Genomic DNA, 288,358 nt, shown 5'->3' on the forward strand with positions numbered 1-288,358 from the left:
AAATACACTGGCACTAAAGTTCCAAACTTTTAACACTGAAGAACTTACTCCTTTGCTTTATAATAATTATAAACCCAGGGCAGAAGGGGAGAGATAGAGGAGAATTACATAAATATTTTGAATTTTTAGTAAAGACTTAACAAATACACTGGGTTTACAAGCATTGGTGTAAACCAACAGACATTTTCTGTTTATACAGCACATATCATGTAAAAGACTAACACAAGACTCGGTGCTGCAGGCACAAAGAAAAGCATCAAGGTGGCACTAATGAAAAAACTGGACTCCCTGTTGACTTCTGAGTCATGGTATCAATGACCCTTTGAAAAGGCATTGCTTGAAATCAGTTTTTTTCCCTTATAGCGAATGCTACTACTAAAAGAATATAAAGCTATAAAGTTCAAGTCTTCAAAAACATCAACGCTCCAGGAAAGGTGCATTCTACGTATTTGTTGTGGCCTTTAGTGCTTGGGAAAACTGCTTTGCTCAGGTACCTGCAGACACTCAACTGCCCAAACTGCCCATGGTGATAACAATGAAGGAACTGCCACGAGAATTTATATTTCCTGTAGGTACTGTCCCTCCTTTTGCCCTCTCACCCAGTCCCAGCAGACAGCACTGTTTCAGACTGGAGGCAGCCAACGCTTCAGCAAATGACTCACTGCTTCTCTGACATTGTTTAGGGGGATCCAGGGATATCTGTCCCCTTGATTTAAAACCCACACAGACTGGAATTGTTTCCTGCCACCCTTTCTCTGTGCACTGTCCATATCCACAGGTCTCCTACACCTGACAGTATAATTTATGCCACCTTAAAGCTTGTAAAAATTTATTTGTCCATCACATAGTTAATGTGAAAAAACCCCCAAATGTCACAGCTTCACCCCTCTATTTGACCTTCAGACTTCACATGAAAAATTCTTCAGGCCTAGGCCTTTGCAGACTGAAAGCAAGCCAAAGGGAAAGAGGAAATAGTGGTTATAACACCACGTTATCCTTCCTGAAAGATCCGTAAGGGTTCCCCTCACATTTACAGGAAAAGGATACACATTCGAAAACAGCTCTTAGGAGACAGATCAGAGAAAGAAAGTTCCCTACATGCACATGTAGATTCTTCTCAGGATACAGCAAAATGGTATTTAAGGAGTGGGAGGAAAGGTGTGATTCCCATTCTTTTCGTTGATTATTAAATGCTAGAGGGGAAAGGGCAGTTTTAAATTTACTCATAAAACAGATAAAGAGCCAATACAATTTTTTAAAACAAGCATTCTTTGTACCCCCTAAAAAGCAGATGCCCACAAGTACTGAAGTCAGGAGAAATGGGTAGAATTATTTGCATACATCTACTCTGAGCTTCTCTAGCAAATCTAAAACTCACTGTGCTGGTAACTTCCTTCCCTCTCTTTAAAGCCCTTAAGTGGGTAAAGCCCTTCCCTCAGAGGGCTTTCCAGAGAGGGACACTGGCATGCTAAACCCAAATCTTCCACAGATCAGCTTCACTCATCTCTCTGTGAAAAACCTAATTCAGAATATTTGTTGTTTTATATTAAATGTAGGGTTGGGTATGCCTTTTGACTGAACTTACCCCAAACTGAATTTCTCTCAGAACAGAAAAATGCACTCAGGAGTAAAGCAGTATTTTAAATAGCATTCTTTAAAACTCATTTACAAGCATACAGTGGAAAAAATCCAAACCTTTCACTGGATGGTGCAATAAAAGGTGTTTGTTTTTTTTTTTTTAATTCTGGAAGCAAATTCTGTACATTAAGTGTAGCATAAGCATCAGTTAAATGGATTATTGCGAGATTATAGGTGAAAAGCGAGGTATAAGTCATGAGTATATACCTACTTCAAAAAAAACAAGGATATAAATATTATGCAGGATACAAATCTTAAAGGTAATGCTTTCTTATAGATATGTCCTATAGAAACCTTACAGCTATGAACATAGCTCAGTGAATCTGGCAGATGAGCCCGGAACTGAAACCACTTACAAACATCAAAAACTGGACTGGCTTTTAAGCAAGTCCTGAGCTGGTGAAAGCAGCAGCAAAACAAGCCCAAAGCAGGGGGGTTATTGGTGTGGCAGATGTATCAGGCAGTCAGCTCAGGAGACTTCAAGCTCATTTACTTCGAATAGGAGGAAAAATCCACCAGAGCATTCCAGCTGTATTGCATCACAAGGCAGCTGACGTTCACCGGTTGGTTTGCCTCAGACTAGCAAGTTTAACTCTTGGTGCCTCTGGACACAAACACACCCCAAGCCTTGAACAGACTAAAGTTTGCCAGAAGCATCCCAGTCAGCCTTACCTGGTTCAGAAGACATTGCAAACGTAATCCAGCGCCACTGCACAAGAAGCTGGCTGTGCAATGGCAATAACCCCACCAGAGGCTCACGTTTACCCCATCCACAAGCCCTACAAGTTGCCAGAGAAGACTTTCCCCCAGATGCACGGTTTGTGCTCACAGTTCACATGCTGGGGCTCCGTCACACGATGCTCCTCCTCTCGGAGGGCCAGCCTGTGCTGAAAGGAGAGGCTTAAACCAGTCTGCTCAGAGAAAAGAGTGAAGTCTGTTCACGAGGAAAGAGGAAAAACAAAGAAATCTGCTTATGTAATGTACAAACTGCTGGAGAGAGGAGGAGGAGGAGAAGGAGGGACTACTGTAAGTTGTTTTGTCTAATACCTCAGCCACTATGAAAGTTTTGTTACTATTCATTGTGTTGCTGTTTGAAACTAAAGCAGCATCAAGGTTAAAAGACAAGTTAGTACATTTTTCTGTTTGGTGCTTTGTTCTCCCTTTATAATGCACGGTGCTCACGTTAAATCATCTTCTGCATTTCCTAATCTCTCTTTAAACTGATGCTGAGAATTAATTATATAGGGCACACAGGATACCAGAGCACTGACCAAAAGAATCGACATTAAAGAATTGTTATGAAAACATTAGTTTATTTTGCATTGACTGAAATAGATTAGAATAATTTAAAATCTATTTTTAAATGACATGAACTACATATCGTGCTCCAGGGCACAACACAAAGATATTAGAGTGAATTATTAACCGAGGAAATACATAGTTTCAAAAAGCAAAAGGATTAACTGGAAAGGGAAGTTACCCCGAGTAACTTTCTTTTATTGTTCAGAGCTCCCACACCATGTGATCCCCAGCTGGCACACATTCATCTCAGCAGGAGAAAAAACGTGGGACTTAAATCCAGCACTGCCAATTCTGAGAATATGAATCAGAATATAGCAGCCAGCTGAGATCATTTCAACCTCTGCGCTGGTCCAAACCACAGCTCCCTGCAGCCCCTTCCATCTCCGGCCGCCCGCAGCCCCCACGCTCACAGCCCTGCAGAGCTGTGCAGGGGTGAGCACCCAGGGTTACAGGGAACACACTTGCAAAACAATCCCTGAGAATCTGTTTGTCACTGAGGGGACATCCCTCCGGGCAGCTAATTGTTTCCTTTCTATTACAGATGTTGTACGGCAGAGGGATATTGCCAAAAGCAGCAAAAAAACAACTTTCCTCCAGTCATGTCAACATTTTGGTGCCTTATTCGTCTTGAGATGAGCGGATGCAAGCTCCACACATGTGGATTTGAAACCTAAATGGAACACGTTTTTAGCACCTTGGCCAAGATTGACCAGTTTTCTTTCTGTTTTGAGTATTTAAACTGCTGAGCTAGGAAGTTGCATTTCCTCATCCCTGATACTCCTAGCAAGTAATCCCAGGCTCCTTAAAGACACATACAAATTTTATTCACCTGGGTCATCAATGCACCATTAAAATAAAAAATAGCATTAGCTGAGTTTCACAATCAGAGCAGAAAAACTCCAGTGCATAAGTTATATTTGTATTTTGAAAGTTCACCTGCAGGAGTTCAAAGCTTGCCCCTGTTGCTTGGGCTTGCACATGAAGTGCCTTTATAACACAACACCTTATTGCTCCAGGAAAGCCTTTGTTGAGAAGGTAAATTTTCTGCTCAGTTTGCCACATTTGGAATAAACCACTTTCCCCAGGAGTCTAGGTTGTCCATCTGCCAGTGAGTGAGGGCTTTGCCAGCCTTTCTTCACCCTCCCCATGCCAGGAGAACCACTGATAATGCCTGTCATACAAGTACCTGCCAGATTCTAAATTCAGATTGCATCAGCAATATAGGTTTCAATATTGACACAAGCAACATAGTAGGTTAGAAAATGACAAGACAAATGGCTACAAAAGAATTTAAGAAGCAATTATTTTAGATAAGCAGCTACTAAATTGTTACTGACTGCTGCAAGCAAAGAGAAGAGAAGGGGTCACACAAGGAAAAGCAGGAGTCAGACAAGGAGAGTCACTGCAGCTCTGCTACCACTCAGAAAGAAGGAATTTTACTCACATGAAGGAAACTGGGGATCCTATTTCACTTCCAGAAGTGGCAACATTTGAAAGATATAAAGAAATCACCACTGCCCATTTTTGAAACACATATTTAATTCCTCCTTCTTTAAAAAAAAAAGTAGTATATTAATTGTTCCATATCTATTTGATTAGCTAGCAGATAAGGGGATTTGGAAGAGATTAAACTGCTAGAAGGGGAATATCTCATTAACCTATTACCCTGGTTTCACAAGTGTTCTACACACAACTTTGCTTTCTCTAAAAGCAGAAACATGCAAATTGCGCAATGCAAGTATTAGCTGCAAACTCATCAACAAGAGGTGCAGCTATGTCTTCCCTGTCACCACAACATGCCTAGAACTTTAAAGAAAAGTTAATTTAAAAGTAAGGTTAGTTTTATAATTTTCTCTAAAAGGGAGATAAAGAGGCACAGAGAACAACAAGTTAAATAAAATAAACATTCTCATTAATGTGTCATAAAAGTCATACTACTAAGATAAGAAGTTGCCATCATTTAGTATAATCAGAATAACTACACAGACTAAACACAGTATGCCCTTTAGTCCTTGCACAGCAGACTAGGTCTATGAAACTATGTTACCCCAAATCAAAATTATTGGCTCACATATGACTGCCTCACTCCAGTAATTGAAAGTTTTCACAAACATCTCATAATAAATAGATGGCACTTACTTTTTTTCCACCTCCAAGCACTTGGAATACAAACAAAGGAATACCAGCTTTTGTCAGTACTTTCCCCATTTTGCAGACAAGGGGACTCAAACTGTGTACATAACTCATTTGAATATTCTCAATGTGATGAAATTGAGAAGGAAGTCACATGAGCACTGTCAGGAAACCTGGAAAGCTGAACTAAGTATGAGAGAGCTACGTGAGCAGTGTGTCACTGTGACACACAACCCCAAACCCAAACTGGCTCATGTGACAGTGAATCACAGTCCAGCCCTCAGTGTGGCTGTCTTCTGCCTCTCTCCTCCTTCCTGCAGACTCACACTTCAGGCACAAAGTGCCTGGAAAGCTTTGCTGTGGATCGTGCATCAGAACGTGATGCACAGTTTGTGTAAGCCAGTGGTGGGGAGGGAATTTTGTCCCAGCCAAAGGATCAGCAGCCTACCTGCACCCTGACACAGAATTCAAAAGGAGAACTACTGAATTTCAATATGGAAACACCTCCCAACTTTCTTTTTCCATGTGAGAGATCGACAGGCATCTCAGTGAGTCCAAGAGAGGAAGGCCCCTTTCACAGGGCTCCCAGAGAGCAGGTGTGGTTGGCTCACACTGATCTCCCCTTTCTCTCCTCCATTACACCCCAGAACTTGAAAACCACGACATTTGGGGCAAGGGCAGAAATAAAAGCATGCTTTTTCCTCATCCCCAAAGAGTTGCTGAGATGCTGTTAAAAGCCCCACTCAGGAGCTGGCAGTATTCTGCAGAGGGGCTGGACTTAGCTCCCCGCTATTCTTAGGGAAATGGGATCAGGACACCACACAGCCGTGTCCCAAAGTGACCCTCACTTCTGTCAGACCTTCCACATGCTCTCCTGTTCATCACTCGTGGTGTAGCCTAAAATCAGTAACAAGTGACTTTGTGCAGAAGCCTGGATGGCTTAAACAAATATATTTAAAGAAAACCCAAAGCACACAACTTATTTAAAACTTCTGTCTTGTTTAAGTGCATCCTTCAAGCTTTGCCCAGTGGCATGTAAGGAAGGAAGAAACAGCCACACCACAACTCAGGATTTGCAGGCATATAATAAATAAAAGGATGGGGGAAATTTTATATTAAGGAAGTGAGCTCCAGAGATTAGTGATCACCTGAAAAAGGAGGAGGTAAAGTCCACACAGAAGTGGGCTGGGCATGGAGGATGTTTAGGAATGGGTATTCAGGACTGCCGCAACAAGGAAAAGCAACGATGTCTTTAAAAAGATGGGGAGCTAACCCTCAACAAGGTGAGAAACAGTAGGGGACACTGGATCTGCAGTCCAACAGAAACACATTTGTTGAAAGGACATTTTCCCCTCCAAATTCTGAAAATCAGGAACATCTATCACTCTCCTCCCTAGCTCTCCTGGTTCACATGTGAGGAGATTGCTTTTCTTGCAATATAATGAAGTCACAATCTCAAGGTAGGGGTGATGAACAATTACCATGCCATAATTAGAAAGTCAATAACAGTATTTTTCCATCCTTTTTTTCTTTCCTTCAGCTCAGCTGTATTATGTGTCCCAAAGGGAAAGCCTGTGGCTGTGCTCAAATAACACACAACAGAAATTCTTAGAGGAAAAGAACTTTTTGTCCTTTTTGTTTGCACAGCATTTGTCACTGTAGCATCTTGTTGTCTGCAATTTAGTCCAAGAATAAGAGGAATACAAGCAACCACAAAACTCTCCAAACAAATAATGAAATGGCTGCAATTCAATGAAATCAGAGAACTACATCCAAGATCATTGAGTGCCTTCTATTCTATTAGGGTTTACAAAAGGACCTATGGTTACTATGTTTTACATTAACCATATAAAGCTGGGTTTCTGTAGCTTAGAGTGCCTTCCATACCTGAAAAAAAAAAAAAAAACAACCAAAAAAACTAAAATCCAGGAATCTGGGGTTTATCTGTCAATTAATCTTGTTTAGTAAAGAAAGATCAGCAATTGTTAAAGGATTTCTGGTTTTGGACATGAAAAGTGGTCAAAGGGTGGGTCTCCATCAACTGGGTGCGATTTGCCAATTCTTCTGTTAAAAAAAATAGTTTAACAGTTTTTATTTCTAAAACCTTCTTTATACATGTACAAATGATAAATATATATCCTGCAAAATCATGTTATGATTTAGGGAAGCAGACTCATTTCCCAGTTAATGCAGCTTTTGGTCATACACAAACACACAAAGCACGTGCATCCCACAAAAAAAAAGCCATGACCCAATCCAGGAAGGCCACCACGCAGAACTGTCATTAGATTCAGCAGTACAGTGAAAGGCTGAATTCCTAACTTTAAAATTACCTCTTCCACAATAAAAATCCAAACAACAGACTCACAAAAGAGCAGATCAGATGGCAGGGACTGCGACTGCACTTCCATATAAAAATCAAATCAGGGCAGTGCTAGATACTAAAAATAAAGTACCAATTATTCTTGGTTTGAGTTAATAAAACCTGCTTGGAGGGTTCACAACAAACAACAGAGCAGAATGCATTAATACTCTTCTGGGCTAGATAAGACTACACAAAATATGATTGGGGGAAAAAAGTGATTGAAAAACCAGTAAAATATTCTTTATCTGACAAGAAGCAGTAGGAAAAGTTTGGGTAAGCCACTGCAGAAGGCAACATACCCACGAGCCCCATGGCTTACAGCACCAGTTTATGCATCACCCATGTCATTTGTGCAACTCTATTTTAGCAGATGCTGAAAGCCATATTCACCATGAATTTGTTTTGTCTTTCCCTGAATCCCATTTACATTTCTTAAACAGAATATGTGACAGTGCAGGCGTTTTTAACCTATTCCACCTCAGCTCTGACTCCATGCTTTCTGAGGAGGAGAAACTTGAAAGCACAAAACATTTTCCCTTTCATCTCCCTCCATCCTCCCTGTCCCATTACAAAAAGTATCAGATGAGCTTTCTCCAGAACACATCAGTTCCTAGAAATCACAGAAGCATGGAATGATTTGGATGGAGACCATTCAGTCCAGCCCTCCTGCACGGGCAAGGACATCTTTCACCAGACCAGGACAAAAAAATGTCACTAGCTGTTCACTATTCTTTCCTTCAACCTCAAATATATCTACAGCTGTAGTCTCCTTACTTTGTCCTGTTAGGGCCAATATATAATCTAGTATTTACAGGACAGTCAGCAAATTGGACCCTTCTTTGCAGGGTTTTTTCTGCCCTGCCATTAATACATAGAGCTGATTTTTTTTCCAGTCCATCCAGCCTTGTGTACCCCAACTGTCCAAAGAAAAGTGATCACAAGGAATTCGACAAACCAATTTGATTCAAAAAGGGGAGGTAAAAATACAGACAGTGATGACAAATAAGAGAATGCAGAAGTGTATTTCAGCTTTTGGAGCAGTAAGAGGTCAAAGATCAGAGAGAGCTGTGACTGTTTTTATATAGTGAAGTTTGCTGATAGTTAAACATAGCCTTTGAGACCACATCCGCACTAATGAAACTGTAATTTCCTTTAAATTATTGCCATCTGCACACCAGACCTCATCAGCCAGACAGTAATGACTTTTCATCATTTATTTCGACACAAAAACAATCAATAAGCTTTCCCCCCAGTTCCTTTACTGCTATCTCTGAACTCTAAAAACCTGGAATCAGAGAAGATGCCAGCTATAAAACAGACACAGCCAGGTTTCATTGCTGTCTTTCTTATGGAAGGAAATTCTCAACCACCACCTGATTTTGTGATAAACAGGATTAAAGCAATGCAAAGAAAATCTCAATCCATTAAAACACGATGAACAGACCGGAGTATCAAAGAGCAGTAAGTAGATCACATTGGATTGAGAGGCTTTTCCCTCTCATCGTGACTGTGTCCTGGGCATTGTTTTGTGCTCAAAATGTTTAATATCAGATTGAGGGAATTCTGCTCATACGAGCTGAGGACGCTCCATGGAAGACACACATACACAAAAAAAACCACCTCAGCTGCCAATTGAACTTTTGGCCCTGTGTTAAGCAGCAACTAACAAAGCATTCTACAGTTTTCAGAATTTTTCAACAGTGGGAATATTTTGGAATATTTGGAATATTTTCCGGCAAACCAGAGAAACACCAGGAATACGACCAGTAAAATCAGTGACAAACTTGGGAAAATTTAATTTAGAAAGGTTATATTTTAAAATCAATCAAATCAGCTTTATAAACACTGACACACACACACAAATGTTCAGTCTCTTACGACACAACCAGGCCACAGCTTGCAGAGCAAGTGGGCAAAATTCGTGGGCAAGGCTCTTCATCTACAGTAATCCAGACTTAAGATTTTAAAATGAGCATTCCCCCAAAATAACAGGATGCTAGCAGACAACAGAGGGGTGCAGTGCTGCTGACTTCACTGAGGGCAAACAGTGCTCACACTGCTAACTGTATTTCATCATATTGGATTTTAACTGTTGTGTTTCAGTTCTCAGGCAAAGCTCTAATTCCATCACTGAGCCTTTGAATTTATTTTGACTTACAGCAGCTATCTTTGAGAGTGTTTGTAGCAGCTTCCACAGTTGAAACTGACTTACACACAGAAATCTTGACAAGCCAAGGGACTAAAACACTTGCCAGTTACATTCTAGTGGGTGGCCAAGTCATAACAGCAACATAAGGCTCCAAAGAATGGCGTGAACAAGAGCTACTGAAGAGAACAGACATCAAAACTAGTCTTGGAAACTGCTGTGACACATAGAGCTGCCAGAGAACTATTTCAGCTGTAGAGGAAAGTGGCACAGGATCTTTAAAGGGAGGCAACAGGTAATCTTACATAACCTGTGAAGCCTTCCGATGTTTTAGAGAGCTGAACAATACTCAGCCACACTGAACAAGTAAAATGAGCATAAATTATTTATTCTCAGTCTCAGCCTCAATGTAACTGCTACAAGCATGGTATGGGAAGCCAAAAACCTATTTTGAATCACAAAAGGCCATGCCATTCTTTCACTCGTCTTCCTGAGCATCAGTGACCTCCTTAGGAAATGGAGGAGAATAAGAAAATAAAATAAATATTGGATTGTGTAGAAAATAGGACAGCAGTGCAGGAGAACACAAAGGATGCCAATACTGAAGGAAGAGATAAGATGAAGAAAAATTCCAGGTGAGAAGTTCAGGCCCTGCCCTGGAGGAATGACTCATTAAAGAATCAAAACGTTCTTTAAAGTATTATTACAATCTCTTGAGTTGATTTTCCCTCTACTACTCAAACAGCAGCTATGTTCAACACCTCTCCAGGAAATACACCACACCACCCATGGCACTACTTCATGCCTTCAAAACAAATCCCTAGGCTGTAGAAAAGTCTGCAATTCAGGTCTTCTGCAGCCTCCATCCCCAGGACATGAGCCTTGGCTGAAAAGGTTTGCATAAATCTTTGTTTCAATCTTAGCCAAAAAACTTTTAGAATATACTTAGAACTCTAAACCACACCACCACCTAATTGAGCAGGTGAACATGGATTTTGTTTTGGATTTTGGTAAGTGTTACTACAAGTAGAAGTGGAACAGACAAGTTACAACACTGTTTAATATCAGGGTTAGCTGCACCTACACCCTTCCCATGAAGGTAAAGTGCATCTGTGGTAGTGAGAAAACCACAACAAAAAAATACAAATCTGAAGAAGGCACAAGCCAGAAAATGTCTACAGATAGGCAAGAAGAACTACACAAAAACTTGCCATGAAGGTTCCTGCAAAGATCAGCAGCTGGAAAAGCACTTCTACGTGAAAAAGCACTTCTGCTAGCCATCTGTCAGGACTAGAGGGCTATTCTTCCCTCAATTCAAAATCTGGCTGCCCTGGGTTACCATTCATCTGAGGCACTGAAGACTGGCTTGAGCCCAGAAAGCATCATCCTGAGAGCAGAATTCATGTCTCAAAGTGCCTGCTCGAGTTTTCTGCTGACAGGGATCTCACGATGCTGGCAATGAGTTCAACCCTTCTTGTTCAGCTTTCTTGTTCATAGTGTAACACTGACTTTTCATCATTTAGCAGAGTTTAAAGTTCTCTTTAAAGTTTGTTTCCCATAGCCATAAGAGTCTGTGATTTGCAGTATGCCAGAAGAAAAGCCTCTGATCATCTAAATGGCAGAAAAGTTATAAGGCTACCTGTGACTGAGGGTGGCAGTGGGGAAATCCTACACAAAAACCCCTCAGTGACCAAATGGCTCCTTCCAGTCCTGAGCTCCACATTCCCAAATGCACTCAAGGACTTACTTTCCTGAGATATTCATCAAAAAGTAAACAATTCCCATGGCTCTTATAAGTCCAAGTAATATTTTTATACTTAAAATGAACAGCTAATTATATAGTAAGAGCAACTGGATGAACTAAGGGGAAAAAAAAAAAAAAGTAATAATTCCCCTTCAAGATATTCTGTTGCTGGCAGTCATTTCTTCCCATCCTGTTCTTCTTCCAACTTTGAATAACAATCACTTGGGAGGAATATTTTCTGAAACTATTTACAGAACACCTCTGAGTCTTCAGGTTCTTCAGGTAGACACCTTAATGAGGTGGAAGCACAAGGAAGGACAGAAGTACTTCTGTACTAAATGCAAGCCCCTCTGGAAAATACTAAAAAAACCTACCACAATTCACAAAATAATTCATCTGCCAGTCTCTCCCATTTAGTTACTCACCATCTCACTGCAGAGGTTTAGGATGGGGATCAGCTGTAAAACAAATTCGACCAATTTGATGATTTCTAAAATCTGGTACAGTGCTTTCCAGCATCGTGGGAAAAAGAAGTGTTAATGCCTGAATTTTGACCCCACCCAGAGAAAGTATAAAAGGCAGCAGCAATTTTACATGACTAAGGCCCAGCAAACAGACCAACAGCAGCAGTGCCTGTGTCAGCAGGTTTATCCTCCCACATCCAGAGGCTGGAGAACTCCATTATTCCATGGAACTTGCAAAGGGAACAGTTTGTAAACAGGCATCAGGACTTTCCAAAACAGATGACCCTTCAGAGGGAGCTGCAGGCTTTAACCTTGAAACAGCCATGCTGCTGTAAGGAGACAGCGAGGAGCCTTTTTTGGTTTTTTGTTTTAGCGTTCACCATACACGAGTAAATGGCAAAAACAAAGTGCATTGAAAATGAAGCAATGTTTAAAACCTCCACCAAGCAGCAGCCCGAACACAATGTATAAATAAACCCAAGTCATGTCAAGCAGCATTCCACAGTCATGTGTCAAGTGAAAAGCAGAAAGACTTGTCTGTTTGAAGCAAACAATTGTGATCGTTTATGCACAAGCCACTTTCCTATATATTGACTCAGGATTTTACCATTTAATGACAAGTTTCCTGAAAGCTTAGTGAGTACAGACACTATAAACAAGTTTATTATGAGCTCATTATATACTAGGTTGCATTTCTAGGCGCTATTTAGTTGAGTGCTCATTCAAAATGCCCTTTTATTGTGAGATGATGTACCTAAGTTTAGCTTACCCACTTAAAATTACCCCAACCAAATCACTACTCAGTGTGACCCATCATCTCTGCTGGCCCCCAAAGCCTGTATTTTAGACTAAATCTCCTTCAAGAGATCATGTAGCAGATTACATTGACAATCATTTATTTGCATTAAGTATAAACATCAGAGCCACTTGTAATAATCTACCCAAGACTAAAAACAGAAAAAAAAAGCCTTTTAAAAAAACATCATTAGTTTCCACCAGACATTTACCAGTTCCTCTCTTACATGGAAATGGGATGTCTACTATGAAAGGCCAGATGCTCAAATGGATTAAACAGTGTCTAGCCTTTAAATCCTGCATCCACAAATCAACACTGACCTAGTGACCTAAAGTAAAATTTAATAATAAAGAAAGTATCCAACAGACACATATAGACCAATCAAGACAGAAATTAAAAAGAAAAATTCTTGCCTAAGACTGTTTGGACATTTACATGGTGCTCATGAGAATACAAGAGCTGGAGTGCACAGAATGTGCAGTCCCCTATTTATCCTTGACACAGGTTTAGCAGAGGCAGTGGGAAAACAGGCTCCTCAGCACAGCCCCAGTTAGCAATCAGGAGAAATCACCTCTGGAAAGGGTACCCAAGCCATTACCTTCCTGCCCTCAGGATTGCTGCTGTCTCTGAAGACTTGCCAGCCAGACAGTAATTCACAGGCAGTGACAGTGAATCCTGTGGGCAGCAGCTGCCTTCCTGGAAACAGAGCAGGGAAGAGAAACACATCCCACAGCAGCATAACCTTGGGAGGGTTGCCCTTCACTCCAGGCAGGTCCGGGATAACTCCTGAAGGTGAAAGTCTGATCTCCTTCCAAGCACAAAAGCCAATCTGCGCCCTTCCTCCTGACAACGCGATTACAGACCTGGCACCTGCACGTGTGAACAAGTCCACTGCAGCCCATTAAGAGCAAGTTTTGCATAAATTATCAACTTCAAAGCAATGCAATATTTAAATTCTGTGGAAGGAAGGGAATTTTTAAAAAGGGTTTTTTTTTTTTTTAATTACAAGTTGATACAGCTTTTATTAAGGGTGTTCACACAATTCCACCAAGATGAAAGTGCTACATGATGTCTGAAAGGACTTCAGGCACATATACCAGCCTCCCACAAGCACTAGAAAAGCTCATTCACCACAAACAGTTAAAGTACTCAAAGAAATAAAAACCCTCTCAACCTCCCACACACACTTTTGTTAGGCACCAAGACTTGAAAGGCATCTTGTAGGTTAAAAATTTATCTTAGTCAAATATGTTGCAATCCTGAGTTATTAACTCTATCAGTAACTTTCCATCCAGACTCCAATGCCCTAATATTTACAGTGCTTAAAAGCAGAGGACAGAGAGGTTGAATTAGCACTGACAGAGTTTTAATTAACAACCTCTAGTAGTGTTCTCCCCTGCACCAAATAAAATGGCAGTTCTGGCAAGAGGGATGCAGCATAAGACCTTTATTTGAAAAGGAAAATCCCATCTGTGACTAAGAGCATCTGCTGAAGCAACATTTTGCATTTTTGGGGGGCCAAATTTTCATGCCCCTCATTTAAGTAAGCAATTTGAGTTGCAGTAAAATGTCCACCAAGCAGATATTAGGAAAAAAATTAATACTCCTAGCTCCTACAACACAGCTAAAGAAGTATTTTATAGGACAAGAAAACCTTACAAGGATATACCTTTAATTTTATTTTCTCTTCATATTAAATCCTGCCATCAAAACAGCCACAATATTTGCAGAGAATCCCAAAAACTCATGTCAAGTCTTTATACAACTAAGCCCTATAAGAGAAACAGCCCAAAACGTTTGGTCAGTTGGTGAGTTAGAAAGAGGGAGAGAGGGTGGGAGCGAGGAGTGGAAAACCTGCTCCTGCATTCTGCCTCCCTTACCCTGCTTCCTTGGGCAAACTGCATAAAACACCCTGAACATCCATTGTATCACCAGCTCTGCTCGAGCATTTCCCCCTCGTCTCACCCTTCGTGCCAGTAGGAGAACCAAACACGTATCACATCCGAAAAGAAATCACTCAGACAAAAAGCAACCGGCGTGAAAAGACACGTAAATCAAACAGATCTGGCAGCAAACAGCGTTTCATAAAAACGAGAGGTACGGATTGCTCCATTTGTGTCAGTTCGGCCAGTTATTGTTCTGACTTACTACTTTAACTACCCCAGATTAAACTGCTTGAACTGCAACAGACAAACGAAGATCCTTAAAATACAATCCCCCCACACCCTCCTAACAATAAGCATTATTTGCGTGGCGCTGCCATCCTCAAATCTTAAAGCCGCTACCTCAATTAAAAATTACCTACACGCAAAATGAATTCAGCACCGACCTTGCAAAAAGCTCGCTCCTCTTGGCTAGAAATCATCAACAGTTTTGGTAAAAATCCTTTTATGCGCTCCTCCAGCCAGCTAATTCCAGCCTTCCATTAACGCACTCCATTGCAGATAATTGCCGGCAGCACACGCTCCCCTGCTTTCGCCGGTTCCCAACGCAGCGAGGATAATCACATTCCAGCAGGGAGCGAACAGATGGCAGCCTCCATGGTAACCGGTCCTCCCCAGCCAGTGCTAGCGCTGGGAGACTGCCGGGCACCGGGGCAACAAGCGCTCTTTGTGCTCCAGCCCCGCCGAGCCCGAGCGCAGGCAGCGCCGGCTGCGGGCGCACTGGGCATGCCTGCCAGGTGCCCTGCCTTCGCAGGCACCGCACCGCCACAAACCTGCCCGCCGCCTTTCACCTTGACACCGCCTGTCCCCGCCGTGGGCAGGGGGCGAAACACCCGCTGAGGTGGAGGTGAAGCTGAGCGGGAGTTCTGTTTGCTGTTAAAATCCCCGTTTTAGGGTTTTTAGCTTTGCCTTGATAAAATGATTTTTCTGAAGGCAGGCTTATTTCCCCTGAATGGGTTTGGTTTCAGCGCGATTGGAAACGTTTGCTGCCTGATCTCTATCTTCCAGACTTTGAAATTGCTCCCCTCAAGATACCATAATCTATTATTGCTCAACAAGAATTGCACAGACCCTCAGTTTTGGTCTCGGGGGTTCTGTCAGGTTTATCTGCTCTGCATCAGCCGGGATCAATGCTGATTCAGCACCAGGCAAAACTGCCCTGGCCCTGCTGCACTGCCAGGAGAGGCGTGTCTGGAAAAGCCTTTTTTTCCATATCAAAGGTGTGCCTGAAACCTCTGCTCTCACCGGGCCAGACTCTGCACAGCTCCACACCTACAGTGAAGGTGTGTGCACCAGCTCAGAGAATTCCCACTGGTGATGTCTGCAGGGAAAAGGGAAGTGGCTTTTCACATCCAACTGATAATGATCTTCTCTGCAAAATAATATGTTCTTTCAAAGCCCCTTTAAGGCTTTTAATACTGATGAGTTGCTCAGTCTCAAAATATTTAAGGTTTGAAGCACTGAATGTACAAGAGCCTTGACTCACACAAACTTTCTCTGCCTCACTCTCAGAACCACTCAGTGCTTATGACTAATGGCGTGTCAAAAACTGGATAATTTTATTGAAGCTGCACCAAATTTGGACCTCAGGTTCCTGCATGCTAACTTAGGTCTAGCAAACCATTCTTTTGAGGAATGGAAAATGATTTCCTTTCTCCTTTAATCTTCTAGCTGGTCCTGCAGAAGAGCTTTCGTTCCTCTAAAAGACAGAAAACCCTGAGCTGGACCCCACCATCACAAAAACACATCTTCTTCTGCAAGTGGTTTCAGGCACAGAGCTCTATGATTTTCTCTCTCCTCCAACCAACTCTTCAAGTTTTCCTCATCCTCGCTGCACAAAGATGTTTATTTTGTTTCACAGCAAGCCCAGTGAAATTTACATTGGTAAGAGACACCCCTGTTAAACTGCTGGTGCATTACCACTGGAAGCCCTTCAGATCCCTGCTGACAGCACAAGAGTATCTGAAATCAACACAAAAGCCCCCACCACAGAAAGCTGAAGAGGACCCAGATTTAAGAAGGAACTCACAGAACTCACAAGGTTATTGTGGATGCTGGTGAAAGGTGTGGGACAAAACCCAGGTTTGCCAACCTGCCCTCCAGGACTAGCAGACCATTCTGACTCATGATGCTAATTTCAATCCATTTTCTTCCTCTAAATAAGCAATCCTTGCATCATCAAAAAATTCTTAAGCTTACATGGACACCAAACCTAATTATCCACCAGCAAAAGCAGTAAAATAAAGTAAGGGAAAAAAACAGTATCCTATTCAACTTGCCAATTATTAATAATAAAAAAAATTCAGCATTAAAGAATCATGAAAGGCAGCAATACCATTTCCTTTTTGCCTCTTAAAAATAAAGACAGTGGCTCAGAAATTAGGTTTGATGTACTTCGAGATTTTTCTGCATTTATGCATTTCTGGGGTTAAAAAATGGAGCAATTATAATTCTCAGCAAAATTACTTCAGAATTATAGGGATTCAAGTTCAGTTTCGGTCTTTTCTGCATCATGAAAGGGACACCTCCTACAAAACAGTTTTCTAGATTTATGTTAATTCCAACTTTGTATTTAAAAATTAAGTTGTTTACTGAAATATTATAAGCCATCTTAGTATTGGAAAACCTGTTCCATACACCACAAAAGCCCTTAGACCATCTGTTCTTGAACAAGAACTAGCTGTACTCATTATAGGAGGATTGCTAGCAGAATGAAGGGCAACAGCAGTCAGAATCCATTTCAGCTTCTTACTTGGAATTTCTTTAATTATTAGGTCTGATTTTACAAAGACACAATGGAAAAAAAATCAACCACGTGGAGCAGCCATCACACAAAGGAAGGGACAATGGGACTCACTACAACCTTTGGCAGAAGCAATAGGTAACATACATGGACCAATGCTAAAAAAAGTATCTTCTGTTCATATGACAAAAGTTTTATTCAAGCTCCTTGAAAGGGACAGAGGAAAACAGCACATCCAAAATTATTCTGAGGAGGGGTGGACAAAGAAAAGAAAATTTAGTCATCGCTCCTTGTTTGGCTCGGAGGCAGAAGTTTATTCCTAAACTAGTTTTAGCTGGAAGACATGAATGGAAAATAAAGAACATGTTGACATCCGCTGTCCTGAACTAGTTCCATTGTAAGGATTGTCTTTCACAACAATGCCACCATGTGCTTCAGCTTTTCCAGTCCCAGCTGCTATCTGACAGACCAAGATTTTGCCATTTTATTCAGGCTGATGAAGTCTGAAACTAAGCTTTAGAAATGTATGTTTTTCAAATTGGATGGGGGGGGGGGGGGGGGGGGGGTGGGTGTGCCTTTTTGGTAATGACCACTTAAAAATCTATTAATCCAAACCAAGTTTTGTGAGTTTAGAATGAGATACACAGCAGTCAGTCACCATTGTCTGCATAAGATCTGAAAGCTTTAACTAAAACCAACCACAGTAGCTAAATGACATGTCAGGCCCCCCACACACATGGTTTAAAGTTGTTGCCCATTTGGTATATCCTTTTTTAGAGTTCTACTGAAACAGGCTTGTAATTCCTGACAGTTGCAACATTTACTGCCAGACGAAGCAAAACAATACAACATTGATCTGCTCTATTATAGTATCACCTTTGTTTCCACATGGAAATCAAATTCAATACAAATATAGACTCACAGAATTGTTTATGTTGGAGAAGACCTCCTGGATCATGGAGTTCAGCTGTTAACCCAGCATCACTGTAATTCCCCCCTAATAAACCATGTCCCCCAGTGTCACATCCACACATTTTTTAACACTTCCAGGGATGGTGATTCCAGCACTTCCCTGAGCAGCCTGTTCCAATGCTTGATAACCCTGTCAGTGAAGAATTTTTTCCTAAAATCCAATCTAAACCACCCTTGGTGCAAACTGAAGGACAGCCACTTGTTACCTGGGAGAAGAGTCCGACCCCCACCTTGCTATGACCTTTCAGGGAGTTGTAAAGAGTGATAAGGTCCCCCTAGAGCCTCCTTCTCTCCACTCCAAACACCCCCAGCTGCTCCTCACAGGATCTGTGCTCCAGACCCTTCCCCAGCCCCACTGCCCTGCTCTGGACATGCTCCAGCCCCTCCATGTCTTTCTCATAGTGAGAGGCCTGAAAGTGAACGCAGAATTCCAGGTGCAGCCCCACCAGTGCCAAGCACAGGGGCACAAATGGTCATGTGCTCTTTTAGCTCCAAATCATCAGTACTGAAGAAGTGTACCTCAAGGGAAACAGGATGTCTAGATTTTTAAGAGCATAAAGAAATACATCTATTCTCATAAGCAAGCATAAAGGCTCTGAGGATGGAAAAGGAGACCTCAGGCTGCCCTCCCATTACTTCCCCAGCCATTTCAAGCTCCTCAGTGCCATAAGAAACAAGACTATGGCATTTATTTTTCTTTCAGGGTGCCCTGAGAGGAGATGTGCGCTGGGCTTGGAAAAAAGGGCAGCTGTTTGGCTTTTGTTCTGGCAGGCAGTGTTTGATTCACGTGATGCCAGTGTTCCAGGTGCTGAACCTTTCCCTTCCAAAGTGCTTCTGCTTACAGAAGGGGATTTGCAGCAGAGAGAGGAGCCATCTCCCCCTCTCCACCTCAGTGACACTGCCTCCATCCCCTGCAGCCATCCTTCCTCCAGGGTTGCAACAGCTGTTCCTGTGGATGTCTATTTTTGGCAATAATCACTAAAGAACAACAAAGAAACAGGTACAGAAGTCTTACTAGGCCACCTTGGTGATCTGTTTGGTCCACAAGCCTGGAAGTTATCCTTCCCTCTTAGGCAGTTCTCCAGAATAACTGTCCAGTTACAGAAATATAAGAAACAAGACTTTTACTGTTATGTCTCCAAGGATAGTTATTTTCAGATCAGGCAGGGCACCAGGCTGATACACTGGAAGACATTCTGTAAACTGGAATTGCTTTCATTTCCAAGCAGTTCACGGCACCTCTCCCACTAAGCTGTATCAGCAATGCCTGTAGCAAAGATATTGTTTTTTCCTAAAGCCAATACTAAAGCGTATCTAGAGTTATCCAGGCACATTGATTAATATAATTTTCAAGTATTATGGAAAGTAAATGATGTAAAATCTAATTTCAAGAAAATCCAGCCATCGAAAGGCTCTAGATTTCAGCCCCTTCCTCTAGTAAAGAAAATCCTCTTGCTAACTGCTGCTAAGAAAGACACAGCTAATTAACAGAATTTTACATTGTAAACACTGAATTATTTTTATGTCAACAGCAAAACGTGGTGCACAGAAGAATTGTTAAGGAGAATGCATGATTGCACAGGCTCCCTCAGGAGCACACTGCAGTCAGGCCTTGCACATCCAAGGCATGAAAATGCTCATATTGGTGCTACCTACCCAGCAGCAGGAGGGCTGGAGCTGGCTTTGCAAGTGGTGCACGAATGGAGAGAAATGGAAAGCCAGCATCAAGCAAGAGGGTTGCCTCACAACAGCAGAATAAGCTGTCACACTAATGCATTCAGTTAAAAAAAAAGAAAGAAAAAGGTATGACAAAAGTAGAGCAGATTTCAGCTAAAAACTCAGTTTTGTCTGGGTAGAACAATTCAGTTCACTGTCTGGAAGCACCCAACAATAGGGCACAGCAACCAGCAGACGTGCCTGATTATTTCTGCAATCTCACAGAGTGTTTCCATGGAAAAGCAGCAGCCTCCTAGGTTTGACATTCAGTGTCTGACAGCTGAGCCAGCCAAAGCTCAGACTCGCAAGGCTCAAAGAGAGATCACAGACAGCTCTTTGGATGTGGTTCTGAGCAATGCAGGACGAAATCCAGCTCTGAGGAAGAGCCCAACCCCAGGGGGCTGCTCTGTGCTTTTTATTTACCAGTTAAGCTCCAAATGAAAGCAGAACAGACATCAGAGCAGCACATGGGTGGGAGCGGTGGCCAGAGGGCTTTCCTTTCTCCTTAGGCTCCACTAAAGAGTTTCTGAAAAGTCTGTACAGGAACTGAAAGAGTGCTCTTGGACAGAACTGGCAAAACAAAGATAGCAATGCTGGAAGAAGAATAGCCTGCACGTTCCCTCCTCTGTAAATTATCCTACAGTAATGACCAAAACCAGTGGGAGAGTAAGGAAATGTAGAGAAACCAACGCAACCACAATGAAGTAACTCACAACATTATGGATATTCAGTGAGCTTGTCTCCTCTGCGCTGGTACAGGAAGCTCTCATGCTTCATCAGTCAGACTTGGAAAGAAAAAAGGTTGTTATAACTCCAGAACTTGAAGCTAGTCTTTGCAGAGATAATCTGAGGTACAGCAGGAGCAGTGGTATTTGGGCAGTGCTAAATATTACATCGTGCTTCAGCCCACTGCATGTGGATAACTTATTAGTGGCAAACAATGCAGAAAAAAATTCTTGAAATGCATTTAGCAGATCCACTCGTATAATACACATTGATTTGATTTAAATTCCTTTCTGAACTCATCAGGCACCACTTTGCCAGAGGTTTCTAAGGTCTAGAGACACCAGTGCCAGATCCAACCCAAACAAGCACTTTTCTGGGCAGTCTGTAACAGCTGTCAGAATAACACCACATTCATTTTACAATACACCTTGCCTTTCTCTACCCAGAAGCTCCTTCCACAGGTCAGCTGAGCACAAAGCCATCTGAAACCACCTCATTTTGGAGGGTATTTGATCAGGCAAACTTGGAGCATGCTCCTTCCGTGCCCACAGCTGACAGCTCCACTGACAAGAGGAAGGAAAAGCAGCATCACAAGATTTACTGATAGCTGACAAGACAACGCCAACAAAACCTAAAAATTCTCCCCACCTCCCATGATAGCTCACACAAGAGAGTTACTTTTTTTACAACCCAAATTTACAGGGCCACTTAGGCCAAGAGTAGCTATGTGTTCCACTGGAGCCACTCAAAATACTCTTGGGTTTTATTTTTGTTTCTATTTCAATGGCTCAGAGATTTCTTTGCAGTCTACCTCCTCCCACAAGAATAAGCAACCAGTTTCACAGCTGTGGGGGGGAGAAAATAAAGGAAAAAGAGGTTTTGCCAGAAACTAGAAAATTTTGGTGACTACTGGGGGCCTTGGTCACAGTTAGGGCTTCCAGGTGGACTCCTGACAAATATATGGTATCGAGGTATCCAGCAGGTTGTCTCTATTTCAGATCAATTTCTACAAAAGCAATCAGCCCAGTACAGCCTATTGCTGTACAGTATTGCTGGCAGCAAGCACCTTCTGAAGGCTTGTATAATTATTGCTACTAACACATAAGGCAACAAAGATGGATCTTGCAAGGATTGTAATATTTTGCTACAAGGAAACACAAAAGAATATTAGCACATGAGTCACTGCAGTACCTTGAAAGGTCTAGAATCTTCATAGTTTTCCTTTAATTACACTTACTGCACATAAGGATAAGGAAAAAAAAAACATAACAGCAAAAATCAAGAAAGATTCCACATTCTGAGAAATGAGCAAGGCTGATACATGTGCACAAAACAGAACTAATAAGCTGATCCTGTTCACTAAAAAAAAATTTGGAGACACTTTTTAAGCTTTGATTGTCTTTGCAGAGGTGAGAAAAATGAGTCCAAAAACACAGTTCCAGCAGGGGTGAATAATTACAGGGGTGAAAAATTAACTGCATTTCAAAGTTCCTAAATTAATACAATATAGTGCAAGTGTGTATATAGAGTGCATATATGCACTACAAAAAATATTTTCCATCCAGTCTGCCTGTACTTACATTTTAAACAGCTAGGGTGTATTTAATATTTTTATATCTAGAAATACATCTATAAATACATGTTGATATATTTAAACAGCACCCTAGTAAATGTATCACCTACACTCAGCTTCCAGGAGAATTAAACCTTTGGCAAGGTCATGATGTGGGGGGCCATAGTGACACTCACCCCTTGTCTCTTACCCATAATTTTGAAGATCATCACTATTCTCAGACTGCATGTGACAGAAAAATAGGAAGAAAAGGTCAGGAAAATGTCAGAAACCAAGTTCAAATTTGAAGACAAGTCCATGGTGTGCAGTGAGGAAGGTCACAAGCCTCTATTTCTCTCTGTGGTGGCAACTGCCTTGGATCAACACATTCTTGTTCTGCTTCTGCTGCCGCTCACCCAAGCCACGAGAGCTCAGTTTAGTGCAGCTGCCTTTGGATGACTTGGTCCTCCACAACAACAAGAAACAAGCTTTCTTTTTGATATCAGCAGAAAAACTAGATCTAGACCACAGATTTACTCCTGCACAGAAAAGTCTGGTCACAGGCTACTAGAGAAGTTCTGGCCTGCTGCAGATTTCTAAGTCAGATCTATGCACATGTCAGCTACAGGCCAAGATGAGAAAAAACTGTGTGCATCTTGATTTTCAAATATTTCTGAGACTCTCCCAGAGGACATCTATTTAACATCAAAACCAGTAAAAAAACCCACAAAAGCAAAAGACAGCTACTTACAGCTACCCATGCCTTATAAAGGAATGCCAGTGCCACAAGCAGAAGTCCTCACATTCCAGTGACTCTGTGCAAGTAAACCTATTTATTTGGGAGGCAATCTTTAAAGTGGACATAGAATGAGCATTATCAACTCACTCTATGAAAAAGGAAGTTCTGAATTTCATAACTTAGAGACATAGCTCAGGAATTAAGCAACAAGAAGTATTTCAACACATACTAACAGTAGATTGTGTGAGTGGGCACCTATGTCAAAGGAAATGTGTCTTTAAAATTTCTCTTAAAAAAGAAAAAAAAAATCCTTACACATTGGGAATTGTTTGTCTCAGTGCCATCAAGAATAGTTATTTTCTTTTCTACATTATGGAAGCTATATTCTAATCTCACCTTAAGGCCTTATGGGAATCCTCACTTGTTAAGAAAATAATGAGCAGCTCTGGCAATGCAGAATGTCTGTTACTCTGTAGAAGAGCAGTCCTGTATTTTAGTTTGTTAAGAACTGGAAACACATTAATAAATTCAGAGAAAGGATATCTGTGAGTTACTTTCACTTGCAGTCTCACTATTCTTTTACAGTAATAAACTGTCTAATAATAAGTTGTTATTATTTTCCTGTAGCAGGAAACTTGTAAACAAGACAGGTCTTGTAATCTGCTCCTCCATTTTTGCTTCTCATCCTTGTGATCTTTATACCCAACTTCAGCAGGAGGCCTCCAACCCTTCTACTGCCACACATTTGCATGTGCCACCATGCAAAATTCAGCAGAAACAAGCGTGCCCTGACTGCAAAAAGCTCCTGACTCCTTTCTGCATTGACTGTTACATTATTCAAATGGTATGAGAGAATTTTCAGGCAAAAGAAAAAGACTTGACCATTTCCACCACACCTCAATTAAAAACAAAAACACAAACAAACAAATAAAAACAACACCACCAGCAAAAAACAACTTCTTCAGATACAATTCCATAGCATCAGGCATGGATGATACCAGCAGCTCTCCAGACAGCTGAATGCTCACCTGCCACAGCACCCACTCCATGCAGCTTCTCCACAAGTCCATTCCTCAATTTGTTTTTTTTTTAAAGCAGGAGGAGCTAAGAGTTCTAACAAAAAGGAGAGCCTGTGTCTACTGTACTATTGCTTCATGAAGGGTGAGAACTTGCACATCAGAAAAATTATATTGAATGGTCAATAAGAGTTCTATAATTACACAAACTGAAGAGGTAACAGGAGACTACATGGTCCAACACCCAGCCCTGGAGCATAACTGGCATGGCTAACCCATCCTGGGAAGACAAATATGAGAAAACTACATCACCAGAAATATGAACTATACCTCTCTCAGCTTAATAGAAGAGAAAGAAGAATTCAGTACTTTTTAATGGTTCTTCAGTTGGAAGCTGCCTGATGCTACCAGTGTAAATCAAGCACTCTCATTTTCTCCTAACTACCAGCAGGGCAAAGATCCTCAGCATTCTCATGAAAAAATGGAGTTTAAGCATCATCATGTCTCAATACTGTCCCCTGTTTCACCCAGAAACCCTTCTGACCCTTTCATTCAAACTCTGAATCTATAATTTGAAAGCTCAATATGAATTATAATGATCTTTTTGGTCATATTACTTCTAGCAACCTCCTGCAACCATAATAGCAAAACCATTAAACTTTCACACTCTTGCTTCTTGAAATTTCAGATTATAGAAGGAAGAGACAGCTGAACAGAAATTAATGAAAGAAAAATCGTGGTTTTCAAAGTTTGTGGTTTGCAGAGTTCCCTTTGACTTCAGCACTAAAACCATCAGGAGTGATTGCTGTCATCAACAGGAAAACAGCTGCATCCCACAGTCTGCAAAGAGCACTCACTCACCTGCACTCCAGTCACTTAGAATTCAGTAGCATTATATCAGATATTACATTGCCACTTATTTAAACTTGTGTTATTTTATTTAAGCTTCCATTAAGCTTTTTATGACAAATAATTAAGGCTATATTGTAAGACTGAGAGGTTTGGGGTTTTTTTTTGGGGGGGGGAAGGGGGGGGGTGTTGACTCTTGGAATAGTCTATTTCCATTGCTTCAGTAAACTGTAATCTAATACTTAATTTTAAACCAATCCCACAGTATTGTGGGACACAACACAGCAAAATTTGTAGTCTAACAGGTTTCAGATTCAGCTGTTAATCAGTCCCTCTATTCCATAACAAGTAGAAACTTTAATAAGTTGTGACATTCATACCTGAAAGCTACAAAATGAGGACAAAGCACCCCAGAAATTATTTTCAGTTCAGTCCTACATGATCCAGAACAACCAATCTCCAAAATGCATCCACTCAGAAGAAATCACATTCAAATTTCAGACTTGTATTTGTCACAGCAAAGACATCTACATATGTGATTTATCAGAAGTGATGCTCAAAGTGGATATAAATACTCCAGCTGACCCAACAGAGCACAGCAGCAGTGGAGGATTGCCAAGCTGACCTTGAGTGCATTCCTCTGAACACAGATACATCCTGTACCTCTGCCACCTCCCTCTAAAGCAGCAGCTGGCTGCTAGAAACACCTATGTTTCCAACTCAGTGGAGAGAATGTTCAATATTTGATTCTAAGAGGGAAAATTCATCCATTTTGTTTTCACAAAGAGCGTGAAAAACAACAATGATATAGCTGAAAGAGATTCTAGTCACAATTATTTAGACTATGAGGATACTGTGAGCCACAAGAAGCCTTACAGTCTTACTCAGTGATCTCTCTGGAGAGCTGAGGGATTATGATGCTTGGATTTGGAAGCAGAAAGACTTGAGAAGTTCTTTTGGGATATACAGGAAGCCTATGTATTAAGGACAGTACATGATGATAAACATTTGCTTTTTTCTCTCTCCTCTTTGACAGCAAGGATCTCTGCTGGATGCTGGTTTAGGAAGGCAACCAACCTCTAACCCAAAATAAGCAAAATTGTTTTGTGTGTTCAAAGGAATGTGAATTCTGTGTCCACACTATGGTCTCTCCCGTTTCCAGGAATATAACAGAACAATAGCTATGTTTGAATATATAAAAAAAAATATTTTTAAATAAACAACCAAAATCAATGAGTACTTTAGTGTTAGACTTGTTGCTCATACACTACATCACAGACAAAAGAGGAACAAGCTTCAGAAATCCTGGAAACAGTAGCTTAGCAGTATTTTACCCTCATCCACTCATTATCCAGTTTCAGTAGAAAACTTTTTTTTTTCCCCCAGCCAATAGGAAAAAAAAATGCTAACTCCTTGAAACAGGAAAATTAGATAACAAAACTGAAATTCCTCCAGTCCAATCCATAATTTGGCTCAGATTTGCAAGCCATAAAGCAGAAGAGAAGCTGCTAGAGAGCACTGACATGCACACAAGCACTGAAGTTCTTTAGTATCTGAGAATACTGGGGGTGGGGTGCTGGTGGTGAGGCTGTTTGGCTGCTTGGTTTGAAGTCTATCAACAAGCCAGGCCCTGCAGAGTTATTATTAATCATGATCAAATCACATCAGGTTGTCAACATCTGATTGCCCTCACACTTGTACATTCTGTACGTGTCCTTCTGAATTAAAATGGTAAAATATTAATCAGCAGTGGCAGCACACAAGATATTTTCATGCAGCAAAAGTCAAATAAAGTGGAAATTACTCACGGAGCTAAACAAGAACAAAAGCTCTGTAAGTTTGCTTTGTGCCAAAATCTCCATGCTATCCATATTATTATTCTGCCAGTGCACACTGGAATATTTTTTTTCCTAAAGTTTCTTTTAAATAAAAAGTGTTTAGATGAGCAATGCCATGAAAAAAAAAAAAAAGAAAAAAAGAAAAAAAAGGGTGTACACCTACACACAAAAAAAAGATACACACTTTAATTTGGGTCCCTTCCCTTTCCTGCAGATTCTCAGCAGCTGCCCAGCTTTTTGCCAAGTCCGTGGCCACATGCACCCATGACTCTGACTCACCATTTCAGACTGCACACACTGCTACTTATTCTTTAGTTGCTTCCTAAACTTTTTATGGTTTAGGGCATCCTCATTATGACTCTGAAATGAGCTGCACACAGAAAGACATACTCTGTGCTATACACTTACACCTTGAAAAACTAAAAATAACAGACGTGTTTACAAACCACAAAAACCCCCCCAAACAAACAAACAAACAAACAAACAACAGTTCAGTTTTGCCTTCTCCAAGGATTTCTTTGACCTCTTCTGTACAGGGCTTGAACATCTTCATTGACTTGCAACATATCCAAGACATTAATCAGAATATTTTGTTAAGCCTTTCTATCAACCACCATGACTGACATGAGACTGTGGGGAGGGAGTGAAGGCGGGGGTGGAAGTTATGACTTTTCACCTCTTCCAGAACTGAAACTATTTATATGAATGATGACATTCTCATAAGACTTTCAAAGCAGATGCATGAAGCTGGGAAATCAATTCAGAATCAAGGAAATAAAAACCCAGCTACAACAGGCATCTATTTGCTGTCCTACCTTGAGGAATACATTATTGCAGGATTTGGATCCTAGAGCTCATTATCACCTTATCTGTTGTATTTTTCATGTGCCTCAACTCTTAGAAGGAAAAATGAGTATTCAAGAATAAATTCTATGTTAAGTGTATAGTTCCTTCAGGACAGAAGCTCACAGTAACTTAAAATATGAGGAAGATGTCTCAAGATACAATACTACATATTATATGATATATTCAATGAGAATATAACTTAAGTTCTTGCAGCTATGGAGCTGAACTAGAGGAAGCAGGAATCATGACCAAAATAGGATTTCTTTTGCTATCCAAGACAAAGCAGATTGTGCATATTTTTCTCCTTCAGGAGGCAAAACACCTGCTTTATTTGCCTTACAAAGAACAGCAACCAACAAGAAAGGTTATTTCAGCAGGCCTGTGCTTAGGGCCATTTGTATTTCCAGTTAAACAGCCAGGCATCTAAACTCTTAGAGGAACATTTGCAGACCACAACAGGCAAGCAAGTGTTGTCAGACCCCCTCTGGATCAAGCTGTACTACTTGCTGCTTCAACTCATGCAGTTGCTCAGTTTTGAAGGAATCATTGAAAGGTCTGAGTTGAAGAAACCTTAAAAACCACTTAGTTCCAGCCCCCTGCCATGGCAGGGACACCTTCCACCAGCCCAGACTGATCAGAGCCCCATCCAACCTGGCCTTGAATGCTCCCAGGGATGGGGCAGCCACAGCTTCTCTGTGCAACCTGTTCCAGGGTCTCTCCACACTCACAGTAAAGAATCTCCTCTTAATCTCCACCTAAACTGGAGGCAATACTCCAGATGTAGTCTGACCACTAACAGGCTCACTTTCCACGACCCAACACAGTTGGTGCACAAATTATCATCTCATAAGCTCCCCAAATCTGCATTGCTCTCTAAGCACCAGCTTCTGGTATTGCACAGAGATTTTTCCATCAGGGACTGTAAAACTTTTTTTTTGCCCATAATTAACTGCATGGAAGTTTAATCCACTCATCCACTTCCTGTAAATCCATTTTTCCAGACTGAAAAAGTCCTTCTGGAAAGCATCCCTACCCTACCCATATCAGCTGCTCCCTCTCCATGTAACATCATCCACAAACTTGCTGCAGATGCTCTGCTTTCCCTTGTCCAGGTAGTTCACAGCAGTATGGAACAGTATCAATGTCAGGGTTCACCCAGGAGAAAGGGATTCCTTTTCTTTCCCTGTCTGCCATTTGGCTGGCCTATCAATTGACCAGTGTCTCCTAAAGGACTCCTAAAATGCTCTGGGAGCCAAAGCCACCTCCAGAATCACTGTCTGACCATGTTGTCCATACCCAAAGGGCAACATTCCCTAAATGGAAGGACAACAGCATAAGGTGGCTCCTCCTCTAAGCCCAAATACTTCCAGGCAAATTGCTTTACTTAGAGCATAATTTAAAGTACAAGAATCTCATCAGTAACTATTAGTCACTGTCTCCATCTGCTATGTTTCAAGTGTTTTAAGTTCTTCCCTGTCCTGAACTGTTTGTGTACATGACAGAAAGAAAGCATAAACAAAGAAAGAGACAAGAAGAACTTTGCAAAGCTGTTCTGGTGGGTTTCTTTCCCAAGGGTCCTTCGAAGAGCTTTTGAGTTCAGTAACTTCATAGAACAGAAAGAATGTTTACATTTTTGGTGTATGAAGGCATGGCACGACTATTTGTATAAAAATAAATTGATATAATAAATGTCAGAGTAAGATGTTGGGTTTGGGTTCTTTGGCTTTTATTCAGAGAGAGCAGAGATTAGGAAAATATAATAGCAATATCAATTTACCATTATTCACAAAGAAAAAGTTTGCAGATAATTTCCACAGATGAAGTGTGGCACCACCTTGGAACTTAGCTAAAGTCATATGCAAACTGGTGACACATATGGTGCCCCAGGGAATTTAGAAATTAATAATAAGCACAGCTGCTAAAATATCCCTTCAAACAATGTAGTTCATATCATGGAAAAAAACAAATTTGGACTCTTTCACTCACCTAGAATTTTTGCTTTTGGCTGAGCATTAAATCTTGCACAGTTTATTTAGGATGGAGAGGAATAGCTAACAGCATTACTCTGGGGCAATAGAGAGATTAAGTTTAGATGAGAGGTTAAGTTTAGGTGAGAGATCACAGATTATCAAGAAAACAGCAAAGAGAACACGTAAAGTTGGTTTAAAAAGCCTTTCCATTCAGAAAGGTGGCTTCACCTTCTATGAGATAAATGAGCTCCATTAGAAGCTATGATACCTTCCTCCTTTTCAAAGAAGAAAATTCACTCTCACCACTGTGTTTTTCTCACTTTCAAGTGAAAAACCAATGTAGAGATATCTGCATTTGTCATAGAGATGCTTTGAAAGAAAAGAAAAAAATGAAACAAAGCCAAAACCAAACAAACTGAAAACTATTAATGAAGAAATGTGGGAAATAAGGTAATCCAAACAACGATGGAATTACGATGATATCTTGCATGGAGAACATTAAAACATAAAAAAAATTCTTATAGTAAACTACTGAATTGCTTCAAGAAATCTAAGTTCAAAATCTTTGTTATCTACAATGAATTTTTTCTTCAACATATTCCTTCCTCAGATCTCTGTGCAGACTTCTGTGTGCATAACCCCCAGCACTAATAATCCCATTGACTATGAGCACAGGAGGAGGAAACAATCATTAATTACTTGAGGCTGTGCAGATATTTATAAGGCAAGAAAAATGAACATGCAGTTCTTGACGGCACCCATGGTGTTTTTATGCAGTTGCATGTGAGAGGAAAAAAATAAAGGGCCTCAGGAATCAAAATATAAATCAGACTTTGTTCTAATATGGGATAGAGGAAGCTGCTTTCCCATTAGAGGACAAATAAATATCACCAACTGCCTGACACAAAAGGGAAGAGGAAAACAACAGGAAAATTTGCCAGCTGGGGAAAGCGGTAATCAACTGCCAGGGATCATTTTAGGGAGGCAGCTGCTTGTCTTTGCCAAGTTTAAAGAGTTAGCTGTTCTAAAACTATATTTGAGAAATGCCACTGGGGAGTTTAGATACTGACCTTGTATGGAAAAATTCCACTGAGAAGACAGCAAATTTCCAGGATCCCGGGAATTTTGTTAAAAGTCATCTCATGATTTCCCAGGTTCGGCATCAAAAGAGCTATTCCAAAAATGCAACCAATGTTGCTTTTTTCCCCACTCACATCCCTACCCACAGGGCTGCCAGTCTCCCATGTGCCTGTCTGGATTTAGTTCTGCACATCCCACTCCAAAGGGAACAACTTCTAGACTGAGAATGTTGCTACTACTATATCATCACTAATCTATTTTTACTGGCTGATGCACGGGGCTTCTGGGAAGACAGCAGATATAACATTTCTCTCGGTATTTTAAGATTATTCATGTACAGGGCTCTCAGCAATACTATTTGTTGATATTTTAGAGATAAGCTCACAAGTATTTTAGGACTTAAAAGGCCTAAATCTAGTAAAAAAACCCAACCGAACAAAAAAATCCAAGAAGAAACCAGCAAGGTTTTCCTCATATAACAGTGTGCTTGAAACGAAACTATTTTTTTCAGATTAAGTACTTTTAAGAGAAAAGTCTGTCTGTATGGCACAGCATTGATATAAGAGACATGAAGGATGAGCAAACCACCACTGTGATATTTCTGAGAGTTTAACAGAAACCTCCTCAAACAGGTGATGAAGGAAGAAGTGAGGTAAAGGTGCACAAACCAATAAAAAAGCAACTCATTATATAACATCTGCACTTAGGGTTCAAAGATATCACAGAGCATCAGCTGGAAAAAGCATAGAAAAGACAGGTGCAGGAAGAAACCCAGATCCATAGGCACAGTGTCATGTCCTTTAACACCCCCACAATCAGCTGACATTTATTTTAACCCCTCAAGACAACCAGGAAACATTTATTCCAGATTGCAAACTTTTAGCCAGAAAATCTGCTACCCTTTCTCTTGAGTCAAAAGCAACCAAATGACCTAAAATTCACCACTTTTGAGAGAAGAAGCAGATGCAATTTTTTTTCTCTGTAGTAACAAGGGTGGGTATTACCCAATGTGTGGGGGGAGCTACCCAGCACTGAAAGTGATAATTTGCCAAAATACTAGATGGCTATCATCAGGTACTGTTATAAAAGCTTAAACACCTCTGTAGCAAGCATGACAAAAAGTAGAAGCCACTGGAAACCAAAAACATTATACTAAACAAAGGGCAGAATTCTCCTGGAACCTGACAGTTCATTATTTTGTAGTGTTCCCCTCCACCATTATCCCAACAGCAGCAATTCAATCATGGTTATTGTATTTCACTGCTGTTTCAGAGCAATCAGCATGGATGTCACTTTCAGTGACAGATAAATCTCTAAGGCAGTATAAACTTCCTGATGAAAAAGTAGCCAGCCAACCATTTACTGACCTATTTACAGAACAAACTGGTCCATGAAACAGGAACCTCAGCATCCTACTTCAGTCTCAAAAGTCTTATCAAGGGACACTGAAGGAGAGAGAAAAACTAAAGACAGGACACCAAAGAAGCTTTCCATAAATACAATGTGGCTTGACTACATTCAAGAGAAGTGTAAATTAAAAAAAAAAAATCAAATTAACATTCACACTGCAAAAGTCAGGTAAAAAGTGCCTTCTTAACAAAAGATGTGTTTCTTGGCCCATCCTTTCTGCTGTAGTAATATGTATACAACAATGATATTTAAAAGTTCAAGTGTCAAGATATGTAGAAGTGTGAAGAAAGTCTATCAAGTTTACAATTATCTGTCAGATGTTGTATCTTCTGAAGGTGTGAAGATAAAAATACATATCTAGAATACATTCAAGAGAAGGACAAAAGTTTTAAAAATAAACCTAACTGCAGACACTGACACTGGCTCACCAGTTTCATTTTGACTATTTGACACTCAGACATAAAATACTCATGAGGAACGCTTACTTTTTCTTTTATATTTTTAATTTTTGTTTAAAATTGGACACAAGTTTCACAAAAAACCCCAAGCTATTCTCTGAGATATCTGGGTGATCACTGGGAACCTTCACTACATGAGGACTGCACTTCATTAAATTTGATTCTCACTGCAGTTACAGTGCTGTGTATCACAGCCTTTACATTCCACAGTTCTTACAGTTATAGTGCAGTCTGATTTAAAAAATTAAAATAGAATTACTGTGAGCTTTTTCTAGGCAATGTCAGGATCCTAAAGACAAAAATTCAAAGGAAGATCACATATCAAGGCAGTAGAGAGAAGAGCACAGGGCTCTATATCTGCACTTGAACTGTGGCAGATATCTCAAATAAAAGGATGTCCAAGAGACCAGGAGAGAATAGAAACTTTTGAGCCAGAAAGTGCCCTGAACACAGCTATGCATGGCCACCTCAGATCATTGAGGAACTCAGATGGAAAGAAGAAATGACAGTCAAAACCAGCTCATGACAGAACCAGCTCAGCTTTCCAGATCAGGTGTCTCTGGAAGAACCCCAGGGACATCCACTGCACAGGAGCAGCCAGCTGTCCTCACACCTGGCACATCAGCCTCCCCTGCTGAGGAAGGGCTCAGCCACACCTGAGGCTGAGAGGGAAACCCAGATGGTGAGTCTGAAACCCAGACAAACCTGTCAGATACCCTCACCATGTGTAAATTACAGCTCTCTGACTGTAGGTGGCTTGGTTTGTCTTGGTTGCTTTAGACATACAAGAAGCGGCTTAGGAAGATGGGAAGGTTGATTTTTTTCAAATGGGTGACAGACAACACTTTAGCTAGAAACAGTAAGTGCAGAAGTCACCTGTGCTTTTGGTTTTTTGGACTTATAAAACCAAAACTGAACTCTCCTACCCCAGCCTGGCTTCTGTAAAATTTACAGAACTGAAATGAGCAACATTAACATACTTTCTTCTGAGCAGACATTTTCCATTGAAAATGCTATTTCATACACATAACATCAGTTCTTTATGCTGTGTTCCCAGAACTCCTACAAGGATACAAATGCCTTGTTTAAGGAATCATTTTCTTTCCTCCTTGCTTCAAACCACACACAGCTCCATTGAAAGAAAAGAACTTCATTGTTCCAGCAAGACAGCAGAGAGGAAATATCCAAATAAGGCTTTTCATCTGTCAAAAAGTACAGGTAGACCAATGTAGCTCACGCTTTAGTCATGTAAGATTTGTGCTTTGAGGTTTTGCTTTCCCAAACAAAACCCCATCTACGCTTCAAGTACAGGGAGCAGATTTACCAAAAAGAGAACAAGTGGAAAAATAAGTCTGAACAGCATCATTCAGTTTTGGTGGTGTTCAGTGTACTGAAAACCTTGACTTCCTACCCTTTTTACTCTCCCCAGATGTACCAGAAAGACCCTGCCTCTCCCATGGCTCTGGCCTGGCTGAAATCTTAACCCTCTGTCCTTGAGCACACAAGGGGTATTTGCAGTGGGCTCCACATTCAGGTCCCACCACACTGAGTTCAGGGCAGAAGATGTAAAAGACTGAACACCAGCACATAATCCATCTACAAAGAAAACCATTCCTAACAGAGGGCAACAAGTGGTTTCAGTATACCACCAGGAAAAACCCACTCAGGTTTACGTGTCCATCTTGCAAACACCATGGCAAAGAAGTTTTAAATGTCATTGGATTAGGATGGCAATCTAAAGCCCACCACCAGCACCAGTGGGCTGTCACTGACCATCCTGCAACTCCCAAGTTAGAGCAGTCCTGACACAAGTCACTTCCAAAAAGACTTTTCCATTGCAACAGTAGTAGGATGTTAAGTGTTTATTCCCAATATTAATTGAGAAATAAAATATTTTCAATAACTGAAGCATTTTTAAAGAAAAGAAGTCAGTCCATATAGGTCAGTGCAGGCTTCCAAGTGATATATTCTGGAATGGTGAACATTGTGAGCCCAGGAGTCAGTGGAAGGAAGGAATGTTTTACTTCATGCAAAGCAGCTTTGAGTACTGTGAGATATCAGGACCTTTCCCAGCATGTGTGTAGAGTGCTGTAAGAGCTTCTGAAAACAGCCTTGATCACTACCAAATCATGTTAATAACCATAAACAGCATGATAAATTGAAGAAGCGCAATTTGGGGGGGTTGGACTTGTTTTTCCTGCGCATGACATCATATCTACACAGAACAAAATTGGTTAAAACAATGTATTAACACTTCCCAGGAGAATTCCCAAAAGTTCTCCCTTTCGTTTACCTTGCTCTAAAAGAAATAAGTGGTAGCTTTCCCTTTTCATGGGAAAATGAGCAGCTCTCCATCTTTGGTACTTTCTTCTGTAATTGTGGAACTAAATAGCATAGCAGAGACCTCAGTGACACGTTCTTCATCTTAAGCCAGACTTAGAATAGCCTTGAAAGGAATGCCATGCAAAGACTCATTTTCTAATAGAGCCCCCTTTCTCCACCTTTGATCCTCACAAACTCGCTCTGACAGCTACAATACAGAAGAGGTCACCACCACAAGCTGGCTATTCTCATCATCACCTCCCAGAAGCTGGCACCACAGGAAAGATGCAGGAAAGCAGTTCATGGGAACAGCACAAATAACAGGGTAAACAAAATGGAAATTCAAGGGCAGTGACACGCCTGGCTACTGCATAGCCATGTCATACAGTTAATGGAATTACGTGGCAGCAGTCTTTCCCAGAGAAGTAAATCACTGAAACATTTCTGAAGCTTGCCTGCCAAACACCTCATATTTCATTTATTATCCTTTCACAGCAGCAAGTTGTTCACAGACTAAATTTCCCTCATTCGAGCTACGCATGAACCCCTTAGACTGATCTATTTAACAAAAATGAAAGTCACATTTAAAAAAGAGGGAAATTGTTCTTAAAAGGCCTCTGTTGGAGCCTGTAAATCCCACCAACACCCCTTGTAATTGCACATACACATTATGTACCCATACATCTTGCAGTCCCAAGCATCTTTCATTTTTCCTGAACTATTTCCAGCACTTTTAGGAAAAGAGGTTATTTATTCTTCAAGAAAGCACATCCATTATTCCATGGCCAAGCAGAGTGGCTGCTGCAGCAGGTCAATAAGGCACTGCAGGAAGGGCAGCACTGCTCTGCTCCCCCTTCAGAGACAGATCACAAGCACTGCCCTCATTAACAAGTATTGACTACCCTCTCTAATTACTGCATTCTAGACCTCGCATTTTCACTCAGAACAAACCTCAGCTGTCCACAGAAGCCATTTGCTCAGCTCACATTTAGCTTTTACTGACAATTTCACATGTTGAAAAAGGGGCAGAAACCATTGTTTTATACATAGACAATTCTGGGTTTCCAGAAATAGTTAAAATACCGAGAAATTAACTTACTGATATTAATCCACCAAATTAGATACCTGAATCTGTTGGTTTACATGTATAAAGTTAGAAATAAAAATCCAATTTTCAGACTTGTAACTTAGTGAAGGGGTTTTCAGAAGAGCTCAATCTCAATACCTCAGAAAAACAGGATACTTAGCTGTTTACATATGCATGTAAAATCCTGGCTGCAGAATAGAAAACTCCAAACTTGCTCTCACAACTCTCTGATTAACCCCACTGAGTAATACCTTTGCTTTTCCTATGCATAATTTAGAAACAGACAATCAATCCCAATTAACTGCAGGCAGGAATTTAATTCTGAATCACATTGTTGGCAGAATAGAATACTGCTTTTCTACTCCCCCCTCCCCTTTCTTTTTGTCCTTCAGTGTTTCTCAGTAAACAAATCCCTGATTACTTTTTCACTCAAACATTTGCTGCATTAAATATTTGCCTTAAGGTAAGAAGTTCTATGGAAAACTACAACATCCACACCCTCCCCTATTTTTCTGAAGGATTCTTGTCTACATACAGGAATTTTTTTACTTACCAGTGAAGATGTCTACGAGCATTTGGTAAGAAATTGGGGATTCACATTTTCTCCTTAGGTCAGAAGAGATTCTTTCTACACCAGCCTGACTTGGTGCTATATCCCCAGAGCCACCACCCAAGGTGGCTGCAGAACCTGTAGAAGGGCCTGCTGTCTCTTTCACTTCCTTTTGTGGTTTTCAAGGCCAAAATGAGAGTGAGAGCTTTTTTTTTTCCCCACCAGAATATTGCACTCTTCAGTTATTCTATAAACACGTGAAAATGTTTTTAAAGCGAGAGCTTTATTCTTACATTTTGCTCTTATTTGTGGATGCAGAGAAAAATGGCCAGACCCCACACAAGCTCAGAACACCTCCACTTCATGTTTGCTGTTCCCCCTGCATGCATAACCTCCTGCAGAAAGCAGAAACTTCAGTGAGTAGTAAAACTCCCCCCTCCCCAGACAAATGGAAAGCACAGCAGTGCTACCAGAGGAATATCTTGTCAGACTGCACTCATCATTCCCTGCAGAGCAGTATCACTGCCTGCTGAGCATTCCCCATCCTTCCCACAGCAGTGAGGGAGCTGACATCAATTGGAAGTGGGATTTCTGTCACCCACACCTGATCCTTGCCAGGTTATCTGTAAAACAAGGCATCCACATTGAAAATACTTAGGAGATGGTCATAAACACACTTCACACTTCCAGCTGTTTGGTAGAAGGAAGAAGTAATTTTTTTTGTTTTGAGATCTGGGACACAAAGAATGCTCAGCTTATAGCAATTGCTTCTCAGTTTTGCAAGCACAGTAATAAGCTCATATAAAACAGTTTTGGAATAGTCCTGCAGCTGAGACATTCCATATTCATTTCACACTGGGTCACTGTTCTGAAGGATATCTCTTCACAGCACTGCTCCCAAAGCAATCTCAGTATCAGCAGAGCAGGCCAAAAGCAATAATAATCTGATAAGTCATTCCTGTTTCTCTAATTTAATAGTCTGTGATGTAAAAACATAGAAACATCACCTGCAATCTTCTCATCCATAGTCCTTTCCTTGCTGTTTATGCAGCAATATGAAGAAGCTTTGATAATTATTTGTCCAATAAGATAGAGATATCAATCAAATAAAACATAGTAGCTGCTTCCTCTTTTTGAAGGTAAATGGAGTTCTGATCCTTTAAATTTTCTTTTGCAGAGAAGACAATTCTGAAGGTAAAACTATACTTATCACACAGACTAAAATAAATAGGTCAAAACTATTTTATCAAAGGAAATATTTTCAAAACCTTTGAAGGCTGATTATTTGCTCCTGAGATGAAAAATACATGTACAAATGAGAACATTACAAATGAAAACATTATTTGAATAAATAGGTTGTAAAGAGCCTCAATCCACTCAAAACTGTATTACTTGCTATACAGGGCTGCTTGAAAATAAAATAAAAATGTACAAAAATTCACTAAATTTGGGACACAATATAGTACAGGATCCTTACAATTTGACAAAACACTCCTAAAAATCATTTGTTCTTATTTAGACAGAAGCACACTTGACAAGTACATCTGCCTCACATCTTCAAAAAACTACAGCAAATAATTTGTATACCATTTCTTATCATGCTGCTCAGTCACAAAGAGGAGGGACAGGAAAAAAAGTTGCTGAGACAAGTTTTGCCAAGCATCAGCAGCATCACTAAGGGATTCAGAGAGGCATTCAACAAGCTCTTAGAGCAGTTTCTGAAGGTGAAGTTGCACAGACAAGGGAAAATGAGAAGTACATTACTTTAGGGTTGGGTTTTTTGCTTGTTTTTTGCCTTTTTTTTTTAAGAGCATCTATTGCCATGGAAGCAGAAAGCAAAACTGAGTTTTAGAAAGGTTTCACTACCCAGCATTACTAACCACAACTGCAGATATGAAAAGCACAGTGCAGGAATTACAGCAAAACCACTAAAAGGTTAAGGATATTTTACCTTTTATCCATTTCCATAGGCAATTTATCCTCAATTCCAGATTTTCATCATTGATCTCCAGCTCCCAAGTAGCCACTCTCAAGGAAAGAATTATGCAGGTAAATTGCTCTGTTTTCATACTACACTTTGAAATAAGGATAGAAAACTATCATGCTGAGCCATTGCTAATTGTAACCATTTTACAATTAAGCACAGATTAATCTGTGAAAGAGAAACCTTTTGAATTAAGTCTGTGGGAAACAAACCTATGTTCTACGTGTTCCTATTTCTTTTACCTTATCATAACAAGACCAGGTCTGATTTTATGTAAATATGCAACAGACAGGTCAGAAATCCCTTCACCTTTCATATGACACAGCCAATTTACTCAGCACACCCATTTCTGTTGAATTAGAGCAGTATCAGGGACAGCATATTTGCAAACAATTCACAGTTAAGGTAAACCTTAGAAAAATTAAATCTGATTTACTGGCTGTAGGTCAGTACTCAAGATTTTCAAAGAGTTCAAAAAAGTTCAGTGCATGGCCATCCATAAAATTACAGAATGGTTTGGGCTGGAAAGGACCTTAAAGATCATTTCCTTCCAACCCCTCACCATGGGCAGGTACAATTTCCACCAGACCAGGTTGCTCAGAGCCCCAGCCAAACTGGCCTTGAGCACAACTTCTCCAGGCAACCCGTGCCAGTGCCACACCACACTGTGAATAAAAAATGTGCTCCTGACATCTAATCTAAATCTCTTCCTTTTTTAGTTCAAAACTGCTCCCCTTGTCCTTGTGTATTAAGCTCTCTTTCATATAAGTCAGCTTGCTGTTTTGTTTAAAACTATGCTGAAGATGCATATAAATAAGATAGATGAAACCATATATAACTAATGTTGTTATCAGTTTGCTTCTTCCCCCCTGAATATGGAAAGCTCAGAAGCTCTAAGGAGTTTAATAGCATACCCCTAAACACTGTTAAATCAAACACTGTCTGTAGCCCGAGCCCATCATTGCCAGTGCAGGAAGGAAACCAAAGCATCTTTGCTGAGCCACAGCCAGCTGGAAATTCAGCAGTAGCCCTGCTGCCAGAGCCCAGCAGTGCCACAGCCCCAGCTCAGCCCAAGGGATGGCAGCAGGATGGGGATCTCTGCTGGCCCAGCCTCTGAATCCTGCCATCCCCACTGCTGCTGCGGTGAGCATGCTGCAGCCTTCCCTCCCAGCTCCAGCACAGAGGAAATGCATTGTGCTTTTCTTAGTAAAGGTTGGTGGAGAATCCACTGAGATGCCATGAGGGAAATAAGATTTTAAATTCAATTACAAAGGAAAAAAAAATTTACTGCATTTACTTTGCCTGCCTGTTTTGAGCCTAATAAGTGCAGGATCCCTATTTAAGTCTGTGTGCACACATGGAGTTAAATATTCATGTGTCAAGACTTGCCTACATGTTGTTTTATTGATATTTGTCAATAAAGAGCAATATGCAGCTGCTCATACCTTAAGTTTACATAGGTATCATGTAATAAGACTGAATTTTCACATTTTCAACACAGGGCACAATTCTGTGAATAAATGAACATGACTAATGTTTCGAAAGATACTGAAGTAGAATAAACTTATTAAATATAAATTACCTTATTAACTTTATATTAGAATTACCTTAACAGAAATGAAATAAAATAAAATTCTGCATTAGATTTCAAAACTCAGATTCTTGTCATAGATATAACATTGTTAAAGTTACCTTCCTTTTAATCTCTGAGGAGCTGAAAAATACAGGTGTAGTTTTATCTTTTTTTTATTCAAATGCCTGAATTAGAATTAATAGAAATAATTCACACCTGCTTCCTTTTTAATATCAAATAAATCAGAATACATAAATAAGAGAAGACATGCAGTCATTCCCCACAATCCACTAATCAGGAAACAAACATTATGCATCTTTTCAGGAAGTTATTTTGCCTGTATATTCCTAAATGTGTCTGCTAAGTCCTAATTAGGGAACAGAATAGTATTTAAAAATAACAAACAAAAAAAATCCACCCCACAAACCCAAAATCCCACACTGCCAAGTTAATAAGTAGAAAAGAGTAAAAGAGTTGATTTTCTACACTCACCAAATAATTAATTACACAATCATAATTTAAACTGCAGTTTGTTCAAAGTTATAACATCCACATATTAAAAAAAAAAGGATAGGGGGAGAAGCATACATTCCACACAAAATTTGGTTCTGTATTTGCACATATATCATTCAAAAGCTTATGGTAAAAATGGAGGTTCTTCTTCATGATCAGAGTTTCATTATCTATATATTATTATATATTATCTTTATGTGGCTTGCTAGCAGATGCTGTAATGCAGTTCAGAAGTTAGAGTTCAACATGCTTACTAATTATCAGAATTCTCCTTCCTTCTTTCAATGCATGCTCATACACCAAGGAAAAAAAAGAAAAGGAGGGAAAGAGAGAAGGAAGGGAGGGAAGGAAGGGAAGGGAGGAAGGGAGGAAGGAAGGGAGGAAGGAAGGGAGGAAGGAAGGGAGGAAGGAAGGGAGGAAGGAAGGGAGGAAGGAAGGGAGGAAGGAAGGGAGGAAGGAAGGGAGGAAGGAAGGGAGGAAGGAAGGGAGGAAGGAAGGGAGGAAGGAAGGGAGGTCCTTAGGAGTTGGGTCCTTTCAGCACCATGCAGTCCTCTCCAATGTTACTGAATAGCTCCTGCTTTTCCCATCTCTTGTATTCTACACCTGAAAAAAATCTCCTTATCAGAAACCTGATCCTGCTTGTATATTCTGTGCCACAGCAAATATTGTATTTTAACTTCAAACAACCTGCTCCAGCTCTGCTAGCCTTACTCACATCTAGTGTTGCCTGTCAGCTCACTGACTATAATAAGCATGTAGTCCTTGTCAGTCTCAGGAAGGATAATATATTCTCACTTCTCATATTTAAAAAGCATTTTTCCTTCCTGAAACTGAAGCTAACATTTGACAGCAAGCAGCTACTTTGTTTGACTTCCTTAGGGAGGAAAAGTACTTGGAGAAATTCCTCCATTTCCACCCCAAACTATAGATTCAGGGTGCTGCAGGGGCACAAAGAACCACCTGAGAAGGAGTGTATGGGAAGCAGAGAGGGGCAGGAGGGGTTCTGTTCTTCCATAAGTACTTTTGTACAAGCAAACAGAGCTCAGCACTGTGGAAGATGGTGATTACTAAATATATGCACTCTCATGGTGTCCACAGAGAACAATTCATCTACTTCTGCTCAGGGTCCTAATCTCCTTCCTTGCAGTGAGAGGAAGGAAAGAGTGAGAGATTTTTTTTTTTTTTCTGTTAAGCCAGCAATGGTGTGAGCAATAGCACTGCACACCACAGGGCAGCAGACTGAATGGAATTCTTCTTCCTGCAGAAAACTCTCTCCAAAAACACACCCTAACACAGAATTCTGTAATTTTTTCCCTGATCTATCAATTACCTCCACCTTTAGGCAAAAGGAAACAATTGGAAAGGCTGGTGCTGCAAAGGAACACTTGTGACACGTTATGGGTCCGAGCACAGTAACTGGAGTTTTCACTTGCATTGCTCTAGAGTCACCTCTCTGCAAGTGAGGGCTTGGATTCTGTAACTTTACCATATTTGAGTATTCCTAATATCACACCTGAACAAATGAGCTGGAAAATAGTTGTTAGCTGTTGTGCCCTGGACCTGTTCCCCATTGCAGGTACTTCAGCACCAACCCACATCTATAGACACCAGTCATTTTCTCTGTGTCCAATTTAAAACCTTATTTGAAAGGACTACATTATTATTATTTTCTCAGAAAGCCATAGCGGAAATAATGAGGTTTTAGAGAAGAAGAGTTTGAAATATCTGGATCAAACTAGTTTTAGAAGACTGTGAAGACTTTCTGATGTCTCCTATACCAGAATCCTGGTCCATTGTCATACACTGCATGCTATTCCAGATAAATGCTGGTCACAGATGCCTTGACCCCAGCAGAACACAAGCAATCAGCAAAGGGCTTGGCAGATGCCTTTAATCAACACTTTTTAACCCTGTGGGGAGAGAAAATTAATGTGACTGTTTGAGATGCACACAACACCCTTAAAACACTCCTGTTTTCTAAGCCTCATGTAAGCCTTTAAATCAACAAATCATGCATGGTGAAACTACTTGATCCCTTTTCCATTTAGAACCTACCACTGTCCTATCTCAACATTTTCTGTAAGATACAAGAGGCAAAAAACTCAATTAAGATTCATTTTAATCAGGATCCAGTCCCCTATGAGACCTAAATGGCACTTGGGACCTAGCAAAGAGGGCTCAATATTCACAGTGATAAGGTACATGACATATACCACCTTACAGCACCCTGATATTACATGAGTTTTTAAATGGTAGGCCTACTTTTCTCCAGAAGCTCAACTGCATTTGGTGACAACAGCCCCAAAAAATCCCATAAAAAACTAGTAAACTTTACAGTTGGCATTGGCCACCTGGGAAAAGCAGCCAGAGTAGTGTTAAAAGGTAACAGTTGTTAAAACCAGGAAGCAATAATTCTCCACAGTTATGATGAACAGACACTTGTTTGTTTAAGCCCCACGAAAATCCTTTGAAGAGGTAACTCACTTGGGATTTGAAGTTCCTTTAAATTCCTTATTAACACACACAACATTAATATTGTTCTCATTTCTACGAACAAAAAGCTTTTCATATATCCTGTGCACAAGCTGCCCTTATACAGAAAAGAAATAAAATGACAATTCTCCAAGCTGAAGACCAAGGTTAGCCCACACCAGCATAAGCCAGGGCTCCTGCTGGCTCTCCACAGCAGTTGGATATTTCTCTCACCCTTGACTGCATGTCAGGAATGTTGTTCTAAGGACACCCTCTGTGCTTGATCCAGGACAGGGAAAGGATGTGGGGGAGTTTAGTAAAGAGGTGCACAACCCATCTCTTGGGCTGCTGTGTTTTTCCCCCTCCACAAACACAAAAGCCAGGGCATTACCCCCTTGTTGCCTCACCTACCTTGGCACCTGCCTGCCCTTGACTTGCAGGTCTGGTGAGCCTGTTTGCCCCTGGATGGGTTATAGATTAATAAATTATGAGGAACACTGTTTCCTGCATTATCATGCATAACTCAAGAGCATACAGAGGTAATTACAGAGCAACAGTCAGCTCAGATTACCAGAACACGGTCATCTCAAGCTGCTGAACTCCAGCCGCTCTGCTTTCTAAAATGGAACAATGATTTCTAGTAGTAGATTGATGCAACTTGCTCTCAAGTTTAAAGTACATCTTACTAAAATTCACATTACTCTATATTTAGAATTAAAATAGGCCAAAACACAAATGCTGAATAATTTTATGCACTGATAGCAATTCTGATTTTATTGTACATACCACAAAAAAACAGGTGGTTTGCAAAGCCCTCCCTAGAACCACATTTTCACACAAAAATTTCCAAGCTTTCGTTACAAAGACATAAAAGCTCTCTTTTAAAGTTTCAAGAATGAAGAATTTTCAGACTTTTGAAAGCCATCCCCAGGTGTCTCACCTCACATTACTTTCTTAAATGCTCTAGTACCACTATTCCATAGGAGAATATTTGAAGTACAAAAGGATTCTACCCTCACAGATGAAATACAAACACTTAATAAGGAGAGTTAGTGTCAGATAGAATAAAAAGGGATGTGCAGTATGTTTGTATTAAGACAGGGACATTTTGCCAAGAGTCACCCGAAGAAAAGGCTGATAAGCAGTGTAATTGCATAAAACTGAGAAAAAATTCAATTCTATCGAAAACAATTGACTTTTTCTGTATCAGTGACTTTGCTTTGATTCTTAACTCACCAATTCTGAAGAGAGACCTAATTAGTCAGTAAGTTTAATTTCCTGACTCAGTTACTGATGTTAATATAAATAATGCATATATACTAGTATTCAATTAAGGAAATGAAGTACCACAGACAAGATAGTAAATGATGGTAAGTGATGACAAAGAGGAAAAAAATTCTAATAACTCACTGCAACAAGTTGTCATCAAGCCCTTGCAATACAAGACAAAACACTTAAAAAGCAACCTGCCTTCAAATACTGTTTGCTTTAAAAATTTCACAATTCAGGGAATTTATGGAGGTTGGAGTTTTTTAAGTCTGCTGTAGACACTAACTTGGATTTTTGATTTAGAATACCTGTTTCATGGTAGAAGAGAAATTAGGACCCTGCTCTCCCGTGAGCTGGCAATACTACAGCATTCAAGAAAGTCATGTGGCATATGACAGACTCCTGAGCTTAAGCAACCAAATGTCTCAGCCTAGTAGGAAGATGAAGCCTTAAGTAAATAAAAACAATTCCCCTACCCCAGCTTTCTAGCTGGAGCCTAAAGGCTGGACAGTCCCCAAAAGGAAGAGCAGCTGGTCAGGTCAGGATGCTCAGCCAGAAGCAGAGGTGGTGCCAGGGAGCTCTGCACTCTACCCTAGATCTTCTACCTCGAGAAGCCACCAGGAAAGGGCAGGGGGATCTGCCCTCAAGTTTTCCAGGCTGAAGCCTCTCGTGCTTCACAGAAACAGAAGGCACACCAAAGATGCAGTTAGAAACTTCTCTGCTGACTTCTCATGTGCCTCAAAGTCCCCAGCCAGCAGAGCCAAAAGCCTGGCACAGAAACATCAAATGCTCAGCTAATAAAAAGCCAATAATAAAAGGGCCAGAAGAAATTCAGCCACTGAACCAGTGACTTTTAATCATTGTTCACCATTGTCCCTCTCCTAGCCTCATCCAATTCTGGCCACTCCAGCCCACTCTATGTGGGAAGGAAAGTTCCTGCAGTCACCCATGAGGAGAAGGCTGCACCTCTAAGCTACATTATCACCTGTGCTGAAGGACATTTGCTCAGAAGTCATTAACAGATCACAGGATTTCCCATGTCACAGTACAGTTCCACCACATTTTTCCTTCTTTCCAGGCTATTTAACTTGTTTCATATTAAATCTGACATACTTAGCATTAATACTTATAATGAATGCTATTTCATTGCTCTGTCCTACCTTCCACTCAGTGTCTTTTGCCTCTAATTTTAACACATTTTATGCTCCATTTTACTGAGTTTCAGTGCAATCAGATGTGTCAAATTGCTCTGAAACTCATTAGAAATACATTTCTTTACATGTCTAGTTTTGCAGACTACTATAGCAGCAATTTTCCTTCTCTCCTGGTTTTACTCAATTCTCCTCATATTCTGATATCACCTTACTGCTGTGTATCTGCACCCTGGGACCACATCTGATTTCTACATGGCTTGCCAACATTTCAACAGAACCCCATCCTCCCTTCCCTACATTTACTTCAAAAGTCTTTTCTTCTGCTAAAGGCTTATCTCTGTTAAAATGCTATTTCCAAGGCAGCTAGGTGAAGAAACCATTAAAAATTCTTCTTTCAGTTTCCTCCTTTATGCCCAGGTTATTTACACAACCTGGTGCTCTGGGGACACACTCCCTAAGCAGCATTCTCTCTCCCTTTGTCAGGAGTACAGGAGTTTGTTGACAATGGCATGAATCTATCAAGCTGTCCTCTGCTACACATTTGATTAAAATGTTTTGACCATCAATAGCTGGAGGCAAAGTTTATTCACAGATTTAACACAGATGAAAAGGATCATTCTGATTATCTGAGTGTAAACATTCATCCTGGATCCCCTTATATTCAGGACAGCTAATATACACAGCATCCCATTCTGGAACAGAAAGCCATTTTTTCCCTCTCATAGAAATAGAGTTTCAGCCACAAAAAAATTCACAGTCAGTAATTTGATTAAAATATTGAATTGACTGAAATGTTTTGAAGAAAATCTACCCAATATTAAGAGAACTAGAGGAAAAAACCCACAAGCGCCTCATTTTAAAATTTCCTTGCTTCATATTTTTCCTTTCCCTCTGACAAATCCTTCATCCTGGGAAGACAACTTATCTATCAAATGCATAACACTACTTTAAGACACAACAGTGCAAAACAGAGCAGCTGGAGGGCTTTATCACAGATCTCACTGCACCCAAGACATACTGCCAAACACTGCCCAGTTATGAGAAGGATTTTTACTGCAGTGCTGGGAGATGAGACAGTCTCTCACTGGGACTTAAGAAGTGGGGGAAAAGTCTGATAGCTGCAGTTTCAAGCAGCATGGGTGTTGACAGAAAAAGGAACAAAATTATAGCCAAGGGCAAACCACTGGGTTTGTTTTTGGTTTTTTTTATTAACAGCTTCCTTTGACAATATTTGGTTTTACTTGTTACCCAAAAGTAACACATTCCCTGAACAAGCTCTCCTCTTCCCATCTAGAAATCTCCCACATTTATTAATTTATCTACAAAAGAAATTAGCTTTATGATCCTGCACAACAAACTAATTTGTACTGGGTGTGCAAATTATTACTTTCTCAGTTTCAGCAATGCATGGAAGCATTTCAGCAATGGTACTTACCAGAACCTTACCTGACTTTGGCCTCTCAGGCTATATTGAAAAGAAGCTTCTAGAGAAAGGAGCAGGCAAGTTTCAGCAAACCCATGTCAATTGCAACTCTCCTTTGAAATCTTTTGTGTATTGTCACTTGAAAGTCAATCAGTGAATACAAATTTTAATTTATGTCAGGAAATCAACATCCAGATCACCAGGAAGTCAAAATTATAGGGCAAACAAGAATTATTGGGTAAAGTAGATGTTGTCAGACAAGAGTTAAATAGAAACATCAAACCAACCCAAAATACATATAGACATGACTGGATAGTGTATGAACTAAACAATACACTCTTACTGGCTTTAAGGGGATAATTTTGATCCTAAATGTTTGGAGGAGAAGTGGGAGAAGAAATAGTAAAAGCAAAGTTCCACTTCTTGGCCCTTCCCCACCTTTGCTTCAATAAGAGGCAGAGATGATTCATTTGGCTTAAAACAGGAAGCTCTCTAATGAGAGGAAAATGTATTTTCATGCTAGTTCTGCATAAAGCAATTTGTTATGCTTTACTTTCCCTCATTTTTGAAGAGAGAAGAATGTTTGAAAGCAGTTTCCTCATATTCACCTTCCTCTCTCAACATTTTAAAGTATCAACACTCCTTGATAAAGCTCAGTTTTAGAAAAATGTCAAAAAGCCTCTAATCCCCAGGAAGGCTTGTAAAGCAGCTATTTTTCTTTGTCAGTGGTCTCTAGTGAACCTAGAGATGCAAATCACTGCTAAGATTACCCCTAATGATTGTATAGGTTTTCCCTGAACACACTGTATAGCAAATTTTCAGTCACTGTAGACCAGTCAACAAAATGCAGTGGGTTATACAAAGCCAGGAACAAGAGGAATCAAAATCCAATGTTCACTGCTGTATTTTCAAAGGTAAAACAACAACAATGAGAAACTGTCTGGCAGGGCACAGTTATCCTTCTAGCATTTAAAAAATAAACAACAACATTTTTCATAGACTAGAACAGCAGGCTATTAGAGTCTAATTTATTTATCTCCTACTGCAAGGTGGAAACCCAAAAGATTACTGAAGTTTCTTTAACATAATCCCATCATTTCATACCCATTTACAGGCAGAGCTACAACAGCAGCAGCAGGGAACTATTTTTTTTTTTTCCTGTCAGTGTTAGAAGACACCTTGCTGCAGTGAATGCTGTCCTGAATGCAAATTACCTCAGCTCCCCACGAGGCACTCTGCAATGTCTGAGACTGCCAACAGACAGCACAGAGCCAGCAGATGTGCAGTGAGTGGTCAGAGGAAAACTTTCCAGAAAGGGAAAAAAGTTGCACTGTAGTGGGCAAAGCCACAGAAGCAGTGCAAGATCTGAATGGCACAAAAGTTAATCTAGTTTATATGCAGCAAGGCCAGAGGGGGCTGTGCTGATGACAGGAGTGAGTTACTGCATCCCTGCAATCCGAGGGATGGCTTCACACCAGGATTAAGTCTGCTAGGTGGAGAGAGAACCTCCTAGGAGAGCTCCATCCTCTCCAGAACCCAAGGGGTGCCACACTCACACCTTGCAGAGCTCTTGGCTTGTGAAAGTGCTGAACAGGCAAGCTGTGAAACACCTGTTTCCTGGTGGGAGGCTAATTTTGAGTTAACATGCACACACACATTTGAAGCAAAGCTTCACTCGAGTCACACAAACTCTGAATTCTAAATCAGCAGGGGAAAAAAAAAGGCACCAAATTCACAACAGCGGATTTTCCCTTCAAAAAGAGATTGTTAATCATGTTACTCCACACAATACCCTTTTCTAAACTGCTTCCAGATACCTAGTTTGGCATTTTCCATCAATTTCAAAATATCTCTGAAGATTCAAATACTCTATTGTCTAAGCTTTTAAATTAAAGTCAACTTCTACTGAGAGATAAATTTTGCTTTGTCCTGTAGGCAGTTAAACACACCAAGCTTTTTCAAGCTCACAGGTTAATAAAATATAATTGCCACTTTGCACATGACAATGAAGGTGAATTTGGGCTGTAGCAAGTAGAAGAGCAGAAAGATTTTTCTGTTATATGTCAGACACTTTGATTGCAGTGCACAACAAAAGGCTGATGCTGTTACAGAAAACTTCAGTAGCTCAGTATCAGCATCAGAAATGTTTTCAAGCAACACCAAGAATGGAAACACTCCTTGATCTTCTGCCTCCCAGCACATAAAAGCTGCACATACCCTCCTTCATCAGTCCAATGTCAAAAGCTGTGAGGCAATATTGAGTGTACAGGAGTTACAATGGTCATTATTATGTCATTGCACTAATTAACACACAATTTACTAGTTTGAGAAGTGCTCTGATATGCTTGCCATATGCATCATCCAGAATTGTTTCAAATGCATTTACAGCTCATAAAACAGATCTACTTTCTCAGTTCCTTTCCAGATACAGATCTGAGGGAATTGCCTGAGAGCTGTCCCCCAGGCAGTACTGTCAGTAACTCTCATATTGCACAACATTTGGCAGACACAAGGATTGGAGCTGGGCTACACTAACTCCTTTCCTGTAAGATTTTCAAGCAGGTCAAAGGCATAGTGCTGCACTAGAAAACCCTTCTCACATCCAGTTACTATTTCATAAGCCAGAAAAGCATAAACACCTGCCTTTCTTTTTTTTAATAGAAGAAGGAACACATCTAGCTTCACGTTGCAACTGTGAATTAATTTTATTGCAGAATCAAGGCAGTCTGGTGAGCTCTTGTCAGCCACAGCAGCAGGTGCAGTCACATTCTGACTACAGAGAGGGAAGCTACAAAGCTATACTGGGTTTATAGGATGCTGAAGCACTTGCTCCAGCAGCTTCTGCAACAGGAAGAAGGGGACCAAAGTTCCCCTCTGAGAATAGAAATCCTGTTCAGAAAGTTGCTTCATCTCATTTTCTGGGAGAAATGGATTATGAATGGAAAAAAAGGAGAGGCTTTATGCACTTACATGGAGAAATCATCACCAAATCTCCCTTTTATTTCCCACAAATTTGAAATTAGTTTCCTTATCATAATTTGTGAGGTTTTCATACTTAGAAGTCCCAATACAGGAAACTACTGTGAGTTTGGTTATTGCAGTGAAAGGACATTTGGTTAGCAGGATATTCCTCCTGTCATGACCCTCACAACCTTCCTGCAACCCAACAGCTGACAAGAGCAGTCACACTGAAAGGCTACATCCTGCACAAATGTTTAGTAGATAGGTCACCTGGCAGAGCTGGTATGAGCACAGACAAAAAGAGCATCAATGAATAGATTGTAGATGAGTGTAATTACACTACCCAGGGGTCTAAGGTAACAGAGAGCAACTGCAGAAACTAAATTGCAAACTAACAGAAAACAAAAATCCCTGGTTATACCTCTATTTGAGATTAAAAATCCAAACACAATCACCATTTCCTCTTTCCCAATGTAAACAAACACATAAAGCCTTGAGAAAAAAAATCCCACCACCAATAAAAAACTGTGGTTTCATGCACAAATCCAAAGTCACTACACATCAAAGCTAAAATAAAGGACCCTGTGAACAGCATTGTGGTAGTCTGTTCATCTCTGTGCATACTCACTGTTTAATTAAGCAGGCCTCTTGCCCAGGAAATCACGGAATGACTGTCCTCAAGCAAAACACCCCATCCTAGTGTTTGACATGTCATAATTCCCAACATGGTCACAACCATATGGCAGAGATTACAAGCTTTATTCGACCCACTTTGCCCTCACACACCCATAAAACCAAGGGGCTGTGACACCACAAGCATGAGGACAGCACATTGCACTTGCTGTCACATCACAGAGTTCAGACCTGGAAATTTTGTGTGTGTGTGTGTGTGTGTGTGTGATAACCTGCTGATAAAGGACTCCTTTCTGAAGCTCAGATTTTACCACAGTACTTCTTCAGGGTGGCCAAGGCAACACAGGTAACCAGCCTGAGTCTGTCTGTCCCTTTCAACATTATGCAGCTGCTTCCTGAAGTGTAACGTGTCAAACAAGTCTAGCCCAGGTTGTTGCTGAAGGGGGAAAAGAGGGAGGCCCTGGGGAAGGGCAGGTGCAAGACATGGTCTGTGGCAGGGGGCACATTGCTGTCCTGCCATCCTAAGAACTGCTAGCACAAAACTCTTGGATATAAAAATATATTACAATATTCTAATACGAAACAATGTAAATGGACATGAATAAAAAGTACAACTCGAGTACATTTCGTGCTGAAGGTGTGAGCTCCGAAGGCCGGGGGGGCTTTCTCCTGGTGGGTTCACCGCAGCGAGCAGCGGCCCCGCACTAGCCCGGCCGCACGCCCCGCAGGCAGAGGTGGGAAGGCGAAGCTCCCCGGCTGTGGCAGGTGAGCAGCACGCTCTGTTCGCACCGGCAGGCGCAGGAAGCCCGGGGGAGCCCACCCGGGGCCAGGGCGATGTTGCCCGGCGGCGCTGCGCCCTTACCTGCGGCCGTGCTCGGGGCTGCGGCTCCGGGAGCGGCGCTGGATTTCCTGCGGATCGCCACCCTCCTGAAGTGCGCGCCCTCCGCGCCGCTCGTCCTCGGCGCGGCGGAGAAACGGAGAAAGACGGATTGGGGCAGGGGCCGGGGGCTCCGCAGGGTCCCCCGCGCTGCCCCGAGGGCAGCGCCTCCCTCCCCGCCCGCCTGCATCGCTCGGGTCTCACCTGCGGCCGCTCCCGCCCCGCCCTGCCCGGCCCGCACCTGGCCCGGCACCGCCTCCCGCAGCCCTGCCCTCGCTACCTGCCCTGCGGCCGGCCCCGGGCCAGGTTCCCCGCCTGCATGGCGAGTCACAGCCGCGGTGGCTTTCTCCGAGCCGGGTGCCCACGGCGCAAGTTCCCCCCGCGGGCACCGCACCCGCTCCGCTTCCTCCCGGAGCCTCGCCGGGAGACCCCGGCCCCGCTCCCGCTCCTGTTCCCGTTCCTGCGGGCGGCCGCGCTCTCCCCCCGCAATGCCTGCCCTGCCAGGGGGGGCCAGCTCCTTCAGGGGTGTCAGACGCTGTACCTGACATCACTGTACATCAAAGGAGCTGCCCGTAACACAGTCCCCCGTGTCCGACGAGAACATTCTCAAAGGAGTCCCAGCACTTAAAAGTGAGTTTTGGTGGCAGGGATGGAGCTGCAATTCTTTCATCAATAACAATTTCATCCAGGCCAGAGCTCTTGCCTCTTTGCCAAAGTCTCTAAATTTTCATCAATGGGAAAGGCAATCAGCAGGCTATGCTGCTTTGAGATTACAATCACTTCTACAGCAACAGTGTCTGAAAGCACCTGTTTACCTGGTTAACCAAAACATGATGTTTAGAGGAAGAACATCTCCACCTGTGCCATTGTGAGAGCAAGCCTGTTAAGAGCTTTGAAATCTGTCAGGGAGCTTGATGTGGTGCAGTTTGGGGCAATCCAGTTGAGAAACAGCGCTCCCACTACACAGGGATTTCCTCACATTTGGAAACCCAAGGTTTTAGGGCTTCCCTAAAGGTGGCCTCCTGTTTTGGAGCAGGCTGCCTCATTTGCCATCCCCTGTAGCTGGAGGATTTCCTCATGAAAGAGTGCAGTCAGCTACACTCCAGGAATGGTATCCCTTTGGCAGCAGTCCAACACAACCTTTAGTTACCAGGAAACCATGAATTGCTGGGGTTTGAGAGAATATTTTGGGGAAGTTCCTCTCTGTACTTACCCTGCTCTTACATCTCTTTTTGACCACTGTCAGAGATGGGAAGTGGGCAGGCAAGACCTTTCATTTGACACAACCACTCTTAGGCTTTTACATATTCCAAAATGAGATTTTATGGACTGCTAAGGCAAGCTGCTGACTTCACAACTTCCCTGAGTCCTAAGGGACAAGGATACCTTTTGTCAGCACCCACAGAGCCACGTGTACAGTGCAACCGCATCTGCAGGGGGGAACCATGAGATGGAGCCTCAAAGTCCTGTGCTGCAGGGTGAAGATCCTGCCGAGTCTTTTCCAGGAGGCTTTCTTGGCATGCAGGAGAGTAACACACCAGCTGTTGATGTCAGGGGACCATCTGGGGGAAGCACCAGCAGTGTCTGACCCCTGGGAGGCACGGCAGCAGAGAGAGGACGTGGTGGTTTTCCCATACCACACATGAAGTAGTGAAGGATCATGAGGCAGAAGCCAAATGAGTGAATCTTCTGCTTTCAGTGTCAGCAGTGAGCAGGGGAGGGAGAGAACCCGTGCAGCTGGGACATCTGCCACCATGTGCCAATGATCTCTGGTCTCTGTAATCTACTCTTTTGGTCCCTGTAATCATTCTCTGCCAGAAGAGGCTTGATATCTTACAGCCACCCCCTTCGGTTCCCAATAGAAATAAAACAGCCAGCTCACCTCTGGATCCTTTTTGTCTGTTTGCAATTGCAAACATTAGGTTTGACTTTTGCAAACATTCAAAAAAAAGCAGTGGCTCAGAGATAAAAGACTGACTTATGTCCTGACTTCAGTCACCTGACGAGGGCTGGGCGTATGGACGTGCATGTATCACTTATTACTGAACTTTGTACTTACCTCTTTAAACACAAAGCTTTGCTCCTGGAAGGAAAGCAGCTAAGGAAGCAAGGGCAAACACACCCTACAAATCTTATCCAAATGGTAGGAACTGTGCTAATTTTGCTCTATGCGATGTTATCAGTGAGTGGTAGCTTATTACAGTGTCACTCTGGAAAATAAAGGTCACCTCAGAAAAGAGACTCATGCCAACTCCGTGGAATCAGAAAATTGGTCACAAAAGCCCCTTTTCTTGAGAAAATCCCCCTGAAGCATACTGACATATTTAAAGTGGTGAGGTGACAGCCTGTGATAGAGGAAATCCAGGCAGACAGCAAATTCACAGTAATTGCAAAGCATTTGTACACGGCAGTGTGGTGCAGGGCTCCCAGAGTAGCTTACTGTCTCTCTTCTTTTCAGCTAGTTACACACAGACCTGGAGCAGCTGGTTCAAGCTGGCTCTGAGCTGCTGAACACCAGCAACTGCTCTGTTCCGCCTGCTTTGACAGGGTAAAAAACTTCCGCCCCTTTTGGCACGACCTTCCTCCTTTTCTGTTCACTCTCAATCCCTCTTGTTCTCCATCTCCGGGCACAGACAGAGTCCTTTGGCAATGTCAGCAAAAGGAAAAACACTTTAAGTGCAAAAGGTCAATCAGAGATAAGTATTATCTTGGAAAACATCACGCTAAATGATTAAAAGATTAGTGTAATAACTGGAGAAGGGATCTGAGAACAAAACAAAATAAGTTTACATGTAGACAGTACTGTGAATGCTGCTTAAAATATATCAAGGTCAGAAAATGGCACTGCTTGGCTAAGAGCCTTGCAGCACACCTCCCACCCCAGGAAAAGTGCAGGAGGAGTTACACACCCCTCTGGTACCTGGTCACCAGCAAGCCACAGCCAACCCAGCATGGGCAAGAGCTGAGCCATCCAGCTCCAAGGCTTTTGTGGGAGCAGTGAGAAATGCAGTGGTGCAGACTTGATTTAACTGTACCTTATTAGAGCAACAACAGAAACTCTGCAGAAACCACAGAGGTGGAGAAGGAGAGCAAGGACAGCTGGCAAGACAGTCTCAAGAAAAAGTTGAAAGAGCACTTCTGGTGTGTGAAAGTCATGGAAGCATTCATCTTGTGCTGCTGGAGACCCAAAGCATTCAGGGAAACAGGACTTTATATGCAATCTTCGTTTAGTTTGTGAGAAAATAAATGCACTACTTTGCATGTAAACCATTGTTCATCCAGTAAACCTCTTTGGATTAATATTTTACTAATGGAAGCAAATTTCAGAAGACTTGATTTTCACTAACTCATTGGGTGAGACCATTTCTCTTATTGCCATTGGTCAAGATTCTTTTTTTCTGCTGGAATTTAACTTTACTTTCTCCATAGTTGCACTATAAATCTGTTCCATGATTCAGTTCAAGGCATCTAGCTTTGATTTCTCTGAGTACTATCTTGTGCTGTACCCCACAGAAAATCTGTGTAGTAACATATTTTTAGAGCATTAATCCACAGGACCCTGAGAGAGAAGATGCATGAACTCAGTACCTAACACAATAAAATTTCTAAAACTTTCTAAACATCAACTTGTTTATAGTTTATTTTGTACTGATTCACATAGTAACTTCTCTGTTAGGTATGAAACTCCAAATAAAAATTGAATTAGAATATAGGCTAAAATATAGCAAATTCATATCAGATACATAGGTAACCAAGCCAAGTCCTGCCTAAGTTATTCTTTAATTCATCAGACAGTTTGAATCTTCTGTGAACTGCATTTAAGCCAACAAACCAGTTCTGCCAGCAGGGAAGTATAATGAAGAACAAGAACCAGTAGAGCAGAAGATTGAGTAGGATACTAATTAGAGAAGAATTTCACTCATCTCAGACCCTCATGCACATTCCAGATGAAAAGTCTCTTCCAATGGCAGCAGCAGCTACAGTGCACAAAGCCACTGCGGCGTGTGACACTGATACACAGGCTAAGGAAGAGAATTTGATGTAGATACTTGACCTCCCCCAAACTGTGATGCAGGCAAAGGCAGCACCCAGCACCCAAAGCCACAGTGGGACTTTCAGCCTGAGGCTGCAGGCTCTCAGGCTCTGCTTCTTAGCCTGGGGAGTGGCTCACTCAGAGGAGAGGGACTGCAACCTGGTGCCTGTTCCCTGCACAGCACCCAGTGTGTGTGTGTGTGTGTGTGTGTGTCAGAACAGGGTGGGCAGCCTCAATGTGTGGCATTATGCTGGTTTCCAGCATAAAAAAATGCACTTGGGCTATTTTGTGACTTACTGCCATATCTTAGGAAGGAGCTGCAGGGTCAACAGTGGGAATTGGGGTCAAACATCAGAAGCAACCCACGGCAAGCAATCTAAGAGGGGTCAGACAAATCCCAAGTATTAACTGCTGGAACAAAACTGGATGGGTAAATAGCCCTCAGAAGAAAATCCACGGCAGGCTTCTTTTGTCCAAGCCATGCTTCTAATACAATATAATACAATACCAATCTCTGTTCTGCTGTGCTTGACTGGCTAAGAGGGAACAATATTGTGCTTAATCTCTTTCTCCCTGTTGTCATTTTGGGCCCCATTGAAGATAATGATGGGGACTATCCAGCAGCAGGTTTTGTCCACTTCCAGCTACTGCAATAAAGAATGCTATTTATATCCCCCAAGAGCCAAGATTTCTCCCTCTATCACACAGATGGGTGCTAACATGTAGCTTTGCAAGAACAGCAGTATGATAATTAATGGAAGAAACATCCCTACTACATATTGCTTTATTGGTAATTTTGTCTCACCCCTTTTTACACAGCACAGAAACATTTGGTATATTGCAAGCAAATTCTTGGAATTTACTGAAAATAGGTTGAGATAAAGGTATCAAACACATCCCTTAGTTTTATTGAAGGATTGCTGCTTAGAGGGAGTAATTGCTCCCTCTAATCAGTTTTGTTAGGTAAGTCTTGCAGAGCAGCACTCATTTAACAGAGACTGATTGCTTTTAGAAGTTGGAATATTCTTCATTATCATCGCCATAGATTAATGAAATGTGTCTCACTATCCAATTGATGTCAGTCATTTAGATTCCATTAGCAACAGGGCTTTAGCTTTGACTTGCATTAACTACAGGTAAAACCAAACTGCCATAAGGTCATGTTAGCAGAAAGGGGAGAGAAAGCAAGCTGTACTTCAGAAAATGTTCTACTTTTCTATTTCATCTTTTATTCTGTAGTGACAATCAACAGCCAGGTTGGGAAAAAAAAAGGAAAAAAAAATTTAAAAAGACCTGGTCATTTGAGAACTTTAAGCGGGGCTTAGTGGGAAGATGCTCTAGGATTTCCTTAGAGCCTTGACTCTTCCAGGCTGAACAACCCCAACTCACTCTGTCTGTACAGGAAAGGTGCTTTGAAGAGTCATGTATTGCTAAGGTGCTGGGTACATTAAATATTAACCACTGTCCCTCTGTGAATGCTTACCTAAAGAGTAAAGCAAAATGTTTTGGTTCTCTGCTTAACAAATCAACAAAGGTAGAGCATATGGCTGATAAAACATGTTGTGAAAATAAAGGCCTAATTATAACTTCCAGCTCTGGAAGAAAATAAACCAGTCTCAGTATTGCAATACTGCCCAAACTTTGGTTTTTTTTCCTTGTTGTAAAAACCAAGCTGTCAGGTATTTAGTATTACTTCTAAAAAGGCATATGGTACATGCAGAGGAGTTTCAGCATACTTCTTAATAATTTATGGTGACTTAAAACAGAAAGACTTCAAAGCTGTTGCTGCATTTGCAGACTCCTCTTAAGTTTTCCTCCCTTGTTTTCCTCCATTCTGTTCTGCATTCCACAGACTCTCTTGGATGTTTGTGGGATAAAATTGTATTATATGACTGTGAAAGGGATATAAATGTTGCTCGTATTCAACTTCAACTTGCTGTTTTATCCTGAATCTAAAAAAATAACATTCTATTCATACTTATAATTTTTAAAACTTATTTTTATCCCCAGTATCTAAAGTTGTCTAATTTTGGAACTTAGTACTTCAGACAATCTTTATAGTGTATATCTATGCTAGGCTTTAAGCACTGCAAATGGCTATACCTTTTCATAATGAAATGTGCCATGTGTTTATATTCCAGCAGAGATAAACTAAGCACAGTTGCACAAATGAGGGGTCTGAAACTCCAGAACCTCCAGAATCTCCATTTGTGCTTTGTCACAGATTTATAGTCATGGTTTTGAACACCCTTTTAATGGGTTTTAGCCACTTAAAAGGAAATTCATGTTCTTTACCAGAATAAGAGCATCTATATTTTACTGACATTGTTGGGGAAAGAAAAGTTTTCCCATGTTCAGGGATTATTTTTGTCTTGGGTCTGGTGAGTCAAATTGCCATTTTGGTTTACAAGCCTGGCAGACAGTCAGAAGGAGGGCATAGGTCTACAGAAATTAAAACCAGCAAGAGGATGTTAAACTCCAGCTATTTATAGTGAATCTCTATCAAAATTAAGCCCTGCAGAAATAGGAAAAAAAAGCTCTGAACCAACTCCAGCCCTTGAGCAATGCAGGTTCTGGGGCAGTGTATGTACCACATGGAGTAAATAACTCACCTTCCTGCCCACATCTAAAACCACTTTGGTATTTAGTGTGTGCAGGGTGAGGTATGTGGAGAGGTGAAGGACTACACGTAATCACTTCATTGAGTGCTGATGTTTTCCCAATACACACTCTTAATTTGCCTATCTGCAGGTGAGAGATAACAGCACCCAATTTACAGAGATGTTTCAGGAAAGAATTAATATGCATAGAGTGCTCTGAAGATAAAAAGAGTTACCCTGCATTTGTCTAAGATAACAAAAACCTTTGAAAGCCATGGTGGCTTCACAGAGGTATTTTCCTTTTCAGTAGTGCAGGAATTTGAGATTGTTGGTATTTTTATTGGGTGCATTTATGTAAATTCTGATGTTATGGTTTGCAAGGCTGAAGTTGAATCACAAACTGGTCACCAGATATTGGGCTCACATCCTCTACATTCAGAATTTGCTCTTCAAGGAAGCTCTGCACTCAATGTCACTTTCCATAACATGTTTCTGAGTAAATTGCCTCAGTTTTAGTACTTCAACCACTATGACAGCATTGAATAGCAAAAATCAATTTCCTTGAGAGACATAATCAATGTTTAAAAATATTAGAACCTTCCCCAGGTAGGAAATCCTATGAAATAACATAAATGGAAACAACTGTCTCATTCTTTTACCAAAGTTCCCTGATAACTCAATTAAAGGATATGAAATTCCTTCTTTCCTCCCCTCATATAGAGCTTTCTCACAAATAATATTTTCTCAATCATAAATTGTTATTACAATAAATTAAACATTTTTTCTCTAAAACCAACCAAGAAATCATATTCCTGAAGTTAGATACTTCCACTGTGATACAAGAGAATATATAAATAATAATGAAGGAAATATGTGTTTTCTAATATGCCACTCTAGTCAAGAAGGAAAGAAAATCCATCTTCCAAAGGTCAATATTTTTCCTGGTTTATTAAGCTTCTGCTGATTTGACAACTATAGCACTGAGCCTTATTTTTGTGCAAAGTTAAGACTTTCTTCTTCCATCCAGGCAATCACTCAAACCTTCTACTGAAAAGAAAGCAGTTGTGCCCGTTCCTTTACCATAAACAAATGGATGAGAACTGGCTTTATTCCAAATTATTTTTCCCAGGATGCACATAATTACGACTATCTACTTTAGCTCCATTTTTCCCCTCCATCTTGTTCTATATAAAAAATCTTCCATGTTTGTCATTCATGGGCTGCTAGAAGATGTGGCTGTCAGGCCCTCTCCATAATTAGTATCTCTGTTCTTATTATCGGTCAAATGAACCCAAGGTTTCAACATTGTTCAAAATTATGGTGTAATTTTTTTCCAGCATACCTCACTTGCCAGTGACCTGTCAGTGTTTTATAGTGTTAGGAGAGTCAAACCACAGCTCCTGCTGCCTTAAGGTACACCTGGAAGTGCTCTGCATTTCTTCATGCATAACTGCAGGATTTATTAAGGGAGGTAGCTAGAAACCAAGACTTGCTGCCACAGTCCCTGCAAGCTTTAGCTCCAGGATCTTCCCATTAAAATCTGGTGTGTATATAGCAGAAAACCAGCAGTTCAATGGTCAGAAGTTACCTCCTGCTCCAGAATATGAAGCATGCTTCTTCCCAAGGCAGAAATTACATAGACATTTTCTTTGGAAACAAAAATTATAATTTTTGAGGGTTTTTTCAGTTTATTGGATTTTTTACCCCAGTTTATTTCAGTGACCTTACTCATACCATTGCCTCTCAGAGCCCTGCACAGGACCAGCTGAAGGGATGACGCAGAAAAAGGAGAAGAAGCAGTATGGGTTAGAAGTTTCTCAAACCATCTTTGAAAGCAGAACATTCCCACAAGTGGTAGTCCTCTGTGAAACTGCATTCAAAACACACTGAAGAGAGTTTCTTCAACTCACAGAAACTCTTAAAATTGAAAAAGAGGAGTAGCCAGTGTAAAGAATTCTAGCAGTCACACTTCTGCTAAAACATAGTGGAACACTGTTGTCCAAGGCATCTCTGCAATGAGAAGATGTAATGTGGGAGAACAACCCCTGCTAGGTGAGAAAAGGGAAGAGACAAGTGGGCAGAACCCAGCCAAACACAGCTCTTGGACTCCATTTCTGTCACCATGCCCAATTTGTGTTTCTATCCAAAGCACCTCCCCAGGCAGCCAAAAACCAACCCAGCTGTCCAACAGTTCCCTTTGAGTCAAACAGCAGAGCAAGCTTGGAGATGCAATCCTTCCTCCACAGTCTTCCTGACCCACTTCTAACAGCTGGACATTTTCTACCCCTCAGGGACCCTAAGAGCAGCAAGGTTCACTGGAGGAGCTGCAGCAGCCACCTTCCTGCCAGGGCTGAGCTCCTGGATCAATGTGGGGGGGTTTTCACCTCTTTGCTTTCAGAGCATGGCTCTTCTGCAAGGGAAAAGGATGTTTCTTACTGTAAAAAAGCAAGTATGGTACAGCATTCCCAAGCCATATTTATGTTGACTTCAGCTCTTTTACTTCCACATTCCCTGAGGATGGAGGACTGCATCTTACAGAGCGTCCTTGTGCTGAAAGTTTGTGCAGATGTTGCAGCATTTCAGAGATCACTCAAATCTGCTGGAAGCACTATATGGGGAAACTGTATTTTAGTATCTGCCTCAAACTCAGAAAACAGAAGAAGCATCTTGGCTTTAATTCTGATTCCCTTTTCCTCTAACGTTGATTTCCCTTATCCTCTTTGATACCTTTGATTGATCTCTAAGAATGAAATGATTGTGAAATTCTAAGTCTAAGCCCTGCAAACTGCTGTAAATAGAAGTAGACCAGACAGAATGGTGTTAAATGAACAAAAATGGCCAGTTTATTCACTGGAACAGTTATGCATTACACTGTAATTTTAATTGGAACATAAAGATGTAAGAATCAGTATATCAGCTTTTTTAAATTATTTTCTTCAGCACTAGAGTGTTTTTTCCCAACCATTTGACTGCATGATCATATTACACATGTACAAGCACAGATTTATGAATCCCTCACAAGGTATTAATCTAGGATTGTCTACAAGGACAAGGAAAAGTTAACATGAGAATTACTTCAATTTTAAAAATAAATGATGCATTTTTGGAAACAAGAATTATTTAACTTTTTGCTTTTAGCATAAAGTAGCAACAAGAAGAGTTTCCAATATTCAGTCTTTAGCAAATGAACATATATACTTTTATAATCTTCACCACCTAGAAACACTTCATCATTTAACCCCAAGAAGGCAGGACAACGTAATGTCAATTCAACATAGGAGTAGCTGAGTTATTACAGCAGTAAACATACAGTATACAAATTTGTGTTTGTCACAAACTCCACCAATGCTAAAACTCTTTTGAAAGGAACACAGCAATCTGTATGGTTCACAGAACATCATGCAAATGGAGACATTCAATAGATTACAAAAATCACAAAACATCAGTTTTCTTTTTTTTTTAATTGTTTACAAAGGATCAAGTAAACCTTTAACAGTCAAACCACTGGGCTGAAAATCAATAGGGAAATAAGTAATAAAATGGACTTAATTTAACCACTGGCATAGCACACATAGCCATATCTGTGAACAGGAGAAATAATAATAAAATAAGCTAGAATACTCTTATTTCTTGTTCATAGCTGATGAAATACCGACTAGCTAGCAAGCCAGTCTACTTGAAACTTTTATCAAATGCTTCTCTTTATTGATTTTCCAAAATTTTTTTTGAAATCAAGCAACCACGTATTCAATAAAAACTCAGATTACTAACACTGAGAAAAAACATACACTCTTATCCAGTGTTTTACAGCAAATCATGATAATCCAAACTAATAGCTTTGTAGAAAGACACTTTTGAATTACAAGGCTCCATCACCCAGAGTCTGCCCACACATTAACTCCAGTAATGAAATATTGGATTTTTCCTTTACCTTTTGTCACTTTGTCACTCGGTTGCCTTTACATTTCACAAAGGGGATTTTCAAGAACTCCACAGGAGACAGATTAAAAACCAATAAGGATTTAAGCTGTGCACCTCCAAATGAAAGATACAGACTCTGTGATAGTTCTCTTGCCCTCCTAGCAAGAGGAATATGCATATCACACAAGAAATAAGAATTTTCTAGCTTAGTTATGGATATGGAGAAGCTACACAATGTTAACAATGTCATGCACACATTTTCCATTGCATATTTTGATGTATTTGTGCCTGAAGGCGAAAGGCAATTGCTTTTTTATTTCTTTTCCACAGGATGCTTAATTACACTAAAAAAAACCCTTAATGGTTAAAAAACGTCTGAATAGTATTTATCCCTTTCAGACTCACTGCACACACAGCAAAGGAAAACTGAAGAAGAAGTGATGACTGGAATTTTTAAAGAGGTAACTATAGCAATTATCATACTTCAAAGGTAAAACATCAGTCCCTGCCAATCTCAAATGAAGATTTCAGAGGAACAAAAGAAAGAAATTTACTGTAACTTCAGTGGATATGCATCTTCTGCCAAAGAAAGGAACAGACCTCAGAAAGGCTGATGTAATCTATACCTTATGATGATGATAATGGTCAGTCCAGCTATAAGTGGAGCTGTCTGCCCAGCTACTGACTTTGGCAATGCAGGATGAACCATAAGGTTGGTACCAAAATTAGGGCCCAGACTCTGGGTGCTGTTCCCAGTGGGATAAGAACTGGGTCAGATTTTACTAACAGCTTACTTAAGTAATTCCAAGATAATTATGGTGAGCAGCCTTCATAGCTGAGGTCATATTTCATAAGTGAGGTTATATTTCATAACATAATCTCCTTTATGTACACACATTAATATGGTAAATGGCTTAAACAACTTTGTCATTGCTTTTAAAATAAAAAACAAACTGAAAATCCACTTGGCATTAAAACTTGCAGCGTTAATTACAGTTTCATTCTATGAACTCTGCTGTACAGCTATGTTTACATTAATTTACTGTGAAAAATGTGGATAGAGAAAGCACAGAGATGCCAACCTGTCAACCAGATCAATCAGAAAGAATATCACTACTGCTCCCATTTACAAGGCAGAAAATTCTATACAATTAGCATGAAAAACAGTTATGTCTTCTTTCTTTAAAACATCCATATATGTTCTGACTGATAGAAGATATATTTTGCCATCCTATTACATTTTACAATTTATTTTTCATCTTTTTCTCCTTTTGTAACTGTTTTTTTTAATTTCCTTTATTTTCTTCTTTTTTCACACATTTCCTATAAACTGGATTTCCACAAGCAGATCATTTCACTGAACAAGGAATAATTTTTCACTACATCAGAAAATAAAACCCAAAGCAAAATGCTCCTGTTTTGACCTAAAAGACCCTATTTTGAGTAGGCTATTTCAAATCCAAAGAAATTTCAAGGCTATCATAGAGAACAAAAGCTGTGTTTCAGACACAAAAGTCAGAGCAGGATTTAATTGCCTCCTTATTGAGTAGAACACATAGTACTGTTTCTAAGTATACTCAACCATTACAAATATATGTATCATTTTTCTTAATCTTTAAAAATCAGAATAGATATCAACACAACATGAATTAATTTTAAATGGGCAAAATGTAGTATTTTGCAACCCTTAAAAAACCCCAGGTTTTGTTTCTGGTTTTGTCTGCATGTAAATATTTCCTACAAAATCTTTCACAAAGTTTTATATTATCAATCAATATATAACAAAGAAGAGGTTTCCATCTTAAGTTCAAGGTATGTATTTTATTTTATTTTATACTGGTTAACTGACAAAATTTGTCCCAGGGACCTACAGAGTTTTTAAAGTTACAATGCAATAACTACAACCATTTGTACATCAAAGTTGATTTGTTTCTAGTTCTCTCCCATTTCCAACAATTACATTTTACATATATATAAAAATGTAACTTGAAAACTTAGGAATTAAAAATTTAAAACTTAAGAGAATAAAAACATTTCTTTCTATAAAACAGGGCCACAACTTCTATACCACTGGATGTTCTTTCATAACTCTTGATCCACATGGACATGCATATGTTTCTAAACTGTAGTGATACCATTTTTTTTTCCCCAATAAATTTGTATCTATATAGAAAGGAAATGTATTTCACTGAACTACTGCTTAACTAAAGTTTAGGAAAATGCCTTTGATTTGGATACGAAAATAGGAAAAACTATTCCAAGTGCAGTCAGTGGTAACTGCATTCAAAGTGCTATGCAAACTCCTTCTCTTATTAACAATATATAGTAGCTGTCTTTGTTGGACACAGATATTCTTACACCAGTCAGACAAGGTCAGGAATCTGGAGATGCTTTTTGAAAGCTGAATTTACCTCGGACAAAATACTGTGGGGATTTTTTAAAAAATCAAAATAGCAGCTAAACTCAGTGTCAGACATCATGATGGAGCTGAACAAGTTTCACTTGATCTTTCTATGACAAGACAACAGGCAGTTTAATCATGATACTGAATAGTGATGTAAAGGTATATGAGAAGAACCACATGAACCCTATGGAAACAGAAGTCAAAACACTGCCAAGTGTTATCTGTTTGATCTGATCAGGACTGGGGATCAGTTTGTTCCTATTTTCTCTATCTCTTGAGTGTTTTGTTACTAGAGCTCAGCTGCTTTGCCAAGGTTACACGACAGACGTTGTTGATGACATAAAATATTTCTATTTACAGCACCTTTGTTCTTGGTACTATGGTAATAATGATTTGTTAGGCACACTGAGTGGTCACTGATTCTTTCCTCTGCTGATGTTTTCTGTATTGTAACATTTGGTAAGCACTGTTACTAAAAACACTGACTTCATTTTCTCAGATTCAGGCAGAATTTGAAAGAATTGTTCCAGCCACACCTGCAGCAATTTTTTTTCCCCAGCTGCCCTGTACTTTAGGCTGTACTGTGTTTCCCACTTGTTGGTCAAACATGTGCTGCAGAGAAGAAATAAAGACATGTGGAAGTATCCAAGCCTCTCTTCTGTAAATAAATTAAGGCCACCTAACAAAACAAGGAGCCTGCTAGTTACCAACAAGTAAGCAGCATGGCAGACTTGTTTTTCCAGCTGATGACCAGATGGGAAACCCACAGATGCTGAACCCTCTGTTTAGCCACTTCCCTTGCTGCCAGGTACTGTGCAAAATAAATTCCTCTATACTTGATTTTGTTCTGAAACTCACTGCTTTGAAGAAAAAAACAGGCTTACTCAGCTTTTCTAGGAAAGAATCTTTAACTAGGAACACTGTGCACTGTTGCGATAGAGTCTGCGTAGTGTTGATCACCTGAGTATTTGTCATAAACTGACATGAGCTAAGGTTCTGTGTCTGTTGATTTTTGGCAAGGAAAAAATGCACTACAGTAAAGTCCTGCTGACTTTGATCCACACCATCAACCCTACCTGCAGGAGCTCTTTCTCCACAGAATACTTCACACGAAACGCACACGACTTCCCCACTCAAACTAGCCTTTCCTGGTAAGGCCTCGAGCTAGGATCCTGAATATGGGAGTGGGAGGAAAGAATGTTCTCAATTAGCACACAGCATTTTACTTATTTTAGATTTTCTTTCTCAGATACCAAATAGAAAGTAATCCCAAAAAACAGCACCAATTCATGATGCGAGAGGAATAATTACAATGCAAGCAAACAACTGAAAACAAATCAGTACATTATCCTTTCATCTCCTTCTTAGGCTTAATAATTATCTTTCAGTGAAGAGCTAGAACAAAACCAGAAGCTAGTGTAATAGGAATTAAAAAAAAACAAGTGCATAAACAATATCAGTGCAGCAGCAAAATATACAGTCATTGTTAACATTCCAATTCAACCCATTTCCAACATTTTTGTGCAATAAAAATTGGCCATATGCTGGCCAATGCAACAAGCCTTTTTTTTAATATTAACACAGTCATTCTTCACTGAAGCTATTTCTGCTTGGATTTAAAAAATAATATTAGTTAAATACAACTCTCACAAAAAAAAAAAAAGACTGTATTTTATAAACACAAAATTCTGGTGCAAATAAAGTAAGAAATAAATATCACACCCTTGAAGACAAAAAGAAATTTGAACTGGTTCCTATGGCTGAACTTAGAGGATGTGAGGGTAGGATTTTTGTAACATATTTTTTTAACATTGGCTTAAGTCTCTCATCGTTTCAGAGGTAAAGCCAAGCAGCTGGGAGGAACATTTTTGTTGAGATGTTAAATTTCACTACACTTCAGTTGTGATAGCACAGTTTGAGTACAATCAGAGGAACCATAAAAAGTCTTCTTGATAGGTTGGGCTCTGTGCTTTGTGTTCTTCTTCTCAACCTTCCCTCAGTTGCCAGAGCAGGGGATATGAATCCAGACTTGCCAATGGAGCAACAAGGCAGGATTGTCCACCCACTTGCCGGGAACAACCCCAACCTTTGTTGCATGAGCTTCACTCTGTTTGCATTTTCTCTTACGTTGCATATGAAGATTAGGGATAAGGAGGAGGCTTAGAGAGACAGTTGAGAGGGGCACACTGAGAGCTGGAATGTGGCTGCTCTTCTGGAAGAGCATTAGGACTGAAAATCAAAAAGAAAAGAGAAAAAGTGCTTAAAATACAAGGCAAACTTTTTACAAGTATGTAAATAGTACAGGGCTGGAAATGAACTTTAAAAGGGGGTGAAGCCTCATCTCTAAATCCATATCCTCAGACACACAGTATACATACAGAAAACTCTCAGTGCACAGCAAGTCAATGAGACCTGGATGTGCTTGTGAGGTGGACCAGATATCCCACTTCACAATTCCTGTACACAATTGCTGTTTGCATGCTGGGATGACAAAGACTGTGTGGAGAAAAAAAATGCATCTGTGAAATGGGAGAGCAAACTTGAAGGACAAGATGCAGGTGCCATCTTTACATGAGTATTAAAGATTTTCTATATGCAGCTGATCCACTTTTTGAAATGAAGGACAGTGCCAGGCTGGAAATCAGGTTTCATAGCTCTGTGAAAATGTGATGTCTTACTGAATTTGACCTATTTACTAGTTAATTTGTACAAATACAGTGTAGCCTTCTTCATCAGACCCCTTAACCATTACATATTATGTAATTTACCCTCCTGAAGTGTGGGGATTTCTTATGTTTCTTTTTCTTCAGGGTTTTGTGCTGTTAAAATCCTTTTCATGCTGTCATATATTTCTGTAATTTGACTGTTTTTCATGTACAATTTGTCTGATAACAGCATTCACCTATTAATTCACCTGTCTAGAGTGCATTTATAGCACTCACTGGCACACAGTGAAGAGAGATTTGAACCATCCTTACAGGGGCTGGAGTAGCAACAAAGAAAAGGGGCAGCTAACACAACCACACCCCACTTCTTGGTGCAGAGCTGTAGAAAAACAAGATACCAAAACTAAATGCAAGAAAATTTTGTTTATTAAGAGAAGGAAAAGGAAAAAGAGGAGAAAAATACCAAAACCCCCAGTTCTTTAATGTGTCTGGGAAGAGTTTTTTCCCCTAATGCTTCAAATGTTCTACAGCGTTGAAGTTTTTCCAAGCTCAACACTGTGATGTATGATAAAGCACCATCATTTATGTCTCTGTCTTCAAGAGAATTTGCCTTTTCTATTTTCCTCCTTTAGAAACTGTGCTTTTACATATTATCTCTGCAGCACAGACTATTGGAGTTCTGGCTGAAGGAATGCAATTAGCCTATTGCTGGAAATGAATCAATTTGAAATGCCAGAGGTGTTTGGAAAAATGCTACTGGAAATGCCAGCAGTACTGAAAATGTCTTTAGTTTCCACATACAGCATTTACTTAAGGAAACAAAGAGATGACATTGTGTTTGACTGAAGAAAGAAAGAAGTGTGCACCACCACCATTAATTAACTTGATGGCAATGTCCATATTTTCAAATCAGACAATCTGTGAGGCTTTGGCCACAAATACCCAATTCTACAGGAGCTACAGTCCTTGCACCTCTGGGCTTATTTGAAGATCACAAAATTGCATATTTTAAGTTAGATCCTGTTTCCCAGTAATGCTCCTGAAGATGAGTTTTCTGATTGTAAAATGGGTGGTGAGAGGGCTAGAGAAGCTCAGGATCCCACAAGCTTTGTTTTAGGCTCAGCTGTCTAACAGTTCAGTCCCAAAGTGTGTAGTGTTATGGACTATGACCCCTCAGAAGAAGTAATTCTTTCCATGGCTATATCCATCCTTTCCTTCTGTCATATTCTGCCCCGTGCAGATGCAGATACAGCATCCACAGAGAGATCTTGTTGAGACCTTTACCTGCTCCACACCAATGACTGTGTCAGGAGTGACTGCAGATTGACCCAAAAACTCTGTATTTACTCTCAAACTTATCCACTCATCAAGGGCCAGCTCCTGGCTTCAGCATCTCCTAAGTTTTCAAGATAGGTTTAGGAGAAGCACTAGCTTTAATTCCTTCAGACAGAAAACTGAATTAGAATGTTAACCTCCCATTTGGGGAAGACAAACAAGGAGGTGATTGCACAACTCTGCGAAGACTGACTTACTCTTCTCCCTTGCTGCCTTGTTTCTTTTCAAACAGGACTCCTATAATTGCCAGAGAGGAACAGAAACTCAACACACACATTCCTTGCTCGTTAGCAGAGATGTGTTTGTCTTTTGGGGCTTCCTTTCTAACTTTAAAAATAAGCAACAAAAGATGCTCATGCTCCAAGGGAGAGGACTGGTGATGAGGAAATGGCTGTAGTTGCAACTAGTTATGTACAGCATCAGTGGCCTGAAAGAACCTCCTTGAGACACATAAGATTCTCCTCTACACAAATATAAACAACCATAATAACTTTATGGCATGACCTTCAGTACAAAGCCAGCCATGACTGTAGAAGCCGTACCACAGACTTCCCAGGCTATGCTCAGATTAGTAATTCTAAGCACTGTGCTTGGGGTTATATTAATTTTCTTTTCCTGGTAATTCTGCATTGCTTCTTACTTTGAAATACAAGCACACTTTGTGCACAGAAGAAATAGAAAAATTTGTCTCGCTATCTCCTTTCTAACCAATCATAAATATTAAAGGCACTAGGAAGAGAAAAAAAAATGTCAAGGCTATCAGGCACCTTTATAGCAGCATATATAACCACATCACCTGCAGCTCCAATAGATTCAAATCTTTTTCTAAAACTCTGCTGTTATACCTTCCTCTCTTCAGAAACACAATTCATCCAGTTCATTAATGCAGATTGCTGTAGCAGTACATAAACTAAAAATACATCAGAATCAGCAAGAGACACGTGGCATTCAATGTGCTTTTTATGGCAGTAGAGGTGCTGGTGGCAGCAGGTCCTGGAGCTGAGCTATCAGACACACTGGCAGTCAAAGACAGCAGAGGATGGCAGGGCAGATTAATAACACAAAGCAAGACAGAGACATGGAAGAACTTTAGTTTTTGACTATAAATAGAGAATAAGGAAGAACATTGTTACATTCACCCAATGGGATATGTGTAGTTTTAAAAACATTTGGTTTTTACAGAATTTTCGTGAACATCTCTTTAAATGCTGATATCATTTGGGGATGTATTCATTCAACTGATGAATAAAGTCTGTGCAATTCTTTTTGTTTTTTATTTTTTTCCCTGGCACTCAAAATACTAATCACATATTTCTAAAATTAACTGGAAAATGGTGTGCAAAGCCCTTCAGTGTTTGTAAGTAGCCTGTTCTGGCTTAGAGATGTCATTCCTATGCAACATTGTCTGGCATTGATTGAAACTGTAACAAATCAGCAAAGGAAAATATAAACAGGCCAATTATATTTTCAAAATGCAGAAATTTTGCATGTGTCAAGTTGCATGTTTTATCCTTTTAAAAATTTATTTCCTACTTTATATAAATAAAAGCATTATTTCATATTAAAAGGCAATATTAATTTAATTTGAGGTACTGGGGAGTTGTGGTTTGGTTTTTTTTATTACTAGATAATTTGGGCCTAGAGTTTTGGCCTCTGATAATGAAAATTAGGTTTTCAGTGCATTCAACAGAAACCTGAATACAATCCAAACACGGGCATGCTCTTTTAAATATAATGGCAATATTTTAGTCTTGTCCAATATAGTCCATCAGACAGGTGCTGGGAAGGGGGAACAGCATCCAGTAATTGTCAGGGCAGGCCTGGATTTGGTTGCTTGCCCCATATCCCTAGAACTAGAAACTGAGGTGATGCATGGAAGGCAGAGTGAGACTTTTGTGCACTGTTGCATCAGTTTAATTAAAAAAAAAATCTCTTAAGGAAAGTTCTCACAGATCTCCAATCTGGAGTCTCAATTGGCTTGAAACTGCCTTGCTTACTAGTGAGATTTACCAAAGCCTGTGTACTGTAATCACAATTACTAAAGATGCCAGAGTTATAAAGTCCCCCTTAAAAACCATAGTATAGCTATGAATGAGGGAAAGCTCTCTGTCAATCTACCTGTGCTATGGTCAGGTGTTTTACCTGGTTTGAATACAATTAGACATTGCAGGATGTGGAAAACATCTTGTGTGAAGCACAAGCCTTAACCAGCTCTTGTTTAGTCCTGGGTGAAATGCCACTCAGAGGTCACATTACTGCAAGAATTGTGTTGAAGACTTTAAAAAACAAGCACAGGTCTCTCTTAAAATGGGTGACTTCGGGGACAGTTAGAGGACAAGAAATGGTGGAACAAGCTCCTGGCTTCCTTCTTTGCTGCATTTAGAAAATCCAAACCTCAGTCATTCTAATTGGTCTTTAATGCCCTCAAATTTTATTCCAGATTCCAATTACTTTATTTAAACAACTCAACAATTTATGTCATCATGCTGACTTGCATTAAATCTGTTGTTATGCTTCACTGCTTTACAGAGCTGGGCAGGTGATGTTGCTGAGACAAGCAAGGCAGCAGTGTGAATATATCAAAATCAGTGTTGGTTTGACTTCACCAGACGAGTACAAATGTATTGGTAAAAAACTATAGTCACCTGAAAGTCAATTTTTCAGCTAAGTGTGTAAGATGTGTGCTGTTTGTAAGATGATTGATCTGAAGTTTTTCAAATATTAACCATATTTTAAATTATCAGAACAAGGTAATCTTTGCAGATTTCTGAGAAGATATTTTAAAATTACAGAAGCAATTGCTGGTTCACATTTAGAGAGGGATGGTATTTGAGCATATTCATCACTAGGAGGGTAGCTCTGGAAGGAACAGAATAGCCTTTAATTAAATTAAATAGAGTTAAAATAAGACTTGTTGATATTAACCATCCATGTTTCCAAAGCACCAATTGCTAATCTCAAATTGCTTTAACACCTAAAATACAGCAGCATCATTTTACTGGCATATTAAGGATTTTAAATGTAACTTGTAATTTTTTTCAGTGAGCTGTAAAACTCCAAAGTGCAAATCAGTAAATTATAGTTTCCAGTTAAAATGAGTTTACACCAACTTCTCAGTGATATTTTCATATTGCTCTTACATAGTGCAGAAGATAATAGTACTTCCACTTTGTAGGCAATAAAAGAGAGGCTTTAACTTCAGTTCAGGCAAAGGCCTAAAAACAATGTAAATTATTTCAAATGAGAGCATAGACATAAGTGAATATTAGCACAGAATGTGCCATGAACAGATAAAATTATTGTAATGTCCTTTTGCTTTGCTTAGGTTTGGGGTTGTGCCTTCATTAACGCAGCCATCCCAGAAGCAAGATGTGGCCTTTGCACCCCCTATAAGCAAGGACACCAGGAGTTTACTTTTATAAACAAGATTATAAACTGATTGCCTTGGGTCTGAGTTTCCAAGTCAGGGAGAACTTAGAAGTGTCTGCTAAAATCCCACAAATGCCTTTAAAATCCACCTTACAAAAGAGAAGCCTGCACCTACCCCTGAAATTAAAAGTCCCCCATTTAAGTAAATCTTTTTGGCAACAAAATAAATTCATTACTACTTTAGCATCATTGAGAAACTGCATGAAAATATCAAATGAGGGCTGCAAGATCCAGCTTGGCATTTTTTCCATATTTTTACAGGGAAGCAAGTGCATGAATGCTGTGACTCATGTTGGTACTGTCACTGCAGAAATGACCACTGTTCCTCAAGCTGTTAAAGGTTTGCTGTTAGAGAAAAAGTGAAGAGCTTTTGTCTGAGGTGGAGGAGGAGGAGGGGGGTGGCAGGCATGCATGCAGCTCTGTGCAAAGAGAGGAGAGTTAGTGGAGTTTACCTGACAGTCTGGCAATCTGGCCCCCTGGCTAGTTGTGAGCCGTGTGGCGGTATGGAGGCAGCAGGCTGCTGACAATCTACAAGAAACTGATAAATTAGACATATATACAGAGAGATTACAGAGCAAGGGTTAGTAACAGCACTACACAGGCTAGGCATCTCAGGGAGAGATTTAGTGAGGAATGTGCTCTTGGTGCCTTATCTGACAGAAACACCTTTTTTCTGATAGCAGCGACATTGGCTGTTGCCTTTTTCTCCTTTTCAGAAGAAGCACTGGAAACATTTTTGTTTGTTTTCCCTTAGCACTGACAAATTTTTGTTTAAGCAGACAGCAGTAACAGGCTGTATTGAGGATCTGGGTTTAAACCTTGTACTTCTCATTCTTCTGCTCATCATCTTGTTTTGCTCACATCCAATATGAAAAGTATCATTAAAGCTACTCAAAATTTATCCAAAACTTATATCCATATAAAAAAAATTATGTCATCTCATTACAACATACAAGAAAGAGATGTAAGAAAGTATTTTCGATTCCTGAACAATGCTTGTGAGATTGGGGATTTTTTGTAGAAAAAAGGGAGAAGTTGATACAGTCAGTTTCACTGTTTTCAATTTCCTGTCAAAGAAGTAGCCATATTAATCGCTTGCAAAGCTGTATTATGGTTCTTAATTTATTAAACAACAGTAAATCCAAATAATCCTTTATTGCTATGTTTTCCTGTGACATTCAAAATATGAAGACAGCTTTAGACTGGATAATACTTGTGGGACTTCATGGAAGTAGTTGAACAAAGCAACCCTGCTTTCTAAGTCAGTAGTCTTTACTGAGATTTCCAGATCTCAAGATTTGCTCTTTTTCCCTGCAGCATTCTGGCCTTTCATTCCACTGTCTGTGTGATTCAGATTGTCACACAACAGAGACATCAGGATCTTTTCAAACGTTTGAATCTATGGGTGAAATTCTGACCCTATGAAAAATTACTGGAGATTATTTTTTGTTTCCAGTAGGACTTGCAGACCTATGATCCTTCCTGCCTGCTTCAACCTGATTTTCAACCTGTTTGATGGAACAGGGTTATTCTCCCCTAAACCTGAAAAGCAAGACAAGGGAACTCCACATACTTGGAAAGAATTTGATTTTTTCAATTGGTTGCTACTTAAAGCTCAATGCCAATATTCATTCCTCTTTACAATGCAGATGTGTTTCAAAACCCCCTTCTATTCTTTGCCTCAATCAGTGGAAGAACATGCAAGTAATTTGCTGTCAAGAGTGCTGAGATGACGTGAGGTACTGCAGAGCAACACATCTTCATAGCACACTGAGCGTCATATCCACTGTTATAACATTTCCCTTCCACACCAGCCCACAGGGCCCCTCCCTAGCTCCTGTGAAGATCTGTGCTGACCTCCAGTGGGTAAGAAGCAAGTGTACCCAAATCACTGGTTTCTTCCTGCTCCAGCACAGAGAAGAAGGGCTTGGACCTATTTTCTAGAAAAATAAGTGCAGAGTTTGTGCTGGCACCATTGTGTACAACAGCAGAAATGGAGTAAGAAAGAATACTCTGGCACTCTCATTTACCAGGATTGTCACTATAGTCCTCACTGCATCTTTTAGCAGAGGAGTGCAAGAGTTGGCAATGAAATTTGAGTCATGAATAGAAGGGTCTGTCATTTCAGCACAAAGCTCAATTAAAATAAGAGGTGTCTGAGGAACAGACAGATCAGGCTAACTGCAGACAGAAAATGATGGCAAAAAAAATCTAATTAATGCTTTATTCTAAAACAGTTTGCAGAAGTCCAAAGTAAAGTCATGCCTTACAGGGCATACAAGGTCATCAGTGAGGAAAGATATACAGAATAGCATGCTGTGTGATGAAAAGGTGCAGAAAGGTTTCACTAATACAGAAGAAATTGTTCTGACAGGCTTTTCCAGAGCAACACAAATGCCTGATTTATGATCCTGTTCTAATATCTCAAACATGGTGCAAATATTTTATGATGCATCTTGATCTGCTACATTTGGCAGAATGCTTGAATAGTGAGCCAGGTTCTGGGAGGATTATGCAAGCTGGGTAATAACTATTTCAGTGAGCATACTCCCTTGACTTTGTGTGAAACACTATTCTAGCTGGCATCAGCAAAGCTCTTGCAATCCGGCTCACGTTCACATCAGGACCAGATCTAGTGATCCACATGTCTTAAGATGACTGAATCGTCCTCCCACATCCTCCAGGAGTGAAGTTTCTGAGGATTATGCTAGGAAAGAGCTAAGCAGAATGCATATGGCTTACATAGACACATTTCAAATTCAAAGGAGTTTCTTATCTACTTATGTCCAAGTAGCTGTGCAAGAGCTAACTTTATTCCTTCTATATTTAATCCTTTTAAATATTTTGGAGGATTTATAACACCCTTCTGTAATGTCATGACAATCATAAAATGACTTCTTTCTACTAAGGAATTCCTGCCTGTATTAAGTGAATGTTTGTTTCTTTCTGAAATACTCTGCTGAAGGTTAAAAGTCTCAAAAAAGTCTTTACTAATTCTAATGTCACATCCCATAAAGACAAGGTAAGAAAGACATGTTCATTTTTACTAAAAAAATGTAAAAATAATTTTTTAAATCACATTGAAAGAACCCTGTTACTTGTACTTTTCAAATATCAGGGCCTGTCAGTCAAGGCACAGAGTGAAAGGACAGTCTGTCATTTATGTAGAAGGTACTTGGGGTACAGACACAGATTACACTTTTTGCTGTGTCTTCTGACACTACCACCAAGAAAATCATCAATAAAGTTATTAAATACAGACAATCTTGTTTCCCCATCATCTTCACTTGCTGTTAGGAAATAACCCACTTTGGAGCAGGGGATGAGTTAGCTGATCTCAAGTCCTTTTACAATTCCATGAACCTATAACAAACAAATTCATTTTAGTGCTCATTTCAACCAGAGATGGCAAAGAGGAGCTATTGTACACAGAAATTCACATGCCAGTTTTCACTGAATTCAGCAGGACCTGTGCCTGCAGAGTCTTGGGACATTATCCAACAACACCTATCCCCTGGCTCTATTGGAAATGTGAGCTTTGACTTGTGCTATATGTTAGTCCTGTTTCAATTTTTCAGTTCCTGACATTTTAGCCACTTGTACAAAGATGATGTAAAGGGCTCAGAGATTTCCTCTCTCACAGATTAGCCACTGCTGATTTTCCTTTGGAATCTAATGCCTAGTCCTAATCAGGCTAATCAGCTCCTGATGTAAGAGCATTTAAAAAAAAAAAAAAAACAGGCTCAGAGAAATTACATCTGCTCACATGAGCACTGAATGTGCTGCTATAAATTATCTGCTGAGAGCAAATCTCACCAAAAAGAGAGTATTTTCCTGTGCTTCCCTTTGGCTCAGCCACAAAAACAACACGTTTCCCTGGTGTCACAAGATGTGCTCTGCCCTGCAGTCTGTGAACTGGGTGACTCTAACCAACACAGGTCTGCTTTATTGGGTTATTTGTGTCTGAGATGGGCTTGCCTTCTGTTGACATCAGCAATGTCCTCAGTGAAAAATCTACATGCAAGCATTTCCAGTCCCACCTGCTCAGGACCCAGCACACTGCAATGAACATTTCAGCACATTCTGACTCTCAGTAAATTCCTAATCTCTACAGTGCTCTCAGACAGCAAGACTACTCAGAATCCCAAGATTTTAACTGCATTTTGTTCAGTTAATCAATGAAATTTTTTCCCCTCTTTTATCTGAAAGGGTAAAATTGAGAGCTAAACAGTAAACCAGTCAACAGGTACTGTTACCTATTTTGCATTTCTGATATGAAAACATTGGGAAAAATCTGTTCTTGATAAATGAAAATCTGTCAATAAATGTTTATGACCAAATGTGAGACCGATGCTTTTTCAGTCTGTTAAAACAAACCTTTCCTAGCATCCCACTGATCACTTCAGGCCAACAGAAACTCCTTCTTTCCTAAGTAAAAGTTTTCAGGCTGACTTTGTGTTAGGCTACCCAATGTCAATTAAACTTGCTCCACCAAGTCTGAGGAATTTGATAACATGTCTAGGAAGCTGTTATTGAAAATCTACTTGCAAAGAGAAGCTGTCTCCATTAATAAATTGTTTTCATCCCTGAAATGTCAATTTAATGGGAAAGAATGAAGGGGTAATAGCATGAGTTGAAAGCACTGGGCAAAGAACAGATCAGCAGCCTTGTAGTTGTGCAGATGTAAAAATGTGTCACATCACAGAGCAAGACCTACAAAGACAATAAATCAATCCTCTCTGCTCAAAGGTGAGAAACAAGGAAAATTTCCAAACCAAAAGACAAATGTGAGATGTCAAGAAGAATGGGGCAGAGGGTACTAAGATGCTTGCCCTCCTTGCTGAGATTTCTAGAGATGCTTTCAAGCTGCAATCTGACAGGATGAGAAAAGTCCTCAAACTGTTTATATACAGGAGTGACAAGGACATAAGTTTATACAATTATTTGACAGCTGTTTTCACTTATAATTCATCTTCATTTTTTCTAATGAATGCCAAGAAAACTTTGACCTTCCTCAAGGCCAAGAGGAACTTTGAGGCAATAGTTATCACAAAAAACAGCTGGTGAGAGGACAGCTGTGACTTACCTTCAGAAAAAGCCACAAACAATGGCACAGGTCAAAGATTAGAAGAGAGTCTCCCTTCTCCTGCTTCCAGGGTCAGTTTGAGTCTGTAAATAACACAGTTACCTCTGCCCTACACACAGCCCCAGCAGATCAGTCTGTCAGCTGAAAACACAGCTCCATGTTTCTGCAGGCTGCCCTGGAAGGAGAGGGCTCTGGTGGAGCAGCCACTGGGGCTCCATCTGGAGCCTGGCTGGCCTCACTCACTCCAGCCTGCTCAGAGCAGGACTGACTCAGCTTGTCCTGTGAGCCAAAGGAGCAGGGCAGGAGGACTGGCCATTGTGCAGAGCCATTCTAGCACTCCATGAGGGCCAGCCCCATCCTGGCACTGCTGCACACTGGCAGCCAGCTCAAGTTCACCAGGTGCTGCTTAGCTCCTGCACACTTTCCAGCACCCACATGATGTGTGATTTCCCACTGTCTCAATTCTACCTTGGTTCCATTAAACTCAATAATGGATCACTGCTTGGAGATAGAGAAATGGGTCAACCAAGTGCTTTCTTCATGGTGAAGATAATCTACTATGAAATTCCTGTGTTGAGAGGTGCAAGTACACATCTTAAGCTTGCTGTTCAGGAAACTTAATATCTTAGATTGCTTTTAATTCGAGAAGTTGCAACAACAATTAATTATTCCACTACTTATTTCTTAGTCTTCTTAAAAACTATTTGAAGAATAGGAGATATGAGCAGGCTGAGCTCCCATTAACTACCAATATCTATACATTGCCCTAAGATGCAGTAGGATGCATACAAAATCTTCATCTCCTGTCATCTCCCCATGTCCATCTTCTTTTTCTTGCAAAGCAGGCTCAAGAATGTCCAAACTCCTGACACAGACTCTCCTTCTGCTCCTCCTCTGACCACTTTAGCACAAGGTCAGGCAAAGTTAACCCAACAGAGGACTTGCTGTGAAATACTTTCAAGAGGAAGAGCAGGTGGAAAGTTTAACTGCTATTTTCTTCTGGCATTTAAGGAAATGCTCTCTGTCTTGGTGATTCCCACAGGCAGACTCATGGAGCATCACTAACAACTTCAGGCCCTGCCTGGCACACAGCACAGACAGCCCTGGCTTAGTAGGTCACTGATTCAGGGGCTTTCCAGAACATGTCAGGTTTCTTGGCTATGTCCTAGTGAGTTCTTTCATCTATACAGCAGCTATGCTATATGGAGTGCTTTTACCCTTCATTTCCTTATTCTGCCTGACTTCACCTGTATTTTCTTTTTAGACCTGAATTATCCCAAATCTAGTGAGCTGTTCTCCCATCAGTTCACTTGTTTCAGTGGTAGTGTGCCTGCTAGCTCAAAGCATAGTGATAAAGCCATATCCTAGCCTTGCCTTTTCCTGTAGCTCATATTAAGAATAGCTTTTAAAAAAGAAATAATACCTCATTGTTAATAAAATTAGTGAAATGTATTTTTCTCCAGTTACAGGCTCAGAACATTAAGAGGTTTCTTGTCAGCTCTGTAGCCTTTTTCACACTTTCTATATCACGACGTGCTTATGTTATTTCTCAAATGGTTTCTGTGAATGCTTTAAATAATTCCTCATTAAATCTACTGAGAAGCTAAATAATGGGTTAGTAAAACAGCAGAAATGGAAATGGCATAAGCTGAAAAATATATCTTCAGTTCCTTTCTTTCACATACAGTTCATAAAAAGCACATTTAGAAAGGTCTGATGATTCATGAAACACTTACTAAAAGACACACATTTTAAACATTTCAAAAGAGAAAAGGAAAGGTCTTAAAATTACATAAATCATCACATTTCAATCTTGTTGTTTACCATGGAAACATAGGGATACATCTCAGGTCACAAAATCATCCAGAGCAAAAATACTTGCACTAGTATATGGATAAAGAAGGGCCTCATTCAAAGTTCGAAGTCAGTGGGAACAGTAACTTTAGTAGGCTTTGGAAAAAATAACATAAGATAAGACAAGATAACCTTATAAGATTTTAAGGTTCTTATACCCCTAAAAAATGCAGACAGGGAGATACTTACAATCAAGGACACTAGTCTAGTTTAAAGAATTGCTGTGAGCTTCCTCCAAACACCACAACATCCCAAGGAGCTGCTCTATTAGAGAGCTAAAATGTCAGCATGTCTAATTTAAATAGAGACTCACTTCCCTTTTGCCTAATTTATGAGGCAAAAGGCACAATATTGAATATTCCTGTGTATTTGATGGCAAAAATCAGCAAGTCATGAAACCACTTCAAACCTTGTCATAAAAGAAGATAGAGACAGATGACTTTTGTCACCAACATTGTAAGGATATTTCAATCTCTATTTTAGTTAATTGGTAGGACTGGATTCCAAAGCCTAAAATTTTCAGAGAAAGCAAAAAAATATCTGGTAAATGCCTTAAAGATTTGATGTGTCATCTGTGTATTTGTTTAGCTAGACAAAAAAACCAAACAGAAGTCTAAATAAGACTTCACTGGAGAACTTCAACAAATGATGCTAATGGAAACCATTCCGTACAGCAATGATGTCATAGCTTAGAGAGAGAGAGAAATGTCAATAACCTGTCAATGAAAATATACAGCAGTAAGGCATGGATTTCACTGCAGTCTTTTTTTATTATTATTATTTAATGTCTTATCAAACAAATTAGGGCTCCTATGAAAAACAGATTTCATTTCAGGATTGCTTTCTTTATAAAGTGAAAAAACATAAATTAAAAAAAACCTAAGCTTGTAGAACTGCAGTGAATTCATGCCATAATAGCTAAATCATATTGAAGTAGCTAAATTATATTGATCAGCATGAAATGTATGGGTTTGGTCTCATCAGTGGCAACTGGAAAGCTAAATGCAAGAGAGAAAAAGCACAGAGTGAAAAGGTCCTGTTCACAGTGGCACCAAGAGGTAAAAGTACATTTAGCCAGCTGAATTCTTCATCAGTTACAGCCAACCAATGTCCTTGGCAAGGACACTGTTCCTCAAATTCAAAATGGCCTCCACAGGGACAACACACCATGCTTGAAGTGGCATAAAAATGCACTGCTCATTAAGCTGAGCTAAATGAGCATATCTGATGCAGGACATGGCCCTGAGAGCAGGAAGATATATACATGGATCTGTATATATGCACTGACACTGCTCATCAAACAATGAACACACACAGACACAAATATGGCATGTTTACAGAACCCACAGAAAATAGGACAATGCAGAACAAAAAAAGAGAACATAGATAATAAGTAAGAAATGATTGAATTATCCCTTTTGTGAGGAGCATCATATTCAGGTTTAAAAAAAAATCCCTTACACGTGACTTTTTAAAAAACCTATTTAAAAAAACAGATAAAATCCATTTTTCATGAAGAGCAGAGACAGATTAAACCAATATTGCATGAGTCTCACAACAGTCAGTGGCCTGTCTGATTGCACAAGCTCAGAGACATCTTGCAGGTACAGGATCATCATCAACACAAGCACATACCCAGTAGATAAAAATACAACAAACTTTCTTAGGAGAATCGTCCATGGACCTCTAATGAAGCAAAGGGCAATTTGTACTCAGACTAAATTTGTGTTATCAGAATAAAGCTGTGGGTTTGTTAAAAAAATAATGGGTCTGAAGAACTTCCATGCTTTGGATTGCTTGGATGAAGGAAATCAAACTTTCCTGAGAGAACAATTCAGAATAGACCAGCCTGACCAGGTAAGTATTATATGGCTGCATATTTAATATAATAGTAGTGGCTTCATTAACCACCTGTTCTGCTTTTCAAGAATAAACTCTTTCATTTAATGTACAGAAAAACCCACATTCTTAAAAGATTTGTATAAAATTATCTGACTTAAAATCAGCACAGAAAGGAGTATCTAGATCCTAATGATGTTGATTCTTTAATCTAGATCCTAATTCATGTTGAATTTTATAGACTCTTCATCAGTCTATAAAATTCATTCTCAAAAGAGAAGTAAGGAATATTTAAAACTCCTCCTGTGTGACCGGAGCAATCACAAAAATCTACAAAGCACCCCCCTGGCAAAATTCATTTCTGAGCTGACAGTGTTCCTCAAAGGACTTCCTCCACAACCATTTATAAAAGAAGCTGTGCTTTCTGTGTTCAGATTTCTGACAGTCCTGCTGTTTCAAAATTGAGACATGCAATAAAAAGCAAAGTTGAGATATCGGAGCAATGCCTACAGCAGCAAGGCTTAGAATTCTGTGAGGCACTTTCATTGGTACTTCAGCTCAAAAGCAAAGCTGAAACTGTTTTTGGTAAAATATTCCTAAGCAAACAAAAAATGTACACAGCTAAAGACCTTGACTGTAAACCCTTTTTATCACTCAAGGAAAGCAGATACAAACCTGCTATCAAAAATGTATTTCTCTGACCTTTACACAGGCACACCTCTCCAGACAGCCTCCTCTCTGCAGAGAGATGTCAGCCTGAAAATCTCTGCCCATTTTCCCAACCCCTGCATCCAGCAGGGGAGGGAAAGGGAGCTTCTACTCACAACACACCTTTTGAAGAGGATTTCCCATATCTTCACATTACTTAAACAAGATGAAGCAAGAAGCAGAGGCAAAACCAACAATCTTGCCCAACGTGCCAAGTTCCACTTTTAGGTTATTTAAAGAAAAATACAGAAGGAACATGAACTTCTTACACAAAGAATAATCTTTTATAGAATATTTTGGAAATCACACCTAAAACACTGCACTTTAAAAGAGCAGCTCAAAATCCAGAAAGAACAAATATCTTAAAATAGCATGAGAGTGTATTCCTCATCCCTTGAGCCAAGAGGGGTTACTCAATGCCTCACGTGGCCAATCAATAGCCCTTAATTTCCTATAACACTAAGTACCACCCTACTCAGAAGACCCTCTGCTCCTTGTTGTGTTAAATTGTGTTTGTGCTCCATCAAACAGATCAATGCATTCCCAGGTTTCTTACCTATTCTTCACATTTTAAACCACTCTCAGTGTAAAGGCAAGTAGCAAAGACAACTCTTAAGCAATTTCCCTTGAGCTCCAACGTAAAGATTTCATTACAAGACTTCCTAGGGCCTCAACATTTGGGTCATTAAGATTTTTTATTTTCATTTTCCTTGTTAGATTTAAAAAATACTTTCCACCTACAGATGCTGTAACTTAGTTCTTGGTGACACTCTAGGAATTGCCATTGGGATAGAGTTTTTACAAATGAAGTTAAATTTCATGGTAAGAATGCAAACCAAGAAACAAGAGCTAGTTATTTGTATTATATTGTGATTCATATTTGATTTGCTGTGAGTACAGAGCTATGTCAGAAATTAATCTTAGATTATTATTTCAGTAAGAGTAACTATTATATACTCTTAATTATGTATGGTAGGTGGTGAGCTCAGTGCCTGAGCAGTTGCTATACTATTATGTGGCATTCTTTGTTGCTGTCTTTATCTTCCACATCAGTCTCTTCTTGTGGGAATTAAATGCCAGGCTGTAAATCACTCTTGAAAGACAGCTGAAAAGCAAGCGTGCTTTCAGGTTTAATGTGCTTTCAGAAATGAGTGACCCTATAAAACCACGTAATTTTGCAAAGTTGTTCTTTTCTGGGTTTTTTTAAGGGGTTTTTAGAAGAGGCATTTTATGAAATGGTTTGTAACAAGGAAGAATAATTAATCTAAACCTACAAAAATACAAAATTTTGACCATAGCAAACTACCATAGTTCTGTTGAAATCCATGTGTCTATCCTGGCTTGAGTCTAACAAATATCTGAAACCTCAGCTGGGCTTGGAATTTGAGGGAACTGTGTAACAATTAAGGCTGCTACATTCCTTTTTCTATTGTGATTAAATAGATATGACCATACAGATTTCTCTAAAAGGAAGGATTGCTCATTATGATCTCATTAACTGTATTCCTTCAAAATATGAAATACTTTACTTTTTATAGTGTTTTCCTGTGTGGGATTTTAAATACTCAGCATAAACAACAGGGGAAAGAAGCATCCACCACATTTTGTTTGGAGAGTGCTCCAACAAAGGAGATTCTCAGGTGGTTTGTTGTTGACCCTGAGTAGGAACTGCAGCCATTGGTAACTGTCCTTCTCAAAACCTGTTGGGAAACCTTTTACTTCAGGTACATCTTCTACATAAGGATCTTATTTATTTTCAAGCTAAAATAGCAGAACTTTATATTCAGCTTTTGGAACTGCCATTCCAAAGTATCTGACAGAGAAAAGAGTGCTGTCGAGGCAGATACTACAGGAGATCTTTTTAGTCTTGTTCTTTCCTTGAAGAGGAAAGAACCTTGAGAAAACCATATTTTGTATTTGGGACTGTGGTATATTAAGAGGCACCTAGTGACTTCATTTTCTAGGAGTTTGAACACAACTGCAAAGGAAATGTCATTTTTCAGTGTTACACACTGCCAAACCTAGCACCAGGTTTTCTATATGCCTTCACTTTTTAATGTAGTTAGGAAAACAAATACAAAGACATCCAAAGGTGGGTTGGAATTGTGCTGGGCACATACTGGCTGTTATCAGAAGAACAAAGACTTGAAAGAGTAAAAATACATGTCAGCAGAACAGAAGCAAAGAAGAAACAAACAACAAAGTTAAATGCATGCCATTACCTCAGAGAAACAGAATATGATACTTTGGAAAAGCACTGAGTGGTATTTTTAGCCCTGTGGGCAGTTAAAAGCCATTAGTTCAATTAGAAAGCCCAGATCAAGTCGTGCTGTTTCAGCTTTGTGTCAGAGGTACCTGTATGCTGATCTAAAGCCGAAAGCATTCAAGTGGAAATGGAGCAGGACATGACAATCTCTTGCTTAAGAGGTCTTCAATTCAGCTGGTCTTCCTCTGAAGAAGGCTGCCAAAAGCAGTCCAGCTTTCCCTCTCCAGGTATCCAGCAGCAGTCTAAGCAAAGGCAGCCTCTTGTGCCAAGCACCAAATCCAGAAGAAGGAGCAAGAGAAACAAAGGCACAGCTTGCTACTGCACGGGGCTCATGGGGCAGAGGAGCAGAGGAACCTGTCCTGTTTGTCCTGCCACCAACTTCAGGTATTTTGGCTCTTGGTCTCCATCTCCAACCAAACACATTGCCAGTTAAAGCTTCCCAGTCCTCATATCCCTGGAAGCTCATGAAAGGACAGGGAAGCTCTCACATCACACAGGTGAAAAATTCTTGTGAAGGAAATAATTCACAAATTTAAAAGAACAAAACACGTTTCTGTTTAATGTAGGTTTGATTATTTCTCACTCTGCTCCTGGGGACTCAGCCTCAAGCCAAGCTACACTTTGCTCCACAGTGTCTGAGTTTGTACGCTACTTTTTTGCACCCTCTCTGATGAAGCAGCAGGTGTGGGTTGCTACACTTTTTGCTGCCTTGCTTGACTGCAAAAATCGTCTGAGAACAGAAGCTCTTTGTGAGACAAGGCTTTTAAGCATTCTCAATAAAAGCAGCAGAATAACATTCTTCATGTTCCTTACTTTCAGAAAACAGATAATTAGACAGATGGCGAAAAAATCCTACTTGGTGCATCATTCCTTTCATCTGTTAACAACAGTAAGAAATCTTCCAGAAACTGGTAAAAACAATAATGAATAATTCCCTGCTTAATCCTGAACTTGGTACTAACCTTGTCCTGCCAACACTGGAATCTGAATGCTCAGAAAAATCTCAGGTTTGGACCTGTCAGTTTCACAGGCTGAGACTACGGCATGTGATGATATAAAATTCTGACAAATGCATTCAGAAAGCTGAGATTGTTGCAGATTCATAAGGACAACTGTAACATCAATCAGTGACCCTGTCTCAAGACTCTTACACTTTAAATATGTAGAGATGTACCTAAAGTGACAGGTAATACTCCAGACAAACAATTTTCTGGACAATTCTACCATTCAGGCTGCTTCATCCTTTGGTCTCTGTTACTGGACAAAAAGCCTGTGTCAGCGTTTCTCAGTCTGTTGTCCATGCATCTGTGATGCTCCATGAGATATCAGATGCTTCTTTCCCCCCACTCCCACGTTTTTCTCCTCAGGAGAAAAAACTCAGCTCTTTGATTTATTTACTGCAACACACCGTAGGAGAATGTCTTGTTTAGACTCTCTGCAGTTTTACACTTGTCCTCTGAGTGGGTGTTACTTGCATGGCAGTACTCAAAGGCAGCTCTGACACTGATGGCACTAGGTGAGAAATATAACCTACTACAGGGTACTGCTCAGCTTCCCAGAATAAACATTTACTCGAGCAGAAACTATTTTTATGGGTTTAAGCTTTCATATTTTCTACTTATGCTTTTTGTGTATAACACATTATAAAACAAAGAATTAACAAAATTACCACCAGACAAGACTGTGCCCAGTTAAAGGCTAAAGGTCCTGCTTAGGTGCAGAAGATTAAAAAATTATTAGCTGTTCTTTCAGGAGAAGAAAGCTATCACACCTTTGAAATGTCATCCCAGTTTGCATTTTCTTTCTATGCCTCATTTGAAGCAGATGCTACATTTTGGCAGGAAATTAAGAGCAAAACCTTCCTGCACAGATTAATTTCATGACTCAATTTGTATAAAATAAGCCTTCTGTGAGTTGAACACCATCCTTTGGAAAAACCTGACTGGATGCTCCAGGGTGAGAAGAGGGGTGCTGTGGAGGCTCCTGCACGCCGCCAGCCGCTCCCTCGCTGGCCCTCACACATCTGACTCCTCTATTCCGTGGGATTTGCGTCTTCCAGGGGGACTACCGATGCCACCACCAGGCTAAGCTCCACCCAGGCACAGGGGTGCAGCCTCTGTGGATGCCAGTGGCACTGCACCCACCATACCACAGCAGGACTTTCCACACTGCATCTGAAACCAGTTTGGGCCGCTGCCGGCAGAATGTCATCTCCTGCCACCCGTGACACAGGAGGAGACATTTTGCTTTTCAAGAAAGTGCCCAAATTAAATTGCATCTGCAGTGCTGGGAGGGTCCCCTGCTCTGCTAACCACTCAGCACCACATGCACCCAAGGAAAAAATGTTTACCTGGTATGGCCACGGTTAACCTTTTTTCCTTGCTGAGACGGTGCCCATGGATGAATTCACTCATGGAAGGGGGGCCCCTCAGAAGATATGATTCTGTGGAGGCGGGATGAGGGGGGGCTCTTAATAATTTCTGGAGGTAGGTCCCTGAAGTCCTGGGATGGCTCTGATCACAAAGGGAAGGTGAGAATAGTCTTGCAGGAGATCCAAGAAAAATACATATGGAAACAAAAGAGTTTTACTTTAATTACCTTTCAAAGCCTCACGAATGACAATATCATCTTAAGTTGCTTAACAGGTAAAAATCAACTATAGTTGACGCCACATGTCATTTCCAGAGCAGGACACCCTGCCTGCATTGGAAATCCTCCTTCACCTCAGGGAAGGAGGACATGAGGTTGGGTTGTATCTCAGCATCCTCAAGTCAGCTTATACAAGATTCCCTGATTGTTCTCTTGGTTTTGCATTGTGATTAGAGCATACAAGAAAAGGGGATGATCATCTAGGACTTTTCTACAGAGTCCTCTTCATCTTCAAAACCATGGAGATGCCCACACCTAGAGAGTTTTGGCAAGGTCAGGCACAAGACATGAGCTCACTGCTTGAACAGCAAAATATTTGCATTAGGTTATGAATGGCAGCCATCTCTTTGAAAAGGTTTCTTGCTCCAATGTAGAAAAATTGATCTGAGTGAACACATCCATATTCTTTTAACACTGATAAAGAACAAGTGAGCACCAGAGCTTAACAAAGAAATTCATCTTCTTTCATGTTAAGCACTAAAATGCTCATAGAGCACAATCCTTCTTTTATTTCAGATGCTCATTACGGAAAACCATAGGGAAAACTTAAAGAAAACTTGTTAAAGAAAATACATTCACACTTAATATTAAAGACATACAAAATGCACCGAGACACTGACAGAATAGAATTCAAAACACTGCATTCAGAAGGAGGAAATAACAGTGAGTAGGTGGATCAGAACCACATGTTGCCAGGCTTTGAATTTCATACTCATATCCTCCCCGCCTCCTTCTCCCCAGTCAAAGGACGGAAAGAAAAAAATAAAAGTAAAAAAAGGAATCATTATGTTTATAATTCAGTGAACGACTTTAATGCAAGTCTGGCTACTGCACTGTACTGTAAAGATCACTGCATGCATACCTTTTCCTCTGAGTGCCACTGCTGACCAGTAAGTTTGGTTGCTGTGGGCCCTGACTATGCAGGAGGAAAGTGTCTATGCTTGGCACGGTGGCTGATGCCTCCTCACTTACTTTAGGGCTGCCGATCTTGCTCTTTCCCAGCTTGCCTTTGCTGCGGCGCGACTGCTCGTGGTCGAACTCTAAATCCTCCAGTCGCTGGGTCAGGGCAAGCTTTTGCTGGATAGCCATGCGCAGCAGAGAGTTCAGGGTCTTCTTCTCATCCTCCGCAGCCGCCAGCTGCCTCTGCATCTCATCCAGCTGTGTGACGTACTCATCACACCTGCAGAGACACAGGGCAGACATCTGGGGAAGCGGCCCAAGAACCAGCTCTACCAGTGAGCACGTTCCCAGACTTCTGTTACAGAGCCAGACTCAGATCTCAGCTTTTGCTGCCCCCAATCCTGGCAGCAGGCAGCCTGAATTCTTCTGTTGCTCTCCGAATCAAGGATCTGAACATCAACACTTCCCATTCAGCAATGCAACCTGTGCCTATATTCACATAGCCTATGACAGTGTAAGATGTTTCTGATGCAGATAAAAAGCATTTGGAGGGAAGGTATGGGATTATTTCCAGTTCAGACCACAAATAACAATTTTGGGTGCTGCTTCTACCAGTAAGTAACTGGATAATAATGCTACCAATTAGAAAATACTATTTTTCACAGGCAGTAATACCCACTTTAAGAGAGTATTACAAAAAAGACTGCAAGTAGTTTGAACACTTGACACATCAGATTTTGTGAAATGGGAAACCTTCTGTTATTTACCCTTGTTAACCACTTATTACCATGACTGACATTAGTTACCATTGATTAAAAGGATACTATTAGGAAATCCCACACCTGGAAGATATTTCACATTTACTGTTGAATCTCTTGGAGGTGTGTTCATCGCTACTCCTTTTTAATCCTCAGCCTTTTTTACCCGCATGAAAAATAATCTTTTCATTTGCTTTAGATCTCTGAGAACTAAAACCACCCTTCTCATGATTTTGTTCGATTTAAGACCAAGGTCAATTTATTTTTGCTTTTAGCAAAACTTCCCAAAGTTAACAGGAAAAGCAAGGCATTTCAAAATTGTCTTAAAACACTTTGTGAAGTGAAATAGCTTCACTTTGACAGCAATAGACCATCTAATCAGTAAGAACCAAGAGCAATAAAAATAAATGTATCCCAGCAGTGAGATGCTTCACAGACAGCAGCACTGCCTGACCATCAGACATTTGTGGAAACACCCAAGGATTTTTCATGTTGAATGATGCAGCTTTCACCAGATCTCCTTCCCACAAGATCTGGGGGAATCTAAGTAGCTTTGCTGTGTAATTGCAATTGTGTAATGGATGAGGATGTAATTTTATCAGTATCACTTACAGAAAGCAAGCACAGAAAACTATTTTAGTCTTCCTTATCAAAATGTGTGATGCAATAAACCCTTGAATTTTTGTGAACTGAACTGAGGGATAAAAGTAATTTCTTTGAAACTTTAATCTTCCCCTTGGGAAACAGAAACAAAGTATACTTGAAAATGTGTACTTAGTTATTCTTCACACACAAATACTTATATATACATATATATATATATATATATATATATATAGCACTATCCTTTTGAACAATTCAGGCACTGCAAGCAAAATTACTGTGTCAGATACAGCTTCATCTACAGTTTCAGTATTATCTTTCTTCTACAGGACCTTAGTAAGCATGATTGTTGCTACCCAAGCCTTGAGGAAAAGAGGTACTTATGAAATGCCAGTTGGCTGAAAGCCAATTTGCACACCTATTTCTGCTCCAAGCTGTGAGACATATGTTGATGCTTAAGTCAGTTTCCCTGACAGAGACATGAAATCAGCATTCTGAATATTATACTAATTCCTATTTCAAATTAATTTACTTTTATGTCTATGTTACCAGAGTTTTAAAGCCTCATTCTTGTAACCAGATGGGGCTTGTATCCTTGTCCTTAATTCTCTCCTGACTTCTTCTTTGTCCAGGAGACCTTATTTGTTCCCAAATATGTTTCCTGTTGAAAATTTTTAGATGTAACAACTGCAGCAACACCTGTGGCACACTGCCACTAGAGGAATGAATTGCCTTGAATTGCCTTCCATTAATATGCCAATACATCAGTTTTGGGTTTGGGAAAAGACTGATTTTTCTCAGGCATTAGAAGGTGGTTTTGGTATTTGCACATCTGATTTGTAAAACATCCCAATGGAACAGTTAAGAAATATGTGCCATGAAGGTGGATATTACTAATGCAGTCTTAGATGAACATGTTATAAACTACATCAAGCTCTCTTGAGAAATCTGCATATACTAGATTCTATTAGCTGGTCTCATACTTGAGACAACACCAATCTCATGAATATATTTTCCAGCTGTTCTGATTAATTACATGTCCTCATGTCCCTCCTAGAAGTGTCCCGATAAGAGCAAGCCCGCCTTTTTTTTTTTTTTTTTGAGAATGTTTAAAAGAAAGGTTAAACCTAAATCATGCAAGTAAAGGCCTCAATTAACTTTACAAACTGCTGAATTAACAGCTTCAGATCTCCTGGAATTTTGCAGCAGAGAAGGTTATTCTGTGTAGTGGGAGGTAACGACTGCCTGCAGCCATAGCATTTCACTTCACTGAGATAGTCCCAGCCACGTGCAAGTGTGGGATAAAAGGAGAAGTGTTTCCAATTAAAAAATAAAAAAGCATTGCACACATCTATATTGCCCTTCACCCACACATTTGATAAACATTCATCAAGTCTCACAGATGGAAGAAAAAGGTTAAGGATCTCCTAAGAGAAAAAGGCAAAGAGCTCCTAGGGAAGATGACTTCTGGCACGGCAGAGACCATTGCAGGGCGCCAGGATACTCCAGGGCTCTGGATGGGTGTTTCAGGAGGGTTCAAACAGTGACAGCAAAAGTTAGGTTATGTCCTCCTGAGCCAGAACTCTTCCCCAGTTTCCCTCTTGCCCCAGGACAGGTTGTAAGCTGCAAGTGACTGTTAAATAAACAGCACTGTTTTCTTGCTGTCTGCTGGTGGACTTAGAACAAAAGTCAAGGTTTCACCTATTTTTCATTTCTCTCATCTCAGAAAGGAAGCAGACAGACACATAAGCCCACTTATTTCTTATGAACTGATCCAAGAAGCTTATATAGGATTTTAAGGGATTTCTGGTTCCATCTATCTCTCTTGTCTAGGAACATAAACCAAATACCAAATCAGGCTTATGTGTAATTTAGGTAACATAAATCATAGCAGAGCTTGAGCTAAAACCCAGTGACACTGACAGTGACAGGTCCCTGCTCTAACTAGATAATCATAATTCTCTTCTGTTCAAAAATGTTTTCTCAGCTCCAAGATCTGTTCAATCTTCCTACTCAGTCTCTTCAGCACACATTTTTCTTTTAAAATTACCATAAGAAAATATTTTGATGGATAAAGAATAAAATCCATGCATGCAGTGTCAGGACTGTGACAATATTTCCTGCTCTCTCCTGTTACACATCTCTATTTAGGCTGGGAAAGCAAGCAGGGTTTGCTTCCTGAATAGCTTGAGGATCCTGTTTAAAAGTAGTTCCTTCTCTCCTTCAGCTCAGGACTTCCTCTCTCAGTACAACACCTACTTTACATTGGAAAACTAATGTTTTAAATAATTATTTATTGTTACTCTGGATGAGTGTTGCTCACTGCTTCACAAACACACACCACTCTTACCTTGGGTCAGCAACTCAGGGTGAGAGTGAGGGGAAACAACAGGAGGGGCAGGAAAGGCTTCTTTGGGAATTCCTCATTTTCTCTAGGAATACCAGAAGCAGCCCATGACAAAATAAGCAGGTTAAAGGCTGCACATGGCACTGGCATCTAACAGAAACTTCAGCTTTGTTTTGCCAACCTCTTGAATCTCACAAAAGAGGTTTTATATGCTGTAGCTTTCTTTTTCTAAGAGAGGTGTTCCAGGAAATAGTCTTGACAGGTCATAAAGCATATAAATCTCAAAAAGAGATCACAAGGCTAATGAAAAGGGAAGGAGGAAGCTGCAGAGATCAGAATTTCAGAGATTTTGGGGTCAAATAAACTGCTCTAGAAGGAAAAAGGGCAAAAGTAGAGGGACAAGCAGGACAGAAAGACTTTTGAGACAAAGAACAGAAAAAAGAGCTTAAGGAGTGAAGGATGAACAAGTGTCAGGAAAAACACAGAAAAAGAAGGCTCCTGCTTTCTGCACAGGGGAGCTGTGGAGGAAAGCGTCAACTTTGCTGGTCAGACCAGAAACAGATGTGCTGTGTTCTCTTTATGACGTGTGCTATGACCTTTATCTGGTGTATTTGAGGAAGGAAATACACAGTTCCATGCAGCACCAGATGAACATCCAGTGGGGGACCAAAATGATGCTTTATGGAAAGATAAATTATAGTGTTCTATCAAACAGTATAAGCAACCATTTTCAGATCTATAATACAATTCTACTATCAGAAGGATGATCTCCCTATGGTACAAATTCAGGAGTAAGTACCATGTGATGCACTATAACCATGGAAACCACTGTTTTATTCAACTAAAGACTAAACAATTGCTTTTTTATGTTGAGGGTTGCTATTGCATCTAATGTTACTGCACAAAAATCGTACAGCCTTGTATTTTCAAACAGATTTCTCTTCTTCAAAAGACTTGTAGACTATATCAACTCTCTGTCATTTAAACAAATGCTCTTCCAAATGGACTATTTGGAATGAGTCAATGATTTCACCATTTAGGAAGATTGATTTAATTATAAAGGCCATTAAACTCCATGCTAGGGAAGTAAAATGAATATTTTACAACAGAAAAATCTATAGGAGTATAATGATGTGGAAGACCTTGCAGTGAATAATTTTTTATAACTGTGCTCAGAGAATACTGGGTGAAACTTAGGGTGTCAAGGGCAGGAATATGTCCCATAGGCCATACATTGAGTGGTTAATCACTACTACATGGAGGTTCCCAACAGCAGTAAATTCTTTGGGCGGGACTTATCGCTACTAACATTAGAAATTTTTAAACTAAAAATGTGTAACTCAGCAGGTTACACAGACTTCTTTTATAGCTCATAGAAGAGGAAGAGAAGTTTCTTTACATCCTACACACAAGGCATCTAGAAAGATACCTGGATGAGTGGCATCACTGAAGCCTAATTCTTGTGGAGGGGATGCTGCTGCCTCCCATCAGTTCCAGGATATGCCTTGAAACCAAATGAAACATGCACTCAGGATGCCTGAATTGGGTAAGGAGCATTCAGTACACCCACAATCTAACATTGCCTTTAACTTCTAAAGCTTTGCAACCCACTTTTACCTCTTATGTTGATGATTTATGGCCCATTTGAGACCCTTGTTTTGCTTTATGCTCACGATGCCACTCCTCTGCTCTGGAGTTACTTGCCTTCCATGAGCTCTTACAGAGTTAGAACATTTCTGTGTCTCCTAGAGTAAGGAGCTTGCACAGAAAGGTCAACACAGGCATTTCCAACACACACACACACAACTCTCCTTTGTGAGAGTGAAAACTTTTAGATGCCAATGAAATCAATCAGGCTACCTTGGTTCACACCACCTGCTGAGCTGGGTCTTCGCTTCCATTATGTCGCTACACGCACTCCTCTGACGATGGACCTATGATGAATTTGTACACAGCACCAATGTCATGACACATAAATGCCCCTTTTCTCCTTCCTTCCCACTTCTCCCAGCTGCTGCTGCCACTGTCACTAAGCAAAAAAGCACCTTAGAAGGCTGGAAGTGGTGAGATGTCACTGTCAGCAGCACAGAAGAGATGTTGGCAGAAGGCACAAAGAAGTCTTATCATTTATGGACTGAAGCACAAACAAGAAATATGTACTGTGTTGGACCAGAAGAAGGGGAAAAAATGTCTTTGTGTATTTCCAAAATAAGAATTTATTGATGAAAATGCTGAAGCTTTAAAAAAAATGTATTTTTAGGTAAACTTTTAAAAAGCACCTAGCATGAAAAGACACAGTCTTAAGCTGTGCCAGGGGAGGTCTAGGTGGTCATTAGGAAGAATTTCTTCACAAAAGGGCTGTCAGACATTGGAGTGAACTGTCCAGGGAGGTGGTGGAGTCACATCCCTGGGAGTGTTTAAGGAAAGCCTGGACTTGATTCAGGCTATGGTCTGGATCACAAGGTGGTGTTGGGTCATAGGCTGGACTCAATCTCAGAAGTATTTTCCAACCTAGCTGATTCTGTGATTCCATGTAAAACCAAAAGCTCTTCTGAAGATGTGGGAGAAGGAAAGATGAAAGTTGATTAGAGACTGTCCTGCCAGCAGGAACTATGTTACAGAAGATAAGTGAAGCTTTTATCCTGTTAAAGAGAAGATAATAAATTGAACATCACAGTGGAAGAAAATAAGAATTTATGCTGGAGTGGGAAATTACAGTGGCCTTACAATTATTAGCACTGGATTATAGCAAGGCTGATTGATTAAACAGATTTTACTACTGGTAAGTAATAAATCTCACTGTAATGAAAATGTGGGGTTCTGAAGATCATCATTAACTGTACGATAGCTTTACATGACAGAATCACTGCGTCCTTCTGAATGGGAAAATCAGCCACATAAATCCACTATTTGATTTCCACTTAAAAAAACCCTATAAATGCAAATATTCTGTAGGCATATACGCTCATTTATAACACTTTACTCAAGGTTGTATTGACATTGCTATTCTTCAGCTTTATTTTCCAAGACACACATCTCAGCAGCACTTGAAAGCCTGCAAGTTTTGCACAGTGTGCATTCTAGGACTCATTCACCTTCATCCAAGAAAATCCTGACCATGCAGAAAATAATTTCTCTATCCTCCTAAGCACCCACCATACACAGCTAAGTGTGCTCTCACTCAGCACACACATGTTTACAGCGTTGAGCCAGATGGTGACACCTTTCCCTTACCTGGTTGCAAACATTGCTCTCAAGGATGAGAAGGTTGCTGCATCTTCCTTCAGAGCCTTTAGTTCATTCCGTAGCTTGGTCATGGTCTCAGTCACCATTGCCTTTTCATTTTCATATTTGTTCTTCAAATTGGCCAGTGCCACTTCAGCTGTCTAAAAACACAAACAAGGACAGGTGCTTATGAGACAGAGATCTGAGAACAGCTAAAATCCCACGCCTGATTTTGGTTTTGATGTCATTCATTCACACAGTAAAAGAAATTAAACCTGATCTTCACTGGACTGCACACTTTAACTTCTTCTTTTAAGTTGCACTCCATGAAAGCAGGAAAAGGAGAAAGCAGCTGAAAGAACAAAGCCCATTTCAATGGCAACAGCTCAGCACCTCAAGTATCTCTGCAAAACTGTGCAGCTATATGTGGAGGGCTCAGGCAAGTGAGTAAAGTTACCACAGGAGCTGCAACCACCTTGTTTGAGCTGCAATAAACAACCAAGTGTGTCCCCTGGCACTTTGCAAACAGGACACAGAGCACATGAGGCTCAGCCTCTGCAGCCAAGTTGTGAATCACTGTGTTTGGCCTCAAGCCTCCTGCTGGCTGAGGCTTTCCTTGGGCACAGGGATGGCCAGGACCTGGCAGCCTGATTTATGCCTGAAAACTGCCAATGTTCACTGCTGTGCAAACCAGCATTATTTTAGCAGTTTTAACCACTAAAAGAAAAAAGCGTAAATTACAGTCTTCATTTAACAGGAAAGCAAAGCTTTGTATTTGTCCCATTCCTAAATTTTTGCTGCACCCTTCTGTTTTCAATTTCATCCATTAAATTACTTTCATTTACTACTGTACTGTTTTTAATAGTTACATTTGTCTTATCTCTGCAAGACTTGAACATTCTGCTTTACTTATGAATTTAGTATCATTTTGAAATTCTTCAAAATACATAGTTTTATAGAGGCTTTATACCTGTTGCTGCTTGAGACATTTAAAAATATTGCCTTTGAATAAAATGAAGAAAAATTTGCTTCCTTTTACATTTATTCAGAGGGTGTTATGGTTGTTTTTTGCACTTCATTTAGTGCATAATAAGCTGCAGCAATTCACACAGGCAATTTCCTCTGTTAATCTTATGGGCTCTTGAGCCACCACCAGGGGAGAGAAGGTTAGAAGAACATTAGGTTGAAGCAACTTGCAAGGGAACAGGACAAAAGATGGTAATGTCCAAACAGTTGGAAACCGATTTCAAACCCAGTTTTCCAAAACTCAATACATTTCCCATTAATGATGTCTCTTAACAAAAGGGCACATTAGAATCTCCTATAATTTACAACTTTATGCATTTGTGTCTTGTTAAACAACAGCATTAAAATAATTAATTTTTTTAATTGTATACTCACCAATAATACTTTCTTACTTTCACACCAATTTACATTAAGAGAACATATTTTTAAAGGGCAGTAGTGACCATCTATCATTTTAAATAGATACGTTTTTCCAATCCAGATTTGAAATGGTAAAATTATCAATCACCTAGGGATCTATTTAAATCAACTCTGCTTTTTTCAACCTTGCTGATATATGCTTTGGTGCAGTGTAGGATGGTGGACACCAGCCTAGGTCTGGGCAGGATAAAGCAGAAATAACCAGCTTTTTGTCTGTTTTCAGCTGTGACCAAAAACACGCACTCATAAATTACAGTAATTTACACATCACTGAAACTGTGCACAATGATCAGACAGACCGTGATCCCCATGTTTTAGTTTGGGTGTCAGGGTAAGTTAATGAATGTGCAACACTAGAGGATGAAAATATAGTTTGCTTGCTGAATAAAAGTAACAGAGGAAGGACTGGGTCAAATCTTCAAACATTTTTTTCTTCCTATTAAAGTTTCCTATAAAACAACATAGAGAAAACAAAGCATAAGTTTCAAATTCTATGGAAAATACTTCATGTCTCTCCATGCACCAGCCAAGCTGCTGAGGATCTCCCTCCTGAAAGTCTTCAAAGTTAAGAACAAATGGGCACAAGTGCTCTGCTAGAGAAGCAAATAAAACTAAAAAAAAAAAGGTACGTTTAGTAGCAAAAAAAAGAAGGGGAGCACAAGCTGAGGAAGCTTCTCTTGGAAATTTGGGGAGCCTGAAGAGACAGGAAACTTGCCTGAATCCTGAGAACACCCTGAAGCCTGAATGTGTAATGGAGAGTGAGACAGGGGATAGAAGAGGAACTCAGCCTCCATCTCTCAGAGACACATAGTGTGTCTCGTCACCTCAGCTGGACTGTCACACTGTGCCAAACTAACAGGGACAAAATGAGCTGAAGACACAGCTTCATGTTACTCCTCCTCCAGTGCCAGCTCTTGTTGAAATTATTTCTATTTGTTCCCCACCTCAGCCAATCCCAAAAATTGTACCCATTGAGCCGTATATGCCTGGTGATGCCTGGTGCCAGTTCCATAGGATAATCTAGATTTAGGTAATCTAGAACAGTGTATACAGAGCATTCTCTGAAAGGAAGGATGGGATAAATAAAAGCCTTAATCTCCAAGTAGTGGGTGCCACGAAGAAGCAGGTGCCAGGACCTAGCATTTTTTTAAAGCTGTGGTTAAAGGAAAAAAATGAATCAGAAAAATCAGAGAATTTTTTCCACATAAAAATGCAATCTCGCAACACACATGTAGATGGGGAACACAAGAAAAAAATATGAAAACACAGGAAAAAAAAAAGCATGACTATTCTTCAGTAAAGGATGCAATAAGACAGCAGAGGTGCTCATGACACTGTCTTGTCAGACCAGTCATGCTGAGGAACTGGGCAAGTGAAGTACCCAGGCTCTCAGCCAGCCACCTACAGACATGGGAATGACGGCTCAGAGTGCATTTACTCTGGAGAAGTCACCTGGAATTGATGGCTATCTGTGCATTTACTGTGGAGAAGAAGTCACCTGGAATTGACAGCAACACCAGCAGGGAGCAAAGAGCTCCAAGGCCTGGACTCCAGCAGGGTGTGAAAAACTAGTGAGGAAAAGAGAGCTGGGGAACACACAGAGCTCAGCTCCCTCCCCATCCCCAAAGCCCAGCCCTGGAGGTGAATAGGCTGAGGTCAGCACACAGCTGAGCCCAGGACCTCAAGCACTGCCAGAACTAACAGGGTCCTTTCCACCTCCTCTGTATCCTGACAGAAGAGATGTTTGCCCAAACTCAGCCCAAAGGTTGCCATCTTCCTCCTGAAATCTGTGAACAAATCTCATTTTCTAAGGCAGCTTTGTATCCCATTTACTTTTTATCAGCAGTGTGAGAAGCAGACAATTTAAAATAATTGTTAATAAATATTAAATCCTACACTGATAGGATTTTTATGTCACACATGGAAGCAGAAAACTAGCCTGTATTTTTAGAGCAGAAGTTGTATGGGGTACCTTGTCTTTTCATCAAGCCTGTCTTTCAGAGCAGAAATTCTACTGTGTTCTGTCCATATAGTATCAGCATTAGTTTATAGATAGGTAAAATTCTGTATGTCTGGGGTTTTCAAGGTATTTTTTCTGAAGGACTTTTATGGGTATTGCAGTTATGGAAGCTGCAGACACCATAGTTAATAGCTAATGCAGACGTGAAGTTCGTGCTGACTCGATTCTGTCTCATTGAACTATTTATCTTTGAAAACAACTGATCAGCTTTCCATCAGAACTTCAAGCTATTAAATTCCCCTCAGAGGCAACTTTGCTTTCTGATTAGAAATCAAAATCAAACCCATTATTGAACCAGTCCTAAAAGTTACTGCATCATTAATTTGGTTTTACTTTCTCATTTATGCTACTTGTTAATGTTTATTGCACCAGTCAGGTGCAGACATGGTAATTTGGGCTATGAACAAAAGGATACATAAATCAAGACAAGGTAAGGAAATAAGCCAGCAAGATCTATTGATTTAATAATCCATTTTCATGGACTAAGGTTTGCACCTTCTTACACCAAATCTTGCTCTCTTTTTCCTGCTAGAGCTTTGTGATAATATAATAATATTTATAAATAATATTTATTTATGAAATAAAAATGCTTATTTGCAAATTCTACTGACCAACACTACATACCAACTGTGCTTCCCTAGTTAAGGGTGTTTCTTCACTAAAATACAGTCCAAAATACCAGACCCAAGGAAGGGTCCCATAAGGGAAAAATATCCCCAGTCTTTTACTGCTTAGAAACTTACTCTTTTGAAGGGGAAGACCACAAGAGAATAAATTTTAACTTCTGGTTTTTTGAACATGAGTCAAAACATGAATTTGGGTTCTGGGATACACTTGAGGCTGGCACATAATGAATGACTCTTCCCCTCTCCAACATTAAATTTCTCCTTCCCTTTACATTATTATGTCTTTTAGCTTGAAAGTTTGAGGAAGCTGATATCAGGATTGCATAAACAAGTATTGCAAGTTTCTGTACCCAGTTGTACAGTTACCAATATCTATGCTGCTCTCTAATAAATAAAAGATTAGTTAATAGCAGCTTCTTAGTCAGCAAATCTATCTTTTCCATTTCGGTGAGCATGCCTTAGGATAATGCATTATTTCTGACAGCAATAAAAGAGTGAGACTGAGATAGATCTTCTGGTAGCAACAAAAAATAAATTATAGCTCTATGCTAATGGGAAAAATCTTTAATTTGGAATCACAGAATGTATACTCACATACATCAATTCCATCTAAATTACATTTTAATTACATGGAAAATCTACATATAATTGCTCAGAGCTATTATTGCATAGCTAGAGATGGTATTTAATTACTTGAGTTAATATTTAACATGTGTTGTATCAGGGAGGGGGGAAAACTATAAAAGACTCAATATATGTTGAAATATTGCTGCAATTTAAAAATCCCCAGTACCCTATGCAGTTACAGATACACCAATCAATTAAAATTGAAATTGTAACTTCAGAATAGTTGACTATTGGGAATCTTAACACTGAAATCCCATCACTGTCAGCAGCTAACAGAGTGCCAAGCTGTTAATCAGGATTCAAGCCCCCATGTGGTGATCACGGCACTGTCTTCAGATGGGGAAAGTGCCAGGCAACCTAGAATGAAAACACTGCCACTGCAGCCTTTTGCATTCAGATTTAATTCTGGGCAAAAGGAGATGCATCAAAGTAAATAAAACAATTTGCATGTTTAAATTTAGATTTTTTTAGAGTTTTTTCAAACCTGGAATCTAATGGATGCTATGGGATTGGTAGACATACTATGCAAAAAAAATTGACAGTACTCTTGAAAAACATAGCAATAAGATGGATTTCTTTTGGGATTTAATATCAAGTACTACAATTTTTGGCTTCTTTTAATTGGTGAAACATCAAAAATAAAATGGGTGAATGAATTCCTCTTAAGATTTGGAGAAAAAAACCTTGAAATAATTCCTGGAAGATTTTTATTTTCCTAAATAGAAGAGCAGACCACTGAGAGCCTCTCCAGAGACGTTCTATTTTGTTTTCCAACCAACAGTTTGTGATAACACCAGCAACATGCCTAGGCTGGTCCCTGCTTACACCTCTGGTGGTCCCTGCCTACACCTCTGATGGGTGAATAGTGGGTGCTGAAAAAAGCAGAACTGAAGTGTTTCAAGAGGAGGTTGGGAAGGGAGGTAACAAAGGCAGGTCCTGGGAGGGAGGGAGGGAGGGAGGGAGGGAGGGAGGGAGTGACTAAATAACCTGTGTGTAAAACCTCTCCACCAATATCCCCCTGGGAAAGCTTGTAAGCGACCTATATAAATACCAGACTTTCCTGAGCGCTTTAGGAGCACCTTACCTGCTTGTTGGCTTTCAGCACTGCCCTCAGGGTCGCGATCTGCTCTCTCTTTGTACTCAGGAGCGACTTGAGCTTCAGGATCTCCTCCATTAAGGCCTCCTTGTCCTTGTCGATCATGGGCGCCAGCTCGCGGGCCGCGGCCCGCTGGCGCGACAGCTGCAGCGACCGGTCCACAGCCTTCTGCAGGTGCTTGATTTGGTCCCTTATTATGGCATTGAGGTTGTAGATGTTCATAGGCTCTTTGCGGATGTCACTGGTGTCAGAGACGGGGGAGGAAGGAGGGGCTGTGATGACAGGAGAAATGGAGGGTGTTTTTGTGGGGCTCTGCTCCTTGCCGGGCTCTGCGGCCTCTTTCGTCACCTGCTCGGTCGGGGTCCTGGCTTCCACGGGCGAGGCCACCCCCCGCCTGGCGAGTCGTGGGGAAAGGAGGCCTCGAGGGTCATCGGGCCCCTTCAGGCTCCCGCTGCGGGTGACTCTGCTCTGCCTGTAATAGTCCAACATGACCCTGTTGGGCGTCTCGTTGTTGCACAGGCAGACGTGGTGGTAGAGCTGAGCCAGCTCCTCGCTGAACGTCACCAGCTCATCCTGGGCAGTGTTAAGGGTGTTGTGGTTTTCGTTTGCTATGCTTGTCATCCTTTGTAACTCCTTCTCCATGTGGACCATTTTTTCCTGGCTTTCCTTGGTCGACTTCTCCAGGCTTGTCACCTGCTCGTCGTACGTCTGGATTCTGCTCTCATACTTGGCCTTCTCTTCAGTGTAGTTTTCCACATACTTATTATATTTCTCCTTTAAGGCTTTGATTTCTGCTTTAAGGTCTATCACCTCAGTAACAGCTACTTTGTATTTACATTCCAGGATCTCCAAGCCATTGATGTCCACCTCATAGTCGTGCGCCTCCTCGCCGGAATCTCGGCCCTTCTCACAGTCCAGCTCCACTTTCAGCTCCTTGTTGCTCTGCAGGCCCCTCATGGCGTTGACGTGCTCCGTCAGCCTGTGCACGCGCTCGTGCTGCTCTGTCAGGGCTCCCTTGGTGTGCTCCAGCTGCGTCTGAGACTCCTGGAGGTTGGCCAGCAGAATGGCCTTCTCCCTCTCCACCTGCAACAGAGCCAGAGTGAGAAACCCAGGGTCTCTTCCTACCCATGCCGAGCACCAAACTCTGCAGCCCCAGTCACCTCTTCCACCCCACCACTGCCTGCAGCTTGAGGGCTTCTGAGAGATTTTAGCCATGTACACCTACACCGTAAAATTAATTTATAGAGCACTGTGTAACTTTCAGAGGTTTAGCGAGTCCCAGCCTCTGTTACAACTTCCAATACCACTAGATCACAATTTTATATGTTGCCCACTGAAGAATTACCAAGTGCCCAAGCACTGCCTCATCAGCTAGAGTGATGGTACAGGATTTATTAGGACATATGCTCCCTGAACACAGAAGCTGCATCACTGTCGGCTGTAAGCCATTTCTCAATAGAGTATGAATTTATATTTCACTTTAACAGTTCTACCAATCTTTCACAATATTCATTTATAGCTTTGAACTGCTGCATATTTTCATTAAGGCAAATGCAGTAAAAAACTGGCTGTGTACATTTCCACAGATTGAACAACGTAGCCTGTGGAAATGTAGCACAGATCACACAGTTAACACTGAGCACATGCAACTCCCAGGATTGCCCATCCCCAGCACTTCTCTGCAAGCAAAATCCATCTGTTTAAATTCAAGCCAGAAAAAGTAGGACTTGTAGTGTAACTAACAACCCACTGGTTGTGACCAAGTAAGTTTCTTTTCAAATATCCACATAGAAAAGTGGACACTGAACAACAGATGACATCATGAAGGACACCTCTAGAAGTTTTGATGCACAGCAATTTTAAAGCAAGTGAACAAGACAAACTTACAAGTTTGATCTGCTCAGGTATTTGCTGCTCATCATAACAACCCTGAAAGACTTCCAAGGTTTAAGTATAATGCTCCAACTTTTTCCTGTGCCTTTGTCCTCTTCTGAGGAGTCAAGTGGGAAGCAGAGGAATGCTTACAGATATAAGATCCTTCTTCCTGTCATGGCTTCTACAATAAGACCCTGAGCCTACCAGGTTTACTGATCTTCTCTCCCCCTGTTGCAGTATCTCAGCACATGCAGTGAAAATAGTACTTCCCTTCAGAAGTGCTGAAATTATTAATTCTGAGAATTTAAAGTTTTCAGTTATGAAGAAACCTTTAAAAAAAAAAAAGCAGACACAAACTTTCCTTCCCCATCAGTAATATGTGGAAAAGAATCAAATTAGCCACGACACATCTTAGTAAAGGAAAAGAAAAGCCTTTGAGAAACTGAGGTGTTAATACCATCTCAAAAAATGTTCAGAGCAGTGCTTCAAACTCTTGTTTCCTCTTAACCAGGCTTTTGAGCCATGGCTGCTGCTCAGAAGTACTAAGATACTGGAGCACACAGCGATCCCTTGGTTTCACAGACAAGCTCTCAAAACGTGGCCTCCACTAGGATCTGCAATCAATTGCAGGCAGAAACATATAAATAAAAATAGAAACCATGATAAAACATCTAAAAAAATCAGCCTACTTTTCTTGTATACAGGGGACTGATGCCTTAAGAATTAAAAAAACAGGGCCAAATCTCATCATTATTTTATGATCCAGGAAGAGTTTATCTCTTTAGATATGAAGCGTTCCACTTTTGGCACTACATCATCAGTGCAGAAGAGGACAGCCAAGAACTACAAGTATTTTGGCATCCTTCTCCATTTTTCGTTCCCCCAGTATGTCTGCCACCCTCATTGTTGCTCAGCCCCCATTTCAGCCCGCTCTTGTTGAGAATATCCCAAATAGGGTAAACTTCCCTTTTGCCAAGTGCATCTTAAAAGTGGCCACTTTCTATAAATGTCCTGGTCAGGCCTGTCCTGGGGACCCTCAGAGATCAACCCAGCAGGAGTCTCTTTACCTGCTTTCCTCTTTTTTTCCACCAAGCTGCCTGGCCCAGGTCTGCTTTCCCTAGAAACCTTCAGCTGAACTCCAGTTGTTACCACTTGGTATTGCAGGCTTCAGTGTTAGTTACACTGCCCTCAGGTGAGCTATGCATATGCACAAAAAATCTGGGTTTTGGCTAATTAAAGGATCTTCTCACCTTATAGTGAGAAATTGTAGTGATAATAAAGAACCACATATTACACACCAAGGGCAGTTGGCTTATTAAAGTGTATGGGTCCACTGTGGGCATGTTCACACCAAAGGAGCCAATTCATTGTAGATTGCACCCATGTAAATATAAATATTTATTTTTAATAATATTTATTATAATAAAGCCTTTCCTTTGAGAAAACACCTGTGTGTTAAAGCAGCACAGTGCTTCAGTGCCTGCTTAAATTCATCAGACAGAATTGATCCTGCAGGACTACTGATCTGAGCCATTATACCCTATCAGGAAGAAAAACTGTAGCAGAGCTAATTTGGATCTTGATGATAATTTCTCTTCTGAACATAAATGTGTTCTGGAAACACTCATTTCAAACAGAAAGGATTCTTTCCAAAGAAAACATTTTAAACTTTTAAAACCCATATATCATCTTGCGCAGCAAGCAAAAGGAAATACACAGAACTACTCAATTTTATTCATTCTGGACCAGCAATAATGGATTAAGCTAATCCCCTTCTGTTTAAAACCATAAATACATGCTCCTACTGCCAAGGGAAAAACCCCAAAGCTCCAGCTCAGTCCTGAGCACACCTTTCGCATATTAATGACTCTGCTGTTCCCAAATATGGTAATAATATGTCCTGTTCTAGACAATACTATACTCTTATTTCCACCACAGCAAACTTATGCCAATTCCAGGTATTTTTCAGCCCAGTTGGTGCATTTTTTTGACACTGGAATTGGTAGCTGCAGTAAGGATTTTTATGATCTTAAAACGAAAATAAAAGCAATTCAAAAGTAGCTGTCTCCTATTTTGCGAAGCATCCTTCCCTTCAGAGATTTCAGCTTGAGGAGATTTCCTTCCCAATTTGCATCTATATTTTGCAATTATGGAAAGCAATTTAACCATAGACATTTATGTCCTCACCTTTTTTTTTTCCCCTTTTTTTTCAACATCAGAATTTCAGTGAACAGTTCCTGGGGGAGACTAGAACAAATTAACAGGAGAACTCATCTCAAGAATCCTTGAATCTCAGCTATAGCATATTTGTCACAAAAGTACAAGGCAGCTAAAGAAGAGTGTCAGAAAGTGAGCTGCAGGGACTTTTTGTTTTTCTGCCTTTTTAAAGAGAATTTCATCTAAAGTTCCAAATATCATACTGGCCTCAAAAAAAGGGAAATCATGACCATGGGAAAAAAGAAGTCCTAGACTTCAAGGATGAGATAAAGAATTTTTTCCACTGGACAACAAACAGGAAGGAAGAGCACAAAGCCCTGAGCTTTTCTAAGAAAATCTCAGAATATGAAAATTTTCAGCAGGACATTTGTTACACAGCAGATATATATATATGGAAAGGGAATAGGTACAATTAAATCTCTTCAAGGACCAGCACAGCCCATGAAGCAGCAGCATACAAAAGCTGTAGAAAGAATTCTATTTGTCATGCTGTTTCAGTGAAGTCTTCTTTATGAGATAGAGCAGCAAAAACAATTTGCCAGACACCCTTACAAAATGGCAAATCTGAAATTTACTTTTATCCTAAAAAGGAACCTGATGTCCTATAGTCATAAAAATAGCTCCCAATACATGACCAGTTCCATCAGAAACTCTGTTCTAGTGCAGCCTCTTCACAGAAAACAGGAGGAACTCACAACAAATATTGAGATGCAGCTGAATGAACACCATATGGCAAAGACACTGCAGAGGGGAAAAAAAAATCCAATTTTGCTGATGATTTAACTTTTGTCAGCTTTTAAACCTGATTACGTCTCACATCTACCACATAGAAAACTTTTGGCGGAATTTTTCGCATTTAATTTGTACGATCCAAATTTAATTTGTGTGACATGAACTGATGGAACTCAACAGAGAAGGAGATCACTTTGTAAACCATCAGCATTTTGCAGTGACTCTTTATGGTATCTAAAGGAATCAGGCTTTCACTGAGGTCTAGTCTGTCTTTTTAAACCACAAACCTTTTAACAGGATGTAAATGCCAAACAATGGTGGCCACCATCGGCACAGATGTGCTGGGGCCCAGCACCAAAAAACACTACAACCAAAACCAGTTATAATTTCTTTTATAGGCTCCTAAGTTTGTTCCTAGCAACTGTGAGAAGGCTGCTTCTTTGCTTAAGAGATATAAACTTTTAATTCAGAGAAGATAAAGACAATTATAGTGTCCTTCAAGCAGAAGTTTGCTAACTCCTCCTGCTCAGTATTTAATTTAATGAAATCAAGAAAAAGCATACTCAAAGCAACCCTTTTTTTTTAATTTCCAAGCAGCTTTCACTCAAAATTTATATTGCATATATTTCATAGTAAATTGTGGTTAAAAACACAGTATATGTTGAAATGTGAACATTTCAAAGCATTTCTTTTGAAACCATGTTTTTAAAAGTTTAACATTGCATTCCTGAATCAAATTAGAAGCTGCATATAATGTATATATTCTATATATGTATGCATACATATATGCAGTATTCATATTCTCTGAACAGAGACAGACGTAATTCTGTCTCCCAAGATTTTTCCTGGGGAAGGCAGTGAGAAGCTCAGAGAAGAAGAGAAAACAATTCTTATCTCTACTTGCTGCACCTGTTGTTTGGCACAAGTGGAATGTGTTATGGAGATTGTTTACTGAGAGTGATTTGTTAATTGGATTCTGGGGATGGTTGTTTGGATTGATTGACCAATTAGGTCAAAGCTGTCCTGACTGTCTGGAGACAGCCACGAGTTTTTCTTTAGTATCTCTTTAGTGTGGTATTAGTACAATATAGTATAGCTTAATAAAGCACCTGTTCAGCCTTCTGAAATCATTGGAGTCAGAGCACAGTATTCCCTACATTAGGATCGCCCTGCATCAATACTTTTTTTTTTTTAATGTATATATTATATATTCATGTATGTGTTCTTTCAGGTGCATATATATACAATACACACTCCGTGTTTCCTTTAAAACTGGAAAAGTTTAACAGAATTTGTCATGTAAATGAAATCCTGTATTTGAAGCTTTCACACTCACATGATATATGCTTTGTGTCAAAGTTATTGGTGCAAAGCACTAGATATCACCCATGTTCACCATGTCACAGCTCAGATCAAAACAACCCACAGTGAATTTGGCAACGAGATAAATAAAACAATTAACTCTTCATCAAAGAGGACAGACCACATAGGGATTTGTTGTTCTCTAGCAAGCACTGAAAATTGGTTTTGCTCTACTTCACTTCCAAACAACCTCTAACATTTCAAGCAGTAAAAGGCTCATATTTCCTCTCTTTAAAAGAGGTGCTGTTCAGAAGCCCAAAGCTAGAAGATGCTGGGCATTTCCTTGACAGTGCCAAAAGCTTTCAAGCTGCTGTGGCAGACGAGATGCTCACCAGCTTGGGCAGCAGGACCCTTTCTCTGCGTGGCACCGCACCCCTTCTGAGATGATGGCAACACTGGGGCTGGCAGCTCGCATTTTCCTCTGGCACACATCCCAGGCTCCTGTTCTGGCTGGGCACGGATGAACAGGAACAAGCGCTGGCTGGCCCGGCCCGAGGCACCCCCTGCAGCCCGGGCATCCGCCGGGACTCTGGCGCTCTGTGACAGCCCGCGCGCCACATGCTCCCGGTGCACGGCTGCGGAGAGGAGCGCTCCCCTCCTTTTCTTCTCCCTGACCGCCTGCCAAACCTTGCTCCAGCTGAATTTAACGGCAAAACCTCCCCCTGACTTGCAAGGGAACATAATCAAATCTGTAGACGCAGGTATTGTAATGAGGTTTTTTCCAGATAGCTTTAGTCATATAGAAGAATACCTTATTTCATGTGCAATTTCAGGGACATTTATCACTATGAAAGCAGGAAAAAAGGAATCCAACCATCTGTAACTCCAGCATTTACGTCCCTTTCTCCCCTTTGCACTAAATATCTGCTCAGGTCACACTGACTTTTGTGCAGTCATGTAACTCTGTCTACTAGGGATATTTCTGGTAAAACCTACATAAAAACAACCACCAAAGCAGAAGTCTGGAAAATGGACACATGGTCAAGAACATCACCAGGAATGATCGCTGCAAAACTGGCAGGAGGGTTCAGAGGTTGTGTCTGAACACTCCAAGAAGATTAAATTCAGCCCTTACCTGCATGAGCTGCTGCTTCAGTTTCTGTATCTCTGATATGTTGAGCTCACTGAAGAGGTCAGAGACGGGGTGCAGAGATTCTCCTTTCCTACTCGTGGGAGTTCTGTAGTCACCGTTGAGTTTCACTAGAGGCCCATGGATGTGTCCGTTCATTTTGTCGTCATTGTTGGGCTCACCCCCGTCCTCTGAAAACTTCAACCCATCTACTGATATATTAATATGGTTATTATACATACTATCATTGAGGTTGATATACTGGGACAGTTCCTTTCTCAGATTGTTCTTTTGCTCTCTTTCATTTTTTAAAGTTTCCAGAGCTTCCTCCAGCTGATGCTCGGCAATCTCCTTCAGCCGGATGGCATCTTCTAGCTGGCTATTAAGCAACACTGTCTCCTCCTCAAATCGTTTAATCTCATGCTTTAAGCCTTCGTATTCAACCTGAATTAGACAAGACAAAGAACATTCATAATACTAAAACTTGAGTTGTGGAAACCTGCCATTTATCAGCCCTGTTGAGATAACTGCTAGAGAAACTATGGTTTGGAACACCAGACATTGCCTGCTGCTGCAAAGAACTGACTGAGCAAAAAGTGCAAGTGGAGCTCTCTCTCTTAAACACTTCAGTGCTCACTTTTTCAGCATGTAAGGCTCAAGACATAGAAAACCTCTTTCTGAATAACTTATGATAAGCAATGAAATTTCATGGGAAGAAGGCTGTTTATTAGCAGATGTCCTGGTAATAGCAGATTTACTAGAATTGCCATAAGCAATGTTGGTATATCATGGTATTCATAGATCTTAGGTTAATATAGGCTGATATGTTGTTTACAAATATTCTGGAGATGACCTCATATCTCAATTCCTACTGGATGTAAAGTCACTCAGACACAGATACTCTCAAATATATTGCTAGATTTCAAAAATACAGATGGAAGGTACAAAACCAGTAGAAGAGCCTCAACTCTCTTCTCTGTACTTTACAAGGCTCTCCAATACCCCAGAGGCATTTAATTTTAAAAATTAAACAGGAATCTATTTGTACAGTCAGTTTAAACTCTAAGATGCCCCAAAATTGCTAGAGATTTTTAAACTACCAGAATAATGCAGCAAACAGCTCATGCAGCCCCCCACAGTCCCTGGACTGCGTGTAGGGCTGTCCCTCTGGAGCACACAGGAACCTGTTGCTCCAACCACAGGAATGTGTCCCAGTGGCGCCCCTTGGCAGCACTGGAGGGGCTCACTGTTCTGTCCTGCCCCACACCAAGGTGTGGTATTTTATCAAGGTATTTATGGGCATTGTGAGCTGAGCTAAACAGCAGCTTCTTCTCTGTCCTTTACAGGCAGATCCCTCCTTCAGACCTCTCCATTTCACCTCACAAGAAACAAAGCCTGAAAAAACCCAGCCCTGTTCAAAACCAGTTCATCAACAATACCTAGACAGTGCAGGAGATCCCCACTGCAGAATGCTTCCCCTTTGCTGTCCTTCCTCATCTTCCTTTTCACTGCTGGAAAACCCCACAGCAATGACAAGGAAGCGTTTTGTTTGTCAATGTCCATGTCTACACTTGACCAGCATTCCTGGCAAAAATGATGACACTTGGATTTTTTCTATTTAATTCTAATCATGTTAGTCATCTGCATCTTAATTTCAAAATGAAAAAAAAAGTCTCATTATCAGGTGAAAGAATTCAATAGCTTGGTGAAAGAGGGAAAAAAATACCGAATTTTCATGTTTCCATAAAAAGCCCCAATTTTTTGCAATTGATACTTTATAATTCAAACACATTATCTTCAAGCTTAATGCATTGTATAGAATATTTTTTTGTTTGACATATATGGATTGTTAATCAAACTAAAATAAGATCCTAGCAAAAAATAATATGCATCATTCCTATTGAAGTAGAATATTTATCAGCCTGTCAAAAGTCTTTGACTCATAAACATTTGGAAAGGCAAACTTAAAAAGCAAAGCACTAATCTTCAAACCCAGAAACTGGAAACACATCAAACAACAAAGAAAGTCCCAAAATCATAGGGGCATTCTTAAATAGAAAAGGAAAATCCATGAGAGTTTCAAATCTACATTTGGCAATTTAGTATCTTTCCTTACTAAAGGAACAAGTCCATCTGAAAAAATTGTAAAAATGCAATCAAGTAGCTATGTTTATAACTTCAATACATGAAAAAAAGCCAAACCCAACAAAACAACCAACACTTTTTCAATTTTAAATATCCATAAAAGCTAAAGGTCTATATCTCTATGGTTACCTTCTCATAGACTCTTGCTTTAAAAAGTTACAAAAAACCCCAACATGTAGATAATGACATTTTAGCACTAGGATTTATAACATATGGTTTTGTAAATTCAACCATTAAATTATAAAATGCTCTTAAAATTTTATCTTGTAGATGAAAGTAATTTTAGGAATCATAAATGCATGGATCTGTGATGCAAAATGACTGATTTTTAAAGCCCTTCAAAATGTGGCAATGCTTTTTCTCTCCACAGACTGTTGGCATTTGGTTTCAGCTAGAATGAAATATTATTACAAATATTAACACCTGCAAACAGATTTCATTTTGGGGGGAAACAAGGACAGTCCATAAAGGGGTCATTTACTTCCTGAAAATGTGAAAATGTCTCCTATGAGGTTAATGAGAAAAAAATCCATGCCTCAAAGGAGGAATTTGCTGTCTGGGTAAATAACTCTGGCAACAAAGATGATCTGCTATGAATTCCATTTCAGGAGTGTGAAGGACTAGGCATCTTCATAAATAAGGAAATTATGCACCCATTTCTATTACCTGTGTATTCCCTGCAGCATAGCTCTGTTGTTTTAAGTGTTTCAATCGCATTTGTGCTGCAGCAGTAAAAAAGCAGTAAAAGAGAGCTGAAATAGCACTACTTATTCCTGCAGGAATAAGGCAGCTTTGTTCCCAGGCTGCCATCAGAAACTGTGACAGGGCTGGCTCTTCCACAGAAGCCCCAAGAGCACCAGGCAATAGGTCAGGACACAACCAGGAGCTGCAGTGCAGAGTGACACTCTCAGGGCAGGTGAGGAGAGGGTGTTATGAAGTGCAATGTTATGATGGCCTAGACAGCATCTAAAAGGCAGGAAGTGTTATACCATCCAACCTGGATATTTTAATTTTCATCACCACAAGTTAACTCTTCTGACAGGAGACCAAATCTCTTTTGCTCACTTTAATTGACAACCGGCTGCTGGGCATTGAGTTTCTGAGAGACAGGAAAAGCACAAAGTAAAAATATATCTCTTTAAATAATTCCTCTGTGATTCCATAGTTCTGCAATGAAGTATACCAATTTTTCAAAACTGAGATAAGAGCCAGCCCATATTTCAAAAAAATGGGCATTAACACAATTTTAGAATAAGTGATTAGCAAAAACCCAACTGGAAAAAAAACCCCAAACATAAAAAGGAACTTCTATCAAACTGCCCTACGGGATCACATAATGGAAATTGGAGAAAATAGTGACAATTTACAGTACAGTGCCCTGAATCTCTTTCCAGGCTTACTTGATTCTGCTTCAGTGTGGACACCAGTTTCTGTAAAGTGATGTTTTCCTCTTCCAGCTCAGTGTAGTCCTGCAGCAGCCTCGCCTCTCGGAACTTGTACTCTCGGATCTCGTCTTTCATCCGTATCCTCTGCAGCTCCACCATCTCGTTATTCTGGCAGGAGAGAACACAAGGACATTAGAATCCACACACAGCCACGTTAATGCTGAACACTGCCTTCAGAAAAGGCCAAACAGAAATTCATCCTGAAATAGAAATGATTCGACAGTGCACATCAAAACGCCATCGCCTATTAATTTGAGGCCAAGTAATCATTTCAGGTGGGTGCTGGCAATGCAGACATGAGAACGTCTGATAGAGAAGCCTGATTAAAAGAGTTTCAAGATTAGAGGCTTATTGAAATGGAAACCCTGGAAAGGCTGCAGCATATCTCATTAGTTTCATTGCTCTCCAATACAGCAGGATTTAAATAAAATTACCACCTGTTTTCCACTGTAGGATGCGTTTTACAATCATACAGAAAAGCAGTGAGCACTGACATCTGCTCTCCAAAGACATCTGCTAGGGAGCAAGGTGCACTCACATTTGCATCTGCAGGCACTAGAGAGGCTCACAGGCAGGCAGAGGGAAAAGCACTTGTCAAAAGCCTGACAAACTCCTGGCTGTGCTGAGCAGGATCACACCCAGCACTCTGGGAACGCACAAGGTCACCATTTTATTTCTCCCATTGCACATACAGAGCCCAGACAGAGAGAGAACATGAGGGATCAGTTTCACCAAAAATCAATTCCATCAGATTCCAGCTCTGACTGAGTTTGTCATCAAAGGTCAGGTTATTCTGGAAAGACTCTGCTGGCATAACCACGATGGAATGGGCACTACAGGAAGGCGGAGTTAACACTCAGCTGGAAGAAAACAGCGACCAATACAGCTGGTTGGGAGGAACAACCTCCTGCCCTGATTTGAAGAGAAGCCTGCATTTGTCTGTTTAAGAGAAATGGGCATGGTCAATCACATCTCCTTTCCTGCAGGAGGATCCTGAGCATTGCCATAGCAGAGAGACCCTACTGATGGGGCAGAGTCCCCTCACTGCTGGGATGTCAGGGAGAGCACACCTGGGAAGCAGTAATGAGTTTCTGTAAAAGATTCCAGTGTGGAGGGAGGGACAACCACTGGCCTGATAGATACCTGAAAAAAAGTCAAATATTTAAGCAGAAATTTTAGTCAGAGAGCTCTATATCAATCAATCTGCACCACTGTGCTACATGAAGGGTAAAACCCCACATTCTGAATTAAGGATAAACAAAACTCCACTTAGCATCTTGGTTAAACAAATACAAACCCCTGAAAAAGAACTTCACAAAGAATGAAAAAAAAAATTGATACAAGACTTGACATAAGAGTTTTCAAAAACAAAACCTTTTTGTTAGAGAAAACTAAAAACCATCACCCTTCTCCTAGCAGCTAATTAAGAAGTAAAGAAACTACCTGATTTCTGAACTGAAAACACCTGAAAAGATTCCCAACAGAAGAGTCACAGAGCATTAGCTACAAGTAAATATTCCTGCATCCATCACTGCCTAATAAACCTCTGAAAAAACTGTAAGAGCAACACCACAGATGATTTCAAAAGGTGAAGGCATTTTATACCCCCAGGCTGCCTTTATACCTTTTGTGTCTGCCCACCCAGCTGTGGCAGCTCTGGGGGTGTGTGCCACTCTGAGGCAGTATGGGGACAACCCCAAATGCACAGCTCCAGCGTCTCAAGGGTAAATTAAGCTGCTCTGCAATTCTCACAGTGTTTGAGGACGATCAGCCCAGGGAATGAGCTGGCTGGCATCCATCCAACACTGCCAGGAGCCCTGGGAGAGGGGGCATCCTGACAGGATCCCAGAAGAGGGGATCACCAGCAGCCAGGACAGATCTGCTCATGATCCAAACTGCTTCTGCCATCAGCACTGCTGAGGGAAAGGAGGACCTCCCCAAAAAGCCAGGCTGGATGGGGCCTTGAGCACCCTGGTCCAGCAGAAGGTGTCCCTGTCCATGGTGGGAGGGGTGGAACTACAAAATCTTTAAGGTCCTTTTTAACACAATCCACTTTCTGATTCTGTGATTCTAAAAGGGAAGAATGAAAGAGGTGGCCAGAAATGGAGGACGTGAACAAGCAGTTTTTACAGAATCCCAATATATTAGTTCCCTGACAGAGTACAAGGCTTGAAAAGCCTTGAAAATTAATTCTGTAAGACAGGAGTACTCCTTTGTCCCTCCTGTCACAGCAAACTGCAACAGACAACATGAGCTATCACCTTGCTGGAGTGCACCACTATTTCTTTTAACGAGATACCACATTTCTCCACCATTTATAACTGCTGCTTCCAACATAACCTTGGAGACACAAACAGAACCTTCTATTGTTCTCTTCTTACACACAGAGAAACTCCTTCTGCAGTTCAGCCTCTATTTGTCTTCACTCATGGCATTTCATCAAGGAAGGAAGAGCAGGAAAAAGGAAGACTTGCCTGTTGGAGCATCCCACGTGCCATGTTCTGCCCAAACACTGCCTGCTACACTTCCCATGGCAGGGCCTCTTCTGGAAGCAATCCCACTGCTCTGACACAGGGGCAAACCAACTCAGCACATTGCAGAATAGGGCATCACCTTTTCAAAGCAATATAAAATGTGTGTTTTGTCACTGTAAACACCCAGGAGTAATCCTCCATGCTTCAGATCCCTCCTCCTACTTGCAAACACCTGCATTATGCTGGCAAACACCCAGTTTGCCAAAGCAGTGCAGTGCTCTCTATGCCTGCCAGGAAAGGCAGTGATTCCACTCCACAGGCACAAACCCCAGTGTTTCTGTGGTTTACAAGTGAGTAGCCACAGGACATGTGAAGGGACATTCTGATTTCCTTTATGTAAGACGTCTGTGTATTTTCTGGAAGTGAACTAGTCCTGAGCCTATTTTTAAAAAAAAACAAACACATTGAGTTTATTCTCTTTTAGTGTTGGTACAAAGGATGTATTCATTTTCATCAAATGCTTTAATTAAATATATTAACTTCTCACAATCCTATTGTTATTTTGAACAATTCAAAATACACATTTATTAAGCAAAATAGCTGCAGTTTTAGAGAAGAGTACTTGCTGTACCGATACAATGGCAAGAAGAAGCAAATTTTTTATTTGGTGGACTTGTATGAAAAGAATATGAGAGGATTTAAAAACACAAGGCAAAAGGATTTTGCCAGCAGGGCTGTTATCTACATGAGCCACTAGAGGACAATGTAACCCAAGTTATTAGCAAAGTAATCTGCAATTAAACTTTGCTACTCATCAAGCACTGAACTTGCAGGACAAAGCCATTGAGGCAGATGCTTTTACTAGGGCACCGCCTCAGGACTTTTTACATTCCCAGAGAGAATTCCCCTATGAACTATGTACTGGGTCTGCAAAAGCCAAATTAATCCAAGAGGTGGAGCTGATGACACACAAGCAAAGTTTTAATGGCTGAAAATTATTTTCAATCCCAGCCACCCAGCTGAACATGGTGCAACAGCTTTAATGGATTGGTGCCAAAGAAGAAGGAAAAGGCCTCTCAGTGAAACTATAGAAAACAAGAGAGTCCTTGTCAGCAATGCATCTCATTATACATGAGCACTAATTGTGGAAGATGTCAGCCCCACAGCACCTCTAATGAATGTACACATCACAGAGCAGACCATGGCAAAGGAAAAACAGGAGGCTCAGTTGAGACAAAGTCTGTTCAGGTCACCTATTTACTGCTACTCAGATATATTTTCAGGACTGCAATATATGAAAAGTGAAAGACACCTCTAGGTTTTGCTGAGCCAAGGACTTGTCCATATACTACCAGCCATCGATCCTGACAGGTCTCTGAGGATCAGTGGAATATTAAATAATACAAGTTTGTACTTCTTAGCAAATTCAACATAATATATGCTCAGAGAATATTAAATAACAGACGTTTGTACTTCTTAGTCAATTAAATGTGTGAAATACAAAGCTGTGTTTCATGTCAGGTACATACAGGCAGTGTGTGTATTTGTGATTGTAATATGTGTGGAACCGACCATGGGACAGTTCTAGAGACAGATTCTAATAATAACTGAGAAAAATAAAGCATGGAAGAAGGCCTTTGAACCTATCCTTTGTTTGCAATTAACCTTTATAAGCCTTAACTTGATTTAGGAGCATTTGAATTAAAGCTTTAAGGATGTTGCTTTTTGACAGGAACCTTCTGCTTGCAGTTAAGCCCTAAACAGCTTTGCAATCATAACCTTTTGAAATATAATTTTAGAATATTGCATGTAGTAAGGATCTTTTGAAACTATAGCTTTAGAATATATAAAAAGGAAACATGCAGCTTGAGAAAGGAAGATGGACATCAACTCAAGGACTAATCAGTTTGACCAAGGGAAGCTGGACATCACTGTTAACAAGATTTATAGTCCTTGCAATCAAAAGGTGGACCCACATCTGGAAACTGGACTTCACCAGATGAAATACTCCTTCCTTCTTTTGGAAACCGGACCACCACCACTTGGGATACTCCTTTCGGGATGTACATCCTGAGAAAAACTAAATCACAATAGTGTATAGAATTGTGACATAAAAATTGGGAATAGAAACTGCTGAGAAAGCTTATGAGTACCCCTATAAATACCTGTAAGCCCCAACCATTGGTGTGCAGTTGGAGGGAAAACTTCCCCCACTGTACCCAGCCCTGTATTGCTCATACTTTACCATATTAATTAATGAATTGATTGCTGCTTGAATATTGGCCTTGTCAACCTTCTTATTTATAACAAATGTACTATATATTAATATATTATTCATTTTTGATTCAGCCTAGACTTTCATATGCCACATACAAAGCTTCTCATAGCTTTATTTCCTATGCCACATACAGAGCACGTTGGATTAATCACGTGTGGATACACTGCAATACAGTGTGCAATATCAAATAATTGCAAGTGAGAAGGTACTTTAAAGTGAAGGAATGGAAATGGCTAATGTTGAACAGTATGAAAAAATACACAATTTTCATGTCAGAACACTCCCAAGTGCTGCCCTAGGAAGCCACTTGCTGTGCTCCTGTGGCCTATCAATTCACCTAAAAAAACCAAACAGGGCAAGAAAGGGACCCCTAAAGCTAAGTACTCTCATCTCCAAGGTGATAAGGGAATAATTGTGAATTCCAATGGCTTCTGAACTGTGAAAAAATAGACTGAATTTCTTGGGAAAGTGGTAACCTTTTTTTTTTTTTTAAGCCCTTTTTTAAAAATGAATGCATTCTCATTAACTATTTTGGTTCCCCCCTGTGCTAAAGTACATAAAAGACTTTTTAAAAATTATTTTTTTATTTTGTCTACTGCTTTTTACCCCCCCAAAAAATGGTGGAACTAGTGTTTGGGCTTTTTCCGTCCACTCTGTTCAAACAAATGTTGAGAGACTTCCGGTCCTTACTGCAGTAAAACATACTGGTTTTCACACTGAAAAACAGCCTTATAAATAATCCATTAAATATACACCCTGAACTACCCAGACTAAATCCCTACTTATATGTTGGAACATGCAAGCCCCAGCATGATGCTGTACAAAACTTTTTAATTTTTGGAACTCACAAGAGAGCAAGAGAACAATGATATATGGTATACACCCAATTGTACCCTTCCAATTTAATGACATTGTTTTCTAGTTGATGCAGGATAAAAACCCATTTGATCTGATGACAGTTTTATTGTACTAGTAAATTGAATATAAGAGAATAAGAATAGTAAATTGAATATAAGAGAAAGTTTATGCTCAGCCTAATAAACATGATCTTATGTGTTTGTTGACAAGTCTCACTGTAAATTTGTCTGCCATGTTTATTTTATTCTGCAGAGGAAAATAAAATATGTATTTTTTATGAAGAACAGCAATAGTGATAGAAAATTTAATTTAACAAGGGTTGAGAGAAGAGAGAATGAAAGTGACAACAGAAGAGCAAAAACATTTTCTTTTTTTGTCATCAAGCATTTTAAGTCCCCAGAGTCCTCTACACTATCCTTAAAGTTTCCTCCCTCATATACAGGAAAATTCACTCAACTTGAACTCAAAGAATGGCATTTTCCATGCTTCCAAGTAAATTTTAAAACATAAATGGATTTTGTGGATGACCTAAAGTGACCTTATCTGACCCCCTTGCAGAATTTGTACCCCAATCCTCCTGATTCATTCATGCAGATGTCCAGCTAAGCAGGGCTGTACCATCTCTTACAGAACTAACTTCACTATTTCAATAAATAGATATCTCTACATCCCAAAATAAATTATTTCAAAGATATTTTCATGACTGTCAGAAGTCTGCACCCTCCTTTTTAACCTGAATTTTTCTGGTCTCATCCTTCAAAAAGCTTCATTCAGGTGGCTTTAAGCAGCTGTATTAGCATCCTACTTTAAGAACACAAATTCAGCTCCTATTGTCCAAACCAAGAAATCACTAACTTTTGCAATTATATACAATTCTGACACTCCTTGGCTTTAGATACATCACTCACTGTTTAAAACCAGGAAACAAAAAATGTTATTGTGCACAAGATATTTTTGAAGACGTATCTGTGGCACAGCATAAGTACTTAAAATCTTTCCCTTCTGTGGATATTCTTACAGAATGACAGCACTATCAAAAGGAAGGATGAAAAAAAGCCACATATTTGTTGGCTATAGCATACAAATTAGAAGCCAGATTATGATAATACATGTTTCAAGTTCCCTCACCAGCAACAGATCTCAAATAAAGCATTTACAATACATCCAATAATTTAATCATCTGAAATGCTCAGTGCATTTAATTGGAATAGCTAAATCTAAGGAAGTAAGGGTGAATTTGTATCAAGGGCAATTAAATGGCCCATTTATATACTTATCACAGAGTTTGAAACCCATCATATTTAACACTGTAAATCCTGCCCCATATAAATCCCTACAAAATAGCTATTTTATTGACTTTCATGTATAATTATATATAAAAAGATAGCAATGCTCTGGTGGTTTAGGTATTAAATTTTCCTGCTGAGTATCATGGCCACATAATATTATGATGACTTCTTCATAAGATGGTATGAACCACAAATTATGCATATTATCTGAAAAATAATGGTTTGATTTGACTGCACTTATAGCAATTAATGCATTCCTCTTAGTGTATTAATTATACATAAATTATCTCTCAATGCATTAATTATATTTATAATTAATATCAGCACTCTATTACGAACACTGCTATAATATTCTTCATTCCTTCAAAGAATGAGAAACTACACCAAATTAAATTTTATTAAAACAGTGTGAGAGAAAATTCATACCGCAGGGTTATAGCACTGCTCAGTTAATATGACTCTTCTAAATCTCTGTGGAATAGCTTCATGCATGAACATATGATCATTGCAAATAGCAAAATATCAATTAGCTGGAACAAGTTTTGCCATGAGGACGACAGTGTGGATGCTGTGTGAGCATCCAGACAGGTCCTCCTGCAATTCCCACCCAATGTACTCAGGATAAATCACATTGCCTGCCACCAAGGGCAAAGGAGAGAGTGTGCTGAGGAGTAAGGATGCAAATGAAGGCCAAAGATCTGACAAGATCGTGTTCCATCACCATCACATCCAGCACTGCCAAGGCCTCTGCTAAACCACCTCCATAAGTGCAACATTCACAGATCTTTTCATTACCTCCAGCATTTGTGACTCAACCACTTCCCAAAGCAGTGTGTTCCAGTGCTTGACAACTCTTTTGCTGAAGAAAATTTTTCCTAATATCTAATCTAAACTGGTGCAACTTGAGGCCATTTCTTCTTATCCCATCAATCTTTAGTTGGGAAATGAGCCTGACCCTCACCTGGCTACAACCCCCTTTCAGGTAGTTCTGGAGAGCAATGAGGTCTCCCCTGAGCCTCCGTTCCTTCAGGTCTGCACTCTCTGAAGGAGGGGTTGGTGCTCACTCCACATCACCTTCCAGCAGGATGAGTAGTACTATAAAAATACCAAACCTAAATTGCTCTTGATAGATTCGTTAAAAAAAAAAAAAAAAAGGGTTGATCTGGGACATTTTGGACTGAATGGATTTTTTTTTTTCCCCAGTTATAACCTTTCCTATTATGTTGTCACTTTCCATATACAATTTAAGAAGCCAGCAGCAGTGATTCTACATGACAATGCCTCAAGGCAGGCTTTTTTGATGGAGAAGCTGCACAGGCCTTTTCAAGCTCATCAAGAGGCCAAGAGCTGGTTTTAAAGCCTAACTGATCACTTAGGAGAAGCATCTGCCAGTTACATGGACCTCTTTGAGAGGCCATCTGTCAGGTCCAAAATGCCAAATCTCCTTCCCGACCCAAAAGGGGCGCTGGCCAACCAACAAAAGAAAAGTTGTGCTAACAGGGTGCGGGGCTGTGATCAGTTTAAGCTCATCGGTCCCACAGCTGCTGTTCCCAGGTCCTGACCCTCCCTTGGGCCAGTGCTACCTTCCACATCACCAGCCAGATCAAGGGCAGCAAGCCACTCCAGAAAACAAACAAAGACAGTTTTAATGGTGCTTATACTCCCTGACTCTGCTGACAGGCTGGATACACAGGCACTGGTGCTAGCAGGAGGCAGGGAATAGGAAAACATGTCATTTCTAATTTGAGTATGCTGGCTGCTCAGCAACAACTGTATGACCTGGTCCAAGTTCCAGGGGTGGAAACCCGGCCCTATTGCTGTAGATGATAAAATTAAATACAGCCTTCAGCAGGACTAAGATTTCACTGTATGCACTGAAAGGTTGAGGAGCCAGGAGCAGCAAAGTGAATGCCTGAAGGTGGAAAGGAGGAAAGACAAAAAACATCAAAGCACCCAACTAAGAGGGGTGAGCTCTACTATTTTAGGCTTCATTATGCTTGGCTGGTATGGAAAAATACATCCTTGTTTATTGGCTCCTTGCTTTCACATTGCTGTCTTCTGTCTTTTCCTAACTTTTGCTGTCAGGACAGACTCAGAGCTCCCTGTGGTAACCTGTCTCCACATGTGGGAAACAAGGCTCACTCCTTAAAATTTTTAAAAGCTTAATAAGGGATAAAAGGGACAGTAAACAGCATGCTGGGTGCTTGGCAACTGCCAGAGGCATGTCACTTTGCTCTTCTAAGTTCTTCTAAGCCTTCTGATGTTTACATTCTTGTAATGAACTTTCTCACGCAGTTTTATGTAAATAATTATTGGTTTACATTCTTTTCTGGAGGAGGAGAAATTTGATAGACTGTTGGTTTGTCCAGTGTCATTAGAGAGGTGGCACTGTCACTTTTGAAAATCTATAAATGTTGGAGTCAGAAATTAAACTTTCCTTCTTTTTACCTTGGAGGTTCCAGTGTCCATGTCGTTTTGTTTCGTGTCCTACAGCGACATCGGCACATCAGTTAGCCTAAAACAATTTTCATTTATATTTTTTCATTATATTGGTTTAATGCCTATTCATGCAGATTATACATATTCAAACATTCTTTAGAGTTTATACATTCTGGAAATTCTTTTGCTTGGTTCAGCCTTTGACTTGTCTTCTTAAAGGACATGCCATACTGCAGATGAAATTTATATATGTTATTTCCTCATCAGCCCTGTTCTGTGGTTTGAAAGTTCTTGATAACCAGAGGGAAGGTGGTCAATTCCTCCTTGCATTCTTTCTTTTGAAGTTTATTTTCCTAATTCTTGTCAATGTTATCTTATCACACAGATAAGATACTTCACAAGTACATTAAATCAATATTAGCTAATTTATTCTTACCATTGCCAGTTAGTTACACAAATAAAAGCATTAGCTACTACTGCAAAAGTTAACATTACAATGCACAACATATTGTCTCTATTTTAGTATTTTGCAAAAGCCTGAACTCTAATATATGCTTATCACACTAATATATTGGCCACAAAAGCTGACTAATTATACTATATTAAAGCAGTTAAAAGTTGCAGATTACAAACTGTACTATATCAAAATCATTGTGATTAATAATAATCTGCAAAAGCCAACACATAATAGCAAAAGCCAATAACTCCAGAGTTATTTATAACACAGGCATGCTGGGCAGTGGCTCCACTGTCCCACGTTTCAGGCACAGAGCTCTGCTCTTTGCAAGTTTTCCATTCCCCATGGTGACTGCCTCTCCTCCTCAGGACTTGGAGCTATTTTAGCTACAGCTGGCTGCCAGCTCAGTCCTGCCTTCCCTCTATTCCTCACACCAGTAACCAAGCTGTGCTGCCCAGGGATGCACGTGCCAGGCCAGGGCTCTCAGCTCAGCCTCCCCAACCTGCCCTGCCTTGAAGTACTTCCCAAGCTCTGCTTTTCCCAATTCACACACCAAGGCAATCTTTGGTCTTGTAAACACCAGCTAGGCATTGCAACATCCATATCTGAGGGCAAGTGTGTGGAAACCCACACTTTTCTCTGTCTGCTCTGGGGTGTCCTGACCCCGAGGGGAGCACTGACTTTGACCCTTGTTCATGGAGAAAGTTTCCTAATTTCCTCCATGAAAGTCTCCATTCACTGAGAAAGTTTCAAGATAGACTGGAATCCACAGAAGTGTGAAATAGATTGCAGAGAGCAGTGTAGGTGTGTCACTAGGTGAGAAATTTAGGTTTTGGGATTTTTAGTATGTTGTGGATGAAAGCAAGATGGAGGGCACAGGGTGTCATCCTGGGTTTCTCCTTCATGCTTCTTCTTCCTTCTTCTCCATGGGTTTGGGTGGCATTTTGTAATTGGGCAGAAAAGTCTGCATTGCAGCTCTGTGGGGTCAGTTATTGGGTTAAAAGGGAAAATAATCGAGGTGTCAGTTCTTCATTGGATAGTTTAGTCTTAAAAGCCCTTGTAACAAGAGATTGTTGGCCATTTTGTGTCTTCTGATGAAAAGCTGTCCAACTCACAGTAGTGAGAATGCTTTACTGATAAGAAATAATAAACACCTGAGTCCGAACACGAATTACTGTCTCAAGTGCCTTCAATCCAGACTCAGAAAAACCAACGCCTGGGACCCCCACACAAGTGCCTCTGCTCTGCCCTGCTGTGGGCAGGCTGTGCTGCAGGACTGGGTGAGAGCACAGAAAGATGAGAGAGGTGGCATGCAGAGCCAGGCTGGCCAGCAGTACCAATACACCTGGTCCCTGGGCCAGTGCAGTTAAATCAGTAGAGGGCTGAGCTAAAATTAATCAGACATGTAACTAGTCCTGATCCTCAGCTTACCAAAGATCACAAAGTAATAAAATCTGGATCTCAAAGAGGCGTCATCTAGTAGTCCATCTTTCCCAGGATAAGAGCAACTACCTCTATGCCATTCCTGATATCCATCTAATCTCTTGCTAAAGACTTCCAACAATCCCATCACCTTTCCCAGACACTTGCTTCCTGGCTTTACTTTTGCTTTTGTCACAGATCTATTTTGCATTTTGAATCTGAAAGAAAAAAACAATATTTCTCCTACCCACAGAAGGCAAGAAATAAATGCATCTGTTCCTCTCTCCAGGAGACTTCCATTTACCTACTTTATTCATCTTCAGCCAGTTCTCTGTCCTCTACAACCAGAAAGAGCAGGTAAGAAATGAGGATTCCAGACAGTTCCCACCACAGAGCAAACTCTTTAGATGCCCTTGCATGACATGCAGGGAGATAGGCAATGATCTACAACAAAAAGTAGATATTGGAGAGGAGAAAGAATGAGACACCCCAAATAACAGAGTATTCCTTCCCTGTTCTGCACACTGGAGAAGAAATACATTGAAAGAAAGAAGAAATGTTCAACACTTTCTAGAAAGTGGAGTGAAAAAGTGGCTAAAGGAGATAAAAAAACCTCTTCACAGGTACAAATCTATTTCAAGGGGTCATCTCTCTATTGTGCTGCATAGGAGCTGTGAGAGCTCAACATCAAAGGAGCTCTGTAAGCCCATGCTCAATGCAGAGCGTCCCTCAACAAAATTATTCCTGCAGATCATCAGCTGCAGAGGTGTTTTAAAGGCTTTGTGAATCAACACCCACCACCCTCCCAATGACAACAGGCTCTTTCAAGTTCTCCTTGAAAAATATCAATACAGTATAAAGGGTTTCTATAAAAACAGGAACAACAAGAAAGTTAAACTTCACTAATTATTCTTCTCCAGATGGGCAAAGACATGGCATCTTTAAACAAACACATCTGAGCCACAAAATTTAAATATAATTACGTGGCCAAATCTGTCATTATTAAGGGAGAGTACTTCCTCAAAGTCAGGAGCAATTGCAGTAATTAAAGCCCATGTAACATTACCCATCTGCTGCAAAAATCAGCACAGCATTCTGCAGCCTGTGTGACCTTGTGTGCAGAGCACCCACCCCCACTAATTCATCTGTGGCATGAGCAGAAACATCAATTCAGAAACAGCAGCTGATTAATATTAAAAAGATGAACATGGCTTGATGATGAATGGCTTTTTTTCCATCAGAGGCTTAGGGTTTTTATTTTAGAGCATATATTTGAATGACCTAGGTAGCAAATAAAGTAAAAGGTAAGTACCTCCTCTGTCTGTAAACCACAACTTTTAGGATCAAATTTCACACATAATTTTTACTCATTGCTACACACATGGTGATTCATGAATACAAATGCCCACATAAAAGATTTAGTAAAGTAAATTGCACGGAAGGTTACTTGAATTTATTTATGGTCAGTAAAAATATCTGTACTCAGGAAGTGTGGCTGTAACAGTGTAACTCTTCACTGTTCAATATCAATTGGTTTGAAACCCAATCTTGGCTTTTATAATCTGCCCTTTTTTTTTAATTCTAAGATAACGATGAGTTTCACACACTTATTTATACATATGTGTATATATATATATCTTACAGTCAGCAGTAACCATTTTCATGCTGACAGTTTTCTATCTTTTCCTTTAAAGGCTTCACAAAGAAGATTCTTGCTGCTCAGCATGCAGGACAAATACAGATGTAATACATGCCATAAGAACACAGTGCAAGGACTGACTATTAATGCTGCAGTTCTCACACAGATTATTGAAGCATGTTGCCTATGGCTGCACAGCCTTAGAATCAAATTCTTCCTTTGGGAATTGAATAAACACTGAGTACCACTAACTGCCTGCAATGCATCAAAATGGAGGAAAAAAAGCCTTAAATTCTGTATTTGCTCAGGGACTAAAATATCAAGCAAGTTATGGGATTGTTTAGCAATGGGTATAAGAATTATGTTTAAATCTATTTTTTTCTACTCTGTTGTGCTCCCCCTTAAAACCACTGCTGTTTTCCTTTCCCCATTTCCTTCTACTGGACTTTCACCCAGCTCACAATGGGTGTTCGTCTGACAGCAGAAGCCTTCTGCTAAAACAGATCATTGACACACTAATAAAATACAGATAAAAGAACTAACTTGGGAAACCCACAATAAAACCCTGCAAATAGCCCTTCAGAAATCCAAAGATAAATCCACCTAAAGCACTGATCATTTTCTATAAACACCTTGTGGCACAAGGAGGACAGTGGCAAATATCAAGTGATCTTGATGATCATTATAGCCCATGTGAGCAAAGGGACTCAGCAGCTCTGGGGGCTCAGCTGCAGCAAGAAAAGGAAGGAGTTTTATCTTTTCCTTGATAAATGAAGGACTACTTTCTTTCCAGATTTATGGAAATCTAGAAAAACACGTCCATGTGAAAAGTCGAGGGAAAACTCTGAATTTCAAAGACACGTTCACCCGAGCCTCATCTATGTCAATATCAGTGCTTCCAAATTCTGATCTGAGCCTTCTCTCAAGCCTTCCAGTCTGCCAGTGACAGCTGGGTGAAATGGGGGTGCCAGACTGGCCCTGCTGGTGGCCTGGGGAGATGAGGGCAGTGTGACAGCTTGCCCATCCAGCCCTCAGCCATGCCCCCAAGGTGCAAGGGCACCCATGGATAACAGGAGTGCTGGACTGAAAATCTCCAGGTACAGCTCAGAAACCTCCTTGGCAGTGAAGGATTGCAATCCAAAGTCTTAATGACTCCCTCTGCTTCCTACCCTCCCATTAGACCAGTGCTGATCGAAAGCTTAAGATCCCTTTGTTTTTTTCCAACTTATTTTTAATATAAAACACAACAAAACATCAGAGGATGGTTCCAAATTCATCAGTGCTCTTAAGTTTTCTCAAAGCTCTTAAAGCTCTCAACCATGGCCTCAACATGCCATTGTTGCCAATGAAATTAAGTACCAGTCTGAGCAAATAACTATTTATATGCAAGCTTTTTAGTTCTGATACTGTTGCATGCCCACTGGCCTGATATGGAATAACTAAACTCAGTTACACACTGCAAAAAAAATGCAGCAGAATAATCAATCTAAAAATGACAGCCAACCTCAGGGAGAAAAAACATCACACTTGAACCAGGTCAGAATTCAGACAAGCAACAGGAATTAGATGAAATTTATGAACTCCCCTTTGTTAACTGATCAATATATTCTATGTCATACCTACACAACTGTGGGCTATGGTCAGGTTTTTCATCACTGAAATACTGCTACCAGCGTCTATAGGGAAAACAATCCAGGCTGCAACAATTCCTTGGGCTCTTAATTATTACACTGAGGGTGAGTTTCCCCAGCATATCAATCAGAGAATTGACTTGGCATCTTCCTGACCCTGTGTGCCTCCCTACGAATGTATGCATGGATCATGGGATGCACAGCACACCTGCACCGTGCTCTCTGTGCAGGGTAATGTAGGACATGGCCAAATACAAGGGCAGAATGGGAAAAATTCCCAAACAGAACTTCTAGTGTAGTCACAGCTTGTTTATTAGTCTCTGCCTTTGATAGCATCAGAACTTCCATAACAGCTACTTTTTCTTCAGTCTGTACAGGACTTCTTGTGAAAGACAGAAATAACAAAGAGAAGACATTAACCCTGCAGCCACATCTGTCTGTTCTTTTCCCTCATCCTCCCTCAATTAATGGAGGCTCCTTAAGATCAAGTGGCCAAACTGCCCCAGTATATGAAAATAAAGTGCTACCCATTTTCATACTCCAGAGTAGGTTGGCCATTGCTTTGCAGCAGTTTGGTGTCTGCTGCAGGAGTGCTGTAGCTGCAGCAAGCACAGGGAATAAAGCTGAACTGCTCTGGGAAAAGAAAATCCCCATTACAAATCAGAGACATTGATTATGCACCTTGAGAGGTACCAAGTCAAAATACCTGCATTTCCATAAAGCAAGGAATTCTTCCTATGTGCAGTTCAAAGCTTCAAGTTTAAGCTAAAAATCCATTTCTGGCCTCGGTCCTCAGAAAGTGGGAACCATCACTTTCCCTGAGGACCTTCCCAGCTATCATCACTAAATGGGAAGCTTTTGAAGACAGCTCTCACAGAGCAACAAAAGGACAAGACATAAGCCTTTGAATCCTAAATTATTCCACCCCACACTCTTGAGTCCCTCAGAGATCAGCTGAGATTCAGGAGCATCTAGACAGAATGCAGATGTGCTCTTGTTAATTGGCCCAGCACACTATGGTATCACAACCCCTTCTACCAGGACCATTTTTGTAAAGAAATGCAGCAGAAAGCCTGTTTTCCTCAGTCCATCCCATTAAGGGATTGGAGCTGCTGTTCTGGATTTCTTTTTCTTTTTTCTCATTCTCTCAGGAATGTGTTTGGGTGACCCAGAGAAATTCCAGTAAACCTTTTCTTAAATCTAAACATTGTACTGAAGGCTTTTCCTGCCCTGATTTGTTCTAAACTCAGTAATAAAAACCTACCACCCTGTCTAACATCACCACCAATTCCATTTTTGCTCTGGCTACCATTACTGGTCCTTTTTCTTCCCACTAAAGACTGTCAAAATGTTTTCTTATATTGCCCCTCCAATCTTTACTTCTTATTCACCATTTTTTCAACACAAGCATCAGTATGCTGAAGTTGCATCAAATACTAATTTCTTCCCCAATATTTGACATTTGGGTTAAACAGGGGTTTAATGAAAAACATAAAAATAATGTTTAACAGCTAAATTCAAAGTTGCAAGGAAATAAAAAAAGATTGCTAATCTTGCAAGCTGATCCTTTGCCAAACCTGATCAACAAAATGCATTCATATCTCAATCTTGACAAATGTTTTAAGCTGTTCATTCATTTGCTATAACAGAAGAAAATATCATGCCCTAATAACAAAGGCCAATAGCAGCAGTCTCTGTCACTGTTGTCTGTCCCATGGACAGAGAGACAAACCAGTCTCTAATAATCCTAGTGAGCCTCAGGATATCTTGTGGCAATCAAATGCCTTTTTTTTTAATTCAAATTTTCTCCCAAGTTCTCCCTTCATTTTAAGATCATGGGTGAGAATACACATTTTTAACGTATACCAGCCAGTGTGTGTTAATCAACCCACATTAAAAAGTCAATCAACCCACAATGGAAACAGTCCATCATAATATCATATATATGACATTTGATTGATATCCTGTTTCATATATTATAATAGCGTTGGGTTTTTTTACAAGGCCCTGAATGTTTGCTTCAGATGAAGGGTAATAAATCAAAACTAGACAGAACTTGACTAGTCACAAACAAATCTCATTTTCCCTTTCTTATAGAGCTCCCTTCACACATTTTGCTTCGGTGTAACCAGCTGTGGTAAGAGATACCCCATGCCACAAGCCCCAGCATCATCCCCTTTCTTCTACACAAAAATCCTAAATCTGACCCAAAACCAGAACAATCAGGAGAGGAATTCAAACAGGAAACTTTCACACACTGTTGTCACCCTGTTCTTCTAAGTTCTTCTAAGCCTTCTGACATTTACATTTTTGTAATGGAGCTTCCCATGCACTTTTAGTGCAAATAATGATTGTTTTGCATTCCTTTCTGGAGGAGGAGAGACTGATGGACTGCTGGTTTGACCAGAGTGGTTGGAGAGGTGGCAATTTCATCCTCCAATCCAGGGTCACTTTTGGAATCTTATAACTATCAGAGGTCAGAAATCAATGCACATTTTTTTGCCTTGGACATCTCAGAGTGTGAGTGTCATTCATTTTGTGTTGTATTGTGACATCTGGATTACAAAAATGTAAACATCAGAAGGCTTAGAAGAACTCAGAAGAACAGGGCAGCACAGAGTCAGTTTGGTGAGCTTTGAACAGGGTCCTGTGTTTCTGATGAGTGCAGGACTGGAAGGGAAGGGTCAAGAGGGCAGCAGGTCTCAAAGCCTACACCAGCCTGGGCACAGCAACTTTCCTGCACTGGCCCAGAGGTCAAGCACCAACTCTGTGCCACCAACTCTCTGCACAAAGCCCCAGAGCTTCTTCCAGCCCTGGCCAGTGGCTCAGAGATGGCCCCACTGGTGGCAGTGCCATTTATTTCATCACCACAACACCAGTGCTGAGGAGTGTGAACCATGCTGATAAGGACAGTCAAGGCTCTGGACAAAGCTCCAGACAGCTCTTGGAAAACACTGAAATGCCACAGTACTTGTTTCAGACAGGAACTCTTCTTTGGTTTCCAAGGTGAAAGGGGACTGGTTTATATAAGGCAGTTTCCATCAGTATGGGCTTTCCCAGGAGAACAAAAGCCAATGATGCAACTTTTCCTGCCTAGAATCTCAATTAGAAACTTGGACAGCTTTGGAAGTAAATGGGAAATGGAACAGAAGAGCTTATGTAGAAGGGCTTTCCTAAAGTAAAAAAAAAACAAAACCCTGTCTTTAAAGAGAAAAACGGTTGTAATAACCTGCAATTAAATAATAAACAAAAAAACAGGATGAGAGATTCTTTAAATACTCCATCAGGGAAAGTGCTGAGTGTTGCTAGTGATTTCCATGTTTAAGCACACAAAACACATGTGAAAGAGAGTTGCTACATGACAGAATCTGGGTCCTCTTTTGCAAGACAAAGAAGAAACAAACAGATACTAGCTCTCTAGCTCTGTCAAAAGCTCTTCAATATTAGGAACACTGGAAAGAATATTGCAATTTTTGAACTTTGGGTAGGGTAAGCAGTACACTACAGTTAGTGTTAGGGGTACAAGAATCCCAGGAATTTCTGAGCTTTAGGATGCAACCAGCATCCTCTTCATCCAAGCTTCCTCCTTCATCTCACATAGATCACCAAGTGTCAAAGAAACCAAAAAATGTAAGAGGGCAGCCACTTACTAAAAATGGAGATCTGAGCCTCAGTGCCTCAACATCCCATTACAGGAAAAAAATCACCACATTATAAAAAAATCTGTACAAATTTAAACAAATTAAAACCCTTTCAAAAGAGTGCAGATTTTCTATTAGCAGTCAAAACAATGCATGCATTTATAGAGAGAGGTGAGAAATTGGCAAAACATGTCCTGGTTAAAAAAAAATAGTATTATTTCAAACAGAATTTATTTCCACAGTACTTTATCCCTCATATGAGTAAGATAAGTGTGTGCTATAGGAACAGATTGGTAAAATTATCTCACCAAGTAGGCAGGGAGCTGAACAGATGGCAGCACCAGGCATCACTAGACCTCACTTATACAGATGATCTTTATCACTTCCATAAGATTAGAAAATTACTCTCCTATGAAATACAACATTCTGAGGGTGAGGCAAAACTATTTTTTTGTTTTCCGTGGAATCAAAGTTTATGGACTGCCCACCATGATAATGTTAGTGGTTCTAAAAGGAAATCCCATACAGAGACAGCTCATTTCTGCTAATTTTTCTGCTGGTAGGACTTTGAGTTTGGTTTCTTTGTAGGCAGGGTGTTCTTTTGGAGAAGATTATCTTAAACTGCACATACACCTTCATCTTACCCATAAAAAAGACAAGTTTAGAGCATGCTCAGCATGCCCAGCCACAACATGTGTGACAGCATTCACAGGGAGCAAATCTCTTAATCACAGATGGGAAACCATGGCTGGTTTAGGCGCTTTTTGAATTTATAAAATTGCTTCTCTCTCTGACCAAAGCACTTTTTCCCACTGTGTGTTTCATACAAAGCTTCCTTCTTCCTGCCTGTTTATCCCATCCTGCCATATGTTGCAAAGGAGAAAGGTTTTAATTACAGCAGTTACTGAAGCACTTCCCTGCCTACAAAGCACTGCAGAGCCTTTTCAGAAAAAAAAAAAAACAAAAAAGAATTGGCTTTATCACTATTATCATTAACAGCTAAAAACTCCATTTGTGAGCTCTAAATGAAGTGTTGCACACAGATGAATTCATTCAGTTCTATAGAATGGAAAAGAGAAGCACTGAGGGTTTGTGTGGTTGTTTTTTCCTTTGACTTAGCAGGCCATCATGCAAATGGTTAAACAGCAGCATGGAGCAATTTTCAGTAGCAATTTGCAAACAATGAGGCAAGTATATGCTAGTTATGGTTCAGCTGATACCAAAGAAGAAGGGGGGGAAAAGCACAAACACTTGAAGCCTCAAAAACTTATCCCTCACATGAACATTAGAAAAGTAGAAGTCAAATAAGACCACAGACTGGAGCAGAGCTTCTCAAGTCTGGTCTGGCACCAAGATGCTTCTTGTAGCCAGCTGGCTGTACCTTAAAGGGAAAAAAGCCTTCTGGGGTAACTCTTACAATGTAAGGAGGTTGGAAATGTTTTCTGTGCTGCAGAACTTTAAGCCAGGGCAAATCTTGCATTCATTTTTTGACAATAACTGTGAGGTTTAACACCCTTGAATCAGGGGAAGTGCACAAAGCTGAGGGATGGTGATTCTTCTATAATGGCACAGTACTGGAGGGCATAACCACAGCATTCCTGGAATAAGGAGATTCTTGTGAAATAAAAGGCTGTGTTTTGTGTCAGGTAAATACAGGCAACATGTGTCTTTGTGACTGTGATAGGTGTGGAGAGGGACCATGGGACAGTTATAAACATGAATTCTAAAATGAGGAAAGTAAGGCATGGAAGAAGGCCTTTGAATCTATCCTTTGTTCACAATTAACTTTTATAAGCCTTAAGTTGATTTAGGAGCATTTGAATTAAAGTTTTGAGATGTTGCTTTTTGACAAGAACTTTCTGCTTGTAGGTAAACCTTAAAGAGTTTTGCAATCATAACCTTTTGAAGTACAATTCTAGAATATTGCTTGTAGTAAGGATCATTGAAACTATAGCTTTTGAATATATAAAATGGAAGCATGCTTATCTCGAGGCCCTAACAGAACAGTGAAAAGCAGCTTGAGGAAGGGAGATGAACATCAGCTCCATGATTGATAGTTTCAACCAAGGGAAGCTGGACATCACTATCATAAGATTAACAGTCCTTGAAATTAAAAGTTGGACCCACATCTGGAAGCTGGACCCCACCAGTTGGGATCCTCCTTTCGGGATGTACATCCTGAGAAGACTAAATCACAATAGTGTGTAGAATTGTGACGTAAAAATTGGGAATAGAAACTGCTGAGAAAGCTTCTGAGTACCCCTATAAATACCTCTAAGCCCCAACCATCAATGTGCAGTTGGAGGGAAAACTTCCCCCACTGTACCCAGCCCTGTATTGCTCATACTTTCCCATATTAATTAATAAATTGATTGTTGCTTGAATATTGACTTTGTCAAGCTTCTCATTTATAACATTCTTAATGAAGTTGAAGATGCAGTATGTAACAGTACATGCCCAAGTTTGCCTTCAGGCTATTTTCACATCAAAAATAGTTGAAATGCACTTTTCTAACCTGAAAATCATAAAAGTATAAGGCTGTAAGATACACTGAAAGTCAATAACGCACAGGGAAAGAAAGGAAGAGAGTCCTCCTGGGAGGGGGTGAACAGAACAAATGTTCTGAGTCCACAAGAGAAGGCATACCTATAGTTCTCTCTTTGCTCAGAAACAACAGCAAATGACATCTGCAAAAGCCATCTCCTGGCTGAAAAAAATACCTGGAATCAGCTTTAAGTGTTCTTTGTTTTTTCCATTAGTTCCCCTTAAAACACCAGCTCCAATCCTACTTACCTTACACAGCAGCAATCTTGACAAACAAAAAAAAGCCTAGGATCCCCTGAGTCCAGAGACAAGGCCCAGACACAACCTCTCCATGTACATTACCTTCATCAGGAAAGATGCTCTGTTAGTGCTTTTGGCTTTCTTTCATATCCATGCTCCCTCATAAGTCAACTGCTGTTCTGCTTATCCACTGCCAGAAAAGCCACTCTGGAGCCACAGGAAATTCTTCCATTTCTCCTCTGGGAGAAAAATCCTCTTCAAATAAGCCCTAAATGGTGCCAGCCAGGCAGTGAACAGCACAGGAAACCTCTGCCAGCACCACGTTTGTGGCAATCAGTGCCCTCTGAAAGCCCAGCCATGCACAAGGGAGCTCAGCACACCCAGCCGCATTTCCATCATCACAGGCAAACCTCTCAGGACAGCTACATCCTAAATCTGGCTGGATTTAAGGGGTGAGACATGGTTTGGGCTGTGTGACAATGATATGTGATGAACAATTCGCTTTAAAGGCAGTTTGAGCCCCCTTTTGAGAAAAATTAAGTAGGTAAGTACAGAGAAAATGTTCACCTTGGGAAAACTATCACAGCTATTAAAAGCATTTGCTTATTCTTTATCTAGCTGCAGAAGCTCTTGAAAGAAGTTACATTTTTATCTTTCAGCAAAGCTTCTCTCTCCAAGCTATGTGAAATTTTGGATACTGGTACTGCAATGGACTTGCTCTTCAGCTGGCCCAGTGCATGAACATCACTCAAATCAGCAGGAGCTGCAGCACAGGAGGAAAGGTGAGGGTGAGAGACACTTCATATTCCACATGCACTTTGCTGATGGGTCAAATTACTGCTTCAGTGCTTATTGGTATTTCCTAAATGAAAAGTAGATAACTTTCTATGAAAATACTAATTTTTTTTTTTTTGAAGTCTATCTTCTGGAGAACAAGAAAGTGCTTCCTAAAACCAAAATCAAAAGTCTACTTCATATACAATCTCTCTCAGAACAAATTAATTTTCCTCACCCTTGATTGAACAATAATAGGCTATCAAGGCTGTGCAATAAAACCCCACATGAGAAATTGAAAATTACAGCAAGAAAAAAAACCCCTCAGTCTAGCTGGAGAATGTCCTAGCTGAAAAAAACAGGTTCCATCTCTGTATTCATGAGAGAAAGCAGCAATAAATCATGTTTAGAAGTTAACCCCAATCATCTGAAATAATGAAAGTCTCTAATGGATTACAGCCAGGACATGGAAAGAGAAAGCCAGAAGAGGAGAAGGCACTCCACACCCCAGCAGACCCTGAATTATGTGCTTCAGTGGAGGAAGTGACATGTATTTTACTTTACTGTTGTTTTCACAACCCAATTTACCATCCCATTGAATTACACCTTTATAGGGCCTGAACTGGTTTTCAGCTGCAGCACTAGATTTAAATTTAAAAACAACATGACCTTCCAGCCCTCAGATGGGAATGATGCTTAGAGCTGCCTCCACTATTACAAGGCACAGCTAAGAGAAGTGATTCCCTCAGAAAAATCAGCATAAAAATAATAAAAACCTGCTAAAGAAAAATGTTTAAATACATGATACAAAAATTTACTGGGGTTTTGGGTTTCAGTAATAAGACAAGTATTGCAAGATGGTGTAGCTTACAAGCTTTGCTGCAGTGTTGGACAGAAAAGAAATAATCATAGCTGAATTTCCTTTAGCAGAGCATGTAATAAAGAAGAAACCAGCCTATTTTGGTTTAAATGTCCTGGAATTGCTTACAACCCCTGAGGAAGAGGTCAGTGCAATATGATATGAAAAACAGAATGATAAACCAGACCTTGCATTTGCTTCTTGACAGAAAGAAAGATTACCTCTCCTGTTCACTGAGTTATTGCCAAGATTATGAATGAAATGACAACAGGCATGAAAACAATCTCCAATATATTTGCAACCTTGCAACTGGAAAGCAAGGAGCTTTCCAGTTGCAGTCAAAAACCAACATTTTTTGCTAACTGTCCTGTTTTTAAATAGGTGATCATGGCTCTTTCTGCCTCAAGGCACTGAGTTAAGGAGGCTGTAGCAGTTGTTCTGACTGTGCAAAGAATCAGTATTTTTGATATTCCTGAATGCAGCTAAGAACTAAAATCTAGACTGTGGCAGGGTAACTCAGCATTTCACCTTGCAACATGCAATTAGTGGGTAAGAAAAGGAAATATGATTCCCCAAATTATATGGTAAAAGAATGATTAATTTACATAAATGTTGCTGAAGCTGAGCTGATGGTGGATTTGCTTTGCCCTTCTGACAGCTGCAGTGAGAAGGTGGGTAATAGCTTGCACTGAATTCCTGAAAACTGGTCCTCAGCTCACCCAGGCAATCCACAGCCTGAACTCAGCACAAGGCAGGTGGTGCAGCTGCCCTGTGTTAGAGCTGACCACAAAATAAGAGTTCATTACTCTTGATAACATGCAAAAAGGTGGAGGCTTTCTAAAACAGAAACATCCCCAAGGCTGTGCATTTCTTATTTAAAGTTTAAAGACCCACCTAGTTTTATTTTTCCTTTCTAATACTCTAAAATTTTTCACTTTTTGAACTTCAAAAAATGTATGGTCATTACTTCTTTCCCTTGAAAATATTAATATAATTTCAAGTGGACTAACAAAACTGAAATGTTTTTAAATTCTACTAGCAATTTAAGATTAAATTTCACCTCTAGCCAATAAAGTGATTTATTTTAAAACAGTCATGGCAGTTATGATTCTGGCATAAAGCTCCATCTCACAATGGATTTGTTTGGAAGAAATTAGGTAGGTTAAGAGGAAGAAAGAGTAAGTCATAAATTCTAGAGGGCAAGAAAAGTGGCAGTGCAAAACTCATAATTGGCTTTTTAAAAGTATTTATGATGGGTGAAAACATGAAAATGTAAACAGAATACATGAAAGCTGTCAAAGGGCTGATTTCAAATCACCACTGACATTTACAGAGCACTGGCAAACCAAGTTGCATAAAAACCAGCTGTACATCCTAGTCTCCAAAACTCAAATATTCTGATAATGACTCAAAGATCTTCGATAAAATGAATATCAAGAACACACCAATATAAATCTACATCTCTAGCTATGTCTTATCTGCTTAGCAACTTACTGTGCAGCAAAATGGCAATGGGAATTGCTGCCAAAATAAGGTGAGCTCCAGCTCTACAAAGTGCCCATGAACATCTTGCAAAGGGGTCTGCAGATTCAGTGCTTCTTCCTCACTGCATTTCTGTCTTGGATAACAAACCAAGGACATAGTTTTCCTCTCACATTTGTGGAGCACACCAACAGAGTGAGCACACAGCAGAGTGACTTGATACAGACCAAAATATCAAGTTTTCCCTTTAATGTATTCCCATTTATTTGACAACCAACCCCCATACATGCCTGTTTCTTGAATTTTTTACTTTTTTCCCCTGCTTTTCTCATGTGTCTCTCTGTGTGCCTTATCTGGGAAGGGCAGACAGTGATGGCATATGAGAGAAGCTACTTGTGAAAGAAACACTTTCCTTCCTCCACACTGACCCAGAATTTGCCCTTGCCACTTTAATCACATCCAGCTACTAAGCAAAGAACCAGAACCCCGTATCTTCTCACTGCTGTTGTGTTGCCACTTCTCTCGGGGAAACAAGACACAAGGGGCCCAGAGAAACAAGGGCAAAACCCCTGCACCATGAGCCAAACCTCACAGTGCTGCAGTGGTGAAGAAGAGCACTGCCTCTGGATGCCCTTCTCGTGACTAGGTGTGCAGCCCTGCTGGGAAATGACCCATCTTTAACCCACCTCACTGAGCTGACTCTGTAATGCCACAGCCACTCTTCAGGCAGAGTTCACAGCCAGTGTCAGAGCAGACAGCCCCACCGTTCCACTGAAGTGAAAAATCACAGCTCTACCATGCCTTCAAGGCACATTTAGCTGAAAGAGCCAACACACTGTGCTTCAGGAGGAGAGGAAAGGCCACAGAGGCAGAATGAAAGAGCAGTGAAGGCAAAAAATTGCATTCATATCTAGTCCTACCTATTTGATGGGGATTTTTTTAACAATAACATCATAGAAGCAGACAAGCTCTGATTATGTATGAGCATCTGCACGTACACATCTAAAACATTTGCCAGCAAAAGTGCATTTCTCTCAATCCTGAAGCTTAAGAGTGGATTTGACCATCACAATGAAAGGGTGATAACACTGTCTGACCTCTGCCTGACTTGCTGCCCACCTCCTGGATGCTGACTGGCACTGACTGTTGAGAAAAACTAAAAATAACCAGCTTGTGTCATATATTGTAAAGAGGGCAAAGGGAGAAAAAGAGGTGGCATATTTGAGGCTCTTGCTGTTCACCCTTCTGCCACCTTCCTCTTATAAATTTTCCCCTTGAGAACAGAGTTTGTTGTAGAAAGCACAATTAGTACAGATGATGGGAGCCAAGAACTTATTAATGATTTCATACCAATGACAAACTGGTAATGAGTTTGAGGTTTGGAGGCAGAAGTGGGAAACTGAAGAGAAGAACCTGCCCCACAGAGGACCACTTTTAAGGACAGCCTCAGATTGCCACACAAAATAGACCTCAGCTTTGTAAGATGTATTCTGAATGAATCCAAATGAGAAAACACTAGCATAAAGAGCACAAAAACACAAACCCCAAAGATGCTGACTTTTCTCATATTTTTCAGGGTTTCATAGGTTTTGATTCTACATGGTTTCTTTTTGTTGGTGGAGAATTTTTGCTAAAAGTCACGTACTTTTAGCAGTTGCTTACAATCTAAAGGCATAATTTAGATGTGTTTTTCTCCCTCTCACTCTGATAGCACCTCACAAATCACGCAATTCTGGGGTCAGGTCACAGGCAATGCTCCATGTCCTGGCAGCCAAGACATATCCACAGGAAAAGGTAAACCCCATTTCCCAAAATTACCTGCTGAAATCCCAGGACAAACCCTTACAAATAAATCAGTATTGATTAAAAGACAAGAAAATAAAAATGGACTGAAAATAAACATGAGTTTTAAACAAATAAGAGCAGATGTTGAAGCTCGAGCACCTTGGCTGGTAATTATTGTTCACATGGGATTAGCAGGCATAAGTTTCCCTAAGGTCCAAGTAACTAATCACAGCTCCAGCAGGCATGGTTGGGTTTTTCAGTTTTGTTTGGTGGATCTCATCTCTGAACCAATGAGCAGTGGTTCAGTGCCACTTCCTGTACTGCTTTAAAAATGAGCAAAAAAGTTCAGGAGGAAGGAAAACAGGCAGTGATGCATCCACATGCAAGGAACAGAGAAAATCAGCAACAGAAGGTACAGTCATGCAGGGCTGCAGTGCATGTGTGGATTCCCAGGAGAGGAGAAGTGTGACACCACTTGAGTACTGATTGCTGGGAATACATCCACACTGCTGTTCTGTAATCCCAATGAGATCCCAATGAGTACTGAAGGCAATCAAAAATTGCCAGGCACATTCTAACACTGAATGACTGGGAAGAAGTCTCTTAGGGAAGGTTTTTTTTGTTTTTTTTTTTTTGAAAACTGCTCAGGATATTAATTTAAAAATCAAAGGAAACTAATTAGAACAAGGGCAACAAACTTACCTTCATTTGTTGTTTAATGTTCTTTATCAGTGACACATGTCATCACAATTTATGCCCTATTTGCTTACACACTCAGGCAGTGAGGACTTCCAGCAAAAATTTCTCCTTTGCCTTATGCCTTTACTTTATCTGGAAGGCTGCTTAAGCTTTTGGACTCAAGTTTCAGAAAGTATGGCACCCAGGGTATTTTTCCTTTCTCACTTAATTCTGGGCTAATGAATGGAGTCACAAGGTACAAGTCAATACAGCTCCTGAGCTCTTGCTCTTGAGAATCCAGATCACATTGCAAGGATTCTGTAAAAACTGATAGCTAATCCCAGCAATGCCAAAACCCATCTTACTCCACACTACTTGAATAGACAAAAGCCCAAGTTATTTTTAACCAGCAAATTAGTACTGAAAAGAATGAGTCAGCACAAGAAGTTCTTAAGAGGGCTTCCTCATCTAGAAATAAAAGCACGACATAAAAAATACGCATTTTAAAAATGTAGGAAAAACAAAATAATGTTTTGACAAGTTCAGAGAGCTGCCACTGGTGTGTGATACCTGGGAAACAGGGATATCATATGAAGCTGCTTTCCCTGGCATCCCCCACCAGCCCTGGGCACTGGGACTGGATCTTCAGGTGGCAGCAGCACTGATGGGCCAATCCTCCATGAAATGTGCCTCACTCTTCTTTAAACCCAGGGAACACCTCTGGCTTCCAGAGCTGGCCTCTCAGCACGTGCTCACTCAATACCCTGCACAAAGGGGGACACAAAGGGCTTGGAAACACCACCAAGGCACAACTAAGGGGTCATTCTTTCAAAGAACTTATGTAAGAGCCAGCACTGCCAGATCCCGATTCGATTAATTACTGCCCAAAGATTACCAAGGGCAGCTGAAAGTGCACCCTCTTTCATTTGCTATTTGAGGCCCCTTTTCTGAAGGAAGGAGCTGGGAATTTGAGTATTTTTAATAAGGCTCTCTGTATTTATGCAACAGTCCCTTGGTTCTGCTCCATTATCCCACTTGGCCTTTTTTTGACCTCCCTAGTGTCCATTGTTTGACTCTGCTATTCCCAGCGGAGCTAAATCCCTGAACCTTGCCAAAGAAAACAGTGTCATGAACGTGTCAAATCCCAAATTTGCATCCAAAATCCTTCTTTGGGCTCATCAGCTGGAAACACAACCACTCAAAGATGCTTTTGGTGGCTTGCAAGTATATTTGAGGGTAAGAGCGGCAAAACAAGCTGGTTACCCTGAGAAAACAGTGCCACAACAAAATGTATTTATCCTGAACTCTTGACCTTCCTGTCCTATTACAGTTGGTGCTTATGAGGAGTATGAACTTGGAAACACAACCATCTTATGAGTAACTATAGCAATTCAGGATCATAAACTGCATTTCAGGAAACAAAAAGGTGAACCTTACCACAGCTCCCTTTGGTTTCACCTGAGGGGTTTGTCAACCAAACTGTGAAGCAAGAACCCAAAGAAAGCATTTGGTGTAACTAAGTCAGAAGCTGGAGCTGAATGGCAGATCTGTAATTAAATCTTTGTCTGTTATTAGGAACACAGAAGCAGACAGCAGTACTCAAAGCTGCCTGTACTCAAAGCTCTTTCTCTCACAGAGAGACAGCATCAGTCTATTAGTATACCCATTAATTTCACAGCATGAAGAGAGATTTGGTAGGATTACAAGTCACAGCTTGCTGTATTTTTTTGTCTCCAAGGCAAAGAAAATTATTTTGTTTCTTTTCAGAAGTCCTGGGAACAGGAAGAGTTCATGTACAGAGCAGAGGAAACCATTTAACAAACTTTCGGACTAAGCCCCACCTGAATTTTTTCCTGAAAGCAGATGGAAACAATCTATTTTTAGCAGATTTTTCAGCCTCTTAAGGCAAAAATATTACCTATTAACACTATCAGCAAAGAAGAGAGAAACACTTTTGAGGGTGGTCTGGCAGAATCTCTCTGTGGCAGACTTTTCTTAACACAGGAGAGAGAAAATAATTTTGCCCACCTCTCAGTGGGCAAAATAACACATATTATATACCTAATTTAGAGCTGGTTCTAACCAGTTGACAGTAACTTCCAAAACAAAGGAATGTAAATATTGTCAACTGATTATGATGAAAATGCCTTCAATTGAGATGTGAGCATCTCCTGACAGGAGGAACAGTTCTGCCATCTCTCTATCACACCCAGCTCCACTTTGTTTCCCAGACACCTGACACCCATCCCTCAGTAGCAGCCCTAGAGCTCACTCTGTATCACTCCTACAGCTCCTTTTCAAGAAGCAGCGCTTGCAATAAGGTCTATTAAGATCAAAACACCATTAACAATATCCATGTTGAATACTTCAGCATATTTTCTTAATTATTCTCCCTCTAAAAATCATAGTATTATTCAGATTAGAAAATACCTCTATGATCATCAAGTCCAACCATTAACCCAGCATGACCAGTGACCATTAGACCACATCCACAAATAAAACATCTATTTATCTTTTAAATGCCACCAGGGTTGGTGACTCCACCACCTCCCTGGGCAGCCTGTTCCAATGCTTGAGCACTCTCGTGCTGAAGAAATTTTTTCTTAGTATTCAATCTAAATTCCCCTGGCTGTTTCCTCTTGTCCTACTGCTTGTTACTCAGGAGAAGAGATCAATCCCCCTTCACTACAGCTTCCTTCCAGGAAGTTAGTGATAAAGGCTCCTCCGAGCATCCTTTTATCCACACTAAATACACCCAGCTGCCCCTTACAGGACTTGTGTGACAGACCCTCTTATCAGATCCACTGCCCTGCTCTGGACTTGCTCCAGCCCCTCAATGTCCTTCTTACCATGCCTTTCATGCCACAACACTGGACAGGGGAATCGAGGTGTGGCCTCACAGAGTACCAGGGGACAGTCAGTGCCCTGCTCCTGCTGGCCACACTGCTGCTGACACAGGCCAGGTGCCACTGGCCTTCTTGCCCACTTGGACACAGCTGGTCCAAGTGCTGCTCCTTGTTCAGCTGCTCTCAACCAGCATCCCCAGCAGGCCAGGCTGTGTCAGGACTCTGGAAAGAGTCATCAGTTTTCATTATTATCTTTTTAGCATTCACTAGGTGTCCTTTCTGTATTCTTTGGTATAGTATAGTATTCTTTAATATAACATAGTATAGTAAAGTAATAAATTAGCCTTCTGAGAACATGGAGCATCATTCTCTCCCCTTGTCGCTGGACCTGCATTTACCATAGGCTACCTCCATTATACAGATGCACTATGTACCCAAATCTAAACCCAAGGCAGCAAAACAAGAATCTGAAACTGGGGTGTTTGCCCTGGTTACACCATGACAGGGTTTTGGCTACAGGTGTTGACATTTAAAGGTTTTAGGTTTTACTCAAAATTGTAAAACAGAAAAAAAACCCCTAATTTTTCAGATAGAAAAAAATATAATTTCTAAATAGGAAACAGCAAATTTTGATTTAAACCATGTTTAATATAGAAAGTCCAGTTCTTAATATATAACTTTTTAGATGAAAGCCAGCTTGAAGACAGTGATTGTAAATTTTTTCTGTTTTCAAACATTAGTTCCCCTCAAAAAAATCCAGGCTACCATGCCCACACATTTTCTAATTAGCATGAAGTGCAAGATTTTTGTACTGCTGAAGCAAATAATCGTTTAGCGCTTGATTTCAAGGGCAGCAGGGCAGCACAACTTCACCTTAGACATTTTTTTCCACCTGCTTTCAGCAAATAATACATCACAAATGTCTATTTTTCTCTCCCCCCACTCTTCCACTGCCCTCTTTCCTGTTTTGCCCTCCAGAAGCCCAGGTGTGTGCTGTTTCCATGGCCCATTAATACTGCCATCACATACACCCCCTGTTCATCTGTTATCTCATGGGCTGCAGGTACCCAGGTACCAATTTCTTTATGCCATCCCCACAGCTGCTGCAGTGGCTTTTTAGCAGAGAGCCTATGAGTTTTAACCCTTTTCTTCCTGGCTTTCTCTTTTTCACTTGTTTTAATGGGAAGAAAGAGCTGATCCATACCTGCCAGCCCCTTCAGACACCAAGACATTCACCCATCCACCCCAAACAACTCATCAGCCTGTGATGTAACACCTACAAACCTTGAACCATCACTTGTCTCCATTTTCTACATTGTCACCTGCTTCAATCTTTGCCTCATTCTCTTTCCCCCTCCAGTTGCCACTTGTTTTGAGTCAGATGCCCAGCTCCAAGGTATTCAGCCTTCCCAGGATGGAGGAGTGCATACAGACATCACCTCTATGTGGAGATCTCCTGTCTGTGGGCATGGAAAACTTTCTCCAGCTTCTGAGCTGGGTCATCTGGGCTTTCATAACCACCTCTGCCAGTTATCAGCTTCTCAAGGTGGTGATTACATCTCTATACACCAAAAAAAAAATACTTATGGTTATCATGAGAAGAGAATTTCTCTACTGCTACAAATGAGAAAAAGTTACTCCTCTCCCAACTTCAAGTGTACAGTGCTTTTAAATAGGCAAAAAACAGACTCCAGAAAATTAGAAAAGGGTAAAAGATTGTGTTTTAAAAAGATGGTTTTTAAAAGAAAAGCATTTTTAAAATATTTATAACAAATGAGAGCAATTTGTACACTGTTAGAGAAGGTTATATGATCTAATGACCATAATGATCTCTCCATACAGAGAGGCCACCACCATAAACTGTGTGATGCCCAACATACAGATTTTCTAAATCTAGTCTCTGACTGCAAAATATTATCTTCTCTGGTCTCAGTTTTAAAATTTGTACAGTTTTGGTTCAAATTAAACAGCCTACATTCCCTGAGGTCTTAGTGAGGAAAAAACAAAAATCTACCAGCTTTTCAAAATGTGTATTTTATTTAGTCAGGTGATAGTTAATAAGATTCCTATCCAACGCTCTAGGGATTTTTATTACATCAAAAATAAAGCTGGTGGTGTTTTACTCTTTTAATCATTTTATCATGAAGTAGAAAGCTATCTGTGTTCAGAGACTGCTGGTTCATTAATGACCATCAGGATGAAGCACATGATAAGTCCTCAGAAAACCTCTTTTCCAAGATACCAGTACTGAAATCAGTTTGTTTGGTTTTGCAGTCTGAGGTGCATCATTCTCCAGAGACCTGAGCCTGATACACTCCCTTTTATAGCAAGGGAGATCCAGGTCAAGCTGCCCTGCAGATATCAGCTGTGACTGCAAGGCAGATACTTGCTAAAATGTATGAATTTTTAAACTCCAGCGCTATGGAATTCCCAGGATTGCTAAAACCCATCAGCATTCATGGGAGTGTGTTCTGCTGGTTCAGAAAATGCTCATACACATTCATAGGCCTATGGATTTCTGTGCAAATTCAGAGAGCACAATGAATTCATCAGATAACTCCCAGGACGGGCTGGAGAGTGGAGAAGCACTGAGAGCATTATTTACACTGTGATACCAATAACAGAGGTCATTTTTTGAAAACCCACCCATCAGTCTTCAGTATCCTAAGTGGATGAGTGCCTGGAGAAACTACCACACATTTGTGCCACCTGTGCAAAAACACCATTCCCAGAACCACACAGCAGGCATTCAAAACCTTTCTATTAAGACTAAAGGTGAAAGGAATTATTTTTTTTGCTTGTTTGTTTAGCTTATAAAACACCTCATTAAGGCCTAAAAAACAGCCATAAAGTATGTTTTTCTTGAGGGGAAGACACAAAGGGCAGGAAGGGGAAAAGATAGGATACAATCAGGTAACTGCTGTCCAGAATCTACACATCTATCTTGGCATCCCTCAGCACATAAAAATTCTATTTTTTCTTCCTTTTTTTTTCTCTAATTAGATTTCCAGACTGCCTAAAGAGACAAATTGCTTCCTCATTGTAGCAATCCACCCACACAGCACCTAATTCTGCCTTTACCCCAAAACATACCAGACACTTGATGCTTTTTTCCCCTTACCTTTGTAGCTGTCAAGATCTGGGGTAAGTTTAGTCTGCTTTTTCCTGCTTGCAGGAGGCAGAACCAAGCACACATATTCATAAACACTTACAGGAGAAGGTCATGTCCTTTCAGCAGGCACTTGGATATCACAGCCACAGGACCAAGGGAGACCAGGCTGAGCACAAGTGAGACTCCTTTGAGTACAAGGTGAAATATCAGCATAATTCAGTGTGAAAAGATCACAAAGAGACTGAACTAGATGCCAATCACCCCCTATCTCTTATAATTATTCAAGTAATTAATCATAATAGCATGTGGTATACTGCACTAATTCCATGTATGCTTTGTACATTGATTTTAGTAACACAAAATTGAAGTTCCACGTTGTCAAGGACTTGATACTTGGGGTACAACATCATCTTAGTAATAGCAATCAGTTTATCAGCCTTATTTTTATTCAAGTAAACTCCTTTATTACACTTTAATTAACTACTGTGGCCTAATTCTATTTAGCATTAGAGCAGGAAATAATTGCAGCTGGCTTCACACTAGCAGTTACTATTATCACCAAGGAAACGAGGACAATCAATATTCCAGGGAGGACAGGTACTGAAACTGCCTCCTGAACAAACTGCAGATCAATAACCATGATAGAAAATGGAAGGGAGATTTGCATTTGAAGGAGTCCCAGAGGAAAAGAATGGAGTACAAAGACAAATATGCATTTTTCTAACCTGGTTGTTCATTTGTGTCTGAACCTCGAATCATCAGGACCTGTGAGCTAAACCAAACAGGTAGGGCTGTCAGCAGCTGGTTGTCTACCACCAAAAAGATTTTAGGATAGGATTTTAGGACAAGTAGATCAAAAATAATTAAAAATAGATTTGATTTTCTTTTGTTAACAACTGGAAGAGCAATCACAATCACCTATTTTAATCTGAATATGGGAACAGCTGGCATGTGAGTGCTTCTTCCTGAGACCTGATCTGTATTATGGGCGAGTGCAGTACAATAAAAATGTTCAATGGGATTAAAGGCCTCAGTTCCAGGGATACCCTGTTCCAGGGCTTTCTGTAGGCTAAAAGGATGCTGTTCCATCCAGCTACAAAAAGCGTTTTAATTGTCAATATTAATGAATTAATGCATTAAGTAATCACTTTCCAGATTCACATAGGAAATATCTCCTTCAGCAGCTGGACAGTGGGGAGAATCCCAGTGTCTAAGCATTCCCAAGGAATGCAGGCAAGATGTGGGGTCATTTCCAAGTGCTGCCTTCCCCTGGCATGTAGCTGCTCTACTGCATTCCATAATTTCCAGATTCCAATAGGAAAAAAGGCAAGTTATTAAATATTACTTAATTCTCCATCAAAATTATTCAATGTCTCATATGGTCAATAACTACATCTGACTTCCTTACTGTTACCCATTTTCTAGACATGAGCACACATTTTAGTTTTGCTTTACAGTAGAATAAAACCAGCAAAAGCTTCATCTAATTCTAGGCAGTCCAGAATACCTGAGAAATTACGTAAATGCTGAGAAAGAGAAGATGCATGAATATTAGAACAGCGCAGAAAATGTGTTTATGTAAAATTTAGCACCATAAAATACAATGCAAAATGCTAAGGGTGCTTAGGAATTACAGCTTCTTGAATTGGCTTTTATTATACTTTTAAGGCAGTGTCACCGACATGTTTTATGAAAAATCTTTTCCTTAGGATTTTTCCTCCTAAGAAGCTGAGGCACCTCAGGAACAAAATGTAAACAATGATTTTCTGCTGCTGTGGAATGCAACAGGTGGGTCTGGGATTGGTCCCATGTGGTTGTTTCTAATTAATGGCCAATCACAGTCCAGCTGTGTCTCAGACTCTCTGTCAGTCTGAGCCTTTGTTATTCATTCTTTTCTATTCTTAGCCAGCCTTCTGATGAAATCTTTTCTTCTATTCTTTTAGCATAGTTTTAATATAATATATATCATAAAATAATAAATCAGCCTTCTGAACATGGAGTCAAGATTCTCATCTCTTCCCTCATCCTGGGACCCTGCAAACAGAGTCACAAGGTGGTGGTGGTGTTGTTTAAACCCAACAAAAGTTATAATTTATAATATAACTAAATTGTAGCCTTCTCAGGCCCCTTTTCTGGTTTCTAGGAATATCACAGACTGGGAGGTGAGCATTTTAATTTCCTGTAATATTTTGTTTACTCAGAGCCATGTTATCCATGACACCCTAAAGAAATTCAGCCCCATTTACCTCTTTCAAGTCTTGGACAATAGCAGTGAGCCTCTCATTCTCTGCCTGAACGTTGGTGACCACAGCCCTGCTCTGCTTGAGCTCGTTCTGCATCTCCAAAATCTTGCCCAGGTAGTAGGCTTCCTTTGATGCAGACTCCTGGAGAAGAGTCTCTTCCCGCGTTTCTCCATCTTCGGCCACTTTGCGGTGAACGGAGAAGGACTGGCCAAAGGCCTGCAAGGGGAAAACAGAGCACAGTAAAAACCTCCTGCAGGAACAATTATCACAATACAGAGCAGCTGCACAGCCAGCAGGAACGGGATGGATCTGCAAATCCCAAAGTCTGACCTATTAAACGCTGTCCCAGCAGCCGAGGGTCACCATCCTACCTAGCTGGAACGAAGCATCTTGAGGCTGCTCCCGTCTGCAGTCTGGATTTATGGCCCCCAACCAGCTGTCCACCACTGAGATCAAGGTGGTGCTCTGCTAACTGGCCATTAATTAGTGCCAGTGTTTAATCCTCCTGCACAAGTCCCTAATTCATCAACTCCTTTCTTCTCTAGTTCAGCAAAATACACACATGGTTTGTTCTGGCTTAAAGAGCATAAATAGCTGACAAATCTCACTGAACTGCCTTTTCCTATAGCAGCTCATCTCCTGGTGTGGAAAAATGTTCCTGGAAGAGCTGAGAATCAAGCAGTGGCCATCTACACCTCTGGGATGCTAAACACAGACTGTGTGAGCCCTTTCATTTCATTTATACTCTCTGGTTTTTGCTTCTGTTAGATCTTTAACTGTTTGAGAAGCATTTAAATAAGAATTTCAGTGCTTGTCTTCTTACTGGCTTACATTGACCAATTTAGTATTCCTCAGTGACAATTCCTGATGTTAATTTTGACAGCTCTGGAACAATCTGGAAGAAAGCAAACTACGAGCTATGATAGTAGACATGATGGAGGTATCATTTAACTACAAAAAATGGGGGGAAACCCTAGCAAAAATATAATAACATTTTAAAAATGCAATAAAATAGTAGACAAAAAAATAAAAATAGCAATAAAATATAAAATAAAACAAAAGCAAAACCTGATTTGAATGTATTACCTTTTAAAAAAAGACAGTTGAAAATGACATGACCTGATTCTGGAGAAAGACAAGAGGGCTTCTAATGTGAAGAATATTTAGCCTAACACAGGCAGAAGTTCACTCATGTATCTTAAATCCAAGTGAACACATCTGAAAGACCACCATGATTTTTTTTTCCTCCTAATATGTGAGAGAAATTTGAGTCATGTTAATATGCTATTTCAGTGAAAAATTATCCCTAAAAGCCTCATTTCTACCCAGTTCTGCAAAACCACGGCACACATTTGTACCCACTGTAAGCTGTGGCCTCCTTTGCCTTGCCAAATTAAATCCATTGTTTTACTGCTGCTATTTATAGCATTTCAGAACACGTTCTAAGCTTTACTGGCACTAGAAGTGAAGCAACCCTTACAAACTTCAAAGTAAAACTCTCTTCAAAAACTTCTCAGCTTTTAAGTCTACTTCACTTGGAGAATCCTGTGAACTCAGCATTAAAGGATTCTAAAAATATTCAATAATGTATTAACCCAGCTGTCTTCTCAAAAAGCTGTAAGTTACTGAAATAGCAAGCATCAGCAACTTGCCAAACAGGATTTTCCAAATAACAGAAATTCAATTTAATGAAACTTAAGCACTGATATCTGTGAATCTAAGACAAGTGTTTTGGGAACACTGCTAATAAATTATCTTCCTCTACATACTTATGGCTCACCTTTCCTAGTTTGAGACTGAGCAAAAAGCACCAGTCATAAAAGCCTTACAAGACAAATGTGAAAGGGTAAAATCAAAACACAACAGAAGAGCGGGTAGGACTTGCAGGCGTAGAGAAGCTCATAAATAAATGTTACCTGGAGCCCTCTCTCTATCACAGAACTACAGTTCAACACCAGCACACAGTGATGACAGCCTTCCAGATGCATAGCAGGTTTTCCCTAATGTACCTTGAAGGTGATGTTTTAGCATGTGTGATGCTTGACAACAGCTATGAATATAGATTTTGGGGACAGTGCACAGCATAGTGGAAAATTACTGCACATTTGTCACATTCACATTCTCTGAAAAATCCCTTCACCCGGGATTTTCCTCCTGGGAAGCTGAAAAACCTCAGAGAAAAATGAAAACAATCCTTTTCTCATTTGCTTCTCCTCTGTTTTGCTCATCTGGAATGTGTTTGGAGATTGTTTCATTGGATTCTGGTGTGAGTTGTTTTCAACTCAATGGCCAATCAGTGCCAAGCTGTGTCGGGACTCTGGAGAGAGTCACCAGTTTTCATTATTATCTTTTTAGCATTGTGTAAGTATCCTTTCTGTATTCTTCAGTATAGTTTAGTATAGTATTCTTTAATATATTATAGTATCATAAAATAATAAATTAGCCTTCTGAGAACATGGAGTCAGATTCATCATTCCTTCCTTCATCTGGGGGCGACCCAAATACAATATGTACTCCACATTTCCTTGTGCCTATGACCACACAAAATATATAAACTATTTTTTTCCTATGAAACTAGTTTGAACACTACTGTATCACAGAATGGGTTAGGTTAGGAGGGACCACTATGTGTCATCTAGTCCAATTTCCCTGCTCAAGCAGGGTCATCCCTGAGCACATGGCACAGGATTGCATCCTGATTGTTCTTGAATAGCTCCAGCGAGGGAGACTCCACAAACTCCAGGCAATCTGTCCCAGTGCTGTGTAGTAGAATGTCTTAATAATTTCTTTGATGGCCAAGCCTATCCCAACTCATCCATACCAGAATATTTCTTTCTTAAACTGCTATCAAGATGTTAAAATCAGGGGAAGGAAAGCAAGCAAGCATAGCTCACTTTCAATATTGATGGTAATTATGCAGATCAATGCAAAAAGGAAATGAACATGAAATATCTTTTAATTATAAGCAAGCAAAAAGTTCTGCTTCTCTATTTCATAGCCTGTACAGAGCACCAAAAGGTTTAAACTTTCCAGACATGTCTACTTAAAGTCTTACATGAGATTGATCACTTTTTGATGGTAATTATTGATAGTAATTATGCAGATCAATGCAAAAAGAAATGAACATGAAATATCTTTTGAATATAAGCTAGCAAAAAGTTCTGCTTCTCTATTTCATAGCCTGTACAGAGCACCAAAAGGTTTTAACTTTCCAGACATGTCTACTTAAAGTCTTATATGAGATTGATCACTTTCAAATTAAACCACATATCAATACTTTTCAGCTGGTAGCCAAATATTTGTTCTATTTTGATTTTATATTTTAACAATTTGCTTAATGCATTTCCTTATCTATAAGGCCTTACAACCTTGTTATGATGTGAAATATTTCAAGTCACTGTGCTCACATGAGAAGGTGAAGACCTGGACTGCAAGTTAAAGGAAGTTCACTTGCAACTGGGTCATGTGCTGGATGCAAACTGGTTTGCTGAATAGATCTTACGGTGCTGAATATGTGGGAATACCAGCCTGCCATGGAAGCCTGAGTGGAGAAACAGCTTTCCTGTGACAGGACACCAAAGGAGAGGAAAAACAATGCAAAAGCAAAGCAGATGTTCCCTGCATTCATCACTGAATAAGGTCTTGGTATTTTCATGGAATGGACTCAGGTACTCTGAGTGGGTGCTGTACTGTGCACATGTATCAGGTAATTCCCACTGCTCTTTTCAGCATGGTACTGCTTGCTGGGACTCCTCATTAAAACCACTTAGAAATCACTGTTGGTCCCTGCTGGCTCTTGGTTTCAGTAATCACAGCATGAGGACTTCCTGACATCTCCCAGATTCAGGTTTGGACCCAGAAGGGGCTGTGTAGTCCTTCAGGGCTTCTGTTTCCTTGAGAAACCCCCTCCCAGAGTGGGCACAATAGCTCAGATCACAGGCAATCAATAGCTCAAAGACTGAGGCAAGTCTACAGCAGCAACAAAGACTGTCCCAACAGAGAGCAGTCAGATTTTCACCTTACCCTGGTCCCTTCACTTCTCTCAAGATTTTTGTTTGGAAGGCTCTTGATTGAGTTAGAAAATGCTTTTTTTTATAAATCAGTTGTAAAAGTCAAGTAACAAGACACCATTAAACTGTATATACATATATACCGTGTAACACTACCATGATTTTTCAAAGGCATCTTAAAATTGGAACTCAGAGCAATAAAACAGTGATCACTACTTGAGGTCATGATAAAGGATGGTAAAAGTGAGTGCACACAAGGAAGAGGTCAAATTTGATCATGCAGAAAGGTGTGACTTTGGAGGAAAAACACCATTTACTGTTGAACTCTAAGTAACCCCAGATAGAAATTCCAGTGTCAGAAGCAAACAAGTATGACAGAAATAATGCTGTGAACAAAATGGGCACAGATCTACAAAGGAACAATGGAAAACTGACTGCTCCAGACATATCATAGTAATTTGATAAATATAAACAGCAGTGTAAAGCTAATGTGCAGTGACATAAAATGATGTCTAAAACAAAAATTATGTTTACCACTTCAAGAAAGAAACTTAAAAGAGAAGCTAGATTTCTAATTTAGGTGTAGAAAGCAGCACACATGCAAAAGATTAGTTTAAAACTTAAGTAGGTAATGAAGGCTGCTATTTCTGAATTTCACTTTTATTTTTACTAATAACCTCCTGTGTCTGGAAATGCTTCACAGAAATTCATTCTTCTACTCTGGGATAATTAATAAGCAGTAAACACGGCCTGACTGCAATCAGGACAAGCAGGCAGCCTGCCTTTATGGCTTTGACACTGAATGTGGTTTTTTCTGATGCATAATGCAACAGCACTGAACTTGTTCAAATGATTGCCTATTTGAGCTGCTAACTTGCTGCAAAGCAGAATCATGTATGTATTATGTATTAGTTACCTCCACGTTCACAGCACAAAATCAGGGAGAAAACAGCCTGGATTATCCAAGAGGGTAGCATATTTCCTGGTCAAATGTCAGTATGGCACCACAGATGGAAAGTTTTGCTCAGGATGGTATGGGTTAATTCCAGGAACAGGCCTTATTTTGTTGCACAACTTGAATGCCCATTCATACACTAATATTCCTATAGTTGTTTGCAATCCTGTGTCCCTACACAAGACTCTTTTTTTAAAGTTTATTATATATGGGTATTTTTCTAGGTTTGGGTTTTTTGGGTTTTTTTTTTCAAAATTCATTGACAAAAAGCTCAGGATTCTTTGAACTTTTTCTGCTAAGGACCAATCAGTGGCAGACAGGTCTGTGAGAAAATGCCCTCTAGGGAAGGCTGAGCAGCATCTGAGCAGGATCTGCTCCTTCCCTCAAACTCAGTTGGTACAAAGCTGCTTCCTCCATAACTTGTGATGTGGCACTGAATCTAAACCCAACATGTTTCTCAGCACTGCAACAGCAAAAAACACCCTTGCAGAGGTGACTGATGGGTTCTAGTGAGAAAGCAGGTTATATCTGCTTTCTTAAAACTTTACCAAGTTTTGGACCTCTAAATTTTGTCATAATTAGACTAAATCTTTATGCAGCTGGCATGACCTTCTCATGTCCTCATGTTCATTTAAGATGGCTGAGGCAGGTCAATAGTTTCCTTTTGGAAGCCAATACTGAAGTTATTAAAGCCCTCAAATGCAAATACTTCTCACACTGCAATCAAAACACAGACAGATGCATGCCTAATGATGACAGAAGAAAAAAATTAATAGGCATTGTGTGGATAGTGCATGTGAGATGGACAGCACATGCAGGGAAGCAGATTGAAAAGTCAAAACCAGATTGAGAACACAGCCTGAATCAGCATGGGCTTACAAGCAATAAAACTAGATCATGAACTTCTAGGTTGACAGGCTAGCTGAAAACAGCTGATTGTCTGATTCCTCCTGTGTTCAGCAAAGCAGGATGCTGAACTCTTCTGCAGAGGCAGAAGATTGAGCATCTATCTCATCACTAATTCAGCTTTCAGCTAAGAACATGAAACGAGGTTCCGAGACTTAACCTGCCCCCCAGTCAAAAGGAATGAGACAATTGATCAAAATTCCATTGTACCCAAGCACCTGGCTAAGCACTGGTAGTTTCAAAATTTCCCGACTCAAGATGATCAGTTTTATGCTCTATGGAACAAAAGATGAATGGGATTTTTGTGTGTTTGAGTTTTATTTTCTTAATAGCTTTTACTATAGTAAATTTTACTATAGTAAAAGCTATTACTAAAGTAATACCTTACTTTAGTTCTTAAAACCTTTTATTTCACAGGCCCCATCTTGCAGGAAAAAAAAAAGTTAAATATTTTGCAGTCAATATGAAGCAAGTTAACAAACTGGGGATTTCTTATCTGTTCTCATACAAGCAGTCTGCCTTTTGAAAATGGTGAAAATTAAACTTTAAAGGACAGGTTTTTTTCAATTCATGCTTTGCTACAGATAATTGAGGAAGCTCAAGTTCCCATTTGAAAAGTGTAGAGGAGAGTATTTGCTGCTGAGTGAAAAGGATGTTAGAATAGATCCATTCATGATCTGAAATAAAAGATACTATAGTTATGACAGGACAAGAGGAACATCAAGAATTTCTTCACTGAAAGGGTGGTCAGGCATTGGAACAGGCTGCCCAGGGAGGCTGTGGAATCACCACCCCTGGAAGTGTTTAAGAAATGACTGGACATGGCACTCAGTGCTATGGCTCAGTTGACATGGTGGTGTTTGGTCAAAGACTGGATTTTACCTTAGAGATCTTCTCCAACCTTAAGGACTCTATGAGCATGGTACAGGCAACTGAGAAATCTATAAAGGACACTTGAATAAGCTACCACCTAAAGGCAAAAAGCATTTAGCTTTATCTCCAAATACCAGCTTATTAATTTAACTCTATCCAATAAAAATGCAAATGCTGTTGCAACGATAAAGTCACACGAGTCAATATCTGCATAAGAGATTTCACTTGCAAAAGGGACTTGCAAGCCAAGGTGATGGAGGTTTTACCCCTGCCAGAAATGCTAAGGAGATCGGATATATGGAAAACATAACTAATCCTGAGTCTATTTACTGATGTAGAGCAGTAGGACAAATGTCAACAATTCACAGGCTTCTCCCCAAGGATGATTTGGGTAAAAGAGTGAACAACACAGATGCTTCTGTTTGTTCTCAGTGGATCCCTTCAGTATCTGCAGTCCTCTTGAAATTCTTATATCAGATGCTAATCAACAGAGCCTTCAGAAAACACAGAGAGATTTATATTCAACTCAGCTACAGACACAGCCATGCCTCTGCAGTCCCAGTACACAGTGTGCTGATTTCCATCAATATGAGAGGCCTCAGGCAACCACTCTGCCTTTTTATAAATAAGGAACAAAACCACTCCTAAATGTGATGGTTAGGAAATATTTATAGAGAAGAAGAAAGCACTACCATGAAAATGAGCATTCAATGCCAATATCTATTGTTCACCTGCAATCCAGTAAAAGGGGGAGTGAATAAGAATTTCCATTTAATTGCCTTTAACTGCACTCTAGATGGGGATTTCAATTCCCCAGCCCTAAGCATTCCCTCCAGGCGCAGAAAACACAAGAAGGGGGAAGCTTGTAACAAAGAGAACCACTTATCTACAATGCAACAAATTAGTTTCATGCTGGTAATTCTAAAGCAGCTCTGCTCAAAATTCCTATGGCAAATAATTAAATTATTTCTATAAACAAAATAATTCATATCCTGTTAATGAAACATAAGGAGGCTTACAATTTAGCACAAATTATTATCAGACCAACATCCAGCTATTACAAAATTTCAATTAAAACCAACAGAAGCACTACCAGAACAAGCACATAAGACTATCAAGAGATTTTAAATTTTTTTTTAACAAAACATGCCCAAAGGCAGAGGTGGAAACAAGCCATCCATTGAGGCCCTATTACATTTGCTCTGAGCACCAAAATCCCATTTTTACAAAACCTTATTTTTTTCTAACTGATTTTCTTCTCTTTTTCTAACTATGAAATGGCTGAAATAATTGCAGTTCCCTCTCCTGTGCTTGCTTGAATAAAGCAGCAAAGAATCAAAGCCAAAATCCAGTTCTTTAAGAGTTGCCAGCCTGCTGAGACATTGTAGTTATTTCATGTTAGTTCCCCATATGTAAACTCACATTCCATAGTCAGATCACATTTATGGAGCATTTTAGGAATGGTCTAAGCAAAGTCATGCTGGTAGTGAATAATAAAAACAACCCAGTTGCTTAGGGAATCACCTGAAGGGGGGCAGAGTAGAGAGCCAGACCCTTCTCAGCAGTGCACAGGAAAAGGGCAAGATACAAGGTCACAATCTGAAACCAAGGAAATACACACAAAACAAAGGAAAACCCACCCTGAGAGTGGCATGGCAGCAAAATAAGTGCCCAGAGTGGCTGTGTACCCTCCCATCCTTGGAGGCTTTCCAAACTCAGGTCTAGGACCAGACCCTGAACAACACTTAACTTTGAACCTCAGGTGATGGACAAGATAATCTTCAAGAACCTCTTACAAACTAAATTCCACTATGATTCAGGGAGCAACTCTGTCTGGCAGGACTGGCAGACACTACACTTCCCATGGACCTGAAAGAGCCATGAGTCACACTTGGCTCTTAGGTATCTTCAACACCAGCCTAAAACTGGAGATGACCAAAGGCAAGACCAATGTGCTTTTACTGTATTAAACAAATCTGATTATTCAATTGGAGCATACAGAAACGTGAAGTTTCAATGCCAGGAACACAAAGGGACCTGGAGTTTTAACTATTTGTGCCACCAGCACCCTCAACTAATTTTATTGCAGCAGTCATAAAAATCCAACCCTGAGAATAAGGCTCCATCTAAGCCAAATTCATAGTAACAAGGGAAGATGAGCCTTGGGCCTATAGCAGTCAGGGCAGAAAAAGGCCTGAAAAAATTCTTCCAAAATAAGAATTTCATTAACAACTATACTTACAGAATACATGTTTTCTGTATATCCTACTGAAGTAATCACACTCATTAAACTTAAAGCCTTAATTTGCCTGGAAACACTGACACTCCTATACTCTGCAGTTCTTTATGTGAATTGCCAGCACAGCAGTTCTGATTACTCCATAAGCAATTAATAAGAATTAACTCTGTCCTTGTGATCACACGTGACTCAGTGTCAGCATGTGGAACATGATTAGTTGTGCTAATCAAGTACCTCGGACCATGGAACACAGGGAAAGAGCTCCACATTCCAGTTCCTGGAGATGGAGTGTAAGCTGGCAGGAGGCACACATTAACTTTCAGAACAATAATTTTTTTTAACCAAACATTTGAAAGGAGAAGGTTTATCCAGAGATTTCTGCTGCTTCAGGCATTTACAGAAACTCCTAAAAAGTTAAGTTCGAAAAATCCCTAAGTAAAAGCATGCCATTCAGAACAAGAGGCCGAAATTGCAGACCTCTCACTTATTTTTCAAAGGAAGGTTTAATTAGAGTGCTGCCAGCCACAGAATCACCACGGGGAACCTTGTGCTTCCTTTGGCATTGATCAATGCAGTGCACACAGCTGTTTCACAGAATGCTCCTGCAGCTGGGTGTTCACTGCAAGTTCTCATAATAATCTCATGTCTCCAGAGCAAGTGAATTTCTAAGGTACACAGTGATACCTTAGGTACCAGTGATACCAGGTACTGATAATCATGTTACAGCAGCAATAGTTTGCCTATTCAACCCCCTCAAAAAAGTGAGACTCAAAGAATGGGAATGCCATAAATTGTCCCACTGTAATCCTCAGAGAGCTTTAATTCATTTTGCATGGACTAAGAAGAAAAAACACTAAACAAACACAAAATGCCCAATTCAAAAAAAACCTGTCCATTTATCCAACCAAAGCTGAGACAGCGATGAAAGGACCTTGGTGCACTGCTGGCCAGAAGATCTGTTCAGGGGGAGAGAGGGATGTGTCTGACACAGGAGGCTGCGTGAGAAGGTGGAATGCCTGGCACTGCTCCAGGCACTGCTGCACCCACACGTGTCAGTCTCAAGCCAACCCAACGAGAAATTGAAGAAGACAGAGCGTGCCCCATGCTGTGCATTTGTAATCCTACATGTCCAACTGCAGCAGGGCTCCAGACTGATCCCATTTGTCACCCCAACAGAAGCAAAAGGCAGTCATCCAACAAAGATTTGGCTTTACAAGTAAGAAATCTGCAACCCAAGCCATGTGTCCAGCCACATCTTCCCCAGTGCTTTTGCTCAAGGGCTCAGCTCTCTCTGCACTACTTGCCTTTTCCTGCCTGAACGCAGAGGAAGTCATCTGCAGAGAGGATGGGATTTGAAAAACCACACACAAAACAATGAGACCAGGAATCAGAGGCAACATCCAGGGTTGCAGGCATGTTTACAGGATGGACCTGTCTTAGGTAAACCAAATCTTAAGTAGACACCAGCCTTGTTCCCTGACAGTGTCAAACACATAATACTGCCTGATGATGATGTTTGTGAAACATACTGTCTCCCAGTGAGCAATTTGCAAAGGATAACAAGTTTAAGAGGATAATATGCTTTTGCTTTGTCAGCAGCTCTGTCTCAGGGTGACCTATCTTGCCAACTGTAAGATAACCACAGAAGTCTACACAAATTGAGCTTCCATTGCTTACCCAGTCCTACTGAAAGAGTGACCAGAGATTTCACTGGCTTCAGTGAAGCCCAGATTTTCCCCTTGGGTATTTATTTCTGGATGATATACTGTATTCTGGCTCCTGATTCACTTTATTTGCTCACGTGGAAGTTGCCAGCAAATTACAAACCTTTTAAACAACAAATTTTTGAAAAATCAGCAAAACCTGTCACTCTGAGCTCTTTCAGCAACCGCTTTATTTTCACAGAGGCTTCCAAACCCCTTTAGCATCACCAGGATTTTCCCCCTAGAATCTTGCTTTCACAGCAGCAGTTTTCATTAAATAGGAAGGCTTCTTTGCTCCCTTGACACCCATCCACGAGAGCGTGGCTGGTGGATCAGCGGCACAGACAGGAGAACACCTCAGTCAGCACCAGCCAGGGAGGGCTTAGCTGGCTGCCTAAATCTGTCCCAGCACCGGATGCAGGAGCTGTCCCTTTCTTTTCCAGAAATGAAGCTTTCACACATCCCTGAACTTGATGCTTAGCACACATCACAGCACGGGGTGATGGCCATTTGCAAAACTGCAACGGCAGAATGCAAATATCAACGCTTCCTACAAATGGACATAGATGGTTTCCTGCTTTTCTAAAGAGATTTAAAGCAAAACAATTAACATCAGCGCCAATGAAGTACAGAAAGATATTTATACATGTCTACATGTGCTCACACGCACACCACCAAAGGAAACAGCAGAACAGGGGTTAAAAGGAAAGTTAGCAGTTATTTGCTACAGTATCACATATGTGTTTTCATGTAAAAGAACAGGATGAACAAGCTGACCCAAAGATAAGGTGCTAAGATAATGAAGAACAGGAGTGGAATCATAAAATATCTAGATAAAGACAACTGTGAAATTCACTCTTCTGGAGGAATGAAATAAAATATAACGCACAATAGCGAATGCATCACCCACTCCTAATGCACAAAACTAGTTTGTGATAACCAGTCAGTAAGACACATGCTAAGGACCTGATGTCCCCTGTCCCTTATCACACCTGATGTGACCATCTGTGCACACACACATGTGTTCTTGAGAGCAAGAATGCATAAATGTGTGAAAGAATGAAATCTGTAAAAAAAGGAGTGCAGGTAGGTGGAAGTCAGACATCTGATTCACTCTGCAAAATTAGCAACACCTACACGCTCCATAAGGTCTCCAGAAGGACAAATAGCTTGCCTCACTTGGGATATAACTTTTTTTTAAGTTTGAAAAAAGTTTACCTTTCTAACCATAAAGACGCACTGTAAGACCTCCTCATATTACCAGAAGTACACTGGCTCACTGGGCAGGTAACACAGTGAGTACTTTGTCAAATGCACCCCTCACAATTCACAAGTTTTAATTCATTCTCCAATGAATTAGTTGTAGTGAGTGGTGAAGCTGAAAAACTACAGTCTGGAGTCAGTGACACACAACCTTTCATCCTTTTCACATGTGTGTGGTCCCTGTAGCACATCACACCTGCCATGGCAGACACTGTGTGGCTGCTCCACACAATATTATAATTAGGGCACACAACATCAACCTGCACATGTGCAATATCTACTCAATTGTACGTCCATGTAAATGCATTGTCATGTTCTTGAAATATTATAGCACCATGTACAAGAGCTATCACTCTATTGATAAAAATAGTGGAGCAAATCGTCCAAGAGAATTTTCAAAGCAAAGCCCATCTTCCCAGCTTGACCACTGTCAGTGATTGATGAACATGTGTTATGATCAAGACCCTGTAAGAGTTCCAGGTGAGCAGAAAGGCTGGTGACACTGACCATGGATGGAAGGGACACAGGATGCTCTGTGCCATCCTGGGCTCACCCAGTGGCACAGCAGGCAGGGTCCTACTGTTAGGAGGGATGCAAGGTTCCTATCTCTCGCTATAATTCCCATCTGTCATTGGATAACTTGGATACCCAATTTATATTTCTTACCTGGATCCCAAAGGAACCAGGATCACCTCAGTGCAAAACAAGCTGTAAGCAATTTCCATTTATTGTTAGCCTCTCATACCCTGAGTTATGAACCACTTCTATTACTGAAAAAGCATTTCTAATCTACATGTGTAATTTATACTGTATCATATCTGATGACTCTTTAGATTAAAAAATACTATTACAACATGTCACCTGACAGGGATGCAGCTTGCTATGGGGATGCTCATTTTCAATTCATTGCTTTACAAAGGGGTTTTTGAGAGTGTCAGACAAATCCACATTGGAAAGATGTATCAGTTAATTGAAGTATTTCACATTTGAGGGGAACAAAGAGCTCCCTGTTGACTCCCACTTTGAGGTAATTCCTGAGAGATTTGATGGTTTCTTTTCTGTTTGTCTTAAACTTGAACCTCTGAGCTGCCACACGTCTGTGAGTTAATTTGTAGGGAGCACACATCATCGGAAAAAGAAGCACTGAGTGAAAATATGGTGTAATCAAATAACATACTTCTTTTGCATTCATAGATATGAGTGGATTTTTTGGATTCATAGATACTCCCTTGAGTCAAAATATCATTGCAACCACTTTTACTATTGGGAATCTTAAGCCAGACTTCTAAAAACAGTGGTAACTTCATACAAAGTCTGTGTAGATGACATTTCAGTCAAACTTCAATCAGCATAGCTTAGAAGGAAAAATCAGGGAACAAAGAAGAGAATGAACTATTTTTCATAAATTTAAAGTATAAAGTTAGCATACATTTCTGCCCTAATGCAAATTTAAAAGGCTGTCAATATGGAGAATTCAGACTTAAAGCGCTAGATCTCTGAAAATAAATCAATTAGGACAGAATTCCAAGGGAAAAAAATGAACTCAACGCATGATGACTCTGCTGCTAAAGACAGAAATAGCACAAAGACACTGTGCTGTGCAATTACCTGCACATACACCTAACTGCACACCAGTCTGGTGATTCCAGAACACTCCAAGATGGAGATTGATTTATTGCCAGATGAAGAATTGTTTGAGCCTGGTGGGTTAATACAACAATCATTTTGCAAAATCATTAGCCTGTGGAACCATACAATCAAAACTATGATAAACATTGACCAAGGAAAGGAGTAAAACTACACTTCATTGATCAAAGGACCCACAAATTAAAGAACTACACCAGTTATATCAACTTTTCTCCTAATTTGGAAAGCAGCACTGCGTTCATGGGGCTGCCAAAATACAAATTTAAGGTCACCAGTCACCAGGAACCACTGGAGGGATCCCTGGGAAAAGGAACACACATGCCAATGGGAGGAAATATATGCTATTAAAATGACTCTGGGGAAATGGTTATCATAGGAATCTTTCTTCTGGGAAAACCTACTGTGAAAAATGCCAATCACTTATTGTAAATTTGTTAAAATTTAGTAGTAATAGTTATAAAAATAGTAATAAAAATCAGAGCAATAGGAATTTGGACAATCAGAGTTAGGACAATAAAGGACAATAAAAAGCAAAGAATTACGGATGTCCAGGTGTCCAGCACTCTGCCGTAGAAACACATTCTGCTCACAAAGGACTAACCCCTAAAAGCAATAGCCTGTTGCATATTCATATATCTCACACATGATGCAAACATTCCTTTCAAACTAGGGATTTTTCTTTTTTATCCTTGTAAATCAATCACCTTGGTCCCCACGAAGTCTGGCTTTTCCTGATAAGGAGGCAGTAATTCTTCTCTTAGGATTTTGGTGTCCTGTTGCTGTTATCTCTATGCAAAGAATTTCTTGGTTATCTTATCCATTCCTTGAGCTCGTTACAGAAACTATCTTACATCACATAGTTTCTATTTTAATATTATGCTATAGCCTAAAAACTTTATTTACCACACTACTTAAAAAGATAATACAACCTAACTTTCCAACATAAACCATATAGTATTCATTGTGGTATTTGCAAAGAGCCAATCATATAAATATGCATTTTTCACACCTAGAATATGTATGTAAAAAAACAGTACAGGAACAGGAGCCTTTTTTTGTCCTCAGGATGCACAATATTACAGAGGAAATATCCCCTTGTGCATCCAGCATTGAATAAACAATTCCTGCTTCTTAATGCCACATTGGTGTTAAGGAGTTCTTTTTACCAATTTTTGGTAACTAATTTTTTTATTTAGAAGACTGTCCAAGACACTAAAACTGCAGACATCACAAGAACAGTCACAAAAGGGAGAGAAATCAAGGATCCAGAACCTCATCACAGCCATGTCTAGGGTAAAACCCACCACATATTCTAATGACAGAGAGATGATAAAGATCATGGAAAATGGGCCAAAAAAAGAAAAACCAGCCATGTAATATAGTAGAAGATATTTGAACTCCTACCTTTAAAAATTCTTCCAGACAATACCTGGCATGCTGCAATTGATGACTCTAAAACTCATGTAGATACTGAGACTCAAACCGAACATATATTAGGTTTATTAGGCTGTGCTCAAAAAAAACCCCATCATGTGGGGGGACTAAAAGAAGAGCAAAATGTTCAAGTGTTTAAAATATCTGGCTTCTTGGAAATACAGCAAACAATCGAGACAGCTCTGCTGTCTTAGCAGAATATTTATTATGAGGCTAGTCCCAAGGGGGTGAAAAGGTTAAATGTCTGAGCCACTGTGAGAATTACAGGAGGCAGGAAACTATTTCATTAGATCCCAAGATAATCATGTTTCATTGCTGACCCTGGCAATGCAGCACACAACACAAATATTAGAATGACAGCACACAGCAACCCTCACTGACAAATAGGTGTATTTGGAGAAAAACAGGGATTCGAGTTCTGAACTTCAGTGAAATGTAAGAGAGGAAAGTCTGGGGTTTTGTCAAGGTCAGAGTAAGAAGATAACTTATTTTGTGTAGAAATACTAGAATGCCATTTGTTGAATGTTCTGTTGGGCTGGGCTTCACATAAAAAAAAACCACCGAAAATCACAGAAAAAGTGTCAAGATTACAGATTTCATCCTGTGATACCAGCATAAAATTTTCTTCTATTCAGGCTGAGATTACATGCTCAACATAGAGCAAGGTTTGTTTTTTCTGCAATGCAGACCAACTTTTGTAACAATTATTAAAAACTGAGCGATTCTCAGTTGTATGCTGGAAGCATTTCCTGCAAAAAAGATCTCAAATGGTGGCACAGAGAAATGCATTTCTAATTAAAAAGTCTTTTATTAGCTTTCTTTTAGAGGAGTCACTAATGACAGCAAGCCTGTCTAGCAATCCTAATTCCTTGCTGTGGAAGAAGGTAAGGTAAATACCTGGGAACACGTAACTCAATCTAAGAAACAGCAGCACTGCACATGAATTACCAGCCTGCTTCAGCAGGGACCTGGCCAAGTCCCTGAAATGGACTGAAGAGGTCACCCAGACCCTGTGACTGGCCACCTTCTTGGTCCACCACAGCTCTGAAAGAAACCCAAACTTTTCAACTGCATTGTGACTGCCACTTTGTGAAAGAGGGAATGGAAAAAAAACAAAGAAACAAATAAAGAAAAGTCCAGTTTTCATTTCTGCTTTGATAGAAATAACTAGTTATAACCTTTTGCTTGCACTGTTTCACTGGAAGGTAGTTGGAAACATTCAAATCATCTACATGATTGAGTGCTACGAAATTACCCAGGGGATGGTAACCTGACTAGTAATACCCCAAAAACACAGACTGAAAGGTCTCCATCCTTCCTCTTGTTGCCTGAGAAAACGAGCAAAATAAATCCTCAGTTAGAAGCACAGCCACAGAGGTTGAAGGAAATTCAAAGAGCTAGAATAGCAACACCTGTATATCACATCTTGTAGGACTTTAGAGCATACTTGTTCTCCCCACACTGGAACAAATAACCCAGATGCAAAAATTTTGTCACAGAGCATATTATTAAATACAAAGAGCCAGGGATCATGAGCAAAGCAGAAATGAGCAAATTACTACTGAAATTAGATGCCAATCCAGTTAAAACTGTACCAAATTTTGTTAAGCGTTTAAACAGGGAGACATGAGTGATCTGCAATGGAAGGGTAAAATACAGATCAAAATCAAATTGCTCAAGGAACCAGAATAATTGATGACAGGGTTGGGCTCAATTCAGAACTGCAAGCTAATCTAATAACTGAAAATGAGCTAATAAGATGGACTTGATGAGTCCTGCAGTGCTTTAAAGGCTGGGCAATAATATCAAGATTGCCTTAATGCTGTACATCCCTCAGATCTCACATTTTCTTACTGCTCCTCACAAAAAAAGTGCCTGCTGGGAACTGTAGCTGCATTTGTGCTCAAGAACAAGAGGGAACATAATTAAAATGAAGGCAGCTTCAAACTAACAGTGTAAGAAGGATGAAGTCACCTTTCAAAGGCGACCATTACCCCAGCAGACATAAGGAGCTCTCCTGGGTGAACTTGCAGATAATTTCTGAAAGATTGAAACATTTCACAGGAAGACTGAGATGAATATTTGCATGCTTTTTTCAAAAGGATGAAGAAGAGCTGGTTCAAGTGATAATCTGTTATAACAGATACAACAGATCCTGGGATTTACTCAAATTGGGCAATAATAGTGCCCAACCCAAAAGAAACACAAAGGTGGGAGTGTCCAAGTGGATATATATTTATCACTGGTGGAGCCCCACAGTGCCACTACAGATACCTGACACAGCTGGAGGGACTGCAGTTTAGCACAGAAAGCAGCTCAGGCAGCAGCTCTGCATCACACACAGCTCTGCAGTCTGGTCAGTGCTGCAGCAGGCTGGAGACTGAATCTTTAACACACAGAATAGTCTCAAATCCAATAAAACAAGCCCTAAACCTTTCCACTCCACAAACAGTTTGACTTGCAGATAAATCACTATGACCACATTAGGCAGACATAAGCTTTTAAATTCAATAGAAAAAAATTACTATGAAATTTTATTGCCTGTGTTTGATAGCAAATTGAGAAAATTGATACAACAGTCTCTTCCAGCCTACAGACTGCTTCATCTCTGAGCAGTCATGGCCTTTTAAAAACATACCTGTATAAAGCTCATTAACCTTTCTCTTTTAATAAATTTAACACTGAAGAACCCATACTGGTAACTACTGAGTTGATTCCAGTTAACTGAAAGTAACAGTCTAACATCATAATTATTCTGACACTGTTGCTACCCTCAAAAGCCTATCTTAGCTGAGAGATGAAGATCATTCAACAGCAAAGAATGCTTTCCATGTAGAAATCAGTTCTCCGTGAGTTTCACAGAAGAGAGGTAAAAGACAGGAGTTACAATTTAAGCAAAAAAGAAATATAAACTATATTATAAATGCAGGAAAACTTCTTCTGTAACCATACCCATTTTTTATCACCTCTGTGTGCATCAGTCCTCTCCACTACTCAACTAAGTTAATTATTCATTAACTAACAAAAATTCTTCTTCCTCCTCAGATAGCTGAAACTTACAGATACCACTTCAGTATGAATAAATGATAAGATATTGACAGGAATGTGGTGTTCACAGGGTCAGGAGGATGGTTGAGATCGACCAGTGCCTAATTTATACACTAAGTAGGTACCACAGCAATCAGGGCTTTATACATCACCACATCATTTTGATAATGGCTTTCAATACTGAAATGAAGGCAATACCCAACATTTTCCAAAGAGCAGCAAGTACCTACTTGGTGCCTCAAAGGCCTTTGAATTTTAAAAGCCAGGCAGTCAGTGCTTTCTAAATATCAAGTCCCCTGGAAGCTGGTTTCAGACTGGGCACTCATAAGTAATTCATTGCTGTTGTTATTTTGGAAGCTTCCTGGAAAGGTTAATGCTAGTTAATATTTCCCCTCAAAAAAATGGAGCAGAAATTCTTCTCTATCTAGGACACTTCATTCTTTTAAATGTGAAAAAACACATTAACCTTTCACTTTGAAGAGTCTGGGATCTGATAAAGGGAAAAAATCCAAATCCTTTCCCCACACTCATTTTGACAATCTGCGGCTGTGTAAACATTTCCTTAGTTCTCAAAAGAGGTGATACCATTATCATATACTTGGATTTTATTGTTTAAATTATCAGTTGGGATATGGCAGGGATAATGCTTGAAACCTTAATTTGCTATGGAACTTCTGTTAAGGGCAGTCCCAAAACAGAAGTTTTTAGCCTGCATTTAACTAGACACATGCTGTAAAGATTATTAACAGCAGTGACAGCAGATTACCAATGTTTACACACTAAAGGAATAGCTTTTTTTAAGTGGAATAGCAAAAACCATTTTGCTTAAAAAGAAAATAAGCCAGAAACTCTACGTTCCCTCTAATTACAAAAAAAATTTTACTTTGTAAGTACTTTGTGTGTACATCATTAGTTGATGCTGCAATTGTGTATTTTTACTGACTTATCAAAATGCTTCAGAAAAATCCACAAATCTGTGAGGGTAAATCACATATCAATAAAGACAGAAATGCTATTGTGAGTATCTGTTGAAACAGCTGTGGTCCCAATAGGCAAATTAAAAGAAAAAAAAAAAAAAAAAAACAGTGAAATTATACAACCAATTTTAATGCTGCTGAAATAGCCTCACAATTTGCAGAAAATATCCCTGATTTTTCCCCGAAGTGCTGTGCATGTCATCTGTGACTATAACTCAAACCATAAGGGTTGGTGCATTTCTGTACACAGAACTCAAATTGGCAAACCCCAACTACAGAGAGACGTTCTGAGACAAACTAATTAGATGTTAAGCTGTTAAAACACTGACAGTGAGTGATGGCTGGGGTGCTTGCCCTATTATTTCTGCTGAACCAGAAAGAAACCCTTATGTTAATAACAGTACATTTCTACAAGTGTTTTGAGATAAGACACCACCTGTAATAAGGAGGTCCCATTAGAGCAATCCCAAAGTGCTTTACAAAGGTCCCTGAAAGATCAGGAGATGACAGGGTGTGTTAAAAGCCAGCACTGGTGACATTCACTCAGCTTATTGTGAAGGACAGCACTGAAATTACAAAGCTTCCCAAAAACTAGGTACAAACAGGTAGAATAAGCAGAAATCAGTTTCCATCACTGATCTTTGGACTGATCTTTATTCTCTAAAATAAAACAATATCTTTTTCACTAAATTTCTCTTGCATTAGATTGCTTTATTTTCATTTCAAATAGTTCACCATGAGGGCAATTCATTACAGTTACGAGGAAAGGGAATGGGGAAAAAATAAATTCTATTTCATATTTTAATGTTTTATCACAAGTCTTTGCCATACCTTCAATAGTTACAAAATTAGAGCCTAAAAAACTATAATCATTTTAAATACTAGATAATGCTACTACAACATTGTATTTATATACACACACACCCCCATTTAAATATATTTCTAGAAGGCAAAAAAGATGTTAATGCCAAAAACCTGAACCTATTAACAGGACAGAGTTCCAGGGGTGCCAGCTATAGATGTGCCTCGCTTTCTTCACTAGGATTACAAATAAATTATTTTTAAAAAATATACAGGCTGCCTGGCTGAATATCTACATTTTCACTGTTAGTTTCTACCTCTTTATGGACAAGGATCAATAGCTTTGGCCCAATTTTTTTCCCAGCACATGTGACCACAGCAAGAGAACCCAGATCTCCTGGTCCCATGGGAAATGATCTGTATCAGCTGTGAGGTAGCAGGAAGGATAACAGACAAATCAGCAGGAAATGCTATGGGAGATGGGAGAGAAGAAATGACCCTCAGCACTGCAAGACAGATCCTCTCAGACCCTTACCTTTCCCACTCCTGTGATATCTACTCTGAGCAAGACTAATCCTAATTCTGGAGTCCCAAGATACATGGTGCTGTAAGAACCCCAACCCAGCTTTGACTTTAAAATAAAGGTGCACTAAATTGGCAGAGGCCAGATATTTGCCTTCCCCCTTTTCTCACTAACAGCACATCTAACACCCATTTTGTGAGAAGAGCAAGCTGCTTGTCCAGGAAGCACAGGCTCTTCCCTGGCAATGGCAATTAATCTCCTGACATGGCAGAGACAGCAGCATATTTGTGCATCCTAACAGCCTGATCAATGTTATTGAACAAAGCTGCTGCCCCTTCCAAAACTGCATCTGAAGGAAATATCCTGAACTGCATCTTTACACCAGATCCCTCTTTAGCATAGGTCACGCAGGATTTCTGAGGCAAAATAAGGAATGAGGCTCAAACATTTAAAGTCACATTTCTTCATCCACAAAAGCATCTCAACACTTCAGAGTGATGGGGTGCTAGGCAGCTCCTTATAAGCACACAAGGTGCTGACACAGACAGCTAAAAGAAATTCAGTTTCAAGGCTGGTTAGGTTTCAACTTTGATTTTAGCCTATTGAAAAGCACTGCAGAATAACATTTCTGAAAACAACAGAAGAAAAAAAAAATAAGGAGAAAAACACTCCGTAATTCTGAGCACATTTCTAACAATTGCAGACCAATTCCCTGCTTTTACTGATGAAATGCCCCTCAATTCCTGCATGCCAAGGACTCTGTATGAAGCTGAAACTTAAGTCTGGAATCTCACAGCACACTAGGTAAAATGAAAAGCTCCTACAAAGATGATCATTCCCCTACATTCAAACTGCACCTAATATCTGGGTCAGATGGAAAACACATGGCCACAGTGTCAGCATGGTGGGCAAGTCAGCCTGTAATCTGTCATTTTAACACTAAAAATCAAAACATCTTTGAAAAAATATAGAAGAAAATCAGGTATTTTGCTCTCCATTTACAGTCCCTTCTTTCCTTGCTAGGAGCCAATTAGAGACCCATCAATTATATTTTCAAGCTGCTTTGTGATATGTGTACTTTCACACCTAATTACTCTGCTTACTCTATCAGCCAGAAAACATCTCATTTCCTTTTGCAGGTACCCTCTGGGTTTATTCACAATATCTTCTATAATGGTCTGGGACTGAGTTTATCTTCCCTGACTAAACAAGCTGCTTTGAATCACCTATGCCTTTCTACCTATTATTTCAAAATGTCTTTCCTATTATTCCAGGGAGGTTTCATGCCTGCACAGCCTGTATTTTCTGAGCATCAAATTGACAGCATCAGATTCTTCAGGGTTTAGGAGTAGTTTTTGGTTTCCATGTATACATCAGCAGCATCCAAAAAAAAAAAAAATTTAAAAAACCCAACCAAGCTGAAATGCCACAGTTGCTTTATGACAATGGTAAAGAAGGTAAGGAATACCTTTCAATATTCATAGACAGTGTTATGCATGGATATGTTTGCACATGCAGCAATAAGAAATAGGGATATTCACTGCAGTGAGAGCATGCAAGCACATTTTAAGTAGTTGGATCTTGTACTTCATTGAGATGGGGGAGGGAGGCAGGGGAAGGGCTGCTTTTAAGAACTCCCCTCCCTGCTTGGATTTTGTCCAAGTTGACAGCCTGTAATATAAAGTAGCCTAATGAAATACTAAAGGTTATTTTCCATGCATATATTAAGCACAGATTGCTTTTAACTTCTTTTGGAAAAGAAAAAAAAAATCACATGGCTTATCTACAGAACAACCATACTTGGATATTATATCCTGCACATTTCAAGCCCATTCTATAGCTGGTGCTGCTCACTTCCATAGTTATTTGCTTTGCTAGTTTAAAGAATACATTTTTCATTAAAAAAAAAAAAAGGCACAATAAAGAAGTGTTTCCCCTATACAATTTATTCATTCAGCAGTCCTGGAAATTCAGTGGGGAATTGCCAGCCTTCTGTTCAGCTCAGACCAGCCCTAGGGACACAAGTAGGAGGAGGGGGGAAAAAATGCATTTGTGAATTGTGGCTGCCATCAACACCAAACCTGACTGAATGACCATTCTGACAAATCACAGAAAAGAAGATAAGACAAAGAAAATTATTTTCTTTACTGATAGATGCTAAAGAAATGAGATGACAAAAACAACCTGACACTTCAGTCAATTAGGCACTTTAATAAAAATGAGCCCTGTATGAGTTAGGAAATCAAACCAATCGTTCTGAATCCAAAATGCTACAAGTAACTTCTGTACACATCCTTGTGCTACAGGAAGAGAGGGCACAGCCTTACATCTGCCAGGGGAGGAGGGCCAGCCTGTGATATTTGTCATCCCCTGCTGCTCAGCTGCTGCCTTGGCCATGGGTGGTATAAGAAGCCCACAGGGTACTGGCTGCACTGCTTACATCTCCAACAAGAATGTTTCCAAGAAGAACAAGTGGCTGAGCCTAAAGGAGCTCAGAGGTGCCTCCTCAGGTGGGCACAGGAGAGCCACGGTCCAAGAGCAGGCTGACCCACGGCACTGGCAAGAGCTGCAGCCCCCAAGAACATTCTCCAGGCTCCAGGGAAAGAGTGAGCATGAAGTGCCACCCACAGATAAAAATCTGGCACAACATCAATATGCTCAAAGCACAGTTTCTTAGCTCGAAGAAAAGAGTCTGGGCAAAAAACTCTTGCCTTTTTCTGCTTTGGGTTGGGTGTTTCATTTGCTGTTGGTTCTGAGATTTTATATTCTTTTACATTATCCCAAAGATAAAAAGATAAAAGCTACATTGTGAAAGACACAAAGGCCTCTCTTACAGCTCAAAGAGACAAGCTGTCCTTGTATCAGCCTCCACCAGCAGGACGGGGTCCATGAGAATGTCACTGATAGCACACAGCAAAGTGAGCTATAAAACACAGCCCAGTGTTTTAGATGCACCCAGTTAGCCAGGAATGACCCAGCTCAGGCACCAAACTGTGAGCTGTGCTTGGTGTACTGCTCCCCCTCCCACTCTCAGATGTTTCCAGGTTCTTGGGTAAAGTAGGTTTCAAGTAAAAGATAAATCCTACAGTTTTTCATACCTACATCCTGCATTTACAGGGCTCAGGATAAGGAATGCATGAATTTTGAGATGCCTAACCTTAGAAATGGAAATGCATCTGCCCACCTGAAGTCATCAATGCTACAGAGCAGCTGAAGGCAATGGCAAGGAAAGAACAAGATAATTTCTAATGATGTCTCTAACAAAGCTTTTCCAATTCATTCCAGAAAGCCAAGACAGGAGGTGAGACTTAAGCTAGGCAACTGTTGTTCCTACATGAGAAAATATCCCTGCCAAAAAATGGATTTCACAGTCATATGAACTTTATCCAACATGAGAAACTAGAATAGCTGCCCATGCTATGTCTTCATTGCTTATTCAAGATTATTTTTACCATCCCTCATATATTGCTGTCTTGGAACAGAGATTTACCCATATGGTTCTGAGATTCAAGAGAATCAGTTTAGAGAAGCAATTTCCTGCATTTCTCTTCTTCCAGGTACCTGTAAGAACTTTGCTGTGGAGTGAACTTAAGTCAATTGAGAAAAAAACTATATTTAAGTTAGTTACCCACTCACCCCTTAAGAGAAGGAATTTCAGAGCTGTGAGGCATCCCTACATCATGCACTGAGAGCCATTCACAGGCTCTCATTTAGGCAGTTGAATTATGTGAAACATCATTACACAAATCTTTAAGAGTTACTGGGATCCACAGATTTTATCTTGCTTAGGTCGTGAAACAAAGTTTGACTGAGTAATTGCTATGGTCAGGTAACACAACTTAAAGAATGATTAATACTGCTCCAGAGGCAGGGTCTCCCAGCAGGGAAAGATCACCTTTACCTCACCCCTTCCAAAATATCTCCAACCACAAACAAACACACCTTCCCACCATCCAATTTTTCATTAAAGATGTTACTTCTGTATTATAGAAACTGCTAACAGCCTGTATTCTATAGATATAATTTGCAGATACATCTTTTGTGATACAAAAACTCCATTCCTAAAGCAAGTCAGATGCAGCAATTACTAAACCCACTTACATAAACACATTGATCAAAGTCTTTAGAGGAAGCTGGATTCACCCCACTGCCTTGGGCCCAGCATTAATCACAGGTAAGGTCACATCTGCTGTTTAAAAATCTTGACCAGGAACTCTACTTATGTTTTGAATTTGCATCATGAAACAGCTGCTCAACTCCCTAGCAGCTCAAGATATAAGAATAAGTATATACACAATAATCTTGTAAAATGTTGTCCTTCAGAAGCACATTAGAAAACAAACATTTTTTTCATCTGTCCCCCCTTTTCCTCTGCCCCGAATACAACTAATGTTTCTGTCAAACATGATTTTTATCTTCAGCTGGAATGACAACTATCCTGAAGCATCTCAGGAGTAAAATGGATTTTAGAAATTTCAGCCCTATCAAATTTAAATGGAAGCTCAAAACATCTCAGCTGATGCTTTAAGATGCAGATTTACTCTCCTACCTGATAAAATATACAAACTTAATGGCCATATGAAATGGTAGTGGTTTTATTCAGCATGTAAGATGAATGTCAACATGCAAAAGTTCCCTGCACTAACATTGTCAGCAATATCATTGTTCTTTAAGTGTAAGCAAAGCATGTCACCCTAAAAGGGTTGAAAAAAATAGGAATCAGGTTCACTTCAAGTCACAAAGAACAACAAAAGCAGTGCAAAAAAGATTCAGCATAGGTAGAGCAAAAGCAGCAGCACTGCAAAACCTGTTTTAGGAGCCAAAATGGCAACAAGATTGATCCAGTTGTTTTTTAAGTGGATTTTCAATAAAGACACAAAAGAATTCTCAACCCAGGAAAGCACTTCACACGTGATAACCTTAGCATGGAAATAAGCCTCCAGGTTTCCATGGCACTGATAACAAAGACATGTTTCATTGGATTGGGACAGAACTCCTTATTTTCTCCTTGCAGTTACTCAAGTAATTATTTCAGGCTGAATAAGGTCTGGGTTATTCACAGACAGATTCACTATTACTTGATAAAAAGACCAGTCAGATACACCAACCAGCATATTATCCTGGGTGTTTTCAACAATCCTAAAACTGAAAATTTCTTAGTTATTACAGGGGATAACCAAGCTTTCCAAGAAACTCACATCACCTCTAAACACACCAGTAATGCACTATCATCTATAAACAATTTTTTTTTTTAGACATTTTGAAAAGGTGATGTAACACAATTCTGGGTACTTCCATTATATTTAATCTACCCTAGCAGAATTTTGGAAGAATCAGATAATGGGTAACTACTTTCAAAACAGCCAACCTCCCAGCTATGTTTAGAGACAGTAATACGCAGTAATTAATGTTTCACAGAAGAAATGGTTCTTGGTCTCTTTCCCCAGTGAAGCTTAGGGTTCAGTTTAATACAGAAAAACGAATGCATGTCTGCTTTGTAACAAAACTCCATGCCATTAGCAAATTAGGGAACCATCTCAAAAGATTATGGTATCTTTTTTGACTAATTGAGTTTTATTTGCCATCTGCAGCAGTAACAAAAGCACAGCTTAGCACAGCTCCAATGAAAGAAAGAGCTGAAGCCACGTAAGCATAAAAATTAAAAAACTAATTTGTTTTCCTCCAGCAGCAGCAACAAATTTAGGAAACATATAATCCTGAGCAAAACATTCACTCAAGATTCTACCCGCTCTGTCCTCCTGTGCCATCACAGCCAAAGCCAAGCACTGCTTCAGGGTCCTCACTCTGCTGACCAGCTCCAAAAAATTTCCCTCATAATTTCCCAAAAACCCACCCAGGTAGTTTTTATCTCCATTTAGCACATCTGCTAAATGGAAATAAAAATGAAACAGACTTTCTTTTAAAACTTTCTTATTAACTCCTTTTAATTCATTAAGGAACATTTGAGTGTTATTTTAGCTGGTTTTGATTTAGATCTGTGTTTGCCAAGTTTGCCTCACTGTGCCTGCAGAAAGGAACTCCATGGACCCATACCCTTTAAAGAACTTAACAGCCAAAGAAGAAAATTCAATAAAGAATTGTTTAATGGTTGTCATGTAACTAGAGATGAACGAGATATCAAAGAACAAAAGAGATATCTGGAGAGAGTTAGAGTCACAGGCCTGTACACCCAGAAAACTTGATTAATACACTGCAGGTACAGCAAGAGAGCCATTTCATAGGCTTGCACACCTCAGAAAACTTCATCAATAGTAACTGTCTAACCAGGACAGCTACTCTAATAAAGCACTCTTCAGCTGGATAAAACTTGGGTTATCCATTCAACAAAGACAGATGAGATATTCTGATAGTAACTAAAAGAAACACCTACACCATGGTGCAATAAACTGCATGGACTTTTGGGACTGTCTATTAAAGAATCTTTGAGTTTACAGCGTGTGTAAATACCTGTAAATTGGTGTTTCTTTGAACATGGCAAATAAATTCCCGCTATGTTCCCAATCTTGACTCAAAATTGTTATTAGGAATGTTCATCTGACAGCTTTTTGCTGTTGGATTCAACCGAAACCAACTTCTCTTCAAATTCACAAAAGGTTATTTTAACCTCTGTACTTAGCTCAATACAGGACAGAGCAGCATAGGATTTCCTCTATGGCTTCTTCCAGTGAAAACAACAAACAAAATAAAGTATTTTGAAGCGCTGTATATAACAGAAACTATTTCAAACATTATATTTACCAAGAAAAAACCTTAATGTGAATATCATGTATTTACTGAGGGGACCCAGAATAAACCCCACATCAATCCAGCCAAGGAATGTTTTACATTTCTGATGTAATCCAAGCTTGTTTATCTCAGTGAAACTTCCTGGTTTCCATGCATAACCTCAAATCACTTCTCCTCTAAAAGAGATACAAAATAAAATACATCAAGTTCCTTATTTTGGTACCTTCATCTATTTACTCCTCCTACAGGCCAAATTAGAGCAGATTCGAAGTGAGCAATGTGGAAAATGTAATAGCTCTGTGAATCAATAAGGGTGAGTATAAAGGACAGCCACTGCCTGGAGATCGTGGTCCAAGGATTCTTTCTGCTGCACCTCTCACTTATCTAACACCTACCCTTGATGAGAGCTTTTCCCTGGGCCAATTTATTCTTTTGTACTTTCTCTGGTGTTACAGTCAGCTAAATTACAGAAATGGAGGCTACAAGAGAGAATTGCATGGGAAATATATTTGCATTGATTTTGCTAATACACATCCAGCAGGATCAGAGAAAGCCTCTGGTCAGCTGGCAGGATGTTTCACTCAACTTGCACACTTTTGGCACATCTCTACAATTCCCATTCTCCTCCTTGATTAAAAATGCAGCAAAATACATGAGTGAAAGCAAACTTTTTTGCAACTTCCTTCAAGAGAGACACAATATGTTTGACAGTTGCCTAATCTGAAAAGTTTTCTCTTCAGAAAACACTTAATGAATCACCATCCCTCAACATTTCCAAAGAGGCATATGCAGAAAAATTTGCATCTTTAATTCAGGAGCGTAGAGCAAGTAACAGGAGAGTGGCAGCTGCTGCCTATGCACTCATTTCTCTTATTTATAAGTAACATGAACTCAAAAAGCATCTATTGCATTTTAAATACTCTTGTATACTTCACCACGAGAATCAGGTTAATCTGCAAACATTTTATGCCTTTATTATCATAACTAATATTCATTGCATTACTGCTATGGCTCATGGAAGGGAATAGGAGCCTATACTGCTGTTCTTAACCCATCTTTGAATTCTGACCTAAGATTACAGCCAGCCAGCTCCAGCAAAGGCACTGGGTTGGCCCCCCAGTCTGGCCACAGCCAACAGCTGTAGGATGACATGGTTGAGACATATGAGCAACTGAGATCCTACTGTTTGCTAGTAAGCAGAAGAGAAGTTTGGGGGGTTTAGGGGGCAGAATTAATTTCAAAGTCAAGACCACAAGTTTTTATTAACTCAGAAGTGTTAAGCATTTATATGGAACTAAAATCTTCTGTATTTCAAAGTGATGCACATCTGTATTAATAGCCAGCTTAAGCAGCAAAAGAAAATGATATCCAGGTAAACTCTGGAGGAAGATGCTAGTAACATGAGATTATATAAAAGCACCACAAAAGAACCCCCCCAGTGCCTACAATCTGTTGGTGGAGCTACCACCCATGAGACACACTCAGTATGACACCTGTTGATTACAAGGAGCACAGATTCTTTTCCATCAGTTACTTCATAAGGACATAATTCAATTACAGCCAGAAAAACACAGCAGCAAAGTGCCCTCTGCCTGTCAGCTTCTTTCTGTGACAAGTCTAAGCACTAAACAAAAATAAGGATGGAAATATAACTCATTCTCGTGAAGAAAAAGGATGTGATTACAGCACCCAGAGCCCTGTAGCAGCTGTACACATAAGCCTTGATTTAATTGGCAGAAGTGGAAGATTTAAGAAGTCATAATGGTAAGTACAGAGACATGAAACAAGAAACTCCTAGGCAGTGCTTCTGTCTGGAAGAAAAAGGAGATAATACACAGAATAATGAGCTGTTCTGTTACCAAGGTTTTGATGGTGAGATAAGGTTATTGCCTTGTCAGGTATTTAACAAACTTAAGTGTCCAAACCCACAGACAGCAAACAGGAGGGAAGCAGTGCAGTAAAGGTTTTAGAGCCCAGGTGAAGATCCTTGGGTCAGCCTGAGCTAGCACAAAACTGAGCACACAAGGAAGAAGCCTTGCAGTCTTTGTCCAGGGCACAGATCTGCCACAGGTAGTGAAGTGACTGATCAATATTCCCTTCTATAACTGGACAGCACTGATGGGCTCATCTCACACACACTGTCTTGCATAAACTCCTGCCTTAAGTGGGTTGCAGCCCAGTGTATCTTGAAGTTGAAAGACTGTCCTTGAATACTAAAGTTTGGAGTAAGAGAGATGAAAAAATAAAACAAGCTATTACCTCCTTGCACAAAAATCCCCCAAGTTACTCTTATTGCAGTTAGTTTATGGATGAGGAGCTGGGTATTTCATTCTTCCCTCTTCTACATGCTTCAGGGGGTCATGACAATGGAATACAGCTGAAGTTACTCTCAAAGCCTATTGTTTTCTCAAACTGACTCTTTCCATCACAATACAGACATGCTTTCAGTCTGTTTAACATGGAGCCCTCTCCCATACCATTATCCTCTTATGCCTAAACTCTTGGTTAATATTTCTGAAAAAATGCATGAACTATACAATCTGCAGCTGTGAGAGCTGTGTTTTTCTCTCACCCTAAAGACAAAATTCATATTTCCTTTTTATTCTGAAGATCCTCTTATAACTGGTATTTCCAGTGCCTTGACTGAGACACTCAAAGGCTTCAGCAGAAGTTCTTGCAAACAGAGCTGATAAAAATCACATTTAGTCAGAAGAAGAGCCACAGCACATGGATCATATCGGATGGATAACTCCCAGCATGACTGGAGTTTTCAGTAAACACAGCAAATGACATACTAATAAAGCAGATGATAGATTTGGCACTCAGAGGGCTTTTTTTTTTTTTAAGTCCCTTCTTATTCTACTGGAAATCTCTTCCTCTACAGCACATGGAAATCAGACTAAGGAAAGATAAAATGCCCTGCCAAGGACTGTTCAATGACATGGGCAGGCTTCCACCTGGCTCTTCACTGATCCCTCAGCTAAAAACACTAATTATTTCCAAACACCATCATGGAAAACCATCTTGAAGTCCAACCTAAACTCTAGCCATTTTGTTCTTTAGGAAGTATTTTTATTTTCTCCTGCACATCCTCCACATCCCAAGTCCCAGCCATCTTCACATTCATAAGGATTGCAGCCCTGTAATATCACTCAAGACAAAATGCCAATCCAATTTCAGCTCCTGAGGCTCTGCACTGATGGCTTATGACAAAGTAAGGCAGGCATGGCATGACCTCAAGACCTTAGATGTGAGCTGGCAGCCCTGGGTGGTGTTAGCTCTGCTGCTCCAAGCATCCCCAGACAGAAGGACACAAGCATCCCTTGGGTCCTTCCAGTCCTACACTGCCCATGCCTCCCCTTCCCTTGCCCTTTCCCTTCCTGGAGCTGCCAATATCTCTTGCTTGCTCTGTTTGCCAATCTGTCTTTAACTCCCACCTAAGTCTGAACCCTGCCCTGCAAGTTCACCAATCCTCAGGACTGCCCTTGTCACAGGAGCACCTCAAGTGCTGCTGCTGCAGGGATTGCTCCCCATGACACTCCCAGTCCTTTGTCCTCAGCCTGACCCTTTTGTCCTCCCTTTTGTAAAAGTGTCTGTGCCTGAACTCAGGCAAAAATAATTCTGATTTAAAAAGGCAGGGAGATGAAAATCAGCTCTTTGTACTCGCTCATTATGGGATTTTGATGATAATCTGTTTGCTTCTCTTCAGATCAAGAGATTACTTTTTCCTTTTCAGGCCATGGTGATAAAAATGTTTTCTCTTTCTTTTAACCATTTGAAAAACACTAGTAAAATTTAAAATGAGGACTCAGCTACAGAACTTGTCTGTTCAATTTAAAAGCATTTTTAACTGGACCCAGATTCTTCAGTCTAACCAATATTGAGACGTGCAACAGTATCTGTGCACATGTACACATAAACACACAAAACCCACAAATTTCAGCCATACAGAATAAGGTGCACTCCAAAATGCCACTGAAACCACTGATTTCACCTAAATCTAGAGCACATCATATATCACCACCACTTGCATATACTCTGATGGAGAGATTGTGGATGCCAGCAGAAACTCCTTGATTTACTTTGGAGGATTTTAACTCAGGCCTCAGTGTTGTCCTTGCAAATATCCTCATTTGCTGGCTCTGGCCAGCAGTTGAGCTTGAAATGGAGATATCTGGATATCAGATGACAGATGAAAACATCTATTCAGAATACACAAAAAAAACCACCCTGAATTTATTATTAAAGAGCATACACATGCAAAATGTATATTCACCTGCAGTTAGTCTCCTGTAACTCCCAGCTTCCCCTGAAAGAAAAATTTCCATCTGCTTTAACAATGTCTAAGATCAAAGACTGGCTTGATTGCATCTTCTCAGCATGAGAACATTGTGACACACACAAGAAAGTCAGAAAGTCAAATTTGGATTTTAAGCTCAAACTAACTGTCAAACCACTAAATCCTGAAAGGCAGCCTTTACCTCAGACCCAGCACCTGAAGCTGTCCTCAGAGGCAGAGCCAATGACAGTGGTGGGTGGACAAAGCTCAGCCAAGCACTCCCACAGACAGAGAGGAAGGGAGGCAGGGCTTTTGTTCCCCTTCCTGACCATAACTTACCTGAAGGCATGGGACAGCATTGTTATTGACGGTCCCAAAAGATAAATCATTCCACCCTTGACAGAAGGAATTAATTCCCAATAATTTTATTATTTGAAATTACAGTTTTAAATCTAGGACCGTGTCATGGTTTAACCCCAGACAGCAACAACATCCCAAACTGCAGCTTTCTCACTGCCCTCCAGTGGGATGAGGGTAAAAAGGGAAAAAACCTCATTGAGATTGAGATAAAAGTTTGAGATAAAAGATTGAGATAAGTTTAACAACTAAAGCAATATCCATACACACAAGCAAAGCAGAACAAGGAATTCATTCACCACTTCCCATTGGTGGCAGGAGCTCAGCCACGCTCAGGACAGCAGGGCTCCATCACACAGAACTGGCTTGGGAAGACAAGTGCCATCCCTGTGAACATCCTGCCCCTCACATTGCTGCTGTTCCCCCTGGGTTATACACTGATCCTGATGCCACATGGTCTGCAACACCCTTGGGGCAGCTGGGATCATTCCCAACTCCTTGTGCAGCCCAGCCCACTCACCAGTGAGGGTGGGCAAGAAGCAAAAAAGGCTTGGACTGTGTGTCAGTGTAGGGGGACAGAATATAAGAAAATAAAGATAGTGTAGAAAGTAATCTTACCCCTAAGGATTTGCAGCTGGGCCAGTTATCAAAGATTAGGAACAGACCTGACTTTAACAGGCCACAGCTGTAACCAGTGAGAAGAAGAGTGCTGTAAAAGAGTGGGTTGGGGGATTGGGAAGGGAACTGGAGTCAGTTGGTTACTTTGTGAAGAAGAAGGAGTCAGGGCTCTGAGGAGCTGCCCACCACAAACACCAAGAAGGTGTGAAACTTTTGTGATAGGAGACAACAGTATGGAACCCCTGCAATAAGATGACAACATGTCAGCCCTGCTCAGCAGTAACCAAAACATTCCTGGGTTATCATCACTCTTTCAGTGACAAACCCAAACAGCCCCAAACCAGCTACTCTGAAGAAAAAAACTCTGTCCCAACTCAAACCAGGACATTCTGTTTCTGCTTAAAAGGGAATTAAGGACATGCATTAAGCTTACTAATAAAACAGTTTATTGCCAAGAATGACGCTAATGAACTTTACTACAGAGGAAAGAAGAGGAAAACCACAGAAGATTAACATTTTAAACCTTATAATTGCAAGAAGAACAAATTCTCATGTTTAACTGAGGATACAAGGTTTGAAGTAGCAGTAGAACATGATCATGAAGTTGAAATAACAGCCAGACTTCCTCCAACCACATGGTAAACACAGTGATTATATCATAGATGGCAGAGAACCAAGAAGCTGTACCTCACCAGCAGCACTTATATATAAATCCTTAAGCAGGGCAAATTTCTCATTCTACCTCTCCCATTAATTGTATTGCTATATCCCCTCATCTTTCCACAGGACTCAAAGCACTACTTTAGGAAATGTATGAAACAGATCCTGACATTAAGTTCTACACAACTTGCTTCTTGAATATGCTTGCCAAAATCAATTATCAATAAAAGCCAAGAAGATGTAAAAAGTCAAGAAGGTGCAAACACAGAAATTTTCTGCTTATGAGATTCATTCTCCACTTGCTTTAGTGGATGCAGAACCAGCATTATTTTCTGTCAGGACCCAGGACATCCCTCTGGCTGTCCTGAGCAGCCAGGACCCCTGACACAGAGCCCAAAATGCCTGTGGTTTTGATTATGACCCGTGGAGCAAGTTACCAACCTTAGATGAAGATCTGCAAGCCACAACAAATTAAGAAGAATGACAGTGAATTTATCACAGGGTGAAAAAGTAGATTTTGGAGTTTTTAGAATGGAGGTTCAGGGGGCAAGATGGAGGGATCTGGGAAAGTCCAGCCTTTCTTCTTCTTCTTGGCCTCCATCTTCTGCTGTGATGGTGGCACTTTTAGATTGGTTTAGAGTAGAAGCTCACTGTCCAACACAGGTGATAGGTATTGGAAAGTAATTGTAAACATTGTATATGTAGTTTTTAGTATAAAGACATAGTACAGTCCCAAGGGCAGGCAGAGTGCCTCTCACTGTCTTTCTGAGCAAACCTCGGCTAGACAGGAGAAAGAATTTTATAGATGAGAAACAATAAACAACCTTGAGATGGAGAGATGAAGAGCCCTGACTCCTTCTTCAAGCATCGGGCTAAGAAAAGAGACTTTGCAACTTTTCTCGAGGTCACTCTGACCAGCCAGAGATCCCAACAACTTTCCAGGAATCTCTTGCATCATTACAGTGAACAAGTTACAGACACATAGGACTGAAAACAAGCTGATCAATTTTTCTTTAATGATTTGCAGAACCATGTAGAAGCATGCAAACCTTCAAAGTGCATGTTCCTAAGACCTATTAGAATGCTAAACCCAGATCTCTGGCAGTGCTGCATCTGTTTTTCCTCATCTTGCAGCATGTCACTTTTTTGCTGTTAGAAGGACAATAATAGAATTATTAGATCAACACTGTATTTCCTACATAATTTCTCTTCTGCACTATTTCAACAGAGGAAGTGCTAAGACAGTCTCTTAAATGGGAGACTACTCAACTACCTGGATCTTGTCCCACTCAACCTGTAGGACTGGCCACTAAAACAGTGTGATCCCCAAATTCATATCAAAAAAAGTCACCCTCCATGGAACTGTTCTTGCAGACTGCAGTGCCCATGACACACATTATGTCCTCCACAGCCTTCCCAAGAAGGGATTGAGTACCCCAAAGCCTGGAGAGCACTTCACATAAGAGGGGTAACACAATACAAGGACAGATGTAGGGAAGCAGGTTCTTAGCAGGTTCTTGCACATACGGGGCACCAGCCTGTCCTGTAGCCCTAATTAGGCACGGGGGAAGTTAAATACACCTTTTCCCTTTCCACAACCTCCTCTTGTTTTCTCAAGAGGCAACTTTCTTTTACAGACCTTAAACAAAACACACACCTTTTCTCTGCCTCAAAATCACCCATTCATACCAGTGAGGCCTAAAAAGATGTGGCTAAAGAGAATCAAAAGAGTGCAATTAGGAGGAGCAGACAACAGGTTCTGTTTCCCTAGTCGTGGCACTTACTGCATTTAGGATCCTCTTTAAAAACACAGATCAAAGAACAAGGAAAAATCTGTAAAAGCCCTCAACTTCATCCTCCAAACTCACATAAATTCTGAGATATCATAATGGTTTTGAAGTCTTATGCAAATTCCCTTTTTTACTGCAGTAGAAGAAAAAACAATAAAAGAGAGAAAATCTCTCATACTGCTATCTTCCAGAAAACATTATTCTCAATATTCCAAGTAAAAGTTTATCCAGCTGCTGAACACAGCATTACATCCTCTGCATCAATGAACTCCAATTTAACTCCATGTCTAACCAAGGAAGCAGAGCAAGACCACAGCATCTTGGGTTCTTAGCTAATGCATGCAGGGAGCTGTGATACCCACAATTGTCTGAGAACTGGAGAGTGGAAACAGACTCCCACTAAAGCTGTCACTGAAGCACAAAATATTAGGTGTTACCATGAATGGAGTGTGCATCAGGAGAGAGTTTCATTTTATATGACATGATAAACTTCCATCCTAGTGAATTAATGTGGTACTATAGAGCTCCTGCATCTGAATCTTTCCACACGAAATTCATTTACAAAACCATCTGAATATCATCTGTACCTAAGAAAAGAAGAATGAAAACATATTCCAGCAAATAAAGGTGCAGGCTTGGCAAAAGCAAAGTATGAAGCTTGCATTTATTAAAAGGAAACAGTTTTTTTTTTCCTAGTACTTACATTTCATCGGCTTCAATTCTTCATCTCAGAAAGCAATAAAACAGAAACCAAGCATTTTCATTTTACCTGCTACCCACAGTTCCATGTAGTAAGTGAAATGAAACTTTGTTAACATTAAAAATTGCCTGTAATTAACTGTTGGCTTAGAGATACTGATATGAAATGTATCTTCAAATTAACCCTATCATGGTATACTGGGATGGAGTTGAGTTCCTCCACAGCAGCCCAGCCCTTCACATCTGCTGGGTTTTGTATCTGCCACTAAAACACAGTTGGTAATTCACCGGTGTTTTGGCAAAGGCTGAGCAGTGCTTGGAGAGCATCAAGTCTGGCTTTTTTTCCCCAATTTCCTCCTCAGTGAGAGGGGTGGGCAAGAAGCTGAAAGGGAATACAGGTGGGACAGCTGACCCCAACCACCCAAAGCAGCAACCACAGAACACCAAACTGGGATCAAACTGGGGACAGTCTGCCTCAGGTAGCCATCACTTGTCAGTCTGATGGTGGGAGGTAGTGAGTGATTTCTTTTGCATCCCAGGTTCATTTTTCTCTTCCTAATCAGCATTCAGTAAATCAGCATTCCTTTTCAGTTTGTTGTCTGGTTTAGCTCTTGTGGCAGTGTACAAGAGGCCACAGAACTTTGTCGTGCCATGGAATGGAAGAAACTCAAAGGGCAGTCAAACAGGAGCATCTCCCAACAATCCCGAAAACCAGGCCCTAGGAAGTTAGGGAACAAAATTTGTAATTTAAACCAGAGGAGCCAGCAGCTCATCTGCAGACAGGCTGAGCAGGGCTGCTGCAGCTCAGCAGCCACAGCCCAGGCTCTCCTGACACTCATCATGCTACACCAGTGAGAGTTTGCCTTCAGACAAGGCTGTCAAACCATGGATTCCATCAGAACATGAGTCAAACTCAGCTCCCAGCTATTCCTAGTCCTCATCAAGCTGCAGATTCCTAAGTGAATGAGACTGAAAATTCTGTTTCCTTCCCAGCTCTGCCTCTGATCTCGACATAAACTGAAATCCAGCAGACCAGGACCAATTAGCAGAGGAGTGTGCACTGCCACAGCCTCACCCCAGCTGGGTTCCACCTCCAGCACTGCTCCACCCCCTGATGCAGGTGTGAAACTGCCCAGGCAGGCTTTTGGTCTCTGCTGGCTACTACCAGCTATCAGATCCCCAGAGCACAACATAATTCCCATTGATTTAATCTTTAAAGACAAAGGTAGCAGAGTAACACACACTGCTCTCCAAAACCACAACATCAGGGTTTTTTCTTTACTGACAGACAATTAAAGAAAAACAAAAACAAATAAACATCCCTTTTACTACAACAGAAAAATGTTAGTAAACAATTGTTATTCATATCAACATATTATGTTTCATCTTGATTTTGGGAAGCTAATGCTTTTACCTACAAAAATAAGTAGTTGTAAGCAAAGAACAGCAGAGTCCAGGTCCTCCATGTCTACTTCTCCTCTGCCTTCACTTCACCTTGTTTATTCCATTTCTGTCTTGAGGAGATTACTATCTATTTTATACAGCACCATAACCTTGCACAGAGATTCCAGGACAACAAAAAATAAATGCATTATTAATAACAAAATAATAGCTTATATCACAGTCAGAACAAGTTTTCATCTGAGCAGTTTTTTAAACCTCTTCTGCACAGGATTAAAACCTTCTACTTATTTATATACAGAATATGTATATACATATTTGCATAACTATGCATATAAATACTTGTATATATATACACCCCATACACATTTGACAGATATAACCTACAATTTCATAAATATTGCATATTAGAACTTATAAAATTTACATAGATATACATATGCTTCATATATATTCTAGCATACATAATGGTGACTGGTCACCTGCTTCCTCCAGACTGTTAAATCCATTTCTCTGTAGAGAAGTAATTCCTTTTTCCAAAGGAAAAACCCCTGAGGGTGGTGCCAAAAGCAGAAAGTGACAGCAAAGTCCAAGAGGTGAGCAGACAGACCAGCACACTTGCAGGAGCAGAGGCCCAGAGCACTGGGAGGCTGTGTGGATGCCACCACTGCACCTGGGAGCCCCAGCCCACACCCTCCCTGTGGAGGATGGCAGCAGTGACTGGGAAGCCCATGGAGAATGCTCCAAACAGAACAGCAGGAAAGAGTGCAATACGGACTGTTCCAGAACGGAAATTTTGCCTTAATAACTTTCCCACCAGCCTTATTACCTCCCTGTTCAACTTGCTGCTTTATAAGCCAAGGATGAGGCACTAAAATGTGCATTTATGGACTTGGTGGTGCTGCATAAGCTTATAACTCAGCAGACTTTATGACTGCAAGTCATTTGTATTGATTTATTTACTTCATTAGTGAGGGGAAGATGTAATTCTGCATTGATGGAGAATCAAATTGAAGGAGGAATAGCTGATTAGACATTTTAAAATCACATTCCGTAGTCAAGTTTTATAATGGTGCATCCAAAATTAAATACTAAGAGTATAAACAATCTAAATCTAAAGTCAGAAACTTAAATCATTGATCTGATCTGTAGACTAAAGAGTTATGCAGCTGCTTTACAAACTCTCACCTCACCTCCCCTACTTGACCAAGTTTTTCAAGATGTGCTAATGTAATTATGAAAACTCTTTAATTGCATGAACAACACTGCAAGTTTTAACTCTAGGCTTTGAAACTACTTTGTTGATTGGGTCCAACAGTTTCCTATAAACATAGCTGGGAAGTCCCTTCCTACCAGCCACTGCACACAATACAGTAAAAAACACTGTGCCTTTGAATCCCAAACCATTTTGCCATTTTCCTTTGATGCATGCTGGAGTAATTATCATTAAAGCAATAATTTGGCAAGCATGAAACATCACCTTTAAGTGGGAAATTCATCTTCCCAGACTAGGAGATGTAAATATTTAATTCTAAGCAGCAAAAGTTAATACAAGAAGTTGGAAAAAGATGTGAATAACAATACTCACCACCTTTGTTGGGCACCTCAAAGTAGCATAAAAGGATAAAGAAGCATTATTTTCTTGATTTACCTATGGGCAAAGTGGGGTGCAAATTGCTCAAGGCCACAAAGAGACAGATGTAACTAAGGAGCAAAGCTGAGGCTCTTCAGTCCCACTCCAGTACCCTGCTATTGCACCACACCTCATCATGCAAATAACAGAGGAAACAAGAGGGAAATCCCCTGTCCTTGATCTCCCCAGCATCATCCTTCCTCTGCTGGCTCCCTCCAGACCCCTTCCCACCTACCTTCCCCTTTTTAGCTCACTCAGCCATCTGGCAATGTTGTCATCTTATTGCAAAAGTTCCATACCTTCTTGGTGATTTCTCATGGGCAGCTCCTCACAGCACTGACTCCCTCTCCACAGCACAGCCAAAAATCTCCAGCACCCTCCTCACCCAGCTGACCCACTCTTTTCTAGCACATGGTCATGGGACACAGCTGTGCCTGTTAAGGGCAAGCCAGTTCCTAATCTTTGGTGATTAGTACAGCTGCAACTCCTCAGGGGTGAGATTTCCTTCTGCTCTATCTTTATTTTCTTACATTCTATCCCCCCACGAGGCAAGGCCAGCCAGGAGCATCCCAGGCAGCACCATGGCCAGGGCAGGGAGCAGTGCCAGGACAGCCCAAGGCTGCAGCCTCCACCAGGCAGCAGCACTGCTGGGGACAGCACCGGGGCAGGAGAGCTCCTGAGAGACTCAACTTCTCAGGAGGGCTGAGTCAGCCCCACCACTGCCTCCTGGAGATCCAGGAATGGACACAACCAAGCATGATGTCAGCACTCAGAGAAAATAATCTGTCACACCAACCTAATGCAGCCTGAATCTTTAATGCGGTATTGATTTCGCTAATGCTCCCCCGTGCTGCCATCTGGAAGCAAAATACTTCTTTGTTATATACTGAACGACACTCAGGGTCATGCAGGACAACAACCAATATCATTATGAAGGTTTTGTTTTGCTGCTAGGGTTTTTGGAATTTTGTTGTTGCCTTTTTTTTTTTTTTTAAGATGCAAAGCTATTTTAAATCCTGCATTCAAAGGCAGTCGCTAACACTATTGGCACTAAGAAAAAAGCTGGCCATGCCTAATTCCAGTTTGGTCTTCCATCATCAAAGGAAAAGACACCTCCACATGTCCTAAGAAAGAGGGCAAGGAAGGCTGGCAGAGCTGCAGGAGTTACAGAGTGAGGTGCTGCAACACGAAATCAACATTTCAGTTCTCGCTTCAAGGGCTCTTGTGGGCAGAGTATTTGTTCTTTTTTTCCATCTCTTCTCACTATGCGAGTTAAATACTACTTTTCCCATCAAATGGCTAGTCTTACATTATAAGCTAGCTCAATTTAAATGTGCTGAACATTTACCATTTTCCACTGATCAGGGGAGAGGTGAGTTATTTCTGTCACCACTCTGCAGACGCAGGAAGCTCAGAACTAATTGCAGAGATCCAGCAAATTCTGATGGCAAAAGGTTTTGCCACTAAACTCCTTCATCAAAACCCAAACCCTTCTCTTCCCAATCCCCTGTAGGACCAGGACAAATTTTAGTACAATTCCTTTCCCTCCCTCAAGTCACAGCCAACTCTCAGCCACCTACTACCATCATTATTAAACAGAATTGTTTCTGATAAGGAAAAGAGAGGTTAAACTTCTTTTCAATGCAACCCTATCAGTGTCTAAAGAACTGTTTTTTCTTAGGTCTTAAAGACAGTGGCATTTGTGATTATTCATCTTTGCCTTTTATGCTCTAAGTGCAGACAAATGAGTTTGTTATTCATCTGTTTTCTGCTAAATCCCACCCATCTCATTATGATGTATTTGGGGCTGTTCCCTCCTTCCTTCCCCACATTTGAGACATGCTTCCCCTCTCATTGACCTTCTCAGCAAGCAGCACAGGCCACAGCAGGCTTGGAGCAATAACAATGCACCCATGGTCCACCTGCCACTTTTTCTGACATCCAGAGCTGGCCCCAGAGCAGGATCCCACCTAAACTGGGGCAAACATTCCTTTAAGTCCTGAAAAAAATCTTCATCTGGCAGACAGCTGTGAGAACTCCTGTCAGTGAATAAATTATGAAATGCCTCTCAGAAAAGTGTTATAACTATAGTTAGAGCATACAGGATGACTCAATGCTGAAAAATGATACCCCCATCTGTCAGAGTCAAAAAGCCAGGAAACTTCATTTAGAAACCATACAACTTTCCTTTCCTGCCAAATCTCTTCTAAAATTGTAACCTGCCTGGTTCTACAGCTCAGAACACTATTTTTGGATGATGCCTCACTACAAATTCAGATTACTTTGTTTTCTTTATGCTTTACCTGGCTGCAAACAGGTAAAAGCCTGGGGGATAAAAGTAATTATCAGTCATCAGTAGAGGGACCTCTGCCAGAGGGCCAAAATGAAGGATGCAGTGGGTTTAACTTCTCTCAGAGGTGAAATGTGTTTACTATGTTATGTTCTTCTACTTCTGTGCACTTAAAGAAACTATGACATTCACAAGCTGGCCTATTTTCTTCAGAAATGCATGCAGAAAAATAATTTTGAAGAATAATGATCAGGTACAGTCAAATTTTAACATGTTCTCACAGAGGACATGGATTTTTGGCTATCCACAGGGAAGTTTTGGAGGGATTTTTGCTTGTTTTCAAAGGTGGCAAATGCTTTTAAGCAAAGAAATCCTTATGGACATCCAAGTCCCACTGCTCCCAGGAGCTCCTGCTGTAAAAGGATTAATATGGATACAGTACACCTCAGGAAACACTTCAAAAAATAGCTACTTTGCTGTTTAAATGCTATCCAAATAGTTACATTATCACTGAACTGAAGATGCTGAAGAGAAGATACATTTGAAAAAAGTTTATGCCGCAAGCAAAAGACCTGCAATCTTAGGTATGACAACCACAGATCCTCTGTGATGTTCAGAAAAAGTGATTTTATTGAACTATTTTGCTCTTTTTTTCTTTTCCTTAGAAGAAAAATTTAAATCTCAAAAACATCCTAATATTCACAAAGTACCATCTCTGCTTCCAGGATCTGGGGTGACCTGAAAAGAGTTCAGTGCTTTGATTTGGGCTGGGTTTTGTCACAGCTGTGCAGGAGACAGCACCAGTGAGTCCTCAGATGCCCTCCAGCTCTCCATTTCAGTTAGACCAGTCAGATTTGCTCCTCCTTTGTATCACAACTCAAGTGTTTTGAAGAGCCCATTTCCTTTTCACTGAAGTGAGCACAGAAAAAGAAAAATAATTGGAATATTTTGTACAAAGGATTGTCTGGGCCGTGACAGAGTCAGCACACCTAGAGGAAAATGAAGTCACTCATAAAACAAGAACCTTTATTCAAGAAGATTCTATAAACATATTCATGGTTTATGAAGCTGAGTCACAGCGTTTCTATAGTAAAGGAAGTTTAAGTCTAACTTAAAAATTTAAAAAAACAAAAAAAAATCCATCTACTGCAGTACCAGCCTTCACTGCCACTATTTAATTCCTCAGAGCTTCCATTGCTTCCAGTCTTTCAAGGGATCAGGTAGCTGCTGCCACACAGTGCTTAGATTTTTTTTCCCATTTTACATGCAACCAGATTAATAATCATTTTTTTAAAAATCACAATTTCAAGGGGAAGCAAAAAGCAAAACTGAAAACATTTCTAGTAGTTTCATAGGACAACCTAAAAGGAGCAAGAGAGCTTGGATAGGCAGAAATGTCAGCAGTGTAATTCAATCAAGATGCACTTAGCAGCACAAGTAATGTGTTTCAGGGCACCTTGCAGTAGTAAAGGAAACCATTACAGAAAAGGAAAAGTCTCCTTCACATTCCAGCTCAACAATGTAAAGAGCTTCACAGACCTTTGCCATGGGTAGAGTTGATAAAAGAAATTGAATTAGCCATGCTAGCTCAATTAAATATACACAGAATTAGGCTAGAAGAAGTAGTGAAAAACCACTACAAAGCTGATTATATGTCAAGCATTAGCTACTAAGAACATTAACATCACAAATTACTATAATGATTATTTAAAATCTGGACAATTAATATTTTCTTCTGTAGATCTCCATTATTACCTTTAAGTAAATGCTATCAGCATTTATACATTACTTTGAAAGTTCTGCTTTTGAAGAACTTTCATATTATTTTGAATTGCTTTCTTTTAAAGAAAAAAAAATATGGTGGTGAGGTTAGTTCAAACCCAGGATTTTTAACATGTCCATTTTGCACATACAACCCATAACAGGCCAGTTTCCAGCACCCTAAATTCCCATGTGCCACATGAGCAGGATCAGACTTCTACCATATTTTTGAGGGATAACAACTTGCTTTTCAATACTGTACTGGAAAACACTTTGCTATAAAAAACATTATTTTATACACCACCATTCCTAATGAGCTGCTGGCAATATTTGCATTATTTAATGCAAATTATTTAATGCTGAGCTCTATGAGGTTCAGCAAATCATGCAACTTTGGGAGGGGGGGGCTGACAGCTGGTCTGTGAGCCAAATTAGCAGAAGAAGAGGTAGATAAAAATTCATGTTTACCCCTGAAAGGAAGAAGACAAGGTCACTCACACAGGAACCAAGAGAACAGAGATAAGTAAGAGATATTTGCAGTTAGGGACACAAAACTAACACGTGCCTTAGGGATTTTTGTAAATGCTTGCCCAATATGTTCATGCAGATTTTGCTCTGTACCAATGAACACAACGAGTTTTTTACTGTGACCAATGATTTAATTGCACACTTTGTCAAGAAACACATTTAGTTAAGGAATGTATAAAAAAGGAGAAGAGGCAGCAAATAAAAAAGCCTTTGCTACATTGCTCAGTGTGTCATTTCTGTCCATCTCAGCTATGACACAACTTTTCTTTAAGCTCACCACTGAGCTGCCATTACCCAGCACCCATCCTCAGATGAGATTCTCTGCTTCCCAGGCACTTCACTCCCTGGGAGATGCACACTTCACCCCCTCATCCTCTCTGCAGCACCCAGAGTTACCCCAGGGCAGTGGGGAATGCTGACCTATTTTGTATGAAGTAAAGGGCCTGTCTCTTCCTCTGTTTCCTGGTGCCAGCCTTATTCTTCTGATCTGCTCTGCAAACACCCAAAATAGAAATCATTTAAAGAGTCCAGCTCTTTAAACGGTTGCTAGGTCACATTCTCAAAGAAAGGGCATAAAAGATTTCTAAAGAAGTCTTCCTGAAGCTTCTGAGCCCTGTGGCAACACAGACACAAAGTGTTTGCAACCTAACAAAAAAATCACTTATGTTAAAATTCCTACTGTAAAGTTGCTGCTGCAAAACCTCTTGTAATTAATTATAATTTGGGGGTTTTTTCCCCATGTTTTAGAGATATTATTTACTAATGTAAGCTAAGCCAGTAGCCAACAGGTTCACATAGGTTTAAGAAATCCTGCTTGTTATTTCATACCAGTTTTCCAAAAAAAATCAAAGCAATTTTGATTGAATAAATACAACTTTGGAGCAAAGATTGTGTGTTTGTACCTTCCACAAGCAGGCCAAAGGGTGCAGCTTAACAGAATAAGCCAAGCTCAATCTGCTTCCATGAAGAGCCTTCCCTGGTCCTGCTCCTTCTCCTCCCCCTGCTTTCCACAGCCCCATCATCAGCTGGATGCATGGAACTGTGCTGACTGCCAGATCAGGGACCCCAAAAAGCCAACCTAGTACACAACTCAAAAAAACCCAAAAGAATGAAGCCTTAAATTCCCTTTCCAGTCACCAGTGATCCTGTCTACTGTTTGCTGAGGTCAAATCTAGAGCCCTACCTGCTTTACCTATGAAAAAGCAGAGCTCTCACCTGCTTCTTTCAAGGCAGCAGCTCTAAAAGTAACCCTAGAAACATAAGGGATGGCAAGAGGATTTGTTGGCAATTACTACTGTAAACCACAAAGTCTACAGAACAGCAGTGTCATTCCCAGGTATTTGTCATATATTCACTTGTTTTCTGCTTTCAGTGGGGTATGAAAGGCTGTACCAGCCAGGCAAGAGCCCTCTTCTGCTCTCCAGCAGGCAGCAACAGCAGAGCCCCAGGGAATCTGCTCAGGAAGAGGCAAAGCATGCAGCACCAGGTCCTCAGAACACACTCTAGCTGGTGAGGCCAGGGCTTAGAGCCAGAAATACCCTTTCCTTATTTAACAGCCTTCAGTAGATGTTCCTGAGACCAACTCTGTCACTGTGTGAAGCACTGCAGAGGGCCATGTGACAGCTACACAGCCCAACTCCCTGTGCAGAAAAGCTTTTCTTCCCTGTGCTTCCAACCTGCAGCCAACCAGTGACACTGGATGCTGCCAGCTCTTCTGCTGGAGAGCACAGCAACACCCACTCCCCAGGCATCCCCTGCCTGGCAGCCACACACCTCCATCATACCTGTCACTGCAGCTCCTTTCCAGCCTGAGAATTGTACTGTGGTTCATCCTGCCACGTTCAGGAGCCATTCTTCCCTTTAATCACCTCTGTTGCTCGTGTCCACATCTCTCCCAGTTAGGCTGTGTCATTTTAGAGGTGACCACTCCTCTTAATTTCAGGTGTGGGGTGGGGTTTTTGCCCACTACTGAGAGGCTGTTTTCATAGGAATGTCTCTTACAATCTTAAGGCATTACTGCTGAAGGTAAACTGGCAGCTCAAATCAATACATTGATTTTCCTGTGACCTTCTGCTGCCCAGCTGCTCAACCTCATGAAGCCTGTCTGCAATTTCTCAGACAGGTCCCATCTGACTGCCCTGCATGCTTAAGTATCAGCAGCAGCTCGTTCACTTCTTCCCTGTTCCTGTCTTTTCCAAGTCACCCATCAATACATCGAGCTGCACAGGCTCCAGCAGAGACCTCTGCAGCCCTTTACTGTGGCTTGATTTCCACCATGAGATTTGCCCATTTTACTGATACCTACATTCTGTCATTTCTCATCCATTATTAATTCATTTGAAGATTTACCTTGCTGGTCCACTGCAGCGCTGGGGGTTTTTTAAATTTTTTTTTATGAAGTGTGGTTGGTGATTTTGTCAAATACCTATGGAAAATCCCAATATATCAGCTCAGCTGACAATCATCTTTGTTCACATGGGCTTCAAAGAGCTCCAATAAATAAACAGGGCAAGCCCTGCTGTTGCAAAAGCCATACTGACTATTGTGCCATCTATTTTGTTCACCCAAAGGTGAATTCTGTTATTAAAAGTAATCTCAATCTCCCAGATAAGGACAATGGACTTTCTGGGCTTCCCTGGAAACTGCCTCCCTCTTGCCCTTTACCATCCTTTCAATCTTCTGAAAGTGCAAAATCATATTAAGTGAATCACATTAAAGTGAGCAGTTACATATCACAAGTAATTTTTTCTGTCCTTCAAGGCACACCACCCCACAGCGATGACATGTCATAATCTATTTTAGTTATGTTATTCCTCCAGTCACCTTTTCTACAGGCACCAAGACAAATCCTTTGGTACCTGCCTCCCTCCTGGGGGAGATTTCAGGGCATTTAAAACTCCCACATTCTCCACTGGGATGGCAAAAGGGATGAAATAATTTGGTTTTAGTGTTGTAACTTACTTCTTTGGATGTGCTTAAAACAACAACAGATATGTACATCACGGAAAAGGGTCTGTTAGATAAATTATTTTCCTTGAAGTCTCCTGCACTATGTCTTTAAACCACCACAAAGATTTGACCCTTCACTACTCCTTTCAGTATTTGTTTAGAAAAACCAAAACAACCAACCAAAAAAACAAACACTACAAACCAAAACCAGCCCCCACAGCCAATATTCTCCTTTTCTGCTCTTTCAGAGTTGTCTTCAACTGCTGCTGGGGAGTTTTCTCACTTCTGTTGCCCCTGCAGTGATGCTGAATTTATGCACCCTGTAGCTGCTACCACAGGGCAGCTTTACTGTGACATTTTGAAATTGCTCTGCATGCTCAGGAAGCAGATGCTGCCTCTCCCCTTACAAATCCCCTCCCTAGTTCATCTATGCAGCTGCCACTGACAGTGTTTAAAGCCTATTTGCAGCATCCCACTCCAATATGACACAGCTGTTGTGCCCCATCCCTTTACAGTCCCCCCCATTTTCCTCCACAGCACTGATGGTGATAACACAATCCTATTACCATGATTTTCTTTTCTACACCTGAACTCACTGGCATTTTTTTTTTTGTTACCTATAGCAGGCTGCTGATCTGATTTGACTTTAAACTTCAAAATACAGCACAGCTTCTCTGCCAGCTCTATCTACTCCAGCTCTCTGTGTACTTTGACACTGCATTATCCCAGCATTTGTCACCCTCCTGCTACATTTAAGTTGCATTTTATATAGGAATCCTCTTTTAAAGAAAAGCATATAGTTGTGCATTTTAGTACTTCAATTTATGGGATTAATATAGAAATACATAGGAAATGTATCAAAATAAGTTGATTTTGTTTTCCTCTGTGCATGCTGAAGTAGCACTTCATTGGATTCCACCCTTCCCTCCTGTTTCCTACCTAGCTACTGATAAAGGATGACACAGGACCTACACAGAGCAGGGCTGAGGAGTTACTGCCTAAGGTTTGTTTCCAGAGCCTCTGGACTCACTGCACCATGGACACAGGCAAGATGCCTTCACCACTGAGTGCTCCTCTTCCCTTTCCCAGGAACCTGTCCAAACACCCTGTCACGCCCACCACCACCCCCATTCCCAACAAGCACCTCACCAGGCAGCCCTTACTTGAGTAACACAAGCTGGCTTGAATATTTTCCCCTTAATTTAGCCTTTCCTCCTACTTCCAAAAGCCTGGGAATACATTTTCAGTGCAATGGCACATGTTACAAGAAGAGCTCGTGATCACACCCAATTGCCCCACCAGCCTCCTGCTGCTTTAGAGATAGGACTGGCATCCCTCAGCCCTGATGTGTTCCTAAATGAGCTTCTCTGCTTCCTTTCCCCTTCCCTTGGGAACAGCAGCACTGCTGACCCAAAAGCAAACTCCCCCCAGGAACAGCAGTGTCAGTGACCCCTCCATTCCCCAGCTTTCCTTCACAGCAGCCACCCCTGGCTTAGGAGAGCTTTGGCTCCCAGAGCCCTGAGCTGTTCTGAGAAGCAAAGATAAACCATGTTTTGCAAAGTCAGAGCAGGAAATTGAGAAGCACAAATATCAAAGTGATAAAATATCCCAACTCCTGCCTGGCAGCAGATACTCCTAAATCCCCAATGACACTCTACATGGAACCTTTCATAAAAATCACAGTGGCATCCCACCGCTGTGAACAACATAAAACCACCCTATAAGTACACAGCAACACATCCTCTACACATCCTCCAGAGCAGCACTGTACAGACAAGGTGCTGTGAGAAAAGCCACAGCTCTCCACTGGCACCAGGATTTGGAGGAACAGGGATGGGAGTGGACCTGACTGCCTCTGCAATGGTGCCACCACGAAAGAAAGACATCACCTGGATGTAAGTCATCTTGGGGTGCAGGAGGAAAGCCCAGGTACCAAGAGTAGGAAGTGAATGTACAGGAATCTCTGAAAGCAGAGTCTCACTGACATTTACAAATAACTCAATTATTCATGCCACTGAGTGCAGGAGGAGGTGCTGACACAGGTGATTGCTGGGATGAGACATTTTCCAGTCTCCTCTGAACCTCTGCTTTTAGATCCATGCAAGAGCCCTCACCCTTGGATAGATGGTGCATGAAGTGATTACTTATCTACTCTATATCTAAATTGCTGAAATTTTTTTAACTCCTCCAAGACTCTTGTGTGCTTATCTGATAAAAAGAGCATATTGCCAGTTGTTAGAGGGCTCCTTAGTTCATCTCTGATACTCAGTAACATCCCTCCAGGTAGCAGCAGACACATGCATACTGAAGGAGAAGTTTCCTTATTGATTTATCCCAGACCTCTGATCCAATAAGCCATTTATCACTGCCAAAAGGACAGGGACAAACACATTTAACATGATGTGTTAAACACAAAGGCTATAAAATGATTGAACCTCATTTTCCAAGGGGCTTCTGCTCAACCTAAGAAATGTGGAAGCACAAGCTGCACCTCTTGGACAGCCATACTGCAGTTGCACCTATCACTTCTCCACACAGGAAGAAGTTGCAGGCACAGTACCAAAAATTTATTTTTGGAAAAAAAACTCAATTGGGTTAAAGTCCCTTGATAATGTGCTTCCAGTGTTGACATAAAGCCATTTTTTTCTGAGGTGTAGGCTCTTTTACAGGTGGCTGTGATACCCTTGGAAAGCCTAGGAACAGACCTAGTGACAAATTTGGAATTTCACAAATTACATGTATTTGTGGCAGAAATGTAAACTAATGGAATTTTAAGACATATCTAAAAAAAAAAAAAAAAAAAAGGGCACAACAAAACATGGAAAAAACCCCACCCAGAACACAAACTATGCCCTGCTCTCTGCCCAGGCTTTATTACACACCTGTAAGCAACAATGTTTTATCCTAGAAGCCCATTTGAAAAAGTCCCTATTCAGACCAATCATGGGGTTCCCCAATTAACTACATGTCTAAGCATAACATTATCCAATTCATCCATGGACATGATAAAAAGTGCAACAAATCTAAAACCCTGAAAACTTCCTAGGTATATTAGAATATTTAATTTTATTAAATGAATGCAATTCAATAAATTCATCTATTCTTATAAAGGTATTACATGAATTTTAGCTAACATCAAATTCAAGGCCACACAAAGGCAGTCTACAATAAAGAGTACAGCACAGCTCCTGATTGTGCCAGAGCACTACAAAATATTGCCAGATGAAACAAGCATCTTCCTTGCCTTGGAAAGCTTCTTTACTTTCCACCACTTTTTCTTCTACTCTTTAATTAGAGTTATCACATTTCCTTCCTCACCTCACTTCTTACAGCCTTACTAACATAACCATTACTTTGAAAACCTACTAAAAGTTCTAAGTTTTTTCTCTTTTTTTTTTTGCAGCTCCCAATCCAATAACACTGCTGTGGTCAGGATATAGAGTGCACACGTGGCTAATGCCAGAAGCATAAGCATCACTCACTGTGGAATTACTTGGTTTTTAAGACTACTTCTAAAGTTTAGCTTCACAGCAACAATTTCTTTGCCACACTTCCTGAAAAATCAGAGGAATTCTATGAAGCTGCATTCAGCTATTACAATTCTTTAATAAATAATGGAACAGATGCACAAACAGATCACATCACCTGCTGTGTATCAACACTGCAGCAGGATGCTCTGCAATTCTGATTAACATATTTTAGTCTAATCACTATCATACTCAATTGAAATAATTGATACAAATGTATCTGATTTGCCATCCTTAACCCTGCAGGACAAACTTGTATAAAGGTTCAATTATACTCCATAACTCCTCAGATATAAACATTGACTCAGTCTGGAGCTAGGACTGGATCCAGCTGCACCCAGGCTGCTCTGTGAGGAGGAGGTGTTGAGAAAGCAAGAGGGTCCTTCTGCACCTCATGACTGATGGGAGGCTGTCCCTGATGAACTTGTGAAGTTCCCACTCTGCCTGCCACACACCCATGCCCCAAAAAAGCATTTGGGGTTCCACACACAGCTGCAGTGAAATGCAAACCATCAAACCTCAGCCAGTTTGGACCAAGCCCTCCATCCCTGGCACAAAATGACCCAATTCCATCTTAACTGGGAAAAAACCACAACCACTTTGAAGAGAACAGGGAATAAGAAGCAGAGGAAATTTTGCCATGGAAGGGTTTTTTGGCTGGTAACACAGAACGTAGCTCATTTAGGAAAGTCAATGCACAGCTAAAAGTGTATTAGGTATGCCAAATCACAATACAAAGCTTTAATTATTGTTTCCAAATATTTTTTGCCCTTGAAATGCTGTAAAGGTCACTTCACAATAACCCAAACATGCACAACTTGGATGGATTAGTCACAGCAATATGCTTCAGATTTAGCATTAATTAGATTCCCCCTCTTAGTTGCTCATTATATTTTTTGTCTTTTAGTTTAAAATGCCAGTGTATATCAAACCTTCAAATCCCAACTCCCAAATATTGCAGATATTCCTATTTAGACAGCAAACTAAATCCCACCCCTAAGGTTCCTGCCTTGCTCTTTTCTGATGGGCAGGTATTCCATATTCCAGCTTGGAAAAGCAAAATCACTTAACCAAGAGGATCCAAGTGCAGATCAACAAGTCAAGAATTGTTTCATCAGTTTATTTTATAGCCACAACAGCAACAATTTACTCATTGCAAAGGCATATTATATGAAGAATAATGAAAGGAGGAGCCATAAAAGAGTTTTTAAAAGGCTCAGTGTCTCAGGGCATTTGGAAGAAGGAGCTGGGAAAAACCTCAGGAAGTTTTATTAACTGTTACTAGCTGGATCAAAATACTAAGCTACAAAGCATCCCATGTTTCATTAGGAATTATCAAAATATATAGGCTGACAGAGAGAATAAAGCAACATATTACATCCAAGAAGGATCATTAAATCTTTATGTTTAAACCAAACAATATTTTCTAACCACTGAAGCCCACAATTCTCCTCACTGCACAGAACAATACCCAATTTCAGACATGCTGATTCTTGACCATGAAAATGCCTAAGAGCAAACCTGCTCTGCAAGGGCTGAGGTTTAACTATGGACAGAACTCAATTAGAGTGGAAACATCTTGAAGTGGCAATTCCTGGAGATTTCTAAGAGATTCTTCCAAAAGGCTGAAGTTTCCCTGACAGCCAGCATTCTCAAAGATGCATTTTCTAAATTAATTCACTGACTGAATTCTTCCCCCCTCTCTGTCCTTTCAGCAAGGTTTGCAGGCTGAGAGCACAAAGGCAGTGAAAGCACTAAGCAATCAAGAATCCGCTCCAGAGCTAACAAGCATTACTAGAGACCCTCAGAGCCTTTGGAAATGCTGAGTTCAGCTGAAGGTGCTTCAGCAGGGTTTATTCTGGCACATCTGAGGTGGCTGTGGAGCAGACTGAGCTGAAGAGGGCTACAGGAGCAGCTGTGCAGCCCAAACCACACTCCAGCACCTCCTCTGCAGCCCCAGGCTCATCTCAGGTACCACACAAAGGAAACCCCAGCTCAGGAGGAGATCACACAAGGCAAGCATCTGGAATGTTCCAGAGAACACAGGCGCTGTGCTGCCTGTGGGATTCTGAGGTTCTCCAATTGTTCTCTCTTTACAGGTGTTGTCAATATTAGCAGGTAGAGGATTCACCCTGCAGCCCAAGGACAGGACTTGGAGGCAGAGGACCAAATCCCATACAGCCTTTTCCACAAGAGCTTTTAAATTTACAATTACAATTCTTGTAAACAACTCCAAGACAATTTAAAAATGTACTGTGGATAAGATTGGGCTCAAATTTTCAGCTCAACCTTCAGATACCAAGACCTGGTCATCTTTTTCCAAAACCCTTATCAGAAAATTCCTGCAGCAATCAGGTGTTACTTCCAAACAGCTTGGATTTTCACCTCCAGATCAGCCTGGAAGATACAGGTGATAACAATTGTAGGTACAAACCATCATTATCTATCCTCCAGATCAGGTACACAACAAAGCATCTTAGAGGGTGACTGGAATTCAAACTACCTGGTATAACAGGCTTTTGTAGAGGATATAAATTAGAAGTGAGGATGAGCCATTAATTTCTGATATTGCTTAAAATTCTCCTAAAATATCACACAGTAAAGAACTCCTTATTGTAAGGGCTGATGCTGGAAAGTTATCCAGCACTCTGGAAGAGCCAAAACTTCTGAACAACAAGCTACAGAAAACCCCAGCTAATTAAGATGCTTCCTGTCTAGCCTGTACTTCCCATTTAACCCTCCCAAAAGCATTGATCCCCAGAAATACTATTTCCCATCAGTTCCAGGTACTCATTCCTCTGACTCCCTGTGCATCTATCTCATTAGGCCTTGGCACATTTGTCCCTTGGCCTCTTATTTGGGAATGAGCAGCAAGTGCACACATCACCCATCCTGCCACAAGCATTCCTTTTTTGCATTGAGGTAAAAACCAGAAAGCAAGAAGCTCTGCCTCTTCAGGTGGCTTTGGTGCAGAGACCCAGGCTAGGAAGCAACATGCAGCCTTTGCTCCCAGCCACCCTCCTGCAGGCTCATGGGGGCTCTGTTCCCAGACCCCATTTCTCCCTTCTGGGATCTGGAGATCATCAAATTCCAACAGGCACTCCATGGTGTCTCCCTCTGCCTCCATAAGGACAGACAAGTTGGTTACAGCAGCAGCAACTGCTCTGATGCATACTGGGATTTTACTGTCATCCTTTGTGACCTAACACTCACTAGCACAACTACTTCTGGCAGAGTTTTAAAGCATTGTCAGGTCAAATCTTTAAATAACTGAGCCCCTAAGTGCCCAACTCTGTTGCTGCACACAAGTACTTGCAGATATCCTGGTTGTATCTTCAAGGCTCAGGCTTAAGAAGTTGTCTTTTGTCACTAAAACCAGGGTAAAGACTCAATTAAAAAGTAATAAATGAAAAAAACCTTCACTGTTGCAAGATGGGGGATATGTAAAACTTTTCTTAAGAAAGGATGTTCTTTGATGTTTGATTGTTGCATATTTTCAAGCCTGATCAACAAGAATGGAGATCTAATCCATGAAAGCTAACAAGCAAGCTCCAAGTGACTTCCAGGTGTTAGAAAAGCAGAATACTTGTTGGAAGACTTGCCTTGTTAAAGTTCAGGGCTTGATATGCTTCAGTGACCTCAGACCTAGGGGTAGGTTAACAAACTTTGGGAAGAAGGGTGCCCACTGACAGCAGACAGGAAGAATGCAGAGTTTATGGGCCACAAAGTCTTCAGGCAGAATGCTCAAGATAAGGAAGAAATTGATAAACCCAAGAAAGCAATTGTGCTGAAATCAGCTTCAACAGGGTAAATAAAAGGTAATTCCAGCAGGGGGAGATCAGGACCATCAGCCCAAGAGGACTGAAACACTGAGCATGGGGACTCATCAGCATGAGAACCAAGAGAATCAGTAACTGATAGAAGACAGGAGTTGCTGTTCATTGGCTACAAGTTACATAGCTCTCCTAATAATTACTGGTTTTTCCTTGCTGAAATGCAGGAGCAGTAAAACATGTTGATAGCCAACGTGCTTCGTTTGTGGAATTCCACCAAGCACCTTGGATTGCACAACTCTGAAATAAATAATCCATGTTCCTCTCCAGTGTATAATTATTGGCTTGTGCCACACCACAGAAAAATCAGATTTTTGCAGACAGCACCATCACTTAAGACTTTAAACACTTTTGACAGTATCCTTAATTTTTTACACAAACATGTAATTTTCCCACTTGTCAATCATAAGTCACATCCTACTACCCATTGCCTAAGAACTAATTAGTAATTAAGTTCCATAAAGTTTTTTATTCTTTCTTATGTGGATAAAGACACTTGAAATAGTGAAGAGAAGAATCAGGTATTCTGATAAACATGCACCAAAATCTCATTATTTCCCAAAATGACAGGTATGAAGTGAATCTTACACACGGATTTATATAAGGACTTATGAGCTTCAGAAGTTCTCTGACTCCTCATTGGTATGCCAGCAACGCTGCATTGTCTGAGGACAGAAATACTAACACTTCAAGATAGCAGCAGAAAATAATGTTGACATTTCAGTGTGGTAAACAAGATTCAGCTGGACAATGTGGTTTGCATACATTCATCATCCTCCTTTAAGCAACTCATTCACCAGATTGAGTCTAAATGGCTTAAACAACTGGAAACACAAATCCTTTTTGGTAAACAAGGCAGTCTTTGCTGAATTCTCCTTCTTTCCACAAGCCAGTCTGTAAAAAAGCAGAAGGCACATGCTCCAGGGAACAAGCTGCTGCCATGAGACAGAAGCTGCTTTTTTTCCTTCATGTAACCCTGTGACTGGCTCAGCTGGCACCACAGGACCAGAGTAACTGCTCTGTTCCAGACTACAACTTGGATTGCAGTGTTATGGAGCCATCCCTTTGTCTGGCAAAGGCCTGCTGGAAGTGTGGGAAGCAAGGAGTCATCACTGAGAACTCCAGGGCCACCACCACCACCACTCTGGTTAATTCTGAAGTGCTTGCTTAGGGTAGGGCTCCTTTCCAGAAACATCTCAGCAAGAGAGCTGAAGGTGGCTGGAACAAAACTGGAAGCATTTTCAGGAAATCAGCTGTTTGGATGATGAGCAAAGAGATCCAGACAGAGCTAGTTAATTATGTAGGAAACACAGAAATAGAAAACCCACTGCCAGGGTAAGCTGCCATGGCTGCTTTACCTTTCTCCATTTCCTCATGCAGTCACACAGAACCACTGGCTCCATCATCACACAACCACCTGCTGCTTGATTAAAGGAGTTGTAAGCAGATTTGTTCTCCCATCTCCCATAAATTCAGGCATTCCTCCTGACTTATCCCTCCAGTATCATCTGCATGGCTACAGATAGAAAGGGGGGGTGCTTCCACAGAGGAGATGGGAGAGAGCAACAGTCTTGGGGAGGAAATGGAAGAGTACAGCTAAGCTGGAGAAATAAACCATCCATTGAAAGGTGTTCAAAGTAGAATAAGCTGCAATAAGAGATGAGGTTTAACTGGCAGAGATTGATTCCACACATTCTTTTCTTCATCTCTTTCATATCTTGCTGGAAGGAAAAATCATATTTCAAAGAACAGCTGTTACAGTTTCTGCCTTTTCCATAAGAAATCCGAAGCACTCAATTCCCATTATGATCCATTAAGCCAGTGCCTGACTGGAGATGCACTCATTAGAGCCCATTTCCTCTGCCTGGATGCATGAGGACTTCCAGTATAGAAATGATACAATATCACCCAGACACAAAAAAAGAACATCTTGATCATCTGTCTTGATTAAAGTAAAAAAAACAATAAACTAGATAGAGCATTTGTCACCCAGTCCCGTTATCTTCCACTCCATTCACACCACCCTTCAAAACAGAGTCACTGCACAGCCTCAGACCTGAGTCTTTCCTGGTGCTGACAAAGATGATGGCATGGTCCTCACGGGCTAAAAGCTTTGAGTTTGGCCAGAGCCTGAAGAAGGCAGGTCTGGAGTTATGTACAAACCTGCTTATTTAGGTGCTGCCACCACCACCACCACACCTATGTGTGAGTCTCTCCTTTCATACTACCAAAATCTCCATTTGCTCTGCAGACTCTTTTTTCATTAACCCACAGTATACAATCTAGCATGCAGCTGCTTTAATACTTTATCTTCATAACAGTTTATAGTCTGCCTCAAGTACATCCACCACAGATTTCAATAAAAGCCTACCTTTAAGCAGATAAACAGTCCCAACAGAAGAGCTTGCAGCTCTTTGTGGAGGTCTTGGCAATGCTACTGAATTCATTTGGTCAAAGCAAGGTAGCTCACAGTAGCTCTGCCTAACAAGGATTTGCAACATCAGCCTTGTGATACAAACCTGGCAAATAATCAAGTTCTGTACTTAACTGCATAGTGGATTGCTTAATAAGCAACATATGTCTCCATAAAAGAAAATTGAAAGGAAAAATAATTGGAACTGCAGAAGAAAAAATATAAACTATAATCACGTGGTCCAGTGTTATCACCCTAATAGACTGTGCAATGCTATTAGTCACTGAAATAACCATGCTATTTTAAGAGCACTACAGAAAGCTGTTTGTTACTACTGGCAAACCATTCCATCCTCTAAAATCAAAACCAAATTAAAATATTCTGAAGTTTTAAACCAGCCAAGGTGAAACCCCCTTTTGCTGCAGCTGGACCAAACAAAACCAGCAAATGTGCTACTCCCATTTGAGATAATCTCAACTGAAGAAGCTAATGCACCTCTTGTTTGTCACAACAAAGAAGTTACAAACTCTTTTATCAAGGTCTCCTGTTTGTGTGGCCAGTGAAGTCCTTTGAAGCTTTGTGGTAGATCAAACCTCATCACCAAAACCCACATACACAAAGAGTACTTTTCCACTCAACATTATTTTTATTAATGTATGTAGGCAGCACTCACCTGTAAAAGATCTTTTAGAAACAATGGACACATTAAGAAGTATTGGTGCAAAAAGGTGTGCCCTGGGTCACCTGCATTTAATCTCCAGGATGTCATGGAGCAACCAAAATGTAGAGAAATAGCAGCACTTGGATTGCCAACTGATCAACACATCACACCAGAAACCAGTAACTAATTAGTTTCCAATTAGATTGTTTACATCCTTACTGAAGCAAAACAATTGCAATATTTTATCTTGTTTTAGCAAATAACCATTTACAGGCTATAGAGAGCAGTGTTCTAGTTCACATGCTGTGCTTAAATTAATGACAGATTTGAATGCTAGGTTTAAAAAAAACCAACCAAACAAAAAGAATCCCACAAAAATACCCACAAGACAACATATTTATGTGATTTTAATTATGGTCTGATTGCAAAGCTCATTAGCTACAGAGCTCAAAACATACCAGGGTTTCCACACTGCGTCAATAATCAGGCAGTTATCTTTAGACTCACAGGCTGAATTGCACCTGCATATAAATTTAGTGGGTTGCAATTCCTGATTCTACCCTCTTCTACAACTCAGGCAGGGAAGCAATTGCTCCTGTGCAAACAGTCACTTAGAAAAGATCTTCCCAAAGGGCTCTTGGCACTTTCCAATTAATTTTTCCATCTCAAGCCCCTTACAGGAAAATTCCCCTGGAATCTGAGCCAAATTATTCCTGTCATTCCTTTCCAGCTGTGCAGTCCCTTGACAGAAAGCACAATGGAGTTGTTATGCCCTCATTATATCCAGATGGGAATTCCATGAAGACTGAGCTTGTTGTTCCCTTCTCCAAGTACACTTACACCTTGACTTATGATGGCCACAAGCCTTTTGCCCCAAAAAATTGTCTTTTGAACTTACACAAGATTTTTCCTCTCTTTCTTCCTTCTGCATCAGATTGCACAGCACACTTTTTTATTTGTAAGTTTTCTAAACATCAAAGTAGATATTACAAACTTACACACTCCTCTCTTGACAAATTTGTGAAACAGAACAGATGCCTCGATGAAATTTCTGTGATAACAAAAGAAAAACTACTTTCTGATGACCTGCAAGGTCAGGTGATTCTCTACAGCCCTCCATTCACTTCTTGGGAGAAAACAGCATGGCTAGGTAAAGTGATGCTGGTGATGGGTAAGCAGTGACATTGCAATTAAAGTACCAGTTTGAAAAGGTTGTTCAACAGAATTCCAACCCCAACGCCTGTGTGCTTGCCTGTAAAAACATATTTATTCTGCTGCTAAATCAAATGCCTACTTGAATTTGTTTTCAAATGAAAGCAGATTTTTCTCTTTAAGTGAGACTCCTCTCAGCTTCCAGTTTATCCAACACTACAAAAACTATTTCAACAAAATTTAAGTGTTTTCATACAAAAAAAACCTGAGCCATTAACAGTTTCACCATTGGTTCATAGTCTGAAGAGCCACACTGGTGAGGCCCCACGTGGGGAAGAAGCCTAAGAAAGACATGGATCTGCTGGAGCAAATCCAGAGGAGACCACAAAGGTGCTCAGAGGGCTGGAGCAGCTCGGCTGTGGAGCCAGGCTGGAGCCAGGGTGTTCAGCCTGGAGAAGAGAAGGCTCTGGGGAGATCTTAAAGCACCTTCCTGACGTGGTGTTGGGTCCCCAGGATGAGGTGAGAGGTGAGAATTTGACTCCATGTTCTCAGAAGGCTGATTTATTATTTTATGATATTATATTAAAAGAAAATTATATGCTAGAATGATATTAAACTATAGAGCAAGGATGCAGACAGAAGGTTGGACAAGAATGAAAAATAAAAGCTCCTGACTGACCAGAGTCCTGACACAGCTGGACTGGGATTGGTCATTAAGTCAAAACAATTCACATGCTGGGTAAACAATTCTCCAAATCACATTCCAAAGCAGCAAAACAGGGAGAAGCTGAGGCTTCCCAGCTTCCCAGGAGACGAAATCCTGGCGAAGGGATTTTTCACAAAATATCACAGTGACACCTTCCAGTGTCTAAAGGAGCTACAAGAGCTGGAGAGGGACTTTGTACAAGGGCCTGGAGTGACAGGACAAGGGGCTGACTGCTTTCAGCTGAAGGGAGGGTTGGAGTGGATGTTAGGAAGAAATTCTTTCCTGTGAGGGTGGGGAGGGCCTGGCACAGGCTGACCTGAGAAGCTGTGACTGCCCCATCCCTGGAAGCATGTTTTAGGCTGTAAAGGGCTTTAAACAGCCCAATCCAGTGGGAGCCAGAACTGGGTGATCTTTAAAGTCCCAACCCAAACCACTCTATGATTTCAAGGACATGAATGATCTCCTAGCCCTGTGCCTGAGCAGGGTTTAGATCAGTGAGGTGCTACTCACCCTCTGGTAGAATGCTGTAAATCACCTGAGTTACCATAACCATTGACTTGAAGTACACAAGCTGGCTGGGGGTAAAATTAGGGGAAGCTGAAAAGTTAAATTACACTGAAGGAGTTCAGTGCAAATACAATGCAAGTTGTACTCCTGTTCATTTCTTCTCAGAAAAACAGAAAACGGCTGCTTAAGAAAGTGTGATTCAATTACCATCATTTTCACCTTGGCAGGCTTGATCTGAAACAGATATGGTGCCAATGAAAAATGACTTTTGCATCTTAAGAGCACTGAGACATCTGCTCTTCACAAATTTGCTCATTAAAGAGCTGCCAGAACTTCTTTCAACCCTCAGCCCATCTCTTCTCCTCCTCAGTAAAAGGTGATTCCCACCCCCAAAAAAGCACAAAAAAAAATACAAAACAACAAACAACCAAAGAAAATGAAAGAGATAGCAATGGCACTTTGCTTACTTTTGAAGCATAGCACTCCAGACCTTTCAGATCACCTGGGAGTGATGAAGCCATTACAGCATTGGCTCATTTGACATTTTCTATCCCTGCTGAATAAATGTAACTGCTCAGAAAACTCAGATTTATTCTGGTTTCAGCTTCAGTATTCCCAAAATTGAATTTTTCTGTCCATACAGCCCCAGATAATGTTCATTATTTTAGGCTGACATTCAAAGACATTATATGAACACACAGATTTAGATACACACCACCACCTCCATCTTAAAGGGGATTTGGTTAAGAAGTACATTAGTACCCAAAAAGCAGTTTCTCTTCTTTGCTTAGTTAATTAACTTAGTGTGATACACTCTCAGTGATATAATGGTGTAGATAAATACACCACATTATTTTGGAGGAGGCTACAGGGTTGGTTTGTGGGGGGTGTTTTTTGGTTTTTTTTAATACATTGTATAGCTTTACAAAAGAAACTCTGCAAGCTTGGAATTCTCTACAACATACAACCTTTTTACAATAATATTAAAAAATTCTAAAAATCATTATCTGCAGCTATGGAATAAGGAAGAATGAAGATATCAATCAGTATTTTTCATGCTGCTCTTCGAAAGATTTTACTACAAGATTCATACCATTATATCTCAGATACAAAGCAGTTCTGTTCTTCATAATTCAGTCTTTTGAAAAACAACAAAAAGACCTTGGAAATTAGCTATCAAAAAATCTTCATTTTCCCTCAATTTTACAGTATTATCCAGGGAAAATTGCATAACTGCAGGCAGATGATATACAAGAGATGAAACACAGGGTCAAAGATGCTTTTTCATTAAACTTTCACCATTTCCTATTGAAGGCTACAGGCTGCAGAGACTGTTCCTAATTAACAAGGCACAGGTTTGGTGCTATTCAGTATTTTTATGAATAATGTTAGCAGCTGCAAAAGCTCTGAAGAGAAATGAGACATAGCAGAGGATGAGCAAGTCAGCACAAGTCTCTATATGGCTCTTTGTCAAGAAAGAGCAAACATAATCCTCAGATGTATAGAAAGGAATTAGGAAGCAAGAATGCAATTTTTCTCCCCTAGTAAGGTATTAGCTGCACAGATGTAGGATTAACCAAGAGTTCCAATGCCTTACTTAAAAAGGACACCAAAAATCAGAGATGATGCAGAGAACTACAATTCTGTCTCAAGGTTATATGAAAACTCAGCATTGAGGGTAAGGAGCTCACTCTGTTTTGGAAATGAAAGCCAATAGCTGGGTGACATGACTACAACACCTGGAAAAAGAAAAAGGAAAGAAGAAAATCACCTCAGGCAGAAATTTAAGTGTCCTTGAGGCTTTTTATTCAAGCAAAGCATATAGAAAGGAAATTTTCAGCTATAATTTAAAACCAAACACATTGAAATCTGAGATTAGAGTTTTTAATCAAAGGGAGTGAACTACTAAAATTAATTGCCAAGGAAACAGTCAAGCCTGCCTTTTAATTTCTTCTCATGCAGACTTTTCACAAGATGCCCACAAGACAAATGCAAATCATAGGGTGCAGCATAAAGCTAAAGCAGAGTTAGACTCCAGCTCTTACTCCCCAGGCTACACAAGCCCTGAGCACTTTTTAACCCTTGCACTCCATGAATTTGTTCACCCAGCCAAGAGCAAATCTGAATGGTGCAGCTGTAAGTACTTCAGATGGGGTTTATCTTCCCCAACATGAACTCATCTCCAAGTTTGCTGCCCACCCCCAAACAAGCCAGGAGCTCCTCATAGCAGGAACACTTCCAGAAGTGACCTTGCAGTCCAACTGTCTGTCCCTCCCTCCACCTTCATTAGGTCAGGGGGCAGCCCCAAAGGCTACTCCTGTAACATTTGGGTGGGAGAAGGTGAGCAAGATGAACAGAAGCTTTCAGGACAGGATGTAACACTATTAAAGACAAATCCATTAACTGGTTACTCATTTCAATCAAACACAAAAATTCAAATACCCCTTCACATACATAAAATTAGCTAGTGAATAAACATTTCCTCTTCTAAAACAATCCCATTAATTTATTTGCCACTTAAATAGTCTCTGAATACGAGCCAAAGAAATATTTTGGAAAATCTAAATAGCTGTGCATGATGCAGTTTTCCAGAGATTTACTCCAGACACTTGAGAGAGAAAATCCTAGTAATTGGAAAAAGAGGATAAAGGCACTAAAGAACAGGAAATTAGAGAGACTGAAGTGGCACAGCAAGGACGGACAGATAATACACATACATCAGCAATTATTTGTGATTCAAAACCATGTTTTGTACCATCTTTAGAGATTATTTCAAAGGACAGATACAGGGTAATACAAGTTTCAAAAAGAGCATGCTAGAGGTCGCTCTTTGGCCCAAGGAAGTTACACAAAGCAAGGTTTTAAACATGAAAATTACAGTTATCCATTAAGCCCAGTTCTGTTAGCAGCCCCCTGGGTTTTGAGGGCACATTTCTGCACCCATGCAGGGAAGGCTCTTGAATTCCAGTCCCTGAGCTTTGGAACACAGCTACAATTAAGGGAAAAAAAAAACCAACCCAGACGATCTCACACCCACAAAAATCCACACATTCCTTAGAGTCCTTGAAAATACATTAGTAGCTGGAAAAGGATGACAAGATGATAAGCTGACACTGAGCACACAAACTCTCATCTTTCGAGAGGCAGTAAAAAATTCAGACAATGCAGTAAACAACAGTGAATACTGTCACGCCCATGACTAGAAAAATTGCCTGCTAGCTGGTGTTGAGAAAAACCTGCTACAATGGAAATTAAACCAGTATGAATTTACATTTAATTCATACCTCCAGCATTACTGGCCTCCATAGTGTCCCCTGACATTTAAACCTAAACAATAATTTGGAACAACAATCCCATTTTAGGCTTCCATTAGCAGTTTGGTCCATCCAGGCAAGCAGTAAGGACAAGACTAGAATTTCAAGCTTCCCTATAGACCCTCCTAAAACACAGGTCTAATTAATGGAAAATAAAACAAAACCATAACCTGGCAGTATAATTTCTACTAGGAATACCCTGGCTAATCAAGAATTCTTTTAATAAAAAAAGCGTTAACATGACTGCAGAAAATCATTCTTTTCAGCACAATTTCCATTTAATCAGAGCCACTAGCACAGAGATTTGCTGTTGGGCAAAAACCCTAAATATGTGTAGGCATTCAACCCTGTTTTATTTCACAGAAATCATCATAAACTTAACAGCCTGTGCTATCCTTAAGGCAAACCTTACATATGCATGTAGGCACAAACAAATGGCACAGAACATAGAAGATTGAGACCTAAAAACCAGGCTACTTATGTCTGTAACAAATTTTGCTCCTTAAACTATCAGCTAAAAATCTCTTTGAAGACCACCCATGATGAACTGAGGGCTGCATCCAGCAACTTCTTCAGGTAAGGGGAGGTGCACAACACAAAACCCTTGATACTGAACTCGAGTCCACTGACCAACCCATCCAGCACCACAGAAGCCCCAACCATCAGATCAAGGCAGGAGGGAAAGGAAACACCATCAAAATATTTCATTTCACACACTCACTCCTGCAGAGCAGGCTACAAATGTTCATATTCATGCACTGCCTGACACAGAAACATCACTAAAGTGTCAGCTAACAAGCAGGAAAGTCAATCTCTATTTCAATTCTATCACATATCTGATACTTGGTTAGCCCAGAGGATGAACTCAGACTGCAAAATAAAAGCAGAGTTTTGTGCTGAAATTACCAAGCCTTCTCTTCCATTGCTGTCTTTCTTTCCCTCAGAAAAGAGGATAAAAACTTTGACATTTTAGGATTCTATGCTTAGAATTTTATGGCAGAGCTAAGAAGAAAAAAAATGGCTTCTCTAAATACCATTCCCAACCACTCACCAACAGATAAGAAAGTCACAGAGTTCACCCCTTCCCACACAGCCTCAGAAAATAAGGATTCCAGAAGCTCAGTTACCACCCCCAAGTTACAGCTCCACCACTGAGCTACTAAAGCTGTAGGACAGAAGAAATAACATTATTTAAACCCTTACTTACCCAACCAGGCTGAGAATATTCTGATGCCTTTCAGGAGGCACCAGAAGAAGCAGCACAGTCAAGACAGACACACAGCAAAGAGAAAGGCTACACACAACCAGGCAGCTCCCACAGCCAGCATTCCTGACCACACAGGAAACAATGCAAAGCCAGGCAAATAGACACTGATAAAAATGCAGAATCTCCTCCCAAGGTAAGCAGGACCCACAGCCCCCCAGATATCCCAGCACAGCCAAACCCCACTGCTCTGGCACTCACCAGCTGGCAAGCTTTGCCAGGCCAACAACTCTCCTTGGGTGCTCTCCCTTCCTCTCTGGTGTGGCATTCACATTCTCTGAAAACATCCCTTCACCCAGGATCTTTCTCCTGAGAAGGCTCAGAGAAAAATGAAAACAATCCTTTTCTCCTTTGCTTCTCCTCTGTTTTGCTCCATTGGAATGTGTTTGGAGATTGTTTACCCACAGGTGATTGTTCCATTGGATTCTGCTGTGAGTTGTTTTCGCTCTTTGGCCAATTGGGGCCAGGCTGTGTAGGGACTCTGGAGAGAGTCACCAGTTTTCATTATCATCTTTTTAGCATTCAGTAAGTACCCTTTCTGTATTCTTTAGTATAGTATAGTATTCTTTATATAGTATTCTCTAATATAATATAGCATTATAAAGTAATAAATTAACCTTCTGAGAACATGGAGTCAGATTCATCATCCCTTCCCTGCTCTGGGGGCGACCCAAATACAATACTCTGGCAGGGAAATGAGTCTCCATAGGAGAGGCACAGCCAAGCAACACAACCTCCCCAAAAGCCCCAGGAGCCCTCCCCAGAAAGCAGCAGGCACAGCCCCCTTGTCCAGCAGCAGCAGCAGCCCAGGAGTGCTGCTCCCTGCCCAGCAGCATCACTCCAGCACTGGGAGGCTGAAGCCAAGCAGAGCAGGCAGCTGGGGAGATGGCCCATCTCATTTCTTCACTGCAAACACGGCAGGGTTGTTTATTTACTTGTTTCAACCTCCCTGAAGCATCAGAAACCTTCAGAATAAGCACAGCAGACCCTAAGCCAAAGCTTAATCACAGCTCCTGTGCTGTCAGCTGGCCCTTATTGAGCTGGCCCAGCCTTCAGGGACACACAGCTGAAGCAGACAGACTGCCTGAAGCTCTCAAACCCAGCTGCTCTCTACTTTGCACGGCACTGAAAACATACAGATCAAAGCACTAGTTACCAACTCTGGTGTGAAAACTAAGGCAGGGAAAGAGTTCCTTGAATATTACTTAGGATCAGTCTGTAGCTTTTTAATCAGAATCCCCATGACATCTCTGTTGTAACCACAGGACATCTCTGCCCCTCGAGACCTACCTCTTTTCCCTTCTCCTTTTATAGCCTATTTTATTTTGCAGCTGATCCTGTTGCTAAGCCATGCACAAAAAAAAAAAAATTAAAAAATTCCCCTACAGATCTCTTTTCCACACAATATTACTGAAAATTCTTAGTTAAGGACTGGAGACTTTCCTTTTCACATGATGTTTCCAGAACTGCATTAAAGAACAATCAGCAGTGGGCAATGAGGAAGACCTCCATAGGTAAGGGTGAGTAAGTAAAGGCAGTAATCCCTTACTCTGGCAAAACAACAGCAGGAATAATGTGTATGACTGCAGGCTTAATTACTCCTGTGCTCTCATGGTGGGACTTCAGGGAGAGGGAGACTACCTGGTCTCTTTGAATTGCTGTAAATTCATTCCTGTAAACGCCAAATGTGCAGAAAAACTGGGTCAGCCTGGTTTTCTTCAAACACTCCAAACCAGCCTCTTATCCTGAGGTGCTCTCCCTGGAAAAAATGCTGTCAAAATTCAATGTCTCTTTAGTTATTTCTGCATGCAGGAGATGGAGGACCCAGCCCTAGCAGCACACAAATGGCTTCACCTCCAGTAAGGCACCAGCAATGCAGCAGAAGCCACCAGCAAATTTCATGCACCCATGTGCAGAAATTCTCCCATCTCATGGCATGTTTGGCACTAAAACTCTCACCTCACTCAGTACTGAATCCCTGTGAATTCCAAATGAGCTCCTTCGTGCCTGTGTACAGCTCAAATCCAAGATGTTATCACTCAGGACTTGTGGGAATGTGTGTGTCATTCATAAATTATGAACTCCACTTCTTTAAGCCGTGGTAATTACTACAGGTATGCAGCACTGCACAGAAATGTGATGTTTACAGAGCAATGCCTCGCTAAAATGTCAATATTATAAAGCCTGTAACTGATAAATTATTCTGGATGAGAACTTCAGCAGATATGAAACAAACCAGCTTTTTTGATGCTGACAGAGGCAGCACAATTTACCAACTGTAAATTACAGCTATTTTTCTGCTGCTTTCTTGCCCTCTGCTGCATCCATTACAGAGCACAATCACCTGCACATCTGATGAAGTCAGAAAATAGTCTTGCAATGCAGTTCACTTTCTTTCACAACTCTCTAAGGGTATTTAAAGACAGAAGAAAAATTTAGGGAATGTGTTACATTATTATGGCTGAAAAATACCCAAACAAATAAAAACTGTTCCAGAAGATACAAACAGTAGTTTAATTTGAAATTAATACCTACTGCAACTTTTTCCCCATCCCATATTTTTTCAAACTACTTTGTACTGCTATTGCAAAGAAGGTAGAAACCCACCAATTCCAAATGACATATATATATGCACAAAATTGATATAGCCTGGGAAATAAAAAGGCTTCCTTTGGAATTGAAAGGCCGAACCACAATCTGTTTTAAATTGCTGTAAGCTTTATTTTGAAACTGTTTCATTTCAGTCAGTTACAGATGCAAGCCTAACTTGTAAATTATGGCCAAAGTTATTGTGACCACAAAAACAACAGCAATTGCTGCAAATGAAGATTTTTACATTTGTTTGAGATGCTGCCTCATTCCAGTTCCTGATGACATTTATTTACCTCCACAAATCAGTGTGCATAGGAGACAGAGAGGATTGGGGAGTTGCTGTTTATTTATTGCTGCTTGTTGAGGGAAGAAGAACCAACATTGTCCATTTTCTCTCCTGGCAGTGGTGGCTCACAGCCCTCACAGAACAGCCCAAATCACAGCCACAGCAGATCCAGCCCTGTGTATCTCAGGGGGAAGGATGGACATTTTAGGGATCCTGTTGGTCCATGAGTATCTATCTGCCCCCTGAATGCTGTTTGTTCCTGCAGGATAAGAGGCCTGCATACATCCAAGTTTCATATTTAGATTACACTTTTTACTGTATAATGAGGAAAATGACACCCCCAGCACTCTCCATCAAGACATGGTTAAACAAACCTTTAGCAATGAGTTCATAAAAAAAAAACAATTCATTTACTGTGCTCATCTAACACCAGTATCCCGGTTCCAGCTAGTTCAGGAGATCTTCCACAGGTACTAAAAGTTAGTTCTGCTAGGGACAATCCAGTGTGCAGCCTTGTCTGGTCAGATGCCCCTTTTATAAATCTGACCTCTTGTTCTGCATTCCTCTACTTCACCTTCTTGGATGGGATGAGGGAATTCAAACAGAGAAGCAAAGATCCTCCATAGATTTCACATGTAGACAGTGAGTTTTGAAGCCACTTTTAAGAACTCCTTTGCTCAGACTCACACCACAATTGAAGAGGAAAGGACATCTGGAGGTCATCTGCATTTCAGCATGGAAGGTGAGCCAAGCTCAGAAACACAAACTTAGGCCTAACTATCCCTGGATAGAAAGGAGGATCTATCCAGGGCAAACAAGGAGCAATGCTTATCCTGTTTCCTATGGAGTAACTTGAAACATCTTGATGACAAATTATGATCAAATTTAACTGAAGGACACAGATTGCAAAGGTGATTAATCTCTCCTACTAGCTCTGTAAAAACAGGCAGCCAACAGTAGCTATCCTGATATTAAATTTAAAAAAAAAAGCAGCAAGAATATTAATTTTCCTTTTCAAAAAGTAACATGCAATAATTTCACAAAAACAGAGGGGTTTACATCTCATAAAAACAACAAGAAAACCAAACTACAACCTGCAGTGCCAGGACACCAGGTCATTTTTGCCTCAGAAGGCAGAGCACTGTGCACTGAGTCACCAGTGCTCCCAGTCTGCTGCCAAGTCCTCCCATCCAAACACCTTATGGCTCTGGGAATGCCATAATGAAGTCACTGGCAGAGTGGTGTGACTTAACACTATGAGCAACCACGTTCTTTGCCAGCATAATTCTGTTGATTTCAGGAGAGGTGCTGCAGCAGGGAATTCAGATCATAATTCACAGTGCTGTCATGCAGTCCAATACTTTTATTGAAAAAAACAACCTGAAAAAATACTCACTGTAACTGGCTCTGCATACCTAGTGAGAACAGATAAAAATCACATTCTGTATTAGCACCAGTGCTTTTGGCTGCAGCCCACAACATGACCTTTATAAAAATAAACTGACCACCAGAAGAGATTTTGAGCATGAATATGTTAAAACACAAAATTCCAGTGTAATTACTATGGTTACCAGAGTAGAAATAGAACATTAATTTAAAAAAGCAATTCAGGAATGAATCTCCTCCTCATTAGATCCAACCTACCAAGGATACTTGCACTCTTGCATTGCTTAGTGGGAGCCCAGTACTCTAAAGCCCCAGATCATGATTGACATTGTGAGAGTTCAGTCAGTCATCTTCACCATCATGGCACCAGCTGTCAGCTTCCTGAAAATGTCAGCTTTGTGCTCACTGAAGGAAGAAGGTTCTTTTTAGTCATAGTAAAAAATTTGGAGGAATAACGTACCCTTGGATACCTAAGTTAAAATATCAGAGTCATTGCCATCTCTTTTGGCAGAGGTCTGGCAAAGAATAAAAAGAAAGTTGTGAAAGAAGCCTCTGAAGGCCTCTACAGTTCAGCTTCCTTGACATCTGGGTATTGCTTTTGTGATTCCCCCAGACCAAGGAAGGAATGATGCATCTGACTTCATGTGCTCAGAAGGCTAATTTATTACTTTATAATACTATATTATATTAAAGAATACTAAACTATACTATACTAAAGAATACAGAAAAGATACTTACAGAATGCTAAAAAGATAATAATGAAAACTCATGACTCTCTCCAGAGTCCCAACACAGCCTGGCCCCAACTGGCCAATGAGTGAAAACAACTCACAGCAGAATCCACGGAAACAATCACCCGTGGCTAAACAATCTCCAAACACATTCCAAAGGAGTAAAACAGAGGAGAAGGAAATGAGATAAGGATTTGTTTTCATTTTTCTCTGAGCCTTCTCAGCTTCCCAGGAGAAAAATCCTGAGCAAAAGGATTTTTCAGAAAATGTGCATGTGACATCTGGGAAAGAAGATGGACACGAGGAGCTTTCAGAGCTGGATGAGGCATGAGACAGGAGGATCTGTGTCACACTGCTCCTGGCACTGTGCTGCCACCACTCACAGCCCATCTCCATGGCCAGGTGCCACCCCTACTGCCAAGGGGATGAGGAACAGCTGTTGAAGGACTGTGATGTGACAAAGCAACCAAATGCTTTATCCCACCTCTGGGACAAGACATTACCTCTTGCAGCTGCAGCAGCTGGATCACCCTGGTCCAGCACAGCACAGCTGACCCTGTGTGTGCCACACATGAACTGGGCAAAGGGCAACCAGGAGATCAGTAGTTTGCTTTGCTTCTTTTCACCTTATTCAAAATCTGGACAGTTGAAACCCACTTTTTGTGAGAAGAATCTTTAATCAAACAGGGGTCCATTGCATAAGAGCTTGATGTTACAACAAAAGATGCACAAACCAGTGAACCATCCAACAATTTAGTTTTGTGATTTTCCACCACTGCCTAAACAAACAGAGCTAAAGGTTTGTGACAGCTGCTTGTATTTCAACTATCTCAGGATCTCAAAGTTCAAAACCACATTCTAGAAAAGCAACTGGCAGAAGGAAATAATTTCTAACAGCCCATCAACAGAAGAGGCCCCATTTTATGATTAATTACTCATATTGCCATAAAACCTAATTGTCCCAGCCAAGAATAGAGGCTCACTGTGTTCTTTCAGCACAAACAGGAGGGCAAGGGCAGGTCTTGCCCCAAGGACCTCACCCTCTACAAACTCCTGCTCCAAGCTCCACGTTAACCACTGCCAGCTCTGCAAGAAGCCTCATCTAGTGCTCAACACACCCCAGGAGATTTTAGCTGTCCTGAATTCCCAAAGAACTGCAAAAGACTCACCTCGCAGATTTAAATGAAGATTTCCTAGGTATTCCCATTGTAAAGGTCATCCCACGTGCTGGATCTCACTACAGTAAAACCTGTCACTTAACTTCTCCCCATGCAGCAATAGGAACAAGGGGTAATTTGTGGGGTGAGGCTACCCACAGACAGCAGCCAAGGAGAGGCAAGATGCATTCCTTGCAGGGAGAGGTGGCTGGAGTTTGGTTTCTCTCACCAACAATCAACAACCAGGTGTATGGAAAGAGCAAAGGAAAAATCAAGGGTTTCAACTAACTGCTGGGATTAGTAAATGCTGATGTGAAAATCTGTCCCAGCAGAGAATAGTTGTGGTTCAGGAAGAGATAAGTGGGAAGGAGTAGGAAGTAACAAATTGTGGGATGGCAGCCAGGAGCAGCTTCCAAAGGGGAAAGAGCAAAGCAGAAAGGACAGCTGGGGATGCATTCCCAGACCCCAGGTACTCCACACGTGCTCTGGACCAGCAGAGTATGTGGGAGGGGCACCACCAAGGGACCCTACAGCACACAGGGGACAGGGTGCTCTCATGAGGTGCTGAGGATCTCTAAGGGCTTTTGCCACTGAAACACTGCCAAGTAATAAACTGAGAAACCAAAGAGGTTTATCTGAGTTTTTTTCATCCTCCTTTTTCCTTGAGCTTTGATTGTGATAAAGTAGCAAAACTACCATAGCACCATTCCTAAATGGCCTTACTGGTCACCCTGGCACCAGTGGGAGACACTGCCAGTGCACACCCTGGTCAGTGAGCACAGGGCACTTGACTGCTCTTCCTTTCTGGCTGACTGGCTTTTTTAAATGGAAGGATTTGGAAGATAAATGATTGGACTGAACCTGAGAAAAATCTGTGTTTTCCTTGTGATTTAGTCACAGATTTCCTTTGAAATTATGGCTGAACAACCTATCCCACCACAGCTTCTGGACCTCTATTATTTGTCTGTAAATCCCCCTTATTATTCCTTAATACCAAATCCCTGACAAAGTCCTATTTCCACAGTAAAAATCTCTATTCTTCTATTTATACACCTGCAACTCCTTGTGCCAGGCATTGCAGAATCCCCAGGTGTTACTGTCATGCAATAAATAACAATTTATCCCACCCTGCTGGGACTCAATGTGCCAAACTGCAGCTCAATGAACAAGCAGCACTCTGAATTTTCAGGCTGTTTCTGCCTTCCTGGAGTGCAGCCTGTGCTGCCACAGGGTAACAAAGAACTAGACCTGCTTACTAACAAAACCCCTTTTGAATAACTACAGCTGGCTTAAGTTGATAGTTTTTTGCACACTACTCTGTGTGCAAGTGACACTTTTCAGACACACATGTGTGGCATTCACATTCTCTGAAAAAAATACCATCACCCAGGATTTCTCTCCTGGGAAGCTGAGAAGGCTCAGAGAAAAATGAAAACAATTCTTATCTCATTTGCTTCTCCTCTGTTTTGCTCCTTTGGAATGTGTTTGGAGATTGTTTACCCACAGGTGATTGTTCCATTGGATTATGCTGTGAGTTGTTTTCACTCTTTGGCCAATTGGGGCCAAGCTGTGTTGGGACTCTGGAAAGAGTCACCAGTTTTCATTATTATCTTTTTAGCATTCAGTAAGGATCCTCTCTGTATTCTCTAGTATAGTATAGTATTCTTTAATATGAAATAGTATTATAAAGTAATAAATTAGCCTTCTGAGCACACGAAGTCAGATGAATCATTCCTGTCTTCGTTGGGGCATTCCCTGCAAATACAAAACACACAAGCAGTGGTTAATTATTGCAGTGGACTTTATTTCATCAGAGTCTCTTTCCACTAAAGACCCCAACCAGTGTCAGTGCCCCTGGAGGGCTGGATGTGATACCCTGGCAGCAGCCAAGGTCATGCTGACTCACTCCCTCTGGCTTTTCCCTGCATCCATCCAGTGCCAGTGCTCTGGTGAGTGCTTGACTATTCATTACACTGCCTCTTGCAAAGCTGCAACTCCTTTCTCCACAGACAGCACAAACCATCGGACTGCAGGCTCCTAAAAGCGGTGCTTATCAGATTTTGGATGCCTTTTCAAGGGGTAGATTACTTTCTGCTACAAAAATAACTGATGGCAGGAGAAGAATCTCTGCTGCTGGGTTTTGGGGCAGAATTCAGGATCCCCTTTCCCAAATCTGCTTCTTCAGACTGGAATATTTGACAAGCACATCCCTGAGGGATGGCAACAAAGCAGCAGCTCTCAGTACCCAGCCCAGCATCAGCTGGGGGTGTCTCCCTCAGGCTCCCACTGGTTAAGAAACCCAGGAAAACTTTTCAAGAAAGATCTTGCCACTGAGAGACCTTTATAGAATAAAAAGTGGGCACAGCATGGTCTCCACCTGAAACTCTGCCTGTTATACCCAGGGAAATGTTTATGCATAGCCAAACAAGGCTCATTTTAGGTTTAAGTTATTGTATTTGCAGGGAATGCCCTGATGAAGGAAGGAATGATGCATCTGACTCCATGTTCTCAGAAGGTTAATTTATCACTTTATGATACTATATTATATTAAAGAATACTATGCTATACTATACTAAAGAATACAGAAAAGATACTTACAGAATGCTAAAAGATAATAATTGAAAACTTGTGACTCTTTCCAGAGTCTCAACACAGCTTGGCCCTGACTGGCCAAAGAGTGAAAACAACTCACAGCAGAATCCAGTGAAACAATCACCTGTGGGTAAACAATCTCCAAACACATTCCAAAGGAAAAAAACAGAGGAGAAGCAAATTAGATAAGAACTGTTTTCCTTTTCTATGAGGCTTCTCCACTCCACTTCCTTCCTGGGTGAAGGGATTTTTTCAGAGAATGTGAATGCCACATTAGTGTCTTCCCATCAGTCTCATCTGCTGCAAAAGCAAATTCAACGACCATAAAAACACAGGCATGACTCTGAGTGTCTCTAACATCAGCCCAGGGAACTGTGAGTAAAGAACTTTTCAAACACAAGTGCTAAAACTATAATCAAGGTATCACTGCATTTTCTGTTCTTGACTATATATCTTTCCACAAGCAATTAGACAGAAAATGCTTTAAATTACAAATCATGATGCAGTATTAAATAACTACAGCAAAAATATTTAAAGCCAGGAGCCTATGTGTATATCACAACAATCACTCAGGTATGTAATCTGTAATTTCAAAGTATGTGGGCAAAAAGAAGTCTAGAAATACAGGTTTCAGTGCAAAGCTGCTCAGCCTGTTTCATAAAACAAACTCATTGTTTTCCAACACAAACTAAATACAGACTTTGGGGACAAATTTCCAAATCGGATCTAAACTTGATAATTCAGTTCTGTTACTTTAATGTGGATTTTATTTTGTGAATGCAAAGCACCTAACAATCTACAGCATCACTGTAACATTAAATTCAGCACATTTGGAAAAAATGTTGTCCCTCAACTGTGTTGCTCCAGATTTGCTACTATTTTTACAAAGCTGAGCTTACAGCATCTTAAGTGAAAATTTTGTTATTACCAGATGGCAAACATCAGCCCTTATCTGGCAGAGAAATGAAAAGCTTACCTAATGCCCAAGAAATGGAATTACCTAATGCCCAAAGTAATGTACTCCAAACAATGCCATAAGACTCCATCTCCCTTATTGGTACACACAGACAATTATATTCCATCTAAATCCTATTTCTCTTCTCTAATGTTATATATCATACACTTTATTTCACAGAGGAGTCCTTGGTACCATATCCTTACAATTTACTTTAAAATTTGTCACCAAGGACCCAGATTTATGACTGAGATTTTATGGATTAGTAATTGATCTAGTGCACATTTTTAGCTTACTGCAGATGGAAGATGCATGTCAGCTGAAAACTCTTTCCTTCAGGTTTCTGCTGCGTTCTGTGTTTGGCTGTGGGGGTTTTTTCACCTTGTTCTTACACATTTGGGGCTGGTCAAGTGCATGCACATGAGCAGTCACAAAAGCTCAGCAGAGTTATGACAACTCATTAAACTGCAAGAACAAAATCACATGCTTGAGACACAATAATTTTAATTATGCCAGTTCTTCCCACTTTGGTGGGAAGAAATCTGAATTCTCAGTTTGTAACACATTTTATCCCTTCCATCTTGATGACAGTGCTGTTTGCCAGCAGGTGGTAGGCAGAGATTCAACAATAAATCATTGCTCTCTTTTATCCTTGACTTACCCATGGAGGCAGGACTTCAGCATTGGTCTTCAAGTCATACCTGCTATAAATGACCCTTAGGCAGAGCCCTGAATAGAGGGTATATTGTCAGAGATGCCATTCTTCTCATGGGATGCTTAAATCCAACCTTTCCTACCTGTGTTTGAGAGTGGGAATTACAAGCAGTTATCCAAGAAAGAAAGGACAATGCAAATGTTCCCTTCAACTAAACTCAGGTGAGCTCTGCAGGTTTGCCATTGCTGTGCAGTCACCTGGAATTATCCAGAACCAAGCAAACTTTTAATGTTCTGTAAAAACTCCATGAGGTATTCAGGGTATGAGCACAACTTTTCCTACTCACCTAAAAAAAAAAAAAGCCCCACAAACTTATCTTTATTAATACTATTTATTATAGGAAAAGCTACAAGCTACAGAGAGCCCATATTTAATAAAAAGAATCACAGATTCAAGTTGGACAATACAGTTGTTAAGTATCTTGGCTTAGCCATCAAAGTGAGAACCAGAGGCAATACACAGGCACTTTAACCAAATTGTGAACTCTCCATCTGCCTCCAGACCAAATGTTCCAGTTCTCTTAACACCCAAATGCCATAAGGCTGAGAGTTCTACCTTTCTGGGCAGGGCCAGGATGCAGTGCAGTTTGGGATCCTGCACCTTGCCTTGTGGGTGTGAGTAAACTATACTCCAGTCCTGAGAAGACAAAATCCAAATCATGCCGTGTTCATGTTTGGCCAAGAGCCAAGCTTTTGTAAATTAATTGTTTCACCAAGCCACCTGTTCCCTTTGCCTGACCCAAATTCCTATCTTTATCCTTAAAAGTCTGCTTTTGTCTTCCCATCTGAGCTTTACAACTACTTGGAGCTGGGTTTCCCTCTCTAAGTATCCAAAACAGAAGTTAAAACTGCAGCTATTAGCGGCTTCCAGCTTCCTCCAGGGCAATCAGTCATTAGCCAGTGATGACAAACAACAGCACTGTGCAGCTCATTCTCAGTACACTGACATTTAAATCCATCCAGAGTGACTAAGGCATCCAAGGAAAGCCTGTTTGGTGCTGACAGACTACAACATTTGTACTTGACAGAGTACTAATCAAACGCTCAGCACTGCCCCTGCCACCTGTGTGTCACCTGTGAGCTCTGAGAGATCACAGAATTAAAAACAAACCAACACAGACCGAAAAAACCCAAACCACCAGGAAGTGAAGTTCATATAATTTAGGTGAAACATCCCCAGAGGTGACTGACTGAAGTGCAAGGTGACCAGCTCTGCTAACTGAGGATGTCTTTGATGCTTCTTGGCTCAGCACAGAGTTGTCTCTATCAGTGTAGAGGGGCTGAAGACAGTGCAGAGGTAACTCAGGTGTGATTCAGGGGAGCAAGGGTGTGGAGAAGGTATGGCAGCATCATGTGGACAATGGGCCCCATTCCTGTGCTGATCAAAAGGTCTGAGTGTGTTATCTAACCTCACTGGGCATCAGCTGTCTTGTCTGGGCTTAAACAAATCATTCCAGAACCAAACAATTTATTTTTTTTTAAAGGGGGTTGAGTTTCCTAAAACCTGATAGAAAGGTGTCCTCTTCCTTTGCATCCACACAGCCAATCTGATTTTAAAGCTGCCCTAAAAGTGATCTTTCCAAGGATGATTTTAATGGTGAGGCTGCTATAAAGCAGAGGGGACAAATCCTTGGTTGCTTCATTTTCAGTCCATGCAAAAACAACATTTCAATGTATTTCTAGGAAGCCCTCATGTCCTTACAATATCTGAGCATAGTATGGAAGGTCTAAACTGCCAAAAATGGCTAGATTTCTTACATTCACACAATGACAAAAAGGCTCTTTAATATAAAAAATTCATCTCCACATCTTAGAGAGCAGCAAATAAACACCAAGGAAGAAATAGGGCAAAGATTGAAAAAAAATGTAAAAGTACATAAACCATCATGAGCAGGAGACAAGCACTGCAAAAGAATGAGAATCAGGCTGCAGACAGAGAGGGAGGAACCCCAAGAGAGGTGAAGAAAATGGGATTGGACACATTTCAGTCTTAGTGAAAGCCTTTTGGGGTCTCATAGGTCTGTCCCAAAACCATAGATTTAGGACAGTGGCCTGCTCCATCTTTTAACTACCAAGTTAATTAAACTTTGATAGTGAAAGAAATTCAGAAGCATAAATATTATAATCTCAAAAATATTTTTAATACTGCTCTCTGCAGAGAAGTAGAGACACCAACAAAAACACTAATCTGCAACCTAGCTTAGTTTCTACCTGCCTACTTCAGCTTTAGGCACCTGCCCTTGCTCAGGCACATTTTTCACCTTCTGACTAGTCCCAGCTATTTCCATCTGTAGCTGGTCTGTACTCACAGTCTGCATTCACAGTACAGTACAAAAAATTGCTGGTTTCTCCTCATAATTATCTGCTGTGAGAGATACAAGTGATAAAGGGACAAAGGGCACATTCATGTCTCTACATGCTATATCAATTCCTCTAAATTAGGAAAATACTCTCTCTCCTCCCACATAAAATGAGTGGTTTTGATTTCTCAAGGAAATGAGGGAAGAGGAAGGCTATGAAAGTCACAGAAGGAATGTAAGACAATTCAGCAGAAATGAATACATGCTTTTCAGTCTCTGTCATTATAATTTAAAATCATCCCTCCTCCCCCCCAAAAAAGTACAGTACAGAATTGTACTGAATTAAACATTACCCCCTCAGGTATCAGACCAAGAGGGAAGGGAAATCTGTAACAGAGGCAAAAGGGAGGCAGGAGCAAGTGGTGATTTGGATTTTACTCTCATTGTCCATATGGAAAAAACACTGATGCAGAAACATAAGAGAGAATGAGGTCCTGAAGAAAAACCACATTCCATTTCAAGAAGAAACCTCTTCTTCTAGAAGCCCTCAATACAGAAAAACACATGATCTTGCATGTATTTTTCTCCAACTGCATAAAGTATACAAAAGTTGCCCAGGTGCAAATTCACTCTATCTGACTTTGAGAGTGCTCCTCATTTTACTATGATGAATGCTCACAAATTACTGTTTTATGCCAAATCCTATTTTCTCCACCATTGTTTTGCCCCTCTTGCACTTTCAATAAAGCCAGGTGTTCACCCTGAAGGCTGTTGTGCACACAGACTGCACACACACATCCTGAAAAAGAAAATCCACAAGGCAACACAGAAGGGAAGGGAAAAGTATTTCACCTAAAGGAAGGTCAAAAGAGGGTAGTAAATTATTTCTTTTCTAATCCACTATAAAAAAGCCTAATACCAAACAGATGGGGACCTTCAGATTAAAATCTCTCCTGTGACCCCCAGTTTCACATTCAGGAAGTAGTTCATAATGACAATGTGTGGCTCACCCATTAACACCTCAATCAGTCATATTAGATTTGGTACTAATCTGATATTTCCTAGAAAATCTATGGAAAATTTACTTTTCCGTGACATAAAAGCCAGTTGTAACTTCCATTTATCTCTGAGGAGTTCAACCCAGATGACTGATTCAATCAGAATTGCTTAGATTAGAAAGATATTTATTTGATGAAAGAATAAAATGAAAAAAATAATAATTTAACTATTGGGAGAAAACAAACTGCAGATTTAGATTTCTTTTGTGAATATGTGAGCCCCCAGTGCTGAAAGCTGACCATCCCTGCTAAAGGGCAGGCTATCATAGGAGGACTAATATTGCATGTTCATCTGTACTGGCTGCAAAGGATAAAACACAATTACTGAGAGCAACTGGGAATACAGGTTCCTGGAAAAAAACCCAAAAGCTTCATCTACATTTTACTTTGTGTGCTGCCAAAGCTCCAGCAATAGTTCTAATTTCCCCTAACATGATTCCAGCTGCTTATGTTTTCTGTAGGCTAATGCACAGGATTCATTTCCTCTTGGAGGAAGCAATCCTGATGTAATTTGATGAGCATCTCTCTTAACATCAGTATCCCCCCCTTCCCTCTGCATTCACTCCTCTCCTCGTGCTGACTTTTAGGCAAAGGTAAAGCAGTTCCCTGGAGGTATTGGGAATCAGATGATGAACCCAATCTGGATTACTGACAGCAATAACCCCTCCTCAGTTATTTTTAACTGAGGCTAGTTTCCTACCCTGCTGTGACAGTGTGAACAGTTGCACAGCTGAGAGCCAGAACAGGGGCAGGAATGGCAGAAGGAGATGTAGGATTGTCTTGCTGAGAGATGAGCACATCCAACTCTGCCCTTAGTAACCCCAGGTCACTGGAGACTTAATAACAAGCAAGAGAAAATGAAATTCAAGCACGAAGTGAGGCTGTGGGCCTGCTGACAGTCACTGTTTCTAGGCAGGACATGACTGTGTGTAGGGTAACTCACAGCAACACTCAAATTTAACTGTGCACACTGGGCACCCTTCAGGCACTTTGCACTGCTCCAAGCTCCTTGCTGTTTGCCCCCTTTCTCCCCTAGTGCAACCTCCTCTCACAGCAGGACCAGCTCTGCACCCAGCCCAGGTTTCTGAGGGCTGTATCCAGCTGGGGCTTAAAAAGTTCCATGGAAAGAGACTGCATGACCTCTCTGGGCAACGCCTGTGGGACTGCCTGTGCTCACAGGGAAACAGATCTACCTCAAATTCAGTCTGAACCTCTGAAGTTTCCATTTATGCCAGTTATCTCTTGTCCTCCCACCCTTCACAGTATCACAGGATAGCTGGAGTTGGAAGGGACAGCTGGAGGTCAGCTACTCCAACCTCCCTTCCTCCAGGGAAGGAGATTCCACAGCCACTCTGGGCAACCTCTTCCAGTGCTCACCCGCACAGTGAAGAAGTTCTCCCTCGTGTTAAGGTGGAACCTGCTCTGCAACAATTTCTGCCCATTGCCTCGTGTGCTATTGCTCAGAACCACCAGGAAGAACCTGGTCCATCCCCTTGACACCATCCCTTTAGATACCACTGACATTGATAAAGTCCCCTCTCCTTAATCTCTTCTCAAGGCTGAACAGGTCCAGCTCCCTCAGCCTACCCTTGTAAGTGAGATGCTCCAGTCCCGTCATCATCTTTGCCACCCTCTGCTGGACCCACTCCAGGAGCTCCGTGTCTCTCTTGTCCTGAGGATCCCAGAACTGGACACTGCACTCCAGATGTGCCTCACCAGGGCTGAGTACAGGGGCAGGATCCCCCCCCTCAACCTGCTGGCAATGCTGTTCCCAATGCACCCAGGACACTGCTGGCCTTCTTTGCCACAGGGACACTTTTCTGCTCATGGAGAGCTTGTTGTCCAGCAGGACCCCCAGGTCCTTCTCTAGAGCAGCTTCCCAGCAGGTCAGCACTCAGCCAGGTGCATGGGGTTATCCCTTCCCAGGTACATGATCCTTCACTTGCCTTTTCTGAATTTCAGGAGGTTCTTCTGTGCCCATCTTTCCCATCTCTGTCGAGGTCCTTCTGAAGGGCTCACAGCCCTCTGGGGTATCAGCCACCCCTCCCAGCTTTGTGTCAGCAGTGAACTTGCTGAGGAGGCAGCTGCCCCTTCATCTGAGTCACTGATGAGCAAGTTAAAACAGTACTGGACCCAGTACCAACCCTTGGGGGACACCACCAGTGACAGGCCTCCAACTAGAGGTACAGGGCACTTCCACAAAATGCCTGGCTCTGACATCTCAATGCACTCTGTGTCCATGTCTGTGCTGCTGGGTCCCTCACCGCCCTCTCTTTTCTAGGCTGAAGAAGCTCAGCCCCCTCAGCCTCTCCTCACAGGGCAAGTGCTTCAGCTCCTGACCATCTTGGTGGTCCTTTGCTGAATGCAGTCCAGTTTATCCATGCCTTTCTTGTATTATGGGTGCCCAAACTGGATGCTGTTTTCTAGATGTACAACTGCCAGCTTGAAAGTGATAACCACTTCTCTAAATTTACCAGCTCTGCTTCTGCTGCTAAAGGTTCAGGATGCTGACAGAATTCTCAGTGCCAGGACACACTGCTGTCCAGCATTCAGCTTACTGTCCTCGAAGATTCCCAAATCCTTTGCCACAGACCTGACCCTCAGTCAGTCAGTCAGTCAGTCAGTCAGTCCGTCCCCAGCCTGTAATAACTGAATGCCCTCATCTCTGAGCTGGGTGCTGGGCAGCACAGCCTTTCTGAGCGACACAACATGAGCAGGCACAAAGGACAAAGTGGTGAGATCAGGATGAGTTGCCGAAAATGTTTCACCTCATCCAACTCAAGCCCACAGAGCTGCCACTGGAAGGAGGTGTAAAGATATACTGAGATGGCAGCAGTTCACAGCTCCCAAGCTCCATATTTGGAACACATTCAGCTGTGGGGAGAATTTAGAACATCTCAGTGCGATTTATGTGCTGCTTCACACTTTCCTAAGCATCCTGTGATGTAGACAGGTGTGCATAAGAATCCACATTTAAGAGGGCTGTATTTGGAATGCTTTTTGGGAGGAGTCTCCCTCTCCTCCAGCCTTTTTGGATGCAGAGAAGTCCCACCAAATGTACACTTGAGAGATGGAAGAGGCAGAGGTGATTCAAGCAGCAGGAGGGCGAGAGGTTCTGGAGAACAGTGGGGGAGCTGGAGGGGCAGTGTCACTTCAGAAGAGGAGATGGAGCTTGAGTCACCTGTGCTGAAATAGTGTGAGGAAGAGCAGAACAGAAAAGAAGCTGCCAGAGAGATCTTCAGCTCTACTCCTCAAAAAACGCTTTCAGACACAGACCCAGAATCACTTCTGGAAGCCCTATTAGTAAACTGAGTAAGCACTTCATAATCATTGATACAACATTTCTGTGAGGTAAATAAAACAAACACCTGCCAAGGACAGGGCTACTCACCACTAGTCTGGTGTCCAAGCATTTACCATGGATAATTTGATTTTAAGTAAAGCAAGCACTAAACCGCCTGGAAATCAGATATCCAGTGCCCTGTGCAACCCTGAAGAGTTTGTCTCCATAGACTGTAATACATAGCAAAGTGAGATATTGCCTAAATTACTCAGTCAGAGAGGGAGTCAAGGCGAGGAACAGCTGCCATGTTCATGATTTGATTCCCAAAGAGAAATCTCTGCCAGGATTTCCCAGGCCTAACTCTTGCAGAGTTGGACACAAAGCCTTCCATCCCCATTTAATCATGAGCAGATGTGACTGATATTTCTCTGCTTTAAAAACTTTATGGACCACCAGTGTCCAGTGGCTGATCAGAGAATCATGGAATGGCTGAGGTAGGAAGGGACCCCCAAGCTAAAGAAGGGACAGCTGCAGTATACATGCAAGAAGATCAATATGAAGACATTTTACACTTCCATTAAAAGAAACAGAACAACACACATTACTCTTACAGCAAATGCAATGTGAACATGTAAGACCAGATATAATGAAACCATTGGAAGATGCTTTACATAAAATATTATGGTAATTAAACTCTCAACTCAGCAAGACAATGAAAACAAGCTACCTTCAATCCCATGGCTAATAGCAAGTCCTAGTCTCTGAATTTTCATGGACTGTAGATTAAAAGCGACATGAGCTAAAGTAACATTCGTAACAGGGGCCCTAAAATGAGAGTGTTTCACCAAAGATCAAAATTCTACTAGACTGAGATGTAATTGACTAGAGAAACATCATTTTCTGAGACTAAGAAAAAAAAACAACCCAAACCCCATGAAAATTAATAAAGCTTTAAATAATAACAGTGGTTTTGCAACATGAATTTATCTCATGGCCCAAAACATCAAAATCTTGGGCTAAAGCAGAGACCTGTGAACACAGCAGAAGAAACATCAGAGGTTACCAAAACAATTCACATTGTGGATAGCATATATCCTGTATACAAGTATTAATATTTAATGTAATATATTGTAATTTGCTTTTACTTCAACATCCCATAATGGCCTTAGTTTCCCATTTCACTCTCCAAAGATGGAAATTATTGTATAGCAGAGGTATTGCCATTTATATGGTAAAGGACTGCTGAAGTCCACTGCAGTTTTGGATTGCCAAGGCGGATGGGAGAAGTCTTCAGATCCCAGTCTGCCAAACCATGGCTGAGTAAAGTTAAAGACAGGCAGCTCTTCAACTGAGTAATAAATAAATATGAGGTCCTAACAACAGAACACGAGCAATCAATAATATAACCGTTAAAAAATTAAGACTTGTCTCAAAAAGTCAACGCCAGTAACTGAATCTGTTCAGAGAAGGTCTGCAGAAGGAGAAGAAATTGTCATAACATAATCCTGGCCACCTCATTGCACCTACTATTCCTTGGGAATGGACAAACTGCTTATTCTAGCACAAATCTGAGGCCTAGTTTCTATGTCCCAATATGGCTTCAAAGAGGATGCAAATGCAGTGAAGAGCACAGCACAGATTTCTGTCTGTCAGTCAGTCTTGGCATTCAAAGTCCTACCACTGGGCAGCATGTTCTTGCAAGGGGCTGCTGGAGGGAGGACACAAAAACCCTCCTCCACACATTTTGGATAGTGCTTTACTAAACCAAAAACGTGTCTTTGGACTTCTCTGGCCCCTTAAGAGCTTTCAGACAGAACCCTACAGCCCCACACCTACACTCCACAGGACAATTTGCCTGAACTACCTGAATTCTGCCTCACTGGTGTCGTTGGAGGCACCATTTGCTTCTGTCTCACCATTAGAGGTCTGACTTGTGCTGAGGGAACTGCCTTAATGGAGGTGCTAACACAGATGTAGAAAACAGGTTACAGCAACAGGAAGGGCTAAGAGAAAATTCTCCTTTGCAGAGTGCATGTGCAGCACGAATCAGTGTGGTTTCTGCTATAAAGGTTAAAAGCAAGAAAACAATTGCTTGCAGCCTAGGTGGGGATGGAAATGCCCTACCTGCTGCTAAGGAGAGCTCTGGAATTGAGAGCCCTGGGTCTGGACTGGAAATTGGAGAAACTCCAATCTTGCTTGGCATCAGGCAAGCTATGGGGTTTTTCCTGTTCCTCCCCCTGTGAATATCCCCTCAGCATCCATGCTGTGGCTGGCACAGCATGAAGGCATGGCCCCAGAGGAGATATTTTGGGCTGCAGAGCATGCACTGACTTCAAGGAGAGGTAAAGAGGAAGAGAGTCTGTGCCCATCTTTGATTTCAATGAATTGCATTGATTGACTAATCCCTCTAGTTTCATCATTTCAACTCGATTCCTTGCACTACCTGTGCACCCATGTGTCCTCCTGGCTTCTCATCAGTCTTCTTCTGTACATGATCATGGTGGGATAACAGCTACCTGCAGCTTTGCTGATCTCCTCCTCTGTCTTCTTCTTCTTCTTTTTTTCCCTAGAAACTGCATTGCACTTTCCCCTTTTAATTCTGTTCCTCTATTACTTCAGGTCATTTCAAACAGCACTGCCTTCATGCCAGTGCCAAGTGATGTATCTCTATCCCTCACTCTGGTTTCAGAAGTCCTGAGCCTATTCCATAGGCTCAGGGGGGGCAGGGAGGCAGAGATCAAGTTTAAGGAGACCAATAGGTTTTTCTGAAAAACAGCTTTATTCTTCGTATTGAAAATAAAATGTTCTCAACTCTTCTGGACACTGAACCAAGTCTGTAGCATAACTCATTTACCTGCAAGCAAAATGAAACCCTTATTTTATTAAAAAGGCTTCTAAAAGGGCATCAGTTAGTAGTCTAAAGAATAGAAAGAGAAATAATCTAAGTTTTTTAAGTGTATTTCTTCCACATGGAATACATTCATGGTTTCTAATAGAAATGTCATTAATTCTAAAAGAATTTCTGCACATTCTGTAAAGCAGGGGGCATTTTGTTCTGTCTGGGGTTTTTTTGTAGAACAAAAAGATACATTCTAAATTTGGGAGAATACCTGTTTGATGCTTTACCTTCTGTTTACAAAACCTAGTCAGTTACATTCTGAGACGGTATAAAAGCAGCATGAGATGCAGAGCGGTGAGTGCTGCATACGTGTGCACACACAGCCCTCCCGGAGCTCCCACGTACGTGCACTGTTATCAGCCTCAAGTTACTTCCCTTAAGGATGAACATAGGGACGGTGATGATTTTTCGGAGGCAGAGTCATGTTTAGCAGAGCTGAAAGGCAAGGTGTAACACCCACCTACTTCATACTTTGAGTGTTACAAAAACACTCAAAAAAGATAACCCCAAATCACTCCTCCAATCGAATATTTCACCCTTTCAGCATGACGCAGAAGTTTAATTTCCACTGATGGGTGACCTCGAGAGCGCTGTATACCCGCCCCCCCCATGGCAGCGGTTCCCCTCACTGGCAGACTAAAGCGGGTCTATAAATAACTTCAAAAGGAATTGTCTCTCTCCTCACGCACTGCAGACAGCTGTTTACAGAGATCCCGACTCCTTAAGCACTGCGTTGGCCCAGCTCTCATCCCGCCGTTTCCTTCGCTCTTGCCAGACAAGCCCCGGGCGATGCGGTGCGGGCAGGACCGGGGCACCCTCCCCTGCCGCAAACGCCTGCTCGTTCCCACAAGTTGAGTGCGGGAGGCTGCCGGGGCAGGAGCCGGAGCGCGGCCCCGGGGAAATGTCTCAGGACAAGGGGGTTGCGATCTCGTGTAATCCGTCCTTAAGCTCCGCGGTCCCGGCTGATCCTCGGCCCCGGGAATCCCCTCCTCCCCACCCCCGGAGCGGAGCCCGCAGCCGCTCCGGGCCCGCGCATCGCGTCCCCGCTCTCCCACCGGCAGGGGCCGGCCAGGGACACGCGTGGGGCGCCCCGCACCTGCCCGCAGCCCCCGGCGGCGGGCCGAGACAAAAGCCCGGCTGCCTCACCTCCTTCAGCTGCTCCAGCTCCTGCTTGAGGCCGTCATACTCCGCCTCCAGCTCATCGTACTGCTGCTTGAGGGTGAGCTTCTCCTCCAGCACCACCAGCCCATACTCCGCCGCCTGGATCTTCTCGTGGGTCGTCTCGGAGAGCTCCCTGGTCAGCCGCTCGATCTCGCTCTTGTAGTGGTCTGCGCCCTGCAGCACCTCCTCCGCAGCCATAGCCCCGCCGGCACTGCCGCGCCGCCGAGCAGGCAGCCAGGGGGCGGGCGCGGCCGAGGGGCGGCACCGGCACGGCCGGCCCGGCCCGGGGATGGGGGTCGGGGCCGCCTGCGGGAGCCGCCGCCGAGCGCGGTCCGCCCCGCCGCAGCCGCGGCCCCCTCCTCCCCCGCCGGCCGCCCGGGACGCGCCGAGGCCGCGCTCGCCTCCCCCGGCCCTGCGGCGGCCCCGGCGGCGGGGACGCCTGGGCTGGCGAGCGGGCGGGCGAGCCCCGCTGCCCGGGGAGGCGGCGGCGCGCTGGAGGCCGGGGCGGCGAGCGGGGCGGCCGGGAGCGCGCCTTCGTGCGGCGGCTCCCGCGGAGATGCTGCTGCTGCTGCTGCTGCTGGCGCCCGCCTCCTCCCGCGGCGCCGGCACCGCCGCCTCCCTTCCACACGGTCCCTCCCCTGCGCTCTTTAAGATGACAGCGTCCTCGGGTCTGGCATTGCCGCCGGGCGGGCGGGGAGGCGGCGCGGCAGCGGCGGCGGAGCTGCCCGGGCGGTGCGGAGCGGCCCCGGCGCGCCGGGATGCGGGCGCTGCGCCTGCGGGGCTGCTCCCGCCGGGCCCCCTCCCTGCCGGTCCCCTCCCGCCCCTCGGCCGCCGTGTCAGCGCCTCCCGGTTCTGCCGGAGTGCTGCTGCTGCAGCGGCGGCGGTGCGGGTATAAGTAGGAAGGGAGATGCAGCCCAGCAAACTGCGGGAGGGGGGGCGGCAGCAAGTATTCCCCTGCTGTTTCGGGAAACTGGGAAAGCAGAGTTAGCTCTGCTCCCTTCCCTGCCCCCGGTGAATGAGTGCGTTTGGTTCTGGTCAAGGCAACCTGAATGCGAAACAGCAGCGGGGTCGGGGCGTTGGGCAAGGGCTGCTCTTCCATCACCATTAGCACAAGGTCTCAGTGCCACTGATTAGACAGCAGGACAAAACTGATTCAGCTCGGATGCGGTCACACCATTGTTTCTCTGTCAAATTAACCGGGGGACCTGATGCATAGATTATGTCAGTTTTATGCTGGCTTTATGCTGACTGCAGAAAGACAGATGCTACTTGTCCAGCATAAAATTGGAGTGGTGCAGACAGACAGGAACTGATCTCTTACAAAGCCTGCCAGTAAAAAGTTAACACACCAGATTAGGCGCATTTTACATATTTGAACTGGAAGAGTGAGTTCATCCTGGATCAATGTCATAGCCTTTTTTTCATATTCAGAGTCTTAGGCTCCAATTTACTGTTTCTTCAAACTATGGCCTGCAAATAGACTTGAATTGATATTGGTCAATTTTTGCTCTAAGTACTAGCAGGACCTGTTTTTCACGTTTTACTGACTGTTTTTACTTTTACATTTACTCCTTAAAAGGTTGAAAACTGAGTTAGAATTTTCAAATTGAGGTGTTTGTTTTAAATAGAAGTTACCTGTAAGAAGATGGATGTCACTGCCCCACCGTGCAGCACTGTATTGGAAATCAAAGACAGAGATTTCCTTTCTTGCTGACCTGATAATGTTGTTTTAAACAAGCCCCATTCCCTTTCCACCGTGGCTCCCCCGTGACTAAGAAATAGATAAAAATTATTTGACTGTTCAGCAAAGTTCCTTGAGATCTGCAAATGGAAGTACTAACACTAGTTATACAATATATGCATACAGTGTATGACATATATCAATTTAATAAATATATGTGCATGCATACATAGCTAATACATTGTAATCCAGCCTGCACAAACATTTCTCATTGCCTAGAGAGCATTCGTGGAAGAAGCAAGCAAAGTAATGGAAGTTCTGTCAATTTTTAGCTTGAAAACCACTTCCAAAATGCACATTTTTAATAAATTCTACTGTAGAAACAAGTGTGGATATTAATAGGAAAAAACAAGTGTGGATATTAATATATGAGAAGAGTGAGTGGCTCTCATTGATGAGTCAGTGTCAAAAGAGAGGAGAACACCAGTATCCCAACTGTAATTCCCACAATATAGCTAACCTCAACACTCTTTTCTTAAAAGACAATGAGGGATTCCACAAATCAGAAGGAAAAAAAAAAAGCCCACATTTCAAAGGAGAAGCAAAATAGTGTCCCAAGAGCTTTCACGAGTTCTAGTCTAGTTGCCTTTCTCAACTTTGCACCTAGGCCACTGTGCATGGAAATGTTTATTGAGCACAGAAATGGATCAGAAAACAAACATCTTTGGGACCAGTGCTAAAAATGAGTGGTTGGGTCAAGGACAGTGTGGAAAGTGGCTGAAGCAACAGGATGCCTACAGCTAATCAAGCCTTGGTGTAACTCCACTTAGCATCAGTTGGTTGACAGTCTTGCTCACAAGCCAAGGGCAGCCTCAACTCTTCTGAACATCTGCACCCCAGAGGGGAAGTCTGGTGTTTTACAGTGTGTCAGTTTTTCTGCAACACCCCAAAAGAAAGTGCAGTGTGAAAGGCAGGTGTGGTGCCCTGTGCAGCAGTGTGTGGCTTTCACATTCTCTGAAAAAATCCCTTCGCCCAGGATTTTTCCTGGGAAGCTGAGAAGCCTCAGAGAAAAGAGAAACAATTCTTATCTCATTTGCTTCTCCTGTTTTGCTCCTTTGGAATGTGTTTGGAGGTTGTTTACCCAGAGGTGATTGTTTCATTGGGTTCTGCTGTGAGTTGTTTTGACTCAATGGCCAATCAGGGCAAGCTGTGTCAGGACTCTGGAGAGAGTCACCAGTTTTCATTATTATCTTGTTAGCATTGTGTAAGTATCTTTTCTGTATTCTTTAGTATAGTATTTTTTAATATCATATAGTGTTATAAAGTAATAAATTAGCCTTCTGAGCACATGGAGTCAGAGTCATCATTCCTGCCTTTGTCGGGACATTCCCAGCAAATACAATAGCAGTGCACAGTGACTGTGAGGTCCTCAAGCCACTCTGAATTGAAAACACCAAGATGCCCATGATTTTCTGTGACTGGTGCCATTTATCCCCCTAATTGCCTCCTAAATGTAAACAATATCAAACCTGTATTCTTTGGTGATATTTGTCTTTGTTTTCAAATTCTACTTCTTTAGAAGTCTTCTCTGAAAAGTCCCCAGTTGTCAGGGGACTTTTGTTGTCAGTTGTCAGTTTCTCTGCACTGACTGGGCTGGGGAGCAGACACATGGATACCTTCAGACATAGATATTTAATTAAGTGAATCCCACCTTTCACTTCTCTGTCTTTTCTTAGGCCTAAAAACCAGCACCTACATTCTGTTGTCAAGATCCTCCATCTGTATTTATAATGGACTACTAAGGTCACTGATGGACCTGGAAAATATTCAAGCTCCTTTCCCTCTTACCAGGAGCTCTGATTTTGCCTCATTTGTGACTCTGTGGAGATGAGAAAAGATGGATGATCTTACAATATAAATAGCATCTAAGTTTTAGCCAAAGTCTTCATTAAAGAAGGAGATGCTGCAGCATGACCCAAAGGTGGTCATTCCCTGGGGATTATCCATAACAGAGGCAGTGGGACCTCCTCTGGTGGAGATCTCTGGCTTTCTGGGGTGCCTGTGATAAACTATGGATTCGAGTTACTGTACAGTGGTGCCAGCAAAGCTCCGGCCTCAGTCACAGTTCTGGTACCTTTAGGAGCTCACTCATGAGTGCAGATAGCCCTAAAACAAGGATATTGCCATCTCAAATAATTCCACTGCCCTGGTGTGATCCCCTTGCTTTGGTTTAAGGCCTGCTGCAATGCTCTTAGCTTTTCTGCCTCCCCCAGTGCAAAAAGCATACCCTGGTCTTATTACAGGTTGGCATATCACCCTGCATTGTTATGTCTCCTTCATTTTGCCCTGTGCACCACCTTCACACGAATATTTCAAACAAGTCTCAGGTAATTTTGTCTACATGTCATTCCACATACTTTAATAAAACAAGCTTCTCTCTGACTGCATTCATTTCATGGGCATGGAGCTGAATTCCTTTGGATTCCTGACATGTGATACTAGTGGATTCCTAAACCAAGGATAATAGGTTTCAGTACTGATTACACATTTTTTAACAGACAGGGAAAAGGATACAATTCAAATCTTACTCAAGAGATTATTAAATTTCAGATCATTTAAGGAGCATCTAATGACCTCTATGAAATGAATGATTGGTTCTGTGCCTTAGTGACAATGCAGCTGTAAAAGCAGCCTGGACTGTATGGCAGAAGGCTGAATCTGCACCTGCAGCATGCACAGACATCCCTGTGAGTCCATTTCTATGGAGCATCTCAGAGCACCAGAGCCCAAACCAACTCAGCTAATTAGCAGTGTTTGGCAGGCTCACCAGAGTGGCCAAAGGGGAAAAAAAAACAAGAAGAAAAAGAAAGGTATGAGGACCAATCTGTCATTGTTAATGAAAATGGCATTGATTTCCTGAATGGGAAAAAAAAGGGGAAAGAAAGCACTGAGAGAAGTCTCTATGGGAACAGTGCTGGGTCTGGTTTGGAAATAAACAAGTGGCTGTTGCACTGCCAAAGCTTTGTCTTTCTCCAGCACAGAATATAAACATCACCTTTGTAATGGATGGTCAGCCTAGAGATAAAAGGGAGTCACTGGGAAGAAAATGAAATTTAAAAAGATATTATGAGATCCTAGTCCAATGGAAATGGTAATAGGTTTTAAGAAAATTAGTTTATGGGGAATGTTAAGAGAAACTAAACACAGGAGCTAATAAACAATAATGCATATAATAAAAAGTAATGATGTTTCTCTGATTAATGAGTGTCAGCATTCAGAAGAGAGGCTTTCAAACAGCTGTGTCCTTATGTGAGTCCTCTGTGAATTGCCTTTAAAAGATCTGCAAAGGTAAATAATTTTAATTTTTGTAAGCCTATTATCAGGTGGAGTTAAATGTGATATACAGGAAACTGTAATTTCACCAGAATAATTTTGGGCTCCAAAAAGCTGGAGGTTGAAAACCACTTGTGTAAAACATATGGAACCTGAAAGGAAAATGGAGTAAAATAGAACACTTCAACGAGGAAATCAGGGAAAAGGGCTGCACAAAAATGGTTCGCAGGATGATTTGCGTGTAATGAGCAGGGGTTAGAGAATCAAAAATGAGTTTTACAAGAAAACTACAAAAAATTAAGTGTAATAACATTTAGAAAAAACAGTCAGCAATAACTAAGCAGCCAACTGATACTTGCATATTGGAAGCTTACAGACTGCAGCAAAGAATGTGAATTATAACTGCTATACTGAATAAATCATTTCAGGGTGTTGCTTTCAGTGAGGGTTGCACATGGGTCTTGGTTCAGCTCCACAACTGTAAGCTGAGTCTTTTAATTGACAGCAGTGCCCTCAGGCTCAAGATCCAGGACACTGCTCTTCCACTCTCTGCAGAGACTCAGAACACAAATAAAAAATGGCTGAAAGGAGCACAGAAAGGATTATTGTGCCTATTTAAACGACCATGCACTTTCCTGTGACACAAGGAAGACCTGCCCACCAAGAATCCTTTGTCCAAACAACTTGTCAGCAATTCAGCCTAGATGAATCAGTGTCACAGTGTTCCTTGCTGAACAGCTGTAAACCTGGGAGGAGAAGGGAGAACACAGTTTATCTCAGATACACAGCAGAAATACTCCAAAAGCAGCGAGTGGCCGGAGTGCTCCCCGGGGCTGCCTGCTGGGGACAGTCCCTGGCTCTCCCTGCTTTGTCATGGCCACTCCATATGCCCTCAGTCCCATCAGCCCAGCCACAGCCTGGGGGCTCTGCCCCACTGACATCCCCCTGAGCAGTGATCTCAGCGATCTGAGCGCTTGGGGGCTGCCAGACTGTCCCCCCTGCTCCCCAGCACCCTGGGCACAGCTGTCACACTGCGGCCAGGCTGTCAGCCAGGACCCTCCTGAGGAAGGTACAGCACCCATGGGGATGACCAAGGGAGTTTTCTGTCTCAACACCTGGTCCCTCCACAGAGCAGAGGCTTTTTGCTCCAGCAGAGATGCCCAAAGCCTCTCATGGCTGCTTGCACCCCCAGCCAGCTGCTGTCCTCAATGCCAAAAGGCACAGGACAATGCCCTTTTTTCTTGGCAGCTCTATTCTGGCACTTTTCAAACTCTCTGGTTTGTTGTGTTTTTTCCAGACTCTCACAAATCAATTTCTCAGTCATCTTTAGTGTGTTTCTGGGAAGTGAAATGAGGTTGTACATTATTCCTCCAGTCTCCTTCTTCGTTTTATTATGTCAAGTCAGTGCCAACAGCTTTGGAGTGAGTGGATGGGCAGAGCTGCTCAGTTCCTCAGCTTCCTCCTATCACCACAGCATGGGCAAAAGCAGCTGGCAAAACCAGAATAATAGACAGATCCCACATCTGAAATGTGATCTGACTGTAAAATAAGAACCAGACTGCAGGTGATGATCCCATTTTGACTAGTTTTTCTTCTCAGAAATCATTAATGTGGGAGAACAAATTTCTGTATAACAATGTGCCTTGTCTTGAAACTGACAGCCTAGAATCTGCAGTGCACCTATTAAAGATAGCTTCAAAAGGCACTTAGTTCTGCTAAAGCTAGCTTTTGCCTTACATTCCTTATCGTGCATCAATGACTAAAAACATTTACAGACAGTGATCACTGAGAGAGAAACTGAAATTTTTATGTGGAATCTAATTGTAATGCTGTGTTGATAATGTGAAGAAAATTTGATTCAGATACTATAAAAAGCATATGATTTAGTGATTTTTTTCAAGAGCTCTAAGCTAATATTTCATCACTCAGCTGCTAAAAACACATTACAATGAATGCAGAACACACAACACAAAGAAAATTACATTACATTTCTATTAAGTGAGTGTGGCATTTGGGAAAGATGCCAGGTTTATGACACTATCCTATAAACTTGGATTTTGTTAAGTTTATATCAAAGTACCTAATAGAGAATGGGTGGTATGTATTCAAAGCACTAAAAACAATGGATTACAAAGAAGGCATTTGGATCAAAGCTACAATTATTTTCCTTAGCTAAGAGAGGAGTCAAAGTCCAATTAGGAGATTAAGATCTTGAACTGGAGACTGACTTCCGTGGGAATTTTCCCAATCACTTTTGGTACATCTTGGATTAAATGATTGCTCTATCACAAAGCAGGGTACTGCAAACTTAACTACTTTAAAATCCTCTCTAGAACTTTTTTCAATAATTATACTAGCATTTAAACTATAAATGCTTATAGTAATCACATTATTCAACCTACAGATACAGATTGCAACAGCTGAAACAGGTACTACATTAAATTATTTCATGTGAATTCTGTATTGTGAAATCTAACCCTTTTAGAAAAAAATGAAACCCATAAAACTTTCTAAGGGTATTTTCTTCATGGTTTGTTTTGCTGTAATATTTTTGGGCTATTTTCATTTTCCTTATGCTTTCTGAGCCAGATCAAGACTGGCTGGTACTTTGTTCCAGATTTCCTTACAATCAAGAGCTTTGTTCTTACAAAACAGCACAAAAACAAACAAACAAAAAAACACTCACCACCTCCAACAGATTATTGAATGAACTTATGAACTTTTGAGGTCCAGGAGAGTTGGACTCTAACTAAACCTTCAAATTAGAAAAACATCACGAGCATGGAGCAGTTTCCAGCCCTCACCTTACAGTTCCCCTAAGCATTACTGAATTCCTAGAGGTCTCCTGGAGGAAAACATGGTAAGGTTTTTTTGGGTGAAACATTTTTCTTTCCAAAGAAAGTCTCATCCATGCAGATATGTAGGAAGGCTGTGTTGCATTTTAACAATAGCTATCTGAATGCATCTAGCTGGGAAACATTAATACAGTGGAAGATGAGAGTAAGCCAATCCTGTTGTGCCAAAGCCTTTTCTGATATGGGCTACCATTTGGGAGGGGGATAAAATTAATTGGGAGTTTCTGTGAGGTTGTCTTGTTAGGCTTTTTTTTATTCCTTCTCAATGATCAGAAGATTCTGAAGGCACAGCAGATGGAGCTTGGCATGGGGAGTATTTGAAGCGGGGATACAGCCACCTTTGGGTGCTGGGTGCTGCCCTTACTCACAGCAGTTCCTGGTACAAGCAGGGGAAAAGGCAAGAGGGATCCTGCTCTTTGCTTACCTTTGCTTGCCCAGCTGGGCAGCAGAGGATCAAGGGAGAATAGGAGAAGCAGTCAAATTCTTGCCAGCAGTGCACAAAATTGAGAAGAGAAATAACAGATGGCAATTCCTTTGATGCAAGGAACCCATCTGCTACTGCTCCCTCTTATGAGCTGCTGGAGACACTGTGTGGAAAACTTCAGAAACAGGCTGGGAGAGGCAAATGTGAGTGTGGGTTGCATGGGAGAAGGTGGAAGAGAGAGTAGCTCTGCTTGTGGAAGGGGACATTGCAAGAAGAGAGCTGTCCTTCTGCTCAGCTCTTGGTGAGTCCCAAAATAGGCTTGTGAAAAGTTGAAGCAACTCAGTTATATAGGACAACATGCAAAGCAGCTGCTCCCTGATGTCCCACATTGAATACACCAGTGAGAACAGCTTGTGAAAACCTGGCTGCAAGGGAAGTCCACAGGAAGCTCATGCAGTAGCTGTGGTGGCAGGGTGCAGAGTCCTGCAGAGCAGCTCACTTCTGCTACTGACATCATCTCTGATCACCTCTCACTCCTGCCTGCTTTGATGAGCAGAGGTAATATATCTTGATATTACGTAACATTGATGCCTGACAACTACCATTTATTATTCCTTTTAAAATTAATAAGTTCATGAATCTTTCTGCTTTTCAGGCTGTCTGAGAACACAGGCAGCTGCTATCATCACATTTATCAGTGTGTGGGATATGAATGGAACAATGTCTGCAAATATGGGGACATCAACTTCCCTGTAAGAAAGATGGTCATCTGGAGCATTCAGTACAACCATAGAAAAATAAATGTGGGCACCTCATTGCCTTCCTGCTTCTTCCTGACTGACAGCTGCTGTGCTGTCAGCTGCAGATCACCCAAGGCTGTCACTGACAGGCAGCTAAAGAAATAGGAAACACCTTCCATAAGAAGGCTCACTACAAGTGCCCAGCTAAAAGGAGAAAATCAAATACTAACCCTCCTCTCCTTCTTACTTTTCTTTAAGAGCAATCCCTCTCCTTAATATTGTGAGAAAATGGCAGCTGCTACGTTTTAAGGGATTTGACAATTTACTGATAGATGCAGAGGGGAAGCTTGATTTGCAAGCTTGTCACAGATTCTCTCTGCAAGAGAGAGAGTCATGTCAGAGTAGAAACATGTTTTGAAAGTGAATGAGCAGGATGAGGGAATTGTTCTGAACAGTGGAATGGTCAGGGCAGTCAAGTCTCTAGAATGACTTCTGTGGCCCATAGCTGGCATCCTTGGACACCAATCCACAGAAAGCTGGAACAGACATGCACACACATACACTTCAGGGTTATCCAAAGAAAAGGGCAAGCAGAATATTTTTTTCATTGTCTTTTACAAAAAGCAGTTGAGATGTGATGTTAAGAAATACAAAACAAGACTTAAACATCCACAAATAAACATTTATTTATACACTTTTTTATAAATACTGATATTACAGGAGAATCATGACTGTCTTGATCAAGGGCTGAGTTAGTGAGCATCATGAGCTGTGGTTGGTAGGATAGTACAGATATAGTGAGGTGAGTCTTGTAATGGGCCATGGATCAAAAAGCCATGGAAGAACAGTATCTGAAACTGCTGGGAATGTGGTATCATGGAGAGATTTGCTGGTGGCCTATGTTGGCATCCAGCCAGAAGTCCCTGAGTAGTGCAAATTTCATTGCTCTGAAAACATCCAACATCTCATGGAAGCAGATTTCTCCAGGTGGAACCATCACATGTTGGCACTGAGGTGCTGCCCATTGCCCAACACAGAGACAGATTGGGCAGAGCAATTTCATGTTCTGCCAGGACTGGCTCTGCCAGCTCACTGTGCATGGTGAAGACCCCAGATAATTCTTATGTGCTGTGGTATTTTCTGGGTTCCCCAGATGGAGGAGGAATTGAGAATCTGATTCCATGTTCTTAGAAGGCAAATTTATTATTTTATGATCTATATTATATTAAAGAATGCTATACTAAACTATACTAAAGAATAGAGAAAGGATACAGACAGAAGGCTAAAAGATAATAATGAAAACTGGTGACTCTCTCCAGAACCTCAACACAGCTGGATGAGATTGGTCATTAAGTCAAAACAATTCACATGAAACCAATAAAACCATGGCCAGTTGGTAAACAATGTCCAAACCACATTCCAAAGCAACAATACACAGGAGAAGCAATCAGATAATTATTGTTTTCCTTTTTCTCTGAGGCTTCTCAGCTTAAATCCTGGTGAAGGGATTTTTCAGAAAATATGATGGTGACAGTGTGTGAGCCCTCTATGTGCAGTTTTTCCCTGTGCAGCCTGTCCCTTGCTTGGGGAACTAAGTAGGTTAAGCTTGACAGTATCACATTGGTGTTTTCTCTTCCACCTGTGGTAGATGGGAAGGAGAAAAACAGGGCTGGGGGGGATGGAAGAAGAAAAGGGATGGAAGGATATTTTTGTGTATGTGACAATAAGGAAAAAAACAAAATCAGAGTGTATGGGAAATGTGTGAGGCTTCAGTGACTGGCTGAGAATTGTCAGTGGATTGGAGACAGAACCAAGGGTGAAAGGAATTGTCCTCAGAGATGGCAATCTGCCATCTGATCCTTGTCGGTAATGTCTGGGGATATGACCACAGAGTGAAACAGGTCCTCCCTTCCTGTCCCTTTGGAAAACACAGCCAACAGTACCTCACTGCTGCCATTCTCATGGGAAATGGATGTCAGGGAAGGAGCTGCTAGGGATGGCAAGCCAGCTGCCTGCTCCCCTGTGTAACTCTCTCTTCAGTCTGGGTCTCTGTGTGCTCCAGATTCTGCTGTCTTGATAGAGGAGCTTGAACAAAAATATCAGAAGAAAACTTACTTGGGTGACTAAGCACTAAAAAATGAAGTAAAAGACTTATTATAGACAACCTGATAGATGAAATTATGTTGAAAAATGAGATTATGTACGGGAAAACTGTTGGCAGCCTAAGGGGAAAAGAAACCTCACTATCAAGCAAAGTTGCTTTTCAATTATTGCTATTAATAAGCTGTGGTTGTAATGATTGGGTACAATAAATGTAGGTAGAGGTTACATTAGCTGCTCTGCGACTCATGATTTTCCTTCTGACCAGTGATCTGCTTAAAGAGAAAAGCAAAATGTCGTTACAGGTGCCCAAAATTTGCTGGTGGATTACTTCCCTGACCCTATTCCGTGTGCAGCATCACAGCATCACAGCTGCCAGGCTGGCTCAGGGAGCCAGCAGGATGGGGATGCTGGGACACTGGGATCAGGCAGTGCCTGAGGCACAGCTCCCCAGACACCCTCCCACCTAAACTGACAGGCTGTCCCAATTCTGGATTAGTTTGAGCATGGCTAAACTGCTTCCTCTGACTGCAGTTAACCTCTACATGAATAAATGCTTCAGTCTTTGGAGAGTGAGGTACTGACTGTCAGTGGGAATTAAAAAAAACTCTTCAAAGATAAAGGTCTCTGCAGTCTTTTGTTTCATTTTCTGCACATCACGCAGATCTGATGTTTTTAGTGAATGCCTCTGAATTAATGGTGTTTATTCCTTGAGTTTGGAATGAGATCTGGAATAAATGAGTAGGTCTCTAAACAATCCTTCATGCTGAATGTTGCAGACCTGCCAATACATATTTACCGGCTCCACAGACTATTTCATCATCTTAACCACTGACACAGCTCCACACTGACACACAGGGACAGCAGAGCTGTGCAGTGCCCAGCATGTTTGGTCTCTCAAAGGGCCAGGGCAGGTTTCTGTGGTACATTCCAGATGTGTTCCTGCACTTCCCACTGCATCATTTGCAGACATTTCTGAACAGCAGGGAGCAGCAGGCAGGGCCAGCTCTTCCCTACTACAAGAATTATTTGCCATAGGCATGGATGTTCTACATTTCTGCTCTCTGTTCTTCCTCACAGATTTATATGTCAGGAGTTCCCAAGAAGCTTCAATTGGTTCCCTGGGAGTCAAGAAAATTTCTTTTTGTCTTTGAGCAGCTTCATTTTTCTTAAATCCACCTTCAACACTATGTAGCACTCTGTTCTGCATATTCCTCTCCTTTTTGTCCTCTCTCCATTCCCCTTTATATTCTCTGCTTTCCTCAGAGACTATAAAGGGGAATTTTTTCCCCTGCCACCCTACCACTGATACTGTGAAGGTGCACAACAAAAGCTACACTTCTTTACATTATTTAATTTCATATTTATACTGAATAGAAGACAAGAAGTCCTGCAAAGCCATTAATAAAGTGAAAATTCACAGCACATCTATATATAAACCCTAATCTAAATAATACTGTCATTGCTGCTGGGTTCAGCTGCCATGTGCTGACAGAGCACTGATAAAATACACATGTGATGTATCTCCATCCTTAAAAACACATATAAAAGAGCTATATACCAATGAGACCAATTACTGTTCACTCTGTATAATGAAATGTGCCAAAGCCAGCAAGGACTCGTTGTGAACAAATTGATCCCCTGTCTCAGGCTTTTCTGGTTGCAGCATCAGAGGAGTTCTCAGACAGACCTCCCACTCCCAGCAGTTATTCTGCCACTCCTTGCAGCTGTCTTTACAGCCTGGTCTCAAAAATTTTGCTCATGGAGACTCTACAAATAGATCAGGGAACCTACCTTTAGTCTCTGCCTTCAGTTTATAACTGAAGGTAATGGTTTGCCAGAAAATCTGGAAGGCAAAGTATGTTGGAAAAAAAGAATTCTTATGTTTATTTTTGTTTCTTTCACTCTAGGGTGCTGAACAACTGGAAGCAAACAGAAGGGGAGCAAAAAAAAAAAAATCTTCAAAGAGATGTGGCATGTAAACCTTTATCATTTCTGGGTTTTGGTTTTTTTTCATCCAGGAGGGCTAATGCTTCAGAGAAACAGCATTTAACTTGCTAGCCAGGAGTTACAGAAAGATCTGGCAGGACTGCCCAGCTAACAAAGCAGCAAGAGAAAAGCAGCACAGATGAATGCAGAGCAGTGCACACGGTGAAGTGACCTTAATTCTACGTTCTCAACAGCTTTTGTCACAGGCGCTCTCCCACGTCACTGCAGACAGTGTTTGCAGGATGAAGCTTTCTATCCCCTGAGCAGCAGAAACACCAGCAAGGGAATAGAACTATCTTTTGGTACTCCATAAGGCTATGGTGTACCCAGGCTTCTGAGAGGCTCAGGCCACTGCAAAAATGAGATTTTCCAACTAGAAAGGTACAGATAAGGGGAGTCAGATTGTTTCCTATTTCTGACTCATCTCAGCTATAGAAGAAAGCAAAAATATTTGGTTTCCTTATTTTGAAAAAAGAGATGAACTGACGACATGATAGAGGTCTAGAAAAACATAACTGAGCAGGTAGAGAGGGAATGATTAGTCATTATTTTTCATTAGATAGAACCATGGGGCACTCAATGAAACCATCAAGCAGCAGGTCAAAGACAAATGAAAAAAAAACACTGGCACATGTAGTGCCTAATTGTATTGCAGGACATAACATCCTGTTATTTTATAAAATCCTGATTTGTTTGGATGCCCAAAGTATAAATAAATTCTGAAAGCTACTAGATAGCTTCCTAGAAGGAAAGGTCTGTTAAGGACAGTTAGACAACATTACACAGATACAATTTCTAGATGAAAAAATTTCTAAACTAAAACCTGCTGGAAATTGGAGAAAAAAAAATTCCAAGATTGGTTTGATGACTTTTTCTTTACTACCAGTGCCGTAGTAGAAAGAAAACACATCAGATGGGGTATATGTATATAGCACAGCTGTTTGTCTCCTATTTCATCAGAATTACTATTTTAAAAAGCTGTATATAGTCAGAAATGGGAAATTATATTAGAGTAATTGGTACTGATTGTTTCCATGAGAACATCAAACACACAAAAACAGCACTACTTCTCCTTTACAGAAAATCTATGGATCTTGAATCGTAAAGAAAATGCAAAGTTTTAAAGTTGGAGGAGTGGAGACATGAGAACAATAGAAATTTGTACAAGTGAGGGAAAAAATGGAGAACACAATGAAGTAGCCCTCCTGTGATGTTGATATCTGATCTCCAGTAAAACTGTGAGCTTTTCTGTTGTTTGCAGCATTGTTTTCATGTGCAGGATTAAATTTCACAATGAGTCCACGGGCCAAAATGATGACATTTTCATATCTGTCATTTTTCTCCCTCACCAAGGGTAGGAGGAAAAATTAGACTTTTTTTTCCAAAAGCTGATTGAACTCAGAATTTTGTAGTCAAATCATATAAACTCAGGAAATGCACAGAAATAAGAAGAATAAAAAATGGAGCACTCATGTACAGCCAGTAATTTTTCTTCACATTGTTTCTAAAGGTGATGCCAAGAAATTTAAGACAGACTTAAATCAAAGTGTTGCCTTAAGCATCAGCATTTAATTTCCTTCCAGCTCACATCCCAGCCAGTGCCAAAGATAGATTAGGAATTTTATCAACAAGAGACCTGATTTCCATTTTGATAAGGAACTGTAATTACTAGAACCATCTTGACAGATAGGTACTGTAAGAAATTAGTACTGCTGGAAGAGAAGTTTGTTTCTTCACCTACACTAATGAACTGGTTTTACTGGTTATAGAGGCACTGGTTACCTCAGTGCCTCTTTAACAGATTTTGAGAAAAGACTCTTCAAAGTACACATGCCCAGGAAAGATGATAATGTTGATCTCCAATCACAGGACAACTAGAGTAATTATTTCAACCTAAAAATTGTTGCAGATTATTCAGGTACATACTAGAGATTCTTTATATCCCCACTGAGTATTGCAGCTTTAGAATGTTGTTGTTTAAAGGTGGTGTTTATTTGTAATTTTTGGTATCACACATCTTACTGAAATTTAAATCACATTACCAGATATGAAGATCCAAGCAGTGTCTCAATACAATGCAGCATCAAGTTAATTGGCCCAGATACAAAGGACAGTTTTGCTTCCATTCCATGTCTGTATAGCTTTAAATCTTTTCAGAGTCTAAAACTTAGGCGTAGGGGTAGATATTTATTTGGGTTTCTTTCAGCATATTTCAACTGAAATGTTTCAGATTTTTTTCTTGGGGGGATGGGCCATGTATACCTTTTTTTTTTTTTTTTTAAGAGGGAATCCTAATAAATTCCATCAGCTTTTTTTATGGGACTTTTTTGCCCCCAAAGACCTGTATCCTGGTGTCTGTGCCCAGACAGAAGGGTATATGCATGTACTCCTTGGAAAAGAAAGAAGTTCTTCTAAAATAATTTTTTTCAGCTGCATTTCTCTATATTCCTGTGATTTGCATTGTTATCAGACCTCACTCATGTCAGAAAAGCAGCAGGAATAGCTTTTATTTTCCAGCAGAAATTTCCATATGGGTCAGCCCTTTTGATCTCATAATATTCTGCAGCACTGGAGAACAAATTCAGACAAATTATCATCAACACATGGAAGCTGGAGATAGATGACTGGAAGTTTTTTGGCCCCATTTTTTCTCTTATTCAGCCCAAACTACTTTATTTTTAGATTATGCTACTTTGTACCCCTTCCATAAATACTCCACTCTTCCCTTTGATTGCAAGTTCATAATTAATTTATATTAACACATTTAAATCCAGAGCAGGCACTCACATAATGATTTGCAGATTTTAATAGTTCTTTGCCATCTCCTGTCTCTTCCTCCACTGATCATCTACCCCACTATATCTTACCAGAATTAATAAACTTTAATCCAATTGGTAAAGCTTCATGTGCAAAAGTTACAGTGCTGACCCCAAACTTCCTTTTTCTTGTATCTTGTGCTAACAGATACAGGAAAATAATAATAACTCATGAACAATACTTGTTCATGAGTCCTGTGTCTTTCAGATCCAGTGCTCTCAGTTCCTAAGCCAAATAAATGCTCTGTAGCCACCAATTTGATGTATTTCATTTGCCTGCCATAGAAAACAACTGGCTCATCCATAAACCTGCAGTTTCTGCACAGCCCAAGGGTGCTCCAGGCTGTGAACACAGGCTGGGTCCAGTATTCTTGTCCAGGGGGGATGTGACAGAGCAAGTTGCTCACAGAGCCTTCAGAGGAGTGTCTAAACACCACATTTACTCTAAACACTGATGAGGAGATTATACAAAGCTAAGGCTTGCTAACAGCAAGGCCTGCAAGCAATTCCTCTCCTCAGCATTTTTCCACATTCCACCCCTCCAGTCCTCAACTTCTGGGCAGACTGCTTCAGCTTTGTTCCACCCAGTTCCAGGCCAGATCTCCACCTTCTCACTCTCTCCAGAAACTGGTCATCAAACAACTCCTTTAACTAGAGCTTTGTTTATTTTCTCCACAGAAAATATTAAAGCAGCACCCAAAGATCCAAGGTTCCAGTTAAAAGTAATTTATTACAACCCTTTCTGCTTTTGTGGGTATGTATTTTTCATCAAGCACCATCAAAGTGGCAATTTGTGCATTTCTGCCCTTTTTTGGCCCATCAGAGCAGCACAGTTACTACATGCTAGTTTCCAAACCCAGACGCATCACTTTGTCATACCAACCTTACTTTGATTTTCCCAGCTCACATGAAGAAGTAGCTCTTGATAACTGGGTCAACAGGAGGACAACGTTTAATTACAGTTCAGAGTAGTCTTGATCATGTGTTTCCTTCCTTTTGATGAAACCCAAATAAGATCAAAGACTACAGGTCTTCTCTTCTGCCATATGGACCCTGTACTGAACAGTTGATTAAAAGTCTTTTTGGCATTAAACAGTTGGCTCCTTTCCGAATATAAAAACAACTTTTGAGAATCAAAATTTTCCACTAAGAAAACTTTCTGTTCACAATTAGAACAATTGAAATATTAGCTCCATTGTACTCAATGAAGAATATACTGAAGTTCAAGTTGAACTTCAACTTCTTCCAAGTTACCCAAAGTGTTTCATTCTGAAGGACTTCTACAATTAACTGCAAATGCCAATTGTCTTGTGTGATACAAATTAGAGTGTCAATCTCAATTCTTTATTAATGTCTTGGTATCTGTGACACAATTCAGTGCATTCTTTATTTAAAAAACATGAATGTTTCATTGTGGGAGGCACAGGATTTTCATAGCATTATGGAAAATGTGTCTGAACAGAAAATTCTGCTTTATAGTGAACATCAGGTTATTCAAAAGCAACATCCAAGATGCAATGCACAATGTTGGAAAAGTTTAATTTGACAAATCACTCTAAAGTCTTTTTAAAATTAAGAATTATTTTTCAGATAATCTGACTTGGTCCTATGAAGTTATTAATATGGTTATTGCACAGTGCAGCAGTGTTCACTGGTTACAGAATCAAGTTCTGTTAGCAGTCACAACAATTTGACTCCAAGTGGGGCTGCACTACTTCATTTAAAACCAAAATTTGGTCTGTTACTGTAGATTCATGAGAATCATATGTTTCCCTTGCTCAATGTCAAGCTGCTTTGTTTTCACAGACATTTTTAGCACTTCCAGAACAAAATCTTAAAGGGAAAACACTTCATATTTGTATTTTTAAAAGTGCCTAAAACTTGTATAAAGATCTGATGTATGTTTAATATGAATATTCTTCTCTGAGAAGCAGATTCAAAATGAGATATTTCTTTCAAAATCAGGATTTTTCCTGGTTACTTATTTAACTCTTTGTTCTGCTGGCCAATTACAAATTGTTTTGGCAGCATCACACAGTCAAGTATTTGTAAGTTTATACTGCATCACAGTGCACAGAGTTTTTTTGTGCAAGTACCCAAATTAAGCACTTGCACATTCAGGAAGTACTTACCATGGTAATTCTTAATCCATAAGTACCACGAGATTTTACATCATGGAATTTTCTTCTGTTAAAGGGTCAGATTCTGTCCCTGCCTACAAACCACTGAGGTATATGTGATACCAAACTTGGCTCAGCTGAGCTGCTGTGACTGATGCACTGAAAAATAAAAGCAGATAAATTTGATTATCAAGGTGGTGAGATGTTTGTCTGATCCCTGGGCAGGTAAGCTTTTGCCCTTGACTTTAGGAACAGGCTACCCAAGCAAGTGGCTGGTTCACCATCCCTGGAGGTATTTAAAAGAGGTGTAGATGTGACACCTGGGGACGTGGTTTTGTGGTGGGCTGGCAGTGCTGGGTTAATTGTTGGAGTCCATGATCTTAAAGGTTTTTTCCAACCCAAATGATGCCATGATTCTGTGGCTTCAGATCTCTGATGTACAAACCACCCCTGCTCTGTGCCCAGCACAATTTTAAATGTCTCCCTCGTGGCGTCCCTCAATTTCTGCTTCACCAAGGTAAGACCAGGCTAGCTGAGAGAAGACAAACATTTTTCCTGAAGTATCCACCATAACCTCATCCTCTCCAATGATGACTTTCATCATCACTTCAACTGTGATATCTTGTAAAGGGACTTTTGCTGCTACATAGTTTTATGCGACAGGCAAAGAGGCTCACGTACATCAGCAATGGCTTTTCTGGGTCCTGACACCTTCCCTGTGCACTCACTGACAAAATGAATTTACAGCACAGGCATTTGCAGACATCTCCCTGGAAAATTAGGAGAAGGGAGCCAGCCATGTGACAAACCCATCAGAGAAGCTGCCCCAGTCCCAGGCTGTCCACCATCCCTTCCAGAAGGAAGCAGTGCCACTCCAGAGGATTGTTTCTGGCTTTGTTGGGCTGCCGTCAGAAGCTCCCCGCCCTTCTGAGTTTAAGGGTTGCAGAAGCAAAGCCCAAACATTTGACAGTTTATAAAAACAAGGTTACTTTGTTTTCCATCCTAATTTTTCATTGCCTCGGCTGCTCTGCTGGCAGGCAATTCCATGAAGATACGGTCTGATAAACTGACTTTGAACACTGAATCAATTGTGTGATTTAAAGCAAGAGCCCAAACTCAGCCAGCAAGTCATAAAGCAAAAAATTCATTAGAAAGGGAGCTGCAGTAAGCCACTCTAATAAGGGGCATCCTAATAATAGTTTTATGTTCAAAGCAGCCTTTAATGATAAATAATACTGTGTTTGAGAAGTAAAGAGACTGAAATAATTGTTTATGAAATTGCAATATATGGTTAATTTAGAAGAAAAGAAAGATTTGCAGACAGGCTGATTTTTAAATCCTTTTCCACAGAGCTGCTTGATACAAAGGCCATGAAAGACCGGTTGTTATTAGGTGAGATCACTCATGGCATTTCTTTTCCTCTTTCTAGCCACAGAAAAGGCAGGAAGGAAAATTAGACTGACAAATCTTCCCCTAGATGGAAAGAAAAAGCAGAGCAAAAGAAAATCCATCTATTCTCACTTGTGGAATTTCATGTTATCCCATATAAGGCCAAGTTTATGCAGCATATGCATCAAAAATCCTAAAACCCTGGGTGTTATAAAATCACCAGGACAACTGCCAAATGCCAGTTTCAAGGCATCTGTAAGAGGCTAAGACAAAATTCAGGGCACTTTGGGATTCCAGTGCATGGTAAGCTGCACTAGAATAAATGGCACAGCAGATAAATATTTCATGTCTCTCAAACTAAGGCACCTTTTTTAATAGGGGACAGACCCAGCAGAAGGGAAGGACTGATCAGCTGAGCCTCACTGCCAGAAATGGGATGGTTTAGTGCCCTCTGACCAGGGTGTGCCCCCCACAACATTCCTGCTTTGCATAGGCCACCACATGAGAACCAGGAGACTCAGAGCCCCATCCAACCTGAGCCGGAATGTTTCCAAGGATGGGGCATTCACCTCCTCTTTGGGCAACCTAGGCAAGTGTCTCACCACCCTTATCTTTTCCTTTTATCTTGTCTGAATCTACCCTTTCCTGTTTTAAAACCATTGCCCCTTGTCCTGTCACAACAGGCTCTGCTAAAATGTCTGTCCCCCTCCCTGCCTGGTTGCAAGGCACAGCAGAGAGGTGGCAGGTGTCCCTCCATCCCTCAGACCACTTTCCATTGCCACTCCCCAAATCCAAGTCCCTGGACCTCTAGGCTTTGTCAAAAACAGCCAGTGCCAGAGAAATGACGATCACTTCTTTCATGCCAGTGTTACAGTACTGACCAAGACAACCTTCTCTCCACCGACAGGGCTGAAGCCCCTGGGTGGGAGCAGAGGCACACGGCAAACTTTGGGTGTCTAGCAGCGAGACAGGCCCTTAAAGAACAGACAGATGTTGCTGCAGTGCTCAATGCAGTCTCCACACTGTCATCTAGTGGATTTAGTGGTGATAGCTCGTTTTAATACTACACTGTCATTTCACTGAACGTAACTGCAGCTTAAACTTTTTTTTTTGCTGTACACTTTCTGCCTTTTCTCACCCAGTTTTCCTGGGATTTCTCCTTTCTGAATCCTTCTTTTACAATAATTTTATTCTTATCATTTTAAACCTTTACTACAACAATGCCTTTTTCCTTGGGTTACTGTAATTCCCAGGCAGGCTATTTCCCCACTGCTAGCCAGTGACTGCAGAATGTCTGTCCCTTTCTTTTAGGAGACTCTATCTTTTCCTTAAATTAGGGTAGAAATAAGTTTCTTGTGTGTGCAGGGCAGCATAAATGCCCTTAGAGATTTATTATGAGTGATGTAAGTGCCCTCTGATACCCCTCCAGGCTTCAAAGACAGCTCTACAGGCTGAACACACTGGGTGCCTGCAGCTACACAGTGCCTCTGCCTCTCCAAGCTCCAGCCCCACTGCTTGCAGGCTCCTGCTCTCAAAAATTGCCAGATAAATTCAATACTACAAACACAAGGAAAATAAAATGATGCCAGTTATGTTTGCCTAAACCTAACAAGTATGGAACTATGATAGACCTAGCAGTGTGTGGGGATGATAAATATTTTACAAAGTGGAGTATGACAGGCACCCCAGAATCCTGAGTTGTCCCAGTTCAAGAGGGTCTGCAAGATGCAGCTGTTGGGTCCATGCTCATGAGGGCACGGTGGTGTGGAGGTGTTTGTCTTTGTAGCTGTGGATTCCCAGACAGTGGGATTTTCAATGCTGATCCTATTTTGCTAAGCCTACCTCTTGGTATTTGATTTTCCCTTTCATCCTCTAGGTTGTAGTGACCTGTGACTTCTGTACTTGCTCATTTATAGAGCCAGATTGCTCCTCATTCCTGGAAAGTCAGCTCTGAGTCTGTCCCAGAGGCAGCCCACTGTCGGATAAGCAGGGCCCCCGAGTCAGGGAAGAATGATGAGGACTTTATGATATCAGAAGGTTAATTAATTACTTTAGTATACTATATTATTCTATACTATATTACACTACATCTAAACTGAAACTGCACAAGCACTCAACAAAACTTCTTGCCTGTCTCCTGACCGACCGTCAGGACACAGTTTGTAGAGATTGGTTGAGAAAATAAAATACTTATATTAGAATTTAATTAAGTACATTCTTTTAGGCAAATAATTTTCTAACACATTCTACATGTTTCAAAACACAGGAGCAGTAAATGAGATAAGAATTGTTTTGATCTCTGCTTCTCTCACTGCTTCTCTCAGGTTCGGAGAATGTGAATCCCACAGCCCAGCACTCCATCCCCATCCCACAGCTGCCTTCTTAGGAGTCAGCTCCCCAGGCTCACCCACAGACAACTGATCCCTCCTGTCTTGCTCTGCAGCTGGTTCAAGCACTGGGATTTTGCAACATCAACCCTATGGTTTTACCAGATGTTAAATCAGCAATTGGCTAAATATATTACCTCCAGGTCAGCAATTCTCTCACTGTTTTGCAGTTATAGTAAGTCTGTGATTTGGCCGGTCTCTGTCCTACAGAAGAAATGCTAAATATGTTCATGCTGCTTTGGCAATTTTGTCACTGGCCCATCTCAGCTCAGTGGTCCCTTTTCTGTGACCCTCCACTGCCTGCAGCTTCTCTTACAAAAACTGAGAGAGAAGGGAAAAGGATTTGTCAGAAGTTGTAAACAAAGGATATGAGGCCACTGACGTGCAGCAGAAAGGAGAAATGCAACTTTAAACATTCAGTCTAACAGTTTACAAACCACACTCCAGAGCAGCTTTTCTTCTCTACATCTGTGTTTCTGCATTCAGAGGCTCTATCAAAAACCTCTTGGATGAGTGCAGAGGTTATTTTCAACAAAAAATTTCAGTTTAATAATAATTTTAATAAGCCTCTGGGGAAAAAAAAAGGAGAGGCATCTTCCACAGGTCCCAGTATTGATCTACCAGGGAAAGAAACCCCTTGCCAAATTCATGGCTGATTCCTAAATAAAAGCTGGGCGTGCAGGAATCAGTCAACCTCCTCTAGAGAAACCTGGATTGGCTTCTTCAGCAATTAATTTTCAAGAATTGAGATCGACTCAAATGATAATAAGCAAATGAAGAAGGACATGACACAAAAAGGACAAAGAATTAGGAGCTAACAACAACTGCTGGGAATCAAGTCTGTGTTAGACCTTGCTAACAGGTGGGGACACTCTCTGGGAGATGACAGCTAATCCATCCTGTCACCAAGCTTTTAACAGAAACTGTCCCTGCTGGAAGGGCCACTGGAGTAACAGAAGCCAGGACAGGAGAACAGTTATTTCAGAACAGAATTCCCCTTCTGTATCTTATCATGAATACACAGACAAATTCTCCCAAGTAAGGCAAGTAGATATACTTACTTTGGTACTGGTGCTTCAGCTCATTCTTGGGGGGAAGCAATGTGACACCCTGTTCTGCATTCACCACCGAGATCTCCAAATAGGTTTGAGTTATTTTACCCCCACTCCAGGCAGAGCATGGATGAGACTCGCCTCAGGGAATTTTGAAGTTAATTAATTCCCAATTTTTAAAAACATTTGAGTTTTCTTTTGAAAAAAAAAGAAATATTTATGCACAGGTAACACTTTTATATTTAACATTAACTTAATATTTATAAGAGGCAACCCCCATTTCAGGCCCAGCTTCTCTCCATCACCCCAGGCACCTCTCCTCCCCCTCCTGCAGTCACTGCAGGGTGCAATACACTCAGTTCTTTCATTGAGGCAATGGACAAAGCAGGGCTACAAAAGACAACAGGGATTTCTTCTGCTGGAGTCCCAGGAAGACCTGTGACCAGCTCCATATACAAAACAGCACTTGCAGGTATAGATGATCAGTCCTTATGTGAAATACAAAGCTGTGTTTCGTGTCTGACACAGACAGGCAATGTGTGTATTTGTGATTGCGATATGTATGGACACCAACCATGGGACGGCTGCAAATTCTAACAATAACTGAGGAAAGTAAAGCATGAAGGAAGAAGGCCTCTGAACCTAGCCTGTGTTTGCAATTAACCTGGATTCATTTAGGAGCATTTGATTTACAGCATTCAGGATATTGCTCTTTGCTTGTAATCAGGCCTTAAAGAGTGCTGCAATGGTAACCTTTTCAGGTATAATTTGGGAATATTCATTGTATCCTTGAAACTATAGCTTTGGAATGTATAGAAAGGAAATATGTTTATCTCATTCCTTAACAAAACTGAGGAAAACAGCTTGAGAAAGGAAGATGGACATCCTCTGAAGGATTTACAACTTCAGCAAGGGAAGCTGGACATCACTGACAGTCCTTGTGATAACAAGGGGGACCCACATCTGGGGAGCTGGACTTCACCAGATGGGATTTGTCATTGTTCTTGTGGAAACTGGACCAACATCTCGGAGGCTGCCACCACCATCTGGGGATCCTCCTTTTTGGGACACATCCTGAGAAAAACTAAATCACAATAGTGTATAGAATTGTGATGTAAACAAGTAGAAATAGAAACTGCTGAGAAAGCTTCTGAGTACCCCTATAAACACCTGTAAGCCCAAATATCGGTGTGCAGTTGGAGGGAAAACTGCCTGCACTGTACCCAGCGCTGTTTTGCTCATACTTTACCATAATTAATTAATAAATTGATTGTTTCTTGAATATTGGCCTAGTCAAGCTTCTTATTCATAACACTTATTACCTATGCATTTGGCCCTTTTCCTTTTCCCAGCACACAGACCAATGGAGTGAGTGAGGTTCTCATCAAAACACTGCAGAACAGTTCTCTGCAGTTTCTTACCTCCCTTGCCACAAAGCCTCCCAGGAGTACAGCACAGCTGAAAGCCCCTTGCACTAACCTAGAAGAGTGCCTCCCTCCCAGGCAGCAGTGGGGTTTCTCATCTTACTGCACTTTCTAACCCCTGAGAGACTTTCCTTATGCTGTGTATGGAAACTTATCATCACAGTACTAAATGAGTACAAGTCCACGAAACCAGTGAAGTTTACAGAGCCATTAAACCCTAAGAACTTAGTGTATTGAACAATCACCTCCAAATATTAAACATGTCAATTTTGTCCTGTGCTCTCTTTCCCATATCTTTCTATAAAAAGTATATTTTTGTCATAATGTTTTAAAATTTAAGGTTTAGGGACTCATGCACTTTGTCTGCAGCTGATTAAGGTCTTATCAGGGGAGAAATTTGCATTGGATGTACTTGCACATCAGAACAGGTTCAACCATAGTTAGCTGCATGAGATGAAGAGCAGAAATGCTGAGAAGCAGCATCAGGCTTCCCTATGGAAAGTTTTTTTTGCTGACTCCTGTGACTGCCCATTTGTCTTGCAGCTGCTGGAGATGGCCACAGGTGAAACAGGCAGTGCTAGAGACAGTTGTACCTGCTCCGTATCTGTCTGTCAAGCCAGCATGACCACAGTAAGGTCTGGTGTTTACATGTGACATTTATGCACATCTCCACAGTGCTCATTCTGTGGAGCAGATGGTCTCCAGGCTCTTCTCTGTAGGTACTCCTTGCAGCCCTACCACTGCTCCTTACAGATGTTCTCCTTCCAGCAGCTGTCTGAATGGATAGTGGCCAACTTATGAGCCACAGCAATTTACCAGAGAGATTCCAGTATCAGTAAAAATTCTATCCAAAATATCCCAGCCATACCAAATCAGTGCAGGCACAAGTCACATGTAAACATTGTCACAGAGCCAAGATGCACTTCTTGGTATAAGGGAGGAAGGGGACACAGCTGCATCCACTGGGACTCAAAAGTGGCATTCTTGCTTATTGGATGCACAAGGTCAGTGAGAAGACTTCTCCAAATATTTAGAACATAAACATCATGGGTCAATGGATCAAATAACTTCCTACTGAAAAGAATTCACTCAAGCATTTATGTCAGCTTCATGTGTCATTGTGCAGAACAAAACTCAGATTAATTTCCTGATAGGAACTGTTTTGTTTGTACTGGGTACACTTAAGGCTGCAATAAATCTTCCTTCATGCAGGCAGTATAATACAGGCAATTAAACTCTTAAGAAAATGGAAAACCTTTTCAAAGTTGACCACATTACTACAAAATCCTCCAATGGCAACATCCCCCACAGACTAATAGTTTGGCATCCAGAGAGAGAAACAAACTAATAAACTTACAGCTACAACAAGGAAGATCCATCACTTATTTTAAAGCTGCATTTCATCTGCAGGAATATCTTCAATTCCTATTTAACTAACTGCAATAAGGACAACTTCGTATTTTTAGGAAAAAAAAGACAAGGTGTAGTCCTCAAAAGTTTATTTCAAGTATAAAAATTGTTCAGTAAGGTATCTACAGTTTTTTTGTTCAGCATAAAGGTTTAATAAGATAGAAAGAATCAAGTACCAAATCTCTGTAAAAATACGATTTGATTTTAAAATTTGAGTAACAGTGAAAAGGCACTTAAACAAAAGATAGCCAATGACAAATACAACTGTTATGTCACAGTCAATGTGTAAGCAAACATAATCTAACACTTTATAAACAAAGAAATTAATCACAGTCTAGCTGAACTCAGCAACATAATCCAGACAAGAGTGAATTTGAACTCCCTGCACTTCAACAATAGAAGTGCAAAGAAAGAGAGAAAGAAAAGCAGAAGAAGTCTCCAGTAAACGAACGGTCTGGTCTCCAGCACTGTGTTCAAACTGTGAACTCAGAGCTCAGTTTATACAAGCTCCACAAAAAGAAATGTAACAGAACTGGGGAGCAGCATGAACACTTCATAAATGCCCCTGATCTGTATGCTTGCATTGAGGGGTTTATATTTCTATTCCCAGTTTAGAAAAAAAATGTTTCTACAAACACAGAAGCATAACCATCAGACTACCCTAAGTGGGAAACAGAAGTGTAATGCTCGGGAATCCACTGCAGTCCCTTTGCAGCAGAAATATTCTTCCACTGCCAGCAATGGAAATATAATAAGAAGAAGTTTTTGAGAATCAGGAAAGAAAACAGGCTATGACAGTTTAAATGAGTTTGTTATTTTTTGGTCAAGAGTCAATGAGCTACTCTATCTTAGGAAAAAAAACCAATCAGAAATGCCAAAAGAAACAATACGTTTAAAACAGAATTTACAGCACCAAAGAATATCTGGACAATAAATACAGAATAAGATGGTAATTATTCACAAATATGAGGAAATGGGGAAGAAAATTTTCAACACCCACCAGAAAACTGTGGGCCTTTACAATTATTCAGCAACATGAAGTAAACAGAAAAAAAATAATCTTAGTGTTGGCATTTTTTTCTCAGTGATAGTAAGACCTGTGATATAGGAGTGCTATCAAGACTTTTGCATCTTTTTTTCCAGATACATTTTCCTGTAGGTCTGAAACATCTCTTTTGAGTCTTTGACAGGAATGTGAAGAGTCTCTCCATCTCCTTCCAGGATCTGTATAGCTGTATCAAGGGGAATACTGTCCTCAGCTGCAAGACAGACAAGCATGTTAAAGCAAGAGTCTCAAAGGACTCCACTCCTTATACATGTGGTACCCAAGACCTTCCAGTGTCAAAAAGGATGCCACAAACTTCCTTCCTAAAGCACCAGGCACTCCAGATTTAAAACAGTCTCCAATGCATCTTTAAGCACAAAATGGCTATTTGGGCGTCTTCACAGGAGAGATTTCTGGAGAGAATTAAGAAAGGTATGACAGAAAGCATGCATTTGTGAAAGGAAGAGAAGAAGCAAGAGGAAGGGCTCAAATGATGGCAGACACCAAAGCCCAAGGACACAGGCAACAGCAACAAAAGGTACAAAGGATGCAAACTATGTTACTTGCAACACCACAACACAAGTAGCAGCATGCAAGCCCTCTGTTCTAAAGCTAAGAAGCAGGCAGCAACAAGGCCACAGAATGCTTTCTGTTTCCTGTTAGACCACTAGAAAAACAAAACTAGAGCTAGAGAGGCACCTAAAGCAAAGAAAGAAGGACAGCTGGGAGCAACCTCACCCAAGATTTACAAAGGATGGAACAAACAAGATCCTGAGATGAAAGTTGCCACTGTTGTGACAGTTGATTCCTGGAGGGTATAAAAGACCATCCAAAAAAGCAATTTGCCATTCAAGAGAAATGAAGAAGATGTCATAGTGGCCCCCCTTTTCCTCTGATTGTCACACAGATTATCTTGTCCAGACTACTGGGACACACAGGTCCTGGAACTTGTGAGCACAGGTGTTATGTGTGGGCAGCAGCAACGTACCGTGAAAGCCAGATTTATTTTAAAAATCACTTTCTGGTTTTGCACTAGATTCTGCTACATCACTTTGTATATTTCAAAGCAGGAAAGAGTCTTTATATACAATTGAAAACTGTATTGAAATGTTACTAGTGCTACATCCAAGCTAATGGCACAGGAAAATTTCAACATTTCCAACAACATATTCATAAAGCAATAAAAAGCTATACAAATCTTTGAGACTTGTAAGTCTATTCAATGGTATCCATTTAATCAGGAGAATGAGTAAATAATAATTTTAAATGCTTTATTATTAAGGTTTACTACTGTAAAGGAACATTTAAAACCAAGCAAAGAGGATTTAACTTGTATTTCAAATGGGACATTCAGAAGTCACTTCACCTGTAGAGATCTCTTCCAGTTTCTTTTGCTTCACTGGTTCACATTTCAACCAATCTTCTTTTTTACTCTTGACACCTAAAAAGAAATTTTCAAAAAATGTTTCTGAGGTTCCTTTATCACAAGTAATGGCCTCTATTCAGCATTAAATTCTAGTACATATACCAGCACACGCAAAAGGAAATTTCCTTTGGGTATGAAAATGACTCCAAGCGCTGATATACACAGCTTGAGAAAAATAAAATACAACATTTGACATAAATATGCTTCAGAATGCGTCATGTAAAATGTTGAAAAATGTGGTAGGGAAGAAGAGAAGGAAAAATGGATGTATAAAGCAAAGATTATGGGGACTATAGGCAGGATACATCTGGCCTAAGCCCGCTCTTCTACTCAGTGTCACAGAAGATCTCTCCCTCCTCTGCCCAGCCAGACTGATGCATAAGCAGGTGAACAATGAATACAGATCAGATCACCTTTGATCAGATCACCCTCACTATGCCAAGGGAATCTACTTTCCACAACCAAGCCAAGCCAACTTCTACAAGTACATTAGAAAGCCTTCTCCCAAAGTTACTTGGAACTGCCATGCTCAAAAGTATTCTAATTTCATTCTCTTTTTACAGAAAATTGAAGGAAAACTCCCATGTTCTTTTTCAGCTGAAGACACAGCTGTGGTCTGTCAGAGAGCAAATTAGGATACCTCAGCCTTCAGCCTCTACAGTCCCATGTTTTCACTGTCTGTAGCTTTGTGCAACATGAATTTAAAAATGAATACATAGTTTTTATTTACAAATGAGTATTTAAGAGACCACCATACCTTCTACAACGACTTTATCTCTTTCTGGAGAATTCTTTGCAGCTAAGCTTTCTTCACCAGGGGCTGGATTCCTGAACAGTATCTCTGGACACAGCTTGAACTCAAGGAATTCCTGTTTGCCTGATTTCTCAACTGTCGAGACAGACACATCTTTTTTTGAGTCACTGCTTTGTGACACTTTGGTGGTTCTATGCCGGACAGGTCTGACAGGTGATGTCTCTAATTTTGTCAGAGAGATACGCTCCTGTGCCGTACGTTTAAATGCCACTCTGTTCAGGTAGTGTTTTTTGGGTTCCTTTTGAAGATGCAGCTTTAGTCTGTTATTTCTTCTGTTTAGGTATAGAAGATTTTTATCAGGAAACATTTTCTCAGAGCACTTGTCTTTGTTTTGACCATCAAGATGTCTTTCTTTGCTAGAAAAGAAGTTTTTAGACATGCTAGAAGATCGAGCCCTTTTTCTCTGCAGTTTAAGCAAAGAGCAATCTGCTAAGGAACTCCTTGGTTTCCAACCATTTTCTCCATTCAGTTTTTTAGCTTTGTCAGCATTTAGCAAACAATTGTGCGCAAGCTGCTTAGAACTCTTTCCTTCGGATTTTTTCAATCCTTCCTCTTCCAGCTTTGCTTTCTTAAATTCTCTCTTCCCAACCATATTTTCCTTCATCTTCCGTTTGAATGGCTGCTCTTGCAAAGGATGAACTTTCACAGATTTATGCTGAGAATATTTTGTGTGTCTTGATTTGAAGTCTACAGTGCTACTATCTGAGAATTTTACAGCATCAGCTCGGTAACTACTCAATTTTTTACGCTTTATATCTGCTGGTAGTTTTGCTTGCACTTTGACACTAATTCCTACGTCTTGCCTAAGCACCTCCTTTTGTTCCCTACAGTTTTGTTCTTCAGATGAGTTCTCTTCACAAGTTTTTTGTCCTTGACTGACTTCAGAATGCTTAATTTCAACCGTTTCTGACTTCACAGATTGGTGAATGTCTGTTTTGGATTTCATGGTCAGACCTGGTTTGCTTGTATCTTTTGAAAGGGACTCAGTTTTGAAAACTCTCTCCTTCTTTATGGACAACTTTGCCATGTTGTCTGCATATGTATGATTAGCTTTTTCTGGTAACTCTTGGGAGGTTGTCTGGTGCTCTTTTTTGAAAGAATTCAATTCTTTACTTGACACTTGGGTTCCTTTGTCAATTTGCAGATGTTCCTTCAAACTGCTGCTTTTGCATTTATCAGCATCCTGGTTTTCAAAGGAATTAACTGGTCCAATTTTTTCCTGTTGTGTTGTAGGCAGTTTGTATTCATTATCCACCTTCAGCCTAGGTTTTTTGTTCATTTCAGAAGTGTATTTGCAAATATCTTTATTTTTGCTAATACTGTCTGGGATTTTTTCAGAAATTGTCAGGTCTCCTCCCGCTGCACAGTTTTCCTTTTTCAAGGCATCTGATTGACTGTTTTTTAATTCTGTCTCTGCAGAGTCAGTATTTTCAGCTTTTGAAAGTTGACAATCATTTTTCTCTGAACCAGATGTTTCTAATTGAGAGGGACAATGCTGCGTTTTATATGCTACAGCTACACCACCCGTTAAAGAGTGATCTTCACTTTTTTCACTGGGGTCAGAAGTTTCTTGTGGCGTTTTTTCCTTCTCACACAGATCCTGACTAGGCTGGACACTGCCTTTAAGGTTGTCCTTGTCACCTGAAGCCTCTCCTGACTGTTGACTCACTTCTCTCTTGCTGTCACTAGAGGGACACTGGTTGTGCCCAGGAGACAGTTCTTGAACCTGTTCAGATCTTAACACTGCAACTTTAGTCTGATTTACTGGGTCCTTCAAATGAGAATTCTTGTCACAAATTTTAACCTCTTTTTGAGACTGATTCTCTGTCCCTTCAGCCAATGAACGATTTTGTGCTGCTTCTTTCGTTAGCATATCAGCACCTTCAATGCCATATGGAAACTCCTGCACTAGGGCAAGCAGTTGATCTTTTAGATATTTACTAGGTTTTGCTCCAAAAAAGTTCACATCCTTTCTCGGGCTATTTTTACTGGGTATGGAATTTTGGTTACTGTGGTCTCCTGGAAGAGCGGGTGCATTTGTTTTAGCAGTTATGCTTATAGATGAATCCAACGAATTTTGAGCTAACTTCTGATTTATATTAGCAAGACTTTCTAAGGAATTTTCAGGATGCTTGGAAGATGCCTTGAATGACGTGTTTTGTTCAGAGGTAGAAACTGCTTTAGGAGGATTGCCACTGCTTTCCTTCTCTGAATGACTTGATTCTTCCAACATCTTTAGCAGCAAGCTCTCTCTTTGGGCAGTGTTATTGCTCAGCTCAGTTTTATTCAAGTCCAGATGTTGTTCCTTTTGCCTTGCACCAGATGTGTTTCCTTCTGATGCCTGGGTCTCATAGACTGATTTGAACATGCCTGCTATTTGTGGGTTGTAGAATTTATCACCTTCAACAAGAGAGCATACACTAGAAATACAAAACATGTCATTTTCCAGCATAGCTGTGGATGTATCTCCTGCCTCTAACACAGCCTGCTTGTCTTCATGGTCTCTTGTACCTTCTTGAGAGATTTGACTACAAAAATTTGTGCCTGATTCAGAAAGAGGAGCCTTGTTTTGTAATCCAAGCTGCAGATTTTTTCTTGCTTCTTGTGAAGATTGACTAACTTTCCTTTGGTTTTCATCACCTTCTTTGATCTGTTGCAAATGTGAGTCCACTATTTGTTCCAGAACACAATCACTGGGTGATGACCAACCATTTTCTATTGTTCCTTTGGCAGTACTTGCCAGACTTAAACCATTTTCCCCCTCTTCTTGCAAGCTACATATGCTCCCCAAATTGATCGCTGGATAGGTTTTACCTTCAGGTGTTGGGATCTTGCCTGCCTGCTCACTTACTGCTCTTTGTTCACTAAGTACTAAAGGAGAGACAACTGCAACTTGAGGTTCAACATTTTTTATCAAATTGGAAGTCAACGTATCAAGTTTTTGTCCCACGGAGGTAGTTGTTACAGGCAAAACATCCTCATCCATGCAATCTAGCACAGTATTTTTTTCTCCCTTCTTTGCGTTTTGGTCAGAGGGTGAAACCTGATTTGCTGTGGGGCTTTCATTTGACTGTTTATTTTCCACACTTACAGACTCTGGTGGATATTTCCCCCACAAGCGCAGGCATGCAACCAGCTCTTCCATATAGTAACTACAATTGCTCTGGCTACAGGATGGATTTTCAGTAAAGGCTTGTTTTTTCTGAGCTACCTCAGTCTGCAATTGAGCATCACCAGATGCACTTGTTTCTGACACAGCAGAGTTTGTGTGAGCCACAGATGCCTGCTCACCTTTCAGACTTTCTACGTTCTTCTCACTGGTGTCTTTTGGCAAGCTTCCACCTGAGACAGATGTATCAAGCAGTGGTTTTTCACTACACAGGAGATTTGTCAGTATTTTATCAGCAGTAGCACCAGCTGTCTTCTCTTTCAGCGCATTTGTGCTGCTCAATACGAACTGAAGAAATGATGAGTTCTCAGGGCCAATTTGCAGAGTCTTTGATGCAGCCCTGACAGAGCTCCCTGCTGGAGTAAAACACGAAGCACTGTTCGAGGAAGTCACAGTTGCTTGAGAAGAGGCCAAGACATGCACATCCCTTTGTTCCAAGGTGCTCTCAGGATTATTAAATTGAGCTGGGACTTTGCTCTGAGAGGGAATAGGAGTGAAGCTTGATGAAAGACTTCCCTGCTTCACCTGAGGGCTACTTTGAGTCACCTCCAATCTTCTGTTATCAGCACTGGCAAAGTTTTTGTCATTTCTTTCTTCATGTGAAACCATGAATGTAGGCCTCTCTGTCCTCACTGCTTCAGATGGGGGAGGCTGTAGATTTTGTTTGGGCACACATGGAAGACAATTAGAAGGAGAACATGGATAACTAGGAGGAAGAGAACGAGTACTTTTTTCATGATAGATTTTTTTTTTATAATTATGAACCGTTTCAAGCAGGACAACCCTTTTTTTAAGACATTTCAGCTTTTCAGCTTCCCAAGCTAGTCTCTCCTTTGTAATTCCTACTCCATGTGTTGCTGCTGCTGAGGAAATCTGGGCATTAACAGGCCCACTCATCAAACTACTAGTCTGGCTCTCTGGAACTGAAGCAGGATCACTCAGGGGCTTTGAAGAAAGAGCTTCTATTTCTTTCACAACATCAAGCAGTTCTTTGGGAATGCCAGGGGATGACACAGAACTTTCACTAAAAGACCGATTTGCTGTCACACTTCCACTTGGATTACAGACATTCCTGATGGATTGACTGACTTCTCCAGATTGCTGCTTCTGACAGTGTTGCTGAATACTGTTAAACCCAGGAGCATTTTTTGGATCCAGTGGGCACCTCTGCTGGTTGATGTTGTATCCACTGGGTATATTTTGCATTTCCTGTGGTACACCCATTGAAGATTGTGCTACAGGCCTTGAAACACAGTTGGCAGGCAATAAAGAGGGTGCAGAACATCCTCTAGGAGCTTCTGATGCCATCTGACTCTGCTGAAATTGTGGCAGCTGTGCATTTGTCCCAGTATTTTGATTCACTGAATACAAAACTTTACACTGATTATTGGAATTAAATATTTGGGGTTGGACATGTTGCCCGGAAGTAGCAAGAGGAAAAGAATTATTCTGGGGATGAATGCCACCTTGATGCAGCGCTGCAAGTCTCAGGGAATTATGCTGCAGCATTTCTGGCTGCGCCGTGTAAGCGTTGGTGTTGGCGTACTGGGGCTCCCCAAGCACGTTCCTTACATTATTCCCTGTGTTCACTTGGGAGGACAGGGGGGGTACATTCCTGCAGGGATAACTGTAGGGATTAGAGACTGGCCAAGAATTTGGAGTCATCTCTGGTCGCAAAGGGGAATTCTGAATGGGAGGTTTCAGACCTGTTCCGTACATCTGCTGATGTCTTTTAACTGAGTATTTTGACATAAAAAAGTTATTACCAGTAACAGATGCTCCTGGTGAGGTTTGATCTGAAGTTTTGAATCCTTCAGCATTTACAGCAGGGAAGGCAACATTGATAGTTGGCATATACACGATTTGGTTATTTTCAGCATGAGTGTATGCATTTTTAGAGGAGTTGGCATTTGTCTGAGGAAAGCCATGTCCATTAGGAAGTAACTGAGGGAAACATGCTCCTTCATTTTGCAGGTTCGTATTTGCATCAGCATTCTGGACCGGCCGTACATTCCAGTCCATCTTTCCTTGTTTTCTTTTTCTTCAGGCAAAACCAAAATGCTAAAAAAAAAAATTTTACAAAAATTACAACCTTTTGATCAAGACCTAGTTCACTTACTAAGATGTGATTTAGAATGCATCATGAACAGAACTGTTGAACTTAAATTGCTGGGTAGGAGAGCAACCCCACTCGTACAACCTGTGAACGTCAATGCTATCAATGTCAAGTTGCATAAATTGTTTCCCAGAACACTGTAAAGTATAAAACCAGAACCAACTAACAGCTCTTTTGACTATTTAATGACTAACAAAGCCTTCACATTATTCTAATTCCATTATCTATCAACCTTTTAATTTAACAATAGATTGCTGTATTTGCCTACTTCACCCAAAAACAATGGGGAAAAAACCCCAAGGCATGTGTATAACACAACACAATAAACAATACTTAAGAGCTGAACATAAGAAACATCTACAGAATAAAATACAGGTCAGGGTTTTCAGACAGTAAGACGCAATCTCAATTACACCTTTAAATACAACAAAATAAATGGAAAAAAAAAATTTGGGTTTAGTAAAAATCTCTCATAATAATGTGGCCCACTGGTTTAATTTTGAGAAATATGACTGTGCCTCTAGTGAGCTACAAGCAAAGAGCCCCTAACTCTGTTGGTAGCATTAACCTGCTACCATCCATACCAGACCCTTGCTACCATCCATACCATACCATACCATACCATACCATGGCATGAAGCATGGAAATGAAAACAACACTTTGGAAGGTGACAAAGTCACATATCCCTAAGACTTCATGTGCTATATTCCAGAGGGCACATGGATTACCAACTGTAGGATATGGGGTTATCATTATTAAAGTGGTTAAGGTTTATGCTTACCAGAAGGCCCTGTGGAGAGGCACAGCTGCAGGCTGGACAGGGGGAAGTTGATGGAGGGGTGAAAGGCACTAAGGAGGGAGGGGACACCCAATGAAAGACAACTGGGAGTGAGATTGGGATTGGCTGGATGAACACGTGGACAGCACCTGAGCAGGAAGCTGATTGGCTAAAGCAACACATGGAAGGCTAATGACCAGGAAGCTGATTGGATGGTGGAGCACAAGGACAGCAGCACTGCAGCTGAGCCAGCCAATGGGTGCCTTCTTTCTGTTAAATTCTGTTGGTTTCAGTTAAGTCAAGTAGAGATTAGAGGTATAAAAAGGGCGCGATTTCTACGATAAACTGATCTCCTTCAGATGCTTAAGGGAGTCTGTGTCCCTTTGCTCCCACTGCTACAGATGGCTGGCCCAAATTGGGACATATAGGGTGGTGCAGGGTGTGTGGACTGCTCCGTAGCAACTCCCACTAAGTCAAGGAACTGGCCAGGAAGAGTCCGGAAAAGAATCCAGGGAAGGATCCGGGAAGAGTTTGGGAAGGAACTCAGGAATTTAAAAAGTGTGCACACCTCACCTGGAAGGTGAATAGACTACTGGGAGCAATATGGGAGGTGGAATATCCCAGGAACAAAGCAGGAGCTTGGGCCAGGTATGGTGGCTCCTACATCAGCAATCTTTAATATGGCTGATGTGAAACTAAGCACCCTGCTGGACTGGGTGTCTAATCATATTAAAGATTTTCCCTTTAATGAACCCCTTCAATCAGAAACCTGATTGAAGCAAGTAGGACAGAGACTTTTCACTACATGGGGGACAATCATGGCAGCCACTAAAGGAAGTCACACGAATGTTGCCATTACACGGCTTTGGAAGCCGAGGCCCCTGAACCCTCAGCACCACCAGAACCCATATAGGACTCTAAGAGTGACCCAAATCCTGCAGAATTGCCTTATCCCAAGATAATCCAAGCCCTGCAGAACTGCCTTACTCTGATAAAGATGCCTACCTAGCTGGCCCCCTCAGCACAGAATTCCCACACCACAAGCAGGCGGCGGGCTTGCTCCCTGCCCAAGACGGTGAGGCAGTAGTCCAGTAATGGCAATAATGCCAGGAAGCCACCATGAAGGAGGGCAAATTGGCGGTCACTACAGCCTGTCCAGTAATATATGTGCCAAATCAACACCCAGCATACTGAGAGATGGACAGTAAAGTAATTAAAGAACTGAGGGCGCTGGTAAAAGAAAGCGGCTTATCCTCCTATCCGTCATGCTAAACTGCCTAGAATCCATCAGCACTGTGTACGTCCTCACACCCCACAACGGGATGGGCATAATGAAACTGCGATAAATGGATGTGATTCGTGCTAACAAAATATAATTATATCAATATTTTGAGAAAATAATTGGAAAAGTATATGTGATTAGTGAAGCAGATGGGTTTCTTTGTAGATGATACATGTGGAAAACAGGATATAGGAGTTGGATTTGGCCTTGGGAATGGATGAAGTCAGGAAGACTCCCAAACCAAAACTGGCATCAACTCAACTCAAGACAACTCCCAGACCAGGGACCGACCTTGAATATGAATAAAGTTGGGACAATTCCAGACAGGGAGTCTAAAACAGTGGTCTTATCTATGAAATAAATAAGGTTTAATTGGAACATAGTGCTTACTTATAGAACACCAAGCTTAATGCGCGTGTGCCACCTGCCAGGTTATTCAAAGGACAGTGAAGAAAATGATGAGCCTTCCTCTGAAAAGACCACTGAAGAGCCAGAACACCCCTTGGAAACAAGTGGAGCATGCGCTGTGTAGTACAGTGATGTAAATATTAGGAATTGAAAACAGGAGGAGATTTACAGAAAGTATTAATGAATATGTATTAGCATACAGTATATAAATTGTGTTTGGATCCTTTTATATGTGAAGCAGGGTAGGAAGCCCTCCCCATAGCCCCATCGATCAGTTTTGCTTATGCTTTATCCAAACCACTGCCAAACTTCTTTTTGTAACTACTAGATAATATTTAATTGTATTATTTTATCTAAATTAAAACTGCTGCTAAATTTTAAGTTTGTAGTTTATTAAATTAGACATATGGGACCTCATTCATAACAAAACTGATTCTAACAGCGGGGCAGTTTGCAGTCTGGCTAACCAATTACCGAGAGCTGTATACAGCCCAGGCGGAAGCACTGCAGGACAGAATTTCACCAATCACCATGGCACAGCTGGCCAGAGAGTGCTTTCGCAGTCCCTGCAGCACGGGCAGACTACCCGTGTGGCACATGTGATAATATTGCTCACCTAGCCCTGCAGGCCCTGTGGTGACTCCTAGAAATGGGTATCAATCCAAATCTTCTTTTGCTGAGATTTTACAGGGTCCAGCGGAGTTTGTGCAGTTTCTGGACAGACTGCAAGCCACACTCTCCTGACAAGTCAACAATGATGAAGCCAAAACTATTCTGTTGCAGCAGCTTGCTTTTGTAAACACAAATGAAGATTGTAGAAAAGTATTGCTTACTGTTCGTAACCCACATTCTTGTGACGTAGCAGATATTGGTTAGAGCATGGGAAAATGTGGGAACTGCTGCTTGTAACACTAACTCTCTGGCAGCGACTTTAGCCGTGCTCTTCTGGGTTCTGGACACACATGAAGGGGTCAAGGCGAGCTGGCCCCATGATGGGGAACAGAGCGGGTGGGGTTCAGGACAGTCCTGGCAAGTGCATTGCCAGTGCTCGGCTCGCTGCAGGTGGCCTGCAGGCCAGCCTCTGCTGCAGCCCTACCCCCATGGCAGCTCGGCCCTCAGCACAGCCACAGGCACATCAAGGACTGCCAGCCCATCAAGTACGGCAATGTCATGCACAAAGCATGGCCAGCCTGTGGCTGCCAGCAGAACGTTCGTCTCGCACATCCACCCAGAAGGGGCAGCCAGAGCACTGGTCCCCCAGCGGTGAAAGCGGCCAAGCCACGCTCTGCCGAGGTGTGGGGCTGCCGGCAGCCGGTGGGGGCTCCCCCACTGCAGGCACTGCCACAGCACAGCTGTCACTGGGGATAGCCCTGCCAGGGCAGCTGAGTGACAGCTGGGAGTGAGATTGCCTGTGGCATCGTGTGTTTTTTAAGTGCTATAGTCGGTTCTGTTACTAAAGACAGTTATTTGCTGTTTGTTAGAAAATGGTTTGATCCTCTGTACCCCCATTTTAGTCCCTCAGAATGGTTTCTCCCCTAAGTTGCTTGTTCCGTGCTTTTCCCGCCACCTGACTGTCCCTCAAAGTGACTGATGCCCTGCTCCTCCCCTTATGTCCTTAAATGTCCATGTCAATCCCAGTAGCACTACCCACTGCCCCTGCCTGTCATCAAAACCACCTCCCTTTTCTTTGAGAAAGTTCTGGATCAATCATCCCCAATTCAGTAGATGATTCGACTCTGAGGCTTCTTCCCTCCTCTGCATAACTCCCATTGGTTCTACCACATGTTGCACCCCTCCCCTTGCTTTCACTCATTGGTTGCCTTGTGTTTCCACCCCTCACGCCCACTCCCTTTTGAAGTGTTCCCCTGACCCCTTTTCTTTGGCACTTGTCCCTGGCTCCACTTGGGAATAAAGCTTCCTTGGTATCTATACAAGTATCCCTTCTCTCATTCCTTCGTCTTGGATCCTCTCAGCCTGCACCTGCCTGCGTCACCCACAGGAGCGGCATCTCCACTCCTGTGACCACAGTGCAAGCCGCAGTTGTCATTGGCTGGAGGAATGCGTGTGCAGCATATGAGCAGGAAGCTGATTGGATGATAGGACACATGGACAGCACATGAGCAGGAAGCTGATTGGATGATAGGACACATGGACAGCACATGAGCAGGAAGCTGATTGGATGATAGGACACGTGGGCAGCAGCACTGCAGCTGAGCCAGCCAATGGGTGCCTTCTTTCTGTTAAATTCTGTTAGGTCTCGGTTTGGTTTCAGTTAGGTCAAGTAGAGATTAGAGGTATAAAAAGGGTGCAATTTCTACAATAAACTGATCTCCTTCAGATGCATAAGACAGTCTGTGTCACGCTGTCCCCCACTGGTACAACCAACAGACCCAAATGGGTGAGCATGTTACTCTGTAGAGTTTTAGAGGCAGTGTTTGCAAAGCCAAACACTATTTCAGCCTTCAAAAATGCAAAAAAAGCACAAAAGCCCCTGTGGTAAATAGGTATGATTGGTGCTGATAAAATTGAAACAGTAATCAATATTGATACAGTGATTAATATTTGGAAAAAATAAAACCATTAAAAGGAGTAATGCCAAGAGAGAAAGGGAGAGGAGGGGTTCCAGCCCTCCCCTCTCCCCCCCGCCCCTTTCCTGCAGATGTTCAAGGCAGGAAAAAGCAAGAGATAACAGTTACTAAAAATTAACAGAAAGAAAGGAAAATCTGGTTGGGTCCCAGGAAAATGTTAATTATATGAGATTTATTGCTTTGATTCTTAAATATAATATTGGTTTATATTATGTTAGTTTTGGCTTACATTATACTGGCCTAGTGTACATTAGTAACCCAAAGGTGAATTAAAGGATATCAAGGAAGAGGAGAGGCCTCCATCAATGGAGACCCCCAAAGAGTGGTGTGACCACCTACAAGAGTGGTGGAGCACGCACAGTAAAGGTGGTGATGAGGGCAGAGGTGGAAGTGTGATGAATCGAAAATGGGAGGAGATGGCATCAACATATGGCATAAAAGGGGGAATTTGTGTTTGGCAAGTTTGTATGTGAGGTGGCAGGAGTCCAAGAACCTTGCACTCCATACCCCGCGGTTATTTTTTGTTTATGCACTATTATTGGAACCAAATTATCCCTTACTTTAACCAAACTGTCAATATTTTAAGTGTATCCGATTTTATATATGTATATATTTTAAGCTACTCAATTAAAAATTGCTGCTACTTTTAATATTGTTTGGGTTTTTTGATGGGATAATTGGGCAAATACAACACCCCCATGACAAAATACAAAAATGAATTCTTGCATGCATCTCAACATGCTCCTCTCAGTATGGTCACACCCTGCTGTCACAGAACAAAAACCTTGCTTTGTGCAAGGTGTTAGACAGTCTCTAAACAGAATGTTTCATGCCATTTCTCCCAAATCACCAAGGCTCCTGACTTTCCTTCATGGGCTCTTTTAGATTTTAAGATTCTTCTGATTTCAGATTTGAGAATGAAAAGTATAACTCATATCTAGCCTATAAAAAATAAAAGATCCAGTGTTATAATTTTATAGGTATTATTTTCAAGAGTCAAAGATGGTTTTATCTTTCTTCACTCTTTTACTTTCTCTGCTATCATAAGACACCAATAACAAAAGAAGACAGGAAAACAAAGTGGCATAGGAAATTCCTAAAAAACATCAACATCAGTGTCCAGGCAATACTTACAGTGATGCAGGAAATCTTTGCAAAGAAAACAGGCTTTTGCATCCAAGGTAAACCTTTCAGGCTGCTAATGTTGCACTGGGGATTTCCTGAAAGATGATTGGGGATAAAACAAAATCACATCCTTGAAATCCTTGAATTAGATAAATGCTGAGGAAACCTAAGATATTTACATTTTCTGGGAACGTAACTGTGAGAGAGGCAAACAAGACTAAGATACCAACCACTCTTAACTGTAAAATCCTTGTTAGAGGAGGAACTTTGACTACATGCAGCACACAACTTTACTAAGAGAAAAATCCAATCATTATCACTGTCAAAACCAAAAAAAATTAGGAAGCCCTTGCTGAAGCCAGGATGGAGACAAGGGGAGGGGTTCATTGCAATATTAAGTCCTATAACCTGTCCCAACAGGACCAGGGGTGGAGGTCGTAATGGATATACCTTGAAATTCTTATAAGCCATTATTTGAATTGTGTGTTACAGGAATTACTATTGGAGGAACCACACATGATCATCCCCAAGAATCACCTGTTGTTTTGAGATAAAACTACACTAACATATGCTCAAAGATAAAGGCCTTGAGATGACCCAGGCCCCTGACTATTTCCTGGGGCAGTCCCAGAATTTTGGGATTAAACAGAAGTAGGCTAGTTCTTTAGATGTAGCCCATGTGCCAGATAAAGTCCTGTAAGTTTGTCTTCCATCTGAGGCCCAGCAGCAACAAAGAGTCCTGGCCCACTCAGAGCCCACTAGCATGGTGCCCAGCACCACACAGTCCCAACTTGTCTCTATGGCCTCGAGTTAGAGACAGAATGAGACAGACGAGACACTTGTTTCTTTGAGCAGAATAGCTGAATCTTCATTGCACACAGCTCATTTTATATGGTATCAGAAGGCACCATGTTGGAATGCCATAGGTCAGAAAATCATTGAAACTCAGTTCATTGCTTGGTAATGGCGAGTGTACGTGTCCATCAAACTTTATTCTTTCTAGGTATGTTTACATTTTTCTTCATCGACTCTCACGGGATAGACTCCGAATTTTTCAGGTGCAAACTGTTCTCTCACAAAAATAGATTGTTATGCAAACTGATTCTCATTCTTATGATTCTTTTCTCATGAGAACTCAACAGGCCAGCTTAGCCAGGATAGCAAGGCCTAAACCATGTTTTACAAGGCCTTTTTTTAATAAGGTTTTACCTGTATGTACCACCAACTATTTTCTGCTATGCTCATTCCGTCATCCTGCCTCCTCTGTCAGGATGCAGCCACAGTTATCACCAAACCTCTTGTGTCAGGGTAGTTAAAAACCCCCTTAAGCCCGTGCTAAAGGGTCTTGACCCAAGGAATCTTGAAAGCCTCTTTAGACCCAGGCATTCCAACCAGGCAGCACACTTGTTTCACCAGCTTTTGCCAAGCCCCTATGCTGCACCTTTTCCCACGGGGGCTTGAGAAAGGGCCCTAGTGCCCCTCCCATCACTTCATCAGCTGGAAACCCCCCAGCCCTTGGTTACCCAGACTTATCAGACACACAGTTAGCACCCTCAGCAGATCCTGATGATCCTTCTCAGGTGCCATGGAGGGCACACCTTACAAAGACGTCCCATTTAGAGGTAGATGCCACCATCAATGGCATCATCATCTGTGTGTCCTCGCGGACAGTCAAAATTCTGCCTTCAGCTGATCACAAGGGAGGGGAACACTTCTCTCACCCTCTGCAGTAGTCCACAGGTTACAGAAGCCCCTTCAGCCCTTCCCAAGGTCAGTCAAGTGTGACTTCTGTAAAAGCCAGCCAGCCTGAGGATCTGTTTCTGAGAGGTTCTAACCTCCTCTGTGGAATAACTCCTGTGCAATTCTAGTCAGGTCTGCACAGCAGCAGTTTATCACTGCATGTAGCTGCAGAGCTATGCACCACAAAGAGCAGGCAAGTAACAGCCTCTGCTGAGTTGAACCTTGCCCAGCAGGGTCAGTGACAGAGTTTATATTTATATACCTCTGTCTTACATGCCTTGTTTTTCACAGGACTACAGGTACGTGTCAGATAAGCAAGATGCAGTAAGCTACCAGAAAGAATGGTAACATAGAGATTGCTTCAGATAAGCTCCAGACAGTACATCCTTTTACAAGTATTCCACTCATAATTTGGCCACTCTTACTCAGTAAGGCCATGCTGCAGATATTTCTAACTAGAAAGGCCTACAAATGCCTATGAGGCATTAGCTTTTTTACTTCCACAGACAGAACCACTCACAGACCAGATCTTCCATGATGCTCCAGGGAAAGTACAATCTCCTGGTACTTCTGTATCAAACTCCCCCTACTTTGGGGACTCTGAGAAGCACCTCCCCTACCTCCAGTGACCCATGCTGTTAACACCCTGTGATCCTGCAAGCCCCAAAATTCATCATGTCTCTGTAGAAGGATTCTTAGCAGAACAAGGCCATGCTATTCTCCTACAGGGAATGGACAACCCTGACTTGCAGATTACAGAGTTACTTTGAAGACCATGTACTGTCCTCGAAACAAGATAGACCATGTACTGTTCTCAAATGGATACAACAAGGAAGAATGAGAATTGTGCCAGGACGAGACCAGACACCAGGCACGTTGTGGGAACTGCAAATCTGGCACACCTTAGCTAAAAATGCTTATAGTGTGACAACCAATCAGAAATTAAAATGTATGTGTGAATATAGCTACTTAACCAATGAGCATTGAGCATTAGTGGCATGAGACAGTGTATAGAGAAGGACAAATATGCCAAAGTTGGTGAATAAAGTAGGATGACATGTAGCCATACTGGCCGTGATTGTCGTTACTCGGCCGACTCTCTGTTCAGGACCCTCTTTATGTCTCTTTCCAGAGAACTGAAAAAACAGTGAGCATTCACTTGTACTCACTGCCCCTTTTAACAGCCCCAGCCAGTCAGCTCACAAGTCCAGTGAGTCCTGGCCTCTGACCAGGGCTACTGGAGCAGGACACTATGCCTCTGTGGGGGTAAAGCAGCTCAAACAATACCCAGGATTGTAAAGGTTGTCAGTGATGGATGGAGAAGGGGGATCATGCTGCACTTGGTGTAGAACAATGCTGAGACCAGCCTGATTCAATAATCCCAAAGTTGAACATGCAAGGATGTGAGGAACAATGTTTCCTGGCAGAAATTGGCACAGGTGAGAATGTTAAAAAGTTCCTGATAAAGCAACAAAGAAGTGACAGTATTGATAATTTACCTGACACTGCTGAGCTAAAGGCTGCTGAGCTGGAACAGTTGGCCCAGCTGACAGCAGATCACTATAAAAACCCAGTCCCACTTCTTAACAGCAGAGACTTGTTACGAATACACAGCTAAAGGCCTGGCTCTGGGTACTCCAATAGTCTATTTGGATTCAAAAGAACCAGCCAGGTTCACAAGTATTGTGGTTTACTAAATGAAACAGACATGGCTCTTTTGGAGTGCCAGCAGTATCTGCATAAACTGCAGAGAAGGTAAATATAGCCCTGACAATACAATGGCAATCACAAGCTCAATTTCTCACGTCAAAACACTCAGCACACAAGTCGAGGACACAAGTCTTACCAAAAGGTGCCCCTTCTGCAGAGGGCGAAGAAAATGTGTCCCTACAATTTTCATGTCAAATTCTCATCCCGCAGCTAAACACAAAATCAGGGTCCTTTTATACCTTATTAGCCATTATTGTGCAAAATGCTGTGGGTGGTCAAATTTTCTGTTCTTAGTGGTTGTGTCGTATGCAGTATTTCTTGGTAGGAGATATACCTGGTAGCAGTTGTACAAAACATTTCCTGGTATTGAGACTGCACTGCTCCTTTCCCACTTTACATTCCTACCCGATGCCATGGCAACAAAAACCTCCATCAGGTTTCCATGTCTGCTCTGATGACTGATGCTCTGATGTGTGGGGCCCATCTCATATTGAGCTTTGCTATTTTCTTCACTGTTTTATGGTTCCCACACTCTTAACATACCCCCTTCTAGAAGTGTGTGTGGAGATTCCTCCTCTGAGTAGAGACACCTCCAAGGTTACTTCCTGAGGCTGAGTTAAAGAGCTATGCCCAGAGACATTAGTATGAGTGAGCAACATCAATCTCTACTTGATTATTTTGCCAGCTTTATTGTCACTATTGTAATTATAGTTAACTATCAGTACTGTGTAGTAATTAATTCTGATTAATCCTTTAGCCTAACTAGTATTATGATCAAGATCATCAGTATTTGCACCATGTAAATAAATATTTTTTTCATATTGGCTTGCCTTCCTTTATCCTGTGGGATGAACCTGTATAAAGATTCGACTACACCTGTGGAATTTTTCAGACATAAACCTCTGAGTAAGTCTGGAGCTAGGACTGGATCCAGCCACATCCAGACTCCTCTCTGAGGAGGAGTTTAGAAAGCAATGGGATCCTTTCTGCACCCTGTGACTCAACAGCAGGATACGTTTGTAAAAAGCTTCACCCAGCTTCACTTTGGGTGACGCTTCCATTCTGCCTGTGACAGCTACCTAGGCATAAATTTTGCCCCACCCTCTGCCTCATACTGCAGTCACAAAAGCTGCCAAAACCATTAATGCCATTTATCTTTCCTCTTATCTATGCACAGTCAATTTGGACATTAAAGACACTGTGCCGGTGTCCCACCCACCAGGCCTACCAAGCTCACTTTGCTTGGAATGGCATTAATTATACCTTTACTCATTTACCTGCAGGCTATGGCTATAGTCCTGCCATTGATGCTAAGGTAGCTCCAGCAGTATTAGCTGAAATTTCCCCCACTCCTGATGTCTCTCATCATCATCATCTTGCTGACTTTTCCTACCACATATAGATGGGAATCTTACACAAGAAATTACTCCAAATTTCAGCCCTTAAAGAACACCAGGAACTTTTTATCTTCCTGGTAAATGCCAGGATCCTGCCCAGAATGTGAAGTGTTGGGATAATTTTTAAAGGAATCTTTTTGCATGCCAGTACCAAAGGTATTTCTGAAAGTGTCTTGCAGTCTTTTTTCTTTACCCAATCTACTCCCCTCTCCAAATTCAAATATCAAGTCTTCTAGGCTCTCAATTTGTGTCATGAAAGGCCCAGATTTTAGTCAGCTGAGCTACTCTCTCTATTCCTTGCTGTGCACACATTGCACCTGGGACTGGAGTATGAGCCACTTTCAACCCTTCTAAAAATATCCCATGATATCAGTATCTGTTTGTGCAATGGTATACAATAATTATTAAGCAAAGCAACTCATCAAATAACTGTATCCTCACCACTTATGTGCAATGCAAGACACACTGATGACAGAGGCAAGAGGTAACTGTACTATCACTCTTAAGAGTCAATAAAGTGGATTGACTGTAGTCACAGGAATAAGCTCAACTCCTTGACCAAATTATTGACAGTTTGGCTCAGGCTCATAAGGAGGCAAAGGCCTAGGCCATGACCAGGTCAAGCACTTTCCTAGTTCCACCCTATTCTTTGAAAACCCACATAGGAAGAGGAGACAAAGAGCTTTGATGCATAAGAGTTGGGAACACCAGCCAAGTGAATAAGACATCAATAGCAGGTAGTTCTTCCGGAACTAATTGGTAAGGAACAAATGAAGTTGTGGGTGCAAGGAATTCCATGGAAATTCCATGGCATTTGGCTGCAAGCCAACCACTTTATTCCATAAATATAAAAGCTCAGGTGAGCTTTTTTTTGATCTCTCCCAGGTTCAAAAATGTAACCTCTCCTTGAGGTGGGTGACCTCCATGTTTCTCCCCGAGGAGAAACTTAGATGTGATTGATATTGTGCATAACTTGGTTTCATAGAGCATTAAGACAATGTATTAATACTTTTGAATTATTATTGTTACTGTATATGTACAGTAAGATTAAACCTCACCAGGGCACTTTCTTAAGCCTCATTTTTATATCATATTACTTCAATAAAACCACTTTTCCAGCTATCTGTGCCAGTGGTTCTTTAAGTGGTCTAAATCTCCTCTGCAACAAGTGTAAGTGAGGCACTCACAATAGCTCTAAAGTATTCTTATTCATTGCTAAAAGCTCCCTTTAATAGAGTCAAAACCCTATAAAATATGCATTTCAGTGCCAGCCACTGTGATCACAGCTATTTTGTACATCTGCAGAACGTAGTTCAGCAAACAGAAGATTCTAAGAACTGAAAGGACAAAAGTTCAGCAGCAGGCCAGCAAAATTTTGCTCTCTCCTGTTTCTGCTTCTGGACTTTTAGCGGCATGTCTCATTTAACTTAAAGTATTTAAATCACATTCAGCATGTCTGATTTATGGTGTTAGAGAAAAACAGCCTGAATCAACTAAACACACACAAATAAAGGAGTACATAAACATCCATAATTCTTATTTTCCTCGCTTTATAACTGTATTTTAGATACATTTTAGATGTGACATTTTGGATGTCACAATAGCATCAGCACACAGGAGTTTTCCTGCCCCAAAATTCTTTGCAGTTACATAGGAGATAATTCGTTGGAAATTGCCTTAATCTCAGATTGCCAATCAATCCCAGAATGTTTACAGTAAATTTAAGCACATGTAGACCAGTAGTCACTTCTCTTTGCAAATTCCCATTCCACCACTTCGAACACTGTATCTCCCCCTTTTACCTATTGACTTCTGACAAATCCTGATGGGATTCATCCAATAGTCTTTAAAGAGCTGCTGATGCCATCACAAAGTCTCTCTTGATGGTTTTTGAATGATCTTGGGAGTCTAGAGAAGTCCCAGCTGACTGGAAGCTGGCAAACGTTGCCCCAGTTTTCAGGAAGGGTAGGAAGGAGGACCCTGGAAGGCAGAGACCTGTCAGTGTCAATTCAGTGTCTGGTAAAATCATGGAAAACATTTTTCTGAAAGGTACTGAAAAACACTCAGAGGACAATAATCAGAAGTCACAGCCAGCACGGATTCATGAGGGGAAAGTCAGCTTGTCACACCTGCTACAACAGGGTAACCACCTAGCTGATCTGGGAAAGCCAGTACATGAATCTTTTTGGACTTCAGTAAAATGTTTATAGGATGGTTATGTTTTACTCCTGTAGCCTTCATGTTGCATCAGGCTCTCCTTCCCAGCCTTCCTTTTTGTTTTTAGCATTGTCTCCTCCCAACATCAGGACTCTTAACGTGATTTTATTCAGTTTTATCCAACAGTGAATAAACAGTATTTCTCAGTTTGCTAGTGGGGTTTTTGTTTGGAGATCAAGTGAACACACCTCATTCCCACAAGTCTTTAAAAGTTGAGGTGCTCAGGCAGAGCTTTCTCTTGCCTTTGGCACGCCTTTTGGCTCTACTGGCAACAGCGGCAACTCCAGAAGCTGCATTTCCCAATCAGAAAGTGTTTGAGTGAATTTTGCAACACCTGCCTGCAGCCACACTGTTAAGCCCAGAGAAGCAGAGCAGCCCAGCTCCGTGTGTGTGCAGGACATCCCTCCCTACCACAGATGGCTGGTGCATATGGAAGACATAACCCAGGCAAGGCCAAAGACCTGGCAGGGGGTCATCGCTGGGGCCAGAAGGGCTGAGACCCCCAAATAAAAATCAACATCTTGGTCTGGAGAGAAGATGTGGGAAGAGATTGAGAAAAGTAAATGTCATTGACCAAGACACTGCTCTTTACAACTATAAAAGCCACACAAATTCTTACAGAGATGGGAACCTCTCACACACTCCCTGGAAATGTGTAGGGTGGCTTCTCCTATGAAGCTTGGATTTATTTGTGTAGATACTTTTCCAGAAATTGAGAGGAAAGATTTGATGTAAGATTCAGTTTTACCATCCGATCCATCAGTAATTGGATGGTAAAGTACATTGAATCCTAATCTATATTATTTCTTTGCTAGCTGTAATATGTACCTCAATCACACAGCAGTGTCTCTCTATTTACCCTGTGTGGTAACAAGTCTGGTTTACGTCTTACGTCTGCTTTCCTTGGTCTGTTCAACAAATCATTCATTTTGTAGTAGACCTAATCGGCCATTTTTAACAACTTGCAAAACAAGAGTGAGTTTTGGGGTGTTGGCCTCCTCAGTTAAGTTACTGTCTACTGTCCAGGGCCTGGGCAGAGGCAGGGCCAGGTTTAAAGTCCCCTCTCCACTGGTGACAGCATGGTGACCCCAGCCCACCAGCAGTGCCAGCAGGCCAGAAGGCTCTGAGTCACACCAGCCCAGAGGCTTTGCCTTGCTGGCTTCTGCCCAGGAGAAGGCAAAGAACCTCCACAAGGTTCTTGACAGAGTACCAGCCACCAGAGAGATAAAGGGAGAAGAGGGGGCTGCTGCCATTTGTCTCCCCCACGGCAGGCACTGTCTTGGGGAGGCGCCATTCTGACATTTTGAGTTTCTCTTTGTTCCCTGGGAGTCTGGAAGATTTCAGCAACTTCCTAAAAAACTGGTGCTCTTACTGATATGTTTTGTCTGTTGCTATTTTGAGGTTTTAGTAAACTGTTATTTTTCCACTTATATCTCCTCTATTTGTTTTTCCTTATTGATGGAAAGGGATTGGTTAAAACATTTTAGAGTGTTCCCCTAAACTGTTGGTTGGTCAAGCAAGACCTGCTTTTCACAAGCTCATGCTGGCTGGGCCTGATTCCCTGGCTGTCTTATAGGTGCCAGGTGATGTCATTCAAGATGATCTGTTCCATGAGCTTCCTCAGTACAAAAGGCTGTAACTGCTATTATAGTGCACTATTTATTAAATTGGTATTTTCAAAACTAGCTAAATAATTATCAAGAAGAGATTGGTTTTGGTCATCCACCAAAACCAATGACCATGGGCAAATCTCTTTCACAGCCCCAAGGAGTTACCACAAGAAGCATCCCCACTTAAAGGAAGAATGTCCATGCAATCTCCTAAAAGGAATGTGCTAGAAATCCCTACCATAAAAACGAGAGCTTGGGCCTTTATACAGTAACATGATTGACTGTCATGACCTACATTGCTAGGCTAGCTCAGCAGAGCATAATTCATTTAAAATACATGATTAGTACTACCCCTCATTGGTTCCTTTTATCAGGAAACATCTGTCTCCCACATCCATGCCAGTGCCAGTTCCCATCAGGAAACACCAGTTTCTGAACATCCTCATATTGTTTAATTTTGAAGTGTTTCAGTCAGGCTGAAATCAGCATTCTTCAACATCAAAAACAACATGGCCACCCTCCCTCCATCACTGGTGATTTTTGCAAGCAGGGTGAAGTTCAAGCTGTTTCATCCCCACTTATACATAAAGAACATCCTGTTATGCTCACAAATTTCAAATTTTAATATTTATGTCAAAAAGTTTTGCAATTCCGTTTCAATAAGGATGTTTGATGCAGGACTACAGCTGCAGATTTCTACTTATCCCACTTCATGGTAACAACAGCAAAATGTTGAATCACTAAGGCCTGAACAACAGACCTTGAACCAAAGCTGACCTCTAGATGAACCTTCCAACCAAATGCTATTTGTATCTGCTCATTGGCAAAACATGGTTTCAGTATTTACAACCCAGGCAAGGCCAAATCTAGCCTTGGTTGGGAGTATAGGATCAAAGACAACTCCCTTGGGTCATCCTTGAGCCCTACCAAGCTTTGGAAGAAACCCAGTAGGAGAAAGAAAAAACCAGATGTTCCTGCACTAGAAGTTATGGTAGCTTGCATATTTAGCAGAGTAAAAATGGGACTCTCACAGCTAAGTCGGAAGCCTCGTTTCCTGTGGGTGGAAGCACCTGCAGGATTTCCCAGTTACCAGGAGTGATTCTCCAGTCCTTTGCTGTGACAGCAGCTTCCCCTAGCTGGTGCTTATCCTATCTTTTTGTAATTCTTTGCAGTTTTGTATTATATTAAATTACCCTTATTCCTTAAGTTGGTGTCTGTGTCTTTTCTGACCCTGCCCACGGCAGAACAAATTTAGAAAAACAATGAAATGAGCATCAATCGTGCCATAAATCTTAGTGGGAACTCAGGAATTCTGCAGTTGAGAAATTACAATTTTGTAATTGCATTTTAGGACTTTTTCAGGGGATAGTACAAAAATCAAAAATCAAGGAAATGCATGCCATGGCATCTGGCAACGGTCCCAATCCACTGTCCTAAAGCTGCTAATTGCACCCAGCAACACTGTCATAAGTGTCATGGGAACTGTGGTCATAGTCTAGGGGTCAAGAATAAAGTCATTCTTCTCACCACAAATGAGCTAATCGAGATAAACACCATTTCACTTATCAACAAACAGAAGCTCTAGATACAGAAAAATCTGAATTTGTCATAAGCAACGTCTAAACTGAGCTCCAAGAGGTTATTCTGAAAGGTAAAAGGGACTCTTCTGCAAGCATTATGGACGCATCAGGCATTTGGAGGAACCATGCTTCACAAGGAATTTTAACATTCTAGTTCTCCATGGTACCAAGCAACACACCAACACCAGCAGAAGTGATACCATTGTTCAGAACAAAATCAAATCTTCAAGATTGTATTTGATTGCTTCATTGTATCGACCAAGCATTTACTGCTTTTGAATAATAGCTGTAAGCCTGAGAAAGCAATTTTCAACAGAAAAGATTTGTGAGGAAAAGGCATTAATAACAGGGACTGGATTCATCATCCATTGACATCACTGAATATTCCATTTGGAATCCTACAGATGAAAGCTTTTCTAATGGTAGCATCAGACTCCTTTATACAGGAATACCCTCGCCTCTGCAGAAAAGTTCACGTATATAACGAAACACATAGCTGTAAGTATTATCTATAGGTCATGCTTTCCTAGTTGTGAATATTACTATGATGGAAGAAGATGATGGAAGAGGATTACTATGATGGAAGAAGATTACGATGATGGAAGCTAAAGATGAAGCAGAGTCCTAAGCTGCCTTGTCTTGGATGGAACAACAATTTTAGAAAATACCTACACCCCTACACTTCAACTGCAAATTTCTCTTTACCATCACACTGGTCTGCCAGTGGACAAGGCCAGCACAAAAGACACAAACACCAACTTTAAGAATTCAGTGTAATTTACTATAGTTTAAAACAGCAAAGAATTACAAAAAGATAAGATAAGCAATGCTAAGTAATCACTACTACAGAAGATTGCCTATAGAAATTAAGAAAGGTACATTACCTAATATTTTATTATCATCCAGATCTGCCCTTCAGCTGGGGAGCTTCAGCCACAGCAAGGACTGGAGAGCCACTCCTGGCCACTGGGAAATTCTCCAGGCACATCTTCACTGTGAGAGGGTCCAGTTCTCATGCTGGTGAATAAACAAGCTTCCACACCTTCTCCTGCAGGAACATCTAGTTTCATTCTCCTCCTGGGTTCCACCCAAAGCCTGGCCAGGGCTCAAGGGGGAACCAAGGGATTTGGCTTTGACTGTGTACCTCCAAAAAAGGCCGGGTATCTGATTTCATGGCCCTGACTGGCCTCTGCCAGTCACACTCCATGTCTCACTAATGATCATGCATGTTTCAGTAATAGCTGGATACACATATTAAACAATGGAAGGTTGGAAGGTTCATTGGGAGTCAACTCAGGGCCTATTGTTCAGGCCTCAGTGCTTCACAGAAACAAGTGAAATGCAGAGAAACCATGCTTCAGCCTCTGAGGAATTTGCAAATTCCTTTCAAGTTTCAATGGACGTTTAAAGAACTATCCTACATCCCCTGTAGTTGCAGACATCCCCTACTAGAAGTATTGTTCCGTAATCATCCAAGGCCTAATGACCACTCATTGGAGACAAGCTTGCAATCTATGTACAGGATACTGACTGAAGTGCAAATTAAGAAGTTAATTGAATTTCAGTCATTGAAATTTTTCACAATCACATACTTACTAGAAGAGCTCTTTGGCATATTTGCATTTTATGGAGATCATTTCTATCCAGCATGAAGGCATAGTGCTACCTTCAAGGTCACAGGAGTGTTTTTAAAAAGTCTTTTTTTAAATCTTCTGGTTGGTGAAGTTATCTGCCTGCTGTAAGTTATAGTATCAATCCTTCCATTAAATTAGCTTCCTTAAAATTCCTCCAAGTATAAATTTGTACAGCATTTTTGCTCTACATTTCCACTGCTCTATGCAGTTTTGAAACTCCTGAGAACTTGAATTGCTTGTGTTTATCAGAAAGACAAATAATAGTCAGAAACATGATAGTAGCATCTAGCAATCAAATGGGTGAAAAATAAAAATCCATTCCCTGTCAGCAATGGGAAATTACTACAGTTCTTTGAAAAACTGCATTTAACAGTATATGGCTTAGAAATGCTTTGAGTAACGAAGACAGGTTGGTAAGTTTCTATTTTCCTTAAGCCTATTTTCTTCCCCATTTCTACCTCTTCAGTTGCACTGATGCTGCCACTTTTGGTGCTTCAGGATGAACCAAACTAGACAATAAAATGGCATCCACAATTTCACTTGAAAAAGAAAAAAAAAAAGATCACTTCAGCAATCTGGTGTGTCTCTTCAGACAGATGTGGAGCTCCCACTGGAGGAACAAGGAGCTCCTCACTGGTCTTGGCTCCTAGATGGGATAACAGTCAAGAAGTTTCAAGTGCTGCTTTTTCCAAAGGAGCAATGACCCCTACTAGAGTCCCCTATGTCCTGATTACCAGTGATATATCAAAAGATTCCCTGGCAGATTTTGAATTCCAGTTTCCCGTGCAGCACCAGCCTCCTTTCATCAGTGCACTTTAACAGTTTAAAAAGGCAAAGATTAGCATTACCTAATGCTAAAAACCATAATGGGTATTTTCACCATTTTTCCTTGCTTTTCTTTTTTCTTTCCTTTTAAGTCACCAGCAGGCTCTAAGGTTTTTCACAAGCTCTCATAGCTATGCTTACGAAAGCAGGAGCTCCTCTAGGAATCAAGAATTTAACTGCACCTTCTTGACTTTCTGCTCCCTCTTTTACTCCTTTTGCTGTGTCTTCATCCATGCCTTTTAATTTTTGGGGTGGGGAGTACTGCTCTGCCTCTGACAACTGTTAATCTTCAACACAAAGAAGAAAGGCTCAACATCAAACTAACAGGTTAATTATTACAAGACCACAAATCCTATGACAGTCTCATATCCCCAACCACTGATATGTTGTTCACGGCTGCAGCAAATGAAACCGACCAAAAAAAGGCAAATAAAACAGTTGTGAAAGGCTGATTTGTGTAAATTTTAGAAACATATAAAAATATTCTCCTACCAAAACACCTTAGCCTGCAGTAAACAATCCAAGTCAGCAATTTGTTGGCTTCTAAAGAGTCTGTGTTTGAGGGACAGCCTCCTGCAAATCAGAGTATTTTACTGATTTACAACTATTTTTTTGAAGATTAGTAGGAAGAGGGAAGAGCAAAATATAATCTGTGCTTTTAGAATTCAGAATCATAACAATAAAAAATAAAACTTCTAAAAATTCTAGCAGACCAATGAACTGGAGAAAGTTTTAGTTTTTATTTAGAAAGAAACCAAAACACCCCATAACAGACTTGACATAAAGCATGCTGTAATGTTTTTGTCTTCTGCCAAGACATCAGACAATCTATTATTTCCTAGGGAGAAAAATACTGTTTAAGCTTAAACTACAAAGAGAGCTGGATCCTTGAACTCTGCCTCCCAACTCACTGCAGTGAGCCACACAAACACACTGAACTAATGGGTCCTGGTAAACATCTTGGGAACCACAGCAGTAAATTTTCCAAGACCTTGCACCTTGAGACCCAGGGGAGCTTGTATGCTGGCACAGGCATCAAGAGTAAAGGATTTAATTTTGCAGACAGTAATAAAAAAAGCAATCATTATCACAAGTCTGTTTTCTCTGCCAGGAATATCTGTTTGAATGTTTTGGGGCATCAGTTGGCCAGTTCAAGGGAACAGAGTGATAAGAGCCCAGTAGGAGTTTTAGATGTTTGTAACAAGTTTTACTCCCATCATTCTCAGATGAATATTTTCTCAGGAGAAAATATTTACCAGGAGTCACGATGAGCTGGGTTTGTTTTATTCTATTTTTAAGTCCTCCCAGGAGGCTAGTTAAGAGCAGGGAAATGCCCAAAGTTACCACGGAGCTCCTAGAAAGAGTTGAGTCAGCCTGTAACAACTTCTAGGAAAACAACTGCCAGCATTCCTATGGGCTTCTGAAACACATCCAGTGCTCCAGCAGAAAATCTACTCATGTTCTACCCGATGCCTCTGGTTTTCAATGATGACTGATGGACAAACAAAGCACATCTTCCAAAGCACAGGAATAAAGCTGCTACACATTGATGGGGTACTTGCACTTTTTTCTTACATTTCCATCTGCTTCTGCAGAGGGAATAAATAAGTTAATTCTATCAGCTACACTACTCAGACAACCCAAAGCAGAAACAGCGAGCTATTCCTCTTTAAATACGTTCTGTTGTGTTCTTTTTTTTTTTTTCTTTAATAGTATAAACAGTGTTATCAGTTATACCATTACACACGACTGCAGGTGTCCCTCTTACACAAAGCGGAGCACCGGCTCCTTACCGCACATCTTGCGATGCCTGAGAGGCTGAAGCACAAAAATCACTAACGCTGGACTTTCATCGCAGAATTCAAACACAGGACACTCGAAACAGCCAGTCTTCAACCCTGACAGCGATTACTTTCTCTCGTCAGTTTTGTTTGGGGTGGAAAGGAGAGAAAGAGGGAGGGATTTCCTCGTTTGTTATTCTTTTGGAGGTTTTTCGTATCTTTCAACCGCATCTCCCTGCTTTGTCACACCCTACGGAGCAACACAGCAAAAACAAACCTCTGCGTCCTTAAGGTGATCGGGGCGGGGGATGCGTTCCGGAGCCTGCGCATCGCATTGTCCTTGTTCAGGCACTCGCAGGACTCTGTCACTAATTGATGGTAATTGGTTCTGCGAGACGAGCAGCGGACGAGCCCCGGGCCCCGCGCTCCGCCGGGCCCCCCGCGCCGCCGCCCTCCGCGCCCGCGGCCCCCGCTGCTGCTGCCGCTGCGGCCCCGCGGCCTCCCCGCTCCCCGGCCCGGCCACCGAGACGGCTCCGCCCGCCCCGAGCCCGCCCCGAGCCCTCCGCAGGGGCCGGCAGCCCCCGGGGAGCGGCTCCTGGCAGCCGCCGGGAGGGGAAGGGAAAGGAGGACAGGACGGCCCGGCCCCCGCCGCCCCCCGCGCCGCTCCCTCCCTCCCTTCCTTCCTCCTCGCCGCCGCACGTCCTCACCGAGCGCAGCCAGCGGCTCGTCCGGAGCCCCGAGTGTCGGCCCCGATGGGAGACGGAAGGAGAGCCCGGCTGCGGGCAGCGGGGCGGGAGCTGCGGGCAGCGGGGGCGGCGCGTCCTGCCCTGCCCGGCCCGGCCCTGCCCTGCCCGCCCGGCGCGGCGCTGCGGGATCGGGGCCGCCGGGCACGGCCAGCGCGCTGCCCCGGGGCTCACCGCGGACAGCCGCGATAGATTGCGCCTCCTGGTCCTCAGATCCCTCCAGGCTAAGCCCCTCCTCCCTGCCCCTTTCCCTGCCTCCCTTCCTGCCTTCTCAGCGCTCCAGAGAACTCCCACAGCTCCCCGCTTCGAGCGCGTCACGTTTTTTTAAGAAAAATAGAGTGGTTCTTTCACATTCCCCCACGGACTGAGGACCAATTAAAACTTCAGTTAGAAGAAATGTTATAAATATTCTGATAAAAGAATCGATTTAATGATATAAAAGAGGTGGCTATGAGTAAAAAATCGAGAAGTATATGGTATACGAATGTTTGGAGTGCTGTGTTTAAAATATGCAGCAGAAACCTCGCCAAGAAGCTAATGAATGTCTTATGTTTTGTTCAAGAAACTCTGGGGAGCATCATGCAGAGCAGTTACACTGCTTGCAAACCCCCTACCCTTCCCACCTTGACTGGAATAGCAAGGATTCCAATAAGTAGAGCTCAATAGAGATGTCCCTATTGTCTTGAAGTAAAAATATCGATGAAATTATTAAACTAGCAAAACGAGTTATGGTTAAGGTTAAATCTAAGAGCAGGCATATTATGCATAAAATGTAAAAGAACTTACGTAACCATGACCCAGCAGTAATCAAACGGATGGATTTTGTTTACTAAGTAGAACATGCTAGGAGGAGTAGTTCCCTGTTTTCCTGGCACCAAAATAAAGAAGCATCTGCTTATTCACATTGTGTGGAAAAATCAGTGTCTGTAAAGGAGAGAGAGGAGTCCAGCGAATTCCAATGCAGGCAGAGAGCACACAGGACAGTGCCCCTGGGCAGTGTAGCCGGAGGGTTAGGAGGGCGCAGCCTCCTTTTCTCCCGAACTCCTGGCCACATCCTGCTGTGTTCCTTTCCCCATTGGCCGAGGTCTGGGAAAGCGAGGACTTCCTGAACCACCTACTACAGATTCCCTCTGGAGCAGGGATGATCGTTTTCCCCTCAAGTTTGGAAGTTCAGGCTTTCTGAGTTCCAACACAGACTTTGTGCAGACCCCTTTCTCCTGTTACTCTCAAGCTCAGAAAATCAAACTGTCTGGGTTCTGTAACTTGCTCAGCTTCATGTTCATAAAGACGTGAAGACCCATTTCCCCTAAAGCCCCCACAGCCATTCTTCCAGAACCTGATTGGTTCTTTCAGACATTCCTGGAAACAATAACACCTTCTTTCTCCTATCATTATGAAGAACCCCACCCATCGAGTTTTTTGTGAAGATATTAGTATATATTTTTCCTATCATCATAAAATTGATGTTGGATAAGTTTCTTTCATGCCATTTGCTCATACAACTGGAAACTAATAAAAATTCACTGGAGATATCCCAGTGCATCCTGCAGCATAACTACATTGGTGTTAGGGCATTTTATTCCTGCATTTTGGTGACAACTCGACAATGCTGAATCCAGCATTCCTTGGATGTGAAGAACAATGGCAAGGTAAGGATGTGGTAGAAAAATTTCTTTATAAAGCAGCCAACAAGTGATACTACAGATAAGGTATCTAAAGTTGCTGAGCTGACACAGCTGGCCTATGACTGGGAGTCAGTGACTTCATCATATAAAAGCCTGGTTCTTCTTTTTTTTTTTTTTTTTTTTAAGAAATTTTCTATCACAGTTTTGGTGTATTAGAAGGCAGGCATTCCTTATTGCATTGCTGGAGGATATTTCCTCTAAATAGGTGTGTCATGACACTTTACAGCAAAGCAGTTATTCCACCCTGCTCATATGTATGGATTACAGTGTGCTTCCTGGCTAAGACATGAACATCACTTTTCCTAGAAATAATTTCCACGCATCTGCCTCTTACTGGAAGGTCTTTTATGATTGTAGAGGGTTATCTGAAGGGGTTTCTGGTGGTCCTACTCACCAAGTGCCCACAGTGTTACAGATGACCGTGTCTTGACCTTCTCTTAGGGCACGTGCTGTTGCTTCTTATTACCTGGCTGTGCCACAAAAGCCACTATATCAGCCACTGTATTCCTCATTATGTGTTTATCCACTGGTTCCAGCTACATTTAGCATCTTGTGTGTATACTTTTACATTCTGTTATCTGCTTCTTTGAGGTACACTGTTCCTTTCTTTGGACTAGTAAAGCATCGTTGTGTCCTGGCTAGGCCTGTGCAGAAGTCTGGGCACCAAGGAGTTCATGTTCTGCTGTGTCTGAAACAGCAGCAGTAGCCACTGTAGTGCCAGTGGGCAAAGTAGAACAGGATGTGTCAGGAGAGGAAGTCTGCATGTAGGAGGAGCAGCACCTTTCTGGGGCCCACTTCCCTGTTCTGAGACTACTCCCACAAAAGACAGTGCAAGTGCCGAGATGAGGTCAAGAAGCAGGCATGAAATGTTGACCAAAGCATTGAAACCACCAAAGATCCTCAAAATCCCCAAACCCACTTCTAGAGATATCCTACAGAGAGATCTAGATTGACTGGAGACTTTGGCAATCATCCAACTCTATGAATATATCAAGAGCAAGTGCTGGATTCATCACCTGGGATAAGGTAATCCTGGTTATGTGTGCAAGTTGGAGACTGTAAGGAGTTAAAAAGCACAGTTGCCTCTCTGAAACACTGTTTAAGGCTCGGGAAGGACTTGCAATAGGATAAACACAAAAAGAAGG

At 41.1% G+C, this 288,358-nt stretch overlaps 2 protein-coding genes across 6 annotated transcripts; both read right to left on the reverse strand.

Moving 5' to 3' along the window:
• Positions 1 to 63,535: 63,535 nt before the first annotated feature.
• Positions 63,536 to 230,045, reverse strand: BICD1 (BICD cargo adaptor 1). 5 transcript variants are annotated; one of them, XM_084206519.1, is made up of 10 exons: positions 229,806 to 230,045; positions 145,242 to 145,454; positions 110,503 to 110,655; positions 106,964 to 107,401; positions 99,691 to 100,785; positions 93,897 to 94,048; positions 86,917 to 87,234; positions 85,756 to 85,946; positions 72,105 to 72,180; positions 66,225 to 66,451 (listed from the first exon to the last, which is right to left on the reverse strand). In XM_084206519.1, exons 1-10 carry the CDS (start codon positions 230,016 to 230,018, stop codon positions 66,364 to 66,366), a joined length of 2,937 nt encoding a protein of 978 aa, XP_084062645.1. In that variant the 5' UTR covers positions 230,019 to 230,045; the 3' UTR covers positions 66,225 to 66,363. The 5 variants fall into 5 exon arrangements, with proteins under 5 accessions (XP_084062644.1, XP_084062645.1, XP_084062643.1 ...); XM_084206518.1 differs by lacking the exon at positions 72,105 to 72,180 and having other exon boundaries at positions 63,536 to 66,451; XM_084206516.1 differs by lacking the exon at positions 85,756 to 85,946 and having other exon boundaries at positions 66,389 to 66,451; positions 87,027 to 87,234.
• A 25,612-nt stretch (positions 230,046 to 255,657) lies between these two features.
• On the reverse strand, positions 255,658 to 285,748 carry RESF1 (retroelement silencing factor 1). The gene is made up of 6 exons (XM_084206457.1): positions 285,493 to 285,748; positions 276,941 to 277,118; positions 270,301 to 270,386; positions 258,769 to 264,055; positions 257,952 to 258,026; positions 255,658 to 256,799 (listed from the first exon to the last, which is right to left on the reverse strand). The coding sequence occupies exons 4-6, from the start codon at positions 264,014 to 264,016 to the stop codon at positions 256,657 to 256,659; spliced, it is 5,466 nt and encodes a 1,821-aa protein (XP_084062583.1). The 5' UTR covers positions 264,017 to 264,055; positions 270,301 to 270,386; positions 276,941 to 277,118; positions 285,493 to 285,748; the 3' UTR covers positions 255,658 to 256,656.
• Between the last annotated feature and the right edge of the window lie 2,610 nt (positions 285,749 to 288,358).

The sequence above is a fragment of the Fringilla coelebs genome, assembly GCF_963513975.1.
Source record: "Fringilla coelebs genome assembly, chromosome: 5".
Classification (NCBI taxonomy): Eukaryota; Metazoa; Chordata; class Aves; order Passeriformes; family Fringillidae; genus Fringilla; species Fringilla coelebs.

Excerpts from the sequence above, each read along its gene's own strand:
- BICD1 (XM_084206518.1), bottom strand. The coding sequence starts at position 230,018 with ATGGCTGCGGAGGAGGTGCTGCAGGGCGCAGACCACTACAAGAGCGAG. Across the intron at positions 145,455-229,805 it reads AGCTGGAGCAGCTGAAGGAG|GCCTTTGGCCAGTCCTTCTC; the intron begins GTGAGGCAGCCG and ends TTCCCCTTGCAG. Across the intron at positions 100,786-106,963 it reads TGAAGCAGCAGCTCATGCAG|GTGGAGAGGGAGAAGGCCAT; the intron begins GTAAGGGCTGAA and ends GCTCTGTTGCAG.
- RESF1 (XM_084206457.1), bottom strand. The coding sequence starts at position 264,016 with ATGGACTGGAATGTACGGCCGGTCCAGAATGCTGATGCAAATACGAAC. Across the intron at positions 258,027-258,768 it reads AGATAAAGTCGTTGTAGAAG|GTGTCAAGAGTAAAAAAGAA; the intron begins GTATGGTGGTCT and ends ATTTCTTTTTAG. Across the intron at positions 256,800-257,951 it reads ACTGGAAGAGATCTCTACAG|CTGAGGACAGTATTCCCCTT; the intron begins GTGAAGTGACTT and ends TCTGTCTTGCAG.